Source organism: Argopecten irradians, chromosome 10 (assembly GCF_041381155.1).
Source record: "Argopecten irradians isolate NY chromosome 10, Ai_NY, whole genome shotgun sequence".
Lineage (NCBI taxonomy): Eukaryota > Metazoa > Mollusca > Bivalvia > Pectinida > Pectinidae > Argopecten > Argopecten irradians.
In genome coordinates this window covers 562,082-850,439 of record NC_091143.1, presented here as the reverse complement: position 1 = coordinate 850,439, position 288,358 = coordinate 562,082, and the positions used below count along the sequence as shown (strand labels likewise).

Here is a 288,358-nt window from a genome sequence, read left to right as displayed (position 1 = left end):
AACTATTGAATCAGGATTTTAAATTATGCGTTTTTCAAAATAGTATTTTTCAGAATTTTTTAATATAGGAAGAGGATGTAGGCAAGGTGACCCGGCCTCTCCATACCTGTTCATTCTTTGTGCTGAAATTCTTGCTATTATGGTCAGGAATAATGTCAACATTAAAGGGATAATTATTAAGGACAAAGAAACGAAGTTATTACAGTTTGTTGATGACACAACTTTCCTTTTAGATGGTTCGGATAGTTCCCTTAGGTCAGCTTGTAATTTACTTGGACAATATGCTAAATATTCGGGTCTAACACCAAATATTGAAAAAACCAATGTTATGTGGATTAGAAGTAAGATTAATTCCACTGAAAGGATCTGTGGGGACTTCAAGTTAAATTGGACAGATGGACCAATAAAGGCCCTAGGAATTATTTTTCATACTAATCTGGATGATGTGATTAAACTTAACTACGAGGCAAAAATAAATGAAATAGAGACCTTTCTTCAAAACTGGTCAAGAAGAAGATTAACAATATTGGGTCGTATTACAGTTATTAAATCATTAGCTATATCTAAACTTGTCCATCTGTTTATAAGTCTCCCAGCCCAGATGCCATTTATTTAAAGAGACTGAATAATGTTAACTACTCTTACCTTTGGGGAAGCTCACCGGATAGAGTTGCTAGAAAACAGATTACACAATCCAAAGAGGAGGGAGGGCTTAGCATGATAAATCTAGGGTACTTTATAAAATTTCTTAAGCTCAGTTGGATAAAGAGGCTAACAAATAATATTTCGGCTTTTTGGGTACATATATTATTTTAAGATGCTAAAACTACCTATAAAGGCGGTTTACAAATCGATACTCTAGGTGATGAGTGCTACAAAAAACTCTATAAAACCACAAAAAATAAATTTTGGAAGGAGATTTTTTTAAAAATGATGTATGAATTTAAAAAAAAGGTCATTCCCCAAAGAGTTTTTTATGTTGTCTGAACCATTATGGTATAACTCTTTTTTCACTGTCAATAGGAAATGTGTCTTCTATAAAGAATGGTATGACCTTGGTATCTTTAATGTTAGAGATTTGTTGGATGCTGATGGTAAATTTTATACATGGACAAATTTTTGCAATTTTTACAACTTTCATCCACCATTTACATTATATGAGGGTTTGAAAAAGACAATAACTAAAGTTTTTCCTGTCCTTAAAGAAGGTTTGAATACACCGAATGACTTATTGTATCCAAAGTTTATTGATATGATTTTGAAAGATAAACCTGGTAATAGAACTATATACAAAACTTTGGTAAGCTCATGTAAGCCCTCTGTTTCAAGTAAACATATTTTAAAATGGAATTGTGTCTTTGAACTTGAAAAGGATGATATATAGTGGAGGAAAATAAATAAGGATTAATTTAAGGTCACACAAGATACAAAGTTACAATGGCTCAGTACAGAATTCTACATCATATATTGCCAACTAATGTATTTTTATATAGAATTAAAGTTTTAGATTCTGTCATGTGCATTTTCTGCAGGGAAGAGAAAGAAACTTCATTACATGTTTTTTATGAGTGTCCTCGGGAAAGGAAAGTATATCATGAGTTAGAATCCTGGATACAAGAAAAAACTCCTCTAACCGTCAATTTGTCTCCAATTTCAATTCTACTTGTGCTGCCAGGAAAACAGTATATTGCTTTAGACATGGTTCTACTTCTTTTTAAACAATATGTTTACAAATGTAGACTAAATAAAATGTATGTAAACTTTGATGTTCTAAAATCCCATATCATTTGTTATTATAAGGTGGAAAAGTATTTATACAATGAAAGAAATAATTACTCTGCCTTTCTTCATAGATGGGGTGGATGGCATGAAATAATGCATGATACACAAGTAACTAAAGAATAAGCTTCTTTTCCAAATACTTTAATTATAATTCATGTACATGCATAAGTACACTGAAAATAGTAAATAGTAATGGTCCATGTTGTGTTTTTTTTTTTTTTTTTGGTTTCTGTATATTGTAATGCTGTTCCTGTGGTAACATACATAGATGCATACATACATTTCAATTGATTTTTTTTAACATTTGATCAGTAGCCCAATATATAAGCAATGTTACGGTAATTGATTATCTTGTATTTTCCTGATACATTGTCATAAATGGTTGATATTAGACCAAGTTAAAGTCATGGTAATTAATTATCTTGTATTTTCCTGATGTAAATAGTTGATAATAAACTAAATATACTCTTTACTTATTCCCGTCATAGCTACAAGTATGTTAATTACAATGTACCAATAAGAATTGTCCATTGTATGTACTGTACTTATTGTTATATCACTGTGTTGTATTGTATTAATATGCTGAAAACTAATAAAAAAAATTCATGAGAAAAAAAGAATGGTCATTTTGTTTGTTTAGGACAATATAATATATAAATGTATATATACGCATAAAATAATTGGAAACCAACAAAAAAGTATAAACACCTGGGCCGGTTGATTTTTTGAGGCAGTGCTCAACTAGGACACATAGGCACCATTTCGTACCCGCCCCAAAGGTACGTATATTCAAGTTTACATGTTCACAATTTCCCATCATAATTGATATTGCAAAGAGGAAATAATTCCAGTTGCAAAGAGGAAATAACTCCAGTAATAACGATTGAATAAGAACACTTTTCGTACTTTTTTTCATGTTAGTTTGTGCAATAGTTACAATGAATGTCCAATAATAACTATTTGTGCAAAGGTACACTCTGTAAGTAATAGTCAAAACAAGCCAATTTTCAATGTCGACTGAGATTTTTAAATTATAGATTCTAGATACAAAGTTTCATCTATTATTGTGTTTACAAGGTCCGATAATATGTATTAGTGTAAAGGGCAATAACTCCGTAAATTACAGTCACATCAAGCCGATTTTTAAACTCGATCGAGATCTTTTCAATGTTAGTCTACATACAAAGTCTCATTAAGCTCGGGTATATTTTCTCCACAAGGTCCAGTAATAACTAGAACTGTCACCGGAGCAGCAGACTAATACCCCGCTTGGTGTATTTAGGCCTTCTAATAAGTAATAACTCCATTAATAGGGGTCATTGCAGATCGCTATATATTTCACTCAACTCCCCTTATGTCAGAGTTCTGTGTACCAAAGTTTATCAAAAAGGTGTCAGGTCGTTTATGCTAGGTTTACACTATGTTCCCGGCGACCACGGTAGCCACGTTTGCCCGAAACGTGGTGCGCCGTGGAATTTTGGCTATTTTTGCAACTGTATTCAAGTTGAGCTAGGTCTTGTGAAGTTTTGCCACGGTCTTTTACGGATTACGTGGTGGACCGTGGATATAGAGGAAAGTGCTATTCCCGGAGGTTAAAGGAACACTACGTTCTCTCCTGGACTGTTACGATCTGATGAGGTCTGCTACGTTTTACACGTTTCTTTCGAACTCCAATACGTTTTTCACGGTTCGCCAAGGCTTGCTAGGATGAAAGTTTGATGCCGGGCTTTTTGGAGCAACTGAAACAATATTTATTGCCGAAAATGTCATTTCAAACACGTTTTAATTACAAAATTTGTTAAAAGCATATTTGGTATAAATATATAATTATTATAGCCAAGTGTTTCTACGCAAATATTTTTTTCTGTACTCATTTAATCTGCCTTTTGCAATAACAGCTTTGGTATAATTTGAGGGTTAAAATGTGTTTGATAATGACTATTTCTATTTATCAATACAAATGATTCAATGAAGTAGCAAATATGTACCAGGCCAGGCAATGATACCCATATCATATTTTGCTTGCAACGTAAGACCGTAATAAGACGTAACAAGCCGTATCACGTCGGACTTTCAACCGCTACAAGCCGTAAGATGCCTTAACAGAGCGCATCAAAACGGTTTTCATCCACCTTGGCTTGCCGTGAAAACCTTGACAAACCTGGACAAAACGGCACAAAACGTGCAGCCAATCTGCATCAACCGTGATCAAACGTGGAAAAAAACGCAACAGAACGTCACAAAACTTGAAATCACCGTGAGATTCTGAGGAACGTGCTTGCTGCCCGTTCCACCACGGACCGTCTTGAAGTTCTGTTACGGCCTCGTACGCACTGTCACGTTTTGTTACGTCAATCCTGTTTTATTACGTCCTGTGGCGTTCACCATCTGTACCGTGACTGCCGTGGCAAATTTTTTGACAGTCTAAAAATCTGGCACGGCATCCACGGTAATCACGGCCGCTCACCTTTGTCTATCACGTCCTTCTGCGTTGTCTCACGTTGTCTCGCGGTCACCACATTTTGTCAACGGTGCTGCCGTGGCCGCCGGGAACATAGTGTAAACCTAGCATTAGGAAGAGTTCGCCGAACAAAATTGTGTCTGTCGCTGGAGCTAATTAGGCCTTTTGAATAACAATAACTTCATTAATAGGGGACATTGCAGAACCCAATATATTTTACTGAACTCCTCTTCATGTCCGGGTTCTGTGTACCAAAGTCTGGCAAGGAGTTTAGGACAAAACGGACAAAGTTGTATCTACATACAAACGGACAACCCGATTCCGATTCCAGTATACATCCCCCTCCCTAATTTTCGTTGCGGGGATATAATTATTATTGCAAAGGGCAATAACACCTTCATTTACATGGTAATGAAGTCGATTTTCGATCTCCTCCGAGTTCTTTCCAATGCCCCGTAGGTAGGGACTTGTACCTGCTGTCCCTATTGTATGATCATAAAAGGCAACTAAATATAAGATCAGATCTTTTCCCATCCTCCTAACTAATTTTCTTCTTTCTAACGTCTTCTAAGACACCGCTTCATTTTTGACCTTCTGTTGAGCGCTCGTCCCTGTGAGGAAGCCTTTGGGTTCTGCCCACACCCCCTGGCCCAGATAAAAGCTTTTAAAAGTGTTAGACCGTCCTTGCATGACCCTGTTAATTTTGTGGTATCGCCATAGTGTATGTCTGTGAGAAGGAAGATAACTCCTATACGTGCGAGAGTAGGCGTTGGAGCATGGGGAGTTAAGAGACTTGGAGAGTTGAGACATTGCAGAACCCTATATGGTTTAAACAACTCCACTTTATGTCTTGGTTCTGTGTACCAAATTTTATCAAAATCTGTCAAGTAGCTTAGGAGGAGTTCGCCGGACAAAGTTGTGGCTACAGACGAACTAATAGACGGATAACCCGAATATGTTATACCCCCTTAACTTCGTTGTGGGGGTATAAAAATCAAGGATCTCGCCCCGATCACTTTTGAACTATGGCATATGGCCACGAACTTGTACTTCATCGTGTTTGGTTTCAGTAAACTGTTTAGTACCAACAGCATTGATATCAGAATTCTAAATGTTGATAAGGCGCGCATCAGGCGCAATGATGTCACCAAGGTGTAAAAAAAAACCTTAAGACGTTGACAAGGTCTATTTTGTATCTTTTACAAGAGCCTACATTGTTAATGCGTTATGTGATTTATATGGCCTTGACAATACAAAAAATATGTTCCCCTTGTTCGTGTTACACCTGAATGGTTCCAACAAACAATGAATACTTCAGATAGGTCAGGAACCTCGCTTCGTGGTGCCCTGTCGAATGAAAAGTCTCGTTTGACTTTTGACTTATAATTCTTACGCTAAATACAAATTGTTTTATAACAAATATGGCTTAAACTTCATTTGTCAACCATCGTAAATTAGAAAATAATCTTAAAATGTGGAAAACAAATATTCCTTGTCATGTCAGCAAGTTTGTTGTTCATTATAACCTCGCTTTCGGCCAGTTTTCGTTTTGTGTTCCAAAAATAGAATATGACGGTCTATTTTTATCATTTTTGAGGTAGGTATTCCCCACATTTTCCTGTTGTTTTAGATAACCAATCATTGTAATGAAATATTCAATAAACATCTGAAAACCATATCTAAGCATACAGAACAACTTATTTAAGGTTCATGTCCCTTTAATTGTACATTGTAGTGATATTTTTCTAAAAGTATATAGATTAAATTCCATAAAACATCTACACATTGACATTCAATAAAATAGTGTTTACAATCATCCTTAATTTTACAAATCAAAATATATCATCTTCAATAATATTCCATCTTTTAAACAAAATTCCATTTGGAAGGATATTATTCAATAGTTTCCATTTGTATATTTTTTCATCATTCTCTATGATGTTATTATTGATAAATTCAAATAACCTATGATACACCGAATTAGTATTTTCTAGTTGAAAAAAACCTTCCCACATATCTCTACAGTACGAAAAAAAAAATTCTGATAAAAGTAGAATAAAGAAATTTAGTATACACATTTTGTAACTTAACACAAACACCATTATCATACACCAGTAGATCGGAACATGCTTGTACATTCGTACGTGCGTTATTTCCCTTCAGCTTATCTTTCCAAATTTTTGGAATAGCTTTTTCTACCTGAATTACTTCACTTATCAAATATCTTGTTTCTTTTAATTGTCGATTAATTTTCAATTCATATATTCTGGCATAACCAATTATACCATTAATAAAGATTAAGTCAGATTCAATCCATTTATTGTAGAGAAGGGGGAACTTCCATTAATTTTGATGTATTTGTTTCTCCAAATGACCTCTCGACAAATATCTCGATAATTATAATCACCGAGTGGTATATTACTTTCAACCACGATCGCAATATATTGATGTAAAATTTTGGACCATTATTTTTGGACAATTGCATATGTATCCCGGAAACATTTGAAACAATATTCTGGTTCCACCTAGTTTTTTTCTAAATAATGATTTGGAATCACTTTCCAAGATGAATCTTTAGTAAATAATAACATTTTTATCCAGGATACATTTAAAACATCAATATCGGATTCAATATCCCGAATAAATAGACCACCTTCCGATTTATCACCAATCATTACACTACGTTTAACACGCTCTGGTTCATCGTTGCAAATAAATCGATAAATCCCCCTTTCAATGTCCTTAACTTGATCATTACTTATATATTGGACACTTGCTAAATACGTTATTTGTGGTTTCAATAAAGACTGCATCACAACAGATTTTCCTGTCATGAACAGTTTTATTTTTTTCCAATTTTTAATTAGAGAATCAATACTTGTTTTTGTCTGACCAATCAAGATTCGAACATACTTTTAAGTTTGTACCAAAGTGTACACTTATCGAATTGACTTGCTTAACCCAGTTTATACCCATGAAGGTATTATTTTAGGTCACCTGACATTAGGTCATGGTGACCTATTGCGATAGACTTTTGTCCGTCGTCGTGCGTCGTACCACGTCCTTTAACATTTCCTAGTGAACGCGATAACTTGAGTAAATATTCACTGAGCTTAATGAAACTTTGTGAGTAGACTAACATTGTACATATCTTAGACGAGTTTAAAAATCAGCCTGATTCGACAGTAATTTACGGAGTTTTTGCCCTTTGCAATAATTATTATTATTGGACATTGTGAACACGATAACTTGAACAACGATGCACGTTGTTTAAAGAATAACATTGGATATATCTTGGACGAGTTCGAAAATCGAACTGATTCGACAGTAATTTAAATTATGTAACATCATGGCAGAAATTGGAGAAGGGAATAGGACAGGCTGCACAATTTCTGTAGTGTTGTTCATTATGACTATGAACATGGTTATCGAAGCAGGGAAAAGAGAGACAAGAGGCCCGCTGTCTAGGACCAACATCAGACAACCACCCAGCAGGGGATTCATGGATGATCTAACAATTACCGCAACAACGCATGTCCAAGCAAAGTGGATCCTAACAGCATTGGAGGATACAGTATCCTGGGCCAGGATGAAATTTAAGCCAGTCAAATCCAGATGCCTGATCCTGAAGAAAGGCCGAGTGACTAGACAATTTCGACTTTTTATTCAGGGAGAGGAAATTCCATCTATAGTGGGAAATCCTATCAAATGTCTTGGGAAATGGTACGACGACAGTTTGAAAGACTCCAACAACAACAGCTAGGTAGAGCAGCAAGTATGTGAAGGACTGAGGAATATCGACAAAACAGGCCTACCAGGAAATTTCAAGGCATGGATATTCCAACAGGGACTACTGCCACGACTATCCTGGCCATTGATGTTATACGAGATCTCCGTATCAACGGTCGAGGGACTTGAGAGGAGAATAAGTAAACATCTCCGGAGGTGGCTAGGGGTTCCTCAGTGCTTCTCATCAACAGGACTATACAGCCGGACAGCAAAACTTCAGCTCCCATTAACATCAGTAGTCGAGGAGTTTAAGACCGGGAAAGCAAGACTTGTCATGACACTCAAAGACTCCAGGGACAAGAAAGTAAGACAAGCAGGAGTAGAGGTGAGAATAGGAAGGAGGTGGTCAGCCAGCAAGGCTGTATCTGAGGCAGAGAGCAGACTTCGACACAAGGATATTGTTGGGACAGTCTGCGTAGGAAGACAGGTGTTTGGAAGAGGTCAGACAACTAGATGGAAAGAAGCCAACGTAACTGAGAGAAGACAGCAAGTACAGAGAGAGATTAGGCAACAAGAAGAAGAAGCAAGGAGAGTAAAAGCAGTAGAAATGGGAAGTCAGGGGGCATGGACCAGGTGGGAAACAGAGGAGAGGAAATTGTCCTCGGCAGAAATCTGGAAATACACGCCATGGCAGCTCCAGTTCATCTTGAGAGCAGTATACGATGTACTTCCAACACCTACCAATCTTCACAGATGGGGACTGGTGGAAGATCCAACAGGGCTGGAAGCCTAGCGCACATCCTCTCTTCGTGTGAAGTGGCACTGGCTCAAGGGCGATACACATGGAGGCATGACCAGGTGCTAAGGAAGCTTGCGGACACCTTGGAAAGAGAGAGAAAAAAGGAAAAGGTAATACAGAAAGGACCAACATTCATCCAGTTTCAAAAGGAGGGGCAAACAACAACGAAACCAACTAGAAACACAAACCTAGGCATCCTAGGATGTGCAGGAGACTGGGAGATGCGTGTGGACCTGGGGAAGAAGTTGGCCTTCCCAGAGGTGGTGGAGACAGCACTAAGACCAGACATAGTGCTTGTATCTTCTAGCAAGAAGAAACTGGTAATGGTGGAACTGACTGTGCCCTGGGAGACAAGATGCGAGTCGGCGCATGAGCGGAAAAGGACTAAGTATGCAGAGTTGGCCGACGAGTGCGGAAGAAAAGGCTGGCAGGCATGGAACTTCCCAGTCGAGGTAGGCTGTCGGGGATTTCCCAGTCAATCATGCTGGAGGATGTTAGGAGCCCTCGGCATCACGGGAAAATCGAGGAAGACTGCCATTAAAGAGTTGGGGAAGGAGGCAGAGAGAGCATCCCGCTGGCTGTGGATACGAAGAGGCGATAGTAGCTGGAAGCCAACCGTCGAAGAGTCGGGACTGATCACCCCTACTGACCCACCATCCGGAGAGAGTTCCGGGATAAGGGTTGAAACCCTCGAAGATGGATGGACCTGGCTGATGACGACGACGGCTGAGCAGCAACACAAACAGCTGTATTTAGGAAAAAAAGGAGTTATTGGCCTTTTACTAAAAAAAATCATTGGACCTTGTGAACGCGATAACTTGAGTAAATATATGCACCGAGCCTAATAAAACTTTGTATTTAGACTAACATTAGAAATATATTTAACGATTTCAATAATCAGCTTGATTTGACAATAATTTACGGAGTTATTGCCCTTTGCGCTAAGAATTCAATTATTATTGGACCTTGTGAATACAATATCTTGAATAAATATTCACTCAGCATGAAACTTTGTATTTAGACAAATATTGGACATATCTCGGACGAGTTCGGAAAGCTACCTGATTAGATCGTAACTTACGACGTTATTGTCCTTTGTAATTATAATAATTGAATCATGATAACTTGAATAAATATGCACTCAGCTTCATGAAACTTTGTGTTTAGACTGGCAAGATCTCGGACGAGTTTGAAGATCAGCTTGATTCAATTGTAACTTGTGGAATTATTGCCCTTTGCAATTATAATTATTGAATCTTGTGAACATGATAACTTAGTAAATATGATCCGAGCTTAATGAATCTTTGCATATAGACTAACATTGGAAATATTTCGAATAAGTTTGAAAATAAGATTGATTCGACTCTTACCTATTTACGGAGTTATTGCCCTTTACAATATTAATTATTGAACCTTGTAAATAAGATCACTTGAGTAAATTCGGTATGCACTCAGCTTAATGAAACTTTGTATGTAGACCTATTAAATGTATGTTCCTATTTCATGAACAAAAGACTTCAGTTTGCTAGTAAATTACAGAGGTAGTTTGTATCAAATATCAGGTGACCGTTAAGGCCCATGGGCCTCTTGTTATTTTTGTTTCGACCAAAGTATAACCCCTCCGTTTTTAGATTTATTTAATTTTAAACCAGATACTTTCCTAAACTGTGCAACAATATTGAATGCTCTATTGATGTCCCTATTCTTCAGAAATATTGTAGAGTCGTCGGCTAGTTGAGCGATTATTATTTTTCTATTTCGTATTTTGATACCACTAATGTTTCCATCAATTTTCATTTTCTGAGCTAGAACTTCCGTTGCTAAGGTCAAACATGAAAGGGGGTAACCTTGCCGGATACCCCTTGACACTACGTACCTTCCAGTTAACCAGTGGTTATTTTTAACACAGCCTTTGATATTGGTATATAAAACCTTAACCCATTTAATAAAATATTGGCCAAAACCAAACTTATCTTAACATCCAAACATAAAATTCCACTCTGTCGTATCAAACGTTTAGTGAAAACTAAAAGTGAAAAAAAGCAAACACGAATCAATATCAAATTTTATGGAATAATCTATAATGCTCTGAATTTGTCTTGTGTTTGAATTTGTCAAACTGTACCTACTAATCAATATGTAGGAATACCAATATCATAATATACCAACATACCATGAAGATAGAAATAGTGTAAGCTTTTCGAATAGAGTTTTCCCCCTTCTAGAAATAAGTGCATGCTACACAAAGTTCATTTTCTACCATGTTTATTCCATTAATATGTATATAATACCAGTACACAGTTAGCTGATCTTATTAATGGAATATTTCATTTATTGCTGTGTTTTGGAAATTTTTCTTCTTTTTGCAATAAAAGCCCTGTTTGACATGTGCATATAACTGTGATATCATATGGTTTAATGCTTATAAATTATACTGTTTTCTTGCTTCATTCCTTGGTGTATTAATTATGTGGTCATCCAAATTAATACTGGCTGACTTCTGGTCTGTATGATGTTCTAAAGCATACATGTAGATATAAGTTATATTACAATATGTATTCCCCTACGAGGTCCCTAATGATGCTTATAATACAGTCAAATCTGCTCTAACGACCGCCTGTATATAACGACCGCCTGTCTATAACGACCGGTTTTTAGACTCTCCATGCGTTTTTACTATATAATGGCACTGTGCATAACGATCACCTGTCTAATGTGGCTAACGACCGGTAATTTTAGCCCCGTCAAATTTGTCTAACCTCCGGTCGCTGAGATCGACTTTTCGAGTACCGAGCACATTGTGTGTGTAGTAGCGTCCCTTTGACCTACTTCGGTAATTAACTCCCTGTAACTTCATTTATACCTTATGATATCATAATAAGTTGCAAACCTAGCATGTATATCTACAAACTACGGTTATCAGCATGCGCAGCTATCATTAGATGTCAACCTTATTTTTTTTAATATACTATTCAAGACAATTAAATCAAAGTACATTGTATGATTGAAATTATGCTCATATGATATTGTAAATGTTGAAGTCTCAAAAGATTTTGTTTGTTTGTTTGTTTGATTAATTAACGTCCTATTAACAGCTTTGTTCATGTAAGGACGGCCTCCCATGTATGCGATGTGTTGCGTGTATGTTGTGCGAGGTGCGTGTTTTGGGAGACTGCGGTAAATTCATGTTATGTCTTCTTGTATAGTGGAACTATTGCCCTTTTTATAGTGCTATATCACTGAAGCATGCCGCCGAAGACACCAAGCAACACACCCCACCTGGTCACATTATACTGACAACGGGCGAATCAGTCGTCCCACTCCCTGTTTGCTGAGCGCTAAGTGGGAGCAGAAACTACCACTTTTATAGACTTTGGTGTGTCTCGGCCAGGGGACAGAACCCAGAGCCTTCCTCACAGGGGCGAACTCTCGACGCAAGGCCAAAAGTGAGGCGGTGCCAAGGAAGGCATTAGGAAAGATAAAGTCAGTTAGGAAGAAAAGAAAAGATAAGATCCTAAATTTAGTCGCATTTTACGATCATACAATAGGGGCAGCAGGTACAATTCTAACGCCCTACCTGCAGGGCTATATCAAAAGATAAATACACATATATCATATGTACTCACATTATAGTGTTTAAACAGTTCTTGCAGTTATACCATCATATATATTTTTTATATATTTATCTATTAAATGAAATATGTGATCAATTTACAGACGTGTAGAACTGATAATCAACTGCTTATGTCCATTTCGTTCTTTATCTATTACTACTATTGAAAACAAGATACTTTTATTACATATTTGTCTGTCCATATTGAAATATCAAACAATTTATTGGTATTATTTATTAACCATAGATAAACCATGAATGTAAAGCTATTAAACAAGTAATAATATGTTGAGGGATGTACGATATTCTGTTGATTTTGAAAAACTTCGATTTGTTGATTTTTTTAATACATAAATGCTATCATACTTTTCTTTTAATCAGTACCATTCCCTCAAATTTAAAATCTAGCATGACTGTGATAACGGCATATGGACCAAATAAAGACGAACCAAATTTCTAAAACACTATATCAGAAACACTTGATGAATTTGGAAATATGATGTCTATTATTTGTGGAGATTTTAATCTGGTTCTCAATCCTCACCTTGATTACGATAAGACATATAAAACTGTGAACAATTTACAAGCTCGAGATAAGATATTAAATATAATACAATCTGACAGATATTTTCATCAGGAAATACCATCCAAACCAAAATGGATATACATGGAGAAAATTAAACCATCTGAAACAATTCGGATTAGATCATGTTTGGTAAGTGAAGGTTTGTTATCTTTTGTCACCTCTTCTTCTGTATAGCCTAGTTACAGATCAGATCACTCTAATGTAAAATAAGTATTGAAACTTAATGAATTTAAAAGAAGAAGGGGTCTTTGGAAGTTCAATAACTCTCTTCTTTATGATACAGAATATGTTCAATTGATCAATAAGGTTATTACAGACACAACAAAAGATTATAGTCTTCCTGTTTACAATCAAAATGCGATTGATGACATAGATGATTCAATTTTACAGTTTAATATAGATGAACAATTATTCTTGGAAACTCTGTTAATGAACATTAGAGGTAAAACTATCTCCTTCTCCTCCCATAAAAAAAGCAAAGAAATTTAAAAGAAAATAAACTGATACAGACCGTACAAGATTTAGAAAACAGTGACAATACTAATATTTTAGAAATAGAAGAAAACAAAAAGAAAGAATTAGAAGCTATTCGGTCACATAGATTAAAAGGTAGTGTGAGAAAATCTAAAGTTAAGTGGGAGGAAGAGGGAGAAAAACCTACCAGATACTTTTTGAACTTAGAAAATAGAAACTTTGTTTCTAAAATAATTCCTAAAGTACGAACAGAAGATTGAACAGTTATAGATAAACAAGAAGACATATTGGAAAATACCAAACAGTTTTAAGAAAATCTCTATAAAGAGAACAAACATATAAATGATGTTTATCTAGATACAGTTGTGTGACTGCACAACGTTACACGATGTGCGGTGTGCGCACGATGTGCGGTCTGTGCGGTAAGAACGGTGTCTGTGCGATAGTTATCGTGGTTGATATAAACTTAGGAATTCAACTTTTTATTGAGTAAACATGCGAAACGTTGATGAGGTTTATTTCTCCTGTATTAAAGACATGGTAAATATAAATGTGATATATATAGGATATCTATTAAATAACAAATATATGTATTTTGGATTGTTTTGTTAACTTTGTTAATTATAGATTTTACCTGAAGTTTATATAGTATATTATCTAATGATCTGGTTTTTGCGTTAGTTAAATTGAATGTAAAACAATTCATGGCCAGAGGGCAGAATTAGTGTCAGGATATACTGCTGGTTGGTTTGGGGTGGGGCTGGGATATAAGGGAGTGCATGGGTATTGTCTCGAAGCATGTTTGAAATACACATATATACTTGTACGAAATACACATATATACATGTACATGTTTACATGTAGTATGAATTTAACTTTTAATAAACCCCTCTCCCTCTCCTGAAAAAAATACAAACAAGATACAAAACAAAGTGTATACATTATCTTCATTGTGAGAAAACAAAATCAATATTATAACAATTATTCTCAATTGAAAAAAAAATTGATAAAAAAAAGTAGCTATAAGTTTATTTTAATTATCATTATTTGAAACAAAACCACACATGGGGGCCAAGAAGACTAAACTAATCAGGTTATACAGGTACAGCATGCTATAAATTGAATTGAATGCTAAAATGGACCCCCTGGGGTTAAAGAAAATAGGTATACCTTAACTGTGACGCCTGACTGATCATCATCTCAGGTAAGGTGTCATCTTCTTAGGTGGCGAGATGGGGAAAAGGAAAAAAGGGCCCTAGGCCAAGTGACCATAACGGCAGCCATGTGTGCCTATATATAGTCTACAGTTCAAAAGTCATTTATAATTACGTGTATGCAGGTGTATACCTGTATCCCCACGTACATATGTACACTGTACAGCACATGCATATAAGTTATGTGACAGACTTTTGTACCAATTACATTGGGTATACTACACATGTACATGTACATCTAAGTACATAAAATATTATATTTTATGTGTTTGTGAAAACACTAAAACAGATCTACATGTATGATTTAAATGTATCTTGAGAACATGAATTATATACGACACTCCCCATTATTATATATGATATATATAGAGATCGCCCAAACCGTCAATACAATTAATAAATCAAAATTAAATATATAGCAATCAAAATATATTTCAAATGTTATGATGAAATATTACAGGTGAAGAAACATATGTTTAAATGAAATTAATTATTAGATTTAGATATCACTAAATTAATGAACAAGCAAATAAGACTCATCAACACTGTCTGTTTATGAAATGATTTTGCCAATTTGATTGACCAATAGTCCCGATCGCACAGCTGTACGGTACGGACCGCACAGCTGTGCGTTGTAGCTGTGCGGTGTGCGATACGAACCGCACAGCTGATTGCACTGTTACATTAACGAATAACAGAAAGGAGAAACCAGCAGCTAAATTCAAAAACACAATTTAATTATATATACAATATTATACAGAGATGGTTTACAATGTCTAAAGTAATTGGTGGTGGTACAAGAGTAGTACGATGATTTAAAGTGTTACTTATCTGTATGCGAATGTCCTGGTATAATCCTTGATCCTTCCAGGTTTCAAATTAACAATAATCACAAATCCACAAGGAAATTGAATGTCCACCGATGATTTGTAAAGTTCCAGGCAATATGAATAAATCCACATAAAGTGTTGTAATAATCCACAGATAAAGTCACAATAGCTCTCCCAATAGAATCTTATATGGCGCTGTACAATTCTTGATATGTCTTATTACAGGTCTCATTACAGTTCTGATTAGACTTGGACAGCTGGAGTATATATAGCTAAACCCTAATTCAAGAATATTAGAGAACCTTCTACTTCTAGAAATATCTAACTAAAAGCAGTAAACAAATAAACACACATAACTTTCTGGAAATAGATCATTCTAGATCTCTACTTAAAATCAACATGTTTACAAACATATTTGTTTATACATGATTATATTCTAGAAAGTTCTATAACCTAGATTAATGATATGACCTTTATAGGATGTATTGATAAAAAAGCTATAGGAGTTATCTCCCTTATCTCATAACTACATGTATTTAGTGTCATACATAACACACCCCTCCTTAAAGAAAAGAAAGTTTTCTTGAAAAGGAAACTTTCTTGACATATCAAGTAATATTTAAATCCTTGATAAAGCATCAGCTAGAATATTATCTTTCCCTTTGATATGTTTGATGTCAAGATTGTATTCTTGCAAAGTCAAACTCCACCTGAGAATTCTTTGGTTTTTGTTTTTTTATTTTTCCAATGAATGTCAAAGGGTTGTGGTCGGTGAAGACCAACACAGGCACAACTGTAGTGCAGAGATATACATCAAATTGGTTCAAGGCCAAAATCAACGCTAAACATTCTTTCTCAATGGTGGAATAATTTCTCTGGTGTTTGTCAAACTTTTTCGAAAAATAACAAATTGGATGGTCAATTTGTTCAGTACCTTCTTGCATCAAAACAGCACCAACACCTACATCGCTGGCGTCAACAAACAGTTTAAACTGTTTATTAAAATCTGGAGCAGTCAGAACTGGTGAGTTTGATAGTATGGCTTTCAATTTCTCAAAGGCAGACTTACATTTGTCTGACCCGACAAATTTGACATTTTTCTTTAACAAAGCAGTTAGTGGAGCTGCTATTACAGAGAAATTTTGACAAAATTTTCTGTAGTATCCAGCCATACCAAGAAATCTCATCAGCTCTCTCTTGCTTCCAGGAGATGGAAAATCTATAATTAATTCTACTTTGGCCTGAACAGGTTTAACTTGCCCCTGTCCTACAACATGGCCTAAAATTCAACAGTTGCATGACAAAATTCACATTTCAATAAGTTTACAGTCAATTTCATGGTAGTGAGTCTTTCGAAGAATTCACGAATCCCGCGTAGATGGTCTTCCCACGTGTCATGGTAGTTGATGACGTCATCAATGTATCCATCACAGCCTTCCAGGTCTGATATCACGCTGTTAAGAAGACGTTGAAATGTTGCCGGGGCATTCTTCATACCAAATGGCATAACTTTGTACTGGTACAAACCTTGCGAGGTTACAAATGCCGACACTTCTTTAACTCTTTCTGTTAATGGCACCTGCCAATATCCTTTCAACAGGTCAAACTTGCTTACGTACTTGGCTTTGCCAACTTTGTCAATACACGAGTCAATCCTTGGAATTGGATAAGAGTCTGTTTTACTGACAGAGTTTACTTTTCTGAAGTCAGTACAGAACCGGTATGTCTTGTCTGGCTTTGGTACCAGAACACATGGAGAGCTCCATTCACTTTTGCTTGGTTCAATGATATCATTGTCCAACATGAATTGAATTTCTTTCTTTAAGTGTTCTTCTTTCAAAGGATTGACACGGTAAGGATGTTGCTTGACAGGTGGCGCATCGCCTACATCCACGTCATGATAGATAGCATCTGTTTTACCTGGTGCATCCGGAAACAAATGCTTAAACTCAAGTATCAAGTCTTTCAGTTCATTGCGTTCCTTTTCTGATAGATGACATAGTTTCTTGTCCAAGTTCGCAAGCACATCTGAGTTCCGTAACTTAAGACCACAGTCTAAACCTACATCTTGTACACCACCATCTAAGTCTGATTTACAAATATCAGCTGTACTTTCACTTTGTGATGGTACTGAGGCCAAAGTAGCAATAGGTTGAGAGGTCTTGCTCTCTTCTCTATCTACATATTTCTTAAGCACATTAACATGACATAATTGAGTTTTCTTGCGCCTCCCTGGAGTTTGTACAATGTAGTTAACATCATCGACCTTTTTCTCAACAACATAAGGTCCAAAATATCTAGCTTGCAAAGGCTGACTCAGTATTGGTAATAGAGCCAAACTTTTGTCACCTGGATCAAAACTTCTTGCAAGGGCATCTTTATCATACCATGTTTTCATTTTGGTTTGAGTAACGGCCAAATTTTCTTTTGCCAATTCACATGCCCTTGTCAACCTTTGCTTAATGTTACACACATACTCTAAGAGATTCACTTAAGAATCTTCGTCCAAAATTTTGACTTTCAAAATTTTCAAAGGACCACGTACAGTGTGTCCAAACACAAGTTCAAAGGGACTGAAGCCAAGAGATTCTTGTACAGATTATCTAACGCCAAACAACAACATGTGTATACCTTCGTCCCAATCTCTTTTGTTTTCAAAACAATAAGATCTCATCATATTCTTCAATGTCTGATGAAAACGTTCTAAAGCACCCTGAGACTCTGGATGATAAGCACTAGACTTATACTGCTTGATCTGGAGCTGGTACATGACTTGTTGAAAAATACCAGACATGAAATTCGAACCTTGGTCCGATTGGACAGCTTTTGGAAGACCAACCAATGTAAAGAATTTAACCAAAGCCTTGTCTATGTTAGGTGCCTTAATATTTCTTAGTGGAATGGCTTCAGGAAAGCGTTGTGGAAGCACACATAATAGTTAAAAGATACTCATTCCCAGACTTAGTTTTGGGTAGAGGACCTACACAGTCTATAATGACTCTACTAAATGGTTCCTCAAATGCTGGAATGGGGTGCAAAGGTGCAACAGGGATTTTCTGATTAGGTTTCCCTACCACCTGACAAGTATGACAAGACCTACAAAAATCAGCCACATCCCGTTTCAACTTGGGCCAAAAGAAGTGATCTAAGATCCTGTTATAAGTCTTGGTCACACCTAGATGCCCTGCCATAGGTACGTCATGAGACAAACTTAGAATATCTTGCCTATACCTCGGTGGGACAACTATTTGATTGACAACCTTCCAGTCTTCCTCGGGAGACACATCAGGGGGGGCGCCACTTGCGCATCAACACACCTGACTGACGGAAGTAACAAACCGGGACTTTCTCAGCCTCTTCCTCACTCAAAGCCTGATTACACAATAAGGAGATTTCAGGATCTTTTTCCTGTTCTACTATAAGCTCCTCTCTAGACAAAGATGATTTGCTAATCATGTCAGACAAAGAAGTACCCTTGTTAGGAACAACTCCATCACTATCAAAGTCTACAGGATTGCTCAAAAGATCACACTTGCCCCCGATATCCTCTATATCATGAGCCAAGAAAGTGTCACCTAACCCTGGACTATAATGATCCTCAACTACTGCAACATCAGAAACCTTCTTACTCATTGAACGAGTTACAGCACAAGAAGGAAAAATACCAGGAAATTCCTGTTGAATAGTCTCAGCATCATCTGTTTTATCCGGAATACTGGACACTAAGGGATCTACCCTAACTTTCTCTCCAGCCAAGTCATTGCCTAAAATGAGCGACACGCCCTCTATCGGAAGTTCCGGTCTAACACCAATGGTGACAGGCCCAGTAACCAAGTCTGACTTTAAATAAACAGAATGGAGAGGCACATTAACAAAACCTAACTCTACACCTTGAAGCAAAACACTACTACCACATGAGGTCTCCTCAGACAAAGGCACTACGCCATCTAATATCAAAGAATGAGAAGCCCCAGTATCTCTCAAAATCTTCACAGGTTTCAAGTTGGTGATATCACTAGTAAGTGAAACAAAACCTTCAGAAATGAAGGGAGAGTACTTCTCCAAGACACTATCAGACTCTGAGCTCTTATTCTCATCAGACACTTTAGAATCTTCCACAATATTACTAAGTTTCTGACTAGGCTTTGACATAGCTAACACAGAAGGAACTGTTTACGCCTTTGCTCCTTATGCTGGAGAGAATAACATTCAGACATAGTATGCCCTACTTTCTTGCAGTAATTACAAACAGGACCAGAAGGAGACCCCACACCTGCCCTATGATCTGTTTTAGAATCAGACTTAGTCTTATCACCTACATTAGGTTTGTCGTTAGAAGGGCCACTAAAGGTTGGGTTCCTAGGCTGACCAAATTTACTAGTCTTATCACCTACATTAGGTTTGTCGTTAGAAGGGCCACTAAAGGTTGGGTTCCTAGGCTGACCAAATTTACTAGTACCTGTGGTACTGTTTTTGTCTTGAGAACTGTTTTTAACAAATGAGCCTTTGTGGGTAAGAGCGTAATCATCAGCCATTGTAGCTGCTTCACTGAGTGTTTCAACTTTTCTCTCATCTAAATGAGTTTTTATGTTTATGTGGACACAACGTTTAAACTCCTCTATCAACAATAATTGCCTCAATTTACCGAAATCCTCATCAATTTCTTTAGAATCACACCACCTATTAAATAATTGTTCTTTTTCTCTGGCAAATTCTACATGAGTTTGTTCATCACTCTTTCTCGAGTTTCGAAATTTCTGGCGGTAAGCCTCAGGAACTAATTCATAAGCTTTCAAAATATCTTTCTTGACTACTTGGTAATTTGAAATGTCATCAACAGATAAAGAAGAATAAATGTCTCTAGCTTTACCAATAAGGACACTCTGAAGAAGCATTGTAAGCTTATCTTCAGGCCATTTCATACTGTCAGCTATTTTCTCAAAATGCAGAAAATACTTGTCAACTTCTTTCTCTTGAAAAGGAGGAACTAACCTAATATTTCTACTGACATCAAAACCTCTGTTTCCTTGTAAACCCCTAAAAGTTAGATAACTTGAACTGTCTTGAGAAGCTAGCTCTAATTCTTTCATTCTAAGTTCTGTTTCAGCTTGAATTTTCTGCTTCTCTAGCTCTAACATCTGATCTCTCTCTTTTTCTTTTAATTCCTTCTCAATTTCTTTTTCTCTTAACTCTCTTTCTCTGTCTATTTCTTTTTCTCTTAACTCCTTTTCTATTTCTCTTTCTCTCATTTCTTTTTCTTTATCTATTTCCATTTGTCTTAGTTTCATTTCATGTTCAAGTTCCATTTGTCTAATTTGAATTTCTGAACTGACTGTTCCCTCTACACTATCTAATGCACTAGAGTCAAATTTGCCATTGTCAACAAAATATCTTATAATTACATTCCTAATTTCAGCTTTCCTCAAATTAGTTTTGATAGTAAGGCCTAAATGTTTACCCAATAACAGTAAATCCTTCTTACTAACTTGCAAAAGAACTTCCAGGGATGGCGCTTTAACAAACTGTTCTACCTGCATAGTAGTCATGTTAATCTAGCTGTTGGTTTCAAATGTAAACTCCAAGTTTTTACACAAATTTTGCAAATTTCTTAATTAATTTTTCCAAGTTAGATTTCACAAATAAAATATCGATCCCGGACGAGCCCCCAATTTCTGTTGCATTAACGAATAACAGAAAGGAGAAACCAGCAGCTAAATTCAAAAACACAATTTAATTATATATACAATATTATACAGAGATGGTTTACAATGTCTAAAGTAATTGGTGGTGGTACAAGAGTAGTACGATGATTTAAAGTGTTACTTATCTGTATGCGAATGTCCTGGTATAATCCTTGATCCTTCCAGGTTTCAAATTAACAATAATCACAAATCCACAAGGAAATTGAATGTCCACCGATGATTTGTAAAGTTCCAGGCAATATGAATAAATCCACATAAAGTGTTGTAATAATCCACAGATAAAGTCACAATAGCTCTCCCAATAGAATCTTATATGGCGCTGTACAATTCTTGATATGTCTTATTACAGGTCTCATTACAGTTCTGATTAGACTTGGACAGCTGGAGTATATATAGCTAAACCCTAATTCAAGAATATTAGAGAACCTTCTACTTCTAGAAATATCTAACTAAAAGCAGTAAACAAATAAACACACATAACTTTCTGGAAATAGATCATTCTAGATCTCTACTTAAAATCAACATGTTTACAAACATATTTGTTTATACATGATTATATTCTAGAAAGTTCTATAACCTAGATTAATGATATGACCTTTATAGGATGTATTGATAAAAAAAGCTATTGGAGTTATCTCCCTTATCTCATAACTACATGTATTTAGTGTCATACATAACAGCACGCAGTTTTTGAAACGTTGTGCGGCCACACAACTGTAATTACCTAAACTTCTCTGATCTACCAAAACTTACAGTCACAGTCTCTAGAAGGGGAGATCACTCTCAGAGAAGCTAGTTATTTTTTAAAAACATTAAGAATAACACAAGTCCAGGATCAATGGTTTCACAGTTTTTTTTTAATTTGTTTGGAACAAAATTGGTAAACTTGTAGTTCGATCTTTAAATTTTGGTTTTTAAAGGGAAGAATTATCGATAATTTAGCGGCAAGGAATTATTACATGTATACCAAAGGGTGATAAACCAAGACATTTTTTGAAAAATTGGCGTCCAATGTCTTTGCTGAATATCACATATAAAATTGCCTACAGAATGAAAAGGGTTTTAGATAAACTTATAAGTCACGATCGGACTGGGTTTTTATCTGGGAGACATATTGGGGGGAAAACACACGTCTACTTTATGATTTAATGAAATTCACTAAAGATAATGATATTCCTGGTATGATTCTAATAATCGATTTTGAAAAGTGTAAAATTACATTCGAAAAAGTTTAAAGATTTTTGGCTTTGGTAATGATATTTTAAGATGGTTTAATACGTCTGCATAACAATGTTATATCTGTAATCAATCAAGGTGGAAATCTTTCTCAATTTTTCGATATAAAACGATCTTGTCGTAAAGGTGACCCAATATCTCCCTATTTTATATTCAATTTTTTTCTTTGTGCAGAAGTATTAGCGATTCGACTAAGAAAAAAATTGAATATAAATGGAATCAAAACAGAGAACTTTGATATTCTCACATCACAATATACTGATGATACCTTTCTCACATTAGATGGGTCTGAGAAATCACTTCGTGAGACTCTAACAGAACTAACTTCTTTTCAAAAAATATCTGGTCTAAAAATGAATGTAGACAAAACTGAAATAATTTGGATTGGTAGTATAAAATACAGTTACGAAAGGATGCTTCCGGAATTAAATTTTAATTGGGAAAAACTTTTACGCTACTTGGTATTGGCTTTGATATAAATCTGGATAATATACCAAAACTAAATTTTGACAAAAAAAATTGTTAACTGAAAAGTCTGATCAGCACAAGGAAAAAAAAGAAACTGACTCCTATTGGTAAAGTCCATATCATAAAATCACTAATGATTTCTCAATTTAACCACTTATTCATATCTCTTCCCATCCCAAGTGAAAAGGTTATAAAAGAAATGAATACAATTTTATTTGAATTTTTATGAGACAGTAAAACAGACAATGTTAAAAGAGTCAATATCGTTCAAGAATAATTTAATAGTGGCTTGACAATGGTTAATTTAAATGCTTTTATTAATTCCCTTAAATTCGGTTGGATCAGGCGATAATACACCTGCGAAGGGAAATGGAAATCTATTTTAAAGGAACACATTGATTTTGATTTACTATTAAATGTTGTTGGTGAATATATTTTAAAATGTATTAATCTTTGTACAAATGATTTTTGGAAAGATACTTTTAAAGGATGGTATAAATTGAACAGTTCCAAAGAAGTTAAAGATTTACAAAATATATATCCTTTTTAACAGAAAGAATCTGGCATAACAAAAATATAACTGTTGATGGTAAACCTGTTTTCTACATGGCTTGGTATAGATTAGGAGTTCATACAATTGCTGGTCTTCTGAAAGATCAAATAAACACAATTTTTTACTCTTTTGAAGTATTTTCACAAAAATATGATAATTTATACACCAACTTCCTTCAATTTCAAGGACTAATATCTGCTGTTCGTAAAAGTCTGCCTAAACCTCAGCCACAAAACCTATTACCACTTATACATAAATATACAGATTTTCTTTTCAAATATGAAAAAATCAAAATTTCTATATACTATTTTTAATAAGTCAGAAACTGAACCTACGGAGAAGAGTGGAAGCATAATTATTACATTCTTTTTAAACAAAAAACACAAAACTTCAATGGCTTCAGTTTCGTATTTCTCATTACATTCTTACCACCAATTTAAAATTATTTAAGTATAGTATAATAGCTAGCCCTATGTGTACTTTCTGTAATTCTGAGAGAGAAACAATAATTAATTTAATGTGGGAATGTCCAGAAGTATAAAATATATTGCAAAATTTTGAAACCCTTTTAGATGCTCTTTATATTCCTATTTCAGTTAACAAACAATCTTTTCTTCTTGGTCTTACAACTAACAACATTAATGCACCAGTTGATAATGTTATACTTTTAATCATTAAACAAGACATTTACAGAACAAAGATGTTTTCATAAAACCTTCAATATAAACAAATTGGCAAAAAATATAAAAGAATATCAGATTATTCAAAGACGCATATCAAATGGTCAAAATAATTTTTTGAAAGCAAAATTTAAAAATAGTTTGAGTCAGTGGAAACCTTTTATACAATTTGATAAATAAACTCTTTTCAATTATGAAAAAATTAAGAACCAAGGATATTTAAATTCAAATCCTGACAACTAATTACCTATGCAACAAACTCTACTCTCAGATAAAAAATACATATATTCCACATCTCGACTCTTTCCTCCTATTCAACTATTTCCTGTCTTATCTAAATGTCATGTACGTATGTCTGAACGAATGTGTGCGTTTGGAAACCTTTGAATGTATATAATAATTTAAATAAATTAATTGATATATGTGTGAGGGTGTGTGTGCATGTGTGTACATGAAGGTGTGTAAAAGTATAAATGTGAATGTCATGTAAACTTGAAACAAATGAGACACTTTTGTTTTTTTATATTTATGATGTTAAATCTTTTTTGTTTGTATTGTCTGTAAAAATGAAAATGATTTTTAAAAAATCCATTTTGATCTGTACTTACCAGGCGTTGTATCAGTGGTTTACGTCTTGTTGTCAATATATAAGCAGCTATTTTGTAATCTAGATTTTACAGAGTAATAAGTTTTATAAAACTCACCAGTAAGACCACCACTACCGGGACTTTTGTTCAACTTAATCTTAATGCGGCTATGCATTCCTCTAATTTCAACTCTCCTTCACATGAGAACTTTTTGTGTTCCGATAACGTATACTGAACATCACAGTTATCAATGTACGCAGTTATCTCCCTGTTATCAAGTTATGAACTGCTATAGTTTGAACAAAACAATTCAATTTCTTTCAACATTTTTTCGGGGTCACTTACAATATATTCAACCTAACTGATACATTTTGAACTTGTTATTCTAATTTTCATTTGCCTTTGTTTTTCCATCCCTAATTTTTTTTCACATTTACTCCCCCTTTTCAACCCATGCTACCCTTGATCTTTCTTGTGTTCCTCTGACTTTTTCCTCAAAAAAATCCTAAATTTTTCCTAATTCCAATATTCTTTCTTTCAGTATTTCGTTTGACTTTATCTTTACTGAATCACTTTTACTTCTATTCCTACAGTAATCTTTTGTCTTATGTTTGATAATTACTTTACAGTGATCCCAAAACTGGGCCTGTTACAGTATTTTAAGAGGTACCGCTAAATGGTCAATATACTTTATTTGAGCAGGACGAATGTCACAGGAGACAATGTAGCCCAGGTTCTCTGAAGTCAAAAACATGTCTATACGGCTAGCCTCACCCGTACTCTTCCGCCGCCATGTGAATTGTCTTTTCAATTTATTCTTAATCCTCCAAATATAAATATTAAACAAACAAACAAATCAATAAGCTTATTACATTTTAAGAACTGACTAAAACCGTAGACTTTTCTCAATACAGTTTTGATATTATTTCTTAAAAATTCTATCGACGTTATTAATAACCCATCGACCATTTTCTTCACATTTTCGAAAAATATGTGATTTTTCATCATTTGGCGCATACAAATTAACTAGCGTATAGTAATTATCCGTTACTTTAATATTAATAATCGATAAGCTTTTATCTATATCTTGTCTAACTGATACAACCCTAATATCGGTCTTTTTGCTTATAAAATTGACACATCTACAGGTAAAGGTAGTGTCTGCTCCTGCTTAGCGCTCAGTATACAGGGATTGGGACGACTGGTTTATCCGTTGTCAGTATAATTTGACCGGGTGGGGTGTGTTGCTTGGTGTCTTCGGCGGCATGCTTCAGTGATATAGCAATAAATAAAGGACAACACTTCCACTATACAAGAAGATACAACACAAACATACCCCAGTCTCCCAAAACACGCACCTCGCACTTCACACACGCTATACACTGCATACATGGGAGGCTGTCCTTGCAAGACCCTGGCTGTTAATAGGACGTTAAAATATTCAAGCAAACAAACAAAGCTTTTAAATCAAGTTTTAGCAATATTTCTTCAAAAGATTCAAATTATAAATCGACTTATTACCTTATCATCGAACTAGCCCACGATGAAGATAAAGAAACCTTCCTTAATATTACTTTTTGATAGGTTTCTCGGAGCTCGATTACACACACCTGTCCATAGTCAAGTCAAGTAGGAAGTTAAGGGGGGAACTTTGATGAAATTTGGCTTTGAAATCCTACTCCTCCAAAACCCTTCAGTAGATTACATCCATATTTGGTGTGAAACATCATTGGGGAAGGACAATCATATTGTATATAAAAGAGTTAGGTCCAACCCCTGGGGACAGAGGGGCTGTCCCAGTAGCCATCTTGAAAACGCATTTTTTAAAATTCTCCTCAAGTTCTTGCCATTTGACTAAAACTTGCTTAAAATGATTCTGACTGGGTCTCGGCCATGTGTTGTTATTTTTCAGGTCAGAAATCAAAGATGCAGTCAACACATTTTGAGCTTATCAAGTTTTACCAGTGTGATCTGACTGAAACCTGTCTGAAATTATCATGAGATGGTCCTGATATGTTGTTAATTTTTTTGATCGACCAAAAATCAGAGATGGTCGATACGACCGCCATATTGAAAACAGATTTTGAAGTTCTTGTAAAGTTCTACTAGTATGATTTAGCTGAAACTTGCCTGAAATGATCCTGATGTGGTGCCAACCGAGTTTTATTATTTTTGGGTCGCTACCAAATCAAATTTGGCCACCATGAAATCATATATATTCTAATGAAATTATAATACCACAGTTGCCATGATAGTCAGATGACCGTTAAGGCCTATTTAACATGTTCATGTGAGTCACCCTATATCTGAAGTACATGCGACACATGTCCTATATTTGAAGGACGTGTAGATCAATTATTGTTTTCTTTAGATACAACAGGAAAGTTTCCTCGATTTTATTCTTGATATTCATTGAATTTTCTTAAAATTTCTTTTCGGAATTTTATTATCTTGTACATATATGTCAATCACATGTAATATGGACATTTGGAATAATTTTCTACAAGCAAAAATATTTAAAACCGGTATTTCAAATTGTGACAAGGTGGTCATTAGCGTTACTAGGACAGCACGCAAGTCTGTATTTGTGCACTTTAGGAGCATTTGATCAATACACATCTTCTATCTAGAAAATCACCCATAATTGATCGCTGCTTCTAATTGATGTGATATCTTTGATAAGGATTGGTTATCGCCAACCACAGGTTTAAAAGGACCAATCCTTGTGAACCAGCATTAGTGTTATCGTTACTACGTCAACAGGGTGTGGCTTTTAATGATTTATTTAATTCAACAACACAAACTCATTAGCGATTTTCGATTTGAAATACCATCATGCACTTGACACATGACAAAAAGAAAACCAGAGCTTCGTTTAGTTAATAAAGATACCAGAGCTCTATTATAACATGTTTTGATGACTTTTAAACTAATGTACGCGTTCGAAATGTATGTCCCATAATTGGTAAAAAGATACATGTAGTATTCGTTGTATGCATACCTAACACAAAATTATCTCTACGTTATAAGAAAGGTTAGTTTTTAGTTTTTACGAAACAAGACGCCCATGGGCCTTAACGGTCATCTGACTCTGGCACAATACAACACCTCAAAGAATTCAGGCAATACAAAAACTCTTTTAATAGAAGAATTTTGATATATTTGATGAATTAGACTTTAAATGAAGGTCAATGTCATTCATTTTAATAAACATGGTGTCCATTGATTCCCACTATGCTACAAGTGACCTTGCATAAAGATCAAGGTCATTCATTTGAACAAACTTTGTAGCCCTTCATCCCAACATGCCGCAGGCCTAATATGAGTACTCTTGGCCTTTTGGTTCTTAACAAGAAGTCTTTTAAAGATTGTAGCCTCTTTGTACCCTGTGACCTTGAATAAAGGTCAAGGTTCTTCATTTAAACAAACATGGTAGCCCTTCATCCCATCATGCCCAAATGAGTACCCTGGGCCTTTTGGTTTTGAGAAATAGTCGTATAAAGATTTTAACCTATTTGACCCCTGTGACCTTGAATAAAGGTCCAGGTCATTTGGTAACCCTTTATCCCAGCATGCCACATACCTTGTATCAGGTCTCAATGCCTTTTAGTTATTCACAAGAAATCGTTTAAAGATGTTAGCCTATTTTACCCCTGTGACATTGAATGAATGTCAGATCCTTCATTTGAACAAACTTAGTAGCCCTTCATCCCAGCATGTCACAGGCCCAATATCAAGTCTCTATTGTCCTATTAGTTGTTCACAAGAAGACGTTAATAGATTTTTGTCAATTTGACACATGTGCCCTTGAATGAAGGTCAATGTCATTTATTTGAATAAAATAGGTTGCCCTTCACCATAGCATGCTACAGGCCAAATATCAGTACCCTGGGCCTTTCAGTTATCGAGAACAAGTCGTTTGAATAAAAATTTTACTTACGGCGGACGGCGCACAATGACGGACAGTGCATGATAACAATAGGTCATCCTGACTCTTCGGATCAAATGACCTAATTAAGATTTTTTTCCCTTTTTGGGATTAAGGATGAGTAGAATTTTAAAGCCAAATGTCATCAAAGTTCCCTCTTCTGAGCCCCACGTCTCTGTCCCCAGGGATCGGACCTTACTCATTTATATGAAATATGATTGACCTTTCCAATGATGTTTCACACCAATTATGGATGAAATCAACTGAAGGGTTCAGGATGAATAGGATTTTAAAGCCAAACTTCATCAAAGAGTCCCCCTTCAGAACCCCGTCCCTCTGTCCCCAGGGATCGGAACTAAATCGTTTATATAAAATATAATTGTCCTTCCCAAATGATGTTTCACACCTAATACGGATGAAATCCATTCTTGGAGTCAGGAGGAATAGGATTTTAAAGCTAAAATTTCAACAGTTCCACTATACAAGAAGACACATCACGAATATACCGCAGGCACCTCGCACTACACAAAGCTGCACACTGCAAACATGGGAGGTCATCTTTCCATGACCCTGGCTATTAATAGGACGTTAAAAAATCAAACAAACAAATATTAATATAAAAAATAATGGTTCTTCCCCAATTATATTTCACACCAAATATGGACGAAATCCATCCGAGGATGAAGAAGTAGTAGGATTTTAAAGTATAACAAGAGGCCCAAAGGGCCTTAACGGTTATCTGACTACCTTGGCAATAGTAAAATTATTTATATATGGTGTCACTTTAACAGGACCATGTCAGGATCATTTTCAATTTCTTTCAACAAATTTTATTCAAAACAAAGGCCCAAGGGCCTTAACATATAGGCAATTAATTAGATATAGTGTCATGGTAGCCATCTTCGATTTTGGAATCAACCAGAGATGTAACAACACTTTGTTGGGACCATGTCAGGATCACTTCATGCAAGTTTCAGCCAAATCGCACCGGTAGAACTTGAGAAGAAGTTCAAAATGTGTTTTCAAGATGGCGGCCATTTTGGATTTCGGATCGACCCGAAAAATAACAACACTTTGTAGGGACCATGTCAGGATGATTTCATGCAAGTTTCAGCCAAGCTGCACCAGAAGAACTTAAGAGGAAGTAGAAAATAAGTTTTCAAGTTAGCGGCTATGGCGGCCATCTTGGATTTTGGATCGAACCGAAAAATAACAACACTTTGTCAGGACCATGTCAGGATCATTTCATGCAAGTTTCAGCCAAATCGTACCAGTAGAACTTGAGAAGAAGTTCAAAATGTGTTTTCAAGATGGCGGCTGTGGCAGCCATCTTGGATTTCAGATTGACTTGAAAAATAACAACACTTTGTCAGGACCATGTCAGGATCATGTCATGCAAGTTTCAGCCAAATCGCACCGGTAGAACTTGAGAAGAAGTTCAAAATGTGTTTTCAAGATGGCGGCTGTGGCGGCCATCTTGGATTTCGGATCGACCCGAAAAATAACAACACTTTGTAGGGACCATGTCAGGATCATTTCATGCAAGTTTCAGCCAAATCGCACCAGTAGAACTTGAGAAGAAGTTCAAAATGTGTTTTCAAGATGGCGGCTGTGGCGGCCATCTTGGATTTCGGATCGACCCGAAAAATAACAACACTTTGTAGAGACCATGTCAGCATCATTTCATGCATGTTTCAGCCAAATCGCACCTGTAGAACTTGAGAAGAAGTTCAAAATGTGTTTTCAAGATGGCGGCTGTGGCGGCCATCTTGGATTTTGGATCGACCCGAAAAATAACAACACTTTGTCGGGACCATGTCAGGATCATTTCATGTAAGTTTCAGCTAAATCGCACTGGTAGAACTTGAGAAGAAGTTCAAAATGTGAAAAGTTAACGCACGGCGGACAACGACGGACGAAACATGATGACTATAGGTCATCCTGACCCTTCGGGTCAGATGACCTAAAAATATTTTAAAAAATTATAAAATTAAGAAAATTTCCCCTATTACCCCGCCCCTCTGCTCCTAGGTGTCAGACCTTACTCATTTATATCAAATATAATTGACCTTCCCAAATGCTGTTTCACACCAAATATGGATGTACTCCACTAAAGGATTAAGGAGGAGTAGCGTTTTTTTAATAGTCTTATAAACGACGTACGGCAATCGCCGACGGACGGAACACGATGACAATAGGTCATCCTGACCTTCGGTCAGATGACCTTAAAAGACTTATCCTAATTTAACAAAGGCATACGCACTTTTACCTGTGCGGGACTTCATTATCGTTTATTAACAGGTGAGGATATTAAGGACAGACATACACACCTTTACCTGTGTGAGACATCATTATCGTCTATTAACAGTCGAGTACATTAAGGACAGACATACACATCTTTACCTGTGTGGGACTTCATTATCGTCTATTAACAGGTGAGGACATTAAGGACAGACATACACACCTTTACCTGTGTGGGACTTCATTATCGTCTATTAACAGGTGAGGACATTAAGGACAGACATACACACCTTTACCTGTGTGGGACTTCATTATCGTCTATTAACAGGTCGAGGACATTAAGGACAGACATACACATCTTTACCTGTGTGGGACTTCATTATCGTCTATTAACAGGTGAGGACATTAAGGACAGACATACACACCTTTACCTGTGTGGGACTTCATTATCGTCTATTAACAGTCGAGTACATTAAGGACAGACATACACATCTTTACCTGTGTGGGACTTCATTATCGTCTATTAACAGGTGAGGACATTAAGGACAGACATACACACCTTTACCTGTGTGGGACTTCATTATCGTCTATTAACAGGTGAGGACATTAAGGACAGACATACACACCTTTACCTGTGTGGGACTTCATTATCGTCTATTAACAGTAGGCATTAAGGACAGACATACACACACTTTACCTGTGTGGGACTTCATTATCGTCTATTAACAGGTGAGGACATTAAGGACAGACATACACACCTTTACCTGTGTGGGACTTCATTATCGTCTATTAACAGGTGAGGACATTAAGGACAGACATACACACCTTTACCTGTGTGGGACTTCATTGTCGTCTATTAACAAGTGAGGACATTAAGGACAGACATACACACCTTTACCTGTGTGGGACTTCATTATCGTCTATTAACAGGTGAGGACATTAAGGACAGACATACACACCTTTACCTGTGTGGGACTTCATTATCGTCTATTAACAGGTGAGGACATTAAGGACAGACATACACATCTTTACCTGTGTGGGACTTCATTATCGTCTATTAACAGTAGGACATTAAGGACAGACATACACACCTTTACCTGTGTGGGACTTCATTATCGTCTATTAACAGTTATGGACATTAAGGACAGACATACACATCTTTACCTGTGTGGGACTTCATTATCGTCTATTAACAGGTCAGGACATTAAGGACAGACATACACATCTTTACCTGTGTGGGACTTCATTATCGTCTATTAACAGGTGAGGACATTAAGGACAGACATACACACCTTTACCTGTGTGGGACTTCATTATCGTCTATTAACAGGTGAGGACATTAAGGACAGACATACACACTTTACCTGTGTGGGACTTCATTATCGTCTATTAACAGGTAGGACATTAAGGACAGACATACACACTTACCTGTGTGGACTTCATTATCGTCTATTAACAGTAGGACATTAAGGACAGACATACACACTTTACCTGTGTGGGACTTCATTATCGTCTATTAACAGGTCAGGACATTAAGGACAGACATACACACCTTTACCTGTGTGGGACTTCATTATCGTCTATTAACAGTGAGGCATTAAGGACAGCATACACCTTCCTGTGGGACTTATTTCGTCTATTAACAGGACAGACATACACACCTTTACCTGTGTGGGACTTCATTATCGTCTATTAACAGTTATAGAAATTAAGGACAGACATACACACCCTTACCTGTGTGAGACTTCATTATCGTCTATTAACAGGTGAGGACATTAAGGACAGACATACACACCTTTACCTGTGTGGGACTTCATTATCGTCTATTAACAGGTCAGGACATTAAGGACAGACATACACACCTTTACCTGTGTGGGACTTCATTATCGTCTATTAACAGTTATGGACATTAAGGACAGACATACACACCTTTACCTGTGTGGGACTTCATTATCGTCTATTAACAGTTATAGAAATTAAGGACAGACATACACACCTTTACCTGTGTGGGACTTCATTATCGTCTATTAACAGGTTAGGACATTAAGGACAGACATACACACCTTTACCTGTGTGGGACTTCATTATCGTCTATTAACAGGTGAGGACATTAAGGACAGACATACACACCTTTACCTGTGTGGGACTTCATTATCGTCTATTAACAGGTCAGGACATTAAGGACAGACATACACACCTTTACCTGTGTGGGACTTCATTATCGTCTATTAACAGGTGAGGACATTAAGGACAGACATACACACCTTTACCTGTGTGGGACTTCATTATCGTCTATTAACAGGTCAGGACATCATTAAGGACATAACAGTTATGGACATTAAGGACAGACATACACACCTTTACCTGTGTGGGACTTCATTATCGTCTATTAACAGTTATGGACATTAAGGACAGACATACACACCTTTACCTGTGTGGGACTTCATTATCGTCTATTAACAGGTGAGGACATTAAGGACAGACATACACACCTTTACCTGTGTGGGACTTCATTATCGTCTATTAACAGGTCAGGACATTAAGGACAGACAGACATACACACCTTTACCTGTGTGGAACTTCATTATCGTCTATTAACAGGTCAGGACATTAAGGACAGACATACACACCTTTACCTGTGTGGGACTTCATTATCGTCTATTAACAGGTCAGGACATTAAGGACAGACATACACACCTTTACCTGTGTGGGACTTCATTATCGTCTATTAACAGGTGAGGACATTAAGGACAGACATACACATCTTTACCTGTGTGGGACTTCATTATCGTCTATTAACAGGTGAGGACATTAAGGACAGACATACACACCTTTACCTGTGTGGGACTTCATTATCGTCTATTAACAGGTCAGGACATTAAGGACAGACATACACACCTTTACCTGTGTGGGACTTCATTATCGTCTATTAACAGGTAAGGACATTAAGGACAGACATACACACCTTTACCTGTGTGGGACTTCATTATCGTCTATTAACAGATGGACATTAAGGACAGACATACACACCTTTACCTGTGTGGGACTTCATTATCGTCTATTAACAGGTAGGACATTAAGGACAGACATACACACCTTTACCTGTGTGGGACTTCATTATCGTCTATTAACAGTTATGGACATTAAGGACAGACATACACACCTTTACCTGTGTGGGACTTCATTATCGTCTATTAACAGGTGAGGACATTAAGGACAGACATACACACCTTTACCTGTGTGGGACTTCATTATCGTCTATTAACAGGTAGGACATTAAGGACAGACATACACACCTTTACCTGTGTGGGACTTCATTATCGTCTATTAACAGTCGAGGACATTAAGGACAGACATACACACCTTTACCTGTGTGGGACTTCATTATCGTCTATTAACAGGTATAGACATTAAGGACAGACATACACACCTTTACCTGTGTGGGACTTCATTATCGTCTATTAACAGGTGAGACATTAAGGACATTAAGGACAGACATACACACCTTTACCTGTGTGGGACTTCATTATCGTCTATTAACAGGTCAGGACATTAAGGACAGACATACACACCTTTACCTGTGTGGGACTTCATTATCGTCTATTAACAGGTCAGGACATTAAGGACAGACATACACACCTTTACCTGTGTGGGACTTCATTATCGTCTGTTAACAGTTATGGACATTAAGGACAGACATACACACCTTTACCTGTGTGGGACTTCATTATCGTCTATTAACAGTTATGGACATTAAGGACAGACATACACACCTTTACCTGTGTGAGACTTCATTATCGTCTATTAACAGTTATGGACATTAAGGACAGACATACACACCTTTACCTGTGTGGGACTTCATTATCGTCTATTAACAGGTAAGGACATTAAGGACAGACATACACACCTTTACCTGTGTGGGACTTCATTATCGTCTATTAACAGGTGGACATTAAGGACAGACATACACACTTTACTGTGTGGACTCATTATCGTCTATTAACAGGTAGGACATTAAGGACAGACATACACACCTTTACCTGTGTGGGACTTCATTATCGTCTATTAACAGGTCAGGACATTAAGGACAGACATACACACCTTTACCTGTGTGGGACTTCATTATCGTCTATTAACAGGTAAGGACATTAAGGACAGACATACACACCTTTACCTGTGTGAGACTTCATTATCGTCTATTAACAGGTGAGGACATTAAGGACAGACATACACACCTTTACCTGTGTGGGACTTCATTATCGTCTATTAACAGGTCAGGACATTAAGGACAGACATACACACCTTTACCTGTGTGGGACTTCATTATCGTCTATTAACAGGTAAGGACATTAAGGACAGACATACACACCTTTACCTGTGTGGGACTTCATTATCGTCTATTAACAGGTAAGGACATTAAGGACAGACATACACACCTTTACCTGTGTGAGACTTCATTATCGTCTATTAACAGGTGAGGACATTAAGGACAGACATACACACCTTTACCTGTGTGGGACTTCATTATCGTCTATTAACAGGTAAGGACATTAAGGACAGACATACACACCTTTACCTGTGTGGGACTTCATTATCGTCTATTAACAGTTATGGACATTAAGGACAGACATACACACCTTTACCTGTGTGGGACTTCATTATCGTCTATTAACAGTTATGGACATTAAGGACAGACATACACACCTTTACCTGTGTGGGACTTCATTATCGTCTATTAACAGGTAAGGACATTAAGGACAGACATACACACCTTTACCTGTGTGGGACTTCATTATCGTCTATTAACAGGTAAGGACATTAAGGACAGACATACACACCTTTACCTGTGTGAGACTTCATTATCGTCTATTAACAGGTGAGGACATTAAGGACAGACATACACACCTTTACCTGTGTGGGACTTCATTATCGTCTATTAACAAGTGAGGGCATTAAGGACAGACATACACACCTTTACCTGTGTGTGGGACTTCATTATCGTCTATTAACAGGTAAGGACATTAAGGACAGACATACACACCTTTACCTGTGTGGGACTTCATTATCGTCTATTAACAGGTAAGGACATTAAGGACAGACATACACACCTTTACCTGTGTGGGACTTCATTATCGTCTATTAACAGGTGAGGACATTAAGGACAGACATACACACCTTTACCTGTGTGGGACTTCATTATCGTCTATTAACAGGTAAGGACATTAAGGACAGACATACACACCTTTACCTGTGTGGGACTTCATTATCGTCTATTAACAGGTAAGGACATTAAGGACAGACATACACACCTTTACCTGTGTAGGACTTCATTATCGTCTATTAACAGTTAAGGACATTAAGGACAGACATACACACCTTTACCTGTGTGGGACTTCATTAACGTCTATTAACATTAAGGACAGACATACACACCTTTACCTGTGTGGGACTTCATTATCGTCTATTAACAGTTATGGACATTAAGGACAGACATACACACCTTTACCTGTGTGGGACTTCATTATCGTCTATTAACAGGTAGGACATTAAGGACAGACATACACACCTTTACCTGTGTGAGACTTCATTATCGTCTATTAACAGGTAAGGACATTAAGGACAGACATACACACCTTTACCTGTGTGAGACTTCATTATCGTCTATTAACAGTTATGGACATTAAGGACAGACATACACATCTTTACCTGTGTGGGACTTCATTATCGTCTATTAACAGGTCAGGACATTAAGGACAGACATACACACCTTTACCTGTGTGGGACTTCATTATCGTCTATTAACAGGTGAGGACATTAAGGACAGACATACACACCTTTACCTGTGTGGGACTTCATTATCGTCTATTAACAGGTCAGGACATTAAGGACAGACATACACACCTTTACCTGTGTATGACTTCATTATCGTCTATTTACAGGTAAGGACATTAAGGACAGACATACACACCTTTACCTGTGTGGACTTCATTATCGTCTATTAACAGGTAAGGACATTAAGGACAGACATACACACCTTTACCTGTGTGGGACTTCATTATCGTCTATTAACAGGTAAGGACATTAAGGACAGACATACACACCTTTACCTGTGTGGGACTTCATTATCGTCTATTAACAGGTAGGACATTAAGGACAGACATACACACCTTTACCTGTGTGGGACTTCATTATCGTCTATTAACAGGTAGGACATTAAGGACAGACATACACACCTTTACCTGTGTGGGACTTCATTATCGTCCTATTAACGGGTCAGGACATTAAGGACAGACATACACACCTTTACCTGTGTGGGACTTCATTATCGTCTGTTAACAGTTAGGACATTAAGGACAGACATACACACCTTTACCTGTGTGGGACTTCATTATCGTCTATTAACAGGTAGGACATTAAGGACAGACATACACACCTTTACCTGTGTGGGACTTCATTATCGTCTATTAACAGGTCAGGACATTAAGGACAGACATACACACCTTTACCTGTGTGGGACTTCATTATCGTCTATTAACAGGTCAGGACATTAAGGACAGACATACACACCTTTACCTGTGTGGGACTTCATTATCGTCTATTAACAAGTGAGGGCATTAAGGACAGACATACACACCTTTACCTGTGTGGGACTTCATTATCGTCTATTAACAGGTCAGGACATTAAGGACAGACATACACACCTTTACCTGTGTGGACTTCATTATCGTCTATTAACAGGTAAGGACATTAAGGACAGACATACACATCTTTACCTGTGTAGGACTTCATTATCGTCTATTAACAGGTCAGGACATTAAGGACAGACATACACACCTTTACCTGTGTGGGACTTCATTATCGTCTATTAACAGGTCAGGACATTAAGGACAGACATACACACCTTTACCTGTGTGGGACTTCATTATCGTCTGTTAACAGTTATGGACATTAAGGACAGACATACACACCTTTACCTGTGTGGGACTTCATTATCGTCTATTAACAGTTATAGACATTAAGGACAGACATACACACCTTTACCTGTGTGAGACTTCATTATCGTCTATTAACAGGTAGGGCATTAAGGACAGACATACACACCTTAACCTGTGTGGGACTTCATTATCGTCTATTAACAGGTGAGGACATTAAGGACAGACATACACATCTTTACCTGTGTGGGACTTCATTATCGTCTATTAACAGGTCAGGACATTAAGGACAGACATACACACCTTTACCTGTGTGGGACATCATTATCGTCTATTAACAGGTATGGACATTAAGGACAGACATACACACCTTTACCTGTGTGAGACTTCATTATCGTCTATTAACAGGTGAGGACATTAAGGACAGACATACACACCTTAACCTGTGTGGGACTTCATTATCGTCTATTAACAGGTGAGGACATTAAGGACAGACATACACATCTTTACCTGTGTGGGACTTCATTATCGTCTATTAACAGGTGAGGACATTAAGGACAGACATACACACCTTTACCTGTGTGAGACATCATTATCGTCTATTAACAGGTGAGGACATTAAGGACAGACATACACACCTTTACCTGTGTAGGACTTCATTATCGTCTATTAACAGGTAAGGACATTAAGGACAGACATACACACCTTTACCTGTGTAGGACTTCATTATCGTCTATTAACAGGTCAGGACATTAAGGACAGACATACACACCTTTACCTGTGTGGGACTTCATTATCGTCTATTAACAGGTAAGGACATTAAGGACAGACATACACACCTTTACCTTTGTGGAACATCGTTATCGTCTATTAACCCGTTAGATCAATAATGACAGCATTCCCTAACATCATCCGCGATTACAAGGAGAAAAAGTATATATATCGTTCCAAACCTTTCTGTTCTTTCCAACTAGCTTTCTTCTTCCTAACGTCTCCCCTAACGCTGCCTCATTTTTTTGTATTCAGATGAGCGCACGCTCCTGTGAGGAAGGCTCTGGGTTCTATCTCCTAGTCGCGACACACCATACAAATGTAAGTGGGTTTTTAAATTGGCAGTTTTAACTTCATTTTAACAGCCAGAGTCCTGTTATGTGTGCATTGCGTTCCGGTGTGTGAATGTATTTTTGAACACATGATATTGAAAACACTGAACAAGTACATCCACCTTTGGGTATCTCAGCCAACGGATGGAAGCCAGCACCTTCCTCACAGAGACCAGCTCTCTGAAACTTAATTCGGAGTCGGTACACGAGTACTCGCATTTTCCAGCTTGTGATTTCGTTATGTACTTTTCGATTACTTTGCTCTTCCCGGGCTTCTAATTAGTCTAATGAAACAAGTTATCGACTTAATTAACACCATTGCTTAAGTCCTAGTTATAATGGAATGTGATGTAGAATGACCAAATATTGATGTAAATGGGTTGATAGCCGTTTTCCCTTGAGAGAGATTATTATGATTCTAGTTAGCATCTGCAATTATAAAATGGTTTCTACAGAGGTGTTTCGTGCTATCGTCGTCTCCTGTCGATCATTTGTACGTTTCACTCATACCAATTTCAGGCTTCAAGAGACCAGTGATGTGAAATCAACGATAATAAGCCTTCGTTGAACATTCAACTTGATAAAGCATAACCAGCTATATTGTTTTAATGTTCACTAGCCACCTGGTGACTGTAAACGTCAATATTACGGTTTTATTTTTTTTATTTTTTTTAATGATCTTTTTGAATTCTTTCATTGATAAAACCAAATCATCGCTAAAATGCTGCACCGCCGACACCAAACTACTTAATACCCATATGGTGGTCCGTCAGCTAACTATTCTTGTTACAGCTATTTCTCAGAAATTACTTAAAGGGACAACAAGATGGCCGACAGGTAGCCATATTGGATTTTAATAAGTTCGTTACTGCTATTTCTGAGAAAGTACTGAATGATCTATCTCATATTTCATATATATGTGTCACTAGGACCCTAATTGTGCAATTTCATATTGGAATCGATCGGTCAAGATGGCCGACAGGCCACCATCTTGGATTTTGGTAGTTTAAGTTTGCTACCGCTATTTCTCAGAAAGTACTGAAGTGACCTCTCTCAAATTTCATATGTACATCTGAAGCTTTACCTAGGGCCTTCATTTTGCATATTGTAGTTTTAGACCAATCTGTCAACAAGATGGTCGCCAAGTCGCCATCTTGAATTTTGAGAATTTGAGTTTGAAAAACGGAGAAAATTTTTTATTTTTTCCATTGTCAGACTGATAATTGGTATATCTTGTCATTTACAGAAACATCATTGGGAAAGAAAAATTAAATTAAACTTCAGAGAAATGAGGCACATCCGGCCCCATGGGAGGGGAACAGGAAGGCAATATTTTTTTCAGTTCTTGCTTTGAAATTCCATAAGCTCTCTTTCGTCCTTTGTAAAATAAATGTCGGATTACCGTTAAGGCTCATGGGCTTCTTCTTAGATTAACGGCCTATTAACAACAAGATTCATCCAAAGACGGTCTTCGTTTGAAGTTAAAATAGCCGTCGACTTTGTTTAATATTCTCTAAAATGAATAGTTCCAGAATTATATGAAATTGTAGTGTATGAAACATACATTTTCAGTTGAAATATTAGTTGTCTAATTAATTAAGCTTAATGTCATATTTTGAAAAAGTAAAGTGCAAAGCACAGTGAAACACTGCTTATGAAAAAGGCAAAGTCGGCTGTGACTTAATACCATGTACATTTATTCCGTGCAAAATGAAAATAAACCATATGTTGTTCGCTTATTTCGGAGAATTTTGTTTGGGGCTCTTGTGTGGCGCGTAATTGCGTCGGTGGATGAGAGTGATTCGATTTTCTACAGCTCGTTCATTCTTATTTGCCATATTAAACATTTATTCACTTGTCCTTGGCTAGAAAGCAAGTAAACAAACTGTATCATACTTCCAAAGACAAAATTATCTTACTCGGGCTGGACTTAACACAAACAACATCTGACCATCCGAATAACATTCCATTTAGAAAAATTACTTTCTGATAAAACAGCAATCGATGACTAGCTTTGATAATTTACATTCTATCCTCCGCGGATGTTGCAGCAAAAAACTCCATTATAACAATGTGCATAATATTAGTCTCTAACACAAAAATGACAAATACATTTTGACGCATAGAGTATTAGTTTCTATCTCCGGACTGAACGGAACAGCTAATCATTTTTGTCTAGACTACCGGGATTAATTTGGCTCATCAACGTATCACCTCATAGTCACTTACAACAGGAACCGTGTTTCTCTACGGTAATACCTAAGGCGCTTTTCTATCTCTAATAACATCATATTCTCTGAGAATAATTTAAACATTGTGCGAGCCTAATATGTAACCCCTTATATATCAATATTCCTGTTTTCTTAGTATTATCATTTTCTATTTATAGGCGTGCATGTCTGTCGGTACCTATCTTACCGTCCCCTGGCCGAGACACACCAAAGTCTATAAAAGTGGTAGTTTCTGCTCCTGCTTAGCCCGTTGTCAGTATAATGTGACCGGGCGGGGTGTGTTGCTTGGTGTCTTCGGCGGCATGCTTCAGTGTTATAGCACTATAAAAAGGGCAACAGTTCCACTATACAAGAAGACACAACACGAACATACCGCAGTCTCCCAGTACACTCACCTCGCACAACATACACGCAACACACCGCATACATGGGAGGCCGTCCTTACATGACCATAGCTGTTAATAGGACGTTAATAAATCAAACAAACAAGCAAACAAAGGTACCCATCTTACCATTTGTGGTTGGTTGATTGAGTTTACATTAACAGCCAGGGCCATGCAAGGACGGTGTGTTGCGTATATGAAGTGTGTGGCGCGTGTTTTGGGAGGCTGCGGTATATTCATGTTGTGTTGTACTCATCAGAACCCCAAGAAGTCATTAAAAGGTAGTTTTAATTCATTCCCTCCCTTTGTTTGGTTATGTTTTTTAAAATTTATTTTCCATTGTGGAAGATACTTTTTCATGTACTCGTGCTTATCTAGAAGAAAAACTCCGATCACTTTTGTAAATACACTTCTGTCCTCCTTCCCGATACATATTTAGTCAAATTAGAAACCGAAAACGCGAATGGTTAATCTAAATCATAATAGGTTTTTTTAAATCAACAAAAAAATATTTCACTTTTATGTATGTTCTCCAAATCATATTTGGTGTCTGACGCTTCATCAAAGTCATACTTGTAAGATAAATGTCTCACCGATGCTTTTAATCTTAATTGTTTTTGTTTCTTAACAACCTCATCCGTATCATTATTGTCTACAGTACCAAACCAGGTTTACACATACTTTTAGGTAGGATGATAACAATATCCATCTTCAACGAGACCGGTAAAGGCAATATATCAAACGAAAACCAAATTAAAACGGATAAACCTAAAACGAAAATAAATGTTTGTGTGACCTCTCTCTTATGTGCATTTTAAAATCGATAACATAGAACAACTGGGTTCCATTTGTAACGAAAGTTGTACATGGTTTTCACCACACTTGCTTATCATTGAAAAACAAAACACGATGATGTCTAAAATATATAATAGCGATTCAATACTAAATCAAAACGAAGATAAAATAAAAATAGTATAAAACTACGATTAAATATTAAATAAAAACAATGATCAAGTCAAAAAATGTAAAACTGCGATTGAACATTAGATAAAAAAGATGATATAAGTCTCAAAATATATAACGGCGGTTAATTATTGAATACAAACGAGGATAAAGTATATGCGATTAAATATTTTAAGTGGTTGATGGGGCTAATCGGGTTTTCTCTGTTTTTCGGCCGACATATTTTAATGATATAGCCTCACAATCCTACGTCCTTAAATAACCTTGGCTGTTAATAGTAGGTAAAGCTCAAACAATAAAACTACGGAGGCCGTCCTTATATATCATTGACTGTTAATAGTAGGTAAAGCTCAAACAATGAAACTACAGAGGCCGTCCTTATATATCATTGACTGTTAATAGTAGGTAAAGCTCAAACAATAAAACTACAGAGGCCGTCCTTATATATCATTGACTGTTAATAGTAGGTAAAGCTCAAACAATAAAACTACAGAGGCCGTCCTTATATATCATTGACTGTTAATAGTAGGTAAAGCTAAAAACAACCAACAATAATCTTATCCATGATTATGATTATCAACGCTTCCTCGCCTATGACGATGATTCGGAAAGCATCGAGAAGTCTCGTGTATTGTGTTTTGTTATACAAGTACACAGTATTTTGTGAGGCGGAACGAGTACCTGCTGTCCTATTTGAACGATTAACTTCTCCACCTTAGTTTTGAGACACAATACAGGCAATATATTTGATAGTATCTGCTACTGCTTAGCGTTCAGCGAAAATGAATGAGTCGATTGGCTTTACTGTTGTCAGAATAATATGACCGTGTGTTGCTTGCTGTCCGATGTCTGACTGCATCCTTTATTCAATAAACATAAAATGAATAATAATGGCTCAACTTATACAAGGTGATGCACCACGAACACACCGCTGTCTCCGAAAACATAATCACAAGCGACCGTCCTTATGTTAATAGTAAGCTGAATCGACCAACCAATGTTTCATTACATTTACCCAACAGCGTTGTTTGACATGTAGTTTTCTTTCAATGCAGATCCGATATAATGCATTGGTTATGTTCGTTTTCATTTGACGTTGACTCTCAACACCATTTGATGTCATTTTTGAAATACGTATAAAACAGAAAAGTATACGCTGCAGGCATCAGCAGCATCAACGATGATTAGTCTTGCTATGTCGTTGTTCGTTCGTTGATGCCCGAGGCGGTATCTGCTCCTGTTGAACGGTACAATAACGTTTGCGTAAGGAAATGACATTCAATTTGCTTCATGATTAAATATAGTGTGAAATAGGTTTTTAAAATGACAGGCGTCTAATCGATTAGATGACCCGCCATGGTGTTCGTGTACTTCATGTAGATGTTTTACTAAGCTAATCGACAGCTAAAGCCTGTGGCGATATCAAACCAAATTCACCCAGCAAATGATGGGTTATATATAGCAGTAATATTTCTGACGTAAAAAGTTTTTCCCTGCAAGTTAGGTACGTCCTATTAAAATTTGATAGGTTGTGCTAACCTTCTCTATAACAACTCTCCAACCAAATCAAACCACAATGCTTCCAATCTTACTGTCAGTGTAAAAGCACCGTATATGTGTCTGATCGGCTGGAAACAGTTTCAGGGACTCATTATTAAATTCACACAAGTAACCATCATACAACAATGAATAAAATGCATGGTTATTAGGTCATCTGACTCGAAGTGTCAAGGTGACCTATAGTCATGTTTCGGCCGCCATGCGCCGTCCGTAAACTTTTCATTTAAAACGACTTCTTAATAACCTAAATGCACAGGTTACTCAATGGGTCTGTGGCATGCTGGCATGAAGAGCTACCAAATGTATACAAGATTACAGGAATCAAAAGGCTACACAAATTTCAATAACTTCTTTCCAATACCTAAGATACCTAAAAACCCGATATATTGGGCCTGTATCATGCTTCAAAGCACCTTTTTCAGTAATATTAATTCTCCATTGGAGCTTTTTGTTTGTTTAATTAACGTCCTATTAACAGCTATGGTCATGTAATGACGGCCTCCCATGTATGCGGTGTTTTGCGTGTATGTTGTGCAAGGTGCGTGTTTTGGGAGGCTGCGGTATATTTATGTTGTGTCTTCTTGTATAGTGGATCTGTTGCCCTCTTTATAGTGCTATATCACTGAAGCATGCCGCCAAAGACACCAAAGCAACACACCCCACCCGGTCACATTATACTGACAACGGGCCAACCAGTCGTCCCACTCCCTGTATACTGAACGCTAAGCAGGAGCAGAAACTACCACTTTTATAGACTTTGGTGTGTCTCGGCCAGTAGACAGAACCCAGAGCCTTCCTCACAGGGGCGAACGCTCAACTCAAGGCCAAAAGTGAGGCGGTGCCATGGGAGGCATTAGGAAAGATAAAGTCAGTTAGGAAGAAGAGAAAAGATAAGAGCCTAAATTTAGTCGCCTTTTACGATCATGCAATAGGGGCAGCAGGTACTATTCTAACGCCCTATCTGCAGGGCCACTCCATTGGAGCCTGCCTCCGTATAATTTCTTATCTGGCTCATCTACGTTTTGATTTTATTTTCCCAATGCCCAGTTGGAGAGAAAATGATGGTAATGTGTGCGCACATCTTCAGTATCTTGTACTACCTTGAGTATTACAGGACGCTGGAAAACCCTCGACCATTAAAATAAAAAAAACAACTTCCGACAAAACTTGAAATAGTTTCCATGCAGCAACGGAGTCCATATGTCGTATGTTTTGGGCTCCATAAATGGATGTATTATCAAAAGTTTGTGTTTTTATTAGTTTAACGTCCTTTTAACAGCCAGGGTCAAGTAAGGACGTGCCAGGTTTGTTGGTTGAGGAAAGCCATCACGGCCCCAGCTTTGTTGTATTAAATGGTATCAATATTGAGATTTATTTTTGCATAAAACAACAAAATGGCGCGATGGAAACAAGATTATTTGTCACAATCACGCCATGGATGTATTATTTATGGTGATCCTCATTTGAATAGATTTTACTTAATATTTAAAAAAAAACAGGCACATTTTATCAACACTTAGACAGCTTTGAAAACTTTGCGTAGCCATAAAAACAAACCATGTGAACTAAATCTATATCTAAATATACTCTGTGGATTTGTGACCACAACGGCATGGGCAATGCACCACCAACAGGCAAGGGTATCACTTTGGACCGTTTTACGGCCACTCAGTGATAAGCAAAATATTTTAGGGTCAGCGGCATATTGTATGCTATTCAGAATATCCGATTTTTTCTGCGCATATGGTAATTTTAGGGGTTAAAGGTGAAAGGGTGAAAATCCACATTTTCATTGTTTAGGTCTTTAGTAACTAAATATTAGAATAGAGACGATATTTTTTAAGGTTTTGCATATAAATATTAGAATTGTGAAGTTCAGTTCAGAGAACTGATGACAAATTTAAAAAGTAGGTCACAGTGACCCGGTTAGGTATTTGTTCCATTTCAACATTAAAAACTTTAATATATTAATATACTGTAGGAATGAAGGTTTCTACTGTAGAAATGAAGAGATTTGGTTCTGATTTAGTCTGAACCTTCCTTGGGTGAAGTGTAATCAATCTTGTATAAACGCCGGGCCTTGCCCAACCCTCCAGGGACCTGGGGGCCCAATAGCGAAAATGTAGCAAATTCTTTAAAATCCTTCTTCTTTTTTAGAAAGAAGAGATTTGGTTTTAATTTGGCTTGAAGCTTCCTTGGGTGAGAGTGAACCAATATTGTATAAATGCTAGGTATGGTCCCCCAGAGGCCTGAGGGGCGGGCCCAATAAGGGAAATATGCAAATTCTTTAAAATCCTTCCTACTGTAGGAATGAAGGGCTTTAGTTCTAATTTGGTTTGAAGCTTCCTTGGGTGAAGGGGGATCAATCTTTATAAACGGTGGGTCTGGTCAACTTGGGACCTGAGAGGTGGGGTTCAGTATGGGAAATATAACTAAATCTTTCAAATCGTTCTATTTTATATAGGAATGAAAGAATTTTGTTCTAATTTTGTCTGAAGCTTCCTTAAGTGAAGATATACCAATTTTGTGTAAAAGGTTGGTCTTGTCCCGCAGGGGCATGAAGGGTGGGGCCAAATATGGAAAATATAGCTAGTTCTTTAAAAATCCTTCTGTAAATAAATAGATTAAGTTCGATTCTAAAGCTTTCAAGTTGGTATATTGTGTTCTATTCCTGAAATAGGTGAGCGATACAGGCCAAGTGGGCCTCTTGTACACGTATGAATAAGAACTGAAAATGATTTCGCAGTACTTACAAAAATCATATATCCATATACAGAGCAGTGAAATGAGTACATACGGTCAGAACATGTTTTATTTGGTATGTTTATTATATTAAAGTTATATTGACAGCCAGGGTCATTAAGGACGTCCTCCCGTGTATGTGATGTCTTGCGTATGTGATGTGCGTGTTTTTGAAGACGATGTTATAATCGTGTTGTGTAGTGGACCTCTTGCCGTTTTTTAGTACTTAATCACTGAAGCATGCCACCAAAGACACCCCAACCCCCACCCACTCAAATTATACTGACAACGGGCAAACCAATCGTCCTACTCCCTGTATGCTTAGCGCTTAACAGGAGCAGACTTTGGTGTGTCTCGGCCAGGGGACAAAACCCAGAGCCTAACTCACAGGGGCGAGCACTCAACAGCAGGTAACGAGTGAGGGAGAAGCAAGGAAAGGTGAAAAAGTAAAATCCTAAACTTAGTCGCCTTTTTCGATCATGCAATAGGGGCAGCAGGTAAAATTATAACGCTCTACCTGCAATCCCAACCACTTATACCACTTGTCAGACTATGGTATGTCTTGTCCAGGGGACAGAATCCAGAGTCTACCTCACGGGGTGAGCGCTCAACCGAAGGCCAAAAGTGAGACTGTGTCAAGGGCGAAGTCAGGAAGAAAAAAAGTTGTTTAGGAAAAAGAAAAGATAATATTGTTTTAGTATCGCCCTACCTGCGGGTCAGACCATAACGTAAAATTGTTGTCTACAATTTCAGTTCATATTTTACAGTGTTCTTTAGTAATAGTAAAGTGATTTCTACATGGATATGCCCATCGAAACATACATAAGACATAAAACAATACTTTTACAGTGTATAAATTCAGTGTTGAAACTAATGTTTACAAGGCATCATACATGTTTGTCCATTTGAATGATTTTTAGATCTTAATTCATCAAACCTTATGGTTTTCGACAGATAACTGAAGAAAAACTAACATCACATTATAAACATTTTCGCTCAAATATGGCATATATGACTTAAAATGACTTCTTCATAAGGACGTGATATTGGGGGCTGTAGCATGGGAATAAGGGCCTACCAATCTTGTTCATGTGAATGACCTAGACCGTCATTCAAGGTCACATGTATCAAATAGGCTACAATCTTTAGCGAATTGCGGTGTACAACAGTTCTACTATATGTTGCATTGTATTAATATTCAGATAACCGTTAAGGCCCTTTGGGCCTCTTGTTTTAAAGCATTTCGAATATATATGATGTTCAAAACTAGGGAGGTTGTTATCATGTTTTACATGTATAACAAATATCGCAAGATGGCTAGATAGGGACTCCGTAAATATATCTATATTGAGGCGGACAAGCACTCGAATGACTTAATTATGATATTGTTGTCGGCAAAACTATATCCATATGACGAATGGTGAAATATAAAAACCTGATAAAACCATTCTTGTTCTCACTCCCGGCATATAGATGATTACAGCATTTTAGTCAGATTGAAAGCGAACTACTTGTCTACTAGATCAAGTCTAAACTCTGATTAAATTGTCTGTGAACCACCGAAAGTAAGACATCCTATCTCAGTACGAAAATGTCAAAAAATCACAGATCCTGTGATTATGGACAGATCTATAGACGCGGTATACATGTCCTAACAGGAAGACTTTCGTCGCTTAATGATGCAATGTCACACGCCAAGATTGATTCAGTGTATAAGCGGCTGTATTAACAAACCATTACCTAGAGTCTTTATGTCATTGAAGATTCTTTAGACTGATACGATTCACTGGGAAAACGCCAATATCACAGTGATTATGATTTATACATTGTATATGTATAGGTGAAGAACTTTGATTCAATTCTTTTTGTAACCAGCCTTTTCATTGGTTTAAAATGCTATGCCGTCTCATAACGTAAAAAAATGACGTCTTTGTTTGTGTTGTGACAATGTTTCTGATCAATAATTAGAATAATTTTGAGAATTATGGGATAACTTTGAATTATAAGGATTAACTCAAATATGTTTTATGTGATGGAGCTCTCATGCAAAAATCATACTCTTTGCTTTTACCGATGCAAATGGCGACTAAAGTTTACCAACTTGAAAAAGAAATCAACAGGTCACATTGCATAACATGAGATACATTTCCGATTAAGAATCAAGATGGTTGAAATGAAAAATATTGATCCCAAACCAAAATTTGGTATTACATTGATTTATTGATCAAATGTTACAAAGAAGATAGTATCACTTTACTATTACTAATAACACTGTACAAATGTGAAATGAAATTGTCTGAGCGTGTATACGCGTTGTAGATGTATATTATAATGGCAGTACTAATAGATGTTCAATATGCAAAGAAATTTTAAAATTCTGTTAAGTCTGTTTCTGACAGGGGGAGGTAATCAATATTGGAATTTTATGAAAATTTTGGTCAATTTTTGGTGCGGAATTCAACACACGAGGGCACCCCCAAATAATAGTTACGCAAGATGGTAAACACCAACTTATCCACAGGTAATTGAGATGAACTTCAAAATCAAAGACAGGGAAATCATTTGGTTCTGCGGTCTCTATAAAAGCTCTTCTTGATTCGTGAGTATGAAAAATACAGCACATATAACTTTGATTATGTGATTACATAAAACGTTCTCACTATTGGTCAATGTTACACAACTTTGATCTAGAATTTATGAATACGTGTATGTATCTTATGGCTTATAAGTAAATTATAAGGATATTAGAGCTAAATCAAAGATGAAAATTTAAAAACTTGAATCGATAACATAAATATGGAATGTCAAATCTGACAAATAAGACATAATGTATGGACGTCGCGCACAATGTTCGGTCACTTTTATGTAACGTCATTGAATGTAAAAGACGTCATTATTGTATAACAGGACGAGCACAATTGACGTCATTTCCGACATTCGGTAAACCTGCAAGACAAAGAAAAAACGCAATTTTTCGAATACTTTTTTGAATTTTCAGTAGAGATTTCGCACACGTATATTTGAGCAAAAACGTATTTTTTTATTCTAAATAGAAAACATAACTCTTAATATAAAGTCATTTTTCAACGTCGTGAACTTGCGTGACAGAACAGTCAATCTAAAAATTTCAAGACAAAGGTTTTGTTCGATAAAAAGTAGAACGACGTCGCAGTCTATGTTTTCTGACATGTTATTAAAATAGAAGAAAAATGCATTTTTATATTAACAATTCATGTCTCTATGTCATGAATTAGTACCGTTTTGTACTGTGTGTATTTATGGTTTTTCACTTTTTTTATCTTTTCTCTTCGGATCTGTCGATCGGCAAGTCTACAAAGTCCACCATTTTCAAGTGTGTCGTCACAATTCATTATAACGAAATGACGTCATGATAGTGCGTTTTCGGCAAATCTCTGTGTCAAATTTTACCGCCATGTGGTGTTCAGTATGACCACAGTGACACTTTAGCTGAAACCGCATACAGATGCTTGTTACATCTGTTGCGCCAAAAAACGTCATTTTCTCAACAAAAACGCATCAATAGAAAAAAAATTGCAGACATTTTGATAAAAGTCCTCCCGTAATTAAATAAATATATCCTTTCTGTTTTTCAATTTAAAAAAAATAGTATTGCGCTTATATTATTTTACTGTTTAACGCTTTTTCCAATGAAATTCCGGCGTGACGTAAAAGTGACCGAACATTGTGCGTTGTCATATATATCAATGTACATGCAAAATATATCGCATATTATTGAAATGTTATTGGGCATTACATGTATTTATGTTATGTAATTAATAAAAATACCATGTACAAATGTAAACAGCATTTTCCTGATTGCATTAAAATTAATTATTAGGCCTGTGCAACACTTATGTCAATTGATGTTTACTGCTTGGCCCATTTCACTGTATACATGTAATGTGACCGTAGGTGTGTAATATTTCAGTGAGATAGCACTTTAAATGGGACAAGAGTATCCACTTTTACAAGACGGCATAACAACAATATACCGCAGCCTCCCAAAATGAACACTCATACGGGAGTCCATACGGGAAACAAGTTTTCAGATCTGCACTGGTTTGGGCATATATATTTCGTAATGACGTCTCCTTTTCTACGTAAGGGACGTTTTGTTGTGGTGGATCATTATGTTTGATGGCTGGGCGTCGTGATTTGTAACATGCAAAACATACAAAGATCAATAAGTCGCTTACCAGGATATCACGTGAAATGTCTTACACGTGTTTGCGGAGGACGTTTAGACACGCTTGTCTAAAACACAAGATTAAAAGTCTCGCCAGCCGATCCCTGTTGAAAAAAAAACCATATAGAACATGTTTACGATCGATTCATTTTCGTCAAAATAACAGTAACGCCTTCTTTCAGACGGAAATCTCACAAGGATCAATCTCCACATGTTCAATGAGAATGGAATGGTTTCGGGACATCGGGAAGGCATGAGAGAAACATTGTACTAGAAAATAGGTAAACAGACGTGAGTAAATGCCAAATATCTCTCAAGACCGAGAACAATAAATCTTCATTCAGGATTTCTTTCCTATTACTGTCTTTTTTTCTAAAAAAAATAATTGTGACAAAAGGGGTTCATACCAAGTTGAAAATGGAATAATGATAATTTGGCGGTGTGATTTATTTTGAGATATTGTGAATAAAAGATAGCTATTTGATACAAATCATTATTTTACCGTAATGTCTTTGTTTAGATCATACACATGATAAAATAACTTTTTTTTCAAATTGGTTGTCTGATAAGTATTAATATTTCTTTAATAAAATAATATGCGAGTCAACCAATTCTATTGCTCTGAGGGGCCGCGGTGGCCAAGTGGTTAAGATGTACTGGACTTCCGGTTACGATCTCAGATGTAATGGACGTGTTTCATATCGAAGCTCCAAAATCTGTGGTCATCGGTTATTAATTAAGAGTATATCCTGTCTCTCATTGTGTGTATGTGACTTGAACATTTATAGATTATATAGATTATTTTTGAACGGCATCGTAATGTGAAATAGTGTTTTATTTCACTGACATATCTTTGATATGGCCTCTGGTCAGGGCCCTGGCCGTAATGGCGGACAGAGTACTCGGAACCAGAACAGCAGGTCGTACAAGAAGTACTGCTCCTACCTTATTGATGTTGGCGACAACAAGGTAATTACACCCCAGAATGTCATTGATTCGGTTGAGAATTTGTGTGGCCCTGACGCGTTATATGGATATGAGATAACTCTAGACGGAAAGGCTTCGGCCCAGATTTTGTTGGATGAAGTTATCGTGGCTGATAAACTTCGAGAAGTCTATGAAGTTGTTAAATCATTTATTGTTGTTTCATTCCTCCACATTCCTGCCTACATTGAGGACAAGGAACTGGAAACAAACTGACAATGCTAGGAGTAACTATTCTGTCGCCATTCCAAAGGCGCTATTATCCGGGTACGGAAATAGCGGACCGCACGAGATTTGTCAAAGTTAGACTACAACCTACACTGCCTTCCATTCCATATACAGTTAAGCTTGACAACTCTTATTATCGTGTTGTTCATAACAACCAAAAGAGAATGTGTTCGCTTTGTCACTCAATCGTACATTTATTTCGAGACTGTCCCCAGTTCCTTTGTTACAAATGCAAAGGGCAAGGTCATTACGCGCGTAACTGTAAGACTGAGCCATGTACACGGTGTGGTGATATTCGAGTAGATTGTCGTTGTGAACTTACTGCACCCGCATCGGTAGCCCTGTGTGACATTTGTGGTTCGTTTGATTGTCGTTGTGACATAGAGAGAGATGACAACCGATGTGTCGACTGTGACAAATTTATCTGCATTTGTTAAAGTTATGGATCGAATGAGGAAGATGGTGATGATGATGGCGACGATGATATAGATAACAATACGCGCGTGTGTACGGCCGATGAGCATGTGGATGGAGACGATATTAGTGCGATGAGGATTTCGTGTTAGATGATGACGATGATCACAATACACGTACAGCTGATCATGAGGGACATGTTCTGGATTGCGACGTCATGGATGAACGCGTCCCACTGGCAACAGAATCTCTGAACGACACTGGTTTACCTGACAAGTCCTGCACTGTAAAAACGTGCAATGACAATTCTCCAGTTGTTAATTCACCTGATTTACTGAATGAAAATGTATATGTTTGTATTGAATCTCCACAAGTGGTTGGCACTATTGAAAGGCATTCTGAGTCTGAGTTTGCTGAGGTTCATCCGGTACAAGATATCGATGTTGACGATGATAAGTTATCTCTCGTTGGGAATGAGGGGGTTGAAAAATTGAAGGGGACTTTTTGGGAATCCGATATGTCGGAAACCGAAGGCGTTTCTCAGACTCAGAAAGAAAACCGACCACAGAACAAAAAGTTACGCAAGAGGAATTATTACAATTTACTACACAATCACAAGTTCAAACACGGCAAAAACAAAGGAGAACATCTATTCAAAAATATCAAAAGTAAAGGTTATCTTTTTTATCTTTCTGGTAATGATCAATTTCACATCTTAAATTGTAATGGATTGAAAGATATTTTAAAATTACAAAAGGTTTTTGCTTGGTTTCAGGAGAGGAATTGTAATATTATACTTCTGCAAGAAACTCATTGGAATGATACATTTATAAGTCAAATTAATGATAAATGGAATGATAAAATATATGCTTGTAAAAATGACAGTGGATATCAGGGCGTGGCTGTCTTGATAGGTAATGATATTAAACATTGTGTTGTGAGAAGTGAGGGATTGGATGGTCGGTTTTTATATGTTAAATTAGAAGTAGATAACAAAGTATTACATGTGATTAACGTTTATGCACCTAATATATTGAATGATAGGCTAAACTTTTTTCGCCTAGTTAATACAAAGTTGGAAAGTTTGGACGCTTATATTATTATGAGTGGTAATTATAACACTACTCTATGTTCTTTAGATAGAAGTGGAACTACTTACCACGTTGAAAACAAATGTGTTAAATTTCTAAAAGAGTTAATTGACAAACATGATTTAGTTGATGTGTGGAGGAGTCGAAATAAACAATGTTCAGTTTTTTTACGTAAACAAATTAGAAATGGAGTGATGTCTCAAAGCAGGATAGATTATTTTATTGTTTCACGTGAACTTCTAAATCATATCCAAAATGTATATTACAATGACACGTCTTTAAGTGATCATGGTATGGTATCTCTAAAAGCTGAATTGGATGACGTAGAGAATGGCCCGGGACTTTGGGTTCTTGATAATAAATTTCTTTTTGAAGAAGAGTATGTCCTAAAAATTAAAAAGATAATTTCTGAAAGGAGACAGGACGAAATGTATAGTACATTTCCTTTGATCTGGTGGGATAATCTAAAGTATGAGATTAAGTGTGTTTCGCAGCTGTACGGTAAATCTAGACGCAAAAAATCAATTCTGACTTCAATAAAATTCAGAATGAATTGAGTAATTTATCTGCTAAACTTGTAGATAGTCAGAACGAGGGGTTCATACAAAAAATAAGAGAATTAAAATCGGATTTGGAGAAATTCGAAACTGAGAAATGTCAGGGAGCTATCTTAAGGTCTAAATCTAAATGGGCTATCGATAGTGACAGAAATACAGCATATTTTTTAAGACTAGAAAAGCGCAATCAAGGTTTAAAGAAAATAAGTCAACTAATGACTGATAGTGGTGTTTTGTTAACCACAACGGATTCTTTACTACATGAAATTTATTTATTCTATAGAAATCTATATTCTTGTGTACAAGTTAATGAGGATGAAACGGATGATTTTTTACAATGTATTGATAAGAAATTATCTTCGGGTGATCGGAATTTTTGTGACTGTTCTTTAGACAGTGAGGAAATAGTTTGCATTGACTGGAATGTCTCGTAATAAAAGTCCCGGAAAAGACGGTCTTACTATTGAATTCTATGTCAGCCCAGATAGCATGCCAATGTTGGCCCAATATTGGCCTTATGCTGGCAGTTACATCGGGCCAGTATTGGCAGTTGACATTGGCCCGCTGTTGATTTGCAAATTGGTCTATTGTCGGTTCTATGTCGGCCCAATGTTGATAAGTATTAATATTTCTTTAATAAAATAATATGCATGTCGGGTTAAGATGTACTGGACTTCCGAATGTCAGGCCAACATTGGGTCCGATGTAGAAGTTAGCATCTCATTGTGTGTATGTGACTTGAACATTTATAGATTATATAGATTATTTTTGAACGGCATCGTAATTGTGAAATAGTGTTTTATTTCACTGACATATCTTTGATATGGCCTCTGGTCAGGGCCCTGGCCGTAATGGCGGACAGAGTACTCGGAACCAGAACAGCAGGTCGTACAAGAAGTACTGCTCCTACCTTATTGATGTTGGCGACAACAAGGTAATTACACCCCAGAATGTCATTGATTCGGTTGAGAATTTGTGTGGCCCTGACGCGTTATATGGATATGAGATAACTCTAGACGGAAAGGCTTCGGCCCAGATTTTGTTGGATTGAGTTATCGTGGCTGATAAACTTCGAGAAGTCTATGAAGTTGTTAAATCATTTATTGTTGTTTCATTCCTCCACATTCCTGCCTACATTGAGGACAAGGAACTGGAAACAAACTGACAATGCTAGGAGTAACTATTCTGTCGCCATTCCAAAGGCGCTATTATCCGGGTACGGAAATAGCGGACCGCACGAGATTTGTCAAAGTTAGACTACAACCTACACGGCCTTCCATTCCATATACAGTTAAGCTTGACAACTCTTATTATCGTGTTGTTCATAACAACCAAAAGAGAATGTGTTCGCTTTGTCACTCAATCGTACATTTATTTCGAGACTGTCCCCAGTTCCTTTGTTACAAATGCAAAGGGCAAGGTCATTACGCGCGTAACTGTAAGACTGAGCCATGTACACGGTGTGGTGATATTCGAGTAGATTGTCGTTGTGAACTTACTGCACCCGCATCGGTAGCCCTGTGTGACATTTGTGATTCGTTTGATTGTCGTTGTGACATAGAGAGAGATGACAACCGATGTGTCGACTGTGACAAATTTATCTGCATTTGTTAAAGTTATGGATCGAATGAGGAAGATGGTGATGATGATGGCGACGATGATATAGATAACAATACGCGCGTGTGTACGGCCGATGAGCATGTGGATGGAGACGATGAGCGCGATGAGGATTTCGTGTTAGATGATGACGATGATCACAATACACGTACAGCTGATCATGAGGGACATGTTCTGGATTGCGACGTCATGGATGAACGCGTCCCACTGGCAACAGAATCTCTGAACGACACACTGGTTTACCTGACAAGTCCTGCACTGTAAAAACGTGCAATGACAATTCTTCAGTTGTTAATTCACCTGATTTACTGAATGAAAATGTATATGTTTGTATTGAATCTCCACAAGTGGTTGGCACTATTGAAAGGCATTCTGAGTCTGAGTTTGCTGAGGTTCATCCGGTACAAGATATCGATGTTGACGATGATAAGTTATCTCTCGTTGGGAATGAGGGGGTTGAAAAATTGAAGGGAACTTTTTGGGAATCCGATATGTCGGAAACCGAAGGCGTTTCTCAGACTCAGAAAGAAAACCGACCACAGAACAAAAAGTTACGCAAGAGGAATTATTACAATTTACTACACAATCACAAGTTCAAACACGGCAAAAACAAAGGAGAACATCTATTCAAAAATATCAAAAGTAAAGGTTATCTTTTTTATCTTTCTGGTAATGATCAATTTTACATATTAAATTGTAATGGATTGAAAGATATTTTAAAATTACAAAAGGTTTTTGCTTGGTTTTAGGAATTGTAATATTATACTTCTGCAAGAAACTCATTGGAATGATACATTTATAAGTCAAATTAATGATAAATGGAATGATAAAATATATTGCTTGTAAAATGACTGTGGATATCAGGGCGTGGCTGTCTTGATAGGTAATGATATTAAACATTGTGTTGTGAGAAGTGAGGGATTGGATGGTCGGTTTTTATATGTTAAATTAGAAGTAGATAACAAAGTATTACATGTGATTAACGTTTATGCACCTAATATATTGAATGATAGGCTAAACTTTTTTCGCCTAGTTAATACAAAGTTGGAAAGTTTGGACGCTTATATTATTATGAGTGGTAATTATAACACTACTCTATGTTCTTTAGATAGAAGTGGAACTACTTACCACGTTGAAAATAAATGTGTTAAATTTCTAAAAGAGTTAATTGACAAACATGATTTAGTTGATGTGTGGAGGAGTCGAAATAAACAATGTTCAGTTTTTTCACGTAAACAAATTAGAAATGGAGTGATGTCTCAAAGCAGGATAGATTATTTTATTGTTTCACGTGAACTTCTAAATCATATCCAAAATGTATATTACAATGACACGTCTTTAAGTGATCATGGTATGGTATCTCTAAAAGCTGCATTGGATGACGTAGAGAATGGCCCGGGACTTTGGGTTCTTGATAATAAATTTCTTTTTGAAGAAGAGTATGTCCTAAAAATTAAAAAGATAATTTCTGAAAGGAGACAGGACGAAATGTATAGTACATTTCCTTTGATCTGGTGGGATAATCTAAAGTATGAGATTAAGTGTGTTTCGCAGCTGTACGGTAAATCTAGACGCAAAAAATCAATTCTGACTTCAATAAAATTCAGAATGAATTGAGTAATTTATCTGCTAAACTTGTAGATAGTCAGAACGAGGGGTTCATACAAAAAATAAGAGAATTAAAATCGGATTTGGAGAAATTCGAAACTGAGAAATGTCAGGGAGCTATCTTAAGGTCTAAATCTAAATGGGCTATCGATAGTGACAGAAATACAGCATATTTTTTAAGACTAGAAAAGCGCAATCAAGATTTAAAGAAAATAAGTCAACTAATAACTGATAGTGGTGTTTTGTTAACCACAACGGATTCTTTACTACATGAAATTTATTTATTCTATAGAAATCTATATTCTTGTGTACAGGTTAATGAGGATGAAACGGATGATTTTTTACAATGTATTGATAAGAAATTATCTTCGGGTGATCGGAATTTTTGCGACTGTTCTTTAGACAGTGAGGAAATAGTCTGCATTGACTGGAATGTCTCGTAATAAAAGTCCCGGAAAAGACGGTCTTACTGTTGAATTCTATGTCCGATTTTACGATGATTTTGAGAGTATTTTATTACATTTATTCAGATCGATTGCAGCAAATGGCGAATTATCTAAATCTATGAAATTGGGTGTTATTAGTTTAGTATATAAGAATAAGGGTGAAAAAAATAATCTTAAAAACTGGAGACCTATTGACAGATCGTCAGCTGTCAATCAAATCGCACGTGACCTTGCATTTTGTATTGTGTGTGCTACGATGTTTGCTCCGACATTGAATAGAAACACGTGCGTTTGTGAGCGCGAGGCGTGGCTATATTACACCTGGCGATCGGTCAATTAGTCTCCTGAATGTTGATTATAAAATTCTTGATAGGGTTATGTCCAATGGGTTAAAACGAGTTTTACCTTCGATTATCTCCCCTTATCAGAGTTGTTGTGTATTGGGTAGGGACATTGCTGATAATTTATCGAATGTCAGAGATGCCATAGACCTGGTTGAAAGGGATAACTTAAGTGGATATATTTTAAAAATTGATCAAGAAAAGGTTTTTGATAGAGTTGACCATAAATATCTGTTTAAGGTACTGGAAAAATTTGGATTTGGTGAGAAATTCATCAGCTGGATAAAAATATTTTATTGTGATATTTACAGTAGTGTAAAATGCAACGGGTTTTTAACCAAATTTTTTTCAATCAAAAATTCAGTAAGGCAAAGTTGTCCGATTTCTGCGTTACTCTATGTCCTGGTTGCTGAGCCTCTTGGGCAAACAATTATTAAGGAAGACCACACCCCCTTGCAGATTTACACAATGGATAAATTTAAAACCAGGCTAAATTTTTTTATATGCTGACGGGAATAAAAATCATATAATATGGTATATGGAGGTTACACTGTGTTAATGTTATGTTGTGAAATGCTTGCACTCAAGATGAGTTTGCCCATCGAAAAATAAGAGACATCGTCTAATGTATATAATAATGGGAAGGAAAATAGAAGTCGATTGTTGAACTTTTGACAGATGAAATACTCAACAATTTATCATCTTAACTATCGTATAAAATTAATACGAGAATGTATTTTCCGCTAACGCCTCCCATTCATTGCATATTTATCCACGAACATGTGTGTAAACACGGCTATGGGGGCGGCCATCTTAGTTCTAATCACTCGATAAGGTGTTTGTAACTGAAGAGTAATTTCTCGCAAACTAGTCATAGCATCGTCACGAATTTTCGCCAATTGAAAATCTGGACCATATTCCACCATTCCGCAAACCTATTCAGGTCGATCATTGATGAAAACAAAATGATGAATCACGGAAATTTCAGCTGTCAATCCCATGTTGTTGACTTCAGGACCGCTTCACTTCCTCTGTACTTTGATATTCCTACGCAATATATGAAGGGTTGATTTTTGCATAATTTGTCATATTTCAACAAAATACGCATGTTATTTTAGCTCATGCCATCAACAGAATTACTGTTGTTCATCGAGTGCAACGATATATGATTATTTATCACTTTTACATTTAACTATTTTTAGGTTAAAATCCGGCGAGGATCCTAGTGGACATATGACAAACAAACACTATAACATGCCAAACTGCTATTTGGCTGTTCTATGTGTGGAAATATGTGTGAGTATGATTGAATTATCCTTGGAATGCCAAAATGTACTCTTTTTTTTCGCGAAATATTGGAAAATTTTTGGTTTGCTAAAATGTTGTCTCTGGTCCTCCATACTTTCAAAAAAAGTAGTCCAAGCTGGCTTGTTGTCACTTTATTTCTCTTGAAGTCATATTTTTATTTGACATTGACATGCCTTCTCCCTCATTAGTTTTAGCGTTTTCAAGCTTGTAGCATCTTCCTGGATATATATTTAATATATTTTGTTGGGCTTTTGACAGACTGCAGTGAAGAGGTGTTGGCTACGTTTTCCAGAAGAAGTGCTACTCTTTTGTTTGTTTGTTTGATTTATTATCGTCCTATTAACAGCTATGGTCATGTAAGGACGGCCTCCCATGTATGCGGTATGTTGCGTGTATGTTGTGCGAGGTGCCTGTTTTGGGAGACTGCGGTAAATTCATGTCAAGTCTTCTTGTATAGTGGAACTTTTGCCCTTTTTATAGTGCTATATCACTGAAGCATGGCGCCGAAGACACCAAGCAACACACCCCACCCGATCACCCGATCGAACCAGTCGTCCCACTCCCGGTATGCTGAGCGCTAAGCAGGAGCAGTAAATTCCACATTTATAGACTTTGGTTTGTCTCGGCCAGGGGACAGAACCCAGAGCCTTCCTCACAGGGGCGAACGCTCAACTCAAGGCCAAAAGTGAGGCGGTGCCAAGGGAGGCATTAGGAAAGATAAAGTCAGTTAGGAAGAAGAGAAAAGATAAGATCCTAAATTTAGTCGCCTTTTACGATCATGCAAAAGGGGCAGCAGGTACCATTCTCACGCCCTACCTGCAGGGCAGAAGAAGTCCTACTCAAAGGTAACAACAGTCAGTTGGGAGAATAGTATTGTGGATTTCCTATGGTGACATCTTTTTGTGCACGTCGCAGGGTCGTTTTGATATATAACATTAGATCATTTCTTACAAAACTTTCCGCAGTGAGGACATTGCCTATAACTGATGTGATCTTCCTTACCTTAAAAATGATGATATTTGTGGTATAGCTATCCCTATGTCTAACATGGTTTCGAAAATTTTTCAACACGCGGATGATACCACGTTGACGCTTTCTGATAAGAAATCGATACCGGAAGTTTTCAAAATTTTAGATACCTACAGTCGATCTTCTGGTTCAAAAGTTAACAAATTAAAGGCTGAATTATTATGTATTGGTAATGCTGAAATATCGGAAAATGAATCTAAGGTGTTTCAGTTTAAATTGTTAAAAGATGTAATAGTAATTCTTGGTGTACATTTGGGTCCTAATAAGTTATTGTGTAATGAACTAAATTGGAAACAAAAGATTGATTCCATTAAGAAGCTTTTACAGTTATGGTCACAAAGAAATCTGACGATTCATGGTAGGGCGACAGTAACGAGTATACCGGATGTTATCAAAACTAAACTAAAGAATATGTGTATTGATTTTTGTGGGGATATAAATCACATCTCGTGTCATATAAAACACTAATTGGCGATAAACGAATGGGTGGTTTGCAGGTCCCTGATATAGATTTAAAGCAAAAAGCCTTTAGAATAAAATTTGTTTTCAGACTATTGTATTATAATGAAAATGTGCATACACTCTGGATTGATACATGTAAATATTTCATATCCGATATAGATGGCATGAAACTTGGTATGTTAGGCCTGTACTGTAATTATAATAGTAGGCAATTAGCAACCATTCCCATATTTCATCAAGAAGTGCTGTCTGCGTGGTTAGAGTGCCGGGATTTTTTAGATTTTGATTTTAATGTTCGTCAAACTTATTGTCAGCCCGTGTTATGCAATCTCTTGGTTACGGAAAATAATAAACAATTATATAACAAAATCTTCATAAAAGCAGGATTAATACAGTTAAAACATTTCACTTACGAATGTGTTCCGGGATTCCTGTCCAAATCAGCCATCACTGAAATAATCCATGATTTAAATCCAAATATTGAGGGAGAGGAAATTCTGGCCACATATTCGTCCATAAAAGAAAGTTTGCCACAATCATGGATTAAAACTGTTGAGAATCAATGTAATCCAATTTCGAATAACGTTATACTACCCTTTCCTCTTATGATAAATGACACTGGCACGCGGTTTGTTCCGTCGTCTATACGTGAAATCTACAAGGCACTCGTGCGGCGTGCTTTCACTGAGCCCGTGTCAATCGGGTACTGGTCCGGTGTGTTTCCTACTTTTGATTTAAAGCGCGCTTTTCAAATTATACACGCAAGCTATTACCCAAGTAATTGTGGCGAAGTACATTTCAAAGTTTCTCACAATGTCATTTTCACTGGAGATAAACTTTTTCGTAATAATATGTGTACTACTGACCTGTGTCCTGTTTGTAAAGAACGATCTGAGGATATTCTTCACCTTTTTGTACAATGTTCTAAATTAAAAAAGTTCCATGATTATCTTGTTACTCTCATAGAAGATCTTTTTGCGAAGGCAGATGTTTTAATCCTCAATTCCATAAAATACGAAACTTTAATTCTTTTTGGACTTATTGAAAAACTAAAGTTTGTTAATTTTTATTTTGTCAACTTTATGTTGGCTGTCGCTAGGTTCTGTATCTTTAAGCGACGTAATTAAGTATGTGTGGTGGAGGTTTCGTAGATATAAAGTCTTTCTTTAAATCTACATTTAAGAGCTATACAAAATACAGTTTTTCTTATTATCTGTCAAATCTGAACGCTCAATTATTTACAAAATATTTTGAAAATTTTAATCCTTTTGTGAGTGAACTAAATGTAATTCTGTGATAACTTTTGGTGGTTTTTTTTTGCGTAATTAGTCCAAGTTTCATTTTTATGTAAGAGAGGGGAGATTGTATATTCATTTCTTTCTATTTAACTTATCATATTACTTATATATATTTCTTTCCACCTATATTCTGACTAATCTTTGCTGCTGTAATGATTACATTGTTTCAATTTCAATGGAGTGAAAGTGTGTGCATGTGAATATACTTTACATGAGTTTACATGCAATATGTGTGTATTTTGTTTTGAATGTTTAAATATATGTTAAATATTCTATGTATAAATTAATTATTGAATAAAATTATTTTTTGGAAAAAAAAGAACCACATGCCCTCCACCTCTGGGTCGCGAATTCAAATCCCATGTGGGGCAGTTGCTAGGTTCTTGCCGCTGTCGGTGATTTTTCTCCGGGTACTCCGGCTTTCCTCTACCAACAAACCTGGCACGTCCTTAAATGACCCTAGCTGTTAATATGACGTTCAACTAATCAAATCAAACTATTGCTCAGAATAGCAGTATATGTTACTCATATCCACTAAATTTTGAGGATTAAATACATTGTTTCTTTACAATTTGTACAGATTCTACGCTTCAGTTTTGCATTTTGCAGTTAAAAATAAACAGGTAAACAGGTTGTTATTTCAAAAACTCATCATAACAATAGGGGGTCTACGCTTGATATTTTGTCTCATTACAAAATTGTTACATTAAAGCATTTCTGGCTAAAAATCAAATAATAAAAGAAATGTATTATCATACACTAAAATAGAAAAAAAAATGATAATTTTACACTTATATATTATTTTCATCAAAATGAATTTTTTGTTTTAAGCAAATTTAGAAGTAGTAAAAAAACAAAACAAAAAACTTCACCTCTCTTCAAAGTGTAAGAAATTCATTTTTTTCAAAATGGCTACAAAAATAAGTCTTTTCTTAAAACTTAATAGAAGTAATTGTAATACATAATTTTTTTACATCTTGCGACAAAAAGAGACCAATATATCTTTGAAAATCACAAAAACTTATTGAATAATGATGGAACGAGACTGAAACCTCATTAGAGCAGATCTTTCACAGCGGAGATAAGGTCGTTGTGATGTATTTCGTATGAAAGTATGAAATCCAATGATGCTGAATAATTTTCCAAATATGAATTTATTTAATATAACTGTTCCTAGAATGCGGTAGGTGATTTCCGGAGTATCCGAAAATCGACCCGTCCCGTCCGAGCTCTAGACCCTAACTGATTACAAAGCATAACACATAGGATTATATACTAAAACCACAACAGACAAACAGATGGCATTTATAACTCGTCTTACTGCATACTTTCCACCAAAAAAAAGTGTTGGTAATAAATCCCTTATTACCATGGCCCAGTGAACACTAATCCGCTTTCACGATCTGTCGGGATTTCATGGCAGTGAAAGAGACAATGTGCACTAGACCGTGGTTATTATTATTGACCAACAACTGCAAACATTTGGAAAAAATGATATAAATAGCGTTTAATAACTTACTGCAATGTCACTAGTTATGGTGACTTATGATAATTTGTTTGTTTGTTTGTTTGCTTAATTAACGTCCTATTAACAGCTATGGTCATGTAAGGACGGCCTCACATGTATGCGGCGTGTTGCGTGTATGTTGTGCGAGGTGCGTGTTTTGGGAGACTGCGGTATATTTATGTTGTGTCTTCTTGTATAGTGGAACTGTTGCCCTTTTTATAGTGCTATATCACTGAAGCATGCCGCCGACGACACCAAGCAACACACCCCACCCGGTCACATTATACTGACAACGGGCGAACTAGTCGTCCCACTCCCTTGTATGCTGAGCGCTATAAGCAGGAGAAGAAACTACCACTTTTATAGACTTTGGTGTGTCTCGGCCAGGGGACAGAACCCAGAGCCTTCCTCACAGGGGCGGACGCTCAACTCAAGGCCAGAAGTGAGGCGGTGCCAAGGGAGGCATTATGAAAGATAAAGTCAGTTAGGAAAAAGAGAAAAGATAAGATCCTAAATTTAGTCGCCTTTTACGATCGTGCAATAGGGGCAGCAGGTACAATTCTTACGCCCTACCTGCACAATACTGTGGTGATCATCTGTGCGAAATGTATCTAATTGCCTGCTACCTGGCAGCATATCCATCTCTACTACACAGACTCAAACACAAAACAATTAAACCCAGCTGTATATACATATTCAGTCTTCTACTCTCAATATCTGCAGATACAGAACTGAACCCTGGTCCGAGAACCCCACGATACCCTGTGGTACCTGCAATAAGGCAGTCACGTGGAAATCCAGTGCTATATGTTGCGATTCGTGCAATACCTGGTACCATGTGGACTGCCAAGGAATAAAAATTTTACATTCCTAAAATATATGGACCACAGTGGAGTCTCATGGGATTGCATACAGTGCGGACTACCAAACCGTTCATCTACACTATTTGACAACAACATTAGTAGCATAAATACATCAAATAGATTCTCACAACTAGACACAGATACAGACCTTCACATGCAGAACATCCCCACCAGTCCAGGACCTCCTTCAGCATTCTCCTCTCCAATCAAACACAACAAAGATGTCACTAGGAAAAATAAATTCAACCAGCCAATCCGCATAGTAACTTTTAACTTCCAATCAATCTCCAACAAAAAACCAGACCTCGATCAAATATTACACTCTTTAAGCCCAGACATCATCATAGGCACAGAAACGTGACTAAACAACACAACATCTTCCTACGAGTACTTTCCGATCCAAGAATACACAGTATATAGGAAAGACCGAAAACAAAATAAAAAGGGACAAAGTCACGGGGGGGTTACTAATTGCAGTCACAAACAAATACCGCTCAGAACAAATTCAAGAACTTGGCACTGATAACGAATTCATCTTCATCAACATCTCCATGGCAAACTCACACAACCTCACAATAGGATCGTACTACAGACCACCCTCAGACAAAGGACATTCACTTGAACAATTAGAAATCTCCATGAAAAGACTAGGACATAACAACAACACAATTACTTTCATTAGCGGAGATTCAACTTTCCACACATAGATTAGCAAAACAACACAACAATTCCAGGTAAAACAGACACGAAACTTCACCAACAACTTCTTGATATCATAGACGACAACTCTCTCACACAAATGACTACCAACACAACTAGAGGTGACCACATTCTTGACCTAACACTAACAAATCGCTCTTCAATTGTCAACAAGACTGAAACATCACCACCCATAGGGAAAGCTGATCATGACATCATATTCACTGAAATTGACGTGCGACTCAAGAAAATTAGGAAGCAGCCCAGGGACATCCCCCTATACGGTAAAGCTAACTGGGACAATATTAGAAATGACCTGACTCACATCAACACGAAACTGGACGAACCAACAAACCAAACAATAGACGACCTCTGGAACCTTTTTAAGAACACACTTAATGACTCAGTAGATAAAAACATACCAAAAAACACATCACATATAAATCTAAACTACCATGGATAACAAAACCCATCCGTCAACTCATGAAGAATTGTAAAAATCTTCATGTACAGAGCAAAAACAAACAAGACTAAGTGCTCAAACAGAAATACAAAACATGCAAATCAGAACTACAAAAATGCACTAGAAATACATATCTAAACTACAAAGAAAAAATGATAAAAGACTTACCAATAGATGAGCAACAGCAAGAGTCACCCCAAAAATATACAACCCCAAAACTTTATTCTCATACATCAAAACAACAAGAAAAGAGAACACAGATATCACAGCACTAAGAAAGGATGGAAACTTAATGACAGACACCCCTTGTAAGGCAAACATATTAAATGAACAATTTAAATCAGCCTTCACAACAGAACAGGATCACCCCATACCAGAAAAAAGACCATCACCACACCCAGTCATGCCTGAAATTAACATAACACAACAAGGAATAGATAACCACCTTAAAACATCAACCCACACAAAGCAACAGGACCAGACAATATACAGACAATTAAGAGAACTTAGGGACATAACAGCACCCATACTTACCAAACTGTTCACTCACTCTCGAAATACAGGCACATTACCAACAAATTGGAAACACGCAAACGTAAACCCCATATACAAGAAAGGCGACAGATACAACCCCACTAACTACAGACCCATACCACTCACTTGTATCACATGCAAACTTATGGATCATATCATTACAAGCGCCACATTGTCACATCTGGAGAACAACAACATACTTTACACTTACAACACGGCTTCAGATCATGCGAGACACAACTTGCTACATTCATACACGAGCTCGAAAACATTAATAACAGCAATAAACAGACAGACATCATTATCATGGATTTTGCCAAAGCCTTTGACAAAGTCCCACACAGACGCCTATAGGCTAGGCAATGAATTTTTTTCCCCATAAGGGGTTAAACAAAAATTGTCACAGATTTTTCAATTGATTTAGTTAATGTAAATGTTCATCTAACCACAGAAAAAGTCTACTCGATTTCCTGCATGGCAATGCCTCGTTTTCTACACAAATCCAAGATGGCCGCCGTTAAGTCTGATCAACTTTTGGTATGCTCATAATTCTGGAAGTAAGCGACCTATAGATATGTTTGAGGTGTCAATTTTGATGGAATTGGTGATGGCGGATCGTTTGGTAACAATAATAGAGTGATAAGAAATCAACTGAAGCGGTAAGGCTCAACATCAACATCAAAATATTCCACTTTCGGCGTATTTTTTTTACTAGATTCTATTCATTCGGTATTTTTGCATCTCTCTCCGTTTTGCAGCCTTGTTTCGTCATGAAAAGTTAAGTATGAAATATTCATGTATGCACAAACCATATATTTGTTGATTTATTCTCGTTTCAGAATTATAAATGAGTAATTATATCGTCACAACCTACTTGTATACTGTGTGGAGACTTTCAATCTGTTGGACGAAAAGGTCTCGCGACAATCAATGAATACACCGAAAAATATAACGGACTAAATCCGGAATCACCTTTGCCAATTCATGTCTTTGATAAAAACAAAAAAATAAGCGTACATACTGAATGTCGGAAAAAGCATACCAATCCCAAACGGTATGGACAGAAAAGAAAACATCATAATGAACTCCAGCATTCAGCAAAAAAACTTCGATCGGAGGTTACACCATTTTCATTCCGAACTGACTGCTATCTTTGTGGCAAATATGCTGATAAGGAAAAGGCTAGACGTTGTCCTAAACGCGCTGAATATGAGTGCAGTCATGTGATGGTGTTAAACGTACAGAAAACGTTAATTGAACGCTGTGCAAATCGGGCAGATGAATGCCGGCAGAAGAAGCTATATACCATCGAAGATGCTTCCAGTTATTCATGACATCGCGTTATTTGGATTCCCAATTTGTAAAAGAGGAACCACCAAACAAGAGAGGACGTCCTAGCGGAACATTTAACGAAGAAAAGCAATCAGCATTTGTACATGTAATAGAATATCTTGAAAACAATGATGATGAAACAGTAACATTAGATGAACTTTATGAGATAATGGAAATGTCTGGTGATGGTGAAGTGTATTCCAGGAAGTCACTCCAACGCCAACTGTACGCACATTATGGTGACAGAGTTTCCATCACATCATCAAAGCAGAGGCCACTCATCGTGACGCTCAACTCGAACTTGAAGCAGATCATTCAAGATGCACACATTAAGATGAAAAACGATTCAGATGATATAGACGAGCTTATAAAAATTGTAGGCAACTACATACGGAATGACATTAAAAATGCTGACAAACATAAGGACGTCTATCCGGATGCTTCGGATATGAAGTCTTTGTATCACAACCTAGCCATCATGCCTCCGTCGGTTCGTCTACTTCAACAGACAATAATCAAGAGTAAAACAGCCGATCTGAAGTGTGCATCAATAGGTCAAGCGATCATGAGCGCCACGTGTCCAAGGGCTTTTTTATCTCCGTTACAAGTCGGTCTGAGCGTCACATTAGAACAGAAGTATGGACACCGCAACCTGATTGATCTGCTATTCAATTTGGGTTTCTGTTCATCCTACCCAGCGGCAAATTTATACAAAAAGAATGCAGCTGTGACAAATGGTCTAGAAGTAGGCGACTTGGATGATTCTTTGCTGCACCTCATTGCATATAACGTTGACCACAATACAAAGACGCTGGATGGTGAGGATGTCTTTCACATGATGGGTCAGATGGGTGCCATCACACCTGCCACACTTAGCCATAAGGTGATCCAAAGAGAAAAGGTTTCTCTCGAAGACATCCGAAATATGGGACAACATAAGATAGTTTTCCAAAGAGATCCTAAAGCAGTTCTTTCGAAAATCAAATACTCAAATGTTCGCACAATTACTCGGGATATCCAAAACATGAAGTTGGACATTATGTGGCAGGTTTCAATGTTCCTGTCTAGACCTCGACCTTTATGGTCTGGGTACATGCAATCTCTACACGGTGACGTGACTACGCCAGGGAAAAGCACACAACTCTTCCTCCCGATGATCGACTTGACACCCAGCAACCCGACTTGCGTCCGTTCCACACTAGAATATCTGTGCGACATAGCTAGGAAGAAGGGTGTTACTCCTATAATAACCTTTGACCAGCAGCTTTACTGGATTGCCCTTATGATAATTGACAGACGAGTTTCCTCAGAAATATTGTGCTGCTCCTGGGAGGGTTTCATACCGAGATGAGCCTACTGGGAGCGATAGGGTCCATCATGGCGGGATCTGGCCTGAAGGAGATGTTATCCCAAGTCTATGCAGAGGGTTCTGTCGACCAAATGCTGAGTGGAAAAGCAGTCGTTCGTGCAGTTCGTGGACATTTTCTCATCGACAGTGCTCTCCACATACTATCGACGTCGGCAGCTCTTCAAATCCCGATCCCGGATCATATTGGTGAGCTTGTTTCGAAAAACTGAAGGTTATAATTATTTTTTTTTAGGTTATCCATGTTTCTTGTCTTCGTCTCTATTCCATATTCATTCTGTCTCTGTTCCATAATTGATTTGAAACTATTCAAAAAAACTTTATTTCCTTTCAGAACATTCCCAGAAACTGCCGAATCGGGACACGTCAGCGACACGAGAGCCTACTCCCACGGATACAGCACGAGAGCCTACTCCCCTGGACACGTCTGCAGCACAAGAGCCTGCACCCCCGGACACGTCTGCGGCACGAGAGCCTACTCCCCCGGATACGTCTGCGGCACGAGAGCCTGCACCCCCGGACACGTCTGCGGCACGAGAGCCTGCACCCCCGGACACGTCTGCGGCACGAGAGCCTGCTCCCCCGGACACGTCTGCGGCACAAGAGCCTGCTCCCCCGGACACGTCTGCGGCACGAGAGCCTGCACCCCCGGATACGTTTGCGGCACGAGAGCCAGCTTCACCGGACACGTCTGCAGCACGAAAGCCAGCTCCACCGGACACTCATGCGGCGCATGGTAATTTTTTTTTTTAATCGGTATTAACTTACATACTTTTTGACTAGCATTACGCACAAGTAGACAATTACCTAACATAGCTTTATAATTGTTTTCTTATCAAATATTACACGTATCAGGATTTAATTTATAAATGTATCATTATATTTCCATGGGAATCTGTGGCGTCCTTATTACTTACACGTATTCATCTGCTGGTTGAAGCTGTTCACGACGGAACTATGAGCCTGAGTGACGCACTCTCGAACAATGTATTCGATCAGATGCAAGTAATTCTTGATGGTTGGCGTGCTTCAATGGAATCTAACGGAACAGCCAGGCTGTGGATTCAGTATCAGAAAATGGTTGAAATCCTTCGGACACTGATCCGCTCTGTGCGCATTGGGCATTGGTCACTGTATTTACAGTCGTTAAGCGAAATGCATGCGTATCCCGCTGCTGCGGGCCACAACAATTATACAAAATCACTGGCCATATTTATTCCGCAAATGCTCGAACTGGAACATACTCATCCCGACGTACATGCCGCATTCATGAATGGACTATTCCCTGTTAGGAGAAGTGATGGTGTATGGTCAGGCATATTCACAGATCTTTTCATCGAGTAAGTGCTAATGGCTGGTATAAAGTCAACAGGAGGTCTTACGTGCGGTCGTGGCTTCACTGAAAACACTCGTCTACTTTTTCTACTCTCCAGACCGGTATGCGCTGCGGTCAGTCAATCAATCTTCGAGATAGCAGGAATCGCTGTGAATAAAGGAGATGGACATCGTGATTTATCGAAAACGCGAATTGGACGCGATATGTCTGACATACAGAAGTTGCTGGAGGTGTTCGTTGAACGGAAGCCATTTAGTAAACAAACAGACAAACTTGAAAGCCTTTCCACTGGGTTGGTTGGAAATGAATCGGTCAATGCAGCCGATGCTAAACGCGTTGGTGATCAGATCCTGCATTGCATGGTCGGACATTCGGTCGCAGAGTACAAATTTTCCCAAAAGAATCAAGTGAAAACATTGGCTTCTGCTATCCATGTAAAAACAGCATCTGGTGAGAGAATAGAAATGGAGCCTCAACGTCTGTATCAGCGTCTCCTCATCACGGGTATGAACGATGTCTCTCTCCCGGAACTCTTCAAATATGAGCTGTGTTCATTCCCTCCCTCTCTCTTCGACAAACAGATGTATATGCGTATTGGTGACAAAGCCGAACTTTTACACCATCTTCTCAAACTGGCACCGTCATGCATTACCCTGGATATGATCGACATGAGCTTAAAGTTTGTCCTTGACGGAAGTGGATTGCTGCACAAGTTCTCGTTGCCAAAGAACTCTACCTTATGAGGAGATCTGTGCTATGTTCACCCGGTATATTCGAGACAGCTATACAAATGTCTGTGTTGTATTCGATGGATACCACGGTCCCAGCACTAACAATGAGGTCCACCGTCGACGGAAAGGGAATGACATTGGTGCTCCCGTCTAAGTATCCCCCGAGATGCGACTTACCATGAGCAAGAAAGCATTCCTCGCAAACGAGGCTAACAAACATGCCTTCATCAACCTCCTCGCAGAATACCTTACCGACGCAGGCATTTCGGTTCAACACGCGATAGGTGATGCAGACTATAAAATATGTAAAGTAGCATGTTTGTTTGCGCAACGAAGCCAACCGCCGTCATCGCCGATGATACCGACGTGCTCCAACTGTTGGTGTATCACGCAGATGCTTCTGACGAAAGTGAAAATTTGTACATGATTACGACAAAACTGACGATCTGTATCACTACCCTGAAGAAAAAACTCGATCCTCATCTTACAGATTCCCTTCTGTTCCTTCACGCCTTCAGTGGTTGTAATACCACTTCGCGACCCTATGGAGTAGGCAAAGCGACAGTATGTATACAATATCAAGCACTACAACACTCGGCATCCGCTTTTCTCTCTCCATCAGCTTCAAAGGACCAAATTGCGAAAGCGGGAATAGACGCTATGCTAGTTATCTATGGCACCTCAGCAACAGAAAGTCTAACGGATGCGCGGGTTGTGAAGTTCCAGCAGAAGGTAGCAACATCTACTGGTTTCGTCCCACCAGAGAAACTTCCGCCGACTAACGATGCTGCCATCCTGCACAGTTATCGGGCTTATCACCAGGTGCATGTTTGGCAGGGACATGACCTTAATCCAGAAGATTGGGGTTGGAAAAAATCTTCTGGCGGTCTACATCCAATCCGGATGACTCAATCTGCTGCACCGGAGAAGCTCCTCACTATTATCATGTGCAACTGTAGTGGAAAATGCAACAAAAAGGTATGCACCTGTTGCAAAAATGGCCTCCTGTGTACTCCAGCGTGCGGACAATGTAAGGGCATCACATGTCTAAATGTTCCTCCCTCAGAGAGCTGTGATGATGACGATATTGATCACAGTGATGAAAGAAATGAATAAAACTGGTTATAACAGAGAACTGAACTAAGGAATTAACTGAATACTGCTGTCGTAAGAACAGAAAATTGAACTGTTGAACGTTACAATCATTGTACATTATTTTATTATGTTTTTAGTGTACAATTAAACCCATTTGTTAATATTGAATAATGTGTTTATCTCTTTATATGTGAACATCACAAAATTCTTGAGGTCAAAAGATTTGTTGGCTGCTTTTACGATTATTTGGAATAGTTATGTATACTTGAACATTTTTATTTCTGGCGAGAAAACCATCGCAATTTATGACAATATGATCCATCTCAACCACCAAATTAGCCTCAAAACTATTTTCTCCGGCATATATTGCCCTTTGAAGTGTGTCCAATCGATTCAGCATCCCAAAATTAATTGAAATAGACACCTTAATTGTATCTCTAGGTTTAATACTTTTCAAACTATGGCCATTACCGTATTTGAAGCCATGTAGTGGCGGCCATCTTGGATTTTGATCGAAAACGAGGTATTGCCATGGCGGAATTCGAGTAGACTTTTTTGTGGCGAAGTATACCTTCCCTAAACATAATTCAGTTGATAAACCTTTGTTACAATTTTTGTCCAACCTAAGTTGTTTATTACCTAGCCTACTACAATACAAATTAAAATGCTACGACATAACAGGCAACACACACAAATGGATCGCAGATTTCTCTCACAACGTACCCAAACAGTAGTACTTGAGGGAAAACAATTAAATAAAATACAAGTAACTTCAGGAGTCCCTCAAGGAACATGTTTGGGCCCAATTCTGTTTCTCATATACATTAACGATTTCCATCAATACATGCAGTACAGCACACTAAGATTATTCGCAGACGACAGTATTATATACAAAACAATAAACAACAAAGACGACACAATAAAACTACAGAAAGATCTGGACGCAGCAGCACAATGGGAAACAGACTGGCTAAGGAAATTTCACCCAGATAAATATCAGCAGTGTTACACCAAAACGCAACAAAATACATCATAACTACACACTCAACAATCACACACTCGAGCAAGTAAACTCAAGCAAATATCTAGGACTAACACTACAAAAAAACCTAAAATGGGACATGCACATAAATAATATCACCGCAAATGCAAACAGATCACTAGGGTTTTTTAAGCGCAACTTAAAATTAATTCACCACATATAAAAGCACACGCATACAAAGCACTAGTCCGACCCAAACTGGAATACTGCTCTTCCATATGGGATCCCCACAACACACAAATTCAACAGATAAAAAAAACACAACGCAGAGCAGCAAGATACGTTCACAACAAATATCAGGACACCAGTTCAGTTACAAACATGATACATCAACTCAACTGGCCAACATTACAGACACGACGGCTACACACAAGATTGATACTTTTCTACAAAATAATACACAATATAGTTGCCGTCGAATACCAGACCATACTCATACCAGTAGACCACAGAACCAGACACTCCAATCCACACTGCTTCAGACAAATTTCTGTTACAAAGGACACATACAAATATTCATTTTTCCCACAAACAATAACACAATGGAATCTCCTCCCTGTAGCAGCAGTACAATGCACTCGAGGACTTCAAGACACATATTTCCAACGTAGCCCTTGAAGTCCTTACGCATTAGCTGTGCACACACCTTTTATCTATATACTAAAAAAATCACAAATTTAATCCTTTCACACCCTTGCACCCCTACATGTCACCGTGACATAATCGTCATATTTTGACGGCGTCACGTAAGTAGAAGAAGAAGAAGAAGAACTACAGGCAAATGAGAAGGACACAAGTGCTATTAAAATGATATTTTAACATTTTGCTTTCCCTTTTTTAGAACAAAACATTTAACACATTTAGGTACAATAATTTCAAAGACATCCTCTTCCAGGAATTTTAGAACCCTCATCAAGTATAAAGTTTGTGTATTAATATCCAGGATGATTTCACAATATTGTGAAAACTTCAACACAAAATCTCCAAAGTCATCATTATCAGAGAAAACAGAAGTATCCAGTGGGTAGGTCACTTGTATTTTGAGTGGTACCTGTAGGTCTATGTGTTTTCTACCTGAGGGTGATACCTGTACTAATTACTATAAATCACATGTAATCTTCAAGGTGGAAAGCACGCAGTCAGTCAGTTATTGGATGATTTCTCGTCACTCGGGACTTATTACTCCCTTGCTTCGCTCGGCAGTAATGAATCCCTGGTGACTCGAAAGCCATGCAATAATCTATACTCACTGGCCAGTGGTCTTACAGTTGAATTAATTGTCCATTGTCCTAGGGGAAAGTGTCATAACTGGTTGGACCGGTCTCATTAACACTACTCAATTTACACCACACGGTAAATAGATACAATTACTACAGGGTTAAGCCGACAACAATAAATCAGAGAATGAAGAATAGCAATATCGAAACTAAGATGAATTGAGCATAGAATTTTAGTAAAATATTATTACATATTAAAATGATGGATCTTAGCGAAAGTTTGTAATTAAACATATCTAAACATATAGTAGATCGAATGTATATAAATGTTCTAATAAGCACTTTTTACTTATCCTTAATGGTATATGGTTCTAAATCAAATCTAAGCATTAGGTGACGATTGTTGGCACCATCTATCTTGCTTGTTTTAATGAACTTACTGAACAAGGGAGATTTGGGTATCGTCAAAGAATTTAAAGGTTGTGTGAGTATGCAATGCTAATGATATTGAAGATGAGTTTCACATTTTTTTTCTTGTTTTTTTTTTTCACTCAGAGAATATAGATAACTATGTTTAGTAAGTTGCTTATTCTCATTTAATTTTTTTCTAACTTATTATTCTCATTTTATCATAGTGGTTTTATATTCATTATTTTCATTTGTGTGTCCTTTTTAACCATTCTCGTACATATATAGTTTTCAGTATATTGCAAAAATATCACTTATTTTCATCCATTTTTTGGTCACCTGAGACGAAGTCTCAAGTGCCTATTCTAATCGTCTTTTGACCGTCGTCGTGCGTCGTCCGCCATCCGTCGTGTGTTCATAAACAATTTACATTTTGACTTCTTCTCGAAAACCACTGAACCAATGAAATTTTGCACAAAGTTTCTAAGACATAAGGCCAATCAAAATTGTGAATTATATGACCCCCAACCCCAGGAGGCTTTGGTAGGGGCCAAAAATCTTCTGCTTCACTCACAGATGTGGTAGAATCAAATACTCTACATGGATAGAATGGTTTCAAGGCCCTGTACAAAATTGTGAATTATATGACCCTGGGGTCTCATATTTTATCCTGGGGAGGAGGTTAATTTTTACTATAGTTTATATTGTGGAAACACATTTTGGAGCATTATGTGGTCATTTATAATAGGAAATTAGTCAAATGTTAGAATAGTAGTGTGACAAGGGTCACATTTAGGTTTCATTGATTTGTGTGGAATTATATGATAATGAGTTAATGATATACAATTAAAACATATTCGGTATTTTGTGGGAAGTAGAGTTGAAGAGATTAAACGCTGGCAGATGAGAAATGTTCGCACATTCGCAGTAATTAGGGCTATTGTCTATACTCGTAGTGTTAAGAGTTGCTTAGGGGTAATTAAGAATATGAGTTAAACCTGCCAGACGTATTAATTGTTTAAACATGTCATTCACTTATCCAGCTCTAGGGGTAAACGGTACAGGGTTAACCACTCCCACTTAATTGGTTGTTTGACAAATGGAAATAGTTTTATGCTGTGTGTTGTCAATTGTGTTAAGTATAAATACGAATGTTTTAGAAAATTATGTCAGATTTTCGGATCACAGTAGTGACCGTCTCACGTAAAATACTGTAGTTAATTTGGACAACGTATCGTTAACATATTGGATGATTAATTTTACCTTTACTATACTTGAGGATTTTTGTGTGTAATGTATATTCTTGGACTTATGTATCGTGGATAATTCCTGAATAATAGACCAGGAAAGACAGTGCTAAATTATCGTAAATAAAATTCAGTAACTGTATATCGGTGTCGTCTCCTCATTGTCATTCACCCTGTGACAGTAGAATTATCCCTATGAGATGGTTATTGAATCCTTTTAACACAGTTTCCATGAATGACCCAAGGGGCTTTAGGGGCGGGACTAAAAGGGGTCAAATAGGCTAAAACTTCAAAAAAAAATTCTTCTGATATTCTGGAACTGATAGAATGAAATACTCTTCATATAAGGAAAGGTCATAAGGTCCTTTACAAAAATTGTGAATCATATGACCCTGGGGTCTCCTGTTTCCCCCTGGGGAGGAAGTCAAATTTACTATAGCAAATTTGATTTTTAAGCATAAGGTTCGGTAACATAATACACTAACTATAGAATTGAAAACAAAAAATAAAAATTCATATACTAAGGTTCAACTTTAAAGTTTATTCTAATTCGTAAATACTACAGATTTGAACCAACTTTGCAATGCTCTTTCTGTATCAGCACTTAGGTGACCATCAAGGCCTTTTGAGCTTCTTGTTATACATATTGTTTATAGTACAATTATTTCACTAATTCAAAAATAGTTGTCTTATAAGTATTCTATATATTACATGCAATGATTTCACTAACAGTCTGATCAATCCTACCGATAGTCAAATTTCAGTGTTGGTCGTATCAACTCTTGCCACATCGATTTGACAATCGACACAATTGATCAGACTTTTCTATATTTAAATCAATATCGCAGATATCATATTTGCCAATTTTTGCATATCTTACTGTTAGTTTTGTAATAGAGACATGTTTTGGTAAAAATTAAAGTCAAATTTCCTTTGAAGTATATCCATGTTTTCCGTTCTTGATTCACTGAGATGATACCATTTGTATATTACAAAGCCAATCAATGATAAAAAATTGTGAATATCAAAATAAGCATCATAAGCAATTTTATAACCAAAAACTAAATATTTCAATTTTCTTAAAGGGACAATTCAGTCACGATATTGTTAAGTGTTTTGATTGTTACCGATGAAATTCAAAATTGGTGATCAAGTCGATTAAGCAGGTATAACATCTATGTTGTATCCATACCCAAGCCAAAATCACGTGCGTTTAACAAATGCAATACATAACCCCTGAGGAGAAACAACATGAAAATTAAGAAAAAAAAGTATGAGCACAACATAGCCAAAAAAGCAAAACTGACCTCAAACAATTCGGAGTATATTAAATCTAAATCAACATCAAAGTCGGAAATCGGAGATCTATATTCAAACTCAAAAGACAACACTCGATTAAAGTATCAACAGATTTCGGAAAAGCTGAGGTGCTTTCAATATTCTTTAGCAGGTTGATTCAGGGGAAACACCACAACTAAAACCTAAGAAAGTCACCAAGGAAATGGCAAGGTTAACTATCAACAACGAACTGGTATTTAAACTGCTAACAAACTCAAAACCAGAAACATCACCAGGATTAGCCGAGCTACATCCAATGTTTCCAAAACATACTGCCGAGTCAATATCAGATCTTCTGACCAAAATATGCAACCAATCACTATCAACAGGAACACTACCGGAAGATTGGAAGAATGCTCGAGTGTCTGCTTTATACAAGAAAGGGGACAAAAGTGATGCAGACAACTATAGACAAGTTACATTTACACCAGCAGTATGTAAAGAACTAGAGTCTATCATACGAACATGTAGTATCGACAATTAATGTAAACTCGTTTTAAGAATAAGATAATCACTGGAAAAATCAGAAACTTTTTTTCAATTACGGAGCAACAATATCATAACTACTGGATCAATGTCAATGCCACTTCCCAGCAATGCGCTTTGCCCAAATTTTGGTTTCCATGGTAACCAGATCATTATACACAGTTTTTTTTAACTATATGTAACATTATGTCAATTGTTGTAACATGGATGTCTATAATCTGATACATCACGTGATTTTATAACGGTTAACATGGAAACATAATGGAAAGACATTTGGTTGCCATGGTCTGAAATAAAATGTAAGCGGGGCGGGGTGTGAGGAATTAGCTATTGGCTTACATTAAACACTTCACTCGTGTGACCTGATATCAAAAGTGTTTACTAGAAACGGGAAAATTGGAAAAGGCGATGTTCACTTATAGGATTCCATGAATCTTCACTACAGAGACCTTATGAGTGCGAGTTTATCCCCTTCCAGACAGCATTTCTAGCGATTTTCGCACTCGATCTCTTTCTAGTACAAGCGTCAATATGATTGAATAATTCATTTTCATAAAGATTGTTTCTGTCAAAGGACAAAGAAGCAAACATGACTATTTCTTAATTCAATACATTTCGCTTTGAAGGTTTCTTATATGCTGGCAGAATATAAGATGTTTGGATATATTTCCAGATAAATTACAGAAACATTAAACCTTTCGAAATAGCAATTTAGAAATTTGCTCCATCTTAGAAGTGGAGATTTAATTTTAATTAACTTGTTTTTACTTACCCAGCAGTCACTGGAATACAAGTACTTTTCTGTATATGATCTCTACAGTTGATGAATTCCGGTCGTTACTTTCCATTTTAATGCCAAACTGATCATAATATGTTGTTTCGTTTAATTTGAGGAAGAACCAACCTCGGGCATGGTAACTGATGTTGTAGGCCGTGTATCTATCGACAATGTCAATGAGGTAAACCTAATCCAAAGAGAGATAACTCGTGTATCATACAACCAATCACGAGAACCTAAAGCGGTTGCCATACAGCATCACCTATGTAATGTGACGAATATGATTATATACAGAATAGGTTAGCGGTAAGAGTGATCTAGCTTGAAACACAAAAGAGTTCTACCGGACAAGAAGTTGGCTTTTACTCATACTCAAATAAGAAAGTAAGATCAGTTTAAATGCTGCATGTGTTCGCTTATATTAAATTGTTTTTACTTGTATTTGGTTGCCACACCTCAGTTGAGTGCATTAAGTCAAGCTGAGAAAGGTGTGTAAAGGCTGTCAAAATATCCATTAAATGATAAATCTGAATTTATCGTGCGTACCGGGCATAGTGAAACGTTTTATTTATCGGATTCAGCTTACCTTAAACTTTATTGTACATTTTCCCATATTTGTATTGTAATCAAAATAAACAACTTCCGGTCATGGCCGAAGACAGTCGATTCTATGATCAGCTCTCCGATTCTACAAGCAATTGTGTGAATTGTGTGGATTTAGACGTACACCGATGTGAACTCTGAAACCATGCAAAACCCTTACACGTTCAATGCAAGTAATCAATCTGGAAATTATGATCATTCCGAAGAAAATTGCGGTGAGTACAGTTTACGTAACACCAGCACGAACACAGGTAGTCGTACAGAAGCGGACACTTCCAACACTGATCAATCATGTCCTGATATAAGTCAGATACAGAATCAACAGTTTATAGACGAGCTTGACCAAACCCTGTACAATTTGCCAAGAGATTCCTATATACCCAGATTACTGACTTTAACAAAGCATGACGATAATGTCCTCCAGTGGTATATGCAAACATTGTTCAAACGAGCACAAACTGTTCCAAACTGTCCGCAACGTACCCTTATTTCGAGGAAGTCTGCCCAAACAAGTTCCAAAAGTGAGAAATATGCCAAAGACTGTCATATTATAAATATGTTTATATGTGGAGACGATTCAGAAATAAATAGTGTATTTACTAAAGGTAGAGATGAGGCTCTAGACCATGAAACCAGACCAAAGGAAATTCTAAGATCGCTCCAATGTGATAATAATGCTCAAAGTACTACTCCAAGTACCTCACAAAACCACTCTTCTGTAAACCTGAACACGTCAAGAATTCCGAATCCAACATTACATACAGTGTTAGAACGTTTAGACAATATTGAAATGACGTTGAAGTGTAATACAGTTACGGAGAAAAGATTAATAAATGCACTTGAAAGTATAAAAAAAGAAAACGAAAGTCTTTGTGTTATCATAAGGGACCTTCGAAATACTATTTTGAACAGTGGAACTTCTGCAACGTATGCGTCAGTTTTATAATCGCCGAAAATCGACATAATACCGCCCGTTCAGAGCCCCACCGATACCGTACTCACATTACCGAGTGATACAAACGACTGTACGAGTGAGAGCGCAGCCAATCATTAAGGAAACGTAGATAGCTCACTAACTGACAGACCGGTTTCAAGTGCGTGTAACGGTACCGGTACCGCTAATAAAAGTGTAAACACAACACCGGGGATACAAAACAGACAGATACACCAACCATGTATTTAAAATCAAAATCACCAGAAAAACTTGAGCATCGAAATAACAATATGAAGACCAACGCATATACCAATACTAATGAACTTACGGAACGTCAAAAACACGGTGGTCCACCAACTGACGTCTTTGTAGGAGTAAAACGGAGAAAATAAGCTCGGTTCTACCTGTGTGGCATGGTGCCGAATCTGTAACGGACAAAGGAATCAAAGTCACTGATCTCGTACTATTCAATAACAAAGGGAATACATATTCGGCAAAACTCAACGTCAGAACGGATCTTCGGGTCTATGTGTGAAGAAATTTATGAGTGAAACAGCTAGTGACGTAATTATCATTACGGAGGCAAATGTGGACAACGATAAGTGGAGTATTCTTGATGATATTCATTCAGACTATTTTGTTGCTCCAAGGCCAAACCCACAGACGGTACAACGGATAAACAGAAGACTGTTATCATGATTAAAAATACAATATATCACAGCGTAAATATACTTGAAAACTCAAGTACGGATCGGATCGTCGTTATACAAATAAGTAACAACGAAATTGATTGTCTTACTATAGTTGGAATATACATGCCCAGTAACAATGACTTGAATTTGTATGACTTAATATTACAGCAATTACGAGATACTTGCGTCTTTTACTCACGAACCGGAAAAGTTATCATAGCGGGAGATTCGGTGATAAAGTTGGTTCTCATTAGCACTGTCGTCGTTTTTTCTACCATGCCGAGCGCCTCCCCCAAGACGTTCGCAGTGATGTAGAGTCTAGTGTACTCAGTAAGGGTTATCCCCCTTTAATCATCAAATTCACAACACTACAATTTAATTTCTGTTCTCGGAATTCACGTCATGTATTACAGTCACTCCGGAATCACTATTGCTGAGTACATTTTTATGCTGTGTAAAGCTCAAACGATGTGATTGTTCTTAAATTAAGTTGAACATTCCATCAGTTTAAGCTGAGTTTATCTCGAAATTACACGGTGTAATTCTACTTCAAACAGTCAAGCTTACCAGGTACCTTGAAAAACTCTCATCTCAAGCCCCATGCTGTATTTTTCCTTGTGTTTTCCAATCAAAGTAGTCCTAGGTTAGTTTTTAATTTCCTCCAGTGTTCCGGACACAGTAGCAGACGACGTTCTAAGACGCTGGACGATGTTTTTATGACGTTTTAATTCATTTGGTATTTGGATAGCGTCCAAATAGTAATTACTGCAATTTAAATGTTTTCGTCTTGATTTTCATTTTAATTTCATTAATGCCAACATTTTATATTTAAAGTTTAATTATTTCGAATACAAATCCTATGTGATGATAGCTACTACAGTGTAGCTTTGTTTATTGTTTACTGGCGGCCATGTTTGTTTACATTGTTTGTATTCCTACACAGAGACCTCATCACTGTAAATTGCAGACATACTCTCATATACTATAATTTGGTATACTAGTGTTATATAGGCGAATGCAACATGGAATGTAAATATATTCCAATGAACCAATACTATCCGATGATTCGCGATCTTGGAAAAAAGCAACTGTTGAGAACTTGATTCTATATCAACGCCAACTCTCAGAAAGGCTCAAACTACTCGAAGATATGCCTCTTAGGACTCAATATGATATAGACGCTTATACGGAAATACTTACCTTGTCGATAATCATGTCAGCAAACTTGACAATACCACCTGTAAATAGGAACCCACGTCTCAAACCGTACTGGACACGTGATGTCAGAACCGCTCACATGCATGCGCTAAATGCAAGGAAACAATGGATTTACGATGGTCGACCAAGAGGATTTCATAACAAATCATATAAGGAATATAAGGAAGCAAAGCGTTTATTTAGAAATACCCATGATTTAGCCTACGAACAATACAGACAAGAGCTTGAAATGGAGCTTGAAAATACAGCGGATTGTGACATTAGGTTGTTTTGGAAAATCATTCGCCAAAGAAAATGTCCGAAAACAGATCGAAGCCAAAGAATCATTTTTAACAACAACCCTCATGATACACCGCGGGAAATATCTGAAGCATTCGCAAGTTATTTCGAAGGAATATATCAAACTCCACTATTTCGAGAAAATATTATGACACTATCCGAAGAATATACAGATCAAGAGGCTCAAAATATGCTCAACGCACCGTTTACATTCAATGAACTCAGAGATGCTATTCAGGATACTAAACTCAACAAGGCACCAGGTGTTGACAACGTATGTAACGAACATCTGAAATATGGAGGACGCGATTTACTGTTATGCACTCTACGGTTATTAAAAGCAATCCAAACATATCATTTTATTCCGAAGACATGGAAACGCGGGATCATTATTCCTATATACAAAGGTGGAAACAAATCCAAACAAAATCTGGACAATTATAGACCGGTCTCGCTGCAACCAGCATTATACAAGATCGTGGAAAAGTTGCTTCATTTAAGACTTCAAGATTGGCTCCTACTGACGAAAAACAAACTGTGTATACAACAACAAGGATTTCAAAAGAAATTAATTTGTGAAACTGTAGCATTCAACCTTCGAGAATGTATTCATTACAATATCGAAAAACAGCAATGTATATGCCGCTTTCCTGGACACTCGTAAAGCATTCGATACAGTATGGCATGAGGGAATTCTGAAGAAAGTGTAGAAAGTCAACATTTTTATATCTGATTTATATCATTGACCTTTTGAAGGAATTAGAACCAACAAAGTTTAGAACAAGAATCTCTGAGATAAATTGTGGTAATCCAGCGTTAGCAGATGATCTGGCATTATTGGCTACAATCCCTGCGTCATTACAAGAACTTTTAAATATATGTGGGCGGTACTCGAACACATGGCAGTTCGAATACAATGCAAGTAAAAGTGCAGTCCTAGTCTTTGGAAAAACTACTATTAACCCTAACTACAATTGGACATTGAACACAACAAGTCTAACAATCGAAACTTCGTACAAACATGTTGAAATGCTGATAACTTCTAACCTTAAAGTTGGTGATGCAATATCAAATGGAATTCAGAAAGGAAGGAAATCATTTAATCTGATGACAAAGTTTGGTCAAAATTGCAAAAGTACAAACCCTACAGTAATCGCCAGGCTATATAGGAAAGTCATCCTGCCCAGTGTTTTATACGTATCACAATTCTGGAATAAACTATTAGTCAAAGACGTTCAACGACTCAATGTCTTCCAACATGAAATCGTTAAACGAACCCAGTGCTTTATAAAATCTACTCGATCAGACATTGCCGAGCCAATGCTCGAAATGCGAAAAATCGGCGCAGAGATCGACAAAAAGAAACTACTATTTCTACAAGCTATTATCGCTTTGCCATCAAAAACATTAACAAAACAAATATTTTTGTCGCGATTATACCAGTATTTGGATCTACCTTCTGTACAAACTGGATTTATTCCTGATATTATCAAGCTTTTGAAAAATCATACTCGTCAATGTCATCTTATAACATATGCAAAGGCAGCACAATTTCCCTCCAAAATTATGTGGAAAAGGATAGTTAACTCATCGATATCTAACAGTGAAAATATGTTATTAAGAGATCGAATGCACGCGGAAGGAGATTTCCTAAGATTCCAATATATACATTGTACCTACAGTTCACCTCATATATTATGGAAACTACATTGCACACCCACAACACGATACGTTGCCAAAATGCTAGCCTTTGCTCCAACTTGGAATGAAACAGTGTGCGAAAAATGTGAAGAACTGTATATAGATCCCGTCTTACATTTTACTACTAAGTGTCAGCATACAAAATTGGACAGGATTCAATTCATGGAGAAGGTTCTCGCGACATATGGACCGGAAGTGTGCACTTATATTGATGATATATCCCACGAACACTTTTTGAGAATACTGTTCGGAATGGACTGCCAAGAATTCAAAAATATGTTTACCTCAAGGGCAGAATATATGCTGTTTCTTAAAGATGCTCCACCGCTGACAAATGGTATTTTTTCACTATCAAAAACAGGAGCAGACGATTTAGTATTTTTCTTCAGTTACAAAAGTTACTTAATTTACACCATTACCACCATTGAAAAGTTTGAGCTTCTAATTTTACTTCAAGTTAAAAATATAAAAAAATAATTAATTGCATCCCGAAAAAAATCCGTGCTACTATATCCTATATGGAATGAAGTACTGATTGCGCATGTACCAAAGGCGAAGTAAATTATTAATATTATTTTTTGTGTTAATTATACATACATACACACGATTAACCACTAATTATTGTTCAAATGATGAATATCATTTATGCTTTGTCGGCGGTGGAGCATCTTTAAAGACGGCGTACAATTTCTAGAAATTTCGTCAAGACATTTTCACTAGTATAAAAACTTGTTCTAAAGAAGCCTTGTTGAAATATCCTGTATGTAGACTTTAATAGAATCTGACTACTCATTTGATATGTAAAACTGTAAAGTTTTGTGAAATCCTTTTATTTTGTAAATCTCATCTTTGAAGAATAAAAGAATTGATTGTTCTTTTCTGGTTATTTATTTTAATATACCGGTTGAATGTAATAAGGGGCGATATATGTACGCCTGGTAATAAGTATACATGTCTAGATTCATTTTCGATAACAAATCAAATCAAATTGACGCAGGCATATTTATATACATGTAACTTGTCCTTTATATCGACCTGGATTGATAAAAAAGTTTAACGTTTAAAAAGTTTATGGTGCATAAAGTGGCGACTCTTCATCATTCAAGAAAAAAACGAAATAATCCACTTTCGAAATCCTTCATGCCAGCGTTCATCTTAAATTCGTTGTGGTGACCTAGATATAGGATATATGGATCGCTACTCTGGTTTACGGAATATCGGGATTTGGCCGCATTTGCGCGAATTAGCAAAGTCTGCAAACAGAGCTCTTAGTGCGTTGATACAAAATATGCTGGAGGGATGTCACTAGGAGTTTTCAAACAACTATACACGTCACTTGTGGAACCTGTACTTTTCTAATGTGCTGGAATTTGGGGTCATAACAAATACAGCTTTATCCAAACTGTTCAAAATCAAGCATGTAGCTTTTTCCTTGGAACAGGTAAAACGGCTCCAATATCGCAGCTAGAGGTGACCGTGGATGGAACTCTTGTCAGTGAACCAAAATGTCGAAATATGCAGACTTTGGCTTAATTTAAAACATTGGAATAAAAAATAGATTACCTAAAAGTACTTTAGTGTTCATAACTGGTCCTTATCGGTCAATGGAAGCTGGGAAAACAGAGTGGTAATTAAGTAATTATACCGAAGCATATCATGGGTTTTAGACATAGACAATTGTTAGTTTAAGTTCGTAGTGGTAACTTAAAGCTGAATATAGAAAAAGGTCGGTATTTTTGTCCTGAAGTACATTTAGAAAACAGACTTTGTACATTATGTAACTTAAACTGTGTGGAAAATGAATGTCATTTTTAATTGTATGTGATTTTTATTCAGATTTTTGAAGACATCTTCTCACTTTGGCAGAATCATTTTTTGCAGTGTTTAGCCTTTTAAATAATCAAGATAAACTAATCTTTTTTAATAAATGAAATCCAATCATCAAATTATTTTACCAAGCACAATATATAAAATGTATAGTAGAAGAATGAATTTTTAAGTACAAACTACAGATATCAGTGTCTCGTAAGCCTTAGGATTGATATCAATTTTAAATTTGAATATTTTGTACAAGTCACAATTACTTTGTTTTATGTAAATTGATATGCGACACTTAAATACATTGTATTGCATATTGTTATTGTCAGAAATTTACCCACAAACATATTTTCATTCATTCTTGCACTATACTTTTCATATGAAATAAAATAAACATAGTTTGTTTTATCCTCGGTTTTATCTCAAAAGGATGAACGTACTGATTTATAAGTCAATAGCTTTGAATTAAGACTTAGCTTAATTTCTTGGTATAATTATGTACATATCCATCTGACTTGTGGCATTTGTACTTCAGGTAATAGCAGGGTACTGCCAAGGAATAGTTTCTTTCATTTCGTTTTCTCCTGGCCAAGGAAATGTTGCAGGATCTGATCTTCCAGGAATCCTTACTAAAGGTTGCCACCATGGAGGATTTGTATCCTTCTCTGGAAAGATATACCCAAATAGCATTGGTTCTGCCCATGCCCACTGCTGACTGTGTGAGGTCATTTAGTACAAAGAACAGAGTAAAAACTAAAGAACCGACACAGCCAGAACATTCTGAACTCGCTGATGACAATCCCCATAGAATGAATGGTTTAGGAGAGTTTGACTTTGATTCATGTCCGAAGTTCTTTGGACAGATAAAGAAAAGGAAAAAATCGTCATGATACAAAATGTATATCAATTCAGGCCAAAGTACTAAAGAAATCTATGATAATGATAAGTAAATATGAGGTAAAATATGTTAATGAGTTATATTTTTGGTAACACTATATCATCATTTAGCTGTGATACAAACTGTGCCGCACCGCGCCACGCCGCGCTACAGTTTGCAGTTGACAAATTACCATAGCGCAGTGAAAAAACCCTGGGGAGAACACTGGTCGGACGAACCAGCTATCCGGCACTGATACAGGGAACCAAAAAGGGCGCTTAGTTATCCCCAACACTCTACAAGTGCTTCAACAACTACTTTCTAGAAGCTTTCGAGTACCACTGAGTTGGAGCTTCCATAGGTACCACTTACGTTGGCGCCCCTACCATTGCTGATGATATTGCACTATTTGCAAAAAAGCCACTGAAGTTAAGCCTCAATGTAGCTTGCGAATTCCAGGAAATATCGTTTCAACATCAATATAGCTAAAAGCGGAGTGGTCATCTTTAACAGTTCTACTACATGTAAAAGGGAGCCCTGCGCATGGTCCATCAGCGAGGACAGCATCTCCGAATCCCTCCCAGCCACTCACCTTGGAATATTACGGTCCATAAAAAAAGGCTCAAAAGCAATCGATGAAAGAATTAAAACAAAAGACAGAAAGCAATCTACGCTCTAATATGAGGCGGTCTACATGGGAAAAATGGCCTAAATTCATTAGTTTCCTACCATATTTACTCCTCAATCGTCAGATCGAGATTCCTCTACAGTCGTGAAGTTACCTACTGTCTGAGGTGGAGGTGAAGAAACTACGGACACTGAGATCCATCCTGTCGCTCATGGATAGATGCGCTAACACTGGTACCTACATCCTCACATGAACAACCAGAATTGAGATAGTACTGGAAGTAACTACCCTGACCCATTTTGACTCCGAACACGACATCGCCCGTCGCCAACTTGTCATTAAAGACAGCATAAGCGTGTTTGTACACGTCAGAAAGATACTAGGTAATTACTCTTTCCCATCTGCATTCGACCTCATCGCAGAACCACCAAGCAAGCTGAAATGAAAAGCGATTATCAGAGAGGCGATCAACAAATTTTGGCTCCAGCAGTGCATCGAGGACCAATCCTCCAAGTTGTCCGCCTCAAGCCCCACCCTATAAGGATGTTTAGTGACCATTGCATTATGAGTGCTATCCTATGCTTAGTTTCAGAGAAGACGTTTATATGAAAATAGTCAAATCGACCAATTTGGCCCCGCCCATCAGACCCCCGGGAGTCGGCCCCACCATTTCTAAAATTTTCAATCCATACCCTATAAGGATGATACCGTTGCATTTTAGTGCTATCACATGCTTAGTTTCAGAGAAGAAGTTGTTTATATGATAATAGCTAATTTGACTCCTTTTGGCCCCGCTCCTCAGTCCCCCGGGGGTCGGCCCCATCATTTTTACAATTTTCAATCCCAACCTCATAAGGAGATGCTACCGTTGCATTTTTAGTGCTATCACATGCTTAGTTTCAGAGAAGAAGTTGTTTATATGAAAATAGCCAATTTGACTCCTTTTGGACCCGCCCCCCAGGCTCCCAGGGGTCAGTCCGACCATTAGTGCAATTTTCAGTCAGCAGCCCAAAAGGATGCTACCTGTCAAATTTTGTTAAATTCTGGCCAGCGGTTATGAAGAAGAAGTCGATTGTTGACGGACGGACGCCTGACGACGCGGAATCGCATTAGCTCACCTTGGTCTTTTGGTCATATGATATTGAGCACTGTTTTATTGTCAATATTCGGTGTTTTAAGCATATGATAACTTTAAGGTTTATCGTATGTAGAATGGACATATTCAGATCTCAAAATGACTATAGACACAATATCGGGATGATCCTGTCTAAAAATGCTTTTCGGGACACAAATGGACGTAGTGCTGGAATGTTTCAAGCTTACGGATATCACATTTAGCCAAGTTATTCCACAGTTCATATTCAAATAGTATTGACAGAAATATCAATTTTCTTCCAAATACTAACAAGTGTAAGAGGTTTTAATTGGTGTTTACACAACCAGTTCCCATGCGAGTGATGGAATGTAGCATGTTACGTCCTTGTCCTTGTCAACGGCGTCGACGTTTTTTCAAATTGAAGGAGAGAATTCCTGTATGCGTCTCTGTCCGCAATATGGATTGCATGTTGATTAGCTACCAATATTGGCAAATATTGACGTCGCTAAACATGGATTTCCACATGCAATAGATTGAGGTGGGTCACTGACAGATTAATGAGCACATCATTGATATCCAGTAAGTATGAGAAAGTTATCCCTCTTGCCAAACTGACCTTTTTAGCTCTGTTGGCCCGAAGGGCCGGTGAGCTTATGTCATGGCGCGGCGTCCGTCGTCTGTCCTTTTGATTCCTTTAAATCGCTACTAGTCCAAAAGTTCTGCATGGAATGTAACCAAATGTGTCCAGAAACATCCTTTGGGGACGGAGACATAGTTTGTATACATTTTGGCTATAGTTTGTATACATTTTGGCTGTGACCCCATGGGCCAGGAGGGGCGAGGCCCAATAGGGGAAATAGGGTTAATCATTTTTTGTAGAAATTTTGGCTCTGACCCCCTGGAGTAGAAAGAATGGGTCCTAATTCCTTCAGAAAAGAAACAATGATCCTGTATTCAGAACATTACTTGACATTACAATAACCAGGTGAGCGATAGGGCCCTCTGGGCCTCTTGTTTAACTTTGAGCCACCATTATGTTGAACAGTTTGAATAGCAGCAAGGAAAGTATATATTCGTTTAACAATCACACTTTTAATAAGCTTATATAGCACTGGTGGTGCTCAAGGAGGGTTTAAGTCACTTTTCATCTTAAAACAACCTTAGTTTAAAAATAGGAATTATAATTTTAACATTTTAACTCTTTTCAATTTACTCTAGATATTCATTTCATGATTAAAGAAATTATTTGGACAAATCGTTTTTCATTATTTCCCCAAAAGGTCTTTCATGAAACCAGTGTTATTTGAATGAGTTTGTGTTGAAAGATACTCAAATTAAAGGCTATTGGGCCTTTTGTTATGACTTGCCCTCAAGCTTTTAAAGGCTCACTACCTTTCTAAAACTGCTTTTAATTTTTGAAGTTGGAATATAAAACGAGATGCATAATTTTAAAGAGTCGGCAAAGATATTAGCTTACCCTTAATACTACAACTATCATCACCAACAGCTTTACATATATATATAGTAACAATAAATGAAATATTTATTTTCATAACGCGGGTCGTCTTATGTTTCCTGCCATCGTCCTAATCACCACGCGTTGCTTGACTTAAACTGTGCCAGACGGCACGACAGCGAAATGAATCTTCACTGTTAACATGTATTACGCAGGAAATCTTGCATTTCTTTGGTGTTGTAATCTCATCTTAGGCCATCGATATATTTTTTCTTATGTTATTATTCTACTTAGGAAACCTTTTATTTTCTGTTTCGGAAAGGTAGTGGGCCTTTAATGTAAAAAAAAACAATATTGGTATTTTTCACGCGTTGCATATGGGTCAATTGCAACATCTGTTTTAAGGCATTCAAAGTGTATAGCAATTATTAAAGATCCTTCCCAAACTCTGGTCTAGGTCCAATAATATAATGATCTCATGCTAAAACAATCATGGTGTTCAATATTACAGACATAATTAAAGACAACAATGGCTTACTTAAACATTGATTATTTCAACAACGCAACTGTCTATTCTTTTACAAATCTTATTTAAATTGTATATTTTCTCCCTCTGGAAGACAATTGATTGAAAAGTTATTATTTCAGCTTATAGCCAATAGGAGAAACCAGAACAAATACTTACTTATTAAAGCAGAACATCTTGCACACAAAACCGATGTCAAAAATAATTTCCAGCCAAACACTAAAGGTTATATTACAATAGCTATATGGGACAAAGAAGTAATTCCAACCGTGTGGACTAAACAATTGTCAAATTTTTCGAGGCGATCTGCCCCTTTATCAAGACACACAAAACGAACACTATTACATAATATGATACGATCAGTAATACGAGACAATGAAAGTAGACAAATATTAAGCAGCACAATAGAGCACAATTAACCCTTCGGCAAGTGGCAGCTGAATGCCGGATCTACTAAAATGTAGCCATGTGGTGTTCGGCAGAACGCTACAATATGAGCGGTTACTGGAAAGCGTGCCACCTGTGAGGCGAAATTAATATGGGCTCATTTGTATAGGATATAATTTTATATTATTAGTCGCCTTGCTCCCCGATGTGTGCAAAAAATCCTAAATTTAGTCGCCTTTTACCGGGTAGCATATGCAAAGATAAAAAAAAGAAGAAAAAAAAGTAGAAAAGAAGGAGAAAAATGCCGGAAGTAGGGGTTAATAATTGAAAAGCGAGTAATCAATCGATGTCAAATGTAATCTATATATATTTAACGTTCGTCAATGCCTTTGGGATAGCGGGTCTGTAGAAAGGTAATCCAGAATCTCTCTCTCGATCGACGCTTGGTTTGTGTCCAGTAGGAACACTGCTCAATTGCAATCACCTGCATGTCTTTCCAACTATGGCTGGATAAGTTAAAATGTCTGGCAACCGGATACCGGATAGTCAGGTTTGTTCTGTTTGATAGACCAGCGTTGATTGTTGATTCTGACGTTGAATGGACCGCAGGTTTTCCCAACGTATTGCATTGTGCATTTCCTACACGAGAGCAGGTAGATGACATTGCTGGATTTGCATGTCAGGTTCTGTCGGATGTTGTATGCTTTGTTGTTAATTGCACATTCAAATGTGTCTGTGGATGCTGTGTATGGACACATCATGCACCGTTTATTGTCTCGTGTCTTGAATGAACCCGTTTGTGCAGCAGGAGCAAGAGGAGGAAGTTTTCTGCTCACTACAAGGTCTTTTACATTTTTTGGTCTGCGGTAGGCTAGTAGCGTTGGCTCTGGGAAAATACACTTAAGTTTGGTTGATGATTCGATGATTTTCCAGTGGTTCCTAAGGATAGAAGGGAGATTTGGTAAGTTAGGATGGAATGTTACCACACATGGAACACGTTGAGTGGTAGTTCTGGTTTGGTATATGAGAAGATTGGCTCTATCTAAGACTTGTCGATTTCTTGGTCGATCAGATGCGATTTGTATCTTCTAGAGAGAAGGTGGCATTTCATCTATTCTCTGTTCGCACTGGCATTCGAAGGTGGTATTGTCGGATTCGTAAAAATTGTGAACAGGGAATGCTTCTGGTGGTATGCGAGGGATGACAACTGGTGAGACAGAGGTATAGACGAGAATCAGTAGGTTTGGAATACACGTCAGTACTAATGGCCCCTTCGACTAAGGTGGATCTAAAATCTAGAAATATATTGGCATCTGATAATATATCGGCGATGAGCCAATAAAATAGCTACAATTTCTATATATAGTGACAATATAGGACAAAGAAGTAATTCCAATTGTGTGGATAAAAAATATATCAAATTTTCGAGGCAATTTGCCCATTTATCAAGACACACAAAACGAACTTGATTACATAATATGATGTGAACAGTGATAAAGGGGCAGATCGCCTTGAAAATTTGACAATTTTTTTTGTCCACACGGTTGGAATTACTTCTTTGTTCCGTACATGTATTTACCATTTGAAGTAATTCGTATCCTACAGACTTACATTTGAGGGGATCCCATGTTATCTAGAAAATCCTGTTGATATTACTTCTTTGACCCCTATAGTGACAATAGCTATAGTGACATACGGGGTATGCAAAAATAGGTTTATGACATGAGTGAAGTTACAGAATATCAGGTGAATTATGTGGCAAAATGTATTGCTAATTGATGAGTGCTGTACATGTATGTGAAGGCAAGGCTATCTCCTGAAGGAAAACATATCAAACAAAAGATAAATGCAATTCTACAAATTATTTATTAAAACTACACTTAATTATCCATTCACGTTTCTTCAACTAAATGATCACAATGAAGACTTTTTGCATGTTTCACTTCAATAGTACCAAACATATAAAAATTAATGTAATACTAATTCTAATATAATAATACTTTTTCTGAATATTTTTTTATAAAACAATTTTATAATTCTAATATAATAATACTTTTTCTGAATATTTTTTTATAAAACAATTTTATAAACAAACAGACCACATTTGTGAATCATGTGTACCATAAATTATATACATTAATGTATTGTTTATACAATGTAATCAATTAAATTGTGATATCAGATTCTGTAAATTGAGATTCAGACTGAAGCAAAAGTACATGTTGATCTTAACATGTCTTCTCCAACAAAAGAAAACTTAATGTAACTTATCGTAATCCAATCATGCCTGTAAAAGTACAGAATTGATTTAATCCTGCCGTTGTTTTAAACCTTATTGACTCGTTTGTTGTTAATTGATACAATGCTATCATACATTCAAAATATTTACAATGCCTACAATTGTAATTCATATAATGGCAATGCAAGTGTTCAGTAGTCATTCCTTTGCATTGTCTTTTAAAGATATGTCAGCTAGGCATAAAGTTCTACTTCATAATTTAAGAAAAAAATTTAATTTAAGTACATTGTAAAACTTATAACATAAATTACACCATCAACATAACATGAAGCACATCCACATTCACAACCAGATCATTTGGTCCAATGCATATGCAACTATACATATATTTGATAGCAGGTATAAGCACCAGAACCGTGTTCAGGATTTAAGCTTGATGAGTGGAATGTTCTTGGTTGCTAAGCACTTGTCACATACCCACTCCGCGTAAACTTCCTGAGTTAGCATATGGAAAGCTGGCTCACTGAGTCCAGTACATATTCGATGGAACCAAAAGTTACAACCACTCTCACAAAGGATAGCCTGATCATTGTCATGTACTTCTTTATGGCAAGCTCCACATGGATAGATGGGAGGAGCGTTGGGGTTAGATGGGTTAAATACCATTGGCTGGTCATGTGGATAGACTTTTCCTGTCATGTGTTGTCCTGGAGGCCCAGGTGGTCCAGGATGTGGGCCATGATGTGAGCCTGAAGTAGGCGGGGTATGGCCAGGGTGATTGTTCATACTGCTTCTCTCAAGAAAATGACATCCACGGATTAGAAAAACTCTTCTTTGGCTAATGACTTGATTGTGTGTAACAAATTCTGAAAAAAATACAATGATTGAATAATAAGAATCTTTACAATAAATAAAATCATGTTGATGTTTTGGTTAGATAACACATTTTTATAAAATACAATATACAATGATAAAAACTGAGTGATTTTAGGTAGCTGCAGTAGCCGGTGAACATACCGTACATGTATGCCATGATGTGATGTTCATTTGTCAGTCCACATTGCGTTTAAATTACCATTATATTTGAGATCTGCATGGATTAAAACTATATTTGTCCAGAAATGTCGAAGCTGAATTGCTACTAATCAAAGATAGCTATTTGATGCATTAAATTGTGATTTTACCAGAATTTTACTGTTGTGAGGATATACACAACCTATATTTATAGTATGTTGTAATGAATGGTGGGAGGAGCTGCTTACGAATGGTGGGAGGAGCCGCTTAAGAATGGTGGGTGGAGCTGTTTACAAATGGTGGGTGGAGCTGAACGAGTGGCGTCAGACACGAGCTTATAGCTCCACCCACCATTACATCTGAGATACCCTAATTGTAGTACAGATCCAACATACTTTAAATGAATTGTAACATGGCCCTGCCTACTTTCAGTTAGAGAGATGTTATTGCACTCTAGCATCGCCTATACTTATAGGACAGATCAGGTTAAGGGTCCACCAATCAGAAGTAGTTTTCCATAAAGTCGAGTTACTTCTCTTTCAACCAATGAAATACTCCCATTTTCCAATCAACTTGTTGAATTGACACCAAATCTTTCCTAATTGAAAATACTTTTGATGTTCGATCAATTCACTTAGATTCGGTCAGTTGTACATGGGTTATTGAAGAGTAAGGATCTATTTGAACTTTCTAATGACTGGGAAGATATTTTGTGAGATGGCTGAGACTCACGACCAGGTAAGGATTTTATGTTTTCCTTTGATTTATTCTACCTCTCACAATATGATTTATCATCTTTTACTTAGTTTTGATGTACTGACGAAACCCTGTGCTCAAAACCTTGTCCACATAATATTTTTTCATAGATATGTATATATATTTGTGCACGCTTTTAACGTTTTTTCTATGGCCACATCTCCTACATGTAATATGGTGTTTCGAGTTTTAAATTTGTGTTGTAAGTAAATCTTATTAATATAATGAACCCCTGTTGTTGGAGCACCCATTCACTTTATTAAAATTTTATCAACGATATTGCTGTATTTTGTAGGAGATCTACATCAAGGCCCTCGGAGGAACGGGTCCATTTTATCATTGTCCCCTGCAAGGAAATTCAGAAAATTCCATTCGATTTGGCACTCAAGTTGTGGGTTTAAATAAACTTAAGACATTCATGAAAGTCATTTGCATAAATACTGGACTAAAAGGAAACTTCACAGTTGTAAAAGAACATGCGCGACACAACTATATGCAGCAGGCGTACATGAACAAGAAATTATGAAATGGAATGGCCTTCGCTCTCAGGCTAGTGTCTGTCAGTGCAAGCTGCTGTCCGCGGAAATAGAATGCCACTGTAGTATCTATCCTTGACCCGCCAAATAACGAAATACTGACGAAAACTGTCTTCCAGTAAAAGGTTTAAAGGCAGACAACGAAAAATCTTCATCTCCGGGTAAGTTGTTTGGCCAGTGCCTATATATATGCAGAAAAGGATGTCCAGAGGGTCAGTGTTCTATGGTTGTAGCAACAATATTGGATACAAACAGTAGTGCATGATTCGAAAACTTATATTTTTCTGGGGTAGACAATTTGTTAAATTTCAGTTTTGACAACGTTGGAACTTTCTCTGTAAAATTGATTAAAAGATTTGAAAAAAAAATCTTTCTTTTTAATTTCTACATTTCCTCGCTTTTTGTGGGCGGAGCTTGAAACTCTTCTGCAATCGTAACATATTCAGTTGTAGCACATCTGAAACTTGACCAAGTCAAGTCTCCATATACAGGACCGTGCTACAACTGAAAATTATTCAGTTAATGCAGAACACTTTTAAGCTCCGCCCAAGGAAAGCACGGGATGTATAGGAATTTACATGTATAGAACATAAAGATCAATGGGAAATATTGAGAACCATGCATGTTACAATATATATAGAATAGATGAGTGTTCATTTCATATGAGATTTTATGAAACGAGTCTAAGAAGTTTTTATTTTTGCTAGCCTTGGCAAGCAAAAATTAAAACTTCCAGACTCGTTTCACAAAATCTTATATGAAATGAACACAGATTTAAGATACTTTTTATCACATAACTCCAAAGACCTACATAACAAAGAATTTCACATTAAAATATATTCCGAAAATCCAGCAAAGGCTGCTATTTTGTCCCGCCGTCCTCGTAATCCTGACATCATTTTATTGTTTCTGTCTGATATGTCACAATGAATTTCCAGCCAATGAAAATCATTCCAGGTCATATTACGCTAGTGATATGCAAAAATATTACACGGGCAAAATCACTGGATATTAGGCGCATATGTGATAAAAGATAATTCTGGTGCAAATATGATCAGAAACATATGTATGTCATTTTTATAGTTGTCCCTGGTAAAAAACCACTTGCTAAAATGAGAAACATACTGTATCATTATATAACCGTTGTACATGTAACAGGAGAGGAGAAAATGTAGCGGCCAGCTGGATTCGAACCTGGGACCCTCCGAACACTAGCCGAGTACTCTACCGACTGAGCTACCTGGTCATTGATGATCTACCCAGTCCAATCCCGCTACACTCCTCCCTCCTGGGTTATTTAGTTGGGCGCCAATTCTGTAACAGGAGAGGAGAAAATGTAGCGGCCAGACCAGGATTCGAACCCGGGACCCTCCTAACACTAGCCGAGTACTCTACCGGCTGAGCTACCTGGTCACCGATGATCGACCCAGTCCGATCCCGCTACACTCATAATATTTCTGCTAAAACAAGCATAAGCACATTTTTTCACTTGCTATTACTTGCGGAAAAAACGAAATAGCCTGAAAATCAAGCCCTGAGTTTCAGTATAATTTTCAGATGGTTTGATTACGACTTTGGAAAGCAAAAACAACTTATACGATTACCTAGAGCGCCTTCCGGTATTTTCGGCCGTTTTCTGTAAGGGGGCCGAATAAACCCGAAAATGAATTGTAGCTTGGCAGGTTTTAGTAGGCCAAAATACCTATCACATGCATGCTAATATATCTGGCGATTTATATGTCGTTGGACACAAATCTTGGTGTTTAGAGCACAGCAAAAATGGTCATCTCTGTACTGTACCGAGTTGTGTTCCGAAACGTTCAGAATAAAGGCCTATGTTGATCTCAAGCAGTCTGCGAACCCTTATTTGATATAATAAACAACATCTTTGAGATCTTTAAATAAACTTACAATCAAGACTCTTTTGTCGTATTTCTACAGTTTTAAATCGTCATGTAGTATGGTGTACTCTGCGACCACTCTTCTCGCTTTGTGACAAACCGGAAGTATACAAGTGAAACTAAAAACAGCGCCACCAGCTTAAAAAGAGGCACGAAAGGGAATGTTACATTTTCGAATGACATCGAATCAATATCGAAAATTGTGTAAAAGTGCTATGATATCAAAGTCTTTCATTGTCATTTTGTAATATTTGATTAGTTAATAATCCATGTGTTTGCAATATACATAAACAATGATTATTTATGTTCGTATTGAATACTTGGATGTCATTTTCATTATCCTTAAGAGTCTCACTGAGAATTCTGCAATGGCTGCTAACTGGAAATACGGCAGAAGTGAACCTCCGCCAGGGACAGGGGGTTCCTTTGCCAGGTAAGCGTGTTTCAGTTTTTGTCACACGTTTAATTACGAATAAAAAATGGTATGTGTGCAAAGGAAAACGTTTGATCTTCCATCATAATTTTTTCTTTGAAAAATGATCCGCTGTATTGTATCAAGGACGTCGCCACGCATATGTACTTGTATGATCACAGACGTTTTGAGACATTTTTTGCGGTTTTTTCGCTCAGTTTCGCTCATTGACATCATTGGTAAGCTAAGACTAGCTTGTGGAGATGTGCGTGTAGCGGTCAGTTTTTGTCACAATTGTTTCGTTTAATTACTGAATAAATAAATGAGTAGGTGTGCTAAAGGAAAAACGTTTGATCTTCCATAATTATTTTTTCCTTTGAAAAATGATCATCGATAGGCCTAATATATCGTCTGCTTGATTCTTTGGTCTTCAGAATCTGTATTGTACTCGGCAAGTGACGTCGCCATCGCATATGTACTTGTATGATCACAGACGAATTTGAGACATTTTTTGCGGTTTCTTTCAGAAGAAGGCTTTATTGACTGAATTGGAGTGGAAATGATAATCGTACAGATGCGATGGCGAGAATTTTCTTTATTTTCTTCATATCTCCACTTGCATTGTATTTTCTTGGTATCTCCATGAAATAAATTTGTAGTTTGTGTTTTTGTCAACTTCTGACATAGCTGATACTGTATACATATTATGTAGACATGGCCTACCTTGCCACCAGACTTATACAGTACTTAGGCATTTAAACAGATTTATGTCTGCATGGTGTAAGGGCTGATTGATGTCTGCATGGTTTAAGAGCCAGATCGCAGTTGTAGCCTATACATGAAAAGATGGAACTCGCAGATACCGTATGATGTTGCGCCAATTCAGTCATCTCCGATTCAGGCTGCTTACAAAACATTACAAGACCAAGAAGCGTCACTTAGCTTGGTCTTAAATTCAACAAATGATTAATTTATCTACCCACACTCCCACAGCAATCTCTTTTATCACGCATGCATGCACATTATATTATGAAAATATACATATAGGTTCGTAGTTTCTTTTCCAAAACTTCAAATTTTCCTCCTTGTTGTCGCCATTTTCTTATAGTACATGCAAATCACCATTAATATTTCATGGATTGCTATATTAGGGTAGATAAATTGTTCATTTGTTGAAAAGACCAAGGCGCGCTTCAAATAGAATGAACAATCATACATGCCTCGATCCACTCCCGGCAGGGTATGAATTCCACCCCATTGCCGCTAGTGTTGCAAGCCCCGCTGTGATCCACATGCACACTTTGAGACTGATAAAAATATATTTTCGGATAATATCCTTATGCAACTGTATTGTTCTGACAACTATGATCAATATTCAATTCACAAACCTTTTGATTATAATGTTTCATCAACTATTAGTGGTAAAATCCAAGGCAAACACAACACATGTATAATTCTGTTCAAATACCCCGCCATGTTTGATTTACCGGAAACCGTGATGAAATGAAACACACAACAGGTAAAATATATATGTTTAAAAGTTTTAAAAAGCCAACAAACTAAGAATTTTTTTTTTTAAGTTCATGTTAAAAACTTTGTGACATTACATTTCTTTCGTAGTGAAAATTTGTAGGTCATTCCATATATGGAACGTAGTTGCCATATTTGGGGTGCAAGGCTTTCGTCTAACGAGAAGCATCATGGTGGCCAAGTGAGCCGTGTCGGAGATGTGAGCCATTCAAAAGTGCTTTAAAACATAATTTAGACATGGAGGTGGGAAAATAAATAATCATTTTATGTTTAAGATGTTTTATATTGTTGAATTTCATTACAAAATTATGTGACACACGTGAAATGCAACATTTTCACCACTGGATGTTTTGCAACACTATGGTCAATGGGACGGAATTGTAGCTCTGACGACGACCATATATCAGAAATCTTCTGTCCGTCGTTCAGAGCTACGTCATTGCAGCTACGCTTCTAAGTGGTCAATCTAAATCAGAGATGACCTAGCCTGATACCAAATGGTGTCGGCGAATTCCACCTTTTGATATAGCAGTGCGCTCTGGCCCTACATGTGTATATACATGTAGTAATACACCAGACATCAATCAGATTCAATCTGTCATAATGTCTACGTCTGGTGTCAGCACCAGAGTATCTCTGGCTACTTCTGACAGTTACTGACTACTGAAGCACATAAAAAATCATAACTATCAATATAGCCTCAGTATTAATAATATTGGCCTATACGATTCCACACTGGGCTTCTTACAAAGAAACATAAAATAGGGTCAGCATCAGTTAAGGCCCATGATATACAAACTAGTCCATCCATCTCTAGAATACCTATACAGTGTGAGATCCTTACACCCAAGAAAACACAGAAAAAAAGGGAAATTGTACAATTGTGTAGTAGTCCAGTAAAAATACGAAAAATAGAGGATCTTAGTATTTTACCATGAAAAAAGTCGCCAAAAATCATATGTGCGGAAAGTCGTTTTTTCAACACCCGAAAAATAAGAAAATATATAGAAATTACACTTTTGACCACTTTTAAAGTACAATATCTGCTATTTTTGCAATACTTGAAATATGAAATCTCGTATATAGTAAGAAAAACTTCAGGTTAGCACAAATAAGTTGAAATGAAACAATAATGATCAGTCAATCCAAGAAATAAAGAAGGATGAAAACGGCTCAAAACCTTTTGAATTTAGCTAGCATTACCGTTTTTGTTCTTTTTAGATGCAAACATTTATAAAATCTTACCCTGAACTATATAAGATTATGTTTTATGCCTTAAAGAATTACATTTTCTTTGATATTAATGCATGATCGATAATACATTAGCTAGAAAAAACCTAAATATTAACTCGTGCCAATTTGAAGTGATTTTATAATTAGATTTTTGGCAAAACACCCACTTTGGTAGTTAATATTTCGGAAAATAAAAAAGCAAATGCTTCCAAATATGTTATATCCTTTTTTGTATATTTTGTACTTGTTATTTAGATCATTTGTTGTAAAAACGGTATAAATATGCACATCTTATTTAGTAGTAAAAACTTCCTATCTAGTTAATTTGGCTGAACACCAAAATATGTCTTAAGTCCATAAATTTGCAATACAAAAATCTTAATTTTTCGAATATGCTTTATTCAATTGTCATAAAATTTTGCCAGTAAATAAATCAGAACTGTGATGATTTTCAGCTATAAAATTGAACTTGAACTTTTATTTTATTCCATTATCTCATTGATAATTATGTAACCCCCATCCGGTTCTATTATGGAAAAATGAAAAACTGACCTATGCAAATATTTGATCAAAAAGAAACTTCAATCTCACTTTATAAAGAGCGCTCCATTATGGTGGTAATATCTGCCAAAGGATTTTGCAATCTGATTAGTCACAAAATAGATATTAACATTTTTGACATTTCAACTTAAGGACTTAGTCAATTAGAGAAGTTTAGTCCAATTGGCACTAAATGAGGATTTGATTGACCTCACGTCTTTTATATTTGGGGGTATCTTGATAAAGTAGTCTCTTTGAGGTGAGTATAGCCTACATAGAATCTGAATTAATAACTATCTAAACACTTAAGACGGTACTTAGTGAATAATTCTTAAATGAAAAAGACATATTATTCAATTTGGACTTCAAATGTCCTTGGAAAAGGCAAAAAATCCAAACTTTGAGCAACCATGTTATCTCCAGTAGTGAAAGTAAAATGTTTTAGTTTTAAAGCCTTTAATCAACAAGTTTTATTTAAAAAGATTCCACCAAAATGAGTATCAATGGTATTGTTGATAATAACAATTTTTATCTTAACAATCCAACAAAAGCATATTTGGCTGTTACAAGGACATAATTATGCAATTTTCATGCTGTCATCCTTTTTCCCTGTGTTGATATCAACTTATGTTTTTGGCAATCTGTGCTGTCCTTATCACGTTCTTGCCATACATTAATTTTCTAGTATCTCATGATAACCATGTAAGTTTATATTTGGCTTCAAAGTTGGCAAATTATGCAAATATCCCTATTTTTTCAGATTTTTTGGGGGTCAAGAAAAACACTTTCCCAAATTTTTGTTTGTGGCGACTTTTTTTCTTGTATAAAACAAAGTAAGATCTGTATGAAAAACAAAGAAAAAATTCTGTTGCAATTATTTTGGGGTAACACCCGATCTTTTCTGGACTATAGGGCATTGCAGTAAACTCATCTTACCAAAGCTAGTTCACTTGCTTCACTACCATATTTTTCATTTTTTTTTTTCTCTACAGATTGCTGTCAACATTGCTGTCTGTAACTTGTTGATTTCTTGAAATCGATCATTATGTATCTCTCTGCGCTGAAGAGTTCCATTTTAGGCGAAATCATTTTTAGACCGCTAGCATGATGTTATTCAAATCGCCTTTTGTCTGTGGTCCGTTGTCCGTCTGTTAACTTTTCGTGTTAATACTATTTGAACTCCGAAAGTGCTGAAGGAATCTTTCTAAAATAGGTTCCCCTAGGGCTCTAAGTTGTGCATACTTCATTTTGAGACTGATTGGTCAACAAGATGGCCGACCGGCAGCCATCTTGGATTTTGATATTAATGCTATTGCCATTTCTCAGAAATTACTTAAAGATGCTCCACCGCCGACAGAGCATAAAAGATATTCATTATTTGAACAATAATTGGTGTTTATATCATCGTGTATATATATGTCTAATTAACACAAAAAATAATATAAAATAATTTATTTTGCCTTTGGTGCAAGCGCAATCAGTACTTCATTCCATATATATACGATATAGTACCACAAATTTTTTTCAGGATGCAATGTTAATTATTTTTCATATTTTTAACTAGTAAAATTAGAAGCTCAAACTTTTCACTGTTGGTAATGGTGTAAAGCACATTACTTTTTTAACTGAAGAAAAATACTGAATCGTCTGCTCCTTACTTTTTTAACTGTTTTTATACCATATGTCGGCGGTGGAGCAATCTTTAAGGGATCTGTCTCAAATGTCATAGGTATAGGTTCCCCTAGGGTGTTAGTTGTGCATATTGCATTTTAGGACCAATCGATCGGTAAACGATGTTGGATATATAAAGGCCGCCATCTTGGATTTTGATACTTAAAGATTGTACTTAACGCTATTTCTCAGAATGTACTGAAGAAATCTGTCTTTAAATTCCAAAATTTAATTCCAAAGAAAAGACCCCTCTTTTAACTGTCCGACAATAATAATTATCAATCTTTTGGTGGGTGCCAAGATCTCTCTGGGATCTCTTGTTCATAGATAAACATTTATACACAAGCAAAATCTTGGTATATATACTCCTTATTAAAGCATGTATCAGTGTTTCAGACTGATTTCAAAATCTATAGGACATTTTGGGAGTTTTACAAAAAATATTGTTAGGACATTCTGATTCTCTATTGAATGATTTTCAAAAACTTTAGGACATTTTTGAAGAGTACCGGCAAAAAGGTCCAAATTTGCCCCAATCTGAAACACTGATGTATGTAAATTAAGGCAGTGTATTTAGAAACCAATACACTATAGTGGCTAAATAGAATCTTGCGGCAGCACAGCCCTTAGTCAATGCGCCTTCATTTCCAATGATTTAATTAATATTGTTTATCTTCGTCTAGGGTAATGCAGAGAGGTGATGGATCTTCTCCTCGGCCGTCCAGTACCAACAGTTCCCAGAGTTTCCATAGCTTTGCCTCTAGTGAGGACTATCAGGATCATGGACCTAGACCTGGCCAAGATATCTGTATCGGGGAGGAAGTCAAGATAGCTATTCATTTAGCTATTGAGCGCTTTCGTATGAATGAAAGTCAAAAAGGTAATCCTAAAAAAATAATAAAAAATTCTTCTTCATTCATTCCGATAATTCTTATTCATTCATTCTGATTATATTTCTTTGATATATGTCTTTTATTTGAAAAGAACAAGAATAATGTTTGCTATATGATTTATAATAGACATTTGAAAACTATATAAATATTATATGTCTTGTATGTTCAATTTGTACATGTTGTGACTATCATATATAATTCCTAGTCACTAGAGTCAGTTACATATAGAGCTGAAATGAATATTCGAATATGTGTATTTGCGAATGAATATTCAAATATGTGTATTTGCGAGTGAATATCTATTAACGAATATTTGAATATTAATATAGTATTCCAATTTAATATTCGATAAATATTTACCTCCCGTTCTGTATCCCTTATGACGCATTATTATGAGATAAAGTTTTACTTTCAGTTTACTTATTATATATATGAGATAAATATTGGTAAAAGCATTTAAGAAAAAAAATGTTTATTGCAAATATGATAAAGATGAAAATGATTACGTACCAGATGCATGTTCAATCATGCAATGATTTAATTCATGAAAAAAAGGCCGACTGAAGTGGGTTGTTTACACTCGCAACACAATGGCGGACTCATTTTTGCTACGATTTTCTGCGGTACGGTTCTCGAGAAAGTAATAGTAAAATCGTCAATAATAATAAAATGTCAAACAATAAGTTAATTATATTGCTTAATTATTATGCATGTGCAAAAAATGTTCATAGACAGTAAAAAAAACGGTCTTCTGAGTGACTGCTAACTTGCACACGTTACACATGTCGGTCTTTCCCAGGATTCTGTCAAACTATTTTGCTGTGTTTTAGCTAAATAATCAGCAATCAACTTTATGCACGTAGTATACAGGTAGTTTAGGGCATTGATGTTATAAACATCACACTGTAGTAAAACATTGTTTAATTGATCTCTGCAACGACATGCATTTGCTCAATACACAAATGATGAAGCCCATATTTACTTCTGGTACAGTGGCGAGCGGGAAATTTGAATTTGTACGGAGAGTGGGAGTTTCAAAGATCTTTGACATTAAGGTCCGATTATTCAAATAGTATTCAAATACATCAAACGAATATTCAAATACAGTCAAACCTCGATGTATCGAAGTTCAAGGGACCGTCAGAAAAACTTCGAAACATCGAGACTTCGAATTATTCGTGGTTGAAATTAGACCAATGTTTTATTTACCATGACCAAATGTGGTAGTTGTGTACATGTCGTCTCCGTTCCGTAAACTTTATAATCATTGTATTTACCACAATTGCAAGCAAAACAAAATAAAAACGAAGTATGCAATTAGTCACATGTATTGCTATCGTTAGCAATACATACGTATATTATAAACAAGACTTACGTGTACTAGGCCTAACCCATGTACAAGTGTTCGTTTGGTGACTATTTAAGCGATGGTTAATATTACAGAATGAATATAAAAACGAAAACATGTTGTAAAAACGAAACTAAAAAGGAGGAACCGAAAGCGCTACAACACCTACAAAATACTTTGATTTAGAATGATCAATTTGCTCCAATATTTATGCCAAAGTTGTGCAATGTAACAGTTTTGAGTAGAGTTACTAATAATGTGGCTCGCTTTTTACCGTTCCGTAAATTCTACAAACCGCTACCTATGGCAGCGGCGAACATCAAAAACGACTAACCGTATCTTTGCCGTACTAATGATTTAATAACGCAGCTTGTAAAAACAAAGCACCGGGTATCGGCCTGATTAGTGATATTAATTATCGTGATGATATCAAGCTAGCAACACAAGCTGTCATAATCCCTATTGTCCGGCGAAGGGTCGTCGCGAGACAGCTAGATGTGACAGCATGCCGCGGGGTATGGGCGAACACCTGATCTGTACAGGTAAATTTTTATTCGAATCATCGAGTGTCAGTTACCTATGATTCTATAACAAATGGTTCATGAAAAAAGTTCGATACATCGAGAACTTCGATTCATAAAACTTCGATTCATACATGGGTTAGTTTGTAATGTTATATAGAGAAAAAATTCGGGACCAAACATAAAGTTCGATACAGCGAGAAATTTGATTCATCGAAGTTCGAATCATCGAGGTTTGACTGTATCAAAATTTGCTATTCGTTTCAGCTCTAGTTGTATGCAAAAAGTCTTTCTGAAATTCTGGCAACAATTCTAAATCACAAATTTATACCTTGGTAATATATGTGCCTGACTGCAGACTGACTGGTAATCAGGCACTACATGTATGATTGCGTGTCCGCATCATTAGATGGTGGGCTATTCAAATCACCTTTCGTCTGTGGTCCACCGTCCATGGTCCGTCATCCGTGGTCCGTCTGTATACAATGCTTGTTACCGCTATTTCTCAGACTGTAGTGAAGGGCTCTGTCTCAAATTTCATATGTAGGTTCACCTAGGGCACACAGAGTGTCATGCAGATTTTCAGACTGATCCGAAAAACAATATGGCCGCCAGGCAGCCATCTTTGATATTGTTAGTTGATGTTTGTTACCGCTATTTCTCAGAAAGTACTGAATGGTCTGTCTCAAATTTCATATGTAGGTTTCCCTAGGGCCCAAGGAGTGTCATGCTGGTTTTCAGACAGATTGGTTAACAAGATAGCTGCTAGGCAGCCATCTTGGATTTTGATAGTTGAGGTTTGTCACCGCTATTCTTCAGAAAGAACTGAAGAGATCATTCTCAAATATCATATGTAAGTTCCCATAGGGCCATGGTTGTGCATATTGCATTTTAGGAATGATATGTTAACAAGATGGCCACCATGTCGCCATCTTGGATTTGGATAATTACAGCTGTAACTATGGACGAGCTCAGCAATGCAAGTGTGGTAAGGAATGATACCAAGACTGTTATACAATATATACATGATTTATTTTACAAAATATACATGATTGTTTTTGGGTTTTTCCTTAAGTAAAACTAGATACACTTATTGCACAAATTACACATATGATACAATATTATACAGAAGTACCTATAAAAGCTAATTACATATAATACTTATAATAAACCCCTAGAGTCCCTTAGATACGATCACTGGAGTTTTACTATTTATACCACTATCTTGGATGATAAAATCAATAAAATATAATTTTTAGCAATATATATATACCTAACACCAAGTTACAAAATGACAGTGCAATTCCGCATTAATGGTTGGTGCATTCCAACAGGTGCGGTTCACTCAACAGTGACGATTATATAACGTGGCATTGTAAACGTTCAATAGTAGTAAACAATTGACTAACTTACGTGATAAATATTGCTATTATAAAATGATTTGCTATATTACATCAATTAAATAGTTTAAATGTTCCCACGAACTAATATACTATATAGAAATGACCCTAGCATGTACATGTGTGCGTATGTAAACAACACACCGCATTATAATACACTACACAGGTGAGTTAATTAGGAGATACCTGGCTAAACTAATCACTTGTTAGACTCATAGATAGCAATACACAGGTATGGACATGATATAATATTGACAAATGGGTAAAAACTCACCACAATCTGTAGTTTGTGCTCTTGTACAAAAATCTGCACGTGGAGTATTATCATTCACGCATGGCTATATACCTGTCGCTACACAGTTATAGCTAATTGCAGACCAGAGAGCGGATAACTAAATTCCATATTTATAATGCGCAAAACAATAAAAACTGTAAAATGATTAAAAAATATATATGTGACCGTAGCATATGCCCCCGCTAAAAGAATAAACGTTGGGGTGCATACAACAAATTCTATTTTACAAGAAGGTCACAATATTTTACTGGAATATCTCTTGGAAAATCTAGGGAAATGCATGTAGTCTACACTCAACTCAAAAAATCTGCGCCTACATTTTCGCTACCCCTAATGGCCAGGACACGGAATCTGTGAGGTTGCAGTTGTAGGGCCCATTGCATAAGTTGAGCATTGGTTCCTTTCGACTTATTCAAGTAGAGTAAGGGTTGGTGATCTGTCTCCAATACAAATTTTCTTCCATAGAGTTATCTCTCAAACTTGGCAATTCCCCACACGACTGCTAGACACTCTTTCTCTATGACAGAGTATGACGTTTCTCCTCCTTTGAGCTTCCGGCTCCCATAAGCTACTGGGTGTGGAATGCCATCCTCTTCCTGAAGAAAGATTGCTCCTATTCCGTAATCGGACGCATCTGTTCGCAGTATGAACGGAGCGTCTAAATCAGGAAGTTTCAGAATCGGATCTGAAGACATTAGTTTCTTTAGCGTATTGAAGGCTATATGTCCTGGGTATCTTTCCAGATTACTCTGTTTGGCTGTCCTTTGCATGTCGGGTCAGTCAGAGGTACCGCAATAGTTGCAAAATCAGGGACAAATTTCCTGTAGTACCCCGCTAATCCAATGAATGATCGGACTTGTTTCTTTGTTTCGGGGACAGTCGATTCCATGATAGCCTTGACTTTGGCAGGATGTGGCTGCAAACGCTGTTCACCAACCAATGCAATCATGCATGTGGCCCAAACATTCCAAACTACGATATCCTATGGCGCATTTTGTTGGTCTAGCGATGATTCCTGCCTCCCTTAGTTTTCCGAACAGTTCCTTCAGGACCTCAAGATGTTGTTCCCAGGTTTTCTTGTAAATAAGTATGTCGTCGACTAAACTCTCGATATTGCGCATCCCCTTGAGTAGAATCCTCATGAGTCGACAAAATGTCGCAGGGGCGTTCACGAGACCGAAGGGCATTACGAGGAAATGGAAAAGCCCCACTGGGGTTGTGAAAGCAGTTTTCTGTTTAGATGACTTGGCTACAGGAACTTGCCAGTATCCCTTGCTTAAATCCAATCTTGAAAAGTAATGATTGCCAGCTAGCCTAGTAAATATCTCTTTCGCGTTTGGCATAGGCTCTGCGTCGAATATCGTAATTCGATTAAGCTGACGGTAGTCGATACAAAAGCGGTTTGTGCCATCTTTTTTCCTTACTATAACCACAGGAGCAGAATATGGCGAATCAGATGGTTCTATGACCCCCATCTGTAACATCTCAACTTCTTTTTGGATTGTCTCTTTCATGTGAAAGGGTAGAACGAATATACGTACCCAGCCTACTATACCTTTCGGCCGGGTACAAATTGGTACCTGTGTCGTAGTGGAGCACTGCCTCCGAAAATCACTCGGGCATATAGTTATCGATACTTTTTTGAAGGTTTCCAATTATTTTATGCCTATACATGAATTTACATATTATGTTTGTCCAAAACAAACATAACTACCATTCTTAATATCTACCGTACCGTACCGACATGCCATATAAATTCCCTTCAGAAAGACCTTAATATGTATTATTTAAAAAAAATGCCTCAATGAGAATTTGATGTTTTATGTGGTTCAGTTTTATTGCCTAGTAGGTAAGTTATTATAATATCAAACAAGTCCGATAAAAATGCAAACAAACGTTTTATAATGGTTTGCATAATCATTACTTTGCTCCATAAGCAGAAATAGGCACCAATTGTAGCTCTAAATACGACACCATTTTCTGTCAAAAAGTCTTTTGAGCTACAATATTGCAGCTTGTGATATAGGGCAAAGGATGATTATTCGCTTTGACTGGTTCAGTAACTGTGGTTCTGATTTCATGTTGACAAATGGGTAAAAACTCAACACAATCTGTAGTTTGTGCTCTTGTACACATATCTGCACATGGAGTATTATCATTCACGCATGGCTATCTACGGTCTACCTGTCGCTACACAGTTATAGCTAATAGCAGACCCGAGAGCGGATAACGAAATTCCATATTTATAATGCGCGAAACAATAATAACTGTAAAATGATTAAAAAAATATATATGTGACCGTAACAACAGCTATTTCTCAGAAAGAACTGAAGGAATTATTCTTAAATTTCATATGTAGGTTCCCCTTAGGGCCCCAGTCTCGCATATTTCATATTGGGATCAATCGGTTAACAAGATAGCCGCCATAAATTTAAAGACCTATTTTTCTCACAAAGTACTGAATGGATCGTCATCAAATTTTCATGTAAGCTCTTCTAGGGCCCTAGTTCTGCCTATTGTATTTTGGGACCGATTGGTTAACAAGATGGCCGCCAGGCAACAATCTTGGATTTTGTTAGTTCAAGTTTGTGACCGCTATTTCTCAGAAAGTACGGAAGGGATTGTTCTCAAATTTACATGTAGGTTGATCGAGGGCCCTAGTTCTGCCTATTGCATTTTGGGACGGATCGGTCAACAAGATGGCTGACCACCATCTTTGATTTTTAGGTCACCTGAGACGAAGTCTCAAGTGACCTATTCTAATCGCCTTTTGTCCGTCGTCGTGCGTCGTGCGTCGTATGTCCGTAAACAATTTACATTTTCGACTTCTTCTCCAAAACTGCTGAAGCAATTTCAATGAAATTTTGCACAAACCTTCTAAGGCATAAGGCCAATCAAAATTGTGAATTATATGGTCCCCACCCCCCAGGGGGCTGTGGGAGGGGCCAAAAGGGGTAAAATTGAGTAAAATTTCAAAAATCTTCTTCTCTACTCACAGATGTGGTAGAATCAAATACTCTTCATAGATAGAAAGGTCTTAAGGTCCTTTGCAAAAATTGTGAATTATATGACCCTGGGGTCTCTAGTTTCCCCCTGGGGAGGGGGTTAAGTTTACTATACTTTATATTGAGAAAACACTTTTTTGCGCATTATTTGGTCATTTGTAATAGGAAATGAGTCAAATGTTGTCAGAATTATCAGTATGAGATGGCCATTTAATCCTATTAACAAATTTTCTATGACTGACCCCCAGGGGCCTTAGGGGCGGGGTCAAAAGGGGTCAAATAGGCTAAAACTTCAAAAATCTTCTTCTGAAATTCTGGAAATGGTAGAATCAAATACTTTTCATAAATAGAAAGGTCTTAAGGTCCTTTACAAAAATTGTGAATTATATGACCCTGGGGTCTCACGTTTCCCCCTGGGGAGGGGGTCAAGTTTACTATAGTTTATATAGGGAAAACACATTTATGAGCATTTTTTGCTCAATTTTCATTGGAAACGAGTCAAACTTGGTTAAAATTATTAGCCTGAGATAGCATTTTAATATCATATCCACATTGGTTCTGGCCGACCCCCTGGGGGCAGAGGGGCGGGGCTAAAAAAGGGTCAAATAGGCTAAAACTTCAAAAATCTTCTTCTGAAATTCTGGAAATGGTAGAAACAAATACTTTTCATAAATAGAAAGGTCTTAAGGTCCTTTACAAAAATTGTGAATTATATGACCCTGGGGTCTCACATTTCCCCCTGGGGAGGGGGTCAAGTTTACTATAGTTTATATAGGAAAAACACATTAATGAGCATTTTTTGCTGAATTTTCATAGGAAATGAGTCAAACTTGGTTAGAATTATTAGCCTGAGATAGCATTTTAATATCATATCCACATTGGTCCTGGCCGACCCCCTGGGGGTAGAGGGGCGGGGCTAAAAAAGGGTCAAATAGGCTAAAACTTCAAAAATCTTCTAAAATTCTGGATATAGTAGAATCAAATAATTATAGATGGAAAGGTCTTCAGGTGTTTTATAAAAACTGTGAATTATATGACCTTGGGGTCTTACGTTACCCCCTGGGGAGGGGTCAAGTTTACTTTAGTTTATATAGGAAAAACATATTTGTGAACATTATTTGCCCAATTTTCGTAGGAAATTAGTCAAACTTGATTAGAATTATTAGCCTAAGATATAGCATTTTAACAATGTAGTATAACGATGCCTTGAAATGGAAATTTAATTTAAAGATTTAAGTGAAAGTAAGCTATATATAACTTGATAATTTGATTGACCAATGTGAATATGTCTTCAGGCAGTTGATTCAGGAACATCGTCTAAGAATTAAGCCCATATAGGAAGTTAGTTCATATCTAGGAAGTTGTTATTGAATCATTGCCTGACATAATTTTAGGAAATTGTGACCTTTACGCCATTCCCGCTTCCTGGTATCGAATATATAAGAGACTCGAGATATTCTTTAAACACACAGTACACTCCACAGACACTCCACAGACACTCCGGACACAACATACACTACAGACATGGCACACTTCACACCAGGACACCTATGAAGATACCAACACTAGGAAGCATGGAAATAATTTTGTACATGTATTTTAGTAGACGGAGAAGTTATGATTGTAATTCCCGTCAGGATGTATAGGACTATATGGTCCTTTATCCACTGTACTAAGTATATATATGGAAGCAAATAAAAACTATGCAACTGAAAAGCCAACGCCTCCATCATCATTCAACTACATCGACATGAACATCACAAGAACATCAAGCCTTCCAACTCCATTTTAAAAGAAAAGACATTTCATTATAACATCCATATCCGTCCTCGATGACCCCCTGGGGGACCAGAGGGGCAGGACCAAACAGGGTCAAATTGATTAAAATTTCAAAAAATACCTCTAAGTTCACAGGTTTGATGGAAGCAAATACTCTTCATAGTCTAAAAAGGTCCTGACCAACTTCAAGGCCCAGCAATAGAGCATATAGTGTTTTATGTCTTTCATTTGTTTTATTATTTGTTTCATTATATATTCTAACTCAGGTGACCGTTAAGGCCCATGGGCCTCTTGTTATAGTTTAAAGTTTGAAAAGTAGAGAAAAAAAGTTTTAAGTTAAAAAAGCAGAAAAAAGAAGTTTAAGTTTGAAAAGCAGAAAAAAGAAGTTTAAGTTTGAAAAGCAGAAAAAAGAAGATTAAGTTTTAAAAGCAGAGAAAAGATCACTCTTTCATTTGTCAGACATAGATCAATCTTTGGTGGGCGCCAAGATCCCTCTGTTTTTTTTGCGACAAGACATATTGATTGATCAATCTAAGAGGTGATTTTACTCTACAGACATGTATATCATACATAATTAACTACTGTATTCGATCCAATAAGCGCCCATATCCCTATGAGCGTGCCTCCCCCTTTTTGAGGCCTAAATTTCAATTGCCCATGCATGAATAAGGACCAAAATTACATAAAACGTATAGATATACAATAATTTGCACCTTTTCATTTTTTTTTCAATTTTTTAAGCGCCCTGGGCGCTTATTGGGTCGAATACGGTATTCATATTATTTTTTTATTTTCATGTCCAACCAGAACTTGAGTTTCCATCTTCACTGACAGCCACAGAGAGAGCATATATCCATAAACTGTGTGAAGGAAATGGATTGAAGTCTAAGAGTAAAGGGTAATTTCCTCTATGAAATCAAGAATGTCCATTTAACTTCTTTTTAAATTAAATATTAGTGCACATGTCTGTCAAGAATTGATCAATTTTTTGGTCAAAGGGTTGGATGACCTTAATACTTATCTGTGGCCAGCTGCTTGTGGCCGAGTAGTTAAGATGTCCTGACATATTACCACAAGCCCTCCACCTCTGGGATTCAGGTTCAAATTCCATGTGGGGCAGTTGCCAGGTATACTGAGTGCTGGTCGGTGGTTTTTCTCGGGGTACTCCAACTTTCCTCCACCAACAAACCTGGCACGTCCTTACATGACCCTGGCTGTTAATAGGACATTTTACTGTAAATCTTTACTAGATTCGTGGTATTTAAGATATGGAGCTGAGCATTAAATATTTCAATGTGTGAAATGATACACTTTTGTCATGTTGATTTTTATATACATATTGCAAAATAACAAATATCTAAATGGGGCAAGAAAGTAAGCACACGGACCCCCTATTTTTCTGCCCAATTTAGAAAGAGCGACCTTTTCCTATTGATATGCAAAATATTCACAAAAGTTTATTACCAGAACTTTTTCTATACAGGGTTAAATTTGGCAAAAATGGTGCATTTTGTAGCTCAAAATTAAGGAGTAGAGGTAGCATATGTTGTTGTTCTGAGAAAAAATACGAGTCTTATTAATCATAACTGGCATATATCTTTAGAGGCCCACTACCGTTCCGAAGCAAAATTTAAAGGTTTCTTAAAAACATTTATAACATAGAAAAAACAGAAAATACATATTGATGGCCGAAGATCAGGTTTATGATAACACCAAACATATGCAAGATTTCCTGCGTAATATATGATAACTGTGGAGATTCAGTTCACTGTTTTGCCATCTGGCGCAGTGATATTCAACTACTGCGCGGTATTTACAGGACGGCAGGAAACATAAGATGACCTGCGTAATGAAAAAATAACATTTTATTTTTTTTAATTAAATTTTTCAGAAGATGATGATGAGTGAAGTATTGACAGTAATTTAATAACTTTTGCGTCTCTACAAAATTAATGATCTCGTTTTATATTCCCATTTTAAAAATTTGCGATATCGGAAAGGTAGAGGGCCTTTAAGGAATACCACTTGAAAATAAATTCTGCAAACATCCATACATTTTATATACATAATTATTAAACACCTCATTAGGAAATTATGGCTTTAATCTTTCGTGGATATGGTCAAAAACGGCAAAATTGCCATAAAATCCAATATTTTGTCAACAAGGTATCTCTGGTTGACTTATGGCTTAAAAACAAGCACACAGACATACTTTTTTTCTTCCATTTTCTTCTATAGTAAGAACTCTCAATTTCCAAAAATCTATACAAGAAAAAAAGTTTAATACAAGAAAATTTCAACTTCTTAGAGGAATACATATAATATAAATTTAAAATATAAACTTGGAAGGAAATTGGATTGCCCGGAGAAAACCCATGTGATCGGGCAGGTGACCCCTAAACTTTTCACGTCCGTGCCAGGGATCGAACCCCAGCCAGCTAGGTGAAAGGTGAGTGGCTTAACCACTACACCACCCGATCACCTGACGTAGAGGGAAACATCCTTAAGGACAGTCCATACATAATGTGATTTTCTTGTCTGGAAAGCACTTATTGTAACATATATTTCTGAAGAATTCTTGTAATTTCTCTGAAGTTTTTTATGGATTCTGGTGCCAGTATTACCAGTATTTATTTATTGAATGAGTGATTTTTTTTCCAGGAAGGGAAGTGGGCGATATCTCACTGTTACCAAGAAAGAGGGCAGCTTGTCATCCCAGTCGTCTGCCTCATTCTACCTAGCAAGGAATAGTCGTCAACAAATCCTTAATCTGCTGCAAAGGTACCCCGTCTCCAATAAGGAACGTCAGGAATTGATTCCAAGAGTGGATAGAAATCAACCAAATGAGGGTAAAATATGAAACAAGAGGAATAAAAATGATGGAAATATTAATTTCATTAGGGAGAAATTTTATGTGAACTGAAAGGTCTGTTTCAAATACAGATTATATTCATCAAGTAGAAGCATTTCACTCTAAGACTTATTTATGTAAGTTTTATGGTCAAAACATTACAACATGAACTTATTGACAGAGAGTAAAATCGATGGATTTATTAATATGTTTTTAATTCAGTATAAACTGTTTACCTTTGTATTTGTAGTTGGTAAAGAGCTGAACAAAACCACTATAGGCAAACTCAATAATGGAGTTGCACAGGTACCACCACCTCGCAGTGATTCAGATCTGAATGCTTTCCGGGAGGGCCTGCCGGTTTTCAAACACAGACAGAATATTCTGGATACCCTCAATAATAACAGAGTTATATTGATATCTGGTGAAACTGGATCAGGAAAGACTACACAGGTACAATGTTAAACCTATCATGTATAATATCAAAGGATTTAGACATCATCATGCTTCTGTTCAAGAAGAAGCAAAAGATTTATTGACTTTTCTATATGTCTGTGGGAAGCGAACAATTATTGATTATAGTTTGAATTTTCCATGCCTCTGTTAGTTTCACTGTTATTTGTGATATTTTATCCACATGTTACGTCTCCATATTGTAGGTTCCCCAGATGATATTAGATGACTGTAGTAGTAAAAATACACCTTGTAGAATATTCTGTACTCAGCCAAGGAGGATAGCTGCCCTTAGTATTGCTGAAAGGGTAGCTCTGGAGAGGGGAGAGAAAATTGGCCAGACTGTTGGATATCAGATACGACTGGAGAGCAAGTAAGGATTTGTGATTTTGTTTTCGTTCTTTCTCATTTTACTTTCTTTCTCATTTTACTTATAATGGTGAATTTTATTATTAACCTAGCTATTCCGTATTTGCATATTACAGAGTTCGCTCCCTTGGGAATAGGTATCCATTGTGACGTTATTGTTCCGTGAACACATTTCATGTCATTTAATTTTTCCTCAATATTATGATGTTTAGCTTTTCAAACACATGATGTCATAACCCTCTGTAATGTGCAAATACAGAATACTTGACTAGCTTTAGTGTATAGTTATTGGATGATATCCATTTAAATTGTATTACATAGTAGAATATTAATAGTATCAAATTCTGTGTTACAGAAAAACTTTATGAAGTGACCATCTCTGTATAAAGACCAGTACTGCACAATAATATTTTTTCATTACAAGCTAATTTTGGTAAATTGAGAATATATAATATTCCAAATATAAAAGACTTAAAGAATTAAAAATGCTCCACCGCTGACAAATGGTATTTTTTCACTATCAAAAGCAGGAGCAGACAATTTAGTATTTTTCTTCAGTTGCTATAGTTACTTACTTTGCAACATTACCACCATTGAAAAGTTTGAGCTTCTTATTTCACTAAGAGTTAAAAATATGAAAAAAAATTAATTGCATCCCGAAAAAATTCCGTGGCATTATATCCTATATGGAATGAAGTACTGATTGCGCATGCACCAAAGGCGAAATAAATTATTTTATATTATCTTTTGTGTTAAATAGGCATATATATACACGATTAAACACCAATTATTGTTCAAATGATGAATATCATTAATACTCTGTCGGCGGTGGAGCATCTTTAAGCGCTACCGCTGAAAAATGGTGTTATCAAAAACAGGAGCAGACGATTTTGTATTTTTCTTCAGTTACAAAAGTTATTTATTTTTACATCATTACCACCATTGAAAAGTTTGGGCTTCTTATTTTACTTCAAGTTAAAAATATGAAAAATAATTAATTGCACCCCGAAAAAATTCCGTGGCACTATCTTATATAGAATGAAGTAATGATTGTGCATGCACCAAAGGCGAAATAAATTATTTTATGTTATTTTTTGTGTTAATTAGGCATATATATACACAATTAAACACCAATTATTGTTCAAATGATGAATATCAATTATGCTCTGTAGGCGGTGGAGCATCTTTAAAGATTTATTTTAAAATATTATAATAGTTTTATACATTGTGTGCTGTGATATGATCTTGAATTTGTATGGAAAAATTAAGACACCAAAAATTATTGGCGAAAATCAATATGTCGTTCAAAAGAATTCTATTTACTGGTAACATTATGACTTTGTTTTTCAGAGTGTCTCCGAAAACTTTACTCACATTTTGTACTAACGGTGTACGTACTTCTGCGTACCCTGATGAATGGAGACTCCTCTTTTGGTGGTGTAACCCATGTGATTGTGGTAGGTAAACAACAGGTTTTAACTCTTTTTATTAATTCTCAATAGTTTTTGCAAAAAAAAAAAAAAAATGTCTATGCCTCAGAATATGGTACCCTCAAGGATCTCTTTTCTAGACTCTACTGTTTTTAGGTCATCTGACCCAAAGGGTCAGGATGACCTATTGTCATCATGCACCGTCCGTCGTCGTGCGCCGTCCGCCGTCCGCCGTCCGCCGTCCGTAAACTTTTCATTCAAACGACTTCTTCTCAATAACCAGAAGGCCCAGGGTACTCATATTTGGCCTGTAGGTTGCTGGGATGGAGGGCTACCAAGTTTGTTCAAATAAATGACCTTGACCTTCATTCAAGGTCACAGGGGTCAAAAAGGCTAAAATCTTTAAACGACTTCTTCTCAAGAACCAGAAGGCCCCGGGTACTGATATTAGGCCTGTAGTATGCTCGGATGAAGGGCTACCAAGCCTTGTTCAAATAAATGACCTTGACCTTCATTCAAGGTCAAAGGGGTCAAATAGGCTAAAATCCTTTAAAAAAAACTTCTTGTGAATAACTAAGAGGCCTAGAGACCTGATATTAGGCCTGTGACATGCTGGGATGAAGGGCTGCCAAGTTTGTTCAAATAAATGACCTTGACCTTCATTCAAGGTCACGAGGGTCAAATAGGCTAAAATCTTTAAACGACTTCTTCTCAAGAACCAGAAGGCCCAGGGTACTGATATTGGGCCTGTGACATGCTGGGATGAAGGGCTACCAAGTTTGTTCAAATAAATGACCTTGACCTTCATTCAAGGTCACAGGGGTCAAATAGGCTAAAATCCTTTAAAAAACTTCTTGTGAATAACTAAGAGGCCTGGACCTGATATTAGGCCTGTGGCATGCTGGGATGAAGGGCTACCAAGTTTGTTCAAATAGATGACCTTGACCTTCATTCAAGGTCACGAGGGTCAAATAGGCTAAAATCTTTAAACAACTTCTTCTCAAGAACCAGAAGGCCCAGGGTACTGATATTAGGCCTGTGACATGCTGGGATGAATGGCTACCAAGTTTGTTCAAATAAATGACCTTGACCTTCATTCAAGGTCACATGGGTCAAATAGGCTAAAATCCTTTAAAAAACTTCTTGTGAATAACTAAGAGGCCTGGAGACCTGATATTAGGCCTGTGGCATGCTGGGATGAAGGGCTACCAAGTTTGTTCAAATAGATGACCTTGACCTCCATTCAAGGTCACGAGGGTCAAATAGGCTAAAATCTTTAAACGACTTCTTCTCAAGAACCAGAAGGCCCAGGGTACTGATATTGGGCCTGTGACATGCTGGGATAAAGGGCTACCAAGTTTGTTCAAATAAATGACCTTGACCTTCATTCAAGGTCACAGGGGTCAAATAGGCTAAAATCCTTTAAAAAAAACTTCTTGTGAATAACTAAGAGGCCTGGAGACCTGATATTAGGCCTGTGGCATGCTGGGATGAAGGGCTACCAAGTTGGTTCAAATAGATGACCTTGACCTTCATTCAAGGTCACGAGGGTCAAATAGGCTAAAATCTTTAAACGACTTCTTTTCAAGAACCAGAAGGCCCAGGGTACTGATATTGGGCCTGTGACATGCTGGGATGAATGGCTACCAAGTTTGTTCAAATGAATGACCTTGATCTTCATTCAAGGTACCGGGGTCAAATAGGCTAAAGTCTTTAAATGACTTCTTCTCAAGAACCAGAAGGCCCAGGGTACTGATATTGGGCATGTAGCATGCTGGGATGAAGGGCTACCAAGTTTGTTCAAATGAATTACCTTGACCTTCAATCAAGGTCACGGGTCAAATAGGCTAAAATCTTTAAACGACTATGTTGTATTGTACTAATAGTCAGATGACCGTTAAGGCCCATGGGCCTCTTGTATATTCATTAATTCACAGGATGAAGTTCACGAAAGGGACAGGTTCAGTGATTTCTTGCTGGCATCCATGGATGAACTGATGACAAAACATCCTCATTTGAAAGTGATCCTAATGAGTGCTGCTTTGAATACACAACTCTTCGTTCAGTTTTTTAACAACTGTCCGGTTGTGCATAGTAAGTTTTAAAATAGATACTGTAAAATTAATATTTTTGTGTGTTCTGCATTCATTATCCAATGACCAAATTCTTGGCCATATTTGATTGCTACGTTTTGCAGACATTGTTTCGTTGAGTTCTGTTCCCCGGATTGATGATGTTTTCTACCATTTCTATGCAATATTAATAAACAAAATTATGTTTATGTTTCTTGTGAATTTAGGCTTGAGCAATATTATTTGGTGGAGTTTTGAATTTTGGTATTGGAAACACAAACAAACTGTACAAACAAACTGTAATTGCAAATATTATCTGACCGTCCTAACCTCAACCAAATGTTCTTACAATAAGCATTAATTGTTATAAAAAGACATCAGGCATCACAATTATAATTTTCTAGGAATCAGATGTAACAAGATAAATAGATATCCAATGTATAATTAGTAATACTGTTTGCATGTGACAGGCTGAAGATATCTATGTGACATTTTGCTAATTATCACTTATTATAATTTTTTTCTAGTACCTGGCACACTGTTTACTGTAAAGGAATATTTCTTAGAAGATATATTGAAATGGTAAGAATATTCATTTGATAAAAATAAAAGATTGTTTCTCATTGTTTCTTTTTGGTTATTACTTCAGCCGTTCTTAGCTTATTGGATTCAGTTTAAAAAGGAAATGGCACATGCTATAGCATGTACTAATTGACAATTATTTTATACTTCAAAAGCTGTATTCCCAAATTAAAGTTTTTCTTGATTATTTTAAGGACAAACTATAGCAGCAAAGCAATGGAAAAAGCAAAAAGGGAGAAGGATAGAGGTAAGTTAAAATATAAATATTAGTGGATAATAGCTTAAAAATTAAATTAATAAATTCCTGCATCTCTGATGTTATTATTTCCCTTGATATAGATGAAATGCACTGAATATTTATAAGTCATAATTTAGAATTAGGGTTACATTGCTGAAAATTAGTTATGCTAAAATATTAAAAAAAAAACAGACGTTGTTAATCTTTACATTAAAGCAATAATTGAATTGGAAAAATTATTTGAGAGTCGATATTTTCTTTGTTAGTGTCAATGCAGCAGGAACAGTTGGAGGAATGGTGTGCAAAGATGAGTATTGGCTGTTCAGAGAATGAGGAAGAATCTGGTAAAAACAGCCAAACCAACTCTGAAACCACTGAAAATGTAGGTGGTTTTTTAGGTCATCTGACCCGAAGGGTCAGGATGACCTATTGTCATCATGCACCGTCCGTCGTCGTGCGCCGTGCGCCGTGCGTAAACTTTTTATTCAAACGACTTCTTCTCAAGAACCAGAAGGCCCAGGGTACTCATATTTGGCGTGTACGTTGCTGGGATGGAGGGCTACCAAGTTTGTTCAAATGAATGACCTTGACCTTCATTCAAGGTCACAGGGGTCAAAAAGGCTAAAATCTTTAAACAACTTCTTCTCAAGAACCAGAAGGCCCAGGGTACTGATATTTGCCCTGTAGGATGCTGGGATGAAGGGCTACCAAGTTTGTTCAAATAAATGACCTTGACCTTCATTCAAGGTCACAGGGGTCAAATAGGCTAAAATCCTTTAAACAACTTCTTGTGAATAACTAAGAGGCCTAGAGACCTGATATTAGGCCTGTGGCATGCTGGGATGAAGGGCTACCAAGTTTGTTCAAATGAATGACCTTGACCTTCATTCAAGGTCACGAGGGTCAAATAGGCTAAAATCTTTAAACAACTTCTTCTCAAGAACCAGAAGGCCCAGGGTACTGATTTTGCCCTGTAGGATGCTGGGATGAAGGGCTACCAAGTTTGTTCAAATAAATGACCTTGACCTTCATTCAAGGTCACGAGGGTCAAAAAGGCTAAAATCTTTGAACAACTTCTTCTCAAGAACCAGAAGGCCCAGGGTACTGATATTTGCCCTGTAGATGCTGGATGAAGGCTACAATTTGTTCGAATAAATGACCGTGACCTTCATTCAAGGTCATGGCTAAAATCCTTTAAACAACTGCTTGTGAATAACTAGAGGCTAGAGACCTGATATTAGTGTGCATGCTGGATGAAGGGCTACCAAGAAATAAATGACCTTGACCTTCATTCAAGGTCACGAGGGTCAGGGGTCTTTAAACAACTAGAACCAGCCCAGGTAAAATCCTTAGGATGCTGGAAAGGGCTACCAAGTTGTTCAATAAATGACCTTGACCTTCATTAGGTCACGAAATAGGCTAAAATCTTTAAACGACTTCTAGAACCAGAAGGCCCAGGGTACTGATATTGGGACTGTGACATGCTGGATGAAGGGCTACCAAGTTTGTTCAAATGAATGACCTTAACCTTCATTCAAGGTCACGGGGGTCAAAAAGGCTAAAATCTTTAAACGACTTCTTCTCAAGAACCAGAAGGCCCAGGGTACTGATATTTGGCCTGTAGGATGCTGGGATGAAGGGCTACCAAGTTAGTTCAAATAAATGACCTTGACCTTCATTCAAGGTCACAGGGGTCAAATAGGCTAAAATCATTTAAACAATTTTTTGTGAATAACTATGAGGCCTAGAGACCTGATATTAGGCCTGTGGCATGCTGGGATGAAGGGCTACCAAGTTTGTCCAAACGAATGACCTTGATCTTCATTCAAGGTCACAGGGGTCAAATAGGCTAAAATCTTTAAATGAATTCTTAAGAACCAGAAGGCCCAGGGTACTGATATTGGGCATGTAGCATGCTGGGATGAAGGACTACCAAGTTTGTTCAAATGAATTACCTTGACCTTCAATCAAGGTCACAGTGGTCAAATAGGCTAAAATCTTTAAACGATTATGTTGTATTGTACTAATAGTAAGATGACTGTTAAGGCCCATGGGCCTCTTGTTTTTTATCCCAGCTGTCAGTAATACTTTTAAGAGTATACTGTGTGTTACATTTATATCTATATGCAATTGTGGTACTATGCTAAATGCTATTTATTGTTTTTAACTTGCTCTCATGGTTGAATCCTATTATGGCCGCCTCTGCCAACTTTGATTTCCACTATTTCTGTATTTCATTTGTAAGTGTGAAAACTTAGATATTTTTTCTAAAATTCTAAAATTTAATTTAAACAAGATTATTTATATATAGATATATATTTGAGGAGTTATGACTCGTCGACTATTGAAAATATCAATTTATGAAATATTCTACACCTACCCTGTATTACTCCAACCTAGCTAATTAATACTTAATCACATATTGATATCAAGTATAAATGAAACAAGTTATTTCTTAGTAATGCAAATTTAAGTAATAAAGAGAAAGAGAGGTATGAAGAAGGAAATGCTGTTTGTATACAGTGTATTGATTTGGTGGAATAAAACATTACCTTACAGGATGGCAATCAGGATAAAGAAGAGCTTCAAGACTGGATTGTAAAAGAAATGGATCAGCATCTTACTGAAATTTTCTTGACTGGAAGTGAAGAGAAATTTACCCAGATGATTCATCTCATTATGAGTGAGAATGTCAGTGGTAAGTGTAATATATATAGAGTTGATTTATTTCTTTTTTAATGAAAATGTTTGAAAGTGTCAAGAATTTATTCCTAGTTTAAAGGCCATTTGACTATCCACTTTTTCTGTTTCCTCTCACTTGATATAAACTTTTTTTGATAGTGGCAATTTAAACTTAACCTAGCTTACAGTATGATATTAATTGTTTTTAAGACTACTGTAGTTTTATACCAAATTCTACCCTCAAAGATGATCTTTGTTTCATTTTGGGTAAAAGATCAAACCGACACAAAAAATTAAAATGAATAAACTTGACTGCAACCTGCTTGCATTTTTAGTGGACTATCAGCATTCGGAGACCGGCGTTACACCTCTAATGGTGACTACTGCCCGAGGCATGGGTGATGAAGTAGAACAGCTACTAAATCTGGGAGCTAATGTTAACCTTCACATGCCTAATGGCTGGACTGCTATCGACTGGGCCAAGCGCTTCCAGAGAACAGAAATTTTAGAAATGTTAGAAGCTATAATGTAAGTCATATTGTACTCTTCTATCAGTATTTTGTATGGTTTGTTCTGGCAACATCTACATTACCATTAAAATAGATAATATTGCAAGCCTAGGACTTAAAACAAACTCCAAACCTGATATTGCATCAGATTGACCTGATTTAATTGTGTGTATGCAGGTTGTCGAATGATGTAGGGCCTTGTGGGGACTCGCTGGTAGAGACAGTTGATAACCAGTTGTTGACAGATGCTGAGAAGAACTTGTTGTCACTGTACCAAAACTCTTTTGATGATGATAAGGTGGATATCCAGCTCATCCTCAATCTCATCTACCAGATCATGATCAACTACAGTGATGGTAGGATGATATTAATGTGTGTGATTGTCACTGATGGAGCTGAAACAATATAATTACCAGCAAATTAGGATAATACAATCCCCAGGTAGTCACTTAGTTAGTGCTGTAATAATTTTGCTTGTATTTGTATACATGTGAACATGTATTATTATACCTCACTTTCATTTAGAATGACCTAATTGGATTAAACTTGATCACATGAATAAGTTATATATTTCACAGGAATTTGAAAGTGGGGAATTAACACCTGAAAGAAATACTGAAAATGACTACTATATTTCTAAAATTCTTTACGACAAAAATGATATATTAAAACAACAAAATATTCTATACAGTCATGAATGACTTATATCATGGAGTCAGGGTGTGGTCTCATCTACTGCAGGTTTGGCAACTGCTTACATGAGTTTGATAGTTTTATACTCATTGTTGTTGAATATACTTTTTGTTCTTTTAGCTTTGTTTGATATAATAGTTATGTCCCTGTGTGTTGGAATAGAATTGTCTCCCTGGAATGAGATATTTTCTTGCGGGCGAAGCCCTAAAAAAATCATTCCAGGAAGACAATTCTAAATGTGTCGCTCCACTCATGGCCATAAATGTCAAGGTTTTTAATCTACAGGTGCTATTTTGGTGTTCCTCCCTGGATATGATGATATTGTTGGTCTCCGAGATTTGATTGCAGATGACACATTCTTCCACAAATACAAGTAAGTCAAATAGCTATTACATATCTTTACTACTGTACAAGACTAAAAGCATCAACTGACATCTCAAATTATCCATTTTGGGTAATGATTTGTTACAAGTTAACTTGTATTTGGCCCTTCTCAAAATTGTAATTACAGTTAAAGGATTTGTGCAGTCAAAAATGATAATTTCAGTTTATGCTGGAAATGGCTTTAATAGACCATGTAGAAACCTATCCGTGCCGCACGCGACCGGAATAACCTGTAAACCGCCGATATCGAGGTCAAATTTTCTGACCACCCAATTATGCATATTTTCTAGCTCTAAAACGTGTGACGTCACAATAGTCCGTGGCTTATAGCTGTACTACAACTGATGTGCTATCACTTACATCGACGGTCACAGGAAAAGCCGATCAAAGATTGTTTAATGATTACTTTTGAGTGAAGTTAATCGTACAATAACTTTGGCTCGAATTTTTATAACTAAATAAGTGAAATTCGATGTTTCAAATACTCTAATTTATGCTCTAATAGCAAGTATCTTCGTGTAATTATGAAAGAAAATCCACACAGAAATAAAAGTTTCAGATTTTTTTGTCGAGGAGTTCAGCAACGAATACGCTTTATTTAGATAATATTTTCCTGTAGTCTGTATCTTTGATACATTGTGAATTGAAAAGTTTGTGACAGTAAAATGAAATTTTACGTAACAATTTAAGAAATCCTTGATTAAAGCATCAAGGATATGATGCTTGACATATGTACACATCGATGATTGATCATTACAAACATTGTATTGTGTGTTGCTAACAGAATAAATCGAGATCAGTTATTTCAATACCGTAAAACGTTTCAACATGTGGTAGAAAGAATTTACTTTTGATATGATAAAAGATCAAATAATCGAGATATTAAGCAAAACAAACTATTTTTTCAGACTGTGCGGTCGCTTTCAATTTTTAATCGATATACGAGTAGAATCACTGATATTATAGATATATAATTAGCCATGCCTTTGGTTTGATGGTTATGTAATACCTTGACCAGGATGTTGTTTACCTGTATACAACGCCATTCATCGAACTCACCTGTAATTATCTGGCTGCAGGCAATTTGCTATTCGGTGGACTATATTGGGTATTTGCTATTGTCTTACTGTCAATCAGGTTAGGACATCCGTTAATTGGATTGTGATTTGAATAATGGAAACCCCGTACATCTATGCTCCAGGTTTTTTATTGTCACCTCCATTTTTAAAATGAAGATGTAAAAGCAAATGGAAGTAAAATATACCTGATCATACCTAGGAGTATATATTACATACACATATATATATGTCGTACACAGGTAAAACAAAAATAGAAGGTGACTTATTCAGAAACAAAAATGGTTCTAAGAACTATTTCTACTAAAGGTTTAACCTTAAAAATCATTCCAGTCTAGAACTGTAATTACGGAATCGTGGCATATAGCAATCTTCCGTAATTTCTAAGGTATTAGTAAAAATTCTAAGCATGTATTTTCACCGTTTCGAATCTAAATGTACATGTATAGTCATACAAGAAAGGTTACAACATTATCACACTAAATATGCTTATTCAAATATCACTTAGTATATTTTTAAAAAGGTACAAGATATTATATCTATTTATAATGCCTGTATACAAGTAATTTCAATTTTCATTTGAACACTTTATGTGGTTACTTTTTTGATTATATGATAAATGTTCATACAGTAAAACCCCTCTATATCGCCACCTTCTGTTTTCCTAGATTTTGGCGATATATCGAGTTTGGCGGTATATCGGATTTGTCGTTGAAATCTTGATTAGGCCTAAATATAGGTAGTCCCCTGTGCCGTACTGAAACAGACTTTCTAGTCAGTTTGTGTAGTGAACGGCCACTTCGTATTTTGTAATATGAACAGTTCCAAATTTAAAGTAATTTCGATAGTAGTCTTTCAATAAATATGTCAGCTTTATGTGTGTAAAATACGAAAACCGAACACGTTTGTGCTACCACGTATCGTGCCGTAGTTGCCTGCTTGTCGGGATTTTCTCGGTTACATGATATTTTTATTACGGGAAATCCCGCCCGGAAACAAAGAATACAAGTTCGGAACAAGCGCAGTGCGGTCGTGACCTCACTTCCGCGCACATGTCTGCATAAACGGCACTCAGACGACGATTTGATCTTACTAATAAACGGCGGATTCTTCTGCACGTACGTTATATTTCTATCACTCTTGAAATTGCTAGTTGCATTTTATGGTCTATAAACGAACGGTGATATAGAGAAATAGACTTGTGGGTTCCTTTTTGTCAATAAATAACTAACGTTACGATAGTACGTAAAACACATGTACAGAAGTGAGTTTTATTCACCACAACTTGCGATATATACCTACCTGTAAAACAATAACAAAGGTGTACCCATATTGTTAATTGATTTCACTGTATACACACGGTCATACACGCGGCCATAGTGTGTGTAGCTGATTACCTGTCAGTCGGCAGTTGAGCACCATACGAAAACATTTGTCCCTATCAACAGAATTTGGCGATATTAACGAGGTCATTAATAGTGTTATTTTAATCATTTGTTCCGCAAATGTGATGGCGGATGGCGGTAGACGGGTTTGGCGATATAACGGGTGTATTTGTATGGAGGGAAATCCGTTCTGAATAAATTCATGGCGATAAGCGAGTTTGGCGGTAAAACGGGTGGCAATATAACGGGGTTTTACTGTATATCATACTATTAAATCTCGGTATGATATACAAAACGGTCGACAATGATATACTATTTTAAGGATTTAGTTTAATTTTGAAATAATGAATTTAAATCTACACTTAAACTGTGATTTATGAACATATATCAGAAATACCATTGATATATTTCTGCTTTTTAGTAAGCGTTATGGATAAAGTTTCAAAGGCAACAATATAGATATACATATTATTTTCGGTATAAGTTCAGTACTGTTACTCCAATATCACATAACTGATAACCGTCCACATTTTATTTTTACTCAAAAACTGTGCCGTGTTTGCATCGTTATAGAAGAAGTTTGAAATAAAACACACAGATTCTAAATACATTCATGCTAAATTTTGTCTCAGTCCAGACTGATCCGAGCATCATTTTGATATCGCTATCAAACTGGACTGATTATCTAATCTAAAGTTAGATATATGCTTGTCTGAATTTTTTAAGTGGTGTAAATGGAATGTTTTGAAACTGTAAATATCTACATCATAAAGCTAGAATAACCATTTACTCGAAAAACTCAAATTGTAGATCTAACGTATACGTATATATGCTGTATACATGTATAGTACTAGGCTTACCTTGTGTAGCTGCGGACTACTCTGACATCACAAGACCACGTGACCACCTAGCTCATTATCTCTGAACCGTAGTCGACACTACCCGTAAATCACGACCAAAACCAACCGATAGGGCTAAAAGATAGGCGATTCATTGGGTGGGACTTAATTTTTCATTCATCCAAAGCAATATCCTGACGTATTACAAAAAAAGAAATTTTGGCTGCACAAATCCCTTTAAGTTCCTTTAACTCGAACTGCGAGGTCAATAGTTCGAGGAATATGGGATAATCAAGTCATCCGAGGTTGATCATCAATAGTCAGAAATAGGCATATATATTTACTGGTTACAATTTTTGACAAACTTTACATGTCAATAATGTTTTAATTTTGTTTTTTTATGATGGTGATTTTCAATCATAATGTTAAAATAATGTCTATTTTATAATTTAATTATTTAAAAGTAGACTGAATTTGTTTATCCATTCAATGTGTTTAATTAGTGAAGTGTCATATTTTCACTGTTTTCTTTATGACAGATACTTGGTTTATTCACTCTACATTCTGCCATGCAGTCAAATGACCAGAGGCTATGTTTAAAACTGGGATGGAGGGCTACCAAGTTTGTTCAAATGAATGACCTTGACCTTCATTCAAGGTCACAGGGGTCAAAAAGGCTAAAAATTTTAAACAACTTCTTCTCAAGAACCAGAAGGCCCAGGGTACTGATATTTGCCCTGTAGGATGCTGGGATGAAGGGCTACCAAGTTTGTTCGAATAAATGACCTTGACCTTCATTCAAGGTCACGAGGGTCAAATAGGCTAAAATCCTTTAAACAACTTCTTGTGAATAACTAAGAGGCCTAGAGACCTGATATTAGGCCTGTGGCATGCTGGGATGAAGGGCTACCAAGTTTGTTCAAATAAATGACCTTGACCTTCATTCAAGGTCACGAGGGTCAAATAGGCTAAAAATCTTTAAACAACTTCTTCTCAAGAACCAGAAGGCCCAGGGTACTGATATTTGCCCTGTAGGATGCTGGGATGAAGGGCTACCAAGTTTGTTCAAAAAAATGACCTTGACCTTCATTCAAGGTCACAGGGGTCAAATAGGCTAAAATCCTTTAAATAACTTCTTGTGAATAACTAAGAGGCCTAGAGACCTGATATTAGGCCTGTGGCATGCTGGGATGAAGGGCTACTAAGTTTGTTCAAATAAATGACCTTGACCTTCATTCAAGGTCTCGAGGGTCAAATAGGCTAAAATCTTTAAACAACTTCTTCTCAAGAACCAGAAGGCCCAGGGTACTGATATTGGGCCTGTGACATGCTTGGATGAAGGGCTACCAAGTTTGTTCAAATGAATGACCTTGACCTTCAATCAAGGTCACAGGGGTCAAAAAGGCTAAAATCTTTAAACAACTTCTTCTCAAGAACCAGAAGGCCCAGGGTACTGATATTTGCAATGTAGGATGCTGGGATGAAGGGCTACCAAGTTTGTTCAAATAAATGACCTTGACCTTCATTCAAGGTCACACTGGTCAAATAGGCTAAAATCCTTTAAATAACTTCTTGTGAATAACTAAGAGGCCTAGAGACCTGATATTAGGCCTGTGGCATGCTGGGATGAAGGGCTACCAAGTTTGTTCAAATAAATGACCTTGACCTTCATTCAAGGTCACGAGGGTCAAATAGGCTAAAATCTTTAAACAACTTCTTCTCAAGAACCAGAAGGCCCAGGGTACTGATATTTGCCCTGTAGGATACTGGGATGAAGGGCTACCAAGTTTGTTCAAATAAATGACCTTGACCTTCATTCAAGGTCACGAGGGGTCAAAAAGGCTAAAATCTTTAAACAACTTCTTCTCAAGAACCAGAAGGCCCAGGGTACTGATATTTGCCCTGTAGGATGCTGGGATGAAGGGCTACCAAGTTTGTTCAAATAAATGACCTTGACCTTCATTCACGGTCACGAGGGTCAAATAGGCTAAAATCTTTAAACGACTTCTTCTCAAGAACCAGAAGGCCCAGGGTACTGATATTGGGACTGTGACATGCTTGGATGAAGGGCTACCAAGTTTGTTCGAATAAATGACCTTGACCTTCATTCAAGGTCACAGGGGTCAAATAGGCTAAAATCATTTAAACAACTGCTTGTGAATAACTAAGAGGCCTAGAGACCTGATATTAGGCCTGTGGCATGCTGGGATGAAGGGCTACTAAGTTAGTTCAAATAAATGACCTTGACCTTCATTCAAGGTCACGAGGGTCAAAAAGGCTAAAATCTTTAAACAACTTCTTCTCAAGAACCAGAAGGCCCAGGGTACTGATATTTGCCCTGTAGGATGCTGGGATGAAGGGCTACCAAGTTTGTTCAAATAATGACCTTGACCTTCATTCAAGGTCATGAGGGTCAAATAGGCTAAAATCTTTAAACGACTTCTTCTCAAGAACCAGAAGGCCCAGGGTACTGATATTGGGACTGTGACATGCTTGGATGAAGGGCTACCAAGTTTGTTAAAATGAATGACCTTAACCTTTGTTCAAGGTCACGGGGGTCAAAAAGGCTAAAATCTTTAAACGACTTCTTCTCAAGAACCAGAAGGCCCAGGGTACTGATATTTGGCCTGTAGGATGCTGGGATGAAGGGCTACCAAGTTAGTTCAAATAAATGACCTTGACCTTCATTCAAGGTCACAGGGGTCAAATAGGCTAAAATCATTTAAACAAATTCTTGTGAATAACTATGAGGCCTAGAGACCTGATATTAGGCCTGTGGCATTCTGGGATGAAGGCTACCAAGTTTGTCCAAATGAATGACCTTGATCTTCATTCAAAGTCACAGGGGTCAAATAGGCTAAAATCTTTAAATGAATTCTTCTTAAGAACCAGAAGGCCCAGGGTACTGATATTGGGCATGTAGCATGCTGGGATGAAGGGCTACCAAGTTTGTTCAAATAAATGACCTTGACCTTCATTCAAGGTCACGAGGGTCAAATAGGCTAAAATCTTTAAACGACTTCTTCTCAAGAACCAGAAGGCCCAGGGTACTGATATTGGGACTGTGACATGCTTGGATGAAGGGCTACCAAGTTTGTTCGAATAAATGACCTTGACCTTCATTCAAGGTCACAGGGGTCAAATAGGCTAAAATCCTTTAAACAACTGCTTGTGAATAACTAAGAGGCCTAGAGACCTGATATTAGGCCTGTGGCATGCTGGGATGAAGGGCTACCAAGTTAGTTCAAATAAATGACCTTGACCTTCATTCAAGGTCACGAGGGTCAAAAAGGCTAAAATCTTTAAACAACTTCTTCTCAAGAACCAGAAGGCCCAGGGTACTGATATTTGCCCTGTAGGATGCTGGGATGAAGGGCTACCAAGTTTGTTCAAATAAATGACCTTGACCTTCATTCAAGGTCACGAGGGTCAAATAGGCTAAAATCTTTAAACGACTTCTTCTCAAGAACCAGAAGGCCCAGGGTACTGATATTGGGACTGTGACATGCTTGGATGAAGGGCTACCAAGTTTGTTCAAATGAATGACCTTAACCTTCATTCAAGGTCACGGGGGTCAAAAAGGCTAAAATCTTTAAACGACTTCTTCTCAAGAACCAGAAGGCCCAGGGTACTGATATTTAGCCTGTAGGATGCTGGGATGAAGGGCTACCAAGTTAGTTCAAAATAAATGACCTTGACCTTCATTCAAGGTCACAGGGGTCAAATAGGCTAAAATCATTTAAACAAATTCTTGTGAATAACTATGAGGCCTAGAGACCTGATATTAGGCCTGTGGCATTCTGGGATGAAGGGCTACCAAGTTTGTCCAAAATGAATGACCTTGATCTTCATTCAAGGTCACAGGGGTCAAATAGGCTAAAATCTTTAAATGAATTCTTCTTAAGAACCAGAAGGCCCAGGGTACTGATATTGGGCATGTAGCATGCTGGGATGAAGGACTACCAAGTTTGTTCAAATGAATTACCTTGACCTTCAATCAAGGTCACAGTGGTCAAATAGGCTAAAATCTTTAAACGATTATGTTGTATTGTACTAATAGTCAGATGACCGTTAAGGCCCATGGGCCTCTTGTATAATTTAATTATTTATAAGTAGACTGAATTTGAATTTAATCCATTCAATGTGTTTAATTAGATCCATTCAATGTGCTAGGAAGTGTCATATTTTCACTGTTTTCTTTATGACAGATACTTGGTTTTCACTCTACATTCTGCCATGCAGTCAAATGACCAGAGGCGAGTGTTTAAAACACCACCACCAGGAGTGAGAAAAATTGTAAGGTTTGCCTCAAAAATAAAAATAAATGAAGACAAAAATAATTGTTAAAAGATGATAAATGTTTTTTTTTTCTATTCTAGTTTATTATATAAGTTTTCCTGATATGTGTAAAAGCCAGAGTTTAAAGTTAATCTTAAATAAATGTTAACAATTTAACATTTTCTGACATTCAAGAAGACAAAAAATATCAACTTAGCAGATTTGAAATGACGTCTAGACTAATTTATAATGAATACAGATTCTGGCCACCAATATAGCTGAGACAAGTATTACCATTGACGATGTGGTGTTTGTTATTGATTCTGGGAAAGTGAAAGAGGTAAGGCTGAAAATTCAATAGGATTCAATCCACTAATACTGATTCAATTTAATTCATTGAATTTCATCTGTTGTCTCCAAAATGTTGAATTCCAGTTATTGTAAGTTATTCATGGAAAAGAGCAATTACATTTTTGTAATATATATATCAAAGGCTAGTGTGCCTACAGAGAAAGGGCAGGGTAGGTTTTATAATATATTAAAGGCTATAGTGTCTTACAGAGAAAGGGCAGGTAGGTTTTATAATATATTAAAGGCTAGTGTCTTACAGAGAAAGGGCAGGTAGGTTTTATAATATATCAAAGGCTAGTGTCTTACAGAGAAAGGGCAGGTAGGTTTTATAATATATCAAAGCCTAGTGCCTTACAGAGAAAGGGCAGGTAGGTTTTGTAATATTTCAAAGGCTAGTGCCTTACAGAGAAAGGGCAGGTAGGTTTTGTAATATCCTTAGTTTTTCTGAATCACTGGTCATTAGTTCTGTAATGTCATAACATATACCTTGTCCATTTGTCCATTTTATCCTGAAATTAGTGTGTACTTTTGTGTTTTTTCTCAGATAAATCATATTGATATTTGCAGATCGGGGAGACTTCGACCTGGACACTGTTACCACTTGTTCAGTAAAGTACGCTACTCTAATCTCATGGACTTCCCAGCTCCAGAGATTCTTCGCTATCCTCTCCAGGTGAACCTCAGAATTATACATATGCGAAATATGCATCTCAACAATTTTGGTGGTATATTACCACCGAAATTGGTAAGAGTATATTGTAGTATATATATATGCAGTTAGTAGAAGTGTTTAGTAACTGCAGCTTGTCTTATCTTGAGATGAGTATAAATGTATCGTATTTTATTATATTTCCATTCTACTTTCAGTTTCCTGCTTGATCTATGTTAAACCAGATGGGCTATATCAGGCTATGAACTCCAATCTGGTCAAGCGTACAAATATTTTATGTTTCTGCCATGTCACAGACAATATATACAATGTATACTTAGGCCTCTACATAACGGTCAAACAATTTATAACGTGGTTGTAAAGTTGTGTGGTCTTTGAAATACAATATAGTATAATTGTGTTGATAAAATAGCATGTATTGAAAATATCATTGCAAAGTTTTCATTTGTTCACTTGTTTCAAAACATTTTGTGTTGAACTATATCGTGATTCACATATGGAAGTCGTAGGTATTTGTCGAGAAAAGTGCTATATTCAATTTGAGACGTTTCTATTTTTATAACCTCGGCATCGAAGTTAAGAGGGGATATACTGGAATCAGGTTGTCCATCTGTCCGTTCCGTCCGTGTGTCTGTCCATCTGTCTGTCAGTAGACACAACTTCGACTGGCAAACTCCCTATAAACTACTTGACAGATTTTGATAAAATTTGGTACATAGAACCCTGACATTGGGAGTTGAGTAAACTATGTAGGGTTTTGCATTGTCCCCTATTAATGGAGTTATTACTAAATTTGTGCAGGCTGGCGACAGTTCTAGTTAATTTTAAAATGCAGAATAAGAAAAAATAAAAAAATAAGAATATTGTTTTTCAGGAATTGTGCCTTCATACAAAGCTACTAGCACCCAAAACCTGTTCAATTGCTGATTTCTTGTCGAAATGCCCAGAACCTCCAACCTTCCTTCTGACCAGAAATGCGATACATCTTCTAAAGGTAAGGTCATTTCTAAACCTTATAGAACTTTGTTCAGTAATATAATAATGATAATACAAATATTATTGGTTTCCTGTGAAAAGAAAATATGTAAGTTTCAGAGTCATGAAAAAGTGACTTTGTTTCCTCATAATCTAGTTAAACATTCTTTGAAGGCCTGGTCATACTTGCACTAAAAGAGTACCATAACATTCTAAGAGACTAACGTACCTCAGTGTAGCATAGCCTACAGAAGGGTACATTACACCCGGTCCACCCCAACTGCGAACGATGCGTGTATATAAACCCCTACCGCTCTACCGCTGACTTGTATCGATGTATTGAATGAGTGTAGTTATTTTATAGACTCCAGTACTGTCGCCAAATCCACAGGTAAACTGGTACTGGATGCTACGCTCGGGCCTCTCATCCAGCTTAACGAAACTGAATGGCTAGTTAGCTTAACCGATCTATATATCATCAACAATGCGTCTGTATCTACTTAAAAACAAAACAAATATTCTTCAAATTGCATAAAAATTCACTTGACTAGTATTTCTTTATTTTAGATATTTTAACAAATCTTCATATTTCTAGTAAAACTGCATATGAAACTCCTTATAGATCTAGCTATGCTCATTACGTAGGGAACCGCCATAACATGTCCCGGCTGCAGGCCGTGTGCAAAAAGTCAAAACACACGTGGGATTTATAAGACGAGTCCTAAACTGTCCTATATTTAGGATTTTCAATAAGTGGTTTGTAATATTATTACAGCAAAACTGACAAGCTAGAAGGTTAGTGGCATTTTAACTGTACTGTTATATATAATTAGCCATCAGCTTGGATCTGGTGCCGTACAGATAGTGAGTTCACTCACGATGTGATTATTGCAAGCCAACGTAAATGCTATCGGAATGCTCTTTAAAGTTTGTTAATGATCTCAAACACACTTAAAACTTATTGTGGCAATATTAAAGTAACTAAATTATAATATTTTCAAATAGTTCTGATAACTATTCATGTGTAATATCTCCAGACATTGACATGTGTACGGATCGAATACGGCGGACTGCCAATGTTTTTGACATGTTCTGCAAGATATATTTCACTGTTTCAGTTACGGTGGCCAATAAAAGAAAACAAGCACAGTGCAATTATATTATGTTATTTCTTCTAAATACAACACTTTTTGTGCAAGTTGTCAAGCATTTATTGTGAATGTTTTGCAATGAAATTACCACCTTTATAACACTGAATTTGTGGTTCCCCGGACATCGTTTTCCCCAAAATTTGAATGCGCAAAATATACCGATAGTAGATTTTTTTCAGTATTTAAAGCCATAAGAAAAAATACATGTGCAAAGTACACTGGTGTGTAAGTAACACAAGATTTTACGGTATTTGTAACATTTACGATTGTGTTTGGTATAGCTGATGTAGCCAGAGCGCCCCGCGATTTACCTGTGGATTTGGCGACAGTACTCGAGTCTAAAAATAGCCACGTTGTGTCGGTAGAGTGTTAGCGTTTATCGCTACACGGTACAGAATTTCTCGCTGTGTTACAAATCAATCGATTGACGGTAAGGAACTTCATAATATTTATCATTCGCAGTTGGGGTGGACCGGTGTAACAGTCTTTAACTTATCTGAGTTTATAGACTAGTGCACCTCTACTCCTAATTAAACCCAGGATTTAACGTAGCATGCTTTTAAATTTTGGAACATGCACAAAATTGTGGTACGCTAATCAGATTTTATATAAGTGTAGCGTCTTATACTGTAATGTAAAATAATGTACCTTTGCGTGCCTGAACGAATTGATAAGCGTGTTGTAACGTACTGATAACATAGCACTGCCGCCTGTTTCAACCCACATCAACAATACGCTAAAATACGCTAAGATACATTATAATACGATGATCCACGTTGAGTTATCAACATGCTACACCCCTAATCACACATAGATATAGGATGTGATACACTAAGATATGCTATGCCACACTAGCTTCTAGGCTGAGATAGGTTACGGTACGTTGATGTACGCTAGGTCACGCTATGTTATAGATTAATGTAAATTGATGGATGCTATTTGGCATAGAGCTAGTATATTGTTCTACGTCAAAATTAATTTCGAAATGGTTCTTATAAATAATATAAATAAAGGTTCTTGTTCTTAAAATTATAAAAATGTACTTCGTAGGTTTAAGAACCAACTTTAAGTTCCCAACGAGCTCATATCATACCCTTCAAAAAAGACAGCTTTTAGCCCACCATCATCAGATGGTGGGCTATTCAAATCGCCTTTCGTCCGTGGTCCGTGGTCCGTGGTCCATCCATCCGTCCGTCCGTCCGTCCTTCCGTTAACAATTCTTGTTTCCACTATTTCTTACAAAGTACTGAAGGGATCTTTCTCAAATTTCATATGCAGGTTCCCCTAGGACTCTAGTTGTGCATATTGCATTTTGGGACTGATCGGTCAACAAGATGGCCGACAGGCGGCCATCTTTTGGATTTTGATAGTTAAAGTTTGTTACCGCTATTTCTCAAAAAGTACTGAAGGGATCTTTCTCAAATTTCATATATAGGTTCCCCTAGGACTCTAGTTGTGCATATTGCATTTTGGGACTGATCGGTCAACAAGATGGCCGACAGGCGGCCATCTTTTGGATTTTGATAGTTAAAGTTTGTTACCGCTATTTCTCAAAAAGTACTGAAGGGATCTTTCTCAAATTTCATATATAGGTTCCCCTAGGACTCTAGTTGTGCATATTGCATTTTGGGACCGATCAGTCAACAAGATGGCCGACAGGCGGCCATCTTGGATTTTGTTAGTTAAAGTTTGTTACCGCTATTTTTCAAAAAGTACTGAAGGGATCTTTCTCAAATTTCATATAGAGGTTCCCCTAAGCTTAGGCCCTAGTTGTGCATATTGCATTTTGGGACCGATTGGTCAACAAGATGGCCAACAGGCAGCCATCTTGGATTTTGATAGTTAAAGTTTGTTACCGCTATTACTCATTAAGTACTGAAGGGATCTTTCTCAAATTTCATATATAGGTTCTCCTAGGGCCCTAGTTGTGCATATTGCATTTTGGGACAAATCGTTCAACAAGATGGCTGACAGGCGACCATCTTGGATTTTGATAGTTAAAGTTTGTTACTGCTATTTCTCATAAAGTACTGAAGGGATCTTTCTCAAATTTCATATATAGGTTCTCCTAGGGCCCTAGTTGTGCATATTGCATTTTGGGACCGATTGGGCAACAAGATGGCCGACAGGCGGCCATCTGGGATTTTGATAGTTAAATTTGTTACCACTATTTCTCAAAAAGTGTTGAAGGGATCTTTCTCAAATTTCATATACAGGTTCCCCTAGGACTCTAGTTGTGAATATTGCATTTTGGGACCGATCAGTGAACAAGATGGCCGACAGGTGGCCATCTTGGATTTTGATAGTTAAAGTTTGTTACCGCTATTACTCAAAAAGTACTGCATGGATCTTTCTCAAATTTCATATATAGGTTCTTCTAGGGCCCTAGTTGTGCATATTGCATTTTGTGACCGATTGGTCAACAAGATGGCCAACAGGCGGCCATCTTGGATTTTGATAGTTAAAGTTTGTTACCGCTATTTCTCAAAAAGTACTGAAGGTATCGTTCTCAAATTTCATATGAAAGTTCCCCAAGGATCCTAGTTGTGCATATTGTTATTTGTGACCGATCGGTAAACAAGATGGCCGACCGACGGCCATATTGGTTTTTGATTGTTTAATTTTGTTACCCCTATTTCTCAGAAAGTACTGAAGGGATCTCTCTCAAATTTTATGTGTAGGTTCCCCTTGTACCCTAGTTGTGCATAGTACCTTTTAGGACTGATGCATTTATGCCTTTCGGGACTGATCGGTAAACAAGATAGCCAACCGGCCGCCATCTTAGATTTCATTGTTGAAGTTTGTTACCACTATTTCTTAGAAAGTACTATAGCGATCTGTCTCAAATTTTATATGTCGTGTGTTTGAAAAAGTTTGAAAAGCAGGGAAAAGATCCCTCTTTCCATTGTCAGACATAGATCATTCTTTGGTGGGCACCAAGATCCCTCTGGGATCTCTTGTTTTATTTCAATTATTTATTATTTTATCTTATTATCTTTTTTTTAATTTTGTTTATACAATTGTGTTTCAAACAAACTCAACTCACCAGGAGTCAAATATTTTTTTTCTCTGAAGACAAAATACTGTTGTGTTAGATAAGTAAGTTAGCAAAAGTTAATTTTCCAATTAATCTTACGATTTTATCATTTTCCCCTATAGCCTTTTAATGAATTTATCTAGATTTAAAACAAACTACATTGAAAATCAAAATCAAAGCTAGTATTTCACTATTCAAAACGATTTTATTTCTTTCTGTTACCAGTACTAGCAAAAAAAAAAAAAAATCAACTAAATGTAACAGTCTTGAAAGTTGGCTTCTCATGCTGCCAAAAACAAATTTCGAGGGTATTGCAAGTGAATCCATGCAGACCTATCCATCTCAAAAATAAGATATCAGAATGTGCACTAGCGTATCACATTGTAGGACAACCTAGAACAATGTACAATGTAGCGTGGCATTGTGTGTCAAAGGGTACCTCAGTGTACTACCACTAAACAAACTCCTAAAATAATTAGTGTATAAAAGCGTAGGACAGCGTATCAGAACCTAGTAGTACACACATCATTACACCTGATTTAGCGTATTATAACTTATTATAATCACAGTATCACAGTGTATCAAGGTGTACCTCCACTCCCTCATTTTTTTAAATACGCTTAGGTACGCTAATAGCGCAAGAACGAAAGGGTCTTGACATATGCCAGTGCAACAAGACAAAAATTGCAAAGTGAATATTTACACAATGTAAAAAATCGTTTCTACCACAATAGGCGGTGTTATTTAACTCTCAGGGTATCAAATAAACAATGCAGATGTTGATTAACAATTTTTTATACCAAATGTGGTATAAACTCTGTACTCATTCTAACTGGCTGACATGGTGAACTTTGACCGAACTACTTATTTCTCAGTGTCACATCATCATTCATCAATGTCATCAATAATCGTGTGACGTCATGCTATTTTGTGATCGTGGCTTGCATTGACGTCAAGACTGCTGTTCGAAAGCTTACAGTATGTGAAGTGGTCGCTGTGTCGAAAAGTTACGTGTTTATATGTGGTGTAAATATCTGTTACTCATTTTGGCGGAAAAGGATCTTGCTGTAGATTTTTGTAGATAATTGGTAAACAATTCTGTAATGGACTTGAACTTGATTACAATCATGGCTTGAAGATTATTTGGTGGAAGAAAACAGCAGACTGCCGTGTGCATGATTTTATAATGAGTGTTATATTGTTGAAAAATTTAATCTAATGATACGTCAAATGAGAAATATTTCATCCTAAAGTGTTTCCAATTAGAACAATTTTATATGAATGAATTCTATATAAAAATATGACTTTTGAATACTAATTAGTGCCTTTTTGCTGATGAAAATATTATTACATCTTATTTGCATATCTCAGCAAACACACGTTACCTTATCTTTGTCAGATTTCTATTGGCTAAAAGCGGATATAATTGTGGTAGAAACAGCTAGGTCACACGACTGGTGGTTGTCGGATATGGAATTTATTCCACACTTGTAAGTTAAAGCTAAAGCTTGTGCCTTTTGTAACTTTTAGAAAATAACTCACATGTTTGTAATAAATTCCATATCCAACAATCGCTCTTTGTGTAACCTCTATATCTTTTTCTGTTGTATAAATAGGACAAATCTGTATCTGTATTTGTATTTGTATCAGCAAATAGATGCCCTTGATACCTGTGAGGATTTGACAGAGTTAGGACATCACCTGGCTGACCTTCCTGTGGAGCCGTGTCTGGGCAAAATGGTGCTCTACTCTGTTGTCCTCAAATGTCTTGACCCAGTCCTCACCATTGTGTGTACATTAGCCTACAAAGACCCTTGTGAGTTTGACAATATATCATATTTCAAAAAGTCTCTCTAGCATTGTCAGTTGTAATTGATCATATAAGCAGCTTTTGTTCAATACTGGAACAACTTATTTAACTCCTTTCTATATGCCAGTGGTTTTTTGCTGTCATTATTTGTTAAAAACCCATTGAAATGTTGCTTCCCTTTGTCAGTTAATGCTTGTTTTAATGTTACATAGATATTTTAATGCTGTTATTTGTCAGTAAAATTGTTTTTTTTAAATGAATTCCCAAAGTTGTATTAAGTTACATTGTGTTTCCTTAATATCAGTTGTGTTGCCCAATCAGCCAAACTTGAAGAGGGAGGCCAGTATGTCTCGGCGTAAATTTGCTGCTGATACATTTAGTGACCACATGGCCCTACTGAGAGCTTTCCAGGTAAGACACCATTTTCATTTCATTAACAAAATCAATCACAAGTGACCCTCAAAGCTTTGTACACTGATTCATTACCTGTAAATTCAGGTTTCAAATTATGTAATTTGAATATATTATTATCATTACATATTGTATTTCACTTAAATCATGTTTGTGTAGGCATGGCAGAGAGCCAGAACTGATGGTTGGGAGAGAAGTTTCTGTGATAAGAATTACCTGTCATCAGCCTGTATGGAAATGATCGTAGGAATGAGGTAGGTTTGATATTAAAACAGCTATTACTAATTGAATGTATAAAAGAGCGAGTCCAACACGGTAGTTCCTTCCAGTAAGCTGATTTTTAACACAAAGGCATGTATATGCCCCTTGTATTTATACAAGCACGTATGGCTGACCTACATTTGTACTCATTTAAATGCGGTTGACCTCTCATTTAATGCGATTTTTTCTTTATCTTCCTCTTATTCATATCTACCTTCCATAACACATCTTTGAATTAACAAATATCTATAATGATGATTTAATTTGGGAATAAGATACCAAGGACTCATAAAAAAGTACGATAAAGTCGCTATTTACGTAAAATGGTCAAGACAATTTGCATAAATTATGACGACCGATGGCCTTATTTCCACCAGTCATTTGCATATGTGTACGTATCTGCGCAACTTCCGGTTGAAAGAAGGTCACACTAAAGACCAACCTAAACGACATCAGGTATTACACATAATTGATTAATCTCTCCTCGGTAGCTCCGGTTGACTAAAGACAGGATTTGCCGATATTATTACGTGTAAACACTACTGCATGCCAGCACATGAATTTGCCATGAACAGTTACCCATGAAAATAATGCATGAAAATTCCATGAAACTTTGCCATGAAAAAACCCTTAAAAGGATCATTATTCATAGCCATGAATTTGAATAAATAAACATGAAAATGCCATGAATACATTATAAATTTTGACCATGAAATTGAATTATGTCATCATTCAATTTCATGGCCATGAAAGCTAGGAATAATTTCATGGGGATTTTCATACCCTTGATTATCCAATGAATCATAACTATCCTTGCGTCATGGCCATGAAATTCCCCTTAAAAGGAACATATTTCATGGGCCATGAATTTTCAACCCATGAGAATTGCTTGTCTGATGTGATTTAACCATTTTCATGGCCATGGAACGAATACAATCACATAGTTTTGATTTTCATGAAATTGACAATAGAATGCATACTTATCATTCATGGCCATCAATTTCATGATAAAGAAATTAAAGTACAAATATTACATTCGGCATGATATGATCAGTTTTCCTAAATCTGTTATCAAAAACTCTCTGCTTTAATGTATTTTAAAATAAAGAAATGCAATGAAAAAAACAATCTTCAGTTTGAAAGTTAAATTAGCATTAACAAAACATATAAAGCATTCAACATGCAGGCACATGGCAGATAAATTTGTACACTGTCATGTAGTTGATTGTGAGAATTTGGCAATGCAGCTCAGTGAATGCAATTTCATTAATTGTAAGGAATCACATCTTATCTTAAATTGTTTACTGTACCTTTAGGAACTCAGGATTACATTCAGCACTTGTCTACAGAGTGTATAACAGATTAGTGAGCATGAAAATTCTGTTCCTGGTAATACATCAACAGACACAGCAGCCATTTTGGATTTCCTCTGTTTAGGCAGGAATATTCAAGTCATGTGATCATGACTCATGTATTAAAATATAGAAGTCACATGACTCTAATAATAGAAAACAGAAGTCATGTGTCTCAAGTTTTAGAAATAGGGAGTCATTTGACTTTGATTATTGACTTTTGACAAACAAAACTCATCTTAAATAAGGCAAGGCTATGAAATTACTAGTGAGTATCTTAATTAGCTAATTTCTAATTGCGGTTAATTTTTTATAATTGTAAATTTTCATGGCCATGAATCATCAGTTATTTTATTTTCATTATCAACATAAAAAACATGGCCATGGAATACTTTCCACTCTAGCTCTCCTATTAATTCATGGCCATCATTATTAAATCAATGGCCATGAAATATTACCTTTCATCAAATCTAAAATTCATTGATGTCACTGACAAATCAATGGCCATGAATGTCACATGAAAAAGTGATCATTACAGAAATTCATGGCCATTAACTAAGACGGATTTCTTTCAATGATAATTTCATTGATTATTAATAGAACCACTGTCAATAGTCATGGGATATTCAATTAATTCATGGCCGTGATATTGATTTTTCATGGCATTTAAAACAATTCAGGAGTACACATGAAAAAAAAAAAAAAAATTCATGGCCAGATTCATGGTATTTATGAAATTTCATGGCATTTTCATGTGTATTTCATAGCTTTTTCATGGTATTGATGTACAGTAGTGAAATATGAAAGAATGTTCAGCAATTCTATATAAAGCAATTGATATTAATAAAACAATCATGAACGGCCATGAGCGAGGTCTTTGTAACATGTGTGTAAAACTAGGAAACTTATGAAGTGAAATCGGTTGATACCTTGGATCTGACACACTATTCCATACTCAGTACATACTCGTAGGGCCTACCACAATAAATACCGTACAGTAGGCCTATGTTGTACCAATACTATTTAAGCAATGATATAATGACAATCCTCATTAGACATATGCCAAATGAAGTGGAAGTTTCCTGTAATCTTTTAGAATCTCGATAGTTACAGTGTTCACGACATGCCGGAAAATGTTCTTGATACAAAGAGACAAAGTTGTCGTACATGTGATTTCGATCTAATATTATTTATATTACGTGAAGCATTATCCAAATAAAACAACATAATGCCTGTTAACTGTTTACTAAATAGAGTATTAACAACAAAACTTGTCGGAAGCGACGTTCCTTGTTTAGAGAGTGTGTCTACGGCATTCTTTTGTGACACATATGTGTTAGTCACGTGATTATTCAGTGCGGGAAACACAGGCATGTGTGTTTGTTTACGTAATGTCTGATTGCTGAATGTAAACAAATACAGACACAGACTGCTTGGCTTACAACCGATGTTGACCATGCTTATATTTTTATACACTGGATAACATAGACTTCACGAGGACAGCAGAATAGTTCTTCAATACATCGATGATTACGACCGGTAGGTATGACATACATATACGGCAAACTTCACAGTAATATTTTGAGAGATGGAGTTATTTGCCATGGCTGATTAATTTGTAATTACTGATTTTAGCTTAGATATTTGTGTTTATGACTGTTTCCAAAAGAAATAATGTGACGTTAAATAAAATCTATAATTTAAAGTTTAGTACCTGATATTTAAATGTATTTAAGACATTATAGCATATTTTTTAATTTTTAACAAGCAAAGTAAAATTAAAACTGGGAAAATGTAGAGATAAAAAACATAAGGCCGCCTACTGAAGTAGACTATATCAAATTAATTTTTATTTTTAGGTCATCTGACCGAATGTCAAGATGACCTATTGTCATCGTGTTTCGTCCGTCGTCGTGCGCCGTCCGCCGTGCCTCGTGCATAAAACTATTTATACAAAAGCCTACTCCTCCTAAACCCTTGAGTGAATTACATCCATATTTGGTGTGAAACATCCTTGGGGAAGGACAATCATATTTTATATAAATGAGATAGGTCTGACCCCTATGGGCAGAGGGGCAGGGCCCCAAAAGGGCAAATTTTTGTAATTTTAGCTTTAAAATCCTACTCCTCCTTCATCCTTGGATGGATTTCATCCATATTTGGTGTGAAACATCCTTGGGGATGGACAATCATATTTTATATAAATGAGTCTGGTCTGACCCCTAGGGGCTTAGGGATGGGGCCCCAAAAGGGCAAATTTTCTTAATTTAAGCTTTTAAAACCTACTCCTCCGTCATCCTTGGATGGATTTCATCCATATTTGGTGTGAAACATCATTGGGGATGGACAATAATATTTTATATAAATGAGCCTGGTCCAACCCCATAGGGGCTGAGGGATGGGGCCCCAAAAAGGCAAATTTTCTTAATTTTAGCTTTAAAATCCTACTCCTCCTTCATCCTTAGATGGATTTCATCCATATTTGGTGTGAAACATCATTGGGGAAGGACAATGATATTTTATATAAATGAGCCTTGTTAACCCCTAGGGGCTTAGGGATGGGGCCTCAAAAGGGCAAATTTTCTTAATTTTAGTTTTAAAATCCTACTCCTCCTTCATCCTTGGATGAATTTCATCCATATTTGGTGTGAAACATTATTGGGGAAGGAAAATCATATTTTATATAAATGAGTCTGGTCTGACTCCTAGGGGCTGAGGGGTGGGGCCCCAAAAGGGCAAATTTTAGCTGGCCCACTTCCTGTTTTCAGGTTTCGGTCTCCGATCTCAATGAAAAATTTGTCTATAGGGGTTTTAATTGATGCCGAACAACATGCAAACATTTTCATAAAGATTTTTGGTATTCCAAGATGGCCTGCCGCTGGCCCACTTCCTGTTTTAAGGTTTCAGTCTCCGATCTCAATGAAAATTGGTCTATAGGGGTTTTAATTGATGCCGAACAACATGAAAACATTTTCGTAAAGATTTTGGTATTCCAAGATGGCCACTGGACCACTTCCTGTTTTCAGGTTTCAGTCTCCGATCTCAATGAAAATTGGTCTACAGGGGTTTTAATTGATTCAGAAGGGGGAACTTTAGGTGAGGACAATCATATTTTATAAAGGACCGAGCTAAGACCCATGGGGATAGTACGGCGGAGGTGCAAAATGGGAGCTTTGCTGTAATTTGGCTTTAAAATCCGACTCCTCCTCATATTAATCCTTGAATGGGTTACAACCATATATGGATGAAGGGCTACCAAGTTTGTTCAACAAATGACATTTACATATTTCAGAAACTTACATATTCAACTAAGGAGTTCCTTGTATTGTTTATATCAATCGTTAACCAATACTTTATACTGTGACTTTGTTGTTTTGTGCTATGAGTCAGATGACCGTTAAGGCCCATGGGCCTCTTGTTGATTTTGAAATATTTGTATACCTGTATTAATTAGATTAATTTACCATGCTATCTGAGTGAGATATATCCAATTTGATTATGTAGTATATATCCTAATTATTAAACTACATAATTATGTCATCATGCAGAATGAGAATACATTCATTCCAAATTTGGCTGATCAATCATGAATATTACAGAGCTACATGTTCTCTATTATGAAGTCATTCAAACAGGTATGATTGTAGTGATTCTCAATTGATCCATGTGAAAATTACAAAAAGTCATGATATATGTATATGATGACAAAAAATGTTATTTAAATTTTGTTTAAAAAAACAAACTTTTTATGAAGTGACATTTGATATTTTTTATCTGGAAATTATTCTGTTCAATTTTAACTTCAAAGATTTACATTTCAAAATTCAATTTGTATTTAGAATCTAAATATTTTTTTGGTACCAGATAATCTTCTAGTCAATGATCATAATATTCCTAAAGGTTTTATTCCCGAAGAAATGAAGAGCTTCCTAAATGCATATTTATCGTTTTTGAAGAAATGTACAAGAAATGAAATCTGTATCGCCGGCCTAGAATAATGGAGACTGCGGGTACAAATGTGTAGTCTAATCAACTCCTTAATTTATACTGGGTATATACTTAGCTGTTATGAAGATGTTTTTAATTAATAGAAAATGGTCAGTATTTTATTGCTATAAGGCCTTCCATTTTGTAATTGATTAAAACCCCTCCTTGGGAAGCAGTGGCCTTATGGCTATATGTGAGTCCTACTGCCTCCCTACACCCCTTTTGTCAGAGGAATGGCGAGGACCATATTTGAGATATTCATTTTAAGATCAAAGTTGTATGAATTTACAGTCCTTTGAATATGAAAATATTATTAGGATTGTTAATAAGAAATCTCAAAAATAAAACCAAACAGTGATGAATACATCTTGTACCGGTATACAGAAATACATCATTCAATGGAAATTCATCACACATGCAAAAACTATTAATGTTTTCTTTTTTATTACATGCATTTCAGACAATGAAGTAGACTGCGATGACAGAAAGACATATGCTGTTCACAAAAAGACACTAAAAACAACATGTGAATCATTTTAAAGTTAATGTTAACAAAGAAGAAAGAAACCAAATGAAGAAAATGAAAACTCATGGATTTTGACCAAACTCATCAATTATAAAATATTATTGTGTCTTCTCATATAAAACCTATTCAATCTTTGCAGATTACAGAATTACCTCCCTTGCGGGTATGTATCCATTATGATGTCATTATTTTGTGTGTGAAATTCTGGTAGATTTCTCTTAAAAGTATGATATTATGCCTGCAAACACACGACATCACAATCAATACCGACCCGCTAGGGCAGATAACTTTATGCAAATACAGAATATCATTAGTCAATATATATACTATGAAGTAATGACTGTGCTGTTATATTACAAAAATATATATTTTAAATTGAGCATTTAGGGGATTATATGTAGATTGACATGCATGTTGTCCTGTAATTATGGTATTTATTTCTAATTTTTATGTGTACTACCATTCAATATTTTATTTATGAATGTATTTAAAAAAAGAAAGAAATAAGAATGTATATGAAACACAATAAACTATTATTTAGTTGTCACTTTTGTTATTTTTCAGAAATAAGAGCTATTCCAGTAAAACATCTTTCACAAACCCCTAGACTCCATGTTTGCTTAGATATTCAAACAACAGCTGTTACAGCAGTTTATTTCTTTTAAACCAGAAGTTACCAAAGATGAATTTAATGAAATAACTCTTGTTAAGCACCATTGATTTTAGACGCTTTAAATCCCCTAAGTGAGACCCCATCAAATCCCCCTAAGGATACCACTTCAAATCCACTGGTGTCCTCATTTACATATTGTAGACGTTTTTAAAAAATGCCCTTTGTGTGACCGCTTCAAATACCCTTAGCTGGACCACTGCAAACCCCTTTAGTGGGGTCAATTCAAATCCCCTTATCGAAACCACTGGATAACCCCTTAAATGGACCACTGCAAATCCCCTTAGCAGAAACACTGGTAAATAATTTGAATATTTTAAATGCTTAAAATCCCCATAGGTGACCCACTTCAAATCCACTTAAATTACCGTAATTACGCGTGAAGCATACATTTTAAATTTTTAGGTCACCTGACCATAGGTCATGATGACCTGTGATATTCTTTTGTCCATTCTTGTGAACACATTAACTTGAGTAAATTTGAACCAACTTAATGAATAAACGAGTTTGAAAATCAGCTTGATTTGACTGTAAGTTACGGAATTATTGCCCTTTGCACTAATAAGTATTACTGGACTTTGTTTATACGATAACTTGAGTAAGTATGCACAGAGTTTATTGAAACTTTGTGTGTAAAACAACAACGGAGAAATCCTTGGACGAGTATGAAAATCAGCGAACATTGTGAACACTATAACTTGAGTAAATATGCACCAAGTGTAATGAAATGTTGTGTGTAGACTAACATTGGTAAGATCTCACAGGATTGTGAAAATCAGCTTGATTCTACTGTAAGTTACTGTAAGTTGCACTAATTATTATTTTTGGATCTTGTGAACATGATAACTTGAGTAATAGACCAACATTGGAGAGATCTTTGACAAGTTCAAAAATCAGCGTGATTTGACTTTAACTTACAGAGTTATTGCCCTTTGCAATAAAAATTAATGAACATAGTGAACACTTTGAATTGAGTAAATATGCACCGTTCTTAATGAAACTTTAAAGGAGACTAACATTAGAAAGATCTCGGACGAGTTCGAAAATCAGCTTGATTCGACTGTAACTTACGGAGTTATTGCCCTTTGAAATAATAATTGTTATTGGACTTTGTCTTTTTATAGAAACTATCCATTTATTTCTTATTTTCAATTTGTTATCCCTACTTAAATGCTTTTTCTCTCTTTCTTAATAACTATTAGCATACGGTATGTATACAATTTGTCTCTATCTAGAATGCAATAATTTCGTGCCAGTCTCGGAAAAGTACATTATCATACATTCATGAAAAAATTGTAATCGGCCAATTTACTCCTTTCATAACAATGGTAATGGTATTGCTATTAGAACCAACTTGATCAGGTAGCCTTTGTGTTTCAGTACTTTCAGTATTTTGATTTAATCAGATAGTTGTTGACATTTTTCGACTCTAAGAGAGTCGTCCTCAAAACAACAATCAATCAATTGTGACGTCATGGATACGCGCGTAAACAACAGAAATTGTTGACGTCATAGAGAGTACACAAAATCTAGGCAATGATCTAGATGTACTGGTAAACAGTTTTATATAATAGATAGTACAATTAGATATATTCTAAATATTGGTCCATAATCATTTTATAAAAATACCCCTAAGTACTGAAAAAGACGAGAAGGATATCTAAGAGATATAAGCTAACTAATGTGATTAATTTTGTGTAGAAACATAGAAAAAAATAATACAATAATGAAGAGATAAACAAAGTGGCAATGCGAAAAAGCCACTAAAGATGACATTCTAATAAATTGTCAGTTCATATCAATACGAAATAAAGGACGAATCCTGTTGTGCTTGTATGCACAGATATTATGTACTATCGATGAAACCTTGTACATGGAAGACAAGTTATATGTTCGCGCATATTATTAGTTTCGAATGTTTAGACCAGAAGGTTCTGTGGTGTCTAAGAAAGCACTGTAAGATTCCTCGGTACGGAGCCTGATATTGATGTTGGTTTCCGTTTGTGTTAGACCTGTAATGGTGATGTCATATGGGCAGTGATCTGCAGTGGTAAAGTGACATGATACTTGTTTGAATTTATTTCCCTGTCTGATATCAGCAAAATGTGCGTTGAAACGTTCCCTGATGCTGTTGGAAGTTTGGCCAACATATTGCATTCTGCATCTACGGCACTGTATTAAATAGATGGCACATTTAGTGTTGCAATTGATGCTGCCGCGTATTTTAATTTTCTTCTCGTTGGTGTTACTGGCAGCTTCCTTACATGTTAGCATATGGGGACATAGTTGGCATGGTTTGTGACAAGGTTGACTGCCTAGGACCGGTTTAGTAGTCGCCACATCTGCTCTAACTAACACTTAAACATCTGCTTGATTTTAAGAACGCAGCTGCTGGGCCAGTTGAGGGCTTCAGGCTTTGTACGAGCGAGAGGTGGAGGAGACATCAGAGATCTCAACACTAACTCGGAGAACTGGGCTGTCGTTAAAGCTGCCTTATGTGCTGGAAGCTACCCAAATCTGCTACGAGTAGACCGACAGAAAGTCAAACTCACCACACAGTAAGATTTTGGACTCTTTTTGAAAGTCGAAGAAACCCTCAACACATGAAATTTTAAAGCATATTATAGAAGACTAGAGGGAAAGTTCCTACTGGACCCTTGATAACAGGAGTAATCCCTTTTATATGCTCTTCAGATAGAAAACATTCAATATTTACACATTAAATCAAAAGTATCTTTATTATCCCCCGCGAAACACATTTGCAGGGGATATTGTTTGGGCTCTGTCCGTCCGAGAGAGATTCTTTTCAGGCTATAACTCAAAAATACTAATTTACAGTTTCTTTTTGTTTACCTGCCATTATTTTGTTTTAGATTTACAATACTCGCATACATTTAAAGTAGTTATGCTTGAATAACTGCTACTTTGACCTTGATGTATTTGAGTTTTACTCCAACTGTGGGGCGCGGGGGATAATGCCACAGTTTGTGGCTCCTTGTTTTCATTTTAACCAGTTAATCTTGGTAATTTGCTATTACTCTTAAATGAAATACAATGTTTTTCGTAACCAAAAAAAAATAATTTGGATAATATACACTACTGGAGTATAGTCTATGAAAATGCCATGAATAAGACTATAAAAAAGCAATGAAAAAATCATTGGCAAACCCCATGAAAATGGCCATGAAAAAGGTAAAGTAATCAAGATCATAAAAAAACCCAATGAAAATCATTTTTATGCCCATTAAATTTTGTGATGTTAATTTCATGGTCATGAAATTTCCCAAAAGCTTTATGACTATGATATTTATTCAGTATTTTAATGGCCATGAATATATATATATTTTCATGGCCTTGAACACGATTATGGCCATGAATAAAGTAAAGTAATCATGGGGTAGTTAAAAGTTCATGGTTTTTTCATTACTAAATAAAATTATTTATGGCCCTGATATTTTTAAAAATTGTTTCAAATCTTTACCAATGAAAAATCATCGTGAAAATAATTGTATTTTTCATGAATATATTTCAAGGCCATGATAAACTTCCATTTTCTCCATCTGGCTTTAATTATAATTCACTACTGCACATGGAAACCATGAGAAAATTGATAATACCATGAAACTTGTATTAAGCTACATAGCATCTTATGTCAATAGATCATACAATCTATATATTAATATATAACATCAGAAGAGTTTAACTTGGAATCACCAGCAGTTTACTGTGTTCATTATGTTTTCATAATGCCACATATTAACTGCCAAAAAAATTCTGTTATCAGGGGTATGCTGCAATTGATATTATACATGCTAAGTAAATTAGTATTTGTCCAAAATAAACTTATGATGGTAAAGCATGATAGTTTATATGGACAATATAATTCAATAACAATTGACAAATACATAAACCGATATCTTCATTGTGTATGCATATGAACAGTTTGCAAAGATTTCATGTTGATAAAGAAATGCAGATAATTAAAACTTACCCTGAGTGTTCATCTTTGCTTAAAGAAATTCAGGAATGAAATAATCCTTTCACTAATTTGGCAAAGCTTCCAATTTAAGACAAATAATGTTTCTCCTTCCAAAATCCAGCAGACACAACCGCCATTTTGGATTTTCACTGTTTTGGTGGGAAATATATTATATGGAAGTCATGTGACTCATTTGGTCATGTGACAAGTCATGTGACTTAAAAGATATAAGCAAGGAGATGGGAAATGATTTGTAGACTTTTAGAAGTTTCACTCAGAAGATTCAGCATGTAAAACCTTAGATATTTAAAAACTTAAAAAAAAATCAATTCCATATCAAAGGGTTTCTCATCAATGTTATTGTTTTTATAATGTTTAGTTGAAGTATTTTTAAAGTCCATTTCATGGCCATGAAAGCTCTCAATATTTTTATTGAAATAACCTATTATAAGTTCTATTTCATGGCCATGAAAGCTCTCAATATTTTGATTGAAATAAACTATTATAAGTTCTATTTCATGGCCATGAAAGCTCAAAATATTTTACTTAAATAAACAAACATTTCATGGCCATGAAAGCTGAATAACAAATAGAGTTCATGGGGTGAAAAATCATCCAAATTTGAAAGGAGAGTTTTAAGGCCATGATAATCACTTTGTCAACTGCATCTTCTCTTCATGGCCATTAAATTGCATGGAGTCAAGGCTATGAATGTTGTTGTCACAGGAAATCATGCATGACCATGAAAATAATTCATAGGTTAATTGCTTGTATATACCAGCCATTTCATTGTGATTTCATTGTCCCATGTAATATATTACAACTTTTTCATGGCACCATGAAAAATGTTCGAACAAAATTTCATGGTATGTTTTCATGGTTTAATGGGAGTTTCATTGGATTATCATATTTTTTTCATGGTTTCCATGTGCAGTAGTGATAATCATTATGGTTTTGACCTGGATTTGATTTTGTTAAATCATATTTCATTTTATTAGGAAAGAAAGTAATGTGTTCTTTCACATGAGCTCGGTGGTAAGTCAGATTCCAAGTTCAAAGAAGACACAGAAGAATCAGTTCATCAAAAGCCTGCGTTCTGATTGGCTGTTCTATCAGGAAATGACACGGTTCCAGCGACATCCCATGGTGAGGACTTGTACCATGGTGTCCCCTGTTACTGTAGCTGTGTTTGCTGGGCCAGCCAAACTCTCACCAGACGCTGTCAAGGACAAGCATCTCAACAGAAGTAAGATTTTACTGCTAATTCTGCAATAAATGAAATAATTTGTAACTGCCAATTAACAAACATTGAAGATTTTTTTGGTAAATTCAAAGATAACCTGCTAAAGATTAAGTGTAATATTTAATTATGAATATCATTCCAAACATATTTCAAACTATTGACTTCAGAGACAATGTAATCAATGGGAAACAGAAAGTTGATCCTTTCTTAGTTTTAAATTTTGATTTGTTTGTTAGATATAAAGTTAATCGTTCTTCCATTTATTTAACGGTGGGTACCAAAATCTCTGTTTTCATGACAGCTGTGTGTAAAAATGATGAAAAAAATGCCCTTTACTATCTGTAGATTTGGGTATACGAGGAGAGTTTGGTAGTGAAGAAAGTGATAGTGAAGGGGAGGACAAAGAGAAGATGACAGAAAAACCACATTGCAGTTGGACGAATGGCTCGGCTTCAGACTTGACAATGAGGTTAATAAGCTTATAGCCTGACAGATAGACTCGGGGGGTTTTGTTACCTCTAATGAACAATAAAAAAACAAATAAAGGGAGATTGTTTTAGCTAAAAGCAGTAAAAGAAGAAGCATTGAGTTATCAATTATATAATAGTGCTTACTGTGAAGAAATTTAATTTGTTGCTAGATTTTTTTTTATTATTTCCTCATTACAACCATGCTAAATATAATTCGTTAACTTTGGCAAAAGTTTTATTTTAAGTCTGTCTGATTTAGCTGATCTGTTTTGTAGATAAACACTTTTTATCACAAAACTAGCCTGTCCAGCCATGTCATACGGCCATGTCATAAATATCGTAAGACACATGTGTAGTAACACTATTATGACGTCACAGTTTTTACGTCATAGTCTATATATGACAATGCATGATTTTTTGCAGACGATGGGCATAGTGCTTCAGTTGAGACAGAAATGGAACAGTCTTTTGTTACGAAGAATGAAATCTCCCTCCAAAACCTGGTCCCAGCTGGATGAGGTAGACAAACTTTGTTTATAATGAAGTAACACTGATCCTCGTAGGTTTGTTATACTGTGTTTTAAAGAAAAATAATTATATTGACCAGGCAATCAATAAGAAAATGGGAAGAATTTAAATTATCAGATTAATTTCATTAGAGTAGATACTTTTTAATTATTAGGAGAAGTAATTATAATTCTAAAATTGTATTTTCAGTCCGTGGTTAGAACCATTGTCAATGTGTTAACCAATGAGGAGCAAACCATGGGACTACAACAGCCTGCTGGAATCGGTCAGCGACCCCGACCTATGAGTATGCTGATTAATATATACCTGACATATCTTTAATTGGATGGAAAGAGATGCATTTAAAGATTTGTTCAAAGATGATAATATATAAAAAAAACTAGCCACATGTGTTGCCTAACCTCAATGATAATCTACTGGTAGAAACACTCAAAGTACCTAATATATATTATAAATGATAATCATAAAGTCATAAAAGTGAAGAAAAAAAAACATTCTAAGAAAAAAATGAAATAGTTGAAGTTAGATTTGATATTGATGTATTTTGTTTAAAATGGATTTAGAGTTTCAACATTTGATACTTGTAGCTGCTGAGTCCATCATGTCAGGAAGCAGTGGGAAGGGAAACTTTGACTTTGTTACACCTCCCAGGAACAACTTCCAATTCCAGCAGAGTAAGATTTAATCTTCTATTGGTGTTTAATGTAATTTTAGCTTGATCCATTTCAGATAATGCTGCATCAGTTAGGCTGATTTCAAAGTTTGATTAAAATAATAAAATACATATGACTGAATCTTTCAGTGATTGTAAAATATTATCTTGAGTGACAATATTTCAAATTTTTGAGTCTTCTACTAAATTATATATTATTTATATTCAGGAGCTTAAGATTACTGAATTGATTTCCGTGAAAATGTGGTTGACCAAGAATCAAGGTGGACATATAGACTAAGTTTTGTACAGTAAAACCCCGTTATATCGCCACCTTCTGTTTTCCTAGATTTTGGCGATATATCGAGTTAGGCGGTATATCGGATTTGTCGTTGAAATCTTAATTAGGCCTAAATATAGGTAGTCCCCCGGTGCCGTACTGAAACAGACTTTCTAGTCAGTCTGTGTAGTGTACGGCCACTTCGTATTTTGTAATATGAACAGTTCCAAAATTAGAGTAATTTCGATAGTAGTCTTTCAATAAATATTTCAGCTTTATGTGTGTAAAATACATTTGTGCTATCACGTATCGTGCCGTAGTTGCCTGCTAGCTGGGATTTTCTCGGTTACATGATATTTTTATCATGGGAAATCCCGCCCGGAAACAAAGAATAGAAGTTCTGAACAAGCGCAGTGCGGTCGTGACCTCACTTCCGCGCACATGTCTGCAAATTCCGGTAGTAAACGACACTCAGACGGCGATTTGATCTTACTAATAAACGGCGGATTCTTCTGCACGTATGTGATATTTCTATCGCTCTTGAACGTATGGTCCAATATAAACGAACGGGGATATCGAGAAATAGACTTGTGGGTTCCTTTTTGTCAATAAATAACTAACGTTACGATAGTACGTAAAACACATGTACAGAAGTGAGTTTTATTCACCACAACTTGCGATACCTACCTTAAAATAATAACAAAGGTGTACCCATATTGTTAATTGATGTCACTGTGTACACACGGTCGTACACGCGGCCATAGTGTGTGTAGCTGATTACCTGTCAGTCGGCAGTTGAGCACCTTACGAAAACATGTGACCCTATCAACAGAATTTGGCGATATTAACGAGGCCATTATAGTGTTATTTTAACCATTTGTTCCGCAAATGTGATGGCGGATGGTGGTAGGCGGGTTTGGCGGTATAACGGGTGTATTTGTATGGAGGGAAATCCGTTCTGAATAAATTCATGGCGATAAGCGAGTTTGGCGGTAAAACGGGTGGCAATATAACAGGGTTTTACTGTATAAATGTTTGCTATTGATGTATAACCAGAAAGTTTTATTGGCAAAACATGTAGAGTAAATAATTTAAATAGTTGATTTCCAGCTCCAAGTGAAAACCTACCACATAGATTGTCTTTTTAGTGATTCTTTTAGGATTATCTTTGGCATATGATTCTTGATTTTGAAATAATATCTATATATTTAGTGCAAATAAATGAATTTTGCCACTATTGAAATTATTGTATATTTGTATTTCAATTTCATTGCTGTTTTGACAGGAGCCAACACAAGTGGAATGGAGACGACATCCTCCAGTAGTAGCAATTCTCCATCGACTAACACCAGCCTGAGAGGAAGCCAGTCCAGTACACCGTCAATGAGTCCTGGTCCAGGCTCACCCAGTGTTAACCACAGTGAACAGGCTAGCTTTGTTGTAATGAAATGTAACAGTCCAAAACAACTAGACATGTCCATGAACAAAGGAAAATGGACCACAAACGCAGCCAACAATAAGAAGCTTAACAATTTGTTTCAGGTCAGTTATACTACCAAATATTTATAAATCTGGGAATTTTTTTTTTAACTACTACAGTTAACATTAAGGTCAGTTATACTACGATACATACATGTATAAATCTGAGTTAACATTATGATGCTTCAAACATTCCGCTTATATTGTCTGAGAGATTTATCTCCCTTAAATGCACTATAAGATGTACTTTTAATATTAATATCAAAATAATGTATTGTTATGTATTGTTGTGTCTGACAGGAAGGGAAAACAGTTTATCTGATATTCTCTGTACATGGAAGCGGACACTTTCAGGGCTATGCCAAGATGAAGTCAGACTTTTTATGTAAGAAGGCTCAAGACTCGAATCATCATGGACCTGACTACTGCTGTGATGTTGAGTGGATCAAAAGGTTTGTTTAGTTTCATTTCCATACCCATGTATTCTGACTATCAGTTGACCAAATTGAATCTTTTTATCAAATTCCAAATAATATGCCTATCACACCTCACAAACGTTTCCTTAAGAGGAAGCTATCCATGAATGTGTATATTTTCATGTTAATAAATAAAGTTCCTTTTGTATTTGATCAGGATGAACTTGCCATTCCAAAGTACTCATCACTTACTGAATCCCTGGGATGACAACAGGAAAGTACAGAGCACTAAGGATGGCCAGGTAGGACATATAATATAAGGACTTGTGATAGACATGTCCTTCCTCTGTCAATATTGTACACATAATTCCTGGTAGTCATAAAATGTAAGAATGAAAATAAAACTCTTAAAAAGAAATAAAGGAATACGACCAAAACTTCATCAATATGTTTGCTTTTCTTTGTTATTAGGAGATTGAACCACACGTAGGAGACACCCTGGTCAAATTATGGGACAAGAACTCTGGTGCTCATGGTAAATCTTCACCCTCCGGTAACAAGCCACAATATGGAGGGAAGAGAGGAGGTTTCCATGCTACACCATCGCCTGAAGGTCATGTGGGTTACCAGGCGTTTGGCAGTGAATACAGTGACTACTCACCACATGGTCATCGTAACTATTACAACAGAGGATACCAGGATCATGGAAACTATGGAGGCTATCATGGCAACGAAGGGTCACAAAAAGGTCACAGAGGTCAAGGTCAGAGGGGCAAATCATCTAGTAAATCACCTATGAATCAGGGACTGCATTTTGATAACTATAGTGGGTACCACAGCGGTGGGTACCAGGACGGTGGGGTAGTCCCTGGGACTGAGTATGGACCATTCAGCTATCACCAGAGAGGTCAAGGGTCAGGAGGTCACGGAGGTCACAGAAGAGGAAATAACAGATCAGGGAATAGGAGATAGTTGTGATTCATTGCTATAGATGTTATTTATTACTTCATGTGGACAGCATTGCAATAAATAGCTGTAATCTATTCAATATTATTGAAGGACTAGATAGTCTGGGTCAGGTAATTAGGCTTATTTATACTTACATAAATCACAGCAGTGAAGGTTTATACTTATATAAATCACAGAAGTGAAGGTTTATACTTATATAAATCACAGAAGTGAAGGTTTTCTCAGTATTCTTAAATTGATGTGTTCATCAATTTGTAAATCCCAGTACAAGGTCATCAGGGGAAAAGTGTTTTAAGTGAGTCATTTTCAATTTTGTTGATGAATAATTACATCAAGAATTTAAATCTGTTTTAAGATGAAAAATAAGTCTTCTAGAATTGAAGACCGTAATAAAGGTCTGTGGTCATTGAATTTAACAAGGGTTACTATGACAATGCAGCATTTTGGGATAGAAATGGTATTATATTATAAGTACAAGACATGTAGCTGATTGAGCATAACTCAGAATTTCAGAACTCGGCATAATGATGATAATAGGCAGCTAATGAATTTGATAACAATATGTATGTGTAGGGAGATGCTTGTGAGATATATTTCATATGTGATAGATTTAGCTAGAATACTGATAGAGTCTCAATTCATTCTGCAGGTATTGAGTGATATTTGAAATTGTGTTCAGAGTTAATTTAAGGCATTGCTAAGCTGATTAAGGAAAAATAAAGGTAAATGGTCAGCCTATTATATGTCTCATTTGATAAACAAGTGGCATTATTTCATTAGAGTATGTGTTAATGATAACAGAAATGAAATTTTTGAGTATTTGCAATATTGCTTTAAATTCACATGTCCACTTGACAATGGAAATAGAATTTATTAAATTAATTTGCTTTATTTTGTTGAATTTCTGTCATAGTATTTGATGATAAAAACTACTAATAGAAGTTTTTTTAAGTAAATGATATTACTTTGTTTTATCATGCATTTAATGTTTGTTTTGTTGTTGTTGATATTTAACTAGTTTACAATAATGATGATGACATCGAGTGAAAACGGTCAAAAGTGCACAGTCATGTGGTAAAACTCACTGTTGGCCAATTGTCTGTCCCTCTATCAATAAACAATCCTATAAAGGAATCTTGCTCTGACAAATGTTGTTTGCACTGCCCTTGTAGTGATTAGCTTTTGAGACCAGTTGGAATATAAAGTGGCTTATGCAGCCATATTCGATTTTAGCGCCCGAGTTCTGTTTTAACTATTTCTGAGGAAATCCTAAAGAATTGTTTGTTTTATTGTGATGGAGAGCACCTTAAGTCGTACACTCATTGTCACATTTCTGGGCCAATCTGAAACAATATGAGACAAGTGGCCATTGAAGTTTGCTGCTCTCATTTCTCAGTAAGTTTTGAAAATAACTTAAAAGTTCATCATCTGTAGACTGCTTCTGGACCAATAGAAAAATGAGATGGTCTAAATGATCTTTCCATGTCTCTCTTGTCTCATATTTGTTCAATGTACAGAAGTTACGAGAAGAAACTATTAACAACAAGAATGTGGAAATCAAAGCAAAGACTTCAGAAAAGTCAAGATAAAATCATTGTTTTATTTATAATTAATGGGGTAGGCCAGGAGTCCTGTATTGTTAGGTGAAGAGCTTGGGGATGTTATGATTATTGTTGGAATTCCATTGGCAGTAAAACCAATGTTAAAATATTGATGTATGTTGACTGTAATGACTGATATTGACATGTTGACTTGTGTTAAAATCTTCACTAATTATTGAAGCTTCCGTCCAATCGTAATGGCTATATATCTTCCTTATGTATGTTATAGTCCCAACAGAGTCTATTTCATGAGGTTTATATCAATACTCCTTGCATACACAAAGTAGTCTATTTAAATTCAAAGCAGTGTGAAATTGAGATCTAAACTTCTCAACTGGGTAATGTGAAATTCAGCATTAATAAAACTTGTTAGAAGAGTTTTCTTTAGTTTTGAATAAAGGACTTGTGCATAGTCAGTGATTAGAGAATATTGGTTTACATTGAATTTATTTGATGTCTTTACCAATCCTGTATTCAATGAGTTAGTTATGTTAACAGGATTTCTGTGAAAGCTGATTACCGATATATGGAAAATGAATATTGATATTTCTATTATAACAATTTTAACGGTAAATATTGGAGATGACCCAAGTATTTATTTGTACATCTTTAATGCTGCCGGGTCCCATTGGTTGTTGTAGGGATGATGTACAGTATTCCAAGAACTCTGTTTCACTTGCTTATATATATTATAATTATAATAATTGATTTCAATATTTATCAGGAAAATGAAAAGATTACTTATACACCAGGGCCCAGTTGTCCAAAGAGTGATCAGGCTAATCACAGTTTAATAACAAGTTTCAAATCAAGATTAAATAATTTCTGGTAATACAAGTTTTACTTAATTTTAAAGAATCTTAGGAACTCAATTCTTACTTTACTTGCTTAGTTTAGTGAAGATATAATTACAAATTTTGCAGCATATGAGAAATGAGAATATCATTAATTATGTGATTAAGCTAATCATTCTTTGAACAACCGGGTCCAGATGATTTCATATTGTTACATTGTTTTTGTCAAAGATCAAAGAGTAAGACTTGATTCATTGCTGTGATGTATTTTATCAAAGAAAATAATAAAATTATTGTACCGCAAATAACATCTAGTTCTAATTTTTGTTTGTTTATATATTAACGTCCTATTAACAGCCAGGGTCATGTAAGGACAGCCTCTCATGTATGCAGTGTGTTGCGTATATGAAGTGCGTGTTGCGTGTTTTGGGAGACTGCGGTATATTCATGTTGTGTCTTCTTTTATAGTGGAACTCTTGCTCTTTTTATAGTGATATATCACTGCAGCATGACACCGAAGATACCAAGTAACACACCTCACTCGATCTCTCTAATTCTTCAAAGACTATTGAACATGTATCTGGCATTCACAGCAATATGTCATACAACCATATTAATATGTGATAAATATGCTATGACCTGTGTAATATTATAAGACTCTTTCATATGTGTATATGAAGGATAGGGATATTCTACCCGAGGGTCACAAAATGTAGTAAAACCCGAGGCTTGCCGAGGGTTTTGCTACATTTTGTGATCCCGAGGGTAGAATATTCCTATCCTTCATATCCACTTATGAAAGAGTATTTTTCTTTCATACCTCGATGTTTTATTGCAATTTTTACAGCTATAATATCCCGCCATTTCGAAATAAATTCGGAGAAATCGACGACTGGAAGTCAATTTTCCATACATGAAAATTTACGTGATATTTTCATAACAAATTCCGTTGTTTGCATCTTTCATAATAAAACCAGTCATATTCGTGAAAAAAGGTTAAAATTTTACCGAGGAATTAGAGATTTTGTTGACGCCGTGACGTCATGAGGCTTTATTGCATGAGTAGCCATGCAATACAGCCTCAGGCGACATGAGTGTATTGCCCTAGACCAGCCAGTATTACACCCGTAGGTATGAAAGAAAACACTATTGTAACATTGTAGGTAATTATGATATAATCCATCTGTGACATTGCATATAATTGTCTCAGTAGAAGGAAACATCCAAAACAGATTTAGTCTGTCTTTTTGTATATAATCAAAGTTTAATTTATGCTATCAAGAACACAAAGGAGATTTTAGCGTGAAAATTCCCGGGTGCATAGTATTTGGTGTGTCAATAAAACTTATAAATAGTGAACAGGTTATTGCAAAAATAACACTGCAAAATGTTTACAGTCGACAAATCACAAAATCACTAGCTAGTTATGTGATAAATAGAATCTTACACTCATGGCTATGTATAAGGAGCCAAGGTGGTCCGATTGGTTAAGATGTCTCGACATATTACCACAAGCCCTCCACCTCTGGGTTACGATTTTGAATCCCATGTGGGGCTTGCAGTTGCCAGGTACTGACTGCTGGTTGGTGGTTTTTCTCCGGGTACTCCGGCTTTCCTCCACCAACAAAACCTGGCACGTCCTTACATGACCCTGGCTGTTAATAGGACGTTAAACTAATAACACCCTCAATGTAAATTGATTCAGTTTATTTTATAATTTCTATATTACGCTGTCACTTATGTAAGATTCTATGTTTTTGGTCTGCTTCTGTCAACTTCATCCAAAGGCAAGAAGACTGGAATTACAATGCAGTCTCTGAATGAGGATAAAACTAACATATTCAGCAAATAATACCTGTCCATATTGACCTGATAGCACCTACATTAATTTTGTAGCTTTATCTTGGGGCATTTATTAGCTCACCTCCCCGAAGGTGTAGTGCCGTCATTCAGCTGTCTGACCGTCCATCTGGCTTCATCTTTTCTTCTCCAAAAGTAGAAGACAATCCTGAAATTGGGCCTATAGTATGCTGGCGATGGGATGAAGGGCTACCAAGACTGTTCAAATAAATGACTTTACTAGGGTTAGCTTACTGACAGTAACTTTCATTCACGGTCAGGGGTCAAATAGTCTAAAATCCTTTCTAAAATCTACCAAGTTTGTTCAAATGAATGGCATTGACCATCATTCAAAGTTACAGGGGTGAAATAGGCTAAAATCTTTAAAACATCTTGTCAATAACTAAGAGACCTAGAGACCTGATATTTAGCCTGTAGCATTCTTTATAATGAAGGGCTATCAAATTAGCAAGTTTGTTCAAATGATTGACCTTAACCTTCATTCAATGATAATGGGATAAAATAGGCTGCAATCTTTTAAATAACTTCTTGTCAATATATAAGAGGCCTAGAGACCTGACATTGGGGCTGTCTCTAATATGCACTATGTTTACCAGGTAGCAAGTGAGCGATTCAGGCCCATTGGGCCCTAGCTTGTATATATATGTATACTACAATTTATTCAGCTGTGTAAATACACAGTGTATAAGCCACAACTCTTCTACTCAGAAATCAGTTGTACAACTTATACTTGGGTGTGGCTTTAATGTGTATAAAAAACCACATTGGATGACAGTTTGGAAAAAAAATTAAGTAATTTATTTTTCAATGTAGAACACTGATCAAGATTTTGATTCTACAATTTACTCTTTGTAAAAGCTTATTAATTTGTAATTTGCTTATAACTATGAGTACATGCACATACAATTAGTCATGAAATAATTGAATCTTATATTCTACATTTGTCATTGATGAAAAACTAGGAACTTCTTCACCAGGCTATGCCTTGTGCTGAACAATTGTCAAAATGTTTCACCCGGGTTGAGATATGCACCTCTATTAGATAAGGCATGTTAGCAATATCCTATTAAATATAAAAACATTTTCATTGCACAATCAATCACAAGCAAGAGGCACCATGGGTGTGTTTTCCCTAAGCAACCATTAGCTTGGATATTCACTTATCCTTGTTCAGAACTAGAAGTAGGCAGCAGCTGTTTTGGCTGATCAAATTCCTTCACCTGTCAGTACTTGTACTTGAAAGAAACAGTTAAAGAGAAATGTAGACTGTATTGCATGAAGTAGCTTAGCTGTTCTTAGCATATCCTACTATAGAAATATTAATGAGGTACAAAAAGCTTATTTTTATGTACAATAAAAAAGGAGGAGGGGATTGTTTTGTGAATATCATAAACATTCATATTCACAGTGACTCCCCAGTCTTGTTATGACAACAATGACTCTATAACACATGTTCCTTTTTGTCTGAACATGTAATTCCTAACACTTAATTGTAGCATTTTGAATTATGATAAAGATATTGATAAGGTTCCCAACTGAAAATATATGACTAAATAAAAATACATCAACTTTTATTATAAGTAAAATAACATCCAAGGGGTAAAAAGTCTTTATAGACAAGTGATCTTTATACACAGGGTATATTGTAATGTACAATTTGTAAATGGCCATTTTAAACCCTATAAATTTTATTATTAAGCAGATGTATAATACTTTATTTCAATATAATCTATATGTACATATATTGAATGTGAGTGTTGTAGACTGGCACTGTGTGTTATACAGAAGATTGTTGATGTATTGATACAAAGGCACTTAGGTCAGCATCAGTACCAGGCAGATTGGGTAATCAATGGAGCCTATCTACTTACTGATAAGTCACAGGCTGTAATAATGATCTGACCTGTTTTACCACTAATTCACAAGGGAGTTTCCTTACACTTGAAATTCGAAGTACACGGTCTCCATACCCAGTTTGGTACATATACGAAATATGTGAAAGGATTTTTAATTTTCTGACATATTAGTTTTATCCTTTTGAATTCAGTATTTGTTTTCTGTGTATTAACGGTACACCAAAACCATGTAGTCCTGTAGAACTAATTGGTACAGAGGATTTCCTTACACTTGACTTTTTTTCTGTACTTGAAGTGGCATATGGCAATAACACGTACAGACCTGAAACACTGTAACACATGGATGTAACTAGTGATGGAATACAGAGCTGAAAAGTAAGTGAAAGTTTTTTCTTTTATCTATCAAACTTGTGATAAGTTCAATGTTGTTAAAGAAAGATGATTTAAAGTGATTTTTTTTTCAATTAAAAAGCAAAATTGAATAAGCCTTAGTAGAGCCAAGAATAGCATTATATCTTTACATATAAGAATGTTTGTGAAGCAAAAATTACTGTTATACACAGAAAGATGAAATTTACCAACAAAATTATGTTGTGTTTTTTTTTAATTCATTGGAATTCAAATATTTTTAATCCACAAGAAATCGACTTCCTGAATAAGCTAAAAAATACATATAGGATTAGTTCTAGGACTGAAGATAATAGTCTTGTCCTCAACATTTAACTAGTAATATTTTTCATTGATATTGTGTTTAAAAAACCTAAAAAACCACAATAAGGTGACATACAATCTAAAATAAAACCATTCTGACAGGTCACAATAAGTTGACATACAGCCGTAAATAAAACCATTCTGACATGTCACAATAAGTTGACATACAGCCGTAAATAAAACCATTCTGAGAGTCCACAATAAGGTGACATACAGCCTTAGAATAAAAACCATTCTGACAGGTCACAATAAGGTGACATACAGCCTTAATAAAAACCATTCTGACAGGTCACAATAAGTTGACATACAGCCGTAAATGAAACCATTCTGACGCAATAAGTGACATACAGACTTAAATAAAATCATTCTGACAGGTCACAATAAGGTGACATACAGACTTAAATAAAACCATTCTGACAGGCCACAATAAGGTGACATACAGACTTAAATAAAACCATTCTGACAGGCCACAATGAGGTGACATACAGACTTAAATAAAACCATTCTGACAGGCCACAATGAGGTGACATACAGCCGTAAATAACACCATTCTGACAGGTCACAATAAGGTGACATACAGACTTAAACAAAACCATTCTGACATGTCACAATAAGGTGACATACAGACTTAAACAAAACCATTCTGACATGCCACAATGAGGTGACATACAGCCGTAAATAAAACCATTCTGACAGGCCACAATGAGGTGACATACAGCCGTAAATGAAACCATTCTAACTGGTCACAATAAGGTGACATACAGCCTTCAATAAAACCATTCTGACAGGCCACAATGAGGTGACATACAGACTTAAATAAAACCATTCTGACAGGTCACAATAAGGTGACATACAGCCGTAAATAAAACCATTCTGACAGGCCACAATGAGGTGACATACAGACTTAAATAAAACCATTCTGACAGGCCACAATGAGGTGACATACAGCCGTAAATAAAACCATTCTGACAGGTCACAATAAGGTGACATACAGACTTAATACAGGTCACAATAAGGTGACATACAGACTTAAACAAAACCATTCTGACATGTCACAATAAGGTGACATACAGACTTAAACAAAACCATTCTGACATGTCACAATAAGGTGACATACAGACTTAAATAAAACCATTCTGACAGGCCACAATGAGGTGACATACAGACTTAAATAAAACCATTCTGACAGGCCACAATGAGGTGACATACAGCCTTCAATAAAACCATTCTGACAGGTCACAATAAAGGGACATACAGACCTAAATTAAACCATTCTGATAGGTCACTGTAAGGTGACATACAGCCTTAAATAAAACCATTCTGACAGGTCACACAATAATTAAGGATTAACTTGAATAGAGTTTTTATGTTATGGAGATATAACACAAAAATCTGAGTGTACTCTAAATAAACCGCGAAGCGGTTTATGATGAGAGTACACTCAGATTTTTGTGTTATATCTCCATAACATAAAAAATCTATTCAAATTAATCCTTATAATTCAATTTACTAAAGATAATCTCTTCAACATTTAAAATTCATTTTGGGACTCTTTTGTCTATGAAATTATTACGCCGTCATCTCAGCCAATCAGAAGCGACGTTACAAACGGCGACGCCATTTTTTCCTTTATGGGCTGATAAAGTAAATTTTTAAGCCAATGGAAATGCTTGTAACAAGCAACATTGAATTATGGTGACATACAGACTTAAATAAAACCATTCTGACTGGTCACAATAAGGTGACATACAGCCGTAAATAAAACCATTCTGACAGGTCACAATAAGGTGACATACAGACTAAAATAAAACCATTCTGACAGGTCACAATAAGGTGACATACAGCCTTAGATAAAAACCATTCTGACAGGCCACAATAAGGTGACATACAGCCGTAAATAAAACCATTCTGACAGGCCACAATAAGGTGACATACAGCCGTAAATAAAACCATTCTGACAGGTCACAATAAGGTGACATACAGCCGTAAATAACACCATTCTGACATGTCACAATAAGGTGACATACAGCCTTAAATAAAATTATGTTTACAGGTCACAATAAGGTGACATACGGCCTTAAATAAAACCATTCTGACAGGTCACAATAAGGTGACATACAGCCGTAAATAAAACCATTCTGACAGGCCACAATGAGGTGACATACAGCCGTAAATAACACCATTCTGACAGGTCACAATAAGGTGACATACAGCCTTAAATTAAACCATTCTGATAGGTCACTGTAAGGTGAAATACAGCCTTAAATAAAACCATTCTGACAGGTCACAATAAGGTGACATACGGCCTTAAATAAAACAAGTTTGACAGGCCACAATAAGGTGACATACAGCCTTAAACAAAACCATTCTGACAGGTCACAATAAGGTGACATACAGCCTTCAATAAAACCATTCTGACTAGTCACAATAGGGTGACAAACGGACGTAAATAAAACAATTCTGATAGGTCACAATAAGCTGACATACAGCCTTAAATAAAATAATGCTGACAGGCCACAATAAGATAATACACAGCCGTAAATAAAGCCATTCTGACAGGTCACAATAAGCTGAGATATAGCCTTAAATAAAAACATGCTGACAGGCCAAAATAAGGTAATACACAACCGTAAATAAAACTATTCTGACAGGGCACAATAAGCTGGCAAACAGCCTTAAATAAAATCATGCTGACAGGCCAAAATAAGGTAATACACAGCCGTAAATAAAACTATTCTGACAGTTCGCAATAAGCTGATAAACTGTATTTACTAAAATTTGTACTGGCCACAGCCTAGTAAACTAGATGTTCTTACAGTGGTATACATCAGATAATGATAAAACAATATATTACATGTAATCTCTAGATTAAATTTACCACAGATGTTCTATTGAGCATGTTGATGGACTCTTTTATCTGCATGCACTGCTGGGAGGCTGGCTAACAGACTTGGATCTGGTAACTTGGGGAGGAGGTCGAGTCAGGAATAGGGGCGATACATATACACTTCATTACGAGTCTGTCATGATATCTACTTCATAATATATTACCTTAAGGACATGCATTCATGAACGAGCACAAATATTAAAGACATGTCGTGTTGGTACGTTTTTCTCTATTTTGAACTTGCAAAAAAAAACCCACCATTTTCAATTATTATAGCAAATCAATGAAAACAATAATTTAATAAATTGGTCGGTTTGTAGTATTTGTAGTACTCAGTATATTCATTCATCTTTTGTGAGATTGTCTCAGTGATATACACTCCCCATTGATGTACATGTATATATAGACAAACTAAAGAGTCTTATCAGGGTGAAGTGGTATGAATCACAGCATAAGTTGGTCAATGTGTGCTGATAATAGACTTATCACAGCACAATTACTCAAGTTAGCCCACTTCTCTGTATCAGCATATCTATATTACATGTAGGGATCACAACACAATTACTCTAGTTAACCCACCTCTCTGTATTAGGATATCTATATTACATGTAGGGATCACAACACAATTACTCTAGTTAACCCACCTCTCTGTATCATGATATATATATTAGATGTAGGGATCACAATACAATTACTCCAGTTAACCAACCTCTCTGTATCATATCTTTATTACATGTAGGGATCACAATGCAATTACTCTAGTTAACCCACCTCTCTGTATCATGATATCTATGTTAGATGTAGGGATCACAATACAATTACTCCAGTTAACCCACCTCTCTGTATCACGATATCTATATTACATGTAGGGATCACAACACAATTACTCTAGTTAACCCACCTCTCTGTATTAGGATATCTATATTACATGTAGGGATCACAATACAATTACTCAAGTTAGCCCACTTCTCTGTATCAGCATATCTTTATATACATGTAGGGATCACAACACAATTACTCTAGTTAACCCACCTCTCTGTATTAGGATATCTAATTATACATGTAGGGATCACAATACAATTACTCTAGTTAACCCACCTCTCTGTTTCATGATATATATATTACATGTAGGGATCACAACACAATTACTCTAGTTAACCCACCTCTCTGTATTAGGGAGATCTCTATTATCATTACATGTAGGGATCACAATACAATTACTCAAGTTAGCCCACTTCTCTGTATCAGCATATCTTTATTACATGTAGGGATCACAACACAATTACTCTAGTTAACCCACCTCTCTGTATTAGGATATCTATATTACATGTAGGGATCACAATACAATTACTCAAATTAGCCCACTTCTCTGTATCAGCATATCTTTATTACATGTAGGGATCACAACACAATTACTCTAGTTAACCCACCTCTCTGTATCATGATATCTATGTTAGATGTAGGGATCACAATACAATTACTCCAGTTAACCCACCTCTCTGTATCATGATATCTATATTACATGTAGGGATCACAACACAATTACTCTAGTTAACCCACTTTTCTGTATCGGGGTATCTATATCACATGTAATGGACTCAGCCACATTCATTCCACAACTCCATCAATATACACACTTCCTCTAAATTCATGGTGGCCAAGTGTGTTCCAACAAATTAACACAAGTTTAGCTCCACCTCTGCTCTGTGTTATGTTGAGCAGTTAAGTATAGACAGTTGGTTGGTGGTTTTCTCCTGGTCCAACTTTAAAATGCAACTGGGCTCACGCTAACCATTCGCATTTTCGTTAATAAAGAATCGATCTGGCTAATTGCTAAAATAAATTCCTCCTAATTCCCCAAAAAATGTTAAAGTTTTTCTTTACACATCCGATATCCAATCACGCGGACACAAGCTTCAAGCATAGTTTTGTCAGTCACATTACTTTCATACTAAGTCTAAAACAGTTGATAAATTAATCAGTTACTATACCATATATATATTTTAATGTTAAAGGGATGTAAAGTAACAATACGCACGGCGGAGTATGGTTAATGAATGATCAGAATCTTTTGTTTGTGTGTACTTTTCACTTGATGCATAAAATACATTATTTGATGCTTCTTAGTAATTTATCTGCTTTCTTCCACTTCCTGAATCTGGCACTTCCCTATTTGACCTTGTCAGTAGACTAAAAATGGCTGCCTCTACTTATCATGTATACTGTTGTCCCACTGGTTGTATTTCCCACTCGCTTAATTTTGATAAGTAATCATTGATATCAAGACAGAATGGATCTAAAACCATAACAATAACGCCACACTGTATATATAGGTAAACTAACCATACTGCTATTGTTATTGTTATCTTCATTGTTTACCTAGTCCCAGCTGTATCAGTTGTTCATATCATGTGATGATCTTCCCTACCTGTGTTTTGAATTTATTTTAACTACCATCTCTGTTTTGATTCTTTGGAGGAATTTACAAACAACGAATGATGTTTGGATGAACAAAAAGGGTATAATGATTTGTGTATGATTTTTTTTCAATCTTATATTTCTCTTCACATTTTCAATAATCCATTTTCCGAGGTTTTATGCTCTCCAGGGGCCAAGTCGATTCATACTCTTCTAGGAAGTAGTGTATTCTTAATTAGATCTTTCAGCTTAATAATAATATATTATAGGTGGTTCATTTCATAGAGCTGCTAGAAGTAGAATTAAAGAGTTACAAATCAAGTGACCAGAACTTATATTCTAGAAGATCGAATAAGAGAGGAAATTGTGTATAAGACTCTAAATCTTTATATAACAAGCTAATGTCATTTTACGTCTGTTACCTGATAATGTTGACCCACAAACGTTATTTAAGGATACTTCTTCAGGGAAAGTTCAGAATAACAATCTCAGATGATGTAGAAACATTAATATGAATATTTTAGAAACACTATAAAACATGAACTCGGCTGATTTTTAAAACATAAACATGCACATTTAAGTCGATAATTTCTTTGATATCATAATTTGTTCAGTCCAGGTACAGACTTTATTTTATTACCATAAATGTATTTTCCGTGTAGAACACTTACATCAACCAAAGAAGACCATATGCTTTATCGCACAATTCGCCTGATATCCAGTGACTTCGCCCATTTAATATTTACGCATATGTCACTAGTGTAATATAACCTAGAGTACTTTTCATTGGCTGGAAAGTCATTGACAATATAAATCCACGTCAGTAAGCAATGACGTTAGGATGCAAGGACAGCGTGACAAAATTGTGGCCTACGCCGGATTTTCGCAACACATTTTTTGAAATTCTTCAAAATGTGGGTTGTTAGCATACACTGTATCACCTAAAACAATACAATAAAACCATGTTTTCTTGAAGTTTGCAAATTTAAACTGTATTTTAGTGAGGATTTGGTCAAGACTAATAATTCCTCTGAATATCAGTTCCCTTGTATAAAGACATTTTGTTTAATCCTAATGATGATATGTCTAATTCTGTCTAATTCTGTATGTTTATTTTTCTTTTTTTGTATAGCTACAATGGAATAAGAATTATATTTTTTTTTAAACTGATTAGTGTTAAGGAATTTTCAGTATAATGAATATCTTTTCAGAATTTGTTTCTTTTGATTATTGAAATGTTCAGTTCTCAGAAACAACAGCTATGTGATGATGATGAAGTATATCGGACAGGTGTCTATCTGTTGTATCCCAGACGTTACAGCCAGCCGTGAATAACTGCCACGCATACATCCCCAATGTCATCCTACCACACCATCATTTCAAGGACAATCCTTTTTATTGGTCAGTTGAAAGGCTGTGTTCTTGTTTGCCTAAGATTTCTCAGCAGCAGAGTATTTTTATTTTTTTATTCTTTGATTGCCAGATTTTAACTTCTTATCAACATTATGGTAGATAGTCTAAATTAAGAGTTATTTGCAAATAAAAATGCTATGTTTCTGCCTGAATTTTTGTTTGCCAAAGCTAAGTACTGGGCAGATATTTTGATGTTTGTTTGCCAAAGCTAAGTACACTGGGCAGATATTTTGATGATTGTTTGCCAAAGCTAAGCACACTGGGCAGATATTTTGATGTTTGTTTGCCAAAGCTAAGCACACTGGGCGGATATGTTGATGCAGGCAATAGTACCTCATTATAAAATGATCTTAGCATCTGGTAATAGATAGAACTGCTTGCATAAATCATGTACAATTTTAAGTGTTTAATCAAAACAAATGGTTCTGTGCGTCTATTTCCTCGATAGAATTAATTCATTAATGGAGGTCAAAATTAGTCCAAAATAAATGTGAATGCCAGGATTAAATAAAGAGGTTTTTTTTTCTATTTTCTCTAGGTTTTCTTCAAATTACTGGCGTTGTATCTAATCCTGTGGTTCTGTCGGGAGGACTGAGGGGGGAAACTTTAGGGACAAATGAGGGCAGTCAGAGGGCACTGCCCTCCAGTCAACATCAAACACAGCTTCACTCTGAGGCTGAACACGAGTCTGACCCTGTAGCAGAACAAGAACCAGGTGAGGAACCACGTGAGGAAGTGCATGGGGACTCAGGACGAGGAGTACATGAACAGACACAAGCGGAGTCACAAATGGAACCAAATGAAGAGATTCAAGATTCTGAACTAGATAGGGGGACTAGACACTTGCTAGAGCCAAATAGAAATACTTCATCAGTAGAGCAAGGAACAGATGACCCAGAAGGGCTTGACATTGATGCTGACCATACTGGTGGCGGTGGGATTCCTGGTGAGCAACAACAGATGGATGGGGACATTGCAGCATTACGTCCTGGTGGGGCAGACCACCAACTACATCCAGAAGAGTCTGGTGTCCATGAGGAACCGGTACCAGGGGAACACATCAGTTACCTTCCAGACCACTCTGGTCCTTTTCCTGGAGAGTCCGAAGGTAATCATGGAGATGAGATCTTTCCTGAGGATCATCTCCCAACAACTCCAAATTCTGACATGATCCATGGTGCATCTGATACTCCAATTGTCCGACCAATTGCTACCGAGTCTCTACCTGTTGAACTTCCAGAAGAGCACCAACATTCTGGTATTGGAGGTGAAGCAAGTAACAGCACAGAACCTGAAAATGGTACAGATATATTCTCAAACAACAAGATAGAAATGTCATCAAAAAGCAATTATGATGAACAAAATGAGACATTAAGTGCGGAAACAACCACAAAAAAATCAATTATTGATTCAAGTAACAATAGTGTTCATGAAGAGCATAAAGAAAATGAAGATATAATAAGCAGTGCTTCTTTATCTGCCTCTATCAGACCAACACCTTCCCTAACAAGTTCAAGCACCATTCCAAATAATGAGCTCACAGAGACAATTGATTATGATTCTATGCACATAACTACTGAAACTGTATTTACAAGTAGAAGGGAAGACGACATGAGTAGTTCAACAACAGTAGAGAGTGAAATGACAGCATCACTATTGAGTGTTCAGTCATCATATAGCACAGTCACGCAAAGTGTAACAGAAAGTGTATACATGACTAGCTCGGGTAGTGGAGAGTCTGTGGTACCTACATACATTCCAGCATCACTATCTCATTATGATTACACTGAAGGGATTTCATCATCTGCGTCCATGGATCAGTCCACAACTTTCACCACAGTGAATTCTGAATCCAATCAACCAACAGTTGGGAGTCTCTCCTTGGCTTCGCAAGGCCTTGTTATCCATGACAATGATGGCCGACAACAAACAACAACAGAGGAAAATGCAGGTCATCCTACCTCTCCTGATTACTTCACTTCTAATAACACTCCTATATATTCCTACACAACTTATGGGTCTTCATCCACATCTCACCCTGACGGAAGTCACCATCAGACATCTGTTGGAGCTATCACCGAATTGCCAAGTACATCAGGGTCAAACAGTAGCATAGTTACGCCTCCAGCTTCAACAACTACAACATCCCTGAAGACAACTCATCAATCGGATATTGTGACTTTATTTCTGTCAACAAAAAAAGCAAATCATTCTTCAACAAAATCTCAGGAAAAAACAGCCAGAGCGACAACACCATTGACAGGTCAGAGTTCACCATCAAGGAGTACTTTACATTCTACAGCAGCTACCACTACTGTTACAGTTAAAAATCCCAGTACTTCTCATAAAAACATTCATATCAGCACAGAACTTCCTTCTGTATTCATCAGTATCCACCTTCAAATGACCTTGACTGAGTTCTGCTCACAGAAAGAAACATTCATCACAGAATTGGTTGAAATAGTTGAAAATCATCAACAGATTGATATACAACAGCAACAAGTTGTACTGTTAAATATTCGGCCAAAAATGTGCGAGAGACTGTCAATACCATTTACGGATAATGATAATATTGAGGAGGTCAAGGTCGAGTTGTATTTCCTTGATACAGACGGAAAGGCAGATGAACAAATGACAAAGGTTGTTAGTGAGATTATCAAGCAGGGATTTGATGAACAGTCCGAGTCTCGATTTAAACAGAAGGTAACTAGACTTGATATTTATTGTAACTTGAATGTGATGTCCGAGTCCCGATTTAAACAGAAGGTAACTAGACTTGATATTTATTGTAACTTGAATGTGATGTCCGAGTCCCGATTCAAACAGAAGGTAACTAGACTTGATATTTATTGTAACTTGAATGTGATGTCCGAGTCCCGATTTAAACAGAAGGTAACTAGACTTGATATTTATTGTAACTTGAATGTGATGTCCGAGTCCCGATTTAAACAGAAGGTAACTAGACTTGATATTTATTGTAACTTGAATGTGATGTCCGAGTCCCGATTTAAACAGAAGGTAACTAGACTTGATATTTATTGTAACTTGAATGTGATGTCCGAGTCCCGATTTAAACAGAAGGTAACTAGACTTGATATTTATTGTAACTTGAATGTGATGTCCGAGTCCCGATTTAAACAGAAGGTAACTAGACTTGATATTTATTGTAACTTGAATGTGATGTCCGAGTCCCGATTCAAACAGAAGGTAACTAGACTTGATATTTATTGTAACTTGAATGTGATGTCCGAGTCCCGATTTAAACAGAAGGTAACTAGACTTGATATTTATTGTAACTTGAATGTGATGTCCGAGTCCCGATTTAAACAGAAGGTAACTAGACTTGATATTTATTGTAACTTGAATGTGATGTCCGAGTCCCGATTCAAACAGAAGGTAACTAGACTTGATATTTATTGTAACTTGAATGTGATGTCCGAGTCCCGATTTAAACAGAAGGTAACTAGACTTGATATTTATTGTAACTTAAATGTGATGTCCGAGTCCCGATTTAAACAGAAGGTAACTAGACTTGATATTTATTGTAAATTGAATGTAATACCTCTAAACAGTATTACAGCAGTCGAACAAATTTCTTTTTTATGTCACTGACATAAAAAAAAATCAGGGGTGGGAGAGGAGGGATGCACATATTGCTACTGCTATTGACTCATTGCATCCTGTCTAGGTACAGTATTGTGTAATCCCATCCCACTTTTTCTTATAAAAATTGTAATTTTAGGAATAATTCATGACATTATGTTTTTGTTTTATAGTTGACAGATGTGAAGCTGATACATCCAAATGAGTACGTGAGCCCTGTAAATAACCTGAATATTCCTGCTGCTGATCCTGAGACAAAGCTACAGACAGGAATCACGGTGGTGATTGTGATTGCCTCTGTAGGTGGCTTTTGTTGTGTCTGTCTCCTACTACTCCAGGTAAGGGCCGTCTTCTCCATCAAAGTTAACTCAATATCATTAGCCCATCTTACCTATAGTCATCATGCTTCGCTTGTCGCCGTGTGAAGTGCGCTGTGTGCTGTGTGCAGTCCGTAAACTTTTCATTCAAATGACTTCTTCCATAACGAAAAGGCCCATTGTACTGATATTGGTCCTGCAACATTGCTTGGATGAAGGGCTATCAGGTGTATTCAAATAAATGACCTTAAACTTCATTCATAGAGGTAAAAAAGTCTAAAATCTTTAAACGACTTCTTGTGATTAACTAATTAAGGGCTTAGAGACCTGACATTGGGTCTGTAACTTGCTGGGATGAAGGGCTAACAAATGCGGTCAAATTAATGACATTGAGCTTCATTCAAGGTCACAGGATTAGAAAAGGCTGATATCTTTAAAAATAATCATGTCAAAAACTAATGAAGAGGCCTAGATATCTGATAATGGGTTCGTTCAAATGAATGACATTGACTTTCATTCAAGGCCACAATGGTCAAAAAGGCTCAGATATGTAGATGAATTCTTGTTAATAACTCAGAGGTCTAGACACTTGAATATTGGAAACGCGCTTGGATGAAGGCCTACTACATGTAAGTTTGTTCAAACGAATGACTTACAGTTACCAAAGAGTTCCTTGTATTGCCACTACTGTACGCTGAGACTATGTTATTTTGTGTTGGATGATCGTTAAGGCCCATGGGCCTCCTGTCTTCCTTTATTAATTTCTGATAACATCACTGTTTTCAATCGTTGAATACATTTAGTATTGACAAATATGATCATGAATTTCTCATCAATAATGTTAATGTGCCTTTTTATGATATGAATAGGTTTATATTATTTGCTTATTATTTCTGTGTTCCTGTTTCTCAATGAATACTCTAGTGTCTTCGGGTAAATAAAATCATCTTTTCTTTCTATGCCACCAGATCATTATCCACCGCCGTCAGAGTGGTAAGAGGATGAAGCCCTACCCCGGCAGATCAGGCCTCTCCAATGTTCCAAGTATGGATTCTATAGCACTGGGTGTGGTCCCTAAATCACGGCCTCACAGTGGTTTCTGGAACCCTGGACTAGAAATACAGGTATATATGTAGGACACTCGGGTTATCTAGGGCATCAGCATTCAAATAGAAAAGAGAATCTCTTGGTTTAAATGAGAACTATTAGTTAATACTGAAGAATGGAACATGTAGACATAAAGAAGGTGTTTGTATTGCTTTAGTATATCATATACAGTGTCATCATACACTTTACGGAATTTATTTTTGTCTACTGTGTTTTCAGAATGAATCCTCAGAACCAACCAACTTACTTGAATACACTGCCTTGTCCAATATCTTTATGGATACGGAGGCCCAGAGAAATGAATTTGAGGTCTGTTATAGTTCATTAGGCAAATCTAACTGATTCTAACTCATCACTTAAGGATGGCATACAAATATGTATATAATTTCATCAAATACTAGAAAAGAAAACCTAATGTAAGATTAGTATATCATGTGCCAAAATACTGACCTTCAAATGGCTTCACACTTTGATACTATGGCACATGTATACACAACATCATTATTACATGACTCTAGACTATCATGGCAGATAGGCTATATGATATAGTTAATGTCACTCGTCTAAAGAAGCTTTACCTTCAACGTCGTGATTAACATGGTCTTGTTTTTAGAAGTCAGAAATGCTACAATTGATATTTTGTTTGCTATAATTGATAACACAATGTGAAAATAAAGATTGACATGCAGCATCTCCTGAAACATTTTAGCTTGATGCAAGAAAAATCATCAACATCAAATTCGGTTTTCCTTTATAGACCCTGTCAATGGAAGTACCTAAACTGTCATCTCTACCTGTAGGAGCCGAAGACAAAAATAGATTCGCTAATGTAATTCCATGTAGGTATTCAATATATATTATGTTATATCTATATATTGGAAACGTTTTTGAATTTGGAAACTCAGACAAATATGGAAATCAAAGGAATGAAGGGTAAATATAAATAAGGACATGAATTAATATTGTAGGTCATGAGAGATATAGACAGTTTGTAAATAGTAAAAGATATCACTATTGGCGCTTAACACATTATTACAATCTCTCTCTTTTTTAAATTTCAGTTCCACACAGCCGTATCAAGCTAAAGAAAATACCAGAGGAGGATAATTCTGACTATATTAATGCCAACTATATATCAGTAAGTGTTTTTAAGTAAGAGTTACACATATGACACCTATTACCTAAAACAATTTCAAAGTCAGTCAGTAGAACAATTTTGTGGGCATTCATCCCAGTAGATCATTTACCTATACATATTTCAACTATTTGCCAATATGATATTTAGAGGTTCAATATTTAAAAAATTAAATATTTTGGACCTAGGTGAAGTTAAATATTAACCATTTTAATATGTCTGGCAGGCCTTTATCTAAAAGTAGTAAGTTGATCATTCGCCTATAAATATCACCACCCTGGGCCTTTTGTTTATAAAAATCACTGCAATTTATACCTGGCTCAAGGATCATGAAACAGTCTAGTTTTTGCATAGCCAATAAAAAGTGTCGTAATTTTTTGTAACGTCAGCTGTGATTGGCTATGTCTTAACTTCAGACTGTTTTAGACTTAACCCCGTTTTATGATCTAGAGATAACAAGTAATATTTTGTGTTCGTATAAAATTTTCATTTAACAATGTCTTCATGGTGTTTTATTGAGTTTAAAAAAGATGCAGACTGAAAAACGGAACATTTTAAATTGATGACGTCGTCTTTCTGTCGGCGTAACATTCAGCGCACGGACCCGATATGGAATCATTGCTAATCAAAAAGACCGTTTTAATGAAGAATGCCGGTACACGATCATATGCCGTAACCTCATCGTTAACTATTAATTTGTATCAATACCAATAGAACTAAACACATAAATTACATAAGCTACATGTACATGCCGTGTACATTGATACATATATTTACCCATACATATTTTGTGGATTGGATCACTAGATTAACTTCAAATACTGCTTTGATACTATTATCTTTATTTTGAATATATAGATTTTGTTTGATATTTAGGAAAATTACTCAATATAAGTTACTTCTATTCTTCATAAGTGTTTCCAATTTGGATAGATCTGTTAACTTATGTATTGGGAAGTTGCTGGGAGATTACAAATCATTTTAGAATAATGGGAAACCTTTCATATATCATTCCTTACATGTACATCAAGGTATAGTACAGATAATTTCAGTTGCAGTGTCAATTAAAAATCTGCTCGTAATCTCAAATCAAAGATTTAACACATGCAATGTAATTTTTGATAAACATCATAAAATGCTGGTTGGTCTGAAATCATGACTAAGAAGTCAACATGATATAATTTTTCCGTTATACATCATCTTCTTTATACTGAATATCATATACATGTATTCCTAATTATGTTTTCGGTGGAAGGACTAGGGCAACTTGAGCAGAGAACAAATGTTATAAATACATTATTTTGCCTGTGTTAAGTTATTCATGCTTCAATTGACACAAATTTTTTTGTCCAGAAAAAGTTAGGCTAAAAATTTTGTACATTTTATGTCACACAAATGTAGGGGGAAGGTTATTTTTAAATTACAATTTGGAAGGGAGATGTATTTAACATAACCTGTTTCAGCATTTTCATCATGTCTTTCTGCATTTCTTTTATTAAAATATCATATCTGATTTTTGGATGAATTGTTTCTTGTGAAATAATAATTTTTTTTATCTTAAGCAAATCATTTGTAAATAGAGGCTGGTCACAATATGGGTCAGTACATAACACACCATATATCTGTTTGACACGTGCAGTTGCGTACCTATATGGTCAGTTACAGAAAAACAATTATCTGTTGAATGCTGTTATCTACTATATGGTCAAGGGCATTAGACATAACATGGTGATCTACAATATGGTCAGTACATAAACACACATATATTCTTTAGACACTGCCATTGTATCTACAATATGGTCAATACATAAGAATGTTTGACCTAGTATCGTGATTGTCATATTCAATGAGATCACGGCTATTTATATATTTGTTATCAAATCATGACTGAACAACAAGCTATATATGTGTCACTTTGGTGCAGTTTCCATACCAGTTTGTTATATCACCACTGTTTTCTAGGAGCTACAATCATGCCTACACTTGCTATATATGATGTCACTTTGGTGCTGTTTCCATACCAGTTTTGTTATCACACTGTTTCTAGAGCTACAATCAAGCATGCCTACACGCTATATATATGTGTCACTTTGGTACTTTGCTGTTTCCATACCAGTTTGTTTATCACCACTGTTTCTAGGGCTACAATCATGCCTACAAGCTATATATGTGTCACTTTGGTGCTGTTTCCATACCAGTTTGTTATCCCACTGTTTCTAGGGCTACAATCATGCCTACACGCTATATATGTGTCACTTTGGTGCTGTTTCCATACCAGTTTGTTATCCCACTGTTTCTAGAGCTACAATCATGCCTACACGCTATATATGTGTCACTTTGGTGCTGTTTCCATACCAGTTTGTTATCCCACTGTTTCTAGGGCTACAATCATGCCTACAAGCTATATATGTGTCACTTTGGTGCTGTTTCCATACCATCAGTTTGTTATCCCACTGTTTCTAGGGCTACAATCATGCCTACAAGCTATATATATGTCACTTTGGTGCTGTTTCCATACCAGTTTGTTATCCCACTGTTTCTAGAGCTACAATCATGCCTACACGCTATATATATGTCACTTTGGTGCTGTTTCCATACCAGTTTGTTATCACACTGTTTCTAGAGCTACAATCATGCCTACACGCTATATATGTGTCACTTTGGTGCTGTTTCCATACCAGTTTGTTATCCCACTGTTTCTAGAGCTACAATCATGCCTACAACGCTATATATATGTCACTTTGGTGCTGTTTCCATACCAGTTTGTTATCCCACTGTTTCTAGAGCTACAATCAAGCCTACACGCTATATATATGTCACTTTGGTGCTGTTTCCATACCAGTTTGTTATCACACTGTTTCTAGGGCTACAATCATGCCTACACGCTATATATATGTCACTTTGGTGCTGTTTCCATACCAGTTTGTTATCCCACTGTTTCTAGAGCTACAATCATGCCTACACGCTATATATATGTCACTTTGGTGCTGTTTCCATACCAGTTTGTTATCCCACTGTTTCTAGAGCTACAATCATGCCTACACGCTATATATATGTCACTTTGGTGCTGTTTCCATACCAGTTTGTTATCCCACTGTTTCTAGGGCTACAATCATGCCTACAAGCTATATATGTCTCCCTTTGGTACTGTTTCCATACCAGTTTGTTATCCCACTGTTTCTAGAGCTACAATCAAGCCTACACGCTATATATGTGTCACTTTGGTGCTGTTTCCATACCAGTTTGTTATCCCACTGTTTCTAGAGCTACAATCATGCCTACACGCTATATATATGTCACTTTGGTGCTGTTTCCATACCAGTTTGTTATCCCACTGTTTCTAGAGCTACAATCATGCCTACACGCTATATATGTGTCACTTTGGTGCTGTTTCCATACCAGTTTGTTATCCCACTGTTTCTAGAGCTACAATCATGCCTACACGCTATATATATGTCTCCGTTTGGTACTGTTTCCATACCAGTTTGTTATCCCACTGTTTCTAGGGCTACAATCATGCCTACAAGCTATATATGTGTCACTTTGGTGCTGTTTCCATACCAGTTTGTTATCCCACTGTTTCTAGAGCTACAATCAAGCCTACACGCTATATATATGTCACTTTGGTGCTGTTTCCATACCAGTTTGTTATCCCACTGTTTCTAGGGCTACAATCATGCCTACACGCTATATATATGTCACTTTGGTGCTGTTTCCATACCAGTTTGTTATCCCACTGTTTCTAGGGCTACAATCATGCCTACACGCTATATATATGTCACTTTGGTGCTGTTTCCATACCAGTTTGTTATCACACTGTTTCTAGGCTACAATCAAGCCTACACGCTATATATGTGTCACTTTGGTGCTGTTTTCCATACCAGTTTGTTATCCCACTGTTTCTAGAGCTACAATCATGCCTACACGCTATATATATGTCCCTTTGGTGCTGTTTCCATACCAGTTTGTTATCACACTGTTTCTAGGCTACAATCAAGCCTACACGCTATATATGTGTCCTTGGTGCTGTTTCCATACCAGTTTGTTTCACACTGTTTTAGGCTACAATCAGCACGTTTATACCAGTTTGTTATCACACTGTTTCTAGGGCTACAATCAAGCCTACAGCTATATATGTGTCACTTTGGTACTGTTTCCATACCAGTTTGTTATCCCACTGTTTCTAGGCTACAATCATGCCTACACGCTATATATGTGTCACTTTGGTGCTGTTTCCATACCAGTTTGTTATCACACTGTTTCTAGGGCTACAATCATGCCTACACGCTATATATATGTCTCACTTTGGTACTGTTTCCATACCAGTTTGTTATCACACTGTTTCTAGGGCTACAATCAAGCCTACACGCTATATATATGTCACTTTGGTGCTGTTTCCATACCAGTTTGTTATCACACTGTTTCTAGAGCTACAATCAAGCCTACACGCTATATATATGTCACTTTGGTGCTGTTTCCATACCAGTTTGTTATCCCACTGTTTCTAGGGCTACAATCATGCCTACAAGCTATATATGTCTCCCTTTGGTACTGTTTCCATACCAGTTTGTTATCCCACTGTTTCTAGAGCTGCAATCAAGCCTACAAGCTATATATGTCTCCCTTCGGTGCTTTTTCCTTTACCAGTTTGTTATCACACTGTTTCTAGGGCTACAATCATGCCTACACGCTATATATATGTCACTTTGGTGCTGTTTTCCATACCAGTTTGTTATCCACTGTTTCTAGGGCTACAATCATGCCTACAAGCTATATATGTGTCACCTTTGGTGCTGTTTTCCATACCAGTTTGTTATCCCACTGTTTCTAGGGCTACAATCATGCCTACAAGCTATATATGTGTCACTTTGGTGCTGTTTCCATACCAGTTTGTTATCCCACTGTTTCTAGGGCTACAATCATGCCTACACGCTATATATGTGTCACTTTGGTGCTGTTTCCATACCAGTTTGTTATCCCACTGTTTCTAGGGCTACAATCATGCCTACACGCTATATATATCTCCCTTTGGTACTGTTTCCATACCAGTTTGTTATCCCACTGTTTCTAGGGCTACAATCATGCCTACACGCTATATATATGTCACTTTGGTGCTGTTTCCATACCAGTTTGTTATCCCACTGTTTCTAGGGCTACAATCATGCCTACACGCTATATATATGTCACTTTGGTGCTGTTTCCATACCAGTTTGTTATCCCACTGTTTCTAGAGCTACAATCATGCCTACACGCTATATATATGTCACTTTGGTGCTGTTTCCATACCAGTTTGTTATCACACTGTTTCTAGGGCTACAATCATGCCTACACGCTATATATATGTCACTTTGGTGCTGTTTCCATACCAGTTCGTTATCACACTGTTTCTAGGGCTACAATCATGCCTACAAGCTATATATGTCTCCCTTTGGTGCTGTTTCCATACCAGTTTGTTATCACACTGTTTCTAGGGCTACAATCATGCCTACAAGACGTACATCGCCACCCAGGCCCCACTGACCAGGACGATGAGAGATTTCTGGAGGATGGTATGGGAACAACAGTCTCGTGTCATACTTATGCTCGTACCCATGCAGGCAAATGGACAGGTAAACTTTAAATTGTTATCGATGGATTCTAAAAAAATAAAAGTTATTTTATCCATTTGACAAGAAATATTGAATTATTTGAAAAATAAGACCTGGACAATTTTCTTTTAATGCCATGCCCTGTCGGGCAAGGAAAGTTAAAGTTGATAAAAATGGTATGAATGTATCCAGTATAATTTCTTATGAACCAGAAAACAAATATCCCGTCAAAATGTTCTCTGCATGCGAAGAAATTTATTTACAGTATAGCAATCTTAAAACTTCCACCCTACTGACTATGTTCGTGGTTACATTTCCACGCAGCATCGCTTTCAAAGAGTTAGGCGAATTTATTTTTAAAAGTTGTCCTTATTTCAATGGTCAGAATTGTGTAACGTAAGCAGAACTTAACCGTCCTTCTAATATGTGAGAACATTTGTAAGGCCAATGAATTTAGACTGGTTTTCTTTGCCCGACTATTCACTTTGAATGTGGAGGAAGTGAAGTTCTATAGTGTTACCCACATCTATATGAGGAATAAAGCTTACAAAAATAGGTTTTCTGGACAGATTCTGAGGACAAAGAAAACTCATGCATTCTTTTAAAGAAAATGTTACATATTTTTGAAGCCTTGTTAAAAATCTTTCCATTCAAGGTTATTTGATTATCGTCTCTATAAGATAGTGTTTTCTGGATCTGACCTTAAATAAGGTTATATATTTAGTACTTGTGTGTGTTTTTATAGCCCAGTGGTGAACCTTACTTGGCAAACAACAATGTTATAGGTTTATTCATTTGTGTTTGTATAGCCCAGTGGTGAACCTTACTTGGCAAACCACAAGGTTATAGGTTTATTACTTTGTGTTTGTATAGCCCAGTGGTGAGCCTTACTGGTCAGACAACAATGGTATAGATTTATTACTTTGTGTTTGTATAGCCAAGTGGTGAACCTTACTGGCCAGACAACAATGTTATAGGTTTATTACTTTGTGTTTGTATAGCCCAGTGGTGAACCTTACTGGTCAGACAACAATGTTATAGATTTATTACTTTGTGTTTGTATAGCCCAGTGGTGAACCTTACTGGCCAGACAACAATGTTATAGATTTATTACTTTGTGTTTGTATAGCCTAGTTGTGAATCTTACTGGTCAGACAACAATGGTATAGATTTATTACTTTGTGTTTGTATAGCCCAGTACTAGTGGTGAACCTTACTGGTCAGACAACAATGTTATAGATTTATTACTTTGTGTTTGTATAGCCCAGTACTAGTGGTGAACCTTACTGGTCAGACAACAATGTTATATATTTATTACTTTGTGTTTGTATAGCCCAGTGGTGAACCTAGTGGTGAACCTTACTGGTCAGACAACAATGGTATAGATTTATTACTTTGTGTTTGTATAGCCCAGTACTAGTGGTGAACCTTACTGGTCAGACAACAATGTTATATATTTATTACTTTGTGTTTGTATAGCCCAGTGGTGAACCTTACTGGCCAGACAACAATGTTATAGGTTTATTACTTTGTGTTTGTATAGCCAATTGGTGAACCTTACTGGCCAGACAACAATGTTATAGATTTATTACTTTGTATTTGTATAGCCCAGTGGTCAACCGTACTGGCCAGACAACAAGGTTATAGATTTAGTACTTTGTGTTTTTATAGCCCAGTGGTGAACCTTACTGACCAGACAACAATGTTATAGATTTAGTACTTTGTGTTTTTATAGCCCAGTGGTCAACCGTACTGGCCAGACAACAATGTTATAGATTTATTACTTTGTGTTTGTATAGCCCAGTGGTGAACCTTACTGGCCAGACAACAATGTTATAGGTTTATTACTTTGTGTTTGTATAGCCCAGTGGTGAACCTTACTGGCCAGACAACAATGTTATAGATTTTTTACTTTGTGTTTGTATTTACTTTGTGTCAACAATGTTATAGATTTATTACTTGGTGTTTGTATTACTTTGTGTTTGTATAGCCCAGTGGTGAACCTTACTTGGCAAACCACAAGGTTATAGATTTATTACTTTGTGTTTGTATAGCCCAGTGGTGAACCTTACTGACCAGACAACAATGTTATAGATTTATTACTTTGTGTTTGTATTACTTTGTGTCAACAATGTTATAGATTTATTACTTTGTGTTTGTATTACGTTGTGTTTGTATAGCCTAGTTGTGAAGCTTACTGGCCAGACAACAATGTTATAGATTTATTACTTTGTGTTTGTATAGCACAGTGGTGTGAACCTTACTGACCAGACAACAATGTTATAGATTTATTACTTTGTGTTTTATAGCCCAGTGGTCAACCGTACTGGCCAGACAACAAGGTTATAGATTTATTAATTTGTGTTTGTATAGCCCAGTGGTGAACCTTACTGGCCAGACAACAATGTTATAGATTTATTACTTTGTGTTTGTATAGCCTAGCTGTGAAGCTTACTGGCCAGACAATGAGGGTATGGACGCCTGTCTACAGTTTGGGGACATCACAGTCGCACTGAAGAAGAAAGATGTTCAGCAGGAATACACAATGTACTTACTTCAACTGAAGGATATTGAGGTAACTCCAAAAGCGTTCAACGCAGATCTAGGAAATTTTCTGAATATATAACACAAGTGCCCTAGTTGTGTTGTTTGCTATTGCGGACCTTCCATGTTAGGTTTTTTTTCTGTCACCATGGAAAAAATACCAAATAACTGTTCCTTTTTGTTTCTGGGATATAACTCCAAATTTTTCGACGCAGTTCTATTGAACTTGCTTTTCATTATCAGTCAAGTGCCCTAGTTGTGCCTTTTGCTGATGCAGACCTCTGCTTTTGGGATTTTTTTCTGTCACCATGGAAACTTAGGGAAAAATATCAAATTACAGTTACTTTTTAGTCAAATCGCAGTTACTTTTTAGTCAAATCGCATTTTGTCCGTGGTCCGTCATCCGTCCTTCCGTCCGTCCTTCCGTCCGTCCGTCCGTTAACAATTCTTGTTATCACTATTTCTCAGAAAGCACTGAAGGGATCTGTCTCAAAATTCATGTGAAGGTTCCCCTAGGTCTCTTGTTGTGCATATTGCATTTTGGGACGGATTGGTCAACAAGATGGCCGCCAGGCAGCCATCTTGGATTTTGATAGTTAAAGTTTGTTATCGCTATTTCTCAGAAAGTGCCAAAGGGATCTTTCTCAAATTTAATATGAAGGTTCCCCTAGAGCCCTAGTTGTGCATATTGCATTTTTGGACTGATCGGTCAACAAGATGGCCGCCAGGCAGCCATCTTGGATTTTGATATTCAAAGTTTGTTATCGCTATTTCTCAGAAAGTGCCAAAGGGATCTTTCTCAAATTTAATATGTAGGTTCCCCTAGGGACCTAGTTGTGCATGTTGCATTTTGGGACCGATCGGTCAACAAGATGGCCACCAAGCCGCCATCTTGGATTTTGATACTTAAGTTTGTTATCGCTATTTCTCAGAAAGTACAGAAAGGATCTGTCTCAAATTTCATATGTAGGTTCCCCTAGGGACCTAGTTGTGCATATTGCATTTTGGGACCGATCGGTCAACAAGACGGCCACCAAGCCGCCATCTTGGATTTTGATACTTAAAGTTTGTTATCGCTATTTCTCAGAAAGTACAGAAAGGATCTGTCTCAAATTTCAAATGCAGGTTCCCTTAGGGACCTAGTTGTGTATATTGCATTTTTGGGACCGATCAGTCAATAAGATGGCCGCCAGGCAGCCATCTTGGATTTTGATAGTTAAGTTTGTTATTGCTATTTCTCAGAAAGTATTGAATGGATCTTTCTCAAATTTCACATGTAGGTTCCCCTAGGGCCCGGCCTAGTTGTTCATATTGCGATTTGGGGCCGATTGATCGACAAGATGGCCGCCAAGGAGCCATCTTGGATTTTGATAGTTGAAGTTTGTTACTGCTATTTCTCAGAAGATACTGAAGCAATCTGTCTCGAATTTTCTGTGTAGTATGTTTAAAAAGTTTAAAATGTAGAGAAAAGATCCATCTTTCCATTGTCAGACATAGATCATTCTTTGGTGGGCGCCAAGATCCCTCTGGGATCTCTTGTTGTTACCTGATGTTATTTTTTCTCAGATTTACAATACTCACATATATTTAAAGTTATACTTGAATACTTGTTACTTTGACCTTGATGTATTTGGGTTTGTATACCACCTGCGGGGCGCGGGGGATAATGCCACGCTTTGCGGCTCCTTGTGTTTTATCTGTGTTTAGGTCATTTGACCTATATTCGTCATGCATTGTCCTTCGTCATGGGCCGTCTGCCGTGCCAAAACTTTTCATTCAAACGGCTTCTCAATACCCAAAAAGCCAAGGGTACTGATATTTGGTTTGTAGCATGCTGGGATGAAGGGCTATCAATTTAGTTCAAATGCATGATCTTGACTTTCATTTAAGGTCACATATGGGTTCAAAAAGGCTTAAAGTCTTTCAACTATCAACTTCTACTCAAGAACCAAAAGGCCCAGGATACTCATATTGGGTCTGTACTGTAGCATGCTTGTATGAAGGGCTATCAAGTTTGTTCAAATGAATGATCTTGACCTTTATTCAAGATCACAGGGGGGGAATAGGCTAAAATCTTTAAACGACCTCTTGTGAATAACTAAGAGGCCTAGAGAGACCTTATATTGGGCCTGTGACATGCTGGGATTAAGGGCTACCAAGTTTGTTCAAATGAATGACCTTGATGTTCATGCAAGGTCGTCTCAGGGGTCAAAAGGCTAAAATCTAAACTAAATCTTGTGAATAACTAAGACATTCATCCTAGATTAAATTCATCAAATATATCAGAACCTCAACTTCTTATCAAATATATCAGAACCTGAACTTCTTCTATTAAAATGATTGAAAAAATATTCTGTATTGCATTAATTGTTTGCCACTACTATATTCTTTGTGGTGTTGTATTGTGCCAATAGCCAGATGACTGTTAAGGCCCATGGGCCTCTTGTTTATTTTTTTTCAATAATGGGGAGAGATAATGGAGTGTGAAAGTAATGCTTACAGACTTAGAGTTTGGATAGGTGGCAATTTATTATTAACCAAAGGCACTGAGGCTTATAGGTACATTTATACATAATATATTAATGCTTTACCAGTAACATTTACACATGGTATCGCTTAATTAAAAAAGAATATGAAATTATATGAAATGTATAATTCAGATGAGGAAAACATTTTCATCTGGTGTGCTTTTGGCAAATACATTAAATACAAATGTAAATTATACATGTTATTTCAAACTTCAATAAATGATCAAGACTAAATCAATGCTTTTGTTCCAGAACAATTTGATTCGTGAGATCCACCATTTCTGGTACACATCTTGGCCTAAAGACGGGGAACCTGAGCCTATCTCACTGGTAAAATTCATCCTCGACACACGGCCTCATTTTGAGGATAGTGGAGCCCCAGTGGTCGTCCATTGTAGGTGAGTAGTGGATACATTGATGTTACTCCATCGTCAGGCCTTCATCAGTTTATTAAATAGTGATGACAGTTGGTACTCAAAATGACCTTCAGGCCTAGTTTTATCCCTCTATTAAATTAATTTTAGAAATATTAATTGTACCTCATGAGCATAAACTTGACAATATTCAAGTGCAGTTAACTGTCTTAATTCATATTCCGTACACTTGATTCAAATATTCAGATTATTTTTACCATTGTCAAAACAATTTAGAGTTAACATTTGACTGTACGTGAATTTCCAAATAAAGTTATGAACATGAAGGACATTTTCAGGCCAGGGACTGGGAGAACGGGTACATTGATAGCTATAGATATATGTATGAGGTCGTTTGAGGACAGGCGGAAAGTGGACATCCTTAATTGTGTACGTAGTATGAGAGGAGAAAGAGCTGGAGCTGTACAAACAAGGGGACAATATAATCTTATCTATTGTGTAAGTATACAGAAGATTTCCAACAATCACTTTTTAATAAAACCCACAAAGTAGAACATTCCCCTTTGGTCACTGAAAAGTAACAATAACAACAAATTAAAATACAGTAATATATAAACAATGTACATACCTATATGAATACATTTCTTTTGGTATACATATTTATTGTAATGTAGGCACCAGGTACATGTACTGTAGTGTACTGGTGTATATGTATACACTACACAATGTACACATTGGTATACATATCTATTGTAATGTAGGGACCAGGTACGTGTACTGTAGTGTACTGGTGTATATGTATACACTACACAATGTACACATTGGTATACATATTTATTGTAATGTATTCACCAGGTACGTGGTATACATATTTATTGTAATGTATTCACCAGGTACTGTAGTGTAGTGTACTGGTGTATATGTGTACACTACACAATGTACACATTGGTATACATATATATTGTAATGTAGGCACCAGGTACATATACTGTAGTGTACTGGTGTATATGTGTACACTACACAATGTACACATTGGTATACATATCTATTGTAATTAGGCACCAGGTACATATACTGTAGTGTACTGGTGTATATGTGTAAACACTACACAATGTACACATTGGTATACATATATATTGTAATGTAGGCACCAGGTACATATACTGTAGTGTACTGGTGTATATGTGTACACTACACAATGTACACATTGGTATACATATCTATTGTAATGTAGGCACCAGGTACATGTACTGTAGTGTACTGGTGTATATGTGTACACTACACAATGTACACATTGGTATACATATCTATTATAATGTAGGCACCAGGTACATGTACTGTAGTGTACTGGTGTATATGTGTACACTACAAAATGTTCACATTGGTATACACATCTATTGTAATGTAAGCACCAGGTACATGTACTGTAGTGTACTGGTGTATATGTGTACACTACAAAATGTTCACATTGGTATACACATCTATTGTAATGTAAGCACCAGGTACGTGTACTGTAGTGTACTGGTGTATATGTGTACACTACACAATGTACACATTGGTATACATATCTATTGTAATGTAAGCACCAGGTACATGTACTGTAGTGTACTTGTGTATATGTGTACACTACACAATGTACACATTGGTATACATAACTATTGTAATGTAAGCACCAGGTACGTGTACTGTAGTGTACTGGTGTATATGTGTACACTACACAATGTACACCTATGTATACATATCTATTGTAATGTAGGCACCAGGTACGTGTACTGTAGTGTACTGATGTATATGTGTACACTACACAATGTACACATTGGTATACATATTTATTGTAATGTAGGCACCAGGTACGTGTACTGTAGTGTACTGGTGTATATGTATACACAACACAATATACACATTGGTATACATATATATTGTAATGTAGGCACCAGGTACGTGTACTGTAGTGTACTGATGTATATGTGTACACTACACAATGTACACATTGGTATACATATTTATTGTAATGTAGGGACCAGGTACATGTACTGTAGTGTACTGGTGTATATGTATACACAACACAATATACACATTGGTATACATATCTATTGTAATGTAGGCACCTGGTATGTGTAATGTAGTGTACTGGTGTATATGTGTACACTACACAATGTACACATTGGTATACATATCTATTGTAATGTAGGCACCAGGTACTGTAATGTAGTGTACTGGTGTATATGTGTACACTACACAATGTACACATTGGTATACATATCTATTGTAATGTAGGCACCAGGTACATGTACTGTAGTGTACTGGTGTATATGTGTACACTACACAATGTACACATTGATATACATATCTATTGTTATGTAGGCACCAGGTACTGTACTGTAGTGTACTGGTGTATATGTGTACACTACACAATCTACACATTGGTATATATATCTATTGTAATGTAGGCACCAGGTACTGTACTGTAGTGTACTGGTGTATATGTGTACACTACAGAATGTACACATTGGTATATATATATATTGTAATGTAGGCACCAGGTACTGTACTGTAGTGTACTGGTGTATATGTGTACACTACACAATGTACACATTGATATACATATCTATTGTAATGTAGGCACCAGGTACTGTACTGTAGTGTACTGGTGTATATGTGTACACTACACAATGTACACATTGGTATACATATCTATTGTAATGTAGGCACGAGGTGTATATGTGTACACTACACAACATATCTATTGTAATGGTGTATATGTGTACACTACACAATGTACACATTGGTATATATATCTATTGTAATGTAGGCACCAGGTACTGTACTGTAGTGTACTGGTGTATATGTGTACACTACACAATGTACACATTGGTATATATATATATTGTAATGTAGGCACCAGGTACTGTACTGTAGTGTACTGGTGTATATGTGTACACTACACAATGTACACATTGGTATATATATATATTGTAATGTAGGCACCAGGTACGTGTACTGTAGTGTACTGGTGTATATGTGTACACTACACAATGTACACATTGGTATACATATCTATTGCGATATAGGACTAGGTACAGGTACTGTAGTGTACTGTTGTATATGTGTGCACTACACAATGTACACATTGGTATACATATATATTGTAATGTAGGCACCAGGTACGTGTACTGTAGTGTACTGTTGTATATGTGTACACTACACAATGTACACATTGGTATACATATCTATTGTAATGTAGGCACCAGGTACGTGTACTGTAGTGTACTGTTGTATATGTGTACACTACAAAATGTACACATTGGTATACGTATCTATTGTAATGTAGGCACCAGGTACGTGTACTGTAATGTACTGGTGTATATGTGTACACTACACAATGTACACATTGGTATACGTATCTATTGTAATGTAGGCACCAGGTACGTGTACTGTAGTGTACTGTTGTATATGTGTACACTACACAATGTACACATTGGTATATATATATATTGTAATGTAGGCACCAGGTACATGTACTGTAGTGTACTGTTGTATATGTGTACACTACACAATGTACACATTGGTATACGTATCTATTGTAATGTAGGCACCAGGTACGTGTACTGTAATGTACTGGTGTATATGTGTATACATTTGTTTTTGTTAGCTACATATAATGTTTAATGATTGCTTTATTATTGAGATAATCAGTTGTAAATTGTTTAAAAACTGATAGAACTTCAATTTATATGTTTCGACCAATATGTATAACTGTTGTAAAACCTCGTGCAATGTTGTATCTAGGAGTATTGAGTATGACCTCTGACCTCTAAAAGTATGTCTCCGCTCATATTTAAAGGCGACTTATGACATGAGACATCATAAAGATGTATAGCTTCAGCTCACCACTATACAGTAGCATAAAACTATCTGATAGTGTGGTTTTGTAGATTGCATACTCTGAGATTATTGCTGACCAGCTGGAAATCTTGTGTGTTGTTGTACAGTACAATACCATTATCCATGAAGGTGACATGGTGTCTTTGGCTTTAACTAGACTAGGGGGAGTAACTATAAATCTGATAACTAGGGGAGGTAACTGTACAGATCTGGTGACTTGGGGATGTATTGTACAAATCTTGTGAATAGGGGAGATAACTATACGAATCTGGTCGCTAGGAGAAGTAACTATAAATCTGGCGACGAGGGGAGGTACAATTTTAGCTATAAATGTGGTGACTTGGGGAGATAAATGTACAAGTCTGGTGACTAGGGGAGATTTATATTCAAATCTAGTGACTATATGTAGGGGAGGTAACTGTACAAATCTGGTGACTAGGGGAGATAACTGTACAAGTCTGGTGACTAGGGGAGATAACTATTCAAATCTAGTGACTATATGTAGGGGAGGCAACTGTACAAATCTGGTAACTAGGGGGGATAACTGTACAGATCTGGTGACTATATGTAGGGGTGGTGACCGTACAAATCTGGTAACTAGGGGAGATAACTAATAATCTGGTGAATATATATAGGGGAGGTGACTGTACAAATCTGATAACTAGGGGAGATAAGTGTACAAATCTGGTGACTATATGTAGGGGAGGTAATTGTACAAATCAGGTAACTAGGGGAGATAACTGCACAAGTCTGGTGACTAGGGGAGGTAACTGTATAAATCTGGTGACTATATGTAGGGGAGGTGACTGTACAAATCTGGTAACTAGGGGAGATAACTGTTCAAATCTAGTGACTATATGTAGAGGAGGTAACTGTACAAATCTGGTAACTAGGGGAGATAACTGTACAAATCTTGTGACTATATGTAGGGGAGGTAACTGTACAAGTCTGGTGACTAGGGGAGATAAATATTCAAATCTAGTGACTATATGTAGGGGAGGTGACTGTACAAATCTGGTAACTAGGGGAGGTAACTGTATAAATCTGGTGACTATATGTAGGGGAGTTGACTGTACAAATCTGGTAACTAGGGGAGATAACTGTACAAATCTGGTGACTATATGTAGGGGAGGTAACTGTACAAATCTGGTAACTAGGGGATATAACTATACAAATCTGGTGACTATATGTGAAGGGGAGGTGACTGTACAAATCTGATAACTATGGGAGATAATAATTTAAATCTAGTGACTATATGTAGGGGAGGTTACTGTACAAATCTGGTAACTAGGGGAGATAACTGTACAAATCTTGTGACTATATGTAGGGGAGGTAACCGTACAAGTCTGGTGACTAGGGGAGATAAATATTCAAATCTAGTGACTATATGTAGGGGAGGTAACTGTACAAATCTGGTGACTAGGGGAGATAACTGTACAAGTCTGGTGACTAGGGGAGATAACTATTCAAATCTAGTGACTATATGTAGGGGAGGCAACTGTACAAATCTGGTAACTAGGGGATATAACTAATAATCTGGTGAATGTATATAGGGGAGGTGACTGTACAAATCTGATAACTAGGGGAGATAACTGTTCAAATCTAGTGACTATATGTAGAGGAGGTAACTGTACAAATCTGGTGACTATATGTAGGGGAGTTGACTGTACAAATCTGGTAACTAGGGGAGGTAACTGTACAAATCCGGTGAATATATGTAGGGGAGGTGACTGTACAAATCTGGTAACTAGGGGAGATAACTGTTCAAATCTAGTGACTATATGTAGAGGAGATAACTGTTCAAATCTAGTGACTATATGTAGGGGAGGTAACTGTACAAATCTGGTAACTAGGGGAGATAACTGTTCAAATCTAGTGACTATATGTAGAGGAGATAACTGTACAAATCTAGTGACTATATGTAGGGGAGTTGACTGTACAAATCTGGTAACTAGGGGAGATAACTGTTCAAATCTAGTGACTATATGTAGAGGAGATAACTGTTCAAATCTAGTGACTATATGTAGGGGAGGTAACTGTACAAATCTGGTAACTAGGGGAGATAACTGTTCAAATCTAGTGACTATATGTAGAGGAGGTAACTGTACAAATCTGGTGACTATATGTAGGGGAGGTGACTGTACAAATCTGGTAACTAGGGGAATTAACTGTACAGATCAGGTGACTATATGTAGGGGTGGTGACCGTACAAATCAGGTAACTAGGGGAGATAACTGTACAAGTCTGGTGACTAGGGGAGGTAACTGTACAAATCTGGTGACTATATGTGAAGGGGAGGTGACTGTACAAATCTGGTAACTAGGGGAGATAACTGTTCAAATCTGGTGACTATATGTAGGGGAGGTGACTGTACAAATCTGATAACTAGGGGAGATAACTGTACAAGTCTGGCGATTATATGTAGGGGAGGTAACTGTACAAATCAGGTAACTAGGGGAGATAACTGTACAAATCTGGAGACTATATGTAGGGGAGTTGACTGTACAAATCTGGTAACTAGGGGAGATAACTGTACAAATCTGGTAACTAGTGGAGATAACTGTTCAAATCTGGTGACTATATGTGAAGGAGAGGTGACTGTACAAATCTGATAACGAGGGGAGATAACTGTACAAATCTGGTGACTATATGTAGGGGAGATAACTGTACAAATCAGGTAACTAGGGGAGATAACTGTACAAGTCTGGTGACTAGGGGAGGTAACTGTACAAATCTGGTGACATATGTGAAGGGGAGGTGACTGTACAAATCTGATAACTAGGGGAGATAACTGTTCAAATCTAGTGACTTTATGTAGGGGAGGTGACTGTACAAATCTGGTGACTATATATAGGGGATGTAACTATAAAAAATGTGCTGACTTGGGGAGATTAAACAGTTAAAAACTAGTAAGTGTTTGGGGAATTGCATTTAAAAAAAGAGTTTTATAAATCAGCTAGGTAAGAGTACTTTCCTTTCACATGATACTATAAACGTTTCTATCAATTGATAAATGTGAATTGAAAATTGATAACTGGATGAAGTCACAGCTACAAATGAATTTTATGTAGTATCTTATTCTACCTATCAAATTATATGAGAATAATTCATTTTGTAAAACTGTGTTTCTCTTTCAGGCCTTATATGAATATGCGACCATTGTAACGAGTCCAAAGGTATCCATTTCATCCACAGCTAGTGCCTTACACAAGATGTTGTAACAAAAGCATTCATATCATCATTGACTTCTAATGTGAGAACCAAATGACTGTTGTTTTTAATCAATGAGATGGATTCTAAAGACCATGTCTGAATACACATACCAACTTGAAATCACTTATGTTTGTGTGTACAGATATACGTGTTTGCTTATAAACCCAGAGAATATGTGATACAACTAGTGTTTTAAAATGAACAATTTGTGTATACAGATATACGTGTTATAAACCCAGAGAATATGTGATACAACTAGTGTTTTAAAATGAACAATTCGTGTATACAGATATACGTGTTTGCTTATAAACCCAGAGAATATGTGATACAACTAGTGTTTTGAAATGAACAATTAGTATGTACATTCCATAAATAACTTTTCTAATCCATTAGCCTATAAAGGTTATTTTCAGAGATAAATAACCTTTCTAATCCATTAGCCTAAGGTTATTTTCAGAGATAAAAGTCTTCCGATATAATTGACTTGAGACCAAATTCCAACTTGAGCTTGCACAAATCATGATTTTGAAATATGAAGATAGTGAGATGTTCTGATTTACAATTGTAATAGTATTTCAATCTTGAAAAGTCTTCAGTAAAGATAAAAAAATCTGGATTTACCAGTATACATGTATATTAATTGGACTATGAATAATGACTTAATTAATGTTTTATTGCTAACGCACAGAGTATTGTAATGAATCATTTTTTTTTTCAAAACAGAAAAAATGCAATTACAGTATTTTGAAACATTTTTGTTATATCTTTTGTACAACTTTGAAATAACTTTTGTGCAATGTCCCTGCATTAACAATCAAACAGACATTACTATGATAATTCTGTAACAACATATAAAGTTTAATGTTTATTAATTATGTATTACAATGAATGTACATGTAGTTTCACTCTTTATGATAATTAATGTAATCCACATTGCATTTGACTCATATACTGTGAAGCAATTCATGTTCGTGCTAAATAATGTACATCTATTTCCAAGGTAATTAGAATGTAATATCGCAAGAATCTAATCACTTAAAGAATGTTTCCAGTTTACTGTTATAGAACAATTCACAATCTAAACTCAGGTACCGTTATAGAACAATTCACAATCTAGACTCAGGTACCGTTATAAAACAATTCACAATCTAGACACATGTACCGTTATAGAACAATACACAATCTAGACGCAGGTACCATTATAGAACAATTCACAATCTAGACTCAGGTACCGTTATAGAACAATACACAATCAAGACTCAGGTACCATTATAGAACAATTCACAATCAAGACTCAGGTACCGTTATAGAACAATACACAATCAAGACTCAGGTACCATTATAGAACAATTCACATTCTAGACACATGTACCGTTATAGAACAATACACAATCTAGTCTCAGGTACCGCTATAGAACAATTCACAATCTAGACTCAGGTACCATTATAGAACAATTCACAATCTAGACTCAAGTACCGTTATAGAACAATTCACAATCAAGACTCAGGTACCATTATAGAACAATTCACAATCAAGACTCAGGTGCCGTTATAGAACAATTCACAATCTAGACTCAGGTACCGTTATAGAACAATACACAATCAAGACTCAGGTACCATTATAGAACAATTCACAATCAAGACTCAGGTACCGTTATAGAACAATACACAATCTAGACGCAGGTACCATTATAGAACAATTCACAATCTAGACTCAGGTACCGTTATAGAACAATACACAATCAAGACTCAGGTACCATTATAGAACAATTCACAATCAAGACTCAGGTACCGTTATAGAACAATACACAATCAAGACTCAGGTACCATTATAGAACAATTCACAATCTAGACACATGTACCGTTATAGAACAATACACAATCTAGACTCAGGTACCGTTATAGAACAATTCACAATCTAGACTCAGGTACCATTATAGAACAATTCACAATCTAGACTCAAGACTCAGGTGCCGTTATAGAACAATTCACAATCTAGACTCAGGTACCGTTATAGAACAATACACAATCAAGACTCAGGTACCATTATAGAACAATTCACAATCTAAACTCAGGTACCGTTATAGAACAAGTCACAATCAAGACTCAGGTACCGTTATAGAACAATTCACAATCTAAACTCAGGTACCGTTATAGAACAATACACAATCAAGACTCAGGTACCATTATAGAACAATTCACAATCTAAACTCAGGTACCGTTATAGAACAATACACAATCTAGATTCATGTACCGTTATAGAACAATTCACAATCTAAACTCAGGTACCGTTATAGAACAATTCACAATCAAGACTCAGGTACCATTATAGAACAATTCACAATCTAAACTCAGGTACCGTTATAGAACAATACACAATCTAGATTCATGTACCGTTATAGAACAATTTACAATCTAGACTTCGGTACCGTTATAGAACAATTTACAATCTAGACACCGATATTTAATCACTTCAATTATTACCAGCACAGGTACCATTATTATAAAATTCACACTCTAGACTCATGATCAGGTACCGTTATATAGCAATTCACACTCTAGACTCAGATACCGTTATAGAACAATTCATAATCTAGACTCAGGTACCGTTATAGAACAATTCACAATCTAGACTAAGGTACCGTTATAGAATCATTCATAATCTAGACTCAGGTACCGTTATAGAACAATTCACAATCTAGACTAAGGTACCATTATAGAACAATTCACAATATAGACTCAGGTACCGTTATAGAACAATTCACAATCAAGACTCAGGTACCATTATAGAACAATTCACAATCTAGACTCAGGTACCGTTATAGAACAATTCATAATCTAGACTCAGGTACCGTTATAGAACAATACACAATCAAGACTCAGGTACCATTATAGAACAATTCATAATCTAGACTCAGGTACCGTTATAGAACAATTCACAATCTAGACTCAGGTACCGTTATAGAACAATACACAATCAAGACTCAGGTACCATTATAGAACAATTCACAATCTAAACTCAGGTACCGTTATAGAGCAATACACAATCTAGGTTCATGTACCGTTATAGAACAATTTACAATCTAGACTCAAGTACCGTTATAGAACAATTTACAATCTAGACTCCGGTATTTAATCACTTCAATTGTTTCCAGCACATGTACCATTATTATAAAATTCACATTCTAGACTCATGATCAGGTACCGTTATATAGCAATTCACACTCTAGACTCAGATACCGTTTTAGAACAATTTACAATCTAGACTCAAGTACCGTTATAGAACAATTCATAATCTAGACTCAGGTACCGTTATAGAACAATTTCAAATCTTTACTCAGTTATATAGTTCTATTAAAACAGTGTTTGACATGGAAATGCCAACTTAAAAGTTGCCACGGAAAGAAAGTCATTGATTGTGTTGGATAGCTGAGATCAATCTTTGTTTAATCAGTATGTTGTTTTCCTCTTATATTAAGTTGTATCCCTTATCTCAAATAATAATCTATCCAAGCTTCACTATGTACATGTGTATGTTTTTGCTGATGTAGAAGAAAAATGTATGTCAAAACCTTTCCTTAATTTTCTCCCTTTTTAATGTTACCCCACAGGGGTTTGGCATAAATCCTTCTTTGTTCTTACTACAATATTTTATGCTTGGGAATCATAGCAAACCCCAGCAAAGTCCTTACTACCCAATAGTTTATGTTTTATACAATATGTTCATAATATTGTATTGTGGGTTGGCAATGTGCAATATTTTACTATATCTATCAATATATTATGTATAAATTGTTTGTCTGTATATATGTAGTACACGTACTTAATGATATTACTATTACGTAGTTTTACATGACATCTTCACTATACGAACTACCCCAATAGTTAAATTTAGGTAAATAAATGAAATAATCAAAATCACAAATATTTCATGAATTGAGAGAAAATACTAATTCACTTTTCAATGCATGCTATTTTGTGTTGTAACATCTATTAGAATAATGTATTACTACAGGGACCATTATGGACATGAGATTGTACAAAGCTTGAAAAATAAATTGCACGCCTGCACATTTTGCACTTTGAGAAAAGTTGAGAAAATGTAGATGACGATGTAAGTTCAACATCAGCTGTTATGATTTCCCATTTGTACTTGTTCAACGTGAGTTGGTATGATTTCCGATATGTACTTGTTCAACATCAGCTGTTATGATTTCCGATATGAAATTGTTCAACATCAGCTGTTATGATTTACGATATGTACTTGTTCAACAGTTATGATTTCCGATATGTACTTGTTCAACATCAGCTGTAATGATTTCCGATATGTACTTGTTCAACATCAGCTGTTATGATTTCCGATATGAAATTGTTCAACAACAGCTGTTATGATTTCCTATATGTACTTGTTCAACATCAGCTGTTATGATTTCCGATATGTACTTGTTCAACAGTTATGATTTCCGATATGTACTTGTTCAACAACATCTGTTATGATTTCCGATATGTACTTGTTCAACAGTTATGATTTACGATATGTACTTGTTCAACATCAGCTGTTATGATTTCCGAAATGTGATTGTTCAACAGTTATGATTTACGATATGTACTTGTTCAACAGTTATGATTTACGATTTGTTCTTGTTCAATATCAGCTATTGATATAATTATGATTTATAATATGTACTTGTCAAGAAACAAACAAGAAGTCATTAAAAGAACTTGACATTCATCTTTTTTATTTGCTTTATATTATTTTATCCGAGATATGACCAATTAAATTCCCTTTGAACTTAGAATTACACAATGGTTGAATAGTTACACACTTCCTTGTAAATAGTATGGTATCGTTTGGTACTTATAACTTCTCAGCCACTGCCACCTGTTTGGTATCGTTTGGTACTTATAACTACTCAGTCACTGTCACCTGTTTAGTTTCGCTTGGTACTTTAAATTACTCAGTCACTGCCACCTGTTTGGTATCGTTTGGTACATATAACTACTCATCCACTGCCACCTGTTTGGTATCGTTTGGTACTGATAACTACTCAGCCACTGTCACCTGTTTGGTATCGTTTGGTACTTATAACTACTCAGCCAATGCCACCTGTTTGGTAACGTTTGGTACTGATAACTACTCAGCCAATGCCACCTGTTTGGTATCGTTTGGTACTTATAACTACTCAGCCAATGCCACCTGTTTGGTAACGTTTGGTACTTATAACTACTCAGCCAATGCCACCTGTTTGGTATCGTTTGGTACTTATAACTACTCAGCCAATGCCACCTGTTTGGTAACGTTTGGTACTGATAACTACTCAGCCATTGCCACCTGTTTGGTATCGTTTGGTACTTTATATTACTCAGCCACTGCTGTATGTTTGGTATCGTTTTGTACTTATAACTACTCGGCCACTGCCACCTGTTTGGTATCGTTTGGTACTTTATATTACTCAGCCACTGCTGTCTGTTTGGTATCGTTTTGTACTTATAACTACTCAGCCACTGCCACCTGTTTGGTTTCGTTTGGTACTGATAACTACTCAGCCACTGCCACCTGTTTGGTTTCGTTTGGTACTTATGTCTTCTCAATCACTGCCACCTGTTTGGTTTCGTTTGGTACTTTATACTAGGAGTTTTCAGAAAAGATGGCGTGACGTCACAGAAAGTTTACATCCGGGTCCTCAAAGGTACAAACACAGTATGGCGACTGATAAAAACAATAACAGATACGTACATCCCTGCTTCATAATCGATACTTTGACAAAAGTTTATACTTTCATACTTGCAAATTCTGATTTTGAAATGGTTTCTTATTGTTTCACATGTTACGGATGTTAACATTTTTATATTTTCATTTGTTTATTGCTAAATATAACAAGTGTAGATTTAGTGTCGAAGCCACCTATCGAAGCGCTGCCGGGCCATCACACGTTCCCGATTTTGTTCATACGTATAAATTGAGGTTGTGAAAAAGGTGTTTATGAATAAATGATTTATTTCAATGTATCATGTTTCTGTTAAACATGAATAAACAAAACGTGAACCACCTGACCAGACCACGGCCGCTCGTGTATGGCTTCATCGCTGGTAGATCACCGCAGGCCACAGCATTGTTGGGGAAATAAATCATATGAATGATTACCAACACTTTTATCTAAAAAAGTACTTGTTTAAGATATATATATTTCGTTATTTAATATGTACATGTTGTTTTAATGGAATGCCCTTGTATCAACTACTGTGTTACACGTACACGTACATGTATGGCTGCCGATCTCGAAAAATAATATATGGTGAAATCGTTCAGTTTTCATGCTGCATATTTCATTTTTAATATTTCATTTTCAGCCGCTTTTATGTCATGGACTGCTGTGTTAAGTCTCCAATTGAAATGGTATTAATTTTATATAATTTGAATACATATTACGTAGACTTCATTTAAATTGATATAAATTACAGATCGTAGTACTGTAAGTAAATGCCGACCAGGATACATTACGCACGGCTTCGAGAATCCTAAATACTCAAAGTTTTGTTTAAAAATATGATATAATGAACCTACAAACTGACTCATTTGTATGTTATAAACTAAATCCCAAAATTGATGACAAAAATATTAACCAGAATACGTAATTTTATGACACTGAAAACGGACGAAATTCGGGTTCTCGGTTGTACTGTAATGGCTGCCGTGGGCTTGGGGTAATCTACGGAAGCAAATGTTTAATTTTGTACTAATCACACATCGTAAGGTAGGCCATGGGCTAGGAGGGTCCCACATGCACCCCCCCCCCCAAACCTCCGAACCAATATTTTTCTGAACCCTTATGACCCACTGATCACAAATCAAAATGTTAACATTGCATAAGTTGGGATGAACTTCCGGTTATGACGTCATCTCGAATTTTACTAAAAAATCAAAAATAGTCATAACATTGACATTTTTCAACCGAAGTAGACAAATGAGGTATCAAAATGACCACAATTGATCAACAAATACATATCAGGACCAAAAAATCCAATATATATAGTGATTTCTACGCAGAAAATGAAAAAATCTGATTTTAAGCTCAAAAATGGAGATTTTTCAGCAAATTTTTCATATTTGGCTTGACGCAGCAAAAATGTTTCCCAACAGCAAACTATTATTTCTAATAAGTTTTTTGACCACTTATCTATCAGTTTAAGCAACGAAAACAACAAAAACCAATGTTAACATCGTATAAAATCCGGTTATGACGTCATCAAAATGGCCACCATCTCGAAATTCACTGAAAAATGAAAAATAGTCATAACATTGACATTTTTCGACTGAAGTAGACAAATGAGGTATCAAAATGACCACAATAGAACAACAAATACATGTCAGGACCAAATAATCCAATATATGTAGTGATTTGAACGCAGGAAATGAAAATATACGATTTTAAGCTCAAAAAAGGTAATTTTTCAGCATTTTTTCATATTTGGCTTGACGCAGCAATATTGTTTCCCAACAACAAATTATTATTCGTAATCAGTTATTTGACCTCTTATCAATCAGTTAAAACAACAACAACACCAACAAAAATATATAGAAATGCAAAAGAGAATTGTTGTTATACTATCATTTGGTTTACAAAACATCACCGGATGCGGCATATGGTTATTTTTTTCCAAACCACTGACACTACAGTTTCCTGGTGTCTTGGAATTTCCTGAATATAACATTGGCTATTGACGATTTATATCTTAACAAATTTGAATTTAAAGTTGGCTGAATATCTAAGTAGGACTTCAAACTAATTCATTTTCATGTTCGAAATATTGTAGACTAGTAGCCTCTCAAACTGAATTATTACAGCAAACCGCCAACTAATAGCTATAGGGTATCAAATTAAAATTCCGCAAATACCACGACACTTTTCGAAACGTGTTGTGTCTTTTAGAATGAGCACATCCATTATTTACTTCCTGTGTATAACGTTAGGAAATATGAGATGGTTACTACAGTGTCACATATTTCTTTCACTAGTTCTTAATGATAATCATTTTCGTTGTGCATGCTTTCTCGCCAGAGTGTCGTCTTCGACCTCGATGACCTGATGTGACATTACATTATCGGGTTACCATCGTGGTTCTAACTTGTCAACCGTCCATGATATAACATCAGAAACATCGTATTCAGGGATGCTGGAGCTCTTCCTCTTTCCTATCTAGTTTCACCTAGATTCACATATCGTATATGATGTTCCAGACTTCCCCGGCATTATGGAAAAGACACCAGATCCACATTCTGCGGAGGGTTGGGTTATTTCTCCTTAATTCGTATGAAGCACAATTCCTCATTCGTGTGAACCACAGTAACCATAGGTGGCACAGGTGGATTCTTTGAGGTCATAGATGAGGTCTGCAGTGAAGTTTCACTCTTTGCCAAGTCTGGAAAGCACTGTAGAGAACTTTTTACTTGAGAGTCTTCAATGTTCTCTTTACGCATACACCAGATGTGACACAACCAGCACCTTCAAGGGAGTGGGAAAAGTCAGACCAATGAAAAGCATTTAACATTTATGGCCTCATTAATGACCTCGATGATATCACCTGTGCCATTTATGGTTGCACGAGGGTCCACACGATTGATGAATAGTACTTCATACGAATTATAGAGCTATGCGCTAAGGAGAACTAATGAATGTTGATCTGGTGTAATTCCCATTATGCAGGAGAAGTCTGAAACAGCATATATGTACGATATGTTAAAATCTGAAAGAGATCCCACATCCCTGAACCTGTTATTCCTGATATGAACTCTTGCCATGGATGGGTCATAAAAGAAGACAGGCTAGAACAACACTGGCAATGTAGTGTCACATCAGCTCATCGACATCGAAGACGACGCTCTGACTTTCAACGAATTGGATACCGATATCTCGATTACTCTGATTCGGACTGCATGTGCCAGCTACCAGATATGCAGAGTCTCTTCAGTGGATAGTGCAGTGAGGCGAGAAAGCACGCACAATGATAATGATTATCATTGAGAACCAGTGAAAGACATATGTGACACTGTAGTAACCATCCTTCATTTTGCTTATGCTATGCATAGAAAATAAACAATGAATCTGCTCATTTTCAAAGACACAAACGTTTTGGAAACTGTTAATGATATTGACGGAAACACAAGCTTAGCTTAGGTTACATTTGTTACGCTATCATTAGGCGTTGTGCTGTAATAATTATCTATGAGGCGCTGCTAATCTACACAATTGAGGGTATAACAATAATTCTTTTTTGCATTCCTGTATATTTTTGTTGTTGTTGTTGTTGTTTTTACTGATTGATAGGAGTTGAAATAACTGATCACGAGTAATAATTTGTTGTTGGGAAACATTTTTGCTGCGTCAAGCCAACTATGAAAAATTTGCTGAAAAATCACCATTTTTGAGCTTAAAATCTTATTTTTTTCATTTCTTGCGTACAAATTACTACATATATTGATTATTTGGCCCTGATATGTATTTGTTGTTCTATTGTGGTCATTTTGATACCTCATTTGTCTACTTCAGTTGAAAAATATCAGTGTTATAACTATTTTGCATTTTTCAGTGAAATTCGAGATGGTGGCCTTTTTGATGACGTCATAACCGGAATTTATACGATGTTAACATTGGTTTTTGTCGTTTTTGTTGCTTAAACTGATTGATAAGTGGTCAAAAACTTATTAGAAATAATAGTTTGCTGTTGGGAAACATTTTTGCTGCGTCAAGCTAAATATGAAAAAAATTGCTGAAAAATCTCCATTTTTGAGGTTAAAATCAGATTTTTTCATTTCCTGCGTAGAAATCACTACATATATTGGATTTTTTTGTCCTGATATGTATTTGTTGTTCTATTGTGGTCATTTTGATACCTCATTTGTCTACTTCGGTTGAAAAATGTCAATGTTATGACTATTTTTTAATATTTAGTCAAATTCGAGATGGCGGCCATCTTGATGACGTCATAACCGGAAGTTCATCCCAACTTATGCAATGTTAACATTTTGATTTGTGATCAGTGGGTCATAAGGGTTCAGAAAAATATCGGTTCGGAGGTTTGGGGGGGGGGTGCATGTGGGACCCTCCTAGCCCATGGCCTAAGGTGTTTTATCAAGAAACCCTTCGAAAACAGTAATTGCTTATAATTATATTTTGGGTGACTTTGAATTTAATTTGTAATTTCAAATTGATATTTGCAATATATCTGTCAATGTTTATACGTAATGGCGACCGTGTTTTCTCGTGGCGGTCGAAAATGGAGTATAAACAGAGTAAAATATATGAATACCATATGTTTAAAATTGTAAATTATTGTAAAATATTTTTATTTACACTTTTCGAAATGTAAATAACGCAATAGTTCTCGGATTGTCGTACTATTTATTACAATAAAATGTAAACAAACATCGCAAGCGGCTGTGTTCCCTCAATGTTTATGTGTACAGAAATAGGAGTTGTACCTTTGAGCGCCCGGATGTACCTTTGTGTGACGTCATCGCCATCTTTTCTGAAATCTCCTCTACTCAGCCACTGCCACCTGTTTGGTTTCGTTTGGTACTTTATACTACTCAGCCACTGCCACCTGTTTGGTTTCGTTTGGTACTTTATACTACTCAGCCACTGCCACCTGTTTGGTTTCGTTTGGTACTTATAACTACTCGGCCACTGCCACCTGTTTGGTGTCGTTTAGTACTTATAACTACTCAGCCACTGCCACCTGTTTGGTTTCGTTTAGTAGTTATAACTACTCAGTCACTGCGGCCTGTTTGGTATCGTTTGGTACTTACATATAACTGTATAACTACTCAGCCACTGCCACCTGTTTGGTATCGTTTGGTACTTTATATTACTCAGACACTGCTGTCTGTTTGGTATCGTTTTGTACTTATAACTACTCAGCCACTGCCACCTGTTTGGTATCGTTTGGTACTGATAACTACTCAGTCACTGCGGCCTGTTTGGTATCGTTTGGTACTTTATACTACTCAGCCACTGCCACCTGTTTGGTTTCGTTTGGTACTTATAACTACTCGGCCACTGCCACCTGTTTGGTATCGTTTGGTACTGATAACTACTCAGCCACCGCCACCTGTTTGGTTTCGCTTGGTACTTTATACTACTCAGCCACTGCCACCTATTTGGTATCGTTTGGTACTGATAACTACTCAGTCACTGCGGACTGTTTGGTATCGTTTGGTACTGATAACTACTCAGTCACTGCCACCTGTTTGGTATCGTTTGGTACTTTATACTACTCAGCCACTGCCACCTGTTTGGTTTCGTTTGGTACTTATAAACTACTCAGCCACCGCCACCTGTTTGGTATCGTTTGGTACTTATAACTACTCAGCCACCGCCACCTGTTTGGTTTCGCTTAGTACTTTATACTACTCAGCCACTGCCACCTATTTGGTATCGTTTGGTACTGATAACTACTACTCAGTCACTGCGGACTGTTTGGTATCGTTTGGTACTTATAACTACTAAGCCACTGCCACCTGTTTGGTTTCGTTTGGTACTGATAACTACTCAGTCACTGCCACCTGTTTGGTATCGTTTGGTACTTTATACTACTCAGCCACTGCGGTCTATTTGGTATCGTTTGGTAGTTATAACTACTCAGCCACTGCCACCTGTTTGGTATCGTTTGGTACTTTATATTACTCAGCCACTGCCACCTATTTTGGTATCGTTTGGTACTTATAACTGCTCAGCCACTGCCACCTGTTTGGTATCGTTTGGTACTTTATACTACTCAGCCATTGCGGTCTATTTGGTATCGTTTGGTACTTATAACTACTCAGTCACTGCCACCTGTTTGGTATCGTTTGGTACTTATAACTACTCAGCCACTGCCAACTGTTTTGTTTCGTTTGGTACTTATAACTAATCAGCCACTATCACCTGTTTGGTTTCGATTGGTACTTTATACTACTCAGCCACTGCGGTCTATTTGGTATCGTTTGGTACTTACATATAACTGTATAACTACTCAGCCACTGCCACCTGTTTGGTTTCGTTTGGTACTTTATATTACTCAGACACTGCTGTCTGTTTGGTATCGTTTGGTACTTATAACTACATGGCCACTGCCACCTCTTTTGATTTCGTTTGGTACTTATAACTACTCAGCCACTGCCACCTGTTTGGTATCGTTTGGTACTTTATATTACTCAGCCACTGCTGTCTGTTTGGTATCGTTTTGTACTTATAACTACTCGGCCACTGCCACCTGTTTGGTATCGTTTGGTACTTTATATTACTCAGCCACTGCTGTCTGTTTGGTATCGTCTGGTACTTATAACTACTCAGCCACTGTCACCTGTTTGGTATCGTTTGGTACTTATAACTACTCAGCCACTGTCACCTGTTTGGTATCGTTTGGTACTTATAACTACTCAGCCACTGTCACCTGTTTGGTATCGTTTGGTACTTTATATTACTCAGTCACTGCTACCTTTTTGGTATCGTTTGGTACTGAAAACTACTCAGCCACTGCCACATGTTTGGTATCGTTTGGTACTTATAACTACTCAGTCACTGCCACCTGTTTGGTATCGTTTGGTACTTTATACTACTCAGCCACTGCCACCTGTTTGGTTTCGTTTGGTACTGATAACTACTCAGCCACTGCCAACTGTTTGGTTTCGTTTGGTACTGATAACTACTCAGTCACTTCAGCCTGTTTGGTATCGTTTGGTACTTTAAATTACTCAGCCACTGCGGTTTGTTTGGTTTCATTCCAAACTATTTTATTAAACAATACAAGTTATACAGGAATTACAGAGAAAGATACTATATTATTGTATTGATAAATGGATTAGACAACAGGCAAAGCCTATATAGGTCCTCTCCAGGACTCAGCCACTGCCATCTGTTTGGTTTCGCTTGGTACTTTATACTACTCAGCCACTGCCACCTGTTTGGTTTCGCTTGGTACTTTATACTACTCAGCCACTGCCACCTATTTGGTATCGTTTGGTACTTTTAACTACTCAGCCACTGTCACCTGTTTGGTATCGTTTGGTACTTATAATTACTCAGCCACTGTCACCTGTTTGGTTTCGCTTGGTACTTTATACTACTCAGCCACTGCCACCTATTTGGTATCGTTTGGTACTTTTAACTACTCGGCCACTGCCACCTGTTTGGTATCGTTTGGTACTTATAACTACTCAGACACTGTCACCTGTTTGGTTTCGCTTGTTACTTTATACTACTTAGCCACTGCCACCTGTTTGGTATCGTTTGGTACTTTATACTACTCAGCCACCGCCACCTGTTTGGTTTCGCTTGTTACTTTATACTACTTAGCCACTGCCACCTGTTTGGTATCGTTTGGTACTTATAACTACTCAGCCACTGTCACCTGTTTGGTTTCGCTTGTTACTTTATACTACTCAGCCACCGCCACCTGTTTGGTTTCGCTTGTTACTTTATACTACTATACTACTTAGCCACTGCCACCTGTTTGGTATCGTTTGGTACTGATAACTACTCAGTCACTGCGGACTGTTTGGTATCGTTTGGTACTTTATACTACTCAGCCACCGCCACCTGTTTGGTTTCGTTTGGTACTGATAACTACTCAGTCACTGCGGACTGTTTGGTATCGTTTGGTACTTATAACTACTCAGCCACTGCCACCTGTTTGGTTTCGTTTGGTACTGATAACTACTCAGTCACTGCGGACTGTTTGGTATCGTTTGGTACTTGTAACTACTCAGCCACTGCGGTCTATTTGGTATCGTTTGGTAGTTATAACTACTCAGCCACTGCCACCTGTTTGGTTTCGTTTGGTACTTCTAACTACTCAGCCACTTGCCACTGCCACCTGTTTGGTTTCGTTTGGTACTTCTAACTACTCAGCCACTGCCACCTGTTTGGTATCGTTTGGTACCTATAACTACTCAGTCACTGCGGCCTGTTTGGTATCGTTTGGTACTTATAACTACTCAGCCACTGCCACCTGTTTGGTTTATCACTGTTACAGCATATTATAATATTGTTGACGATTATTTGGTAAATGGTATGTGTGACAGAAATTTGTGAAGTGTATGTTTCAAACTTAATCATATATCAAAACCATTGAAGTAAGTAAAATCCATCACTGTTACTTAGGTTGTCCATTAATTTTGAACATTTTTTGGCAGATTTAGCAGATAATAATAAATGACTCCTTTGATCAGATAAAACAAATGTGGCATATCCTTTGTCTACGTCAATCCTAAATCGATATCTCAACCATTTGAACAGTTGTTTAAGGAGACAACTGACATATCCTTTGTCTACGCCAATCCTAAAGCAATATCTCCACCATTTGAACAATTGTTTGAAGGAGACAACTGACATATCCTTTGTCTACGCCAATCCTAAAGCAATATCTCCACCATTTGAACAATTGTTTGAAGGAGACAACTGACATATCCTTTGTCTACGCCAATCCTAAAGCAATATCTCCACCATTTGAACAATTGTTTGAAGGAGACAACTGACATATCCTTTGTCTACGCCAATCCTAAAGCAATTAAAGCAATATCTCCACCATTTGAACAATTGTTTGAAGGAGACAACTGACATATCCTTTGTCTACGCCAATCCTAAAGCAATATCTCCACCATTTGAACAATTGTTTGAAGGAGACAACTGACATATCCTTTGTCTACGCCAATCCTAAAGCAATATCTCCACCATTTGAACAATTGTTTGAAAGAGACAACTGACATATCCTTTGTCTACGTCTACGCCAATCCTAAAGCAATATCTCCACCATTTGAACAATTGTTTGAAGGAGACAACTGACATATCCTTTGTCTACGCCAATCCTAAACCAATATCTCCACCATTTGAACAGTTGTTTGAGAAGACAACTGACATATCCTTTGTCTACATCAATCCTAAACCGATATATCAACAATTTGAACAGTTGTTTGAGGAGACAACCAACCTATCCTTTGTCTACGCCAATCCTAAACCATTTGAACAGTTGTTTGAAGGAGACAACTGACACACAGCAGATAATGGAAGGTGTATCACAGCATCATATAATGGAACAGTATAACTTAAAGTTTTACTCATTTAAAAATCTTAGTTTATTCATGAAATTTTGAAAATGGATTATTTTGATTTTGTATTCAATGATAAAAAAAAATATCACAGTTTCTGTTTTACAATACATATTATGTTAGAATTCATGCATTATACGTACAATTACAATGTAGTTATACTTATTACATGAGGTCCCTATCACCCTTCACAAGTCCTTCTCAATCAAAGAGGGTTTTGGTATATGCTTATAACTTGAACAGTTCATTCCTATTTTACTAAACATCACAGATTTATGTTGTTACAATAAAAGGATCACGTGTACTAATCACACTATCATTATAATAATCAATCTTATATTACTTGTCCTCTTACTCTTGTAAGGTAGTAATTAAATTGGTTCCCACACGAAATTGATTCGATCACTGGGATATTACAGCCATGTGTCTATAAATCGCAAAAATTAGGTCACAGTGGAAAAGTTGTTGGACATAAAAATGCGGAAAAATAACTTAACATTGGTTTACAGCATAGGATTGTAGTTAACAATTAACAACTTTTCATAAAAACATTTAAATTCCATACTGACAGAAACTCGAGTTCAATTAACAATCACGTCTTCCAGGGATATATCACAATTTGTATTCCTGAGTGAAGGCCACAGATAGCACCATTCAAGTGTGACACTCAGAGGTTTGCTGTCATTCTGACCCAGGCTTTGATGATTTGGTGTGCGATGGCTTGATCAGGTGGTACAAACAGACCCTGGGGATGTTGTCTAGTCAGCATCTGGACTAATTCAGCTCGGTGGAACCACTGCACATCCTCCATCTCATCATTATCTATCTGTAACAGAAAACATTCTTCTGACTACCAAATTACACACATATAATACTTGAATCACTTGATATTGTAACCAAGCCAGTGGCAGCAATTCATATATTGGTTTTAAGGTTATGGTTTATCATATGTAAACATGCAGCATATCTTAAAACTAATGAATCTAAAGCAACTTCCGCATGATCTATTATCGCACCTTGGGCAGAGATGTCCCCAAATGATTGGCGAGAGTTGTCATGTGGTGACCCCCTCATACTTTATAGGGAGTTAGTAAATTTTATTATGGTGCAATAAGCATGGCGGCTGTCGCCCTCGCTTCAAAATTTCAACAAATTTTCTTCAACTAAATATACCATTTTATTCCCATAAAACAATATTATATTACTTGGTATTTCTTGTGTAAAATTAACTTAAATTGTTTCAAAACTTCAAATAAAAAGTGAAATGCATTTTTTAAAATACAAGTTGCTTCCCCTAAGCCAGTTTGAAAATTGATGACGCGGTGAAATTCAAACGTAACAATTCAAGCATTTTCTAGACAGTGATTATAAACAAATGGAGGTGTTCATACCTAGAGATCAATCCTCACTCTACAACCAATTTATCAGCATAACTTTTAAGTGATTATCTCAGTGAAAATGCAGAGATGATCAAGGAGATTGTGCTTTAAATGTTGGATGGATGTATGTGTCAATTTTTTTTTGTGATGCTTTCAATATACAGCCATTATTGTGTCGTATTGAGGTAGGCCTAAGTTACAGTGCACATGGAAAGTCTAAATTATGGTTGATTTATAAATTATTTAGTGCTTATTCTGCATGTTCCTTAAACAGTATATTTGCCGATTCCTTAAAGAAATACATAAACAAATATAATGACCTAGACCACTTCTGAATTATCTTAAAAGCAGTGATTGAATGAATGTCAAGGTCATCCATTTGAACAAATGTGGTAGCCATTCATGCTAGCATGTGATAGGCCCAATATCAAACCACAACACCACCTATCAATTCAGGATACTTACCTTGATGTTTTCTGATGAAGCAAGAGCAATACATCCAAGCATGAGGGAGCAAGGGGAATGGCCACAGGGCTGTGAGGAATGGTAGTCAACTCTACCAACTCGTATACCACTCTCTTCATAGACCTCACGTCTACAGGTATCCTCTATAGTCTCCCCTAAATATATACAGTAAAACATGACAAACTGGAGACAATATAACATAGTATATCTACAGGTATCCTCTATAGTCAAATATACAGTAAAACAGAACAAACTGGAGACATCAATAAATATACAGTAAAACATAGACAGTCTACAGGTATCCTCTATAGTCTCCCCTAAATATACAGTAAAAATGACAAACTGGAGACAATATAACATAGACCTCTCGTCTACAGGTATCCTCTATAGTCTCTCCCCTAAATATACAGTAAAACATGACAAACTGGAGACAATATAACATAGACCTCTCGTCTACAGGTATCCTCTATAGTCTCCCTAAATATACAGTAAAACATGACAAACTGGAGACAATATAACATAGCCTCTCGTCTACAGGTATCCTCTATAGTCTCCCCTAAATATACAGTAAAACATGACAAACTGGAGACAATATAACATAGACCTCACGTCTACAGGTATCCTCTATAGTCTCCCCTAAATATACAGTAAAAACATGACAAACTGGAGACAATATAACATAGACCTCTCATCTACAGGTATCCTCTATAGTCTCCCCTAAATATACAGTAAAACATGACAAACTGGAGACAATATAACATAGACCTCTCGTCTACAGGTATCCTCTATAGTCTCCCCTAAATATACAGTAAAACATGACAAACTGGAGACAATATAACATAGACCTCTCGTCTACAGGTATCCTCTATAGTCTCCCCTAAATATACAGTAAAAACATGACAAACTGGAGACAATATAACATAGACCTCTCGTCTACAGGTATCCTCTATAGTCTCCCCTAAATATACAGTAAAACATGACAAAAACTGGAGACAATATAACATAGACCTCTCGTCTACAGGTATCCTCTATAGTCTCCCCTAAATATACAGTAAAAACATGACAAACTGGAGACAATATAACAATAGACCTCACGTCTACAGGTATCCTCTATAGTCTCCCTAAATATACAGTAAAACATGACAAACTGGAGACAATATAACATAGACCTCTCGTCTACAGGTATCCTCTATAGTCTCCCCTAAATATACAGTAAAACATGACAAACTGGAGACAATATAACATAGACCTCTCGTCTACAGGTATCCTCTATAGTCTCCCCTAAATATACAGTAAAACATGACAAACTGGAGACAATATAACATAGACCTCTCGTCTACAGGTATCCTCTATAGTCTCCCCTAAATATACAGTAAAACATGACAAACTGGAGACAATATAACATAGACCTCTCGTCTACAGGTATCCTCTATAGTCTCCCCTAAATATACAGTAAAACATGACAAACTGGAGACAATATAACATAGACCTCTCGTCTACAGGTATCCTCTATAGTCTCCCTATATATACAGTAATAACATGACATAACTGGAGACAATATAACATAGACCTCACGTCTACAGGTATCCTCTATAGTCTCCCCTAAATATACAGTAAAACATGACAAACTGGAGACAATATAGTACATAGACCTCTCGTCTACAGGTATCCTCTATAGTCTCCCCTAAAATATACAGTAAAACATGACAAACTGGAGACAATATAACATAGACCTCTCGTCTACAGGTATCCTCTATAGTCTCCCCTAAATATACAGTAAAACATGACAAACTGGAGACAATATAACATAGACCTCACGTCTACAGGTATCCTCTATAGTCTCCCCTAAATATACAGTAAAACATGACAAACTGGAGACAATATAACATAGACCTCTCGTCTACAGGTATCCTCTATAGTCTTCCCTAAATATACAGTAAAACATGACAAACTGGAGACAATATAACATAGACCTCTCGTCTACAGGTATCCTCTATAGTCTCCCCTAAATATACAGTAAAACATGACAAACTGGAGACAATATAACATAGACCTCTCGTCTCCCCTAAATATACATATGACAAACTGGAGACAATATAACATAGACCTCACGTCTACAGGTATCCTCTATAGTCTCCCCTAAATATACAGTAAAACATGACAAACTGGAGACAATATAACATAGACCTCACATCTACAGGTATCCTCTATAGTCTCTCCCTAAATATACAGTAAAACATGACAAACTGGAGACAATATAACATAGACCTCACGTCTACAGGTATCCTCTATAGTCTCCCCTAAATATACAGTAAAACATGACAAACTGGAGACAATATAACATAGACCTCTCGTCTACAGGTATCCTCTATAGTCTCCCCTAAATATACAGTAAAACATGACAAACTGGAGACAATATAACATAGACCTCTCGTCTACAGGTATCCTCTATAGTCTCTCCCTAAATATACAGTAAAACATGACAAACTGGAGACAATATAAACATAGACCTCACGTCTACAGGTATCCTCTATAGTCTCCCCTAAATATACAGTAAAACATGACAAACTGGGGACAATATAACATAGACCTCTCATCTACAGGTATCCTCTATAGTCTCCCCTAAATATACAGTAAAACATGACAAACTGGAGACAATATAACATAGACCTCTCGTCTACAGGTATCCTCTATAGTCTCTCCTAAATATACAGTAAAACATGACAAACTGGAGACAATATAACATAGACCTCTCGTCTACAGGTATCCTCTATAGTCTCCCCTAAATATACAGTAAAACATGACAAACTGGAGACAATATAACATAGACCTCTCGTCTACAGGTATCCTCTATAGTCTCCCCTAAATATACAGTAAAACATGACAAACTGGAGACAATATAACATAGACCTCACGTCTACAGGTATCCTCTATAGTCTCCCCTAAATATACAGTAAAACATGACAAACTGGAGACAATATAACATAGACCTCTCGTCTACAGGTATCCTCTATAGTCTCCCCTAAATATACAGTAAAACATGACAAACTGGGAGACAATATAACATAGACCTCTCGTCTACAGGTATCCTCTATAGTCTCCCCCTAAATATACAGTAAAACATGACAAACTGGAGACAATATAACATAGACCTCTCGTCTACAGGTATCCTCTATAGTCTCCCCTAAATATACAGTAAAACATGACAAACTGGAGACAATATAACATAGACTCTCGTCTACAGGTATCCTCTATAGTCTCCCCTAAATATACAGTAAAACATGACAAACTGGAGACAATATAACATAGACCTCTCGTCTACAGGTATCCTCTATAGTCTCCCCTAAATATACAGTAAAACATGACAAACTGGAGACAATATAACATAGACCTCACGTCTACAGGTATCCTCTATAGTCTCCCCTAAATATACAGTAAAACATGACAAACTGGAGACAATATAACATAGACCTCACGTCTACAGGTATCCTCTATAGTCTCCCCTAAATATACAGTAAAACATGACAAACTGGAGACAATATAACATAGACCTCTCGTCTACAGGTATCCTCTATAGTCTTCCTAAATATACAGTAAAACATGACAAACTGGAGACAATATAACATAGACCTCTCGTCTACAGGTATCCTCTATAGTCTCCCCTAAATATACAGTAAAACATGACAAACTGGGGACAATATATAACATAGACCTCTCGTCTACAGGTATCCTCTATAGTCTCCCTAAATATATACAGTAAAACATGACAAACTGGAGACAATATAACATAGACCTCACGTCTACAGGTATCCTCTATAGTCTCCCCTAAATATACAGTAAAACATGACAAACTGGAGACAATATAACATAGACCTCTCGTCTACAGGTATCCTCTATAGTCTCCCTAAATATACAGTAAACATGACAAACTGGAGACAATATAACATAGACCTCACGTCTACAGGTATCCTCTATAGTCTCCCCTAAATATACAGTAAAAACATGACAAACTGGAGACAATATAACATAGACCTCTCGTCTACAGGTATCCTCTATAGTCTCCCCTAAATATACAGTAAAACATGACAAACTGGAGACAATATAACATAGACCTCTCGTCTACAGGTATCCTCTATAGTCTCCCCTAAATATACAGTAAAACATGACAAACTGGAGACAATATAACATAGACCTCTCGTCTACAGGTATCCTCTATAGTCTCCCCTAAATATACAGTAAAACATGACAAACTGGAGACAATATAACATAGACCTCTCGTCTACAGGTATCCTCTATAGTCTCCCCTAAAATATACAGTAAAACATGACAAACTGGAGACAATATACACATAACATAGACCTCACGTCTACAGGTATCCTCTATAGTCTCTCCCCTAAATATACAGTAAAACATGACAAACTGGAGACAATATAACATAGACCTCACGTCTACAGGTATCCTCTATAGTCTCCCCTAAATATACAGTAAAACATGACAAACTGGAGACAATATAACATAGACCTCTCATCTACAGGTATCCTCTATAGTCTCCCCTAAATATACAGTAAAACATGACAAACTGGAGACAATATAACATAGACCTCTCGTCTACAGGTATCCTCTATAGTCTCCCCTAAATATACAGTAAAACATGACAAACTGGAGACAATATAACATAGACCTCTCGTCTACAGGTATCCTCTATAGTCTAAACTAGAGACAATATACAGGTATCCTCTATAGTCTAAACTAGAGACAATATAACATAGACCTCTCGTCTACAGGTATCCTCTATAGTCTCCCCTAAATATACAGTAAAACATGACAAACTGGAGACAATATAACATAGACCTCTCGTCTACAGGTATCCTCTATAGTCTCCCCTAAATATACAGTAAAACATGACAAACTGGAGACAATATAACATAGACCTCTCGTCTACAGGTATCCTCTATAGTCTTCCCTAAATATACAGTAAAACATGACAAACTGGAGACAATATAACATAGACCTCTCGTCTACAGGTATCCTCTATAGTCTCCCCTAAATATACAGTAAAACATGACAAACTGGAGACAATATAACATAGACCTCTCGTCTACAGGTATCCTCTATAGTCTCCCCTAAATATACAGTAAAACATGACAAACTGGAGACAATATAACATAGACCTCTCGTCTACAGGTATCCTCTATAGTCTCCCCTAAATATACAGTAAAACATGACAAACTGGAGACAATATAACATAGACCTCTCGTCTACAGGTATCCTCTATAGTCTCCCCTAAATATACAGTAAAACATGACAAACTGGAGACAATATAACATAGACCTCTCGTCTACAGGTATCCTCTATAGTCTCCCCTAAATATACAGTAAAACATGACAAACTGGAGACAATATAACATAGACCTCACGTCTACAGGTATCCCCTATAGTCTCTCCCCTAAATATACAGTAAAACATGACAAACTGGAGACAATATAACATAGACCTCTCGTCTACAGGTATCCTCTATAGTCTCCCCTAAATATACAGTAAAACATGACAAACTGGAGACAATATAACATAGACCTCTCGTCTACAGGTATCCTCTATAGTCTCCCCTAAATATACAGTAAAACATGACAAACTGGAGACAATATAACATAGACCTCACGTCTACAGGTATCCTCTATAGTCTCCCCTAAATATACAGTAAAACATGACAAACTGGAGACAATATAACATAGACCTCTCGTCTACAGGTATCCTCTATAGTCTTCCCTAAATATACAGTAAAACATGACAAACTGGAGACAATATAACATAGACCTCTCATCTACAGGTATCCTCTATAGTCTCCCCTAAATATACAGTAAAACATGACAAACTGGAGACAATATAACATAGACCTCACGTCTACAGGTATCCTCTATAGTCTCCCCTAAATATACAGTAAAACATGACAAACTGGAGACAATATAACATAGACCTCTCGTCTACAGGTATCCTCTATAGTCTCCCTACAATTAACATAGACTCGTATACAGTCTCCCTAAAAATAAACATGACAAACTGGAGACAATATACATAGACCTCACGTCTACAGGTACCTCTATAGTCTAAACTAGAGACAAATATAACATAGACCTCTCGTCTACAGGTATCCTCTATAGTCTCCCCTAAATATACAGTAAAACATGACAAACTGGAGACAATATAACATAGACCTCTCGTCTACAGGTATCCTCTATAGTCTCCCCTAAATATACAGTAAAACATGACAAACTGGAGACAAATATAACATAGACCTCTCGTCTACAGGTATCCTCTATAGTCTCCCCTAAATATACAGTAAAACATGACAAACTGGAGACAATATAACATAGACCTCTCGTCTACAGGTATCCTCTATAGTCTCCCCTAAATATACAGTAAAACATGACAAACTGGAGACAATATAACATAGACCTCTCGTCTACAGGTATCCTCTATAGTCTCCCCTAAATATACAGTAAAACATGACAAACTGGAGACAATATAACATAGACCTCTCGTCTACAGGTATCCTCTATAGTCTCCCCTAAATATACAGTAAAACATGACAAACTGGAGACAATATAACATAGACCTCTCGTCTACAGGTATCCTCTATAGTCTCCCCTAAATATACAGTAAAACATGACAAACTGGAGACAATATAACATAGACCTCTCGTCTACAGGTATCCTCTATAGTCTCTCCTAAATATACAGTAAAACATGACAAACTGGAGACAATATAACATAGACCTCTCGTCTACAGGTATCCTCTATAGTCTCCCCTAAATATACAGTAAAAACATGACAAACTGGAGACAATATAACATAGACCTCTCGTCTACAGGTATCCTCTATAGTCTCCCCTAAATATACAGTAAAACATGACAAACTGGAGACAATATAACATAGACCTCTCGTCTACAGGTATCCTCTATAGTCTCTCCTAAATATACAGTAAAACATGACAAACTGGAGACAATATAACATAGACCTCACGTCTACAGGTATCCTCTATAGTCTCCCCTAAATATACAGTAAAACATGACAAACTGGAGACAATATAACATAGACCTCTCGTCTACAGGTATCCTCTATAGTCTAAACTAGAGACAATATAACATAGACCTCTCGTCTACAGGTATCCTCTATAGTCTCCCCTAAATATATAGTAAAACATGACAAACTGGAGACAATATAACATAGACCTCACGTCTACAGGTATCCTCTATAGTCTCTCCTAAATATACAGTAAAACATGACAAACTGGAGACAATATAACATAGACCTCACGTCTACAGGTATCCTCTATAGTCTCCCCTAAATATACAGTAAAACATGACAAACTGGAGACAATATAACATAGACCTCTCGTCTACAGGTATCCTCTATAGTCTCCCCTAAATATACAGTAAAACATGACAAACTGGAGACAATATAACATAGACCTCACGTCTACAGGTATCCTCTATAGTCTCCCCTAAATATACAGTAAAACATGACAAACTGGAGACAATATAACATAGACCTCACGTCTACAGGTATCCTCTATAGTCTAAACTAGAGACAATATAACATAGACCTCTCGTCTACAGGTATCCTCTATAGTCTAAACTAGAGACAATATAACATAGACCTCACGTCTACAGGTATCCTCTATAGTCTCCCCTAAATATACAGTAAAATATGACAAACAGGAGACAATTAAGCATTGTTCGTCATATTTTTGACATGCATTGGTTTGTAACATACATTGGGTGTTCTAGCATATATAGCCAATTGTGCGTGTTAGATTATGATAGATATGTATAGGTACTGTGCAGTGGTCATGTAAATATTGTAACACAGACCTCTCGTCTACAGGTATCTATAGTCTTACCTGTAGTAGTACGTATTAGATTGTTGTTTAAGCATTTAAAATCCAGAATGAATAAATGGGTACCTTCAGGTATTTTAAAAGTTTTCTGAGACAATACAAATTTCTGTTATGTTGAAATATCGTCCATTTTATAAGCATCTGTAAATATACATTGACAGTACCACACTTACTGTACTGCTAAACTTTGATCTTATGAAGAAACCAAATTACTGCTACTGACTATGACTTTTATACAGTTGAACAACTGGTGTCATGCAAAAAAAGTGTCCCCTTAATACTAAAAATATTATTTTGTCTGAAAAATTGAATGCTTGAATTTAGTTAGAGCAGAACTGATGGTCGCAACAATTATTAGTATCTGTGATCATAACAGTGTAATCCCCATCTCTGTGGCAATGATTTTTCCCCACTTCTTACTATTATACTGCTATCAATATATATTTATCTGCTTAGTCTTAAGAGGTACTGTGTATTGTACACATAAAATTAGCTCAACCTCAAAATTGTTCCCCACGTGATGACAAAGATCGTCCAAATTACTGCAGATATAAAAGGACTACCATTTTCTGCCCAATAAGTGCCTAGGGCATATTAAAATTTGAAAAAATTAAAAGGTGCTAAAAAGATGAAATTATTGCAAATCTACACAGTTTTGTGTAGTTTTGGTATTTATTTATGCCTTGGCAATTGAAATCGAGGCCTCAAAAAGGAGGAGAGGCGCTTATAGGGACCTGGGCACTTATTGGGTCAAATATGGTATGTATGATATATGTTTTGGGCCCTTTTTGGCCCCCAAATCCATCAATTTTTTAAACTAAGTATCATGAAATAAAATTATTGCATTTGAGGTATTTAGTAAATCGCTGATTAAATTGTAATAATAGTTTTCACAGATTTAAGTTGCCATGGTAACCATTAGAAATATGCATAAATTAACTGAAATTGAAAATTTTGTCTTTTTTTTGCCTATCTTTTTTTTAAATTAATAGTTTTTGTCTAAGAAACAATAGAGAGCAATCTTGAACAAACTTGATATTTACTCAGAATATGTAGGTAACTCAGACACATCTTTAGGAGAAATATCAAGTTTGTTCAAGGATGCGCATTATGATTTCTAGATGAAAAACTTAACGAAAATGGCCAAAATTGACTAAAAAAATTACCTGGTTCCATAAATCCAGCTAGACATGAATACATTTTAGCTGGAAATTGTTTCTTCCTTCCAAGCAAACATCTTTTCTTATCAGGGGAGACAACCAGCATTATGACAGACGGGTCAGTACGAGGGTAGCATGTGTTGTGGATACCTGAAATAGTTCTAAATAATCAGTTCTTCAGAACATTGGCTATATCAAATAACAAATACAAATACTTCAATATTCTGTTGTGTACGGGCGCCATGTTTGTTTACACACAAGTAGGCTTACGTAATGGCAGAATAAACGACGAACAGAAACATGACCAAGTCCATTTCGCTAAAGATATTTACACCATAGTGAGTTTTTATTTGTTATATATTTAAAGGATAAGTTTACAGACAGTTTTCGTGATTATAAACATCGATTTATAAGCATTACCGTACTTCAATAGAGATCGATCGTATCAGAAACATGAAACACAGATGGTTACGAGGGTGCATGGGCCTAACTTTTCGGTGCGGCTTATATTACGGTGCGTCTTATACATGTACAAAACCTGAAAAAATCGTAAAAAAGGCCTCTGCGGCTTATACACAGGTGCGGTTTATTGTCCGGAAAATACGGTAATCTGCTTGTGGGCTTATAAAATGGAAAATTGTTTTGATAAATTATTGTTAACAACTTCACATCCTCGTTATTTTCAACTTTTTTGTGAACATTTGGTACCTGGTACATACATAAATCATCAAAGAGTGACATGATTTTGATTCTATACTTTACCAACCTTTGTTGGTATGACATGATTTTGATTCCCTAGTTTGTCTACCTTGGTTGATGTGACATGATTTTGATTCCCTAGTTTACCTACCTTTGTTGGTGTGACATGATTTTGATTCCCTAGTTTACCTACCTTTGTTGGCGTGACATGATTTTGATTCCCTAGTTTACCTACCTTTGTTGGTGTGACATCGTTTTTATTCCATAGTTTGTCTACCTTTGTTGGTGTGACATGATTTTGATTCCCTAGTTTACCTGCCTTTGTTGGTGTGACATGATTTTGATTCCCTAGTTTACCTACCTCTGTGGGTGTGACATAATTTTGATTCCATACTTTACCTGCCTTTGTTGGCGTGACATGATTTTGATTCCCTAGTTTACCTACCTTTGTTGGCGTGACATGATTTTGATTCCCTAGTTTACCTACCTTTGTTGGTGTGACATGATTTTGATTCCCTAGTTTACCTACCTTTGTTGGTGTGACATGATTTTGATTCCCTAGTTTACCTTCCTTTGTTGGTGTGACATGATTTTGATTCCCTAGTTTACCTACCTTTGTTGGTGTGACATGATTTTGATTCCCTAGTTTACCTATACCTTTGTTGGTGTGACATGATTTTGATTCCCTAGTTTACCTACCTTTGTTGGTGTGACATGATTTTGATTCCCTAGTTTACCTACCTTTGTTGGTGTGACATGATTTTGATTCCCTTGTTTACCTATACCTTTGTTGGTGTGACATGATTTTGATTCCCTAGTTTACCTACCTTTGTTGGTGTGACATGATTTTGATTCCCTAGTTTACCTACCTTTGTTGGTGTGTGACATGATTTTGATTCCCTAGTTTACCTATACCTTTGTTGGTGTGACATGATTTTGATTCCCTAGTTTACCTACCTTTGTTGGTGTGACATGATTTTGATTCCCTAGTTTACCTACCTTTGTTGGTGTGACATGATTTTGATTCCCTAGTTTACCTACCTTTGTTGGTACCTTTGTTGGTGTGACATGATTTTGATTCCCTAGTTTACCTACCTTTGTTGGTGTGACATGATTTTGATTCCCTAGTTTACCTACCTTTGTTGGTGTGACATGATTTTGATTCCCTAGTTTACCTACCTTTGTTGGTGTGACATGATTTTGATTCCCTAGTTTACCTACCTTTGTTGGTGTGACATGATTTTGATTCCCTAGTTTACCTACCTTTGTTGGTGTGACATGATTTTGATTCCCTAGTTTACCTACCTTTGTTGGTGTGACATGATTTTGATTCCCTAGTTTACCTACCTTTGTTGGTGTGACATGATTTTGATTCCCTAGTTTACCTACCTTTGTTGGTGTGACATGATTTTGATTCCCTAGTTTACCTACCTTTGTTGGTGTGACATGATTTTGATTCCCTAGTTTACCTACCTTTGTTGGTGTGACATGATTTTGATTCCCTAGTTTACCTACCTTTGTTGGTGTGACATGATTTTGATTCCCTAGTTTACCTACCTTTGTTGGTGTGACATGATTTTGATTCCCTAGTTTACCTACCTTTGTTGGTGTGACATGATTTTGATTCCCTAGTTTACCTTCCTTTGTTGGTGTGACATGATTTTGATTCCCTAGTTTACCTACCTTTGTTGGTGTGACATGATTTTGATTCCCTAGTTTACCTACCTTTGTTGGTGTGACATGATTTTGATTCCCTAGTTTACCTACCTTTGTTGGTGTGACATGATTTTTGATTCCCTAGTTTTACCTACCTTTGTTGGTGTGACATGATTTTGATTCCCTAGTTTACCTACCTTTGTTGGGTGTGACATGATTTTGATTCCCTAGTTTACCTACCTTTGTTGGTGTGACATAATTTTGATTCCCTAGTTTACCTACCTTTGTTGGTGTGACATGATTTTGATTCCCTAGTTTACCTATACCTTTGTTGGTGTGACATGATTTTGATTCCCTAGTTTACCTACCTTTGTTGGTGTGACATGATTTTGATTCCCTAGTTTACCTACCTTTGTTGGTGTGACATGATTTTGATTCCCTAGTTTACCTACCTTTGTTGGTGTGACATGATTTTGATTCCCTAGTTTCCTACTTTGTTGGTGTGAGTTTTGATTCCTAGTTTACCTACCTTTGTTGGTGTGACATGATTTTGATTCCCTAGTTTACCTACCTTTGTTGGTGTGACATGATTTTGATTCCCTAGTTTACCTACCTTTGTTGGTGTGACATGATTTTGATTCCCTAGTTTACCTACCTTTGTTGGTGTGACATGATTTTGATTCCCTAGTTTACCTACCTTTGTTGGTGTGACATGATTTTGATTCCCTAGTTTACCTACCTTTGTTGGTGTGACATGATTTTGATTCCCTAGTTTACCTACCTACCTTTGTTGGTGTGACATGATTTTGATTCCCTAGTTTACCTATCTTTGTTGGTGTGACATGATTTTGATTCCCTGTTTACCTACCTTTGTTGGGTGACATGATTTTGATTCCCTAGTTTACCTATACCTTTGTTGGTGTGACATGATTTTGATTCCCTAGTTTACCTACCTTTGTTGGTGTGACATGATTTTGATTCCCTAGTTTACCTACCTTTGTTGGTGTGACATGATTTTGATTCCCATAGTTTACCTACCTTTGTTGGTGTGACATGATTTTGATTCCATAGTTTACCTATACCTTTGTTGGTGTGACATGATTTTGATTCCCTAGTTTACCTATACCTTTGTTGGTGTGACATGATTTTTATTCCATAGTTCGTCTACCTTTGTTGGTGTGACATGATTTTGATTCCCTAGTTTACCTACCTTTGTTGGTGTGACATGATTTTGATTCCCTAGTTTACCTACCTTTGTTGGTGTGACATGATTTTGATTCCCTAGTTTACCTACCTTTGTTGGTGTGACATGATTTTGATTCCCTAGTTTACCTATACCTTTGTTGGTGTGACATGATTTTGATTCCCTAGTTTACCTACCTTTGTTGGTGTGACATGATTTTGATTCCCTAGTTTACCTACCTTAGTTGGTGTTACAGGATTTTGATTCCCTAGTTTACCTATACCTTTGTTGGTGTGACATGATTTTGATTCCCTAGTTTTCCTATACCTTTGTTGGTGTGACATGATTTTGATTCCCTAGTTTACCTACCTTTGTTGGTGTGATATCCTTTTTAGTTCATAGTTCGTCTACCTTTGTTGGTGTGACATGATTTTGATTCCCTAGTTTACCTTCCTTTGTTTGGGTGACATGATTTTGATTCCCTAGTTTACCTATACCTTTGTTGGAGTGACATGATTTTTATTCCCTAGTTTACCTATACCTTTGTTGGTGTGACATGATTTTGATTCCCTAGTTTTACCTACCTTTGTTGGCGTGACATGATTTTGATTCCCTAGTTTACCTTCCTTTGTTTGGGTGACATGATTTTGATTCCCTAGTTTACCTACCTTTGTTGGTGTGACATGATTTTAATTCCATAGTTTACCTACCTTTTTGGTGTGACATGATTTTTATTCCTTAGTTTACCTACCTTAGTTGGTGTTACATGATTTTGATTCCCTAGTTTAACTATACCTTTGTTGGTGTGACATGATTTTGATTCCCTAGTTTACCTACCTTTGTTGGTGTGACATGATTTTGATTCCCTAGTTTACCTACCTTTGTTGGTGTGACATGATTTTGATTCCCTAGTTTACCTACCTTTGTTGGTGTGACATGATTTTGATTCCCTAGTTTACCTACCTTTGTTGGTGTGACATAATTTTGATTCCCTAGTTTGTCTTCCTTTGTTGGTGTGACATGATTTTGATTCCCTAGTTTACCTACCTTTGTTGGTGTGACATGATTTTGATTCCCTAGTTTACCTACCTTTGTTGGTGTGACATGATTTTGATTCCCTAGTTTACCTACCTTTGTTGGTGTGACATGATTTTGATTCCCTAGTTTACCTACCTTTGTTGGCGTGACATGATTTTGATTCCCTAGTTTATCTACCTTTGTTGGTGTGACATGATTTTGATTCCCTAGTTTACCTTCCTTTGTTTGGGTGACATGATTTTGATTCCCTAGTTTACCTACCTTTGTTGGTGTGACATGGTTTTAATTCCCTAGTTTGCCTACCTTTTTGGTGTGACATGATTTTGATTCCCTAGTTTACCTACCTTTGTTGTTTGACATGATTTTGATTCCCTAGTTTACCTACCTTTGTTGGTGTGACATGGTTTTAATTCCCTAGTTTGCCTACCTTTTTGGTGCGACATGATTTTGATTCCCTAGTTTACCTACCTTTGTTGTTTGACATGATTTTGATTCCCTAGTTTACCTACCTTTTTGTGAGACATGATTTTAATTCCCTAGTTTACCTACCTTTGTTGGTGTGACATGGTTTTAATTCCCTAGTTTACCTACCTTTTTGGTGTGACATGATTTTGATTCCCTAGTTTACCTACCTTTGTTGTTTGACATGATTTTGATTCCCTAGTTTACCTACCTTTTTGGTGAGACATGATTTTAATTCCCTAGTTTTACCTATCTTTGTTTTGTTGTGTGACATGATTTTGATTCCCTAGTTTACCTACCTTTGTTGGTGTGACATGATTTTGATTTCCTAGTTTACCTACCTTTGTTGGTGTGACATGATTTTGATTTCCTAGTTTACCTCCTTTGTTGGTGTGACATGATTTTGATTCCCTAGTTTACCTACCTTTGTTGGTGTGACATGATTTTGATTCCCTAGTTTAACTACCTTTGTTTGGGTGACATGATTTTCATTCCTTAGTTTACCTACCTTAGTTGGTGTTACATGATTTTGATTCCCTAGCTAGCCTATACCTTTGTTGGTGTGACATAATTTTGATTCCCTAGTTTACCTACCTTTGTTGGTGTGACATGATTTTGATTCCCTAGTTTACCTACCTTTGTTGGTGTGACATGATTTTGATTCCCTAGTTTACCTACCTTTGTTGGCGTGACATGATTTTGATTCCCTAGTTTACCTATACCTTTGTTGGTGTGACATGATTTTGATTCCCTAGTTTACCTACCTTTGTTGGCGTGACATGTTTTTGATTCCCTAGTTTACCTACCTTTGTTGGTGTGACATCGTTTTTATTCCATAGTTCGTCTACCTTTGTTGGTGTGACATAATTTTGATTCCCTAGTTTACCTTCCTTTGTTTGGGTGACATGATTTTGATTCCCTAGTTTACCTACCTTTGTTGGTGTGACATGGTTTTAATTCTATACTTTACCAACCTTTGTTGGTGTGACATGATTTTAATTCCCTAGCTAGCCTATACCTTTGTTGGTGTGACATGATTTTGATTCCCTAGTTTACCTATATCTTTGTTGGCGTGACATGATTTTGATTCCCTAGTTTACCTATACCTTTGTTGGTGTGATATGATTTTGATTCCCTAGTTTACCTACCTTTGTTGGTGTGACATCGTTTTTATTTTATAGTTCGCCTACCTTTGTTGGTGTGACATGAATTTGATTCCCTAGTTTACCTTCCTTTGTTTGGGTGACAGGATTTTGATTCCCTAGTTTACCTACCTTTGTTGGTGTGACATGATTTTGATTCCCTAGTTTACCTACCTTTGTTTGGGTGACATGATTTTCATTCCCTAGTTTACCTACCTTTGTTGGTGTGACATGATTTTGATTCCCTAGCTAGCCTATACCTTTGTTGGTGTGACATGATTTTTATTCCCTAGTTTACCTATACCTTTGTTGGTGTGACATGATTTTGATTCCCTAGTTTACCTACCTTTGTTGGCGTGACATGATTTTGATTCCCTAGTTTACCTTCCTTTGTTTGGGTGACATGATTTTGATTCCCTAGTTTACCTACCTTTGTTGGTGTGACATGGTTTTAATTCCATAGTTTACCTACCTTTTTGGTGTGACATGATTTTGATTCCCTAGTTTACCTACCTTAGTTGGTGTTGCATGATTTTGATTCCCTAGTTTACCTATACCTTTGTTGGTGTGACATGATTTTGATTCCCTAGTTTACCTACCTTTGTTGGTGTGACATGATTTTGATTCCCTAGTTTACCTTCCTTTGTTTGGGTGACATGATTTTGATTGCCTAGTTAACCTACCTTTGTTGGTGTGACATGGGTTTAATTCCATAGTTTACCTACCTTTTTGGTGTGACATGATTTTGATTCCCTAGTTTACCTTCCTTTGTTTGGGTGACATGATTTTGATTCCCTAGTTTACCTACCTTTGTTGGTGTGACATGGTTTTAATTCCCTAGTTTGCCTACCTTTTTGGTGTGACATGATTTTGATTCCCTAGTTTACCTACCTTTGTTGGTGTGACATGATTTTGATTCCCTAGTTTACCTACCTTTTTGGTGTGACATGATTTTGATTCCCTAGTTTACCTACCTTTTTGGTGTGACATGATTTTGATTCCCTAGTTTACCTACCTTTGTTGTTTGACATGATTTTGATTCCCTAGTTTACCTACCTTTTGATTCCCTAGTTTACCTACCTTTGTTGGTGTGACATGATTTTGATTCCCTAGTTTACCTACCTTTGTTGGTGTGACATGATTTTGATTCCCTAGTTTACCTACCTTTGTTGGTGTGACATGATTTTGATTCCCTAGTTTACCTACCTTTGTTGGTGTGACATGATTTTGATTCCCTAGTTTACCTACCTTTGTTGGTGTGACATGATTTTGATTCCTAGTTTACCTACCTTTGTTGGTGTGACATGATTTTGATTCCCTAGTTTACCTCTTTTTGTGTGGACTGTTTACCTACCTTTGTTGGTGTGACATGATTTTGATCCCTAGTTTACCTTTTGTTGGTGTGACATGATTTTTGATTCCCTAGTTTACCTACCTTTGTTGGTGTGACATGTTTTATTCTATTTACCCTTTGTGGTGGACATGATTTTGATTCCCTAGTTTACCTACCTTTGTTGGTGTGACATGATTTTGATTCCCTAGTTTACCTACCTTTGTTGGTGTGACATGATTTTGATTCCCTAGTTTACCTACCTTTGTTGGTGTGACATGATTTTGATTCCCTAGTTTACCTACCTTTGTTGGTGTGTGACATGATTTTGATTCCCTAGTTTACCTACCTTTGTTGGTGTGACATGATTTTGATTCCCTAGTTTACCTACCTTTGTTGGTGTGACATGATTTTGATTCCCTAGTTTACCTACCTTTGTTGGTGTGACATGATTTTGATTCCCTAGTTTACCTACCTTTGTTGGTGTGACATGATTTTGATTCCCTAGTTTACCTACCTTTGTTGGTGTGACATGATTTTGATTCCCTAGTTTACCTACCTTTGTTGGTGTGACATGATTTTGATTCCCTAGTTTACCTACCTTTGTTGGTGTGACATGATTTTGATTCCTATTTACCTACCTTTGTTGGTGTGACATGATTTTGATTCCTAGTTTACCTTTGTTGGTGTGACATGATTTTGATTTCCTATTTTACCTACCTTTGTTGGTGGTTGTGACATAATTTTGATTCCCTAGTTTACCTACCTTTGTTGGTGTGACATGATTTTGATTCCCTAGTTTACCTACCTTTGTTGGTGTGACATGATTTTGATTCCCTAGTTTACCTACCTTTGTTGGTGTGACATAATTTTGATTCCCTAGTTTACCTATCTTTGTTGGTGTGACATGATTTTGATTCCCTAGTTTACCTACCTTTGTTGGTGTGACATGATTTTGATTCATTTATTTTGTTGGTGTGACATGATTTTGATTCCTAGTTTACCTACCTTTGTTGGTGCGACATGATTTTGATTTCCTAGTTTACCTACCTTTGTTGGTGTGACATGATTTTGATTTCCTAGTTTACCTACCTTTGTTGGTGTGACATGATTTTGATTCCCTAGTTTACCTATACCTTTGTTGGTGCGACATGATTTTGATTTCCTATTTTACCTACCTTTGTTGGTGCGACATGATTTTAATTCTCTAGTTTACCTACCTTTGTTGGTGTGACATGATTTTGATTCCATAGTTTACCTACCTTTGTTGGTGTGACATGATTTTGATTCCCTAGTTTACCTACCTTTGTTGGTGTGACATGATTTTGATTCCATAGTTTACCTACCTTTGTTGGTGTGACATAATTTTGATTCCCTAGTTTACCTACCTTTGTTGGTGTGACATGATTTTGATTCCATAGTTTACCTACCTTTGTTGGTGTGACATGATTTTGATTCCCTAGTTTACCTACCTTTGTTGGTGTGACATGGTTTTGATTCCATAGTTTACCTACCTTTGTTGGTGCGACATGATTGGTTGTCACATGTGCGTTTGTAACCTCCCTCTGTTACTTTAGTAGAGCTGCCACAGGTGGCACAGAACTTGTAACGATCTAACCAGTCCAGCATGGAGCGAGCTTCGGCAAAAATCCCAGCATCACTCGGATCTAATTGCATTGATGCAGGGTAGCCAGGAATGAAGACTGATTCATCTACCAGAGACTTGAATTTTGTTTCATCTGTGTTAGTTACATCCAGTGCAAATAGTGCTTGCCTCGCATCCTCAGCACCACAATCTTTAGGGAAACTTTCTACCCCTAAAAATACAAGCAGTGAATTAGATTTGAGCTCCAGTTCCACATCCTTGTGTGCAAGCCGGACTAGTGAGTACTTGTACCTTTTTGCTGAGTTACTGCTAGAAACCACCAGTGGTTTCAGGTCTGAAAACACAATGAACTTGGTGGTTTCTTCCTTCAGTTTGGTTTCTAGCCAGCTATTGTCCTTTCTGTGTTCGGCCATACGATCAAGGTTGTTCAGAGAAAAATAATTGCGTAACTGTTTATCAGGATTCTCCTTCTTTATAAAGTCGGTCAACATGTCGGCAGCGTTCTTTTGGTCCCAGAAAAGAGCTATATCTTGAGCAGTCTGTCCTGTTTTGTTCACTAAATTAACATCACACCTGGCAAACAAATTAACATAATATCAAGCCAACAGTAAATAAAGTGAACACTTATTGGTCTCCAGCGACAGTGCGTTGATATACACTTCTTTATCTCACAAATGTTTTTATGCAGGATTGAAAAAAAACTATTTTTCTGAACATTATCTTCAGGCTGGATAGTATGGTTTATATAACGATACTGTTTGATTAATTTTGTACTGATATCATAACATGCATTACACTACAGAATGGTTTCCTTTCCAACAATACATTACTTGTTTAAGGTAGCTCCATACTTTTGGGAAAACCCATGTCATTTTTTTCTAACAGGTCTTATTTTCTTGCATTTTTCATGTAGATTTCAAATCTGTAAAGATAAATGGGTGTTCTGGAACTACTTTTTGAGATATTTGAGCTTGAAATATACCATCCATGCAAATTTGCTGACCGAAAATAGAAAAATTCATAAAATTATGTTTTCTGTAATATTAGGGTGAATGTAGTCTCGATCCTGTTGATTTTTTGTCCTAAATTTCTTACGATAGAACAATATACAAAACTATTTTATTTTTACAAATGCTAACTGATTTTTGTTATTTCCCAGGACCGTTTCTATACGTAATTATCATGTTTTGCCATATTTTCGCCCGTAAAAAATCAATGAATAGGCCAAAAAGGAAATGAAAAACCATGTCAATTTCACAATATTTGTATATGATATGCCCAAGGTAATATGTTTTTCAAATATCATATAAAAACACGGGGTCCTCAATCAAAATTTCACAATTTTGTAAGCTTAAAGTTTGTAACTCGCAACCCTACCCCCATTTCATCTAGTGCTAAGATGGGTTATATTTAACTATTTTTTTGAAAATCATGCCGCAAAAAAACATTCCACATCAGTTCATACGTTTTTGTGATATTATATCTGGTTTATGTCTGTTTTTTTATGATTTTCTCCGAATTGTGTGTTTAAAGGAAATCCGTATGCGATTTTTTTTTAGAATTTCGGAATTTCGGTCCGGCAGGGTCCCCTCTTATGATTTATAGCGACGAACGGCACTTCCGGTGTTTAAAAATCCATTCCCATTTACGACAGGGACCGCAAAAACCTCAGAGATAGCATATAATTTTCACCTCACTGCTTTTATTTGATTTATTTAATGATTTTGAACTTTCAATATTATAAGTAGACAATTTACACCTATTGAAAAAATATCCAAGTGTGATGACGTAATGTACCGGAAACCATTCTGGAATTCAAAACAACCTCCGCAACTTCCGGTTTAGCGTCATATGAATTGGCGCGATTTTCAAAAGTATGGACCTACCTTAAACTGCAGATTTAAAACATTAAAATTGTCCTAACCTATTTTTAAGTAGAATTGATTCAATAACCTGTAAAAAAAAGGCAATACAATTATGATACAGACTGTAGAGTATTACCAGGTAATACATTTATGACACAGTCTGTAGAGTATTACCAGCTATAACAATTATGATAGTCTGTAGAGTATCACCAGGTAATACAATTATGACACAGTCTGTAGAGTATCACCAGATAATACAAGTTTGATAGTCTGTAGAGTATCACCAGGTAATACAATTATGATACAGTCTGTAGAGTATCACAAGGTAATACAACTATGATACAGTCTGTAGAGTATCACCAGATAATACAATTATGATACAGTCTGTAGAGTATTACCAGGTATTACAATTATGATACAGTCTGTAGAGTATCACCAGATAATACAATTATGATAGTATGTAGAGTATCACCAGGTAATACAATTATGATACAGTCTGTAGAGTATTACCAGGTAATACAATTATGATAGTCTGTATAGTATCACAAGGTAATACAATTATGATACAGTCTGTAGAGTATTACCAGGTATTACAATTATGATACAGTCTGTAGAGTATCACCAGATAATACAATTATGATAGTATGTAGAGTATCACCAGGTAATACAATTATGATACAGTCTGTAGAGTATTACCAGGTAATACAATTATGATAGTCTGTATAGTATCACAAGGTAATACAATTATGATACAGTCTGTAGAGTATCACCAGATAATACAATTATGATACAGTCTGTAGAGTATCACCAGATAATACAATTATGATACAGTCTGTAGAGTATCACCAGGTAATACAATTATGATACAGTCTGTAGAGTATCACCAGGTAATACAATTATGATACAGTCTGTAGAGTATCACCAGGTAATACAATTATGATACAGTCTGTAGAGTATCACCAGGTAATACAATTAGGATACAGTCTGTAGAGTATCACCAGGTAATACAATTATGATAGTCTGTAGAGTATCACCAGATAATACAATTATGACACAGTCTGTAGAGTATCACCAGGTAATACAATTATGATACAGTCTGTAGAGTATCACCAGGTAATACAATTAGGATACAGTCTGTAGAGTATCACCAGGTAATACAATTATGAGGTATACAGATCTGTAGAGTATCACCAGGTAATACAATTATGATAGTCTGTAGAGTATCACCAGTAATACAATTATGATACAGTCTGTAGAGTATCACCAGATAATACAATTATGATACAGTCTGTAGAGTATCTACACAAGGTAATACAATTAACACAGTCTGTAGAGTATCACAGGTAATACAATTATGATACATTCTGTAGAGTATCACCAGTCTGTAGAGTATCACCAGGTAATACAATTATGATACAGTCTGTAGAGTATCACCAGGTAATACAATTATGGATACAGTCTGTAGAGAGTATCACCAGGTAATTGCATTCGTAGAGTATCACGTAATACAATTATGATAGTCTGTAGAGTATCACCAGGTAATACAATTATGGATACAGTCTGTAGAGTATCACCAGTAATACAATTTTGATAGTCTGTAGAGTATCACCAGATAATACAATTATGATACAGTCTGTAGAGTATCACCAGGTAATACAATTATGATACAGTCTGTAGAGTATCACAGGTATACAATTATGATAGTCCTGTAGAGTATCACAAGATAATATACAATTATGATACAGTCTGTAGAGTATCACCAATTATTGATAATACACCAGGTTTATGATACAGTCTGTAGAGTATCACCAGGTAATACAATTATTAGTGTACAGAGTATCAGTATCATCCAGAGTAACCAGGTAATTACAATTATGACAGTCTGTAGAGTATCACCAGGTTAATACAATTTATGATACAGTCTGTAGAGTATCACAGGTAATACACATTATGTTTGTACCAATGTAGTTAACTTCATCACTTTTCTCTCGAACACATAAGGTTTCCTAATTCTAGCTTGCTAGGCTGAACCGTGGTAATTGGTACTAAAGACCAAATTTTGTCACCTGGATCAACCTTCTTGCACGGGCGGTCTTTATCATACCATGTTATTCAGTTTTGGTCGTTGAGTAACGGCACATACAGTCTTTGCTTATTAGACACATACTCTTATGAGATAGAACCCTTCGTATCACAGGTTAATACAATTTGGATACAATTAGACTTCTATGCATTGATCTGGAGATAATATATTGGATACCAACCAATGTAAAGAATTTAACCAAAGCCTTGATATGTTAGGGGCAATATTCCTGAGTGAATGGCTTAGGAAAGCGTGTGTGGGAAAGCACCATAGGATAACTGTATACAGTCTGTAGTACATTAACGAATAACAGAAAGGAGAAAGTATCCAGCAGCAATAAAGTATTTACATTAACGAATAACACCAATTCAAAACACAATTTAATTATATATACAATATTATACAGAGATGGTTTACAATATCTAAAGTAATTGGTGGTGGTACAAGAGAGTAATACGATGATTTAAAGTGTAACTTATCTGTATGCGAATGTCCTGGTATAATCCTTGATCCTTCCAGGTTTCAAATTCACAATAATCACAAATCCACAAGGAAATTGAATGTCCACCGATGATTTGTAAAGTTCCAGGCAATATGAATAAATCCACACAAAGTGTTGTAATAATCCACAGATAAAGTCACAATAGCTCTCCCAATAGAATCTTATATGGCGCTGTACAATTCTTGATATGTCTTATTACAGGTCTCATTACAGTTCTGATTAGCCTTGGACAGCTGGAGTATATATAGCTAAACCCTAATTCAAGAATATTGGAGAACCTTCTACTTCTAGAAATATCTAACTAAAAGCAGTAAACAAATAAACACACATAACTTTCTAGAAATAGATCATTCTAGATCTCTACTTAAAATCAACATGTTTACAAACATATTTGTTTATACATGATTATATTCTAGAAAGTTCTATAACCTAAATCAATGATATGACCTTCATAGGATGTATTGATAAAAAAAACTATAGGAGTTATCTCCCTTATCTCATAACTACATGTATTTAGTGTCATACATAACAAGTATTACCAGGTATTACAATTATGATACAGTCTGTAGAGTATCACCAGGTAATACAATTAGGATAGTCTGTAGAGTATCACCAGGTAATACAACTATGATACAGACTGTAGAGTATTACCAGGTAATACATTTATGATACAGTCTGTAGAGTATCACCAGGTAATACAATTATGATAGTCTGTAGAGTATCACCAGGTAATACAATTATGACACAGTCTGTAGAGTATCACCAGGTAATACAATTTTGATAGTCTGTAGAGTATCACCAGGTAATACAATTATGATACAGTCTGTAGAGTATCACCAGATAATACAATTATGATACAGTCTGTAGAGTATCACAAGGTAATACAACTATGATACACTCTGAAGAGTATTTCCAGGTAATACAATTATGATACAGTCTGTAAAGTATCACCAGGTAATACAATTATGATACATTCTGTAGAGTATTACCAGGTAATACAATCATGATACAGTCTGTAGAGTATCACCAGGTAATACAATTATGATACAGTCTCAGGTAATACAATTATGATACAGTCTGTAGAGTATTACCAGGTAATACAATTATGATACAGTCTGTAGAGTATCACAAGGTAATACAATTTTGATAGTCTGTAGAGTATCACAAGGTAATACAATTATGATAGAGTCTGTAGAGTATCACCAGATAATACAATTATGATACAGTCTGTAGAGTATTACCAGGTATTACAATTATGATACAGTCTGTAGAGTATCACAAGGTAATACAATTTTGATAGTCTGTAGAGTATCACCAGGTTATACAACTATGATACACTCTGTCGAGTATTATGGCCAGGTAATAAAATTATAATAGTCTGTAGAGTATTACCAGGTATTACAATTATGATACAGTCTGTAAAGTATCACCAGGTATTACAATTATGATAGTCTGTAGAGTATTACCAGGTAATACAATCATGATACAGTCTGTAAAGTATCACCAGTATTACAATTATGTAGTCTGTAGAGTATTACCAGGTAATACAATCATGATACAGTCTGTAAGTATCACCAGGTAATACAATCATGATACAGTCTGTAGAGTATTACCAGGTAATACAATTAGGATACAGTCTGTAGTATCACAAGGTAATACAATTATGATAGTCTGTAGAGTATCACCAGGTAATACAATTAGGATACAGTCTGTAGAGTATCACCAGGTAATACAATTATGATACAGTCTGTAAAGTATCACCAGGTAATACAATTATGATACAGTCTGTAGAGTATTACCAGGTAATACAATTAGGATACAGTCTGTAGATATCACAAGGTAATACAACTATGATAGACTCTGTAGAGTATTACCAGATGATAGGATTATGATACAGTCTGTAGGGTATCACCAGGTAATACAATTATGATAGAGTCTGTAGAGTATTACCAAGTTATACAATTATGATACAGTATGTAGAGTATTACCAGGTTATACAAATATGATACAGTCTGTAGAGTATTACCAGGCAATACAATTATGATACAAACTGTAGAGTATTACTAGGTAATACAATTATGATACAGTCTGTAGAGTATTACCCTTTTTCTAGAAGTGTTTCAATAACAGGTACTTGTCCGTGGCGAGCTGCAAACATCAACGCTGTCCATCCTTTGCTATTACGATGATCAGAGTTGAATGTGGCTGTCAAGAGAAATAATATTGAACTCAGAAGTGAAATTTTTTGAAAATCCTTTGAAGTTGTTTTGACCCTGTTTGGCCCCACTCCTCTGGTCCCACAGGGGGTGAGCGAGGACTGATATGGAAGTTTAAATGCTATATCTAGATCTCAGGCTAATATTTCTAACCAAGTTTGCCTTATTTCCTATGAAAATTGAGCAAATAATGTTCATTAATGTGTTTTGTCATATGTGAACTATATAAAACACCATAAGACCTTTCCATCTATAAAGAGTATTTGATTCTACAGTACTTGAAGCGTCTAACATTCAAACATGTTCTAGATTCGTTTGCATTTCTTTCGTTTGGTTTTGTTTGCGTTTTGTTTGTGTTTGGCGTTTTTGTTCGTTTGCATTTTTATTCCATTTTGTTTGCATTCGTTTGCCTTTTGATTCATTTGGGCTTTCGTTCATTTGTGTTTGTGATCCAATTCGTTTACCGTATGTTATTCATTGATATGAATTAGAAATGGTTGACTGCGCATGTGTATGCAAAACTAAAATTGGAGTCAATTGACAGTTTGTAGGCCAATAAATGTGCGTGTTCTAGACAATGTAGCAAACATACCCAAATAAAATTAAAGAAAATCTTTTTGTATCTAGACATTAATTACATTTGGTACATGTAACATATACACATTGTTTGATAGTAAGGATCATCTGTATACCTTTCTGCAAGGACTTATATTTTTTTTTTTTTTTACAAATTTTATGTAAAATAAATAACGTACCGAAGTCAATAGATATTAAATCATAATTGACGTATATACATACATGATCGTCCAACACGAACTGACAGTTGATACATTCAATTTGTGTCAAATGTGTAATCATAAATTGTTCATCAAAAGCATTGTGTTGAGGTCATTAGTGTTATATAAAAGCTTTATATTATATAGTTTTTTGTTAAAATGGCAATAGTATTATATTATTTATGTGGTAAATCTAAGATGTTTCTATATATTTTTAAATTCATGTAATTGTACATTATGTTGCAGATACACATACACCAGTGAAATTGATAGGTGATAATACATGTATATATAACATATACTATCAGTATTGCCAACCTCTGATGAGGTCAAATCGGGTGATCACTCTTGAAAAAACGGGTGAAAGGGTCAAAACAAGGGTCATGTGCGGAACCACATTTTAGTTTTAATTTTAACACATTTTAAACCCTAAAATATGCATATATTTATTATCTTCATATTGTTATTCAATAATATCAATGATATTTTTTGTAATGATATAATTAATATCTGAAAATTCATAAAAAGAAATGTATTTTTTAAAATATTTAATAAATAAAATCCTGATTTAAAAAAAAAAAAATTGTTCTACACATGTCCGGTTTCACAAAATCTTTGACTAAACAAAATGGCAGCCATTATGATTGGCTTGCCTGCCTACTGCAACAGGATACAGTTCACGTTGACTTTGTTTTACTCATGTGAGTAAATCTTTGTCTGAAATCATAATTGTTTGTACTTTTGAAGAGATTATTTCTTATTTGAACAATATTAATTGGGCATGTCTGATTTTGCTAACTGGCTCTGGCCACGATCACGGACATCGTGATGCATGACTGAATAGATTAATTGCTACATTTTCACACCTTTATGAAAGTTTATGTTAACACAAACATAGCTACCTGCATTATACAGGGGCCTGATATGAGTCCTGAGGTGTAATTAAAATTGCGCTTATGGCTTTATCTGACGTAGTTTTTGTGAGCTTTTTAACACTTTGGTACAAGTGTTGTATGTTCTGGTCGATAACCGGTAGGAAAATACTAAAACACTTCTTGTCTGGATTTCACGTCTGCTTTTATTTCTGGTCTTATATCTTACATCTCTCATTACGCATGCTCAGCCTCTCACTTACGTGCGTATTGGAGTTATCTCCCTTCCCACACACATGCATACTATGTCAATACCACACAAGTGCTGAAAATCGGGTTATTTGATGACCCGACGGGTCAATCGGGTTATGCATTCTAAAATGTCTAAAAAACGGGTCAACCCGGGGAAATCGGGTGAGTTGGCAATACTGTACTATCTATATCTTCTGTATTTACACGTATTCGTGACTGATATGATTGATCATTGTATTTTATTGATAAGCTGATGTAACAAAACACATGAGGAATAAAATCACCATAAAGCTGGTTTTCTGTAATGACAAGAATAACACAATATTGTTTTTTGTTGTTGTATGCTTTGGTACATGTACATGCACGGGGTTATGTATTATACATTGTAGTCTACACAAACATGTGAGGGGCCGTAAGCGTCTGAGGCTATCAGCGAGTCATTTTTCATAATGATAACTCGTACTAAATCAAAATTGCGAGCGTAAAATAGACATCGCTTTCAGAATCCGGATCACTAAGCTACCAGAGTCCCGATCGACATTTATGAGTGCATTCTGGCCTTCCGGCCACGCTTTCACTTCATTTACGTTTTTTCGTTTGCTTTTATTCGTTTTGTGTTAAGCGCTTGTCGAAACGCGTTTTTCATTTTATGCTTTTCGTTCTTCATTTATTTTTTTCGTTCATTATCGTTTAACATTACGTTTGCGTTTTCATTTCGCGCTCGTTTCGAGGGAACGTTACACGCTTCAAGGCCTATACCACTTCCAGAATTTTAGAAGAAGTTTTTTGAAGTTTTAGCCTATTTAACCCCTTTTGGCCCCACCCCTTTGCTCCAAGGGGGTCGGCCAGGACCAATATGGATATGATATTAAAATGCTATCTCAGTATAACAATTCTAACTATTTTTGACTAATTTCCTATGAAAATTGAGCAAATTATACTCATAAATGTGTTTTCCCTATATTTGACCCCACCCCTAAGGCCCTGGGGGTCACCGATGGAAAATGAGTTAATAGGATTCAATGGCCATCTCATACTGATAATTCTGACAATATTGAAATTTTGAAATATTACCTGGTAGTTAATTTTACCCCTTTTGGCCCATCCCACAGCCCCCTGGGGGGTGGGGACCATATAATTCACAATTTTGATAGGCCTTATGCCTAGAAGGTTTGTGCAAAATTTCATTGAAATTGCTTTAGCAGTTTTGGAGAAGAAGTCAAAAATGTAAATTGCTTATGGACATATGACGCACGACAGACGACAAACAACACACGACGGACGACGACGGACAAAATAGGTCACTTAAGACGAAGTAAAAACAAATGATGAAAACCAGGACAAATAATGAAAGGACAAATGATGAAAAAAAGGACAAATGATGAAAAAAGAACAAATGATGAAAAAAAGGACAAATGATGAAACAAGAGGCCCAAACGGCCTGTATCGCTCACCTGTTTTGTACTGCTAAGTTATGTTCTGAACACAGGTTAATTGTTTCTTTTCTCAGGGGAAATAGAGGTGAATATTTAAATTCCTACCAGGCCCAGCCCCTCCTGCCCCCAGGGGGTCAGAGCCAAAATTTATACAAACTCTGTTCCCTTTCCCCCAAGGATGTTTCTGGCCAAAATGGTTAAAATCCATGAAGAACTCTACGACTAGTAGTGATTTAAAGGAAATGTTGACGGACGGACGACGGAAGCCGGGCCATGACATACGACGGACGCCGTGCCATGACATAAGCTCACCAGCCCTTCAGGATTGGTGAGCTAAAAAAGGACAAATGATGAGAATGCAAAAGCAGAAACTCACCTTCAGATATACTAGATTATGAGGTGAGGCCTGACATATTGTTAATTATTTTTTTATCATTTACTAGGTATTCAGGCCGTTTGACTTGCTTTTCTATCTGTTACTCCATTAGTTATCACTGAATACTTTTACTATTGACCAGTATATCATATCACCAATACTGCACTGTTATGGTTGGTTTAAATCAATTACAACCTTTGTTTTGAACATCACTCGGGTCTCTACCTTGTAAAAGAAATTTCAATTCCTCCACATTTCCATTTGCAGCACAATCAAAGTATTTTTCCTCAAAGCTTTTCTTTGTATCTAAGGGCTGATCTGAGCTCTTCATCATAACCACAAACCTAAAAAGGAGAATATCAGACTTTGTATTTAAGGGCTGATCTGAGCTCTTCATCATAACCACAAACCTAAAAAGGAGAATATCACACTTTGTATTTAAGGGTTGATCTAAGCTGTTCATCATAACCACAAACCTAAAAAGGAGAATATCAGACTTTGTATCTAAGGGCTGATCTGAGCTCTTCATCATAACCACAAACCTAAAAAGGAGAATATCACACTTTGTATCTAAGGGCTGATCTGAGCTCTTCATCATAACCACAAACCTAAAAAGGAGAATATCAGACTTTGTATCTAAGGGCTGATCTGAGCTCTTCATCATAACCACAAACCTAAAAAGGAGAATATCACACTTTGTATCTAAGGGCTGATCTGATTAGCTCTTCATCATAACCACAAACCTAAAAAGGAGAATATCACACTTTGTATCTAAGGGCTGATCTGAGCTCTTCATCATTACCACAAACCTAAAAAGGAGAATATCAGACTTTGCATTACATTTTATTTTAAATATATGGGTCAAAGAAGTAATAAAAGCTAGTGACATCTGTACTCTGTAGAGCCCAATGGCCCCGAATCATTCAACTGTTATATCTGGTAATCATGGTACAGACATATGAGAGTTAATAAAAAAAAATGTATGTATGGCCCAGCTAGGTAATATTAGGTGTCTAGGCCTTTTGGTAACCTTGATAAAAAGTTGAAAGATTTTAGCCTATTTGACTCATTTGACCTTGAATAAAGGTCAAAGTCATTCACTGGAACAAACTTGGTAGTCCTTCATCACAGCATGCCACAGACCCAATATCAGGTACATTGTATCTACAGGCCCCAGCAGCTAGGTTATTAAAAAGAAGTCATTTAAAATATTTTAGCCTACATGTATTTGACCCCTGTGACCTTTAATGAAGGTCAAGGTAATTAATTTGAACAAACTGGTAGCCCTTCACCCCAGCATTTCACAGGCCAGCCAATATCAGATCTCTATGCCTGTTGCATCTTCAGGTACAAGAAGTCTGTTAAAAGATTTTAGCCTATTTGACTGATGTGACCTTGAATGAAGATCAAGGTCATTGAATCGATTTGGTAGCCCTTTAACCCAGCATGGTATAAACCAAATTTCAGGACTCTATGTCTCCTACTGTTGAAGAAGAAGTTGTTTTAAAAGAAAAGTTATCGTCGGTCAGAGGGCCCAGTGGATGATGGACGCCGCACCACAGCATAAGCTCACTTACCCTTTGGGCAGGTGAGCTAAAACAGTAGAACTCGGCTAATACGAACTCGAAGGGACCGAGATAAAACTTCGAGTTATCCGAGTGTTCAAATTAAGCGAGTTCTCATGTCAATTGACGATCTCTTTACTTGGAATATATAGACTAGTTTCATGTCGTAAAACGATGCGAAAAAGAGAGATGTGAAAATCACCGATGGTACATGTAGTTGCAAAATTATAACAAGAAAATCTAGATATATAGTTTGAAAAGCCGTTCTAAGGCAGATGTATGAAAAAGAAATGGGCATTTTCGGCGATATCGTTGTCTAAAAAAAATCTCATTTCGAATTATACAAACGTTTTATGTCAGTATCATAGACTACTGTGCCCAAGGGTTCAATATCATAGACTTCTGTACCCAAGGGTTCAGGAATCGTAGACTTCTGTAACCAAGGATTCAGTATCGTAGACTTCTACTGTGCCCAAGGGTTCAATATCATAGACTACTGTGCCCAAGGGTTCAATCTGTATCATAGACTGCTGTGTCCAGGGTCAGTATCATAGACTACTGTGCCCCAAGGGTTCAATATCATAGACTTCTGTACCCAAGGGTTCAGATTCGTAGACTTCTGTAACCAAGGATTCAAGTATCGTAGACTTTCATACTGTGCCCAAGGGTTCAGTGTCGTAGACTACTGTGCCCAAGGGTTCAGATATCGTAGACTGTACTGTACCGAAGGGTTCAGAATTGCCAGATTCTGTAACCAAGGGTTCAGTATCGTAGACTTCTGTGCCCAAGGGTTTCAATATCATAGACTACTGTACCCATAGGGTTCAGTGTCAGTAGGACTACTGTACCCAAGGGTTCAGTATCGTAGACTTCTTCTGTGCCCAAGGGTTCCCAAGGTTCATATCATAGAACTACAGAGCCCAAGGGTAGACTAGACTGCTGTGTCCAAGGGATCGGTATCAGACTACGTGCAAGGTTCAGTAATCGTTAGACTTCTGTACCCAAGGGTTCAGTAATCGTAGACTTCTGTAACCCAAGGGTTCAGTATCATAGACTTCTACTGTGCCCCAAGGGTTCAATATCATAGACTGTACCCAAGGGTTCAGATATCATAGATACTCTGTGCTGTGTCCCAAGGGTTCAGTATCGTAGACTACTGATGCCAAAGGGTTCAATATCATAGACTGCTATGTACCCAAGGGTTCAGTATCGTAGACTTCTTGTACCAAGGATTCAGTATCATAGACTACTGTGCCCAAGGGTTCAATATCATAGACTTCTGTACCCAAGGGGGTTCAGAACTACTGTGTCCAAGGGTTCAATATCATAAGACTTCTGTAAACCAAGGATTCAGTATCGTAGACTACTGTGCCCAAGGGTTCAGTGTTGTAGACTACTTGTGCCCAAGGGTTCAGTATCGTAGGGGTCATTATCATACTGTGCCCAAGGGTTCAGTATGTCATAGACTACTGTGCCCAAGGGTTCAATAATCATAGACTAACTACTGTTGCCCAAAGGGTTCAGTATCGTAGACTACTGTGCCCAAGGGTTCAGTATTCGTAGACTGCTGTGCCCAAGGGTTCAGTATCATAGACTACTGTGTTACCCAAGGGTTCAATATCATAGACTACTGTGCCCAAGGGTTCAATATCATAGGACTACTGTGCCCAAGGGTTCAATATCATAGACTGCTGTGTCCAAGGGTTCTTTTCAGTATTGTAGACTGCTGTGTCCAAGGGTTCAGTATTAGTAGACTTGCTGTACCCAAGGGTTCAGTATCGTAGACTACTGTGCCCAAGGGTTCAATATCGTAGACTACTGTGCCCAAGGGTTCCGTATTCATAGACTACTGTGTCCAAGGGTTCAGTATCGTAGACTGCTGTGTCCCATGGGTTCAGTATCATAGACTACTGTACCCAATGGTTCAGTGTCGTAGACTACTGTGCCCAAGGGTTTCAAGTATCGTAGACTAACTGTACCCAAGGGTTCAGTATCGTAGACTACTGTACCCAAGGGTTCAGTATCGTAGACTGCTGTGCCCAAGGGTTCAGTATTATAGACTACTGTACCCAATGGTTCAGTGTCGTAGACTTACTGTACCCAAGGGTTCAATATCATAGACTACTGTGCCCAAGGGTTCAATATCATAGACTTACTGTGCCCAAGGGTTCTATCATAGACTGCTGTGCCCAAGGGTTCAGTATCATAGACTACTGTGCCCAAGGGTTCAGTATCGTAGACTACTGTACCCAAGGGTTCAGTATCATAGACTACTGTACCCAAGGGTTCAATATCATAGACTACTGTGCCCAAGGGTTCAGTATCGTAGACTACTGTGTCCAAGGGTTCAGTATCATAGACTACTGTACCCAAGGGTTCAGTATTAGTAGACTTCTGTGTACCCAAGGGTTCAGTATCGTAGACTACTGTGCCCAAGGGTTCAGTGTCGTAGACTACTGTGCCCAAGGGTTCAATATCGTAGACTACTGTACCGAAGGGTTCAGAATTGTAGACTTCTGTACCCAAGGGTTCAGTATCGTAGACTTCTGTACCCAAGGGTTCAGTATCGTAGACTTTCTGTGCCAAGGGTTCAGTATCATAGACTACTGTACCCAAGGGTTCAGTATCGTAGACTACTGTGTGCCCAAGGGTTCAGTATCGTAGACTACTGTGTACCCAAGGGTTCAGTATCGTAGACTACTGTGTCCAAGGGTTCAGTATCGTAGACTTCTGTACCCAAGGGTTCAGTATCATAGACTTCTGTACCCAAGGGTTCAGTATCGTAGACTACTGTGCCCAAGGGTTCAGTATCGTAGACTTCTGTACCCAAGGGTTCAGTATCATAGACTTCTTGTACCCAAGGGTTCCGTATTGTAGACTACTGTGTCCAAGGGTTCAGTATCGTAGACTACTGTACCCAAGGGTTCAGTATCATAGACTTCTGTACCCAAGGGTTCAGTATCGTAGACTTCTGTGCCCAAGGGTTCAGTATCATAGACTACTGTACCCAAGGGTTCAGTATCGTAGACTTCTGTACCCAAGGGTTCAGTATCGTAGACTTCTGTACCCAAGGGTTCAGTATCATAGACTTCTGTACCCAAGGGTTCAGTATCGTAGACTTCTGTACCCAAGGGTTCAGTATCGTAGACTACTGTGCCCAAGGGTTCAGTATCGTAGACTGCTGTGTCCCAAGGGTTCAGTATCGTAGACTTCTGTGTACAAGGGTTCAGTATCGTAGACTACTGTACCCAAGGGTTCAGTATCGTAGACTACTGTGTTACCCAAGGGTTCAGTATCATAGACTACTGTACCCAAGGGTTCAGTATCGTAGACTTCTGTACCCAAGGGTTCAGTATCGTAGACTACTGTGTACCCAAGGGTTCAGTATCATAGACTACTGTACCCAAGGGTTCAGTATCGTAGACTACTGTAACCCAAGGGTTCAGTATCGTAGACTTCTGTACCCAAGGGTTCAGTATATCGTAGACTACTGTGCCCAAGGGTTCAGTATCGTAGACTTCTGTACCCAAGGGTTCAGTATCAGACTGTGTCAAGGGTTCTAATCTAGTACTGTCCAAGGGTTCAGTATCGTAGACTTCTGTGCCCAAGGGTTCAGTATCGTAGACTACTGTACCCAAGGGTTCAGTATCGTAGACTTCTGTACCCAAGGGTTCAGTATCGTAGACTACTGTACCAAGGGTAGTACGTAGACTACTGTACCCAAGGGTTCAGTATCATAGACTACTGTACCCAAGGTTCAGTATCGTAGACTTCTGTACCCAAGGGTTCAGTATCGTAGACTTCTGTACCCAAGGGTTCAGTATCGTAGACTTCTGTACCCAAGGGTTCAGTATCGTAGACTATCTGTAGACCCAAGGGTTCATAATCGTAGACTATCGTATGCCCAAGGGTTTCAGTATCGTAGACTTCTGTACCCAAGGGTTCAGTATCATAGACTTCTACTGTACCCAAGGGTTCAGTATCATAGACTACTGTACCCAAGGGTTCAGTGTCGTAGACTACTGTACCCAAGGGTTCAGTATCATAGACTACTGTACCCAAGGGTTCAGTATCGTAGACTACTGTACCCAAGGGTTCAGTATCGTAGACTACTGTACCCAAGGGTTCAGTATCGTAGACTTCTGTACCCAAGGGTTCAGTGTCATAGACTACTGTACCCAAGGGTTCAGTATCGTAGACTTCTGTACCCAAGGGTTCAGTATCGTAGACTTCTGTACCCAAGGGTTCAGTATCGTAGACTTCTGTACCCAAGGGTTCAGTATCGTAGACTACTGTACCCAAGGGTTCAGTGTCATAGACTACTGTGTCCAAGGGCTCAAAATCGTAGACTTCTGTACCCAAGGGTTCAGTATCGTAGACTACTGTACCCAAGGGTTCAGTATCATAGACTACTGTACCCAAGGGTTCAAAATCGTAGACTTCTGTACCCAAGGGTTCAGTATCGTAGACTTCTGTACCCAAGGGTTCAGTATCGTAGACTACTGTACCCAAGGGTTCAGTATCGTAGACTTCTGTACCCAAGGGTTCAGTATCGTAGACTACTGTACCCAAGGGTTCAGTATCATAGACTTCTGTACCCAAGGGTTCAGTATCGTAGACTTCTGTACCCAAGGGTTCAGTATCATAGACTTCTGTACCCAAGGGTTCAGTATCATAGACTACTGTACCCAAGGGTTCAGTATCGTAGACTTCTGTACCCAAGGGTTCAGTATCGTAGACTTCTGTACCCAAGGGTTCAGTATCGTAGACTTCTGTACCCAAGGGTTCAGTATCGTAGACTTCTGTACCCAAGGGTTCAGTATCGTAGACTTCTGTACCCAAGGGTTCAGTATCGTAGACTTCTGTACCCAAGGGTTCAGTATCGTAGACTTCTGTACCCAAGGGTTCAGTATCGTAGACTTCTGTACCCAAGGGTTCAGTATCGTAGACTTCTGTACCCAAGGGTTCAGTATCGTAGACTTCTGTACCCAAGGGTTCAGTATCGTAGACTTCTGTACCCAAGGGTTCAGTATCGTAGACTTCTGTACCCAAGGGTTCAGTATCGTAGACTACTGTACCCAAGGGTTCAGTATCGTAGACTATACCCAAGGTTCAGTATCGTAGACTCTGTAATGTGCCCAAAGGGTTCAGTATCGTAGACTTCTGTACCCAAGGGTTCAGTATCGTAGACTTCTGTACCCAAGGGTTCAGTATCGTAAGACTTCTGTACCCAAGGGTTCAGTATCGTAGACTTCTGTACCCAAGGGTTCAGTATCGTAGACTGCTGTACCCAAGGGTTCAGTATCGTAGACTGCTGTACCCAAGGGCTCAAAATCGTAGACTACTGTACCCAAGGGTTCAGTATCATAGACTTCTGTACCCAAGCGTTCAGTATCGTAGACTTCTGTACCCAAGGGTTCAGTATCGTAGACTTCTGTAACCCAAGGGTTCAGTGTCGTAGACTTCGATACCCAAGGGTTCAGTATCGTAGACTTCTGTACCCAAGCGTTCAGTATCGTAGACTTCTGTACCCAAGAGTTCAGTATCGTAGACTTCTGTACCCAAGAGTTTAGTATCCTAGCTATCTGTGCCCAAGGGTTCAGTATCATAGACTTCTGTACCAAAGGTTCAGTATCGTAGACTACTGTACCCAAGGGTTCAGTATCGTAGACTTCTATACCCAAGGGTTCAGTATCATAGACTACTGTGTCCCAAGGGTTCAGTATCGTAGACTTCCAAGTATCTATACCAAGGGTTCAGTATCATAGACTTCTGTACCCAAGGGTTCAGTATCGTAGACTACTGTACCCAAGGGTTCAGTATCGTAGACTTCTATACCCAAGGGTTCAGTCCATAGACTACTGTGTCCAAGGGTTCAGTATCGTAGACTTCAAGACCAAGGGTTCAGTATATCGTAGACTTCCATACCCAAGGGTTCAGTATCATAGACTACTGTGTCCAAGGGTTCCGTAGTAAGACCAAGGTTCATAGACTTCTGTACCCAAGGGTTCAATATCATAGACTACTGTACCCAAGGGTTCAGTATCGTAGACTTCTGAACCCAAGGGTTCAGTATCGTAGACTACTGTACCCAAGGGTTCAGTATCGTAGACTACTGAACCCAGGGTTCAGTATCGTTACCCAAGGGTTCAGTATCATAGACTACTGTGTCCAAGGGTTCAGTATCATAGACTTCTGTACCCAAGGGTTCAATATCATAAACTACTGTACCCAAGGGTTCAGTATCGTAGACTACTGAACCCAAGGGTTCAGTATCGTAGACTACTGTGCCCAAGGGTTCAGTATCGTAGACTACTGAACCCAAGGGTTCAGTATCATAGACTACTGTACCCAAGGGTTCAGTATCGTAGACTTCTGTACCCAAGCGTTCAGTATCGTAGACTTCTGTACCCAAGGGTTCAGTATATCGTACATGTAGACTACTGTACCCAAGGGTTCAGTATCGTAGACTACTGTACCCAAGCGCTCAGTATCGTAGACTACTGTGTCCAAGGGTTCAGTATTCAGTGCCGTAGCGCCCGTGCATGCTTGCATGCTAGTATGCAAAAAATAATCTGACTTACATTTTTGTACAGTCAGAAAAAAACAAAAAACACAACATTTGAATACACATAACGCTGAAAATATAAATTATGTATAAATACATATGATATGTCCGACTGTATGCCTAACATAACTTTATGCACATTTGAAAAACTTGAAGATTGGCCATTCTGGAAATTTATTATAATAGTCTATATATTTCCGGTTACCAAGTTGTTAAATTTGATTATGTTTGAATCTTGTCAAAGACAATATTAGACTTCTTCACAAAAATCCCTCAAGCAAATGTGGATTTTGAATCCGAAAACACTTACGATTACCAAAATAAACAACATCGCATGAAAAGTTAGAAATATCCTAAAAACATATAATAATATCAAAATGATAGCAAAACATCTAAAATAGCAATTGCAACATGTTCTTGGCCTTAGTAACGAAAATGTGAATTTTTCAATTTTTTTTCTCTTCCCGTCCCGTTAAAACGCATTTTAATCCATGATTTCCAGTGTCTATACTCATGAAATAGTTGACTTTTATTTTTGTCGATTATGAACAGATTGTTGATTTAGAAAATAATTTTTGTTGATGCATTTGTTAGAAATAGAACAGAATAGGGAAAAAACTTGTCATAAATACAATGTTTAATTTTTTATTGCGGTGGTTGAGGACTGGTCCCTTCTTACGCAATTTCCGCCATTTTGACAGTGGTCTTTTTCTTGCTGTCGTTAACAAACCAACATGTAAACTTAATTTCAATTTTGTTTAAAATATTCGCCATAAGTTTGTCATCAGTAAAAATAACACAAATTCTCACGTTGCTTACTATCTTAATTTTTACAGCCAAAATTCATGTTTTTTGTTCGAGCACTTGTCAGGGGAGTCTAGTATAGTACGATTATATGTATATAAAAAAATCACCACTGTTCTAATTTTGTGTATAGTTTTGCATGGTTATCACCTAAATATCGTTACCTCCATTTAACCATTGGTATATACACTGTACGTTAAAGTTACCATAGAAGTAAAATAGTTACTACATTGCAACAATTTCCCGTCAGCTTCTGGGGGACTTCGCTCCCCATACCCCCTACCGGGGCTTTGCCCCTGGACCCTGAGTAGGGGGCTGTCGCCCCCTGCACCCCCAGGCATGCAGACCTATCCAGATCTTGCTACGCCGCTGATATTTTCGGGTGACAGTAATATTCCGAGGGGTGACACTAGGCACTGTCACCCTCTAATGCAGGTAGTATTTATTTTATTATACCAAAAGTCTAGAAGCAAAACTAGTTTTCAAGTATTTGCAATCTATTGAAACATTTTAACTGATTTTAGCAAAAGTCGAACAGTCAACGTCGGCAGTAGAATAGCATATCAGCTTCTACTCAGTAGCGCTAACTATCATTGCATTGTAAAAAAGAATACTCACAAAAAGCATTTAGTGAAAATTCTTGTTGTCTTGTCTCCTGCGTTTGTTAAAATCTTAACGTTTTTGTAAATCTCAATGCATTTTGGTTTCGTCCCGTCGTCTTTTTACAACATTAGCAATGTCACGAAGACACTTGAAATCGCATGTCTTTCGTTCACCTAATCACCGACGGGTTCATTAAAACCAACATATAGCTCTTGGACGGAAAAGGCGTAAACGGAAAGCTCCGTCATTAATTTGAAAAAGAATATATTATAATCAGACTAATTTGGCAAAACAATTACTAAATAGCTCCAGATAAATTTTGAAGCGTCGCTTCAAAATACAAAGAAACGAGTGCGCATCTTTTTCGGGCGGTTAATATTTTGCACTGTCAAAAATGCACTATCACCCGTTGCTAGGGGGTTGCTATGAATGTGTCTATTGTTTCCTATTGTTCTAATGTTACCTGCCGTGTGATAGTGTAAAATACCAAATATCTCTCGACCAATCAGAATGCAGGATTCTCACTTGAGGTATAATAATGTAGACTGCTGTAACCTTGACTAGCAAAGTTGGGGGACTACAGAATCCTTAAAAACATAGTGTATACATGTCTGTAGGAATGTCTAAGGGATATAAAAATATTACTTCAAATAAGTAACCATGTCACATGACACAATTTTCCTCAGTATATCAACTTTAATACATAATCAAATAATATTAGACGTCGATATTGAGAAACTTCTGATGGGCAATATCACGACGTAACGATCAAAAGTGTCTCGTCGTGCTATACCTCTAACATTGTTGGAGTACTGTAATACATAGTACCTTGCATGTAACTTTACTGTACGTAATACATGTAACCTGTTACTGTACATGCACTGTACTGTACATCGTGCTTTTACAATGTACATGCATCATGTACACAGTACAGTTACTGTAAAAAAAAAAATTCAGCAGCATACATTCTAGCCCGAAATACTCTGACCCTGACACCAGACTTAGACATTATGACAGATAGATGTCTGGTTTAGGGCCAGAGCGCAGTAGTACTTGAAAACCTGGAATAAGCCGACACCGTTTGGTATCGGGCCAGGTACTCTCCGATTCAGACTGACCACCGAGAAGCACCACCAACCTTAGTCTTTACAACAAATGAATATCATGTCTACCCAAATATAGCAATCCGTCGAGATTAAAGATGATTTGCATACTACGAGAAAAATGGCGACAACGACAAGGGAAATTTAAAGTTGCGGAAAAGAAACTACTTTGTTGACACAATAGAACGTGCATGCGTGATGATATGGATGGCTATGAGTAGATAAATTATTCATTTGTTGAAAAGACCAAAGTAAGTGGCGATTCTCGGTGTTAATATTTTGTAAGTAGTCTGAATCGGAGAATACCTGGGCCGATACCAAACGGTGTCGGCTTATTCCAGGTTTTCGAGTACTACTGCGCTCTGGCCCTAAACCAGACATCTATCTGTCATAATGTCTAAGTCTGGTGTCAGGGTCAGATTATTTCGGGCTACTTACATTCATACAGAAATGTATATATACACAGGAGTTGGACGTTCTGTCAATAATATATAGTATACATAACGTTATATATATATATAATACCCCAATATGTTATATAGGAGCTCCAGATAAAGTATATTCTAACGATAGACGTTTTACCTGGCAGGTGTGTTCAGTTTTCTGATGATACACTGCCATACACGGATGCGATTTAACATGCGCATCAGTTAGGCCCAGTCAGTGTTGTGTGGCATGTCAAATGTCAAAGTCCGATAACACACGTTTTACAAGCGCTTGGATGAGCTGGATATATATATTGGGTGGGATCTGTGTCACACTGATAAGAAAATCGTGCTTGGCCAAATTTGGCCGGATTGACACCGTCAAGAGATGACGAAATTTCTGAAATACACAAAATACACTATTGTACAGGATCGGAGAGAAACGGACTTTGTCGATATGACTTTTGAAATCGTACAAGCCCAGAGAAAATGCATACATGATTCCTGCCGAGTGCCCCAAATAGGAATCGAACCAGTGTCTCTACTAGTACTACAGGCAACGTGATTGACACAACTTTGTAGGCATAGTCATTAAGAGTACAGCTCCTAGAATCCAAAAGCAAAAATACAAATTTCGTAGCTATAAAAACTTTGACGAGGCAAGATTTAACTATAATATAGACAATATACCCTTCAATGTGGCCTTCACTTTTGATGATGCTGATGATGTTTACTGGGCTCATGGAATGTTTACTTAAAGATGTTATTAATGAACATATACCAGTGAAAGAGAAGAAGCATAATGTATAAATAAGCCTCCATTTTTAACAGTGCTTTAAGAAAAGCTATATACAAAAAGCGTATGCTTTATAATAAGTACAGGAAGTTTAGAACTGCAGAAAACTGGGAAACTTATAGACAACAGAGAAACCATGTTGTCAAAATCAAGAGACTCTCCATTTGTAATTATTTTTTCGAGAGATGTAGTGGAGGCCCAAACTCCAATAATATCGGGACAGACCTTGATGGAGAACAAAATTTCTCGGACCATCCAAGCATTGCCCATATCAAACAGCACATAAAACCTGTTGCAGATGAAAGATCTTTCACATTTGGAAGGGTCAGTGATGCACAGGTAACAAAACTCCTTTCTAGTCTGGATACTAAGAAATCTACAGGGGTTGATGGGATCTCAGCTAAGATAATAAAAGCCGGATCCCAGGCCTTGAGCTCTGCAGTATCCACACTTTTTAACTACTGCATTTCTAGTCAAACTTTCCCGGACAAATTAAAACAGGCACAGGTTACACCTATTTATAAAAAACGACCCTTTGAAAAAAGAAAACTATAAACCTGTTAGTATCTTACCTACACTGTCCAAAGTTTTTGAGAAGGTCATGCATAATGAACTTTAGTGACTTTTTCAATTCTTATTTCAACCGTTACGTGCCAGTCCACTCTGCTGCGGCTTCTGGAGGATTGGCGTCAGGCCTTGGACAACCATCAATGTGTTGGTGCAATACTGATGGATCTGTCCAAGTCGTTTGACTGCATCCCCCACAATCTGCTGCTGGGGAAGCTGCAAGCCTATGGGCTGGATGAGGCTACAATCAATCTCATAAGCAGCTACCTCAGTGACAGAAAGCCGCGGATTCGGCTCGGCCCCAGGGTCAGTGACTGGAAGCTGCTCAGAAAGGGAGTCCCCCAGGGGTCCATAGTCGGCCCACTGATTATTATTATTTTTTTAATGACGTTTTTAGCTTTTTAACAAACTGTGTATTGTATAACTATGCTGATGACAACACTTTATCCTACATCAGCAACTGTCCAGTCCAACTAAAAAGTACCCAGGAAAATGAAAGCATATTTTTGATTGACTGGTTCTCCAGAAATGGAATGAAAGCAAACCCTAGTAAATTCCAGGCAACATGTTTCGGAAAGAAGTCGCATGATAACATAAAGTCATTTTGTATTGGAGACCAGAACATTGAATGCAATGACTCTGTAAGCTTATTAGGTGTCGAAATTGATTCATTTTTGAAGTTCGACAATCACATTTCCAAACTATGCAAAAAGGCCTCCAAACAATTAGCTATTTTGAAAAGAATAGGAGGAAACCTTACCAAAATGGGGAAAATGACTATTTATAAATCTTTTATTGCTTCAAATTTTAATTATTGCTCCTTAGCATGGCATTTTGTAGCCTCAGCAACACAAGAAAGATGGAAAAGATACAAGAAAGAGCTCTGCGTCTCATTGAAAATGATTTTACCTCACCTGTGATAGATATTTTACGCAGAAACAAACTTTCATTTTTACATATCATCAGAATAAAGTCTATGGTTTCAGAGGTTTTTAAAATTGTAAATGACTTAGCACCAGATTTTTTAAGTGACCTAATTATCAAAAATGACCCTATGTATAATTTCAGAAAAGAGAACACAATCAGAACACCAAGAGTTAACTCAACCTCATATGGGAAAAAATCATTTCGTTTTGAGGCTGCCCAGGTGTGGAACAGTCTGCCGAATGAACTCCGGAAGGTCGATAATTTAACTATCAGATGTTTCGCAGAATGTTGCACACCTGGGACAACCAGCTGTGTTCTTGCGCCATCTGTGAGAAAACATCATCTTCTACTCTTAATGCTTTTTCATATATCACATGTAAACTTTCTTTGTATGAAATCCTTTTATAGTGCTCACTACTAAGATGAATTTTATTTATTTATTGTCCTATCTCTGCTTGTTTGTCTTATTTTATAATCTGTGCTTTTATGTTTTCTTCTTACTATCCCCATTGTATGTATTACAAACGTGCTCAATTAGTTTTAGGTTATGCTATATTAGCATATAATTCAATTTTGCTTGTTACGAGCATTTTCATTGGCTTAAAAATTTACTTATCAGCACATAAAGGAAAATATGACGTCGCCGTTTGTAACATTGCTTCTGATTGGCTGAGATGACGGCGTAATGATTGTGTGTGGCCCCATTTTGGGCTCCTGATATAATGTACAATAGATATTGCATTCATATTGTAAAATGCACCAAGAAAATAAAACGTCGACACAATATTGGTTTCCATCATTATTGAACCACAACAAAGACACCATGCCGGCCAATTACAGTAACAACGCCAGCATCACCAGAAACAACACGGACAACTTTACAAAACAAGCATTAAAGGCATTTTATTATATGAGCAAAAGAAGCATGATCAGCGCGAAGTTAAAAGGGGACTGGGTGTACTTTAACCTGTACCCATTCCAACTTGTACCCATCAACCCGTACCCAATATTGGCTACATGTCGTACCCAAATTATTTGGCGAACTTGTACATGATTGGCTAACCCGTACCATCAAGTTTCATTGGTTTTTTAAGGTTTATTTTGTCAAAATTAAAGGTATTTATGTTAAAATAATGTCTTCTGCAAGTGTATCACAGGCCTCACTAATGCATAATTGAGTCGACGTTGATACATTTCAGTACATTGTAAAATCAGAAAGTATATGGTAACATGCTGTATAAAATCAGTAATCTTACATTTACATACACAATGTTATACATTTTTTTTAAATTGTTTACATGGCTTCACATCTGCAATACTTTTTGTGTATCTTCCGAGCCCGTTTACGACTTTACACGGCAAATGTTCCACATTTTAAAAGATGAATTCCTTTTTGTTTGTCATATGTAAATTGTAACTAGCAGGAAATATCAACTACAGTGAAGCAAAATAGATCATTATTTTTTTAATCAAAGGAGGATGTCAAATAAACGAGAAAACTATATACTATGTGCGAAATGTATTTCGTTGTCACAGAATTAAGATGTATATACAATGTAAACATTGTATGTATCACCCAACATTACCTTCTTAGTAACCGATTACTTGTGCTGAAGCCTTTCTGCTTTTTGAAAAACAAGTATGAAACTTTCAAACAGAAATTCCAAAGACAGACAATGAAGAATGAGAATAGACAGATTGCGTCAATTTGTTTCTGCAGTATAAATAATGTGTGTTTTTTTTTTGTGTTTTTTGTCAGGAAAATACAAATTATTTTCTAATTTTATCACAAATAAATCATATAATCAAATATAACTAATGTGTAGAATAAATCTTGTTTTAACAGCGCTGTTTATATACATCGCTATTTCTTCTCTTTTCCTCCTCATATTATCAAGGTTGCAGTCACACGTGTAGCACATTAGAATAACAATTTACTGGCCTATTTCAACTTGCGAGGTGCTGTGGAAAGGAAATGTCTACCGGAGATGATTATCTTAAATCAGGATGACCGTAACGATATACAAAGTCAACACATATATATTTTTTTCAGTGCAACGATAAAAAAAAAACATGTAAAGGTTATTGCATGGCTGTCGAGTAATAAGGGATTTATTACATCCGAGCGAAGCGAGGGGGTAATAAGTCCGAGTGACGAGAAATCATGCAATAACTGACTTACTGCATGCTTCTTAAACTCGAACAAAGAGACAGGTTGATTGAAAAAATACACACCTTTGCATCCCTATACCCCACTCTCCCATTGTTCTCTGTTTTGATTTACCTGTACCTATTATGCCTGTGAGGACTTTTCAGTATTATGGGTTCTTTGCTCAATATTAATACATCAGTTTGTCATTGTCCATTGTAAGGAACACAAGGAGTTTTGCCATGTGTAGAAATAAAAACTTTGATTCTGCAAAATGCTGCATCAAGATGTTTTAGGAGATATGTACAGAATGAAACAATTGGATTATTATCGAGCTCTGTTCAGCGATTGCAAGAAAAATAACTAAAATGAAAAAAAGAAATTGTCGGAAACTTTAAATGTAAGTAAATTTTATTCAAAATTAATTTCATCTGTGCTTTTAATTGATAAAATGCACATATATATATAAGGAGTTACATGTATGAGGAGTTATAATGTTTCCTTACAATGCGAAGTTGCTATCATATAATTATTAATTGAAATGATAATTAATGAAGCTTTTTGATGTACATTTAAATAAATGTGAATTTCTTATTGCATTTTTTTTTTAAATCTTGTCATCATTGGCCTCGTGCAATATAACATTTGTTGATTACCACCACCTCGGGTTAAATATTATGAAATAGAGCACAGTAACCCATGAAATATTTGTATGATATTTACCTAGGTCTTTAAATATGCCGTAGGCATCTCTGACCCATTTGCAGGTAGGGTTGAACTTTTCGTCCTTGGATTTCCAATATATAATGGCTGTTTAGTATGGACTTAAACTGGTTTAAGGTTTCTGGTGAAATTAATTTTTCCTGGTGTCAAGTCTGGAACGACCCTTCACAAGTTTTTTTTACTATGACTTCGTAATCTATTTTATCACATTTGTCTTATGTCGTTCAGAATTTTGTATACTTCCACTATATCACTCCTGAAACGTATGTATTCTAGGGTTGGCAGTCCTAAATCTAGTTACCGTTCTGGGTCATCCTCGATACTCCAGGGGTTACCATAACTGACGTTATTTATTATCGAAGAATCGAGGCAACCGCCTAATATTTTGCACTATTTTAAGGTATTTCATTACTTCAAGCACCATCACAGGTTTATAAATGAACCCAACAATAAAAAAATATTATATACATATTAATGGACACAATATCTTTTACTTAATCGTATTTTGAAGTTGTAGGATGATCAGTTAAAATTGTATAGTCGCTTGCATTGTTTTGAAACTGGCGATGTATAGCTGCTTACGAGGACACTAGTATACAATGTACATGTAGTCGCGTGTTATAAAGAGGAAATATATTCAGTGATAAAAGGCTCTATACACTGGTAACCCAAAATGTATTAATCTTACCGAAACTTGTTAGAATAACGGCAGAATACTTAATTTTAACAAGTTTCGGCAGGATTAGCATATGTGCTTTTTTTATTCAGTGTTAACCCTTAATATTAGGACTTTTCCTTAGAATTCCAATTCGATCAGAAAAATCAAGTATTCTGTCGTAAAATTAAGTATTTTTCTGTCCGCTGTCGGCGCCGTGACGGCCGACTAACAAACCATCAGAGGCTATCAGTTACAAGTACCCACCTTCGTTTACGTGCACGGCTATCTAAGGCTACATAGTCGAGGTCAAACTTTTCCGATGCGACGGTGAAATTAACAGATTCGGCGATAGAATTAGTATTTCGTCGGTTATATTAATACTTTCTGCGCGAAGATTAACAGATTTTCTGACTGACGTTGGAATTATCGAGCGGACGCGCCGAGCCGTGACGGCCGAGTACACGGCTTGCTTAAACATTAAGGTTTGTGGAACGGCCCAAGCTATCCGATTGTAGACTACCCCTGTGATATTTATGTTTACGTCATGCATGCACTAAAACTGCTTTGTTTTTCTCTAAACATTCTTGCTACCTGGCGAAACATGCATTTTTCAACCTTTTTTCGGGAGAGTTCCGGTACGAGCGGTAAAATATGAATTACTGTTTGTACTGATGTGAATTGTGTTGATACTACATTGTAAATGCTGTCCGAGGTTCTCGTTTCAGATATCGTAAGACCAGTGAAGAAGATCGAAGAAAATACCAGGCAGACGGTATGATGCAAAACTTATCAGCTGAAGAGGATTAATCTTGAAATAAATGAAATTATACGACATAAGTTAACATTTTAATTTTTACCAATTTCCAATTTGTAAAGCTTGTCTACCCACCTTGTGTACATGGCTTCGTTCTGTGATTAAGACGTTTCTGTCTCTTTATCTTGATTAGTTTGTACTAGATTGATATTCTGTTCCTTGATTTCACCTTACTTGATAATTTTTCGATTGATTATGGCAAGGAAGTATATGAGGTGGATAAGTCACACTGGGTTTTGGGCAAGTACGGCGCAGGAGCTTTTGTCTTTGTGCACTGACCGTGACGTTGGGCGACGACTGATTTTCCTTTGATATCCGCCGGCGCAGCCTCTGATGTAGCTTGCTGGTGCGAGGGTTACCGTCTTACTTTCTGAAGCGTGCTGTCAATTCATGAGCTGTCGTGTTTTTAACGAAAAAATAAAAAAAAAAATCTTCTGAATCTTCCTTCTTTAAAGCAAGTACTAAACGTTGTGAAATTTTCTTTGGTATTTCTTTTGACTTGATAAGAGTTTAATTATCTGTTGAGAAAAAATGTTTTTTATTCCCGGTTCATAGACATCGTGCGTGGCGTTTAGTAGTGTTTACAAAGGGACAGTGACGAATCCTTTTCACTTAAAAATCCGTGGTCGTGGTTTGGTGGATTTTTCTTCATTTCTATCAGAGATTTAGATAGTAATAATTAAATTATCTATGTCTCTGTTTCTATCTATACAACAATTTTTTTGTATGAAAAGTAATTCCAGTAAAGTTTACTTTCTACGTTTCAGATATCGTAGGATCAGAGCAGAAGAAAACATTACGAAATTGCTACAGCCTAAGATTTATATTCGTTTTGAAACCAATAAAAAAGTTCATTATATTATTTGTCGTAAAACTTCATTTCTGTCGACAGGTATCGGATTGGTCATATTCCGCCGGCGAGTACCAAGGTGAGGTGATCGACATCGCAAGTTTCATAGTGCAAAGATATTTTAATTACGAAAACCAAAGACTTATATATAATATATATTACTATAGCTAAGTCTCTGCGAAAACCTCCTGTATAAATAGGCCTTTAGTACGAGTTACATCCGTATCCTTAGGTTAGTATATACACGGCCAATTTTTTCAAGCTAACCAGTCACTTCTAGTTGTGTTAAAATACCTAACACAAATGCGGTCACTCCACGAGCTAGCTTTGGACCATATCAAGGTCACTATGTCATCGCGAAACATTAGCTCTAAAACAGTATGAGACAAATCTTCATGGTCGTGTTAGAAGTCCCCTTCAAAATTATGACGATAGACGACTAAGCCCACAGAAAAAACAACCCCCAACTGGGCCCCCAGTCATTAAAGGGCCGCTTGTTACTGAAGTCGGGTAGCTGTCAATTCAAGATTCAGTGAGAGAAGTGATGACAAGGGGCGGAGTCAATTAATACCAATAAAGGTACGCTTGTTATGTGATTGGGTAATAGTATTCATGACATAGCCCATGAGGCACGGTGACATTTTTCTTAAAGAATAATGTTCATTTTTCAGACAATTTTAAACATTATAGCCAGTCAGGTGATACGAGTTCTTTAACTGACTATTTGTAGACTTCTTTAAATTAATTGTACGGATAAACAAAAGATGTAATGTCGTCCACGTGTTTTCACAGCATGTAATCACTCAACTACTGTACTAAACGATACTGATTTAACGGAGCAGTGATTTTAAAAACAGTATGCAGTTTTGACAAAAACAATAATGTATTCATGGACTTTATGCAGCAGATTCTGGACCTAGAAGATATGAGGAATATGGACTCGCACAATTTTTTTTTACCGTGGAAGGAATTTTAGCACGCATGAAGATATTTATGGATTGTATCGATTGATCTACAAAAAAGTACAGCTAAACGATCCATGTCATCTGTTTTAATTATTCTCATTAATTTGATATGTTTTGTCGATGTACATGAAACACTAAATGCTTTTGAAACCACTTTTTACCTGATTGTTTATAATCGGCCCGCAGGTTGAATCATTTAGATTGATCAAAGATCGTATAAAACTTGAAATAAAAAAAAATGAACTTTGTATATCAAGGATGTATTAAAAGGACCCCATTCAATCTGAGGACCTCAGTTATGGAACACCAGCGCAAACCCAGTAATGATATATATTATTTTATACTCGGCCGTTATGTCTTTTGGTCAAACTCACTTTACAAATTTCTTTACTATTCATAAAATCCACCGACTTATTGCGTTACGTGTTATATTGTATCGTGTGCATTTATGGAAGTATATTTCTGGTTATATACATATTTTTAGCGTGAATTGCCTGGTTAATTGTATATAAAAAATGAAAATCGATATATCACAAAAATGTTATTTAGCAAGAGGGATATTTAATCCAATCTATCACTAAAATTTCTCTTTTAACCTCATGTTTACGGATGATGGACAAAGGTTGGCGATTAACCGCCAGCGGCAACTCTCTAAATCACACGCAGTGGCGTAGCGCCCGTGCATGCTTGCATGCTCAAGCATGCAAAAATTAATCTGACTTACATTTTTGAACAGTCAGAAAAAAACACAACATTTGAATACACGTGACGCTGCAGAATATAAATTATGTATAAATACATATGATATGCCCAACTGTATGCCTAACATAACTTTGTGCACATTTGAAAGACTTGAAGATTGGCCATTCTGGAAATTTTTTAGAATAGTCTATACATTTCCGGTTACCAAGTTGTTAAACATGTTTAAATTTTGTCGAAGACAATATTAGACTTAAATTAAGAAGAAGACTTCTTCACCAAAATCCCTCAAGCAATTGTGGATTTTGAATCGGGAAACACTTACGAAGACCAAAATAAACAACATCGCATGAAAAGTTAGAAATATTCTAAAAACATATAATTATCTTAAAAATGATAGCAAAATAACTTAATTAAAGCAATTGCAACATGTTCTTGACCTTAGTAACGAAAAAGTGAATTGATCAATTTGGTTCACTTCCCGCCCCGTTAAAACGCGTGATAATCCGTGATTTCTGGTGTCACAAAATAGTTGACTTTTATTTTTGTCAAATATGAACAGATTTTTTATTTAGAAAAGAATTTTTGTTGTTGTAATTGTTAGAAATAGAACAGAATAAGTAGAAAAATAGGTCACTAATACAATTTTTTTTATTGAGGTGGTCGAGGACTGGTCCCTTCTTACGCAATTTCCACCATTTTGACAGTGGTCTTTGACTCGCTGTCATAAACAAACCAACACGTAAACTTAATTATAATTTTGTTAAAAATATTCTCCATAAGTTTTTCATCAGTTAAAATAACTCAAAAATTCTTCCATTACTTACTAATTTAATATTTACACCCAAATCCGTGTTTTTTTGTTCGAGCACTTGTCACGGGAGTCTAGTATGTATACAATGTATATAGTTTTGCATGGTTATCACCTAAATATTGTGACTTCCATTTAACCATTGGTATATACGTTAAAAGTTACCAAAGAAGTAAAATGGTTACTACATTGAAACAATTTCCCGTCAGCTTTTGGGGGGCTTCGCCCCCCATACCCCCTACCGGGGCTTCGCCCCTGGACCCTGAGCAGGGGGCGATAGCCTCCTGCACCCCCAGGCATGCAGGCCTATACAGACCTAGCTACGACGCTGACACGCGTGGCCATTCAAACGAACCAACAACGAAAATTGGCGAAGTCGTACCCAGAAAGTTACCTGAGAACTAATACGGTTGCGTGACTTGGCATGTAGATCGCCGCGGGGTTCTAGCGTGACCAAGACAACGGGGTCATACCTCATGAAAACACGTGGAAAGCCCACCTGTCGTGCTTTAACAGACTTGTCTAACCAGTCAACGGGTACTCTAATATGTAATTAATCCATGTCACTGCAACTCAGAGGATAGTTTCAAAGATTTTTAAAAAAAAATTTAATTATAGTCTCCCAGACACATTAAAATGTGTTACATGGGTTATACAAGTTACATTTTTAACTGCAAGTGGCAGGATGGACAATATATATCATTACCAATTTTAATATGTCTAAAATGTATTTTTATCTTAATATTAGTTACCAAATATTGATAATTTGATAATCGGTGTTTCAAACAGAGTTTAAGCTTTGTTATATATTTTTGTTATATTCCATTTACTATGTCTTAAAGATATTTAGTTACCAAATATTGATAATTTGATAATCTGTGTTTCAAATAGAGTTTAAGCTTTGTTATATATTTTTGTTATATTCCATTTACAATTTACAGCTGAACAGGGACTTCCTCCAGTGTGATAACTTCCTTGTGGCAGACATCTCGGCAGATAACCAGCGACATCTGATCTTCGCCACAGAATTTCAACTGAGAATCCTGCGACAGGCGAAGCAGTGGTTCTTAGATGGTACTTTCAAGGTAAGTAAGAAAACATGTTATATTATATATGTTAAAAATATTATATTAATCAACCTACATTCTGATATCCAAAACATTCAGTGTAAAGTTGTGTTAAAGATGTTTTTATATTTAAAGGTTGCAGATTTAAAGCTGCTTCAGTAAATATTGCTTCAGTGTCTTAACTTAAATTTTCTTTTCTCATTTTCTTTTGATATTTATTTCAGGCTGTACCGCCAGCATTTGGATCAGGACAGCTCTTCTCCATTCATGCCTTTGTTCACATCAACGGGAAGAAGAAGCAGTTTCCACTGGTGTTTGCCATTATGTCTCGACGGCGCAAGTCTGACTATGTTCGGGTAAGTAAATGTTCATTTAAGAAGCTCATAACTCTGTGTCACTTTATTTTTTTAATAGTAATCATTTTCACTTGTGTGTGTTTTGTAAAGGTAATAGTAAGGTAATAGTAATAATTTGTTATTTTTCTACAGGTGTTGACTGCTGTCAGAGACCGATTGGGTGATTGCCAGGTGGAGATGTGTATGCTTGACTTTGAACTAGGTAAGGCAAGAAAACTGAAATAAAAATCAAAATTGACATATACATATAAACATTAGAAATATTCATTATTTATGCAGTGATAAGTAGTAATTTCAAATAATAACAACCTTATGTTGTCAATTATAGCACACAAAAACTTTTTGTATATTCATATGTTCATTAATCATTTTACATTATTTTTCAGCTGCATGGCAGGCACTCCGTGATGTATTTCCAGAGGTGACCATTCGTGGATGTGTGTTTCACTTGACTCAGGCTTGGTGGCGCCACATCCAGGATCTTGGACTTGCTAGGACCTACAGGGAACGGGGAGCGACACACAACTTTTTGCGGATGGTCCTTGCCCTGCCATTCCTTCCACCACAGCAGATCAGAGCAACATTCGAGACAGTTACAGCCAGATGCCCAGATGACCCTGACCATCCCTTGAGGAAGTTTGTCCACTACATTGAGACCAACTGGATCGCATCAACAGTTCACCCCCTACCACATGGTCAACATTTGAGGCATCGGTTAGGACAAACAATGATGTGGAAGGTAATTATCATATCAAGATCATCATTATCATGTTAATGAAACAATTTAGTGAACAGATGCAAATGGCATATTACAAGTTAAATATAAATCATTTGAAACTGTTGAATTAGTTTGTTAAAACACTAAGAAGTCTTCAATTAAAATAGATTGATTTTAATATAACATTTTCTCCATGTTTGATTACAGGTTGGCATCACCGCCTCAACCGGAAGGCCACCATTCCCCTTGCCTTGTACGTTTTGGTTCCCTGCTACAGAAGGAAGCAACGACTGTCCATGCCCAAGTAACAGCAGAAGACCTAGACCGTCAGCAGAGGACCACCACCACTGAGATCGAGAAGAAGCTGGTGGAAGCTACTGATAGGTACATGAGCAGGGAATTGACAACTTCTTCCTTTCTGAAGACAGTTTCCGGAATCTACACATGTGGACGAGACATTGTCAGAGATTGATGTGTGTTGTGACAAACCTATTGTGATATTACTGCTGTGACTCTAATAGTGTCTACAAAATATTGTGTTAATTTAGTGCTTTATTGGAAGTTATGAACAGTTGTATCATTTAATATTGTTATTTGTTATTCGAGAGAATGGAATGAAATAAATATGTACTGTTTAAATAAATCACATGATTCTAATAGTGTCTATTGCATATTATTGCATATTATTAGTCTAAGCTTATATGTGAATTAAGAAAAGTGACAAACCTATTGTGTTAATACTACTGTGAATCTAATAGTGTCTTCAAAATGTGTTAATTTAGTGCTTTGTAAGTTATGAACAGTTGTATCATTTAACATTGTTATTTGAGAGGATAGATATGTACTGTTTAATACATCACATGTGAAATAAATATTGGGAATTTACACTTGATAGTTGTGTTTTTTTTTTTTTTTTATTATAAAATATATAATGTGTCAGTACATATCCATGAGCACCATAGAATGTAGAACGTGACGCTACCAAAATTGTTACAGTACCCCAAAACAAGAAAAACAATAGCTAACTTGCAAATTGTTGACTACTAAAATGTTCAACTGTCCTTAAACGAATTCATACATTCATTATCTTCAATAAGTGTAGTACTGTATCAATTTTGGTAGCGTCACGTAACGGTCTACATCAAGTCATTTATGAGGCTTAATACCACCGTAACGATAATGCAGTAGACTGTTACCAACGGAATAGCACACACGTGGAAAGTAATTAACAACTGTGTTTATCCCTAGGTGATTGACATCTTAATTATTCTTAAACAAACACACTGCCACGAGACCTTCGACGTAATGACGGTGACACGCGCCATTAAGTAAACAACAGGATGTAGTCACCTGTAGTTTCGTAAACTGGAATATCTGGCTTATAATGACATGGAAATATCAAAATTATGTTGTCAATTAGAAAAGAATAAATATAATTAGTATTTATAACATTGAAAAAGAAATAAATATGTCATTATTTTTTCGTTACGAAAATACCCGGACGAAAATTCCCCGGTACTAAAATGTCTACGGTACGAAAATGTTTCGGTACGAAAATTCCCGACACCTACCAATTACTTAAATATGGAAAATTAATTTGAAAATTAACAATGCTTATACCGTACTACTATCATAGCTTTTTTTATTCACATCTACAAAAATACCATCATTTTTCTAATGAATAGAGACACCTTCTTCAATAATTGGATATTTCAAATACCTATAAAGCCACCCATCTTATGAAGACTGGGATTACTATAATAATACTGTGGGATATATTTAATACGTATATTTTTTTATTTCTTCTTGTTTACATACAAAAAATAATGATTACGCCGATTCCGGGATACAAGGAACTCTTCTGGGTGGGAGGTAGAAATTGTTGATTTGGTCATGTGACCGCGAAAAATTTAGGGCACATTTTTCCGTCATGGCGGTGATACTTATAGGCAGAGAATACCAATGTCCGGGTAAAGGTCATAGTCGGTAATACTTGCTATTTGATATTGATTTTTGGGAAAATGCACCAAGGTAAGTTATGAAATATTTGTGAGTGAGACGTCAGATACCGCTGATTTCCAACTGCTGGGCGACAGCTCCATTTGATGCCATAATTTACATGTCATTTCCTAATGAAGTGTCTAAATTCAATTTTCGTGCATATTTAGATTAAATTTAATACAATATGTTCCGATAATTAATGTTAATTGTTCTGTCATAATATGTAATTTTCCACCCAATCATGCATTCATTACATATGGCGCCATTTTGTTTCAAATGTGCCCTAAATTTAGTCACGTGGTGATGAAAGTCACATGACTAAACTGACTGAATGTTGTATCCCGGAATCGGCGTGATTGCATAAATGGCATATTCTTTCACGTTTCTCAACATTACGCCATCTTCCAGTCTCAATTGGAATTTTTAAATTTGATGTACGGAATTTAGTTATGTATACTCTATTCATTTCCGATAATTTTATAATATAATTTTCAAATCCAAATTGTTTTTTATATATTAGATAAGTCTGCCCTCTTGAGGAGTTTTCCACACCTGAGAACCATTTTTGTATAAACTGATCTTGAAGGCGCTGTTTCATAAAAACTTTTATAAAAACTGTTAATCATTTGTATTTCATTGAGGAAGATATTTGACTGACCAGATTCGTCAAAAATATTTTTAATGAAAGATATCCATTACAATGTGTATATTCCTTCGAAATGTAACTTCGAGATTAGTTTGTAAAGTATGCTACTTAACTTATTTTCATGTTGTATAAGTCTATTCCAAAAACACAGCATTCTCAGTTTGATATTTACTTCGAGCAAGGACGTATACGTATATACTTATAAATCCTTGCTTCGAGTGGTAATCTTCCCAGTTCCCCATCAATCTGATTAAAATTAGACTTGTAATTCCGCTCCACTATACGATACTCTACGTTACGCTCCAATACAGCGTAACGTAAAGTATCGTAGTGGAGCGGAATTACAAGTCTAATTTTAATTAGATTGAGTTCCCCATACACCATAAAATAGTAGTCGAAGAACATGTACCATAAGTACACATGTACCATAAGTACGACTACACAACTGTGTGCTAATATTATACAATAATATTTATTTTATCTAATACTTATCGGAACACATCGTCGTACCTAAATGAATAGTCAAGGACTCCAAAACGAAACCTTTTTCTATTTTGAAATATTACCATTTAGTCTTTATATAAAATATCTCATAATACGTTGACTTGTATTTTGAAATGAAAAGTTGTTAAATTCTGTTGGTAACTCGATTTGGTCCGCAGTCACTGAAATAAAACACACACATATTACAGTTTACGCGTGGCTGCACACGTGATGACCAGGTACTGATAAGTTTAACAGGAACAGAAAGGTCGTCATGGTTCACGCTGGGTGGATATATAGTTAAAAAATAAACAAATCAGTCTAACAGAGTTATCAAATACATTATCAAATTAAACGTTTAGTCAACTTTGTTGCACAGATCATATAAAGTCATTTACAATTTAGATGGAGTAAATGCAACAAAAATGCAATAGAATCAGAAATGTATATATATAATGTATATAATATATCTATATATGTATATTTAACCCTGTTTATTTCTAGATGCTTATGTCGTTATTATACTGTGGATAATTATGTATTTAAGAGATCTACATTGTTTTTCTTTCGTTATTCTTATCAAGATTTTAAACCTATTTTTTTTCATTGCACTTTGCGCACCAAGGACGTTATAAATCCTTGTTTCGCACTTACCCAAAGTATCAAACGGCACTTCGACTGGGGCAATGACGTATATGAGAAGGATAAGTCACATTGAGTTTTGGGCAAAGACAGCGCAGGCGCTTTTGTGTTTGTGCACTGACCGTGACGTTGGGCGACGACTGATTTCCTTTGATATCCGCCGTCGCAGCCTTTGATGTAGCATGGGGGTGCGAGGGTTACCGTCTTACTTACTGAAGCGTGCTGCCATTTCATGAGCGGTCGTATTTTTTAAACGATAGTTTAAGACATTTCTTCTAAATCTTCCGTCTTTAAAGCAAGTTATACAGTAAACGTTGTGAAATTTAATTTACTTTACATTGGCGTTTCGTTTGACTCGAGAAGACAAGTATTTGTTGAGAAAAACGGTTTTTATTCCCGGTTCATAAGCGTCTCGCGTGGTGTTTAGTAGTGTAAAGAGGACAGACACGAATCCTTCTCACTTATAAATCCTTGGACTGGGGCAACTCAAACGGCAGAAGCAGAAACCCCGGATCGTTTTCCTGACGATGTTTCTCCATTTAGTTTTTCAAGCGTCCAAGTGATATAGAGTAACATGGCTACCGCCGAAGACGATTGCGAGAATGACCTTACAGAATTTTGTAATTATCCTATTGAGGACGAAGTGGTTGAATCAGAGAGGAGATCTATGTGTTCGAGATGCGGGTAAGATGTTCATCGTTTCATACTTCGATAACGTCTGTACATGTACTGTATGTGTTGTACGATATAGAGTCAGTGAAGAGGGTTCGATCATACAGTAACGTGTGCCAAAAGTCTTCGTAATTTTTATTTTTCCCTATATATTCTATGTAATTTTACATGTTTTCTTTTATTTTTCCTGATCTCATCTATTGGCAGATTTTAACCAATTTTGGCATACTTGTAGAAAATTATCTACACTTTCAGCTCAAAATATTTGTATAATTTTCCGATATTTTGTTTTCAAAATATATTTTTTTTTGTGCACCACTTAAACTTTTGACGTCATTTTCTTCTTTATTCTTACCAAAATGGCAACGATAAAGTTATGAAATATGGTTTTCTCAAAAGTGCATAAAGGAAAATTATGTAAATATTATGAGCTGAAAGGGTAGATAATTTTCTACAATAATGCCAAATTTGATTAAAATCCACGCCTAGATGAGATCAGGAAAAATCTAAGAAAAAATGTAAAAGATACATAGAATACATAGGGAAAAATAAAAAAATACAAAGACTTTTGGCACAAGGCTGTACATGTATCAGGTCGGGGAAAACCACCAACTTGCGTATTATACACAAACTAGAGTATTATACCCCAATTGGAGTATGGATTTGTTCCTAAAAATAGCCTAAATCGCTGAAATCTCAACTTTTGCTATACTTTTCAAAAAATCGCATTAATATATGCCAAGATAAAGTACATATTACTGAAATTTATGCAGCAGAAGCGTTTGTTACTTCTCAAAGTATTCAGCCATCGACACTAACGTAAGACCGGGGGCCCGAGGCCCCTTAAATTTGCTACGGGCCCCCTGATTGTCTGCCGTTTGTGGCCCGGCGGGCCCCTGACTATTTTTACAAGAAAAATAATATTAAGAACAGGTAATCCACTGAATTTGCATTATGTCGAGTGTCTACCGATCTAACTACGAGCACTAATAATTCAGTCGCACTCTCGCAAACGTGTAACGAACGAATAAGGTACGTGAATCTTTGATGTTAGCGGCATCACCGAAACGCTTGTTATAAATACAATCCAATCCCTTCCTATCATAAGCGTCGGAAAGACTTTGATTACATTCCAAGATGTCTTTTTTGAGTAGATGGTTGGGAATTAACTCCTCCACCAGCGAAAAAAACAAAAACCTCTCAGGAAATACAACAAAGTAATCAAATATATGAAAAAATGAAGAATCTGATGATGATGATGAATTCGATAATATATGCAAACAAGACTTGTTGCAGTTACAAAGGAAAGCATTTAAGCTTTTAATGGAAAATTGAAAATAAATATGAACAATCAACGATCAATTTTTGTGTGATTTTCTTTTATTAAACCTACTGAATCTAAATTGGTTCAAAGGAAAAACATCTCCGAAAAGGAAGAAATTACTTCATTCATCAATATATGATTGTTCTAGAAAAATTAAAAATATCGATATTTAATTTGATCAAAATCCAGGGCCCCCTGATTTCCATCAGGGCCCCCACTTTTATCATCAAAGGAGCCCGGAGGTCTCCTAAGCAAATAAAGTTAGTGTCTAAGCCTGAGTATTGCATCTATTTTCAATACTTTCCGACATGCACATAAATATGATTTTGCATTTGTATTCTGTTTCAAAGTTAAAATGAATGTGATTTGTGAAAATATTTGGGAAAAAAATCATTTTAGAGCATTTTTATCTATTTTTAGTAACAAATTGGGGTATAATACTCCAGTTTGCGTTTAATACGCAAGTTAGTGGTTTTCCCCAACCTGTGTATCTGTCTATAGGCCGACTGCAGCTGGCCCACTGTACTGACAGTTTTACCTTCAGAATATCATACATTTGTATGGACAGGTCAGGGAGCTCGAGAAAGTCCTGATTCAACCAAAATAGTGGAATAAACCACCTTCTAAATACATCTATATGATTCTTTCAGAAGAGGTAGAGTGAGGCACAGGGACTTGTAACAGTTTTGGGACACTCCAGTATATGCAGGATAGTCCTGCATTTGAGTACGTAACAGTCCTGTATATGAGGGATAATTTTGTAACGCAAATGCAGGATTCTGTGAAATGAAAACGGATTAAGTTGTTTTTAAACATGTCTATCAAAAAAGGGCATCATAATTTTCACATGGCAACATCACTTATACAACTTTCCACATTATTACTCAAATGGAAACAAATTTCATTATCTAAATGTTTGTACAAGTCACAAACAAAATCACCTCTATTGCTTACTATGGGGTTAAAAATAGAACACAGGTAAAATTCAATCAATCATGACATTTGTACTAAATTCCCCTAATGGCTATACACTGGAGAGCACCTAAATTGTCATTTTGTGACAAAGTGAGATAATAGAATTCAATAGTTCAGACACAAAAACATGGAGTCTTCCATCAGTTATATGTCTATCTAAAGGTTATGATGCCCTTTTTTGATACACATTTTTTTAAAACAACTTTATCCATTTTCATTTCACAAAATCCTGCATTTGCGTAATAAATGTATCCCTCAAATACAGGACTATTACTCAAATGTAAGACTATCCTGCATATACGGGAGTGTCCCCAACCTGTTGTAACATAGGTTGCAGAGCCTATATATATATTAAAGTAAAGCACCTAATCTATCATTTTTAGCTCACCTGGTCCGAAGGACCAAGGTGAGCTTATGCCATACCGTGGCGTCCGGCGTCCGTCGTCCGTCGTCCGTCGTCCGTCGTCCGTCCGTCCGTCCGTCCGTCAACAATCGACTTCTTCTCCATAACCGCTGGTCGGATTTCAACAAAATTTGGCTGGTAGCATCCTTATGGGCTACTAACTGAAAATTGTACAAATGATGGGTCTGACCCCCCAGGGGCCTGAGGGGCGGGGCCAAAAGGGGTCAATTTGGCTATTTCCATATAAACGACTTCTTCTCTGAAACCAAGCATGGGATAGCACCCATAATGCAATGGTAGCATCCTTATAGGGTGGGGATTCAAAATTGTACAAATGATGGGGCTGACCCCCCGGGGGCCTGAGGGGCGGGGTCAAATGGGGTCCATTTGGCTATTTCCATATAAACGACTTCTTCTCTGAAACCAAGCATGGGATAGCACCCATAATGCAATGGTAGCATCCTTATAGGGTGGGGATTCAAAATTGTACAAATGATGGGGCTGACCCCCCGGGGGCCTGAGGGGCGGGGTCAAATGGGGTCAATTTGGCTATTTCCATATAAACGACTTCTTCTCTGAAACTAAGCATAAAATAGCACTCATAATGCAATGGTAGTATCGTTATAGGGTAGGGATTAAAAATTGTACAAATGATGTGGCTGACCCCCCAGGGGCCTGAGGGGTGGGGTCCAAAAGGGGTCAATTTGGCTATTTCCATATAAACGACTTCTTCTCTGAAACCAAGCATGGGATAGCACCCATAATGCAATAGTAGCATCCTTATAGGGTGGGGATTCAAAATTGTACAAATGATGGGGCTGACCCCCAGGGGGCCTGAGGGGCGGGGTCAAAAGGGGCCAATTTGGCTATTTCCATATAAACGACTTCTTCTCTGAAACTAAGCATGGTATAGCACCCATAATGCAATGGTAGCATATTTATAGGGTGGGGATTCAAAATTGTGCAAATGATGGGGCTGACCCCAAGGGGGCCTGAGGGGCGGGGTCGAAAGTGGCCAATTTGGCTATTTCCATATAAACGACTTCTTCTCTGAAACTAAGCACGGTATAGCACCCATAATACAATGGTAGTATCCTTATAGTGTGGGAATTCAAAATTGTGCACATGATAGGGCTGACCCCCCGGGGGCCTGAGGGGCGGGGTCAAAAGTGGTCAATTTCCATATAAATGACTTTTTGTCTGCAACTAAACATGGGATTACGCTCATAATGCAATGGTAACATCCTTATAGGGTTTGGATTCAAAATTTTGCAAATGATGGGGCTGACCCCCCGGGGGCCTGATGGGTGGGGTCAAAAGGGGTCAATTTAGCTATTTCCATATAAACGACTTCTTCTCTGCAACTAAGAATGGAAGAGCACTTATAATGCAATGGTAGCATCCTTATAGGGTTGGGATTTGAAATTGTACAAATGATAGGGCTGACCCCCGGGGCCTTAGACGGCAATAGATGCGAGGTCAAAAGGTCAATTAGGCTACTATTTTCATATAAATTACTTTGTCTCTGAACCTATGTATTGGATAGCATATTTGTATGGTATCAATAGCATCATTGTATGGTTGTGATTCAAAATTAAACTTTGGGAGTCAATTTTGTGCTTATTTTTCTAATTGTCTGAGTCTTGTGATAATTACTAACAAAAAACCAGGTGAGCGATACAGGCCCTCTGGGCCTCTTGTTTTGTTTGTTTTATAAACAATTACCAAATGAAATAGTTGTATAATAATTATATACATGCATTGTTGAATGCAGTTTATATGACAGATAAAATGAAGAGTTATGCTATCAGACGATTTTTCCTTATTGATGTACATATTCCTTTTTGTATTGGTAATATTGTGTGCATTGAATTACTGCAAGAAACCATTTTTTCATGACAATCATAGCCTTGCTGAATTGCTGATATTGAATACATAAAAACAATATAGCCTAGAATATACTTTTACTCTTCACTTTAAAGCAAGACAATGCAAGTTAAAAAATATATGCATTTGAGATTAAAAAAATTATGATAAAGTTTTCTTTCTTCAAAATTCGTTCCGAGACTAGCCTACCCCTTGCGTTTCAAAGGAAGGGCAGTCACCATTTTCTTTTAACTTTGCTTGGATACAAAATGTACAACACGCCTTCCAACCCCTATATAAAGTGTGTGAATCACACACATACATGCAATCAGTTGAACGATCGCTGTTCAAGGTGTAATAACTAACACCTGACCAGCTCTAGATCTACTGTACAATATTCCCAAGATGACTTTTTATGTGTAACCTGCGGCTGTGCCTTAAGAATAAAATGATTAGAATGTTCAATGTTTTCTCAAATAAACTTTCCATAAAAAAATCATAGATCTATATATATCAGTTGAATAAAAAGTAATGAATGAACTCATACCTTCTTTCCACGTGCAAGATCCCTTTTGATTATAATGTAAACAAACTTGAAAATTCTAATAGCAGAAAATATTGTCAAACTAAAAGTAAACACTGCACTCACCTGACAAGGTTTCATTAAAGTAATATTGTCAGCTAGATCCTAAAATATGTCAATTACAAGCTAATAAAACACTGATAAATATACACTAGATTTCACATGTACATGTACACTTGTGTGTCTTCGGTAGTTCAAGGATTTATAAGCGAGAAGGATTCGTGACTGTCTCTTTACAATACTAAACACCACGCGAGACGCCTATAACCGGGAATAAAAACCGTTTTTCTCAACAAATACTTGTCTTATCGAGTCAAACGAAACACCAATGTAAAGTTTATTAAATTTCACAACGCTTATAACTTGTTTTAAGGACGGATAATTTAGAGAATATGTCTTAAATTTTCGTTAAAAAAAATATGACAGCTCATGAAACGACGGCCCGCTTCAGAAAGTAAGACGGTAACCCTCGCACCCGCAAGCTACATCAAAGGCTGCGCCGGCAGATATCAAAGGAAAATCAGTCGTCGCTCAACGTCACGGTCAGTGCACAAACACAAAAGCGCCTGCCTTGTACTCCCCCAAAACCCAGTGTGACTTATCCTTCTCATATACGTCCTTGGGTAGTTTATATATAAAGTGTCACTTGTGCGAAACAGTTGGGCACGTGCACGTGGCCAGTTGAGTACATGTACATTGGGTAAGATAGTATACGTGGAGATGTGTTGATGGATTATTTTTGGATTTCTATTCACTTGTGTGGAAAGTTCATTTTGTGAAACATCTAAATGACAGCCTTCAGCTTTGAGGAGTTGACATGTTTTCTTGCTAAAACAAGCCACACAGCTTTATAGGTAAGACCTTTGTTTACGTATAAGTAGGTGATACACAGTGAACAACAGCTAGGTGAATATATATGTATACATGACTGAGCGCACGTGTGTCAATTAATTCAAGCGCTTTATATAGGGGTCGGTGAGCGCGTCTGAATACTGGTAGAGAGAAAAACAAAAATGGCTGACCTCAACAGGGGAATGTCTCATTAAACGTTTTTGAAATACAAGACTTATTATATTTATTTATTTTTTTTAAATCTAATTGAATACTTTTTAACTTGCATTGTCAGCTTTAAGCAAATTAAAACATGTGACTGCGAGTGCAACTACAACGTCATTCTCCCTTGCCAGCAGGTGGAATATTCTAAAGCTATCACTGTTCACTATACCTTTCAAGGGTTTACTTTTTATGAATGTTTTTAGTAATGATTTTTAAAATGTTATTATTTTGTAATCTCCTATAAGTGTGACTTTGAATATGTCTTACACAACATAGGATCCCAAATCTTGTTGTGACTTGTGGGTTTTGATTTACTGAGAATTTTTTTCACCTAAAACATTGATTTATATTTTACTGAGACATCTCTAACAATAAGTATTATTTTTGAGGTTTTTCATGTCTCTGACAACTGTTAAAAATAATGGAGGGGGAGACAAAATTTAATTATTTCTATCCCAAAATTGCATTTCATATAGATTAGATTTGACACATCTGCTAAACAATATATTTTACATATGTTTTAATGTAAAGTCCAGTTTGCAAAAGCATGCAATATACAAATAAATACGTAATGCTGTGTATGTTGTAGCCGCCCCATAACTGTTTGTTGGTGTCCTTATCTACCTAAAGAGCGACTGGATGTGAAAACAAATATCTACATTCTACAACATCCATACGAGGTATTTCTTTTGATGATATTCTACCAATTAAATGTTATACATGTATATAAATAGAAAATCTCCAAGGAATGTCAAATTTAAAATACCTAACTGCATAAAAAATAGGAGTTAATATACTGTATTTATTATAGTGTTGTGTTGGCAAACTTTGTGAATACATGGAACAGTTAATTATTCTTTTGTAACACAGATAGAAGTCAGCACAATTCAAATGTGACATTTGAATAATTGGTAGTTTATATACATGAATGAAAGCTGATTATAACAGGTTCGTAAGGATCATGTAAATGTGTTCTCCAATCTCTCAACAATTTAGACATTGATAGTAGACCTAGAGTAATTCTCATTTTGTATGTTGTAGGATGAGTAAACATTGACAGTAGACTTAGAGTAATTCTCATTTTGTATGTTGTAGGATGAGTAGACATTGACAGTAGACCTAGAGTAATTCTCATTTCGTATATTGTAGGATGAGTAGACATTGACAGTAGACCTAGGGTAATTCTCATTTTGTATGTTGTAGGATGAGTAGATATTGACAGTAGACCTAGAGGAATTCTCATTTCGTATGTTGTAGGATGAGTAGACATTGACAGTAGACCTAGAGTAATTCTCATTTCGTATGTTGTAGGATGAGTAGACATTGACAGTAGACCTAGAGTAATTTCTCATTTTGTATGTTGTAGGATGAGTAGACATTGACTGTAGACCTAGAGGAATTCTCATTTCGTAGTTGTAGGATGAGTAAACATTGACAGTAGACCTAGAGTAATTCTCATTTCGTATGTTGTAGGATGAGTAGACATTGACAGTAGACTTAGAGTAATTCTTGTTGGATGAGTAGACATTGACAGTAGACCTAGAGTAATTCTCGATTCGTATGTTGTAGGATGAGTAGACATTGACAGTAGACCTAGAGTAATTTTCATTTAGTGTGTTGTAGGATGAGTGGACATTGATAGTAGACTTAGAGTAATTCTTGTTGGATGAGTAGACATTGACAGTAGACCTAGAGTAATTCTCATTTCGTATGTTGTAGGATGAGTAGACATTGATAGTAGACTTAGAGTAATTCTTGTAGGATGAGTAGACATTGACAGTAGACCTAGAGTAATTCTCGATTCGTATGTTGTAGGATGAGTAGACATTGACAGTAGACCTAGAGTAATTTTCATTTAGTGTGTTGTAGGATGAGTGGACATTGATAGTAGACTTAGAGTAATTCTTGTTGGATGAGTAGACATTGACAGTAGACCTAGAGTAATTCTCATTTCATATGTTGTAGGATGAGTAGACATTGACAGTAGACCTAGAGTAATTTTCATTTAGTGTGTTGTAGGATGAGTGGACATTGATAGTAGACTTAGAGTAATTCTTGTAGGATGAGTAGACATTGACAGTAGGCTTAGAATAATTTTCATTTTGTATGTTGTAGGATGAGTAGACATTGACAGTAGACTTAGAGTAATTCTCATTTCGTATGTTGTAGGATGAGCAGACATTGTCAGTAGACCTACAGTAATTCTCATTTCGTATGTTGTAGGATGAGTAGACATTGACAGTAGACTTAGAGTAATTCTCATTTGGTATGTTGTAGGATGAGTAGACATTGACAGTAGACCTAGAGTAATTTTCATTTCGTATGTTTTAGGATGAGTAGACATTGACAGTAGACCTAGAGTAATTCTCATTTCGTATGTTGTAGGATGAGTAGACATTGACAGTAGACCTAGAGTAATTTTCATTTCGTATGTTTTAGGATGAGTAGACATTGACAGTAGACCTAGAGGAATTCTCATTTCATATGTTGTAGGATGCGTAGACATTGAAAGTAGACCTAGAGGAATTCTCATTTCGTATGTTAAAGGATGAGTAGACATTGACAGTAGACCTAGAGGAATTCTCATTTCGTATGTTGTAGGATGAGTAGACATTGACAGTAGACCTAGAGGAATTCTCATTTCATATGTTGTAGGATGAGTAGACATTGAAAGTAGACCTAGGGTAATTCTCATTTCGTATGTTAAAGGATGAGTAGACATTGACAGTAGACCTAGAGTAATTTTCATTTCGTATGTTGTAGGATGAGTAGACATTGACAGTAGACTTAGAGTAATTCTCATTTCGTATGTTGTAGGATGAGTAGACATTGACAGTAGACTTAGAGTAATTCTCATTTCGTATGTTGTAGGATGAGTAGACATTGACAGTAGACCTACAGTAATTCTCATTTCGTATGTTGTAGGATGAGTAGACATTGACAGTAGACTTACAGTAATTTTCATTTTGTATGTTGTAGGATGAGTAGACATTGACAGTAGACCTAGATTAATTCTCATTTTGTATGTTGTAGGATGAGTAGACATTGACAGTAGACCTAGAGGAATTCTCATTTCATATGTTGTAGGATGAGTAGACATTGAAAGTAGACCTAGGGTAATTCTCATTTCGTATGTTAAAGGATGAGTAGACATTGACAGTAGACTTAGAGTAATTTTCATTTTGTATGTTGTAGGATGAGTAGATATTGACAGTAGACCTAGAGTAATTCTCATTTCGTATGTTGTAGGATGAGTAGACATTGACAGTAGACTTAGAGTAATTTCCATTTCGTATGTTGTAGGATGAGTAGACATTAACAGTAGACCTAGGGTAATTCTCATTTCGTATGTTGTAGGATGAGTAGACATTGACAGTAGACTTAGAGTAATTTTCATTTTGTATGTTGTAGGATGAGTAGATATTGACAGTAGACCTAGAGGAATTCTCATTTCGTATGCTGTAGGATGAGTAGATATTGACAGTAGACCTACAGTAATTCTCATTTCATATTTTGTAGGATGAGTAGACATTGACAGTAGACCTAGAGTAATTTTCATTTCGTATGTTGTAGGATGAGTAGACATTGACAGTAGACCTAGAGGAATTCTCATTTCGTATGTTAAAGGATGAGTAGACATTGACAGTAGACCTAGAGTAATTCTCATTTCGTATGTTGTAGGATGAGTAGACATTGACAGTAGACCTAGAGTAATTCTCTTTTTGTATGTTGTAGGATGAGTAGGCATTGACAGTAGACCTACAGTAATTCTCTTTTCGTATGTTTTAGGATGAGTAGACATTGACAGTAGACCTAGAGTAATTCTCTTTTTGTATGTTTTAGGATGAGTAGACATTGACAGTAGACCTAGAGTAATTTTCATTTCGTATGTTGTAGGATGAGTTACACAAAGGCTACACTACCACTAATATTTAGTACAAATACATGTATATTAAATACAATATTCATTTTAAACTATGAAAAGGGACATCTTGTCCTAACGTTTTGTCGATTGTGTTTATTGTTAAATATCGTTCAGTCAGGACGTCATACTGTACTGTCATAATATTAATAAAGCTGCTGTTTTATTTAGCACACACCTGATGGATATAAAGATTTGACAATGTAACTGTATCCTGTTCATGATCAGTCAGAAACATGCAGTCTAGGTTTGTACCTATGATGTAGCAGTATTTGTAATACATTATCTATTATTATTTAGTCACCTTGACAACTTAAGACAACTCCTGTAATACAAAATGTACATTGTTTATTATCATTCAGACATCCAGACGACTGAAGACAACTCCTGTAATACATTGTTTATTATCATTCAGACATCCAGACGACTTAAGACAACTCCTGTAATACAAAATGTACATTGTTTATTATCATTCAGACATCCAGACGACTGAAGACAACTCCTGTAATACAAAATGTACATTGTTTATTATCATTCAGACATCCAGACGACTTAAGACAACTCCTGTAATACAAAATGTACATTGTTTATTATCATTCAGACATCCAGACGACTGAAGACAACTCCTGTAATACATTGTTTATTATCATTCAGACATCCAGACGACTTAAGACAACTCCTGTAATACAAAATGTACATTGTTTATTATCATTCAGATATCCAGACGACTGAAGACAACTCCTGTAATACATTGTTTATTATCATTCAGACATCCAGACGACTTAAGACAACTCCTGTAATACAAAATGTACATTGTTTATTATCATTCAGATATCCAGACGACTGAAGACAACTCCTGTAATACATTGTTTATTATCATTCAGACATCCAGACGACTGAAGACAACTCCTGTAATACAAAATGTACATTGTTTATTATCATTCAGACATCCAGACGACTGAAGACAACTCCTGTAATACATTGTTTATTATCATTCAGACATCCAGACGACTTAAGACAACTCCTGTAATACAAAATGTACATTGTTTATTATCATTCAGACATCCAGACGACTGAAGACAACTCCTGTAATACAAAATGTACATTGTTTATTATCATTCAGACATCCAGACGACTGAAGACAACTCCTGTAATACAAAATGTACATTGTTTATTATCATTCAGACATCCAGACGACTGAAGACAACTCCTGTACATACATTGTTTATTATCATTCAGACATCCAGACGACTTAAGACAACTCCTGTAATACAAAATGTACATTGTTTATTATCATTCAGACATCCAGACGACTGAAGACAACTCCTGTAATACAAAATGTACATTGTTTATTATCATTCAGACATCCAGACGACTGAAGACAACTCCTGTAATACAAAATGTACATTGTTTATTATCATTCAGACATCCAGACGACTGAAGACAACTCCTGTAATACAAAATGTACATTGTTTATTATCATTCAGACATCCAGACGACTGAAGACAGCTCCTATGTTATGTCAAGGACTGGTTCCTGGAAAATGTCGCATCTTTGTGGGCAAGAAGTTCTCTGAACATAGGTAAAAACAATTTTTTTTTAAATTATTCAATTACAGAATTAAAGATATTAAATTATATAATGACATAATTAAAATATATAGGATCTTCAATGAGTGTTCATTTCATATGAGATTTTATGAAAAGAGTCTAAGAAGTCAATTTATTGTTTTTTGTCTGACGTTACAATGGATTGCCATCCAATGGCAATATTGCTGCAGGTTATATTACACAAGTGACATACACAAAAATATTACACGGGCGAAATCACTGGATATCAAGGGGATTATGAGATAAATAGATTAGATTTATTACAAAATAAAATGATAGCTTTTGAAGGCAGATCCCCCTCTTGAACTGCATATACAGTACTTGAAGCGTGTAAACGTTCCCTCGAAACGAGCGCAAATGCAAAACGCAAACGAAATGTTAAACGAAAAAAGAACAAAAATGAATAGCGTAAAACGAAAAAACGTGTTTCTTCAAGCGCTAAACGAATAACACAAATGGAAAACGAAAAAACGTAAACAAAGTTAAAGCGTGACCGGAAGGCCAGAATGTGATCATAAATGTCGATCGGGACTCTGGTAGCTTAGTGATCCGGATTCTGAAAGCGATGTCTATTTCACGTTCGCATATGAAAAATATATCTTGTCTTAGAAAATATGTAATTGTTATAAATATATTACCAATAAGTATGTGATTACGTATATATATTCAAGCATTTCTACATTTTTTAGGGTGAGCGTACTCTCGCTCTATTGTTTTCCTTGTCGGATGTGGAGTCTGTGTACATCCGCTATGCGCAGGTTCCAACTGCGCACGTGATACCGGAAGTCACTGTCTTATACCGTTTAATAGATTTTGCTGTGATTTAGTGACACCAACCTTTCAAAAATAAGAAAAAACTATCAGCGATTTTCTCCTGTAAATACGACATTAAACAGTGCTAACCACGTTCATTTTGTGTAAACTTCAAGGGGCGTACAAACTCTTGCATCGATCACGATATTCTAAGCATCTGATCGAATTTGGAAACCTCCGGAACAATACAATGCGAAATAGGTTTATGTAGTCAATAAAAGAAAGTGACGAAACGGATAACTTTTAGTACCAGTCAAAGACATTTACAGTGTTACTCAGCAGATTATATTTAAGTTATTTCACATCATCCTAGGTCCTAAGTATTTCACATCATCCTAGGTCCTAATTATATAAGTATACATATACATTGTACTATCGCTTCCTAACCCAAGTGACCATAGACTGTATTTGCTATGGTTCTAATAAATATTTATAAAATCACCCAGCCTTGCGTAAGAGAAACAGAATTAAAAAACATTATACAATATCAGTCCGGGTGCCTGAGCACTAGATCTAATGTACGCAGAATGGCATTCAAGCATGACCTAGGTATTAAGTCACAACGTGCACGCATACCAAAAATACAATGATCAATCATATCATTGAGGAATACGTGTATAAATACAGAAATACAGTTGAATGTATCAACTGTCAGTTCATGTTGTACGATTATGTATATATATACGTCAATTATGATTTAATATCTATTGACTTTGGTCCGTTCTTAATTTTTCATAAAATATGTAAAAAAAATATTCATTTTAAATACTATATTAAGCGATGGTTGAGATATTATTAATTGTGTTATTTTATTATCAAAATAGTGTGTATCACTAGAAAATAATGTGATCCAATGCTTACAGTGCTGAGTCGAATATGATTTTTAATACAATGCGACTAGCGTTTGTATTAATGCTATCCGGTTTACCATGATGTGTAGAACTGAGTAGGACATGCCCTATAATGACATCTAGTGGTGACCTCTTAAACCATTCCATTCATAAACTTCCATTCATAAAAATCCCTATTTATTGAACAATATTCCTTTTGGCCAATCAAAATGTTGCATTCCCTTTACTGCAGTATGCTGTCATGGGAAGCTTGCCTTATGATTGGTGGAATTGACACAGCCTCTGTATAATATACACACACATACTCCCTAAACTGTGTCTACATCTGTATACATGTACATACAATCAACATCTGGTTGTGACTCCTCCTTCGGACCAATCAAAATGTGGCATTCCCATTACTGCATTTGTGTGTATGCAGTCATGGGAAGCCTGCTTTCTGATTAGTGGAATTCACACAGCCTCTGTGTAGAATATACACACACCTACTCTACATGTGTACACACTCCTATGTCCAACTTACATAAACACTGTTAATGACAATACAAATTGGAATTACTTAAGGCTTACAGATCTAGATCTCAGAGTTAAAAGTAAACTTATCTGAGTTTCTTTCTGTGTACATTATAGTTATGTTTTAAAATGATTATTGATAAGGCTGCCCTCATGTGTGCATGGTTTCACAATACATACATAACTGTGCAACACAAAAGTCAAGAGTGTAGGACAAAAACTCATTTTTGATGAATATAAGACTTAAATGCTTTCTTTATTTTGAAATTGTTTAATTTATGTAGGAATTTTTATTAAGAAGAATTTCAAACAAATTATATACATTAGTTGAATATTCTTGAAATAATTGATATCAAAGTCGGTCACCCTACCACCAGACATTAGACTGCTGATAGATATGCAAAAAGCCTTCAATCAAACTTAATTTTCCAGGACCTACAGTATCTGTTTTCTGGAGAATGGTGCATCTGCCTAACAGCTTGATGTTTTTATACGGATTGGTCAAATATTCATCAAGAATTAATTATTTTTTTCACAAAACCAGAGTGGTGTATCAAATGTCATATAATCAACAGGACTTGATGGCAGTACTGAATTCATCAAATTCATTTAATTTCATTCTAATTTTTCTGTATCTGCATGCTGCGTTGTATTTGCAGTACTTTGAGTACTTTGATTTTATAATGTATGCACCAGTGAGTTATTATGACCAGCAGTACGACGTCCTGTGGTGTGAGTTCACACCTGTCTGTAACCCTTCATTCCACTTTATCGAGCCCTGCGGGTGTGTTTTAACAAGTGCACATGTACAATGTACCTATCAACCTGGAGCAGAAAGGTATACAAATGATCCTTACTATTAAACAATGTGTGTACGTTACATGTACCAAATTTAATTAATGTCTTGATACAAAAGGAATTTTTTTTTTAAAATTTTATTTGTGTATGTTTGCTATAATGTCTAGAACATGTAAATTTATTGGCCTACACCGTCAATGGACTCCACTTTTAGTTAATTAGCCAACACATGCACAGTCAACCATTCCTTATCCAATATCAATGAATAAAATCCAGTAAATGAATTGGAACGCAAACGCACGCAAATGCAAAAGAACGAAAGCTCAAACGAATCAAAACACAAACGAACGAAAACGCGAAACGCAAACGAAAAACGGTCGACCAAACAAAACGCAAACAAAACTAAACGAAAGAAACGCAAACGAATCTGGAACGCGTTTGAGGGAATGTTAGACGCATTCAGTACTGTAGCAGTTATTATCACCAGTGCCATTACTCATGATGACAGTCAACACCCATGTGTGGAGTGGATCGTTGGCACCAGTGATTTGGAAATAAAGAAGTAAATATTTTGGTGTTTTAGGTATCCTGAAGTTAATGAGATTCTGAAAGCTGCCAACACTCTCCTCCTTTACCCTGGAGATGATGCTACAGACATCCAGAATCTTCCCCTCCAATACCACACTTATAACCTGGTGATATTGGACGGCACCTGGGCACAGGCAAAGAATATTTATTGTGCAAACAAAATACTGTCCTACCCAAGAAAGGTGTGATAAATCTTTTACTATCTTAAATGTCCATAACAGGGCCTTAGAATTAAATCTGCTACTCATTTCACTTCAATAAATTGTATTATGTACATTGTACATGTATAAAACATATATACATATAAGTGTAAGATACCAGACTGGGTCTATATAAATACTGCAAAATATTCTCATATTATGTCAAAGATGTATAGCTTATCTTTATTAATTTTAAAATAAAAAAAGATTTATGTAATACAAAGAAACATATACAATCTTAAAATGTTGTAGGTAATACAAAGAACCATATACAATCTTAAAAGGTCGTATGTAATACAGAGAAACACATACAATCTTAAAAGGTTGTATGTAATACAAAGACACACATACAATCTTAAAATGTTGTATATAATACAAAGAACCACATATAATCTTTAAAGGTTTTACGTAATACAGAGAAACACATACAATCTTAAAATGTTGTATGTAATACAAAGAACCATATACAATCTTAAAAGGTTTTGTGTAATACAAAGTCACACATACAATCTTAAAAGGTTGTATGTAATACAAAGAACCCCATACAATCTTAAAAGGTTGTATGAAATACAGAGAAACACATACAATCTTAAAAGGTTGTATGTAATACATAAAACATACAATCTTAAAAGGTTGTATCATACAAAAATGTTGTTTGTAATACAAAGAAACACAATCTAAATCTGATTCTGTTTGTTCCAGGTACAGATTAATGATCTAATTAATGATCTGTCTGTCTGATATTGTAGGTACAGATAAAATGATCTAATTAACGATCTGTCTGTCTGATATTGTAAGGTACAGATAAATGATCTAAATAACGATCTGTCTGATATTGATAGGTACAGATAAATGATCTAATTAACGATCTGTCTGTCTGATATTGTAGGTACAGATAAATGATCTAATTATCGATCTGTCTGTACTGTGATATTGTAGGTACCAAGATAAATGATCTAATTAACGATCTGTCTGTCTGACATTGTAGGTACAGATAAAATGATCTAATTAACGAATCTGTCTGTCTGATATTGTAGGTACAGATAAATTATTCTAATTAACGATCTGTCTGTCTGATATTGTAGTACAGACAAATGATCTAATTAACGATCTTTCTGATATTGTAGGTACAGATAAATGATCTAAATTAATGATCTGTCTGATATTGTAGGTACAGATAAATGATCTAATTAACGATCTGTCTGTCTGATATTGTAGGTACACAGATAAATGATCTAATTAACGATCTTTCTGATATTATAGGTACAGATAAATGATCTTATTAAATGATCTGTCTAATGATCTAATTAACGATCTGTCTGATATTATAGGTACAGATAAATGATCTAATTAACGATCTGTCTGTCTGATATTGTAGGTACAGATAAATGATCTTAATTAAAGATCTGTCTCGTCTGATATTGTAGGTACAAAGATATTCAGTTAATTTGAACAATATTAAAGTTTAAAAAATAAACGTTATATACTATACGTCTCATTAACACAATAACAAATAAATAAAAAACACTGTTATTTTGCCTTTGGGTCACTGCGCACAACCGTAACTTTCATATCATACTAGTATAATAGTGCCAACGGAATTTTTTCCGGTATGCAATTGAATAATTTTTCATATATTTTTCAACTTGAAGCAACATTAGCAGCTCCAAACTGTTTCAAGGGCGGTAATTGTGTAAAATTAAGTAAACTTTTGTAACTTGAAGAAAAGGTACTACAATCGTATCCTGACTGCAGCGTTTTTGTGATAGGTGTGAACAAAATAACCTGATTGGTCAGCGGTGGCGCTTCTTTAAAAAACAGATATTCCGGTATTTTCTATATCTACATACAAATGATCCTAAATTAAACGAGATCTTTCTGATATTGTAGGTACAGATAAATTATCTTATTAACGATCTTTCTGATATTATAGGTACAGATAAATTATCTAATGAACAATATGTCTGATATTGTAGGTACAAATATAAATTATCTAATTAACGATCTGTCTGTCGATATTGTAGGTACAGATAAATCTGACAACCCCTATCAGTAAGTATGTGATCCGGACACAGCCCACAGACTCTGCTCTCTCTACGCTGGAATCTGCAGCTGTAGCTATATCAGTGTTTTTGGAAAATCGACCCGATATATTTTGAGGTAACTAAATATCCGAGCTTTCTCTAAAAATGTCTTCGTTTGGTATTTTTAAAACCAACATGCTATATTTGACAAGAATACAGAGTAAAAATATTTGATGAATTAAAATTTTGGGATTAGTTAAAGGAATTTCTATGATTTCTAGGTCATCTAAAGGGTCAGGATGACCTATTGTCACCATGCTTCATGCTGTTGTCGTGCGCCATCAGCTGTCCGCCATGCGTAGACTTTTCATTCAAACGATTTTTTCTCAACAACCGAGGATGAATGTTCAAATGAAATGACCTTGATCTCCATTCAAGATCACAGGGGTCAAAAAGGCAAAAGTACTTTAAACAACATCTTATCAAGAACCAAAAGGCCCAGGTACTCATCTTGGGCTTGTGACATATTATGGGATGAAGGGCTAATAAGTTTGTTTCAAATGAATGACCTTGATCTCCATTCAAGATCACAAGCGGTCAAATAGGCTAAAATCTTTAAACAACTTCTTGTGAAAAAACCAAGAGGCCTACAGACCTGATATTTGGCCTGTGACATGCCTGGGATGGAATGGCTACGATAATTTGTTCAAATGAATGACCTTGACATTCATTCAAGGTACACAGGGGTTAAAAAGGCTAACAATCTAATAACGATTTCTCAAGAACCAAAAAGTCCAATGTGTACTCATATTGGCTTGTGGACATTCTGGATGAAAGGCTAAAAAGTTTGTTTAAATGCATGACCTTGATCTCTTTCAAGGTCACAGGGTCAGATAGGCAAAAATCTTTAAACAACTTCTTGATGAAAAAAAACCAATGAGGCCTAACAGACCAGATATTTTGGCCAGTGACATCTGGAATGAATGGCTACGAAGTTTTAGTTCAAATGGTATGACCTTTGACATTCAAGGTCTAAGGGTCACAGGGAGGGGTTTTAAAATAGGCAGAAAATCATAAAACGATTATCTCAAAAACCAAAAGGCCAATTGTACTCATATTGTGGCTTGTGACATAGCAGGAAGAAAGGGCTAAAAATTGTGTTAAAATGAAATAGACCTTGGATCTCTTCTTTTTTTTTTTTATTTTCCAAGGTCACGAGGGTCAGATAGGCTATAAATCTTATAAACAACTTCTTGTACTAAACCAAGAGTCCAACAGACCTGATATATGGCCAGTGTACATTGCAGGAATGACGGGCTAACAAGGGTTTTTTGTTCAAGAGATGACCATTGAATTCTGCACTCAATATTCACGGGTGTCAAAACTGCTCAAATCTTTAAAACAGAACTTCGTTCACAAGTACTCGAAATAGGTGCTCCCAGGTAACAAAAATTGGGCCAGTGAGACCATGGCTGGATGGAACATGGCTACCACTTTTGTTCAATGGGAAGAATCATAGAGTCATTATCATATCGAATATCACATGGAAACAACTAGTGCAAAAATCTTTAAAGGACTTTGTTAAATAACTATGAGGCCCCCCCCGCTAAGAATGGGATATTGGACTTGAATGCAAGGTTGAGGATCACTGAGACCTTCATACCATAGGTCTAGATTTCTTCAAATATCTCAGATCCCCAGAACTTCATCAATTAAAAGGAGTTCTTTTGTTATAATAGCATTATATTGTTTCTCATTAACTATTTACTTTAGAGGTGTTGCTTTGTGCCAAATAGTCATTATGCTTGTTAAAGGCCCAATGGGCCACTTGTATAAGCCTCATATGATCATCCAACATCAAAACTTCCATTAATACATTTAGAGCCATTAGTTTTGGTTTAAAAAATGATTGCTGTGAAGTCAAAAGACTGTTAATAGCTTTGATGGTATAGTTGGTAGCACAGTCAACTATTATCACCTTCTGCTGCTGGCATACAACGTAGCGGTTATCCATTTTGTCTGTAGAAATATGTTTGTGCACTATAACCACGTGCATACAGGTGACTATAACTAACACAGTGCAACAGCTCAAATGATGAATATTTTAAATATACTGAATTAATTACAGACTGTGTGCGTAAGCTTAAAAAATATCCTCACACTAAACACTTTCAAAACCCTAGGCCAAAGAATGGAATATAACAAGTGTAAATACAAAAGTGATAATATACCCAAATATACAGGAGAAGCCAACCAGTAAATGCAGCCACTTTTATACTAAAAACTTGATATACAATCGACGCTAGATTTACTAGACGGCAAGCGTTAGTAACCGTATTGAGAACTGCTAAGAAGGATTTAGCTAAAAGATAACACTGCGTTAAAAATACGTTTAAAGCCAATACATCACTAAAAAGGAGAAACGGTCAATTAATTTTCCCAAAAGACGCTTTGTGTATTGATTCCTACTGTCAAACATAGCATATTAGAGAATGATTCGAGTGAGATTAAAACACATAAATAACATCACAGAGCACAAATTCCTAATAGGAAACCTGTCATGAAACACGTTGTGACCACTATGCACAACATACACGATAAGTGAGAATACTGGTGAACCGGATCCAGATATTGACAAAATTAAGAATAAATTCCATGAGATAATGCTTGAAAAGCCAAAATGCAATTACTCTATACATGACTGAGTATATCCTCCCTTATTAGGGTTATTTT

At 36.5% G+C, this 288,358-nt stretch overlaps 7 protein-coding genes and 1 long non-coding RNA gene across 12 annotated transcripts; 6 read left to right on the top strand and 2 right to left on the bottom strand.

Moving 5' to 3' along the window:
• The first annotated feature begins 70,501 nt into the window (after positions 1-70,501).
• LOC138334018 (uncharacterized) lies at positions 70,502-71,230 on the top strand. The gene has a single exon (XM_069282738.1). The coding sequence runs from the start codon at positions 70,502-70,504 to the stop codon at positions 71,228-71,230; it is 729 nt and encodes a 242-aa protein (XP_069138839.1).
• Positions 71,231-92,891: 21,661 nt separating this feature from the next.
• Positions 92,892-97,704, bottom strand: LOC138332863 (uncharacterized). Its single transcript, XR_011209897.1, has 2 exons — positions 97,501-97,704; positions 92,892-94,149 (listed from the first exon to the last, which is right to left on the bottom strand). It is a non-coding gene; the product is annotated as an uncharacterized lncRNA (long non-coding RNA).
• A 22-nt stretch (positions 97,705-97,726) lies between these two features.
• LOC138334017 (3'-5' RNA helicase YTHDC2-like) lies at positions 97,727-159,878 on the top strand. The gene is given in 35 exon segments (XM_069282737.1): positions 97,727-97,923; positions 103,560-103,756; positions 112,925-113,015; positions 114,779-114,966; positions 115,219-115,421; positions 115,628-115,794; positions 117,141-117,183; positions 117,185-117,247; positions 119,158-119,314; positions 119,820-119,874; positions 120,069-120,121; positions 120,379-120,494; positions 122,672-122,810; positions 123,130-123,322; positions 123,481-123,659; positions 124,282-124,369; positions 131,889-131,976; positions 132,218-132,298; positions 132,620-132,726; positions 132,877-132,982; positions 133,854-133,973; positions 139,793-139,958; positions 140,257-140,363; positions 140,523-140,617; positions 149,541-149,717; positions 152,137-152,384; positions 152,727-152,850; positions 153,275-153,285; positions 153,288-153,370; positions 153,569-153,665; positions 153,967-154,053; positions 155,597-155,853; positions 156,091-156,242; positions 156,424-156,508; positions 156,678-159,878. Coding segments are annotated over 35 exon segments (4,689 nt in total). The 5' UTR covers positions 97,727-97,858; the 3' UTR covers positions 157,179-159,878.
• A 3,459-nt stretch (positions 159,879-163,337) lies between these two features.
• LOC138332861 (receptor-type tyrosine-protein phosphatase zeta-like) lies at positions 163,338-199,742 on the top strand. Of its 4 annotated transcripts, none has more exons than XM_069280827.1 (13): positions 163,339-163,661; positions 170,546-170,703; positions 171,254-173,418; positions 174,492-174,656; positions 175,604-175,759; positions 175,962-176,051; positions 176,500-176,581; positions 176,804-176,880; positions 182,349-182,486; positions 184,903-185,040; positions 187,790-187,935; positions 188,250-188,409; positions 194,934-199,742. In XM_069280827.1, exons 2-13 carry the CDS (start codon positions 170,658-170,660, stop codon positions 195,015-195,017), a joined length of 3,447 nt encoding a protein of 1,148 aa, XP_069136928.1. In that variant the 5' UTR covers positions 163,339-163,661; positions 170,546-170,657; the 3' UTR covers positions 195,018-199,742. The 4 variants fall into 4 exon arrangements, with proteins under 4 accessions (XP_069136931.1, XP_069136930.1, XP_069136928.1 ...); XM_069280828.1 differs by lacking the exon at positions 163,339-163,661 and adding an exon at positions 169,284-169,403; XM_069280830.1 differs by lacking the exon at positions 188,250-188,409 and having other exon boundaries at positions 163,338-163,661.
• A 108-nt stretch (positions 199,743-199,850) lies between these two features.
• On the top strand, positions 199,851-210,036 carry LOC138334016 (mucin-3A-like). Its single transcript, XM_069282736.1, has 9 exons — positions 199,851-200,628; positions 205,602-205,808; positions 205,929-206,356; positions 206,698-206,905; positions 207,207-207,754; positions 207,854-208,400; positions 208,487-208,728; positions 208,847-209,005; positions 209,821-210,036. Exons 1-9 carry the CDS (start codon positions 199,851-199,853, stop codon positions 210,034-210,036), a joined length of 3,333 nt encoding a protein of 1,110 aa, XP_069138837.1.
• Positions 210,037-210,087: 51 nt separating this feature from the next.
• On the bottom strand, positions 210,088-251,834 carry LOC138332860 (NAD-capped RNA hydrolase NUDT12-like). Of its 2 annotated transcripts, XM_069280825.1 has the most exons (7): positions 251,713-251,834; positions 240,713-240,831; positions 236,662-236,764; positions 230,018-230,682; positions 221,000-221,143; positions 211,939-212,093; positions 210,088-210,920 (listed from the first exon to the last, which is right to left on the bottom strand). In XM_069280825.1, exons 1-7 carry the CDS (start codon positions 251,775-251,777, stop codon positions 210,762-210,764), a joined length of 1,410 nt encoding a protein of 469 aa, XP_069136926.1. In that variant the 5' UTR covers positions 251,778-251,834; the 3' UTR covers positions 210,088-210,761. The 2 variants fall into 2 exon arrangements, with proteins under 2 accessions (XP_069136926.1, XP_069136927.1); XM_069280826.1 differs by lacking the exon at positions 240,713-240,831 and having other exon boundaries at positions 210,089-210,920; positions 251,713-251,827.
• A 583-nt stretch (positions 251,835-252,417) lies between these two features.
• On the top strand, positions 252,418-264,540 carry LOC138334015 (uncharacterized). Its single transcript, XM_069282735.1, has 7 exons — positions 252,418-252,690; positions 253,009-253,224; positions 262,456-262,599; positions 262,806-262,937; positions 263,070-263,139; positions 263,324-263,676; positions 263,863-264,540. The coding sequence occupies exons 1-7, from the start codon at positions 252,418-252,420 to the stop codon at positions 264,004-264,006; spliced, it is 1,332 nt and encodes a 443-aa protein (XP_069138836.1). The 3' UTR covers positions 264,007-264,540.
• Positions 264,541-267,923: 3,383 nt separating this feature from the next.
• LOC138332859 (tRNA-uridine aminocarboxypropyltransferase 2-like) lies at positions 267,924-285,760 on the top strand. The gene is made up of 5 exons (XM_069280824.1): positions 267,924-268,111; positions 274,896-274,986; positions 279,716-279,810; positions 283,397-283,583; positions 285,626-285,760. The coding sequence occupies exons 1-5, from the start codon at positions 268,002-268,004 to the stop codon at positions 285,758-285,760; spliced, it is 618 nt and encodes a 205-aa protein (XP_069136925.1). The 5' UTR covers positions 267,924-268,001.
• Positions 285,761-288,358: the final 2,598 nt, after the last annotated feature.

Bases quoted from the DNA above. Each gene is read 5' to 3' on its own strand.
- LOC138332860 (XM_069280825.1), bottom strand. From the start codon at position 251,777: ATGCGCATGTTAAATCGCATCCGTGTATGGCAGTGTATCATCAGAAAA. The intron at 240,832-251,712 runs GTAAAACGTCTA...TCTCCTTTTTAG, and splicing joins AAACTGAACACACCTGCCAG to GTTTGTGGTTATGATGAAGA. The intron at 236,765-240,712 runs GTAGAGACCCGA...TTCTCTTGACAG, and splicing joins ATTGAAATTTCTTTTACAAG to CCACATTCAACTCTGATCAT.
- LOC138334018 (XM_069282738.1), top strand. From the start codon at position 70,502: ATGGCTGGTATAAAGTCAACAGGAGGTCTTACGTGCGGTCGTGGCTTC.
- LOC138334015 (XM_069282735.1), top strand. From the start codon at position 252,418: ATGCTTTATAATAAGTACAGGAAGTTTAGAACTGCAGAAAACTGGGAA. The intron at 252,691-253,008 runs GTAACAAAACTC...GTTACGTGCCAG, and splicing joins GAAGGGTCAGTGATGCACAG to TCCACTCTGCTGCGGCTTCT. The intron at 263,677-263,862 runs GTAATTATCATA...GTTTGATTACAG, and splicing joins GACAAACAATGATGTGGAAG to GTTGGCATCACCGCCTCAAC.
- LOC138332861 (XM_069280827.1), top strand. From the start codon at position 170,658: ATGTCATCCTACCACACCATCATTTCAAGGACAATCCTTTTTATTG. The intron at 173,419-174,491 runs GTAACTAGACTT...TTTGTTTTATAG, and splicing joins AGTCTCGATTTAAACAGAAG to TTGACAGATGTGAAGCTGAT. The intron at 185,041-187,789 runs GTAACTCCAAAA...CTTTTGTTCCAG, and splicing joins TTCAACTGAAGGATATTGAG to AACAATTTGATTCGTGAGAT.
- LOC138334016 (XM_069282736.1), top strand. From the start codon at position 199,851: ATGGTATCGTTTGGTACTTATAACTTCTCAGCCACTGCCACCTGTTTG. The intron at 205,809-205,928 runs GTACTTACATAT...ATAACTACTCAG, and splicing joins GGCCTGTTTGGTATCGTTTG to CCACTGCCACCTGTTTGGTA. The intron at 209,006-209,820 runs GTTTATCACTGT...AATTGTTTGAAG, and splicing joins CAGCCACTGCCACCTGTTTG to GAGACAACTGACATATCCTT.
- LOC138332859 (XM_069280824.1), top strand. From the start codon at position 268,002: ATGGCTACCGCCGAAGACGATTGCGAGAATGACCTTACAGAATTTTGT. The intron at 279,811-283,396 runs GTAAAAACAATT...TTGGTGTTTTAG, and splicing joins AAGAAGTTCTCTGAACATAG to GTATCCTGAAGTTAATGAGA. The intron at 283,584-285,625 runs GTGTGATAAATC...TCGATATTGTAG, and splicing joins TACTGTCCTACCCAAGAAAG to GTACAGATAAATCTGACAAC.